A 254,361-nucleotide genomic window follows, 5' to 3' on the forward strand; every position below is an offset into this window, starting at 1 on the left:
AAGTATGTTCTGCTTCCTTCCCAGAAAAAAAAAATATTCTGGCAAAGAACACAATCAAAAGTAAGCAAGTTGTAAGTGACAAGTAAAATTTAGAGATTGCCCCTAGAAAAGGTAACAGTATTCTACAAGAAATTCAGTTCTTTAATAGGTAATTCCACTACTTCTCTTGGCCTATCAAAATATTTGTATGCTGTTACATCACCTAATCGATTATCTCAACTACTTGAGATGCACAAAGAACACCGCTGCAAAAAACCTCGCAAAATAAAATCCAGTGCTTCATTTGGCAATGATGCATTCCTCTTTTACAAATATCTGAAGATACAGAACCCGTACAGAGAAATGAACAGTAATTTAAATTAGCTGTTTTCACAAAAATCCAGCAGTAATCCTTTAAGTTACACTTATGGTATTCTGACAACAGAAGGATAATTTAAATCAGGTATTTAACACAAGTAATTGATGATATGATCTCTTTGCTATCAATATGGGATATGGTCCATACCGTATGGAATGAAAGAAAACATTATTGAGAAAGAACAAATATGTAAGAATTCCGATACTGTGACAGGGTCCACAGTGAGAAAATTATCACCTCCCTGAAGCTCTGAAGTATGCATTAAATGACAGTGTATACAATATATTCTCAAGAGTAACATGCTATGACAGTCTGCTTCATTTTAGAGCAAACGTAACTACAAAATCAAGTCAAGTAATTCAGAATTTGCCTTGGATTTGCAAGTTGCCCTGAGATTATACTTGAAATTCTTAATTCACCTGGTGAAGGCACTGGATCTTTGTTACTCCAAGACTCTACTGGAGAAGATTCTGTTCTGTTAAATGATCTTGACTCAATAGCAGACTCAGGTTTTGTACTAGAAATTTCTTTCTTTTTCTTATCTTCTTGTGTAACGGATTTTGACTCTTCCTGCAGCTGTGAACGAAACATTAATAAAAAAGCACATGAGTATATGCTTAACACATTATCACAAAATAAAGTTTTCAAGTCGGAAAATCGTATCTTTCATGAAATTATTTTCAGCTATGATATCATACAATGATATTCAACTAGCAATGTTGAAGTCAGCTGCGTGCAAGGGACACAGCTGGAAAAAATAAAATGCATGAAAGAACCCCACAGTAGAGACACAATAACTTCCAATTCACATGTAAAGAAGTACACTGTGTCATGTGTCTGTCTAAGTCTGATACTGTGCTTTTACCTGAGACCCTCAAAGGACTTCAAGGAAGACACTGTTCATTTACAAATGAGGAACCTTTAGTCTTACACAAGACTGAAACAGCATTTAGTTTTTGCAGAACACTTACTACCCTTAGCTAACAGAAGATGGAAAGATAAATCATGGTAACACCTTAGTAATGAAAAATAATATACTGTTTTGGGAACAGGCTTCACTCAGGGAAAAAATAAAGTTAATAGAAACTGTCTTTACCACATCAGTTCTTGTTTTGCTCTCATTTTAATTACATTTATCTGAATCTCATTTTCAAAATTCAGAATTCCATTTGCGCTCCTCTGTGGAAATAAGAGGTGGACTGCATACAAATGACAACCACAAATTTAAAGCAAAATACTTCTAAATGTTAATATGACTGAGAAACTGTCATTTTCTTTGAAAAGAGAAAAGAAATCACTGTGCAAAGCTGAAATTTTACTCAGGGAAGTACTACTTATGTAGGGATTTTTAAGTTTCCACTGGAGAAAATGTCCATTCAGGTTACAGAAACATGTTTAATTCTGGGATATACCAACCCAAATTCCCTATGTAATTTACAGGAGGTTAATATTCCCCTGCTTAGTGCTGGCAAAGCCTCAGCTGGTTTACTATGTCCTATTTTGACCACCTCACTTTAAAAAAAAAACAAAAAAACACAACACCACAAACCATACACAAAAACCCCTATAAACAGAAAAAGGAGAAACTAGAGAAAGCTCAGAGAACAAGAATGACGTAAGTGTTAGAAAGTCTGCTCTATAAGAAAAGGTTATACTAGAGAGAAGGTAATGTCAAAAAAACACGACAGATTTTCTGTATGTTATAGGTCAATATAAAGAGGTTACTGACCATTTATTCACTATGGCTGCAGTGAGGACAGGACAAGAAACAAAAGAAAAATCAGACACTGACAATTTGTATCACAGAGGAAGTAAAACAGACTACCTGGAATGGTTGTGGAATTTTCTTCACTGAAATATTTAAGAATAAGCTAGTCATACCTGCTGTAATTCAGTGTGTCTTTATGTTAAATTCAGTGGTCTGCTGAGGACCAAAACTTGAATCAGAACGGATTATTTTTGTCAAGATCAAAAATGAGCTACAAGAGAAACTCAATCTTCTCTTCTGCATTTGGCATGCATTGTGGGACTACATAGGGGATCTCAGTACATATTGGTCTGAAAGGTATTACAAATATGACATTCATTAAACAGTGCAGTTACAAAAATACCAGAGGGGGTTTTGTGCCTCACTGAACCCAATTAGTCATCCTATATAGTATTGGCAGAATAGTACTTGACCTTCTAATTTACTTTTTTCTCCCTTTGAATTTATGAGTTAGTCACTACTTCAGAAAGCCTACCTTGGTGACGTCTTCCTTTTTTGCCCATAGTGATCGCACAGCTTCATAGGTTTGATGACTTGCAGAAAATAACTTTTTCCCTGTCACCTATTTTTTTAGACAAATGTAATTTAATGACAGCTCTAAAAATACTAAGATATACAGACCATTCAAATGAAATGCATCTTATTTGCGTAAGAACATGCTTGTCCCCATACTAAGACATTTCAGTCATCTACTTTTCAAAATCTAGTGCATAGTTCTCTTTTCTCAAGCACATGCTAAATAATGTTTAAATTGGTACTAGAAATCCACAGGTAGCATTCACATGCTCCATCCACCTACTCAAAATGATATCAAAACCCTACCAGCAAACAGTGTTTTGTCAATGTTAGCACAATAGACAGGAGCAGCAGTTTTAAAGGATCCAAACTTGTCTCACTATGTTGGAAAAGACCAAAGACCGTAACGCAAAAGGAAAAAGCCCCAAAAGGTGACGTGACCCATGTTAGTGAGCAGTGCTTTGCTTCACAAATGGACACATCCCTCAGTCAATTTTCGAAAAGTAATTTTATAATACTGCAGGAACTATGGAGTACCTTTACAAACACCCTGTAGAAACAGAATACTTCACAGCTGCAACTACAAAAAACTGTGCAAAAGTGATACATAATGTAAGTAGGTAAGAAAGAAGGATTTAGCTTCCTCAGATAGGTCCTAACGTAGTGTAGCATTCCTATTCCTTTCTTCACCTTCCAACCCTGACATTTAAGCCTTATGATAATAAGCCAAGAAATCCCATTGCCTCTTGAGAAACCATAATCCTCATTGATTTGCATGTAAGAAAAAAAAAAAAAACAACTTAGCAGTTGGGCAATGTAAGATTGCCCAAAGATGTTAACCATGGTCTTTGACATAGCTTCCTAAGTACTAAGGAAACATAAAAATACCAAACAAAACCACTCCACTAAAATTAGCAACAATAACAAGTGACTCATCATGACGGGAAGTTAGGGATGCAATGGTAGTTTTCTCAGTCAGATTTCAGGAAAATGTTCCATAAACCTTTCTGCCAAAACTTAAATCTGACCATTTAACTAAAAGATGGATAAGTCCTAGAACCAAACACAACTAACTAAACTAGATTTTCCTCATGAGTTTAACACAGAAGTGCAGTTTTGAAACTATAAATGCCAAGTCCATCAAGGAACTACGAAGAATTCTTATGAAGCAGTACATGCTTTTCAAAATAGGGAAAAACTGGAAAACTATGGAAAAGGAGAGATATATAGACTTTCTATCCTGCTTTTCAATTCAATTTTTGTGTCGAAAAGTACTGTGTGTAAACAACTCTTGCATGCAAAATATTAAGTATAGCTCTGCTTTTCTACATAAACACCTAAGACATTCTAATCAGGTGGACGACTGCAAGATGACAGTAACTGGAAAACAAGGAATTCCAACATGAGATGCAATTGTACTGTATCTCAAATTGCACATCTATCAAGTTCGGCAAGGCTTCATTTTACATTTACTTTTATTTCAGAAAGATAAAATAATCTTCAGTTATATGAGAAACGAGGATTAAAAATTGAGAGGCTATACAACTGCATATTTAAATTCAGTCATTTTATTATTTTTTTTATAGTTATGCAATTAACATCTGTGATGCATGATATGGTTTAATGAAGATGCATGTGAATTCTGACTCCCAGTCCCATGACACTTAATTCAAGTGACATGGGAACACTATGACTAAATTCACTGTTAACTCAATGTTAAAATACAAGTACACTTACCTTAGCAACTACCACTGACTGAGCTGGGTAACAAACAGAAATTCCTAAAGTTGTAAGTCCCAATGGATAAGCAATTTTCTTAAATCTAGAATCTGCAAGCAAATATTTCAAATAATTAGATATTAATGAAATGTAAAGCTAAGCAGTTGTATCAATTAAATGCAATGTAATTAACCCCTAACCACTGTTTACATCAGATTTATCTCCATAACGGCTGGAGGAGAGAATACAGGATGTGATTATAGACTAGTGCAGACAGTTTTGCAAGAGAACCGATATTCTGGTTTCTTCAATGAGAAATAATCCCAAACTAGATTTTCCAATACTGTAAGAAATAAGAAGAACGTCTGTGTCATTTAGGAGCTACTGTGGTCCCACAGGCACTCTCTTGAGGACACAGACTGAAGAATCCGGAGCAGCCAGGAATCTGGAATCTGCGGCCTCTTTGTTTAAACCTGAGAACAGCTGGGCCAGGCTCGGGTTCCTGTCTGTTGACAAGGAGCCCTGATGACAGATTCTCAAGCCCAAGTCTTTTTCTTTTTTAAAAAAATCTGTCCACCAAAAAGTAACGGGTATACAAGAAGAATGCTTTTACTAATCTGCCAATATTTTGATTAACCCATTTGCTTTAAGAAATATTTAGACACACACACACTCAGGTGTTACAGATTAACATTTTCTGAACAGTATTTTCTGGCAGGTTAAGTATTATTCCTCTAATATTTATCTTGAAAGGAGAGGCAGCTACATCTATTAAATTACGCTTGTGGCTTCAAAGCTGCTGAAACCATGCAACCATGCGTATTCTCTTGTACCTGTTAGCCAAATGCCAACATTCTTTAGTTTCTTTCCTCTACATTCCCTTGGTTTTCACTATATTCAGTAACCTAAACCTGTTAATTTGTCTCAAATTTCCTCCCACACACACATTGTTTTTGAAAACCAATAATGAACCAGCTCAAAACAAGTGTCCTACTTCGAATTTCTGTTGATTCCACCATTAAAAATGACTATATAATTCTGCTCTGTCTATTAGGTCTTAGCCAGCTCCTAAAAGAAATTTTTCATAATGTCCCTTCAATCTATGAGGAAGAGGTTCTTCTAATACTAGTTACATCAGTTTTTGCCTATGTTTCAGAAAAATCTTTTGACCATTAAAATTACTACAAGCTACGTGTTCAACACACCAGTAAAGAAAATAAGCAGAAACCCCTACCTTTTCTTGCCAGCACTATGCCAGCTAGGCCTGATATTGTAATTACACCAACTTTGGGAAGAAATTCTGGTGGTGGATTCTTCAGGTAAACATAAGCATCTTAGAATTAAAAAAAAAAGAAGGAAAAAAAAGAAGCATAGCAATTCAATATTAATCCTTTTATTTTATTTCCCACCTAAGAAATAAAGATGGAAGTAAAATTATGGATATCCAAAACTGAAAAAAGTCCAAGAGTGGATCTTTTGTTAATGAATGGAGGTGCCTTGTTTTCCAGGTGTATACTCTGCAGTCTGGGTTTGACAGAACCAGAATCACAGTCCTCAAAACGCAGCAGCAAAGTTAACAGTTTTTCTCCTTAGGTACTTTTTTGTATTTTGTAAAATGTTAGTCCTTAACAAAGGAAAAGGAAAGCACAGGTTTAAGTTTTGATTTCACGGCCAGTTAATATAGAATAAATGAGACAACACATATTTTGGAATCTCCCAATATACTACTTTTAAGGAAAAAAAACTTTCATCTATAGTTTCTGACACTGATCTTGAATGCATATACTGCTTGTAACTTGTGCCAGAATTAAGAAGCCGTTTTTATAATTAAGACAGGTTGTGGAATTTCCGTCCCTGGGGATGTTCAAGACCTGACTGGACAGAGACCTAAGCAACCTGCTTTGGCCCTGTTTTAAGCAGGTGATTGGACCAGGTGATCTATAGAGGTGCCTCTACAGAGGGATCTGCGCATCTGTAGAGATTCCAATGTCAACGACTCTGTGATACTATGATTTTAAGAACAAAGCTAAAATCAAAGGAATGAGAAATACTATTTAATCAGTCATTTCTCTCATTTGAGAACAGAAATTAAAATCCATAGTGAATTAACAGTGGTCCCAGGTTTTTCTCCCCCACACTTGTAGAAGGTATTCCAGTGCACTCCCTTTCCACCCTTTCCCCCTCCTCCCCACCGTAACTAGAATTTGCTGTTTCAACCATCTTTCTAAGTTGCATGGAGAAACAACAGCAAATGGTCAATTCAGAAAATGTGACTTGCCTACCTTTTCCAAATTGAATTGAATCCATTATTCCATTTTTAACAAAGACAAAAGCATCCTACAAAAAAACAAAAAAACCAAACAAATGTAAAATCTTTGCAAAAGTAGATGTTTTCAGTACAAAACTGAAGAAGTTGATACAGATGGCTCAGCACAATGAGACAAAGAAATACCATGTAACTTTAAAAAAAACAAATCAGATCAGTGAACTTCTACAGAGGCGGTAGTGAGAACTATCTCCTTTTTGACTACCATATTTTAAAAATTTTTAAAAATCCCACCTATATTTAATTTTAAAAAATATCTTTAATATAGTAAGATCACTTTCAAAACTGTGAAAAACTGACATCTCAGGAACAAAACTGTAGGGTAGCAAAACATCTGGACGCCAACTGTATAACATAAGAAAATTCAGTTATAACATAGAATCTCCTCTTCCCTACAGAGACTTACCCAGTAAAACTGACTTTGTCTTTTAGTTTGTAAAAATGGTGCTCAGTCTTGTTAAGGATAAGCAATACTGATTTGATCAAAGATGTGTACTCAACTAGTTCGCATTACTCCCCTCAAATTGGTCAATTTATTTAATTACAAGCTTTTCTTCATCCAGAGAAAACACTTCTGCTAGCCTATTATTAGTATCATTGTCCCCAGATTGCTAAACAAATTGAGTAAATACACATTCTTTAGGAGATTAATGAAAAAGAATGTCATCTTGAGTTATTTCACCAAAATAATTTGTTTGCAGCAACATAGAATTCATACCACCAGAGGTCACTGCTAGTCAATCTCTGAAACACTCACCTGATGATTAACAACATAGAAAAGTTTGATACAGATTTATAACTAAATTATTTCAGTTATGCAGTCACTGACAAAATTTTCACAGACCAATGGAATAAAAATTTACAGAAAATATAGGAAGACATTGAAGACATATTTTGATTCCCTTGCCTTTTTCAAATAATAGGGTCTATTTTGTTTGTAAGAGAAAAATACAAGCATAGAATTTCTTATACTAACAACAGCCAGTGTAAAAAGTTGTCATTTACCAGCAGTTAAGAGAATGGTGACAGGCATCGCATTTTCTTCTATGCCTAGAATATTCAATAACAGAGTTGTGAGGTATTTGTGATGACTAGTTAGCTTTAACAGTTATACTGGCTGTACTCAGTTTGTCTTTCCAAATACACCTACGTCAGGTCTTTCAACCTGCCCTTTGGAAGCAGCTTGCACACTCTCTCTCCGTGGACTGTACCTGGAATTTCAGACTAAATGCTATCAAGTTCTGCTAGCAAGAATTTACCTACATAACTCTCGCTGTAGAAGTTAACCAAGAGATATTTCTGAACCTGACATTGTGGCTCGGCCTAGATCCAGTTTAGCATTGCCTGAAATGGACCCCTCTGATCTCACTGCCTTTTGATTTGGAAAAGGAGGAGAACAGACAGGTTTGCTGTTTACAAGCACAGTAAAGAAAAATGAGAGAAGGGTTTATTTTTTGCGTCTTAAAACTAGAGGTGTATGCTAATATAAGCAACTGCAAAAAAGTTCCAGGGCGAAGTATGCCGTTTTTTCAATGTTTTAATCTAGTGCTGTCAGGAATCCTGGGAAACTTTGGATACAGGTATTGCTTACCTTGCACCATCCAATATAGCGGCCTGTTGTCTGTCTTACTGAAGAAAATTGCTTCTGCAAGTGACCAGGCTGTTCTTCAATGTATTTTGATTTCAGAGGTGGTGGACAGTAAATTGGAAGCTGGAAAGAAAAGCATAACTGTACTGCAGGGAGATATTTTTGTACACTAATTAGTATTTACACTGAACAGTGTTTTTCAAGACTGCAAATCCTTAGTGTTCCCATTATGACAAATACAACCTCTGTTATCGAATTATGCTCTTTTTTATTTACAAGCTTACTTTACACAAGTGCGACTACAGGTTAATTCTTTAGAAACGAAAACTGGAAGTACTGTACAGGTTCTAAGAAGTAGTATTACTGAGTACGATAAAATTATCTTGTATTCAGAAAAAGCATGAGAAAGAATAGTTGGAAGATGCACAAATGTATTATGAGAAATTGTACAATAGAAAAAAAGTATTATTATCAGTAAGTATTATACTCTCTTACCTTTTCTGCCTTCAGTGTGGAAATAATGTAATAATGAAAATGAGGTAAAACTTTACTAACTATTGTAACACTTCATGTTTTACTTGAGCTACGGTTGTCAGTTATTTAGGAGGTAATTTTTATTATCACATATTACTTAGCTATGTCTTTTACTTATTGGGCAATATAATTCAATGGAAGGAGATGGTATTCTGCAGATTCTTCTAGTACTATTTTAAAGACTGACAAACAGTAAGATTCTTACCTGATTTGGCTTCACCAGCTGACCTTTTGATTCCTTTTCTGTTGCTGCGTACACAGTAATACATGCAAATGGCAAACCAGAAGAAACAGCTGCCAGCTTTGCCACCTGGGACAGACAGAGAAAAAAGGGAGTTTTAATGCAGAAATAAAAATTTCATTCCAGTAAAGTCTGGATTTTACTACTGTGTTGTGCTTGATCAAATACATGATTAAACAAGTCATTTTTAAAATATTTCTAAAATAGTATACTTTTTAGAAACCTCTTCTGTCTTAGACAAAGATTTTCTTAAATTACAATGGTAAAGAAAAAGCTAGAGATCACTGACAACAACAACAGTTATGTCTAAAATATCAGGAAGAGTTTTGTGTCCAAAGCCATGCTCATGCTTCCATCATCCCTTAAAGCAAATTAAGTTCTGATCTATGCAACATACACATACTCTGAGTCGATGAATGACTCTGTTGTTTCAGCAAAAAGCAGCTCAGTTTTATTTACAGGAATTCTCCACCATGCCAGACAAAACATCATCTCCTTTCCAATTCAGGGAACGGTTCAACTCATGTCTGTTTGGAATAACTGCGTGTCAATGATAAATGAAAATACATAGCAATAACTGGAATTAAGAGTCACCTGCTTAACCTTTCGAATCACTTATGTTACAATGTCAATTACAGAAATATAGGTTTGGTCATGATAGACTGATGTTTCCTCAGAACATTAGTTTGGAAAAAGCACCGTATATGACACAAAGTTTAAACTTAAATACGTGAACATTTTTTAAATGACTGTCTTAAGATTCGAATCAGAAGTGGCATTAAGCATGCTGGTATGTCGTCATTAAAAAAACTTGCCACACCATGTTAAAGCATCTGCAACTTTGGTAAATTATGGTTTCTTCTATATCATTAAAGACTTTTCTGTTCTGTTCTTCACCTGAAGCATTTTGAAAACTTTAAAACTAAGTATGAAGAAAGTTTCCAGGATCTGCACAGAGACAATGGTGGTAAAGTGCCAGAAAAATAGAAAAGCAGGGAAAACACAACTTGATTTTGGGAAATACCTTAAATCCCCAGTATAGAACTCTACTATAACCTCATTGTTATCTCAGCTTTCAATTGGAAATGTCCTGTCGAGGGAGTGGGATTTACTCCATAGCATTTAGTTGTAATAATGAAAACACAATGAACATGAAGAAAGGCAAAAGCACCACCCTGAATTAGCTCAGGTTCATGAGACATCAATCACATGTAGATTAAACTACTCAAGACAGCAAAACACCATCACTTCCAAAGTAAACTGTGCGATCGCTATAGCAAAACTTGTCGATCATACGATCACCGTGCAACACAAAGCTGTAGGAGAACAAAGGAGGACGCTGCAATGATGAGAGGACTGTTACAAAGGGACAAGCAGACAATGCCAGAGCTGAAAGCTGTAGGATAAAGCTAAAAATTATTCTTCAGTTGCATTTTTTTCACATGGGGTCTAGGGGGAGGAAGGGTTACTTAAGGTTTCTCTACACTAGCAGTCTTTATTAACATACATTATTCCTGCTCTTAACATACAGCCAATGTGGCCCTTCCCTCCCCTTGAACCATAAATCCTTCTTGCCAGCATAACTGCATATTATTATATATAAAGTCTGCTAGTGGCTGCTATTTATTTCATGCTTTTCTTAATATAGAAACGGTAGGAAAATGTGTAGGACTGAGCTCATTTTGCTTTGAGAAACAGAACCCCACCACTTTTTCTCTTCAAGGTCAGGTTGATGTTATGAAATATTTGTAACATGGCTATGTCAGCTGGAAGTGTCAAAAAACCCACAGCTTGGAGCCACAACCCCAGTCCAGCTAGGCTAGCAAATCTCAGCTGGCAAAGCCATCACTGTAGACACCACCGTGTTGACCAGCATGTACTGGTTCTCTTAATTTGCAGTAGTGACACCCCCAAATTCTTCCCCTTTGCAGATGGACATGCAGTGCACCTGGCCCGGGGGGCACTGATCCAGAACTGCTAGGTGAAAGCTGGGGGCAGAGCTGCATCGGGAGCCCCAGCCAGGGGAGATGGGGACAGCAGGGAAGCAGAGGCTGGGCGAGCTCCTCGTCCCACACAGGCTGGCAGGCAGTGACCAAAGGTAGGGACTTGTGCGAGCTGCTGCCCATTTCGTCACCTGGGGAGGGTTTACACACACCATACGCGCACACAGGTGCGGGAGTGGAGACTCTGCAAGTTAAGCCAACAACACGTCTGTATTTGGAGCAGGACAGAGGGGGAGATACCAAAATTCGTGTTCCTAAAGAACTGTGTTTTTCCCACATTGACCTAGCTATGCGGCAAGCATGGACACGGTCGGAAGGAAGACGGAGTGATACCACTTCCAGAAATCTAGGGACAAAAGTCCTACATATAAAAAAAATACAGCCATGCTGGTATCATGTATGTTGACCAGCACTGTGAAAAAATGCACCTGTTGACAAAAAGTTTAACATACAACATTAACTAATGTCAAACACCAGTGATCTAACACACTCGGTACAATTTTGGTTACAACTGCTCTATGGAGGAGTACTTGCTGTTTCTCCTTTCAGCGCCTAACACCACCTCAGCAGAAAAAAGTCACCGGAGGCTCTGCTGACTCAGCTGTGCCCAACACAGGAGAGCGGCTCTGCTAGAGCTGAACAGCCCCAGGACACCGAAAACAAGCGAGAGAAGATGGCAATAATCCAAATATGAACCAATTAACACAGCAACTGTCTGTCTGATAATGTTGCTTAGAGCAAAATGCCAGTCTGAGCTACAGAAGATTATCTATAAAGGGACATCCATCCTCAAAGAAAAGCCTGTGTTTTTAAAGCCTTAGTGAAGGAAACTGTTTAAAATGTATCATAATTCAGATAGCCTATTCCAGTACATGATGCTACCAAGACCACATGCCAGTAGATACTAGAAGGAAAATAAAATTTAGAAGTGAGAAACTGGGAAAAGTTATATTGTTCACTTAGGAGTTTGATTAATTTGTTTTAGAAATTCACAACGGAATTTATTGTGCTAGACGTAAAAAAGAAAGCTATACCATGAATGATGAAAGTAGTCCAATTCCTGACTGACAGCAATTGCTTTATTTTTGGACGCCTGAAGACAAATGCATAAATGTTTAAATATCCAAGTGAACAGCTGCACTATCTAACACATACACTGGCACAATTACTCCAAGAAGGTTCCACTCTTTTCTACTGAAATAACAAAGAACCGAGGTGAAAGACAAGCAACCATCACCTTGACAACCTTATAGAGGCTTTACTGCATTGAGTGTTTATCCTCTTCCTTTATCTAATGACTAGTTATATTTAAAAGACCTCAATTAGCTAAGTTGTTTCTATTATTAATTTATTAAAATTGGTTTATTAAAAATTACTTTAAAGGATACCATGTATTAAACAAGGAAAATCACATATTGTTTAGCTAAAAAATAAAAAAAAATTTATCTATGAAATCTTCTAAAAGAAGTTATTGAGAATTAAGAAGTGGCAGGATCATGTAGTTATATCAAAGACTAGGAAAGAAGTACAGAGAAGAACATCTGCAACAAGCTCACGCTTTAAAAAATGCTGGAATTACATGGTCAACCAGTAGAACGACGTCAGTCAGTCCATAACTGATTCAAACATAAAAAAAGTCTTCTCTTTAATGAATTCAGGAAATGTTTTAATTTACTTTTTTTTTTAATTGCATGAGTTTAGTTCAACATCTGCTCTGCATTTTGCTGCTAGTTCTGCACTTATCTGAATTAATACTCTGATCTAAGCCTTATGAAACTAAGAAAAGAAATATCACTCAGTCCTTAATAGCAACAGATCTAAATACCAGCAGTTATGAAAGCCATGAGCCCAGGTGACACCTTCTGGAGACGAATTCAATACGAACATTGATCTAAACATCACCAGAATTACAGATACTAGCAATTACTAGCCTTAATGCCCCGGATGGGGCGGAGGGGGAAGGTCAATGGCAAGAATGAAAATATTTCCTGTAATACCACTGCCATGCTACTGACACTGCCATCACACTGCAACACGTACCACCAGCAAGTTGTTTTGTTCACAGGCATGAAAAGCACACTGGTTATTTCACAGTACGAAACAGTGTGGACTAACACACATGGCATTATTTTTGATGAGAAGACTGAATAGCCATTATTTGCTGAAGAAATTTATTATATGCTCTCTAGCAGAAAATTGCTACAGCTATGCCTTTTAATAGTAGAGCTAGAGTAAAAGTAATCAAAATATAATACTAAAACTGTCAAATGTATCTGGACAATTTTGGCTTTAAGTCTTTGCATTTCAAACAATCTACTTCAAAGTGTTAGAATCTTAATCAAAGATCAAAAATGTAGATTCTATAAAAAAAAAATTTAAAAGCTACACTACTAAAAAGAATTCACTATTTTCAACTCAAAAGATGCAGAATACAAACTAAAACACAATAAAACCATATATTTAATTTATGTTAATCTCCAAGATGTTATGTATTGTTTCTCACTGACACTCTGCAAATTCTCTATACTTGCTTCAAGAATTGGAGCACAAATAAGGGAACTTGCCCTGAAGGTAGGAACAAGCGGCAAAAAGAAAAGGGGTAATCAAAGGAGTAGGCTATATGCAAAAACATGACGTGTGTATAAAAACATATATGCCTTCTCTATCACAAAATCAGAATCTACTAGCCAGATTTAAAAAAAGATTAAAATTTTAGCAGCTACTGCATGCCATATTTTCCGTGGAGAGCTGTTACTAAGGGAATGAGAGGCACGTGTTTATGGTTTTCTACCACTTAGATGTCTTGAGGTAGACCAGAAAAACGTCTCTGATCCTTGCGATTTATTTTTCCCAGAAGTTACATGAGACATGACAATTGTCCGAATTTTCTAGGCCAAATCCAGTATTTTAATTTGGATCCATACTTATTTATAAATCTGTAATGACAACTACCAAAAAAACTCACACCAGTGGAAAAGAGCGTCCTTCCACTTCAACTCAACTTACTGATACTCCACGGATTTGTTTTTAATCTTTGTCGGCCAGATGGTAACCCACGGAGAGTAAAAACTTAAGAAGAATAAAATTCTATTAATTTTTCATAGTAAATAAGAACATACATAAAGTTACATCACCAAAGGCACTGAATCACTCAGATTTATGTACTAAACTATACGACTTCAAGATCACCCAGGTATACAGCAAAGCCAAAGATAGTTTCTTTTTTCAGGTACTTGTACAAACGAAGGTAAAATGCTTCACTTTCATTCCTTTGGCTTTTCTCATTTGCATTGCCTTTTTCTTTGCAGATACATGCACATTTTAAATGCTCTGCAAAAGTAAGGATGAAGATTCATGTGAAGGCAACCTATTCATCAATTTGACAATGAAAACTGGAAAAACCTGTCTAAATATTTGAGAAAGCCTAGCTCTTTACAGACACATTCTGCCCTGTTTGAAGACGCTATATTATCTCTACAACTAAAGATATTTTAAGTATCTGTGACGCTGTTAGTTTGTAACAGCATGATTTTAGCATCCTCGTTTTAGTGATGGTATAGCACTACTATGCTTTACAATGCTACTACCACACTAATATCTTGATATTTCCTCTCTCGAGGCAGGAGTGGAAGGCGTTTCTGAAGCTGTAAGTAAACAGAGAACAGCCAGAAGAGAAATATGTCTTTTATTCCCCGCTGTACAATTTAACCACCCTCTTGAAACAGCTCTTTCTACCTCAAGTTCTGCAACTAAGAAAACAATACTAAGACCCCTTACTTTCCTACTCCTCCTTCACCTGAACCCTCGGTTACAAGCTGAAGGAATGTCCCCACTCCGAGGAACTACCACCTTCTAGCCCCCCCCGCCGGCGCGGAGCAGTTCTGCAGCCATCGCGGGTCCAGCACTGGAGAAGGGCTGTGCGGGGTGACTTGCCAGGTGAACATCGCTCCAAGGAGCTGCTCAGCACGGTGGGCCTATCCGGTTCCCGCCCTGCAGCCCCCGCGGGCTCCCAGCGCTCCTCCCGAGCTCAGCGACGGCCCGACGGGAGCCGCCGCCGGGCCTCGGCCGCACGCACCGGCCCGGCCAGACCCGTGCGTGACCCGCCGGCTGCCTCTGCGCCGCGTAGCCCCACCGGCAAAAGCGGCTCCTTCGCTTTCCTCCGCCGGCGGGATGCCCCGGCGAGGCGCGGAAGGCCCGGCCCGGCCAGCTCCCACAGGCGGCGAGCTTGCGGGAAGGCCGCGCGGGGCCGGCGGTGATCTCCCGAGGGGCAGAGCCGCCGCAAGGGGCCCCGCGGGGTGTCCTCCGGCTCCCCCCGAGACCGTGGGCGTCTCTGAGCGGGAGTGGGACGCCGAGGCCGAGAGAGCCGCCGCAGCACCGCCCTCCCTCACGCAAGGCGGCACTCACCTTGGCCGCCATGTTAGCGACAGCCCCGCGCGGGCGCCTACGGCGAGCGGGAAGGGCCGAGCGCCCGGCGAGGGGCGGGGCTGCGGGCGCTCGGGGCGGGCTCGCCCTCAGCCGGGCCCCGCCTCTCCGGCCCCGCCCCGGGGGAGGTGGCACGGGGCCGCGGTCCCGCCCCCGGCGTCCGCTGCGGGCTGCCAGGCTGCTGGCTGCGTGTCGGCCGGGAGCGCGCAGGCCCCCGCGGCCCCGCCTGAAACGCGAGGCGCAGCGACGAGCGCCGGCGGGCGGCGGCGGCTCGGGCCGAGGAGGCAGCCCGGGCGCTTCTCCGGGGGCGCTTGGGGCCGGCGGGGGGCGAGCGCGGGTGGCTGCGGGCGCGGCCCCCGCCCGGCTCGGAGCCGGGGCGACCGGGTGTGCGGCTGCGCCGCGTGGTCGCGGGGAGCGGAGAGCGCAACACGCGCGCGCAAGGCACGAGCACAGCGTTTAAGTGCAGAGAATTCGTTTATTGAAGTCCAAATGTACAACTGAAGTTTACAACTTCCCCCCCTCCCCCCAACAAAAGCTTTGTTTGAATTTAGGAAGAATAAATGTTCTTTTTAACAATGTACAGACTATATCTTTTAAATAAGTTAATATCTTTGAAAAAAGAGCAATATGTTCCTTTTTTAATGTTGCAGTGCAACTTACAACTTACACGTCTGTGCAATGTACCATGAGGTATATGCCCAGTGAGCAACACACAGTGAAGTTTTCCATTCATAAATTTTCGTTGTCGACACACAAAAAGTTAACAAGTTAATCCGTGATAGAAAAAACGCAGCCAGTTACAGTAATTCACACAGAACTCATCTGAAAAGAGGGAAAAAAGAAACCTAACGTTCATTGCCTATATAAACTATTGGATCATCTCTCAACATAGACAAGTATAAAATTAAAAATGCTGTCGTGAAACTGAAGAAATACTGTATTATCCAGGGGTTGAAACCTAGTTTTACCTGTATCAGCCTAAAGCGGTTAATTTTCTCTCTCCGGCGCATCGGTGAGCTGAGGGTCTTTACTACGGTATCGGTGGAGCATCTGCTCGTAAAAGCGCGTAAGCGAGACGGCGGTTATAGAGAAGTTGCAGAACGCTCACGAACGGTGATGCAGCTCGGCCACCTTCCCCGGCACAGGCAGGTGGTTTACCGTTACCTCTCAGTTCATCTCACAGCTGATGAGAAAAACAAGGCTGAAACATGGAAGATGACTAGTATTTGAAGCTTTGACACTCCAAACCTTTCAAGATGGCTCTAAAATACTCGTTTTTTCATAATGACAGAAAATGTATATTTATTTTAGAAAGAATCATCCACAACATAACTCTGTGATAAATAACAGTTCTGCCTCTAATACATATATACATACTGCTTGTAAACAAAAAATGCCCACAGGTCATGGAGTCTCCATGATTTTTATACAAGGCGCTATAGATTTTTTTGTTATTGAAAACAGTCCTAGTGAAAGTTTGGTTTATAACCTCCTATTGCTACAGAAACAGTAAGAATGTTTATATTTACAAAGAAACAAAGACCATGGAGACCCCATAGCGTTATTTGCTAAAGATTTTAAGTTAGTGGGGGTTTCAAAATACACATTGTCAGCATGTTCAGATTTAATTAACAGTACAGGTTGAACACCAGCAGTACGATACTCTAGTGCTTTGGTATTTCAACCCCTGAATATACAAAGACATTACTACAGCCTACTTCACAGTTTAATGCAAGTAAAGTGCAAGCCATAGTACAAGGGTGTCATACATTTTCATACATGTAAGCGTTATCTAAAAAAGGCTCTCTATACAAGTTTTATTAGCTACTTTAGTAAACTAGACAGAAGTCATCTATGGCCCAGCAATTAATGGTCTTACAAGGATATTTTCTTTGTCATACAGTATGTGTCAAATGTAAAAAGTTTATTAATACTAGTGCATTTCTCTTCTATCCTAACCTGTTTCCTTTTCAGATTTTTAAGCTGAAATCCTTGTTTCTCAGTAAAACAGAAGTCTTAACTGGTAGCAGGGTCTTACTGGTATTTTGGCCAGTGAACACGATTTGTTAAGACATACTTGTTTCGTGGTTCCTAGTGGAAAAAAATGCACAGAGTTAATAACTATAATGTGGCATCCTTATGTAATCTGCAGCATTCAGACAGATGCATTTACAGTTAGTAAAAAGATCTGTATTGATACCCTCACCAATGCCTGAGAAAGAACAATATTCTAGAAATGTGAGGACAGAAGCTAGAGGGCCTAGCTGGTCAAACAACAGTTTGTCGACGTATTTTATCATTTTTACAACGCTGCTTTCTTTCAAATACTGCTCATACAGTGGTGTTAATGCATACAGCAAAGTCCCCAATTCTCACTTTTAACACACGTATGTGCTCAATAAAAATAAAGATCTATCTGTCTGGCCTGCATTAAGAAGGAATACGTTGTTTTTCCTGAACATAATGACACACAGTATCCATCTGAATTTTTTAAATACTTTTACTAAGAATAGTATATCAGCTATCTCAAAAACTGATAAAAGCTTAAACAATATTATTTGTAATCCTCCTTCTGATTGTGGAAGTGTGGTATAACCCATAAAATGTAGAAACTAAGCTTTAAAAAAACGCTTCTTGTTATATCAAGAATAGGGAGTCACCTGCCAGTCACACATAAGGGAACAGAACTGATCAGAAGTACAATGTCATGCTCATACGTAATGGCAGTAAAGAAAATAATTTAAAAAATCAATTAAAAAAATACCACTTACTAGTTTTTGTTTAAATAACAATGTATTTCCCATTCACCAACTGATGTGGCTCCGGTTTGATTTTCAGATGCACACACTCTTAATGCCAATTGAGAGCCTCGGCCACACGGTGTGAATGCGCCTGGGGTAAGAGGAGGTGGGGAACCTGTCCCCACAGTAGCTTGCCTGAGAAAGCTACTCTGAACCTTAGCCTTAATGAGGGAAACATTCTAGAAGAAAAAGAACTTTTTATTACTTAATATAAATCAATTAGCTAATATTGCTTCTTCAGTCTTTACTGTTATTACCCATTTTTTTGTACCAGTGGTAAAAAACCATCATTTGGCAACAATGGTGCATTGTCTGTAACGAGATTTTAAGCTCAGTGGTCTAAGGCATGTGGTATGTGGAAAATGTACAAACCTACGCTCAAGCAAAAAAGCATTGCTGTAACCTGCGCCCTTCTGTCTTCCCTACAGTTTTCCTACTGTGAAAACTAAGGAAAACCGAAACATCCTTTAGGAGCCCAAGTTACCACTTACATCTCCAATGTTACACTGCAGAATCTTGGGTGTACTACAAATTTTATCTGTTATTGAAAAAGTTATTTTCAGGGCTGAGACCCAGTAATATGGACAGACCTGTGCTCTCTTTCTTAAGGAACCTCTCCAGGACTGGGTCCAGAGACAGTAGTCAGGATCCCTGTAGAGATACAAGATTTGCTTATACGAACAGATTTAGTGTTTAAACTGTAAATAAAATTGTGTGATAGACATCCTTTTTATCACAGTTTTCGGGGTAGCTGACAGGCATTGGCAGTTGGGGCTTAAGTTTTGTCGATCAGTTGTGCTGCGTCTTGCCCTAGCCAAGGATTGTTTTAAACAATCCACCTTTGAAGCATTTTGGCCCCAATTGCATGAAGTGTTTGTCCAAACTTGGTGAAATGTCAAGAAATAGCTCTGCCTGGCAGAGCTGTCCCACCTCAAGGTTTACCAGCGTCTAAACAGCCCCCGGATAGAGCACCTTGGTCATCAGTACCACCGTTTTTTTTGTAGAGAAGAATGCTTTTATTAGCTTGGAAGACAAGTAAGGCTACATGATGAAAGAATATGGGAAATGAGGTACGTGATTTGTATTACTTGAGGAAAAGATAAGAGGTACAAGAATTTTCTTCATTCTCAGATTTGTGTTAAGTTAAACAGTTTTTACCAGATTCTTCATTTTTCTTTCAGAATTCCTATTAACAAAGTGAAATCTTCTAAAGGTCATCAGTAGAATTCTACAAATTTTGATGAGGCTGAGCACTTCCCAATGCCTCTGTAAAGTAACCCCTTCAAAGGCACCTTTATGATCCTGCACAAAGCCTCGCATCAGAGAGTGGGTATTGTGGCCTGGAAAGCTGTAACTGCTGAAGACAGTAAGAATAAAGTTAAGTGGCCATGTACATCTAGCAATTCTCTGCAACACTCGTTTCTTTTTCCTTGGAAAAAGAAACTAAGCTACATTTCTAGCTTAAAAGACAGCAGTCCAGATCTGAATATTAACTGACTCATATTCAGAATTCCCTGCTTGGAAACGGTGGAAAAATCTCATCCTCCAAAACTTTTGAGTAGGAATTGATCAGTCTTTTCTTATGATGCTAAAACAGTTCAAGCAGCACTCGTGATGCGTTTGAGAAAGTAGAACTGAGTCAGAAGCTGATGAAACAGCAGGGTGGTTTTTGCCAATGAAGTGAAGCAACCTGCTGTGTTACGGAGGGTAAAGACGCCCTGTACAATCCAACGCAGGCTGATGACTGTGAGGGCAAATGTAATCCTACCAGTGCTGCCACCGAGCGTGGGCCCGGTACTTCTGCATTATTTGTATTAAAGAATGTGGACATACGCACTGATGAGAACCTCCTCCTCCTCTGATTCATGTTCGTATTAACTAAAGCAAGCTCAGGAAAGTTCTCACTTAAGTTAATGAAACCAAGGAAAAGGTCTCTGTTTTCTCAGGCAGTGCTGCTGAGATAGCTGCTAATATAGTTTTCAAAGATCTGAGATTTCAATGAACACAGAGTAGTATTAAAAAAGGAAGGGAATCAGTAACTTAGGGGGAGCATTAAATCACTTACAATAACAAACAGCCAGCAGCAAAAAGACTAAGCTTGTGGAGTCACAAAGTCTGCTGACTGAGGGATGTTTTACCCGCCGAAATTCTGAATGAAGACACTAACTTTAATAAGATCCTGATAAATAAAACACATCCAAACAATCTCTTTGTGTAACTGTGTATGTTAAGAACCAAGTTTCATCTAAGCATTCATGCAGGAAATCTAGTAAGTTAATAAATGTATTGTGCTGGTGCTGTATATTTCCCTTGATAAACTCAACAACAAAGAAATGGTTTTTTTTCCTCATTTAAAAATGTCTAATCAAAACTACCACAATGATTTCGGCTGCATTGTGCAAGGTGTTTAAGTACCATTCAGTCAAGGAGAATTTTACATATTCTAATACGTAAGCAGGGTTTGGTGCGTGGATTTTTAGATACGGTATCTGTATTGCACATTGCATTCCAGTTATTTCAAAGATGATGAAATTCCAATTGTGCTATGGTGACCTTGTACATTACTTTCTATATTATAGCTAGATTAGTACCTAGATCCAGAAAGAAGAAACTAGTGGTGGGGAGGGAAAGGCTGTAGTATGGAGTTGAGTACACATGCAAGAAGTAGGACAAAATTCTTGTGAAATGACTTTCAAATGCCAGCTGACGCTTGCGAAAGAATAAAGTCCTTATATTGCTTAATTTAACAATTAGATTTTGCTTGCTCTAAGGCATAAGCAATGTTAGATAAATCTTTCAAACTTTTATCCCACTTAATCTTAAAGCATTATAGGAAATTTCTCCAGCATATCTCAGTTCACCTTGTGAGTCTCTCGGATAATTTATCTTGACTATTCAGTGCAAATCATATTTGATGAGAACTGCTCTCCAAGAGCAGAATACAGACTCATGACTCTGAGAATTAGAGAACAAAACTCATGACACTGAAAGATTTTAAAGGTAAGCTGAGCAAAAGTATGATCTCTCAACTTTTTAGCTCATCTACCCATATTTCAGAAGTATATTTTTTAACTTTCAGAAATGAAAATTGAGATTGTCTATTTTCCTTACTATTTGTATTATTTTTGAGAAATATATCTTCCTAATGATGTTCATCATTTTCGGCTGTATCTAAGTAGCATTTAGAAGAGAAAGAGTGTGTTTACTAGGGACGTCATTGAATATGTTCAGTGGACAATTGTCATTTCTGTCTTCAGTAACACCACAGTGGCATTTAAAATCCCTTTTGAAAACTATTTCAAAATTGTATAATCTTTTTATTATGAAAGCACAAACCGTCTTTTGGGTTTGAAACAAAAGGCATGTCTAAATTTCTTAATGAATATAGAAAGTTTAATTCATTTAGCCAATTCTGTGACCATCTATCACTGCTTGGACATACAGTATGAATTGGTATCTAAGTGGCTTCTATAATTTATCCCATTGCTTGCTTCACTGCATAATATTCCTCCCACATTATATGAAGTATAGTATTAAAAAATAGTGAACTATGTAACTTTCGGAGATCTGATATGAGAAGCTAGACAAATTGTCTCTATTTATGCTTCTGCTATTCAGTTGTCCAGTAACTACAATGTTCACATAGGAAACACGTTTCAATTTAGTTCCATCTTTTGCATGAATACTGCAACTCCAATGTTGGTGAAACCTGTGGTGGCAAATTGTTTTTCTCTATCTCCCAGATCTTTTTTTATTTCCTCAGGTGCTTAGACAGAGGGTGAAGTGCACGTTTAATATTCAAGCAAAACATAAACAGCGTGATCCTGCTTCTCTGAAATCACTGAAGTTTTGCTATTTACTTCAACGGAGATATGATTAAGCTCTGATGCGTGCATTTAAGGAGACACTGTCTGCAGTGATTCCTGAGTACAGAGTTGATTCTTTGTTGAAGCAGGCCAAATACGCCTTCACGTTGTAAGTTCGCCAAACGTTACGCATTTGTTGCAGTGATGCTATGACTCAATTGCCTGTGTGATGCAAAGAGCTGAAGTCAACTGTCAGTAATACTTCTCTATGAATAATATCTTACATTGTTATAGACTATTATTTGTTTAATGACTGCATCTTCTGTGGTTCAAACAAATGCCAGCGCAAATGAGAGTAAAAACCAAATCTGAATTGTGTTTCTTCAGCTGCCACGTTGGCTTGACACGGCAAGGTTTGGATAGCGCGGGGTGCAGGGGTGGCCTCTCGGAACAGGCTGGGGCTGTGCCCATGTTGGACACTTAACTTGCTTAAGGGTAAAAACGCTGCACAGCAGCTGTGAGAGAGAGGGGGGAGAAAAACGTCAGAGAAACAACTTTGTGCACATCAACGTCAGTGAAGAAGGAAGGGGAGGAGGTGCTCCAGGTGCTGGAGCAGAGATGCGCCTGCAGCCTGCGGAGAAGACCACGAGGAAGCAGGTTGTCCTCCTGCAGCCCATGGAGGACCCACCGGAGCGGATACCCACACTGCAGCTCGAGGAGGGCCCCGCGCCTCAGCAGGCGGTGGCTCCTGAAGGGAACTGCCGCACGTGGAGAGCCCACTCAGGAGCAGGCTCCCGGGAGAACCTGCAGCCCGTGGAAAAGAGCCCACGCAGGAGCGGGTTTTCTAGCAGAAACTGCAGCCCATGGGGGACCCACGCTGAAGCAGTCCATTCCTGAAGGCCTGTACCCCACGGAGGGACCCATGCTGCAGCAGGGGAACAGCGTGAGGAAGGAGCAGACAGACAAAGTGTTATGATCTGACTGCAACCTCCATCCCCCATCTCCAAGCGCCACTCAGCGGGGAAGGAGGTAGAAAAGCTGGGAACGAAGGGATGAAATTCAGCCTGGGAAGAAGGGGAGAGGTGGGGAAAAGGTGTTTTCAGTTTTGTCTGTCTTTCTCACTATGCAACTGTATTTTTAATTGGCAGTAAATTAAATTAATTTTCTCAAGTCAAGTCTGTTTTGCCCATGACAGTCACTGGTAGGTGATCTCCCTGTCTTTCTCTCAACCCACGTGCTTTTTCATCATGTTTTCTCCCCCTGTCCTGTTGAGGAGGGGGAGCGGGTGCGTCTTGGTGGGCATCTGGCAGCCAGCTGAGGTCAGCCCACCACAGCTACTTTGTGGAGACTGAACTAATCAAGCAGAATACTTCACCGGGTTCTGGCTTTGCGAATAATTAAATCTCTTTCTGGACACTAGGACCTCATTGAGATAATGGGTTTTTTCCCTATATTATATTGAACTGTATGAATTTTACAGTTCTTCATGTACAAGACACGACTAGGTTTGTCGTCTGAAAAAATTACCAGTGAATATCTGCGTTTACGTGAAATGATGTCAAATGTATTCACATCCCCTTTGTTCTGCTTTCTAGCAGATTGCTTTCTAGCAATCACAGTCAAAGAAAATTGTGAATGGGTGTTTGAGATTTATGTTCAGTAGCATTCAGAGTAATTCCCCCCCAGCCCCCTAAGAATACAAGTATTTTCTCCAAAATCTGATTCTTAGAAATCATTCTCATCCAGACAAGGAAGTGAAATACACTATGTGACTTGTGTGTCTTCCCAAACCTATCAATACAGATTGGTTTTCAAATGATGTATTGAAGAACTTCAGCCACTTCCCAATGTACTACTAACGGTTAAAAATTATTGCCGGACATTATAATAATTTTGAATAATTTATGCAGCTCTAGATGTCAGTCCATTACAGAATTTAATTGATTAGTTCAGGATTTTTTTAAACTTAATTGTCATCCTTGAAGCATCAAAGCTTTTTTGAATTTTGTGACTCACAGTCATGTGTCACTTAAATTCACAGTGAAGAAACTATGAAAACCTGCAGTATGTACCATATTCAGCGCAGATGTTGTTCTTTCACCATGAAATACTTCAAATTATATTAAAATCTGTTTAAGTTGCAGCATTAGTGAACAACCAACATTGTTCTACTCATACCTTAACCTCTGTGCCATACCTGCTTGCTTATATTCATTCATTTTAAAGGCAGGCACAGTATGTTACAAACACAGTATCTAAATGGCATGTACAGTATGCCCATAGGGCCAGATTGGGATCTATTTGCTAGATGTACAGTGTACATTTTAAGGCACACTATAGGGATTGAGTTTACGTTTTGATAACTCTGTCCTTTTATTTGCAAAGATGGTCACTACCTGGAAATGTTGCAAAAATAAATGTTCATCTCTAAGAGTGGCCAATGTATTTATGTTTTCATTTTATATTTTTCTCAAGAAAAAATGTGTGAAAATGTGAACTTTAGGGCTTTTTAAGAGTAAATGATAACTACCATGTTACATTTTATATATATAGATAAGCCTTTATATATATCTAAATATATAAAATGATTGTAGAAGCTCATACTATAAGCTTAGTTTTAGTACAGTACTTTAAATATACTGCAATTTATTTTCAGTTACACTTCTGCACTGCTTCTTTCTAATGCAGAGCTTGATACGGACGTCAGTTGATAACAGCAAACAAAAAAATTCATAAAGAATATTACTGTCTTATCATGCAATGTAGTAGGCATCCTGTGGCACTATTCTCTTATCCAACTTATTTACAGTACTGCTGAGTACGTTATCAATAAATATTACAGTGTTTGTCTTACTCCATTTTTCGTGGCACCCAGCAATTATTCAGGATATGAGTCCTGTCACACGTGAGTTTCAATGAATGAGTGTGTATGTGTCAGCATTGGCACTGAGCTTGCAAGTTCAGAGGCTCCGTTTTCAGATTTCAGAGCAGGACTGTACTCACAAATGTCCAGGAAAAACTCATAGTTCTTTAGTTTCCAATCTTTAAACTTCTTTGATGTTAAATTGGGATCATCCAGAAGGCTGTTGATAACTGTGAGGTCCCCTTCCTTTGCCTATCAAATTCCAGAAAAACACAGTAACAGGTCAAAATGAAATTTGTGCCACATTTTGTATTTCATCACTTTATTTCTTCTTTCATTTTAAAGCAAAGTGCTAGGGAAACTACTATGGACACTTGAATCTTTTACCTATATTCAGGAACTATTACAGCTTAAACTGTTTGACAACTCAATCCTTGGCACTTTCTGCAATATGCCTATAAAGAGTGCCAAAATGTTTTTTTTCCCCTTAAGCTGGAACATGTTTGTTTTCAAGTATTTTTAGTTTCTTTGGAACTTAATTCTAAAGCTACTCATCCATAGAAAACATTAAGAGATTATACTTTTACTAGTTTATGTTGCTTGTACACAAGATTAATGATAAAGCCTTACTTTTAAAGTGCTCTTGAGAACTCTGATGTGGTGAAGCTTTTCATTGATAACTGGATCATTACATCGTTTTACAAAAGACTTGCGGAACTCCTGCTTGGTGGAAGGACGCTGCTCTCCAAAAGCTGACAAACTAGCTTGTTCAAGAGATTTGTATAGCTCTTGCAGACCATCTGTATTTTCTCCAATTTCTTTTATGTTTTCTGAAAGAAAATAGATAAAGAAACCTAACAACAAATCAAATAATTCAGACTGAAGCGTCTTAAACCAGCGAGTTATAATGCAAATTCATGTATAAAAAAACTGTCTAACACAGCCTTCCAATTTTCATTTTGATAAAACAAGAACATTTTGACTGGCCCCAGAGCTCTATTAGCACTACATCCGAGCATTTTAAGTTAAAACTCCAGTGTAGCGACTGATGAATTTGCCAACACATAACAATTTGACCACAAAAACCTTGCTGAGAATAACAGCAATATTGCTCTGGCTTTCGATGGCAGTAAAGAGGATCAGAACACCTCCAACAGCTTACCTTCTGCGCAGAAGCTATTATGCCTTCTAATAGGAGCTTTCTCTTCTAGCTTGTCATCTGTTCCTTCTATGGACTTTACACGTCCCTTACCCCTGACATCTCTGTTTCGTGGAAGGCTTTGACTACGTTGCTTCTGTGGCCTGCTATGAGAGCTATGTCCCCTCTGACATTCCACCAAAGGGAAAGGCCCATCCTGCTCATAATTATGACGTCTTTGTACTGGTAGCGTTGCTTGTCTTCGTTTGTCTGGTGACATTCCAGACCGGCCACTCAAGTACTCTGCATCAGGAGGAACAGTCTGAAGAAAATGGAGCCCTGAACTGGTTAATGGAGTCTCTATCAGATCCTGCCATGAGCGTCTTTCTCGGTAGGGAGGTCTGCATCCTGATGAGTGTGTGCTTCCTGCTACATCCTGTCGAGAATCCTCGGCAGAAGAATGGGAATATGTTGATTCACTTGAAAAGTGTCGACCGTGTTTGGCTTCAGGGAATGGACTTGAAGAATTCACCTGAAAAGATACAAAAGTATCTGACTATAAGACAACGTTTTGAACAGATCCAAGAAAATGACTATTGCATAGAACATTATATGATATATAGTAATAAAATGGACTGATGTGTGTGTTTTGATATGTCATAATATGAACCCCTGTAAACAGAACATAACTAGCAGTGAGATCTTTTATGCAAGTGCTATGTTTTAACCACTCCCTATTCTTGTTTTGCACATTCTCTGCCCATGAGCAACTCCTGCTGGAAAGAACAGGATAATACTGGTACAGGTTTCCTGAAGACCTGTCCAGTTTACTCAGTCCAGCAGCGTGCTGTGAAGACATGAAAGCCCCCAAAAGAAACCATAATTGGATTTCCTTTCTTTTTTTAGGGGATAAGTATCCAGCCAAACAGAAAAAAAAACACCAACCAAACTTCAGCACCCAGGAGGATTTTTGAATTTTGGGGGACTGCTGAACTTCTCAAGTTATTTTAGTTAATTCTGCTGGGTCTGTATATAATTTTAATTCAAAAACAAAGAGAAAGGCAAAAAAAGTGGAAAAACAGAAAGGGAGGGGCTTAACCTGTATCCCAGTTGATAAAACAGCATCACATGGGTGAAAATCAGTCTGAACTTCACCCATGTGATGCTGTTGTCTCAGTCACTCTTTCTTTGGTTCTGGCTGTGTGAGGACCGTGTCATTCACGCTGAAGAAAAATCTGAAAGAAAAATAGAGAACAGTCCTATCTGCGCTTAGAAACATAGAATAATTATCACAGCCTAAGCTCCGTGTAATAGAAATGTTCTTATTTGCTACTAGAGCCTGTTTATATAGAAAATGTTTTTTTTCCTGAGTTATCAAAACCTGTCTGTACAAAATATATTAGAAGTACTTTTATCAGCTACTTAACATCTGACGACACTAACAGAAAATACTGTCACTACTATGGTATCATAGATGATGCTCCATACTGTAAACAAAACATTGCCGCTAAAGATATGTTCTTAAAAAAAGTGTTTGTACTAAAACATGATTACTGTGTGAATGTGATCTGATCTTAATCTCTAGCATCCAGTATCCAATATTCCTACTTGAAAAACAGTCTCAGTTAATACAAACTATCCCATCCACCCCATTCTTTTCATATTCCGCGGTAAAGTCAACATTTGAATATTCTGTTCATTTTATTAGGTGTAATCTCCCAAATCCTACAAAAAATGTCATATTTACAGTCCGGTGACATATCTGTGTAAGGAGACATTTGCCTCTTCTTCCTTTGTGATTGACTTCTTGTGGAAACACTCAGGTCTTAGCTCACGGGGAACAGCAGTAATTTCATTCTTACAATGAGATCCGTCTTTGTTTTGCCTTTATGGTAATTAAATATTCCAAAACAAGGAAAATGCAACCCAAGGCAGACATTTTTTTGGTGACCTAATGTCAAATGCAATACTTGTAACTCACTGAGGGCGTTCGATGATAGGTGTCACACAGTGTTGAAGAGCCTTCCTGCTTCAAGGTTAAAGAGCCATCGGTGTCGTCCTGGTCGCTTTCGCTCCAGTAATCTGCTAACAAAGCATTCCGGGTTTCACTCATGAGCTTTTCCACACGAAAGCCGGTCCCACATTTTCAAAATATCAGTAGCACACAAAGGTAAACATTTCACAGTCACCTAGGTGTCTTGGCAGTCACCAAGGAACAGACTTGTGAGAATGTCTGGTATCAAAGATACACAGATACGTGGAAGAACCTTCAAATATTTTGGGATAGCGTTACAGAAAGCAGGTTAGGCACCTAACTCCCACTGTACATAAAAACCAGGTTCTGCTCATGGACTTTCAAAGAGAAATTTCATTCTAGATGCCAAGGTAGAGCTGAGTCTCAACATTCCATTTAATTACGTTAGCATAACAAGTTCCACCACGGGTAGTGGTGAAAAAGGCAAGCCTGGCGCTGGAGCTCAGATGATGCAGAAACGGTTCTAAAGCACATATTGACCTGTGTTTGTAACGTCTTCACTTGTTCTAGGGTGATGAGCATACCCGATGGCTGTGATCTGGGAGATCATACCTCGCCCTGAACCTTGCACTCTCTTTATCGCTTAGTTTTAAATATTTCTTAAAATTATTACTCAGGATTTTATTGCCTTTGGTGATGGCACCAATAAATATAGTCCTTCAAGGATATAGATTTTTATGAAAATTGATATTTTAAAAGAAATGGCACATATATTAGTAAAGAAGTCAGTTACGACATCTCCAACTTTGTTTAAATAATGAACAGATACGTACTCTCTGCTCTCTTCTCCTAATTATAATCTCTGAAGCATTACCTTCATCTGGATGAATATCCTTGTCATCAGGTGTGTAACCAATTGCGGCGAGACCCAAACGATTCATCCATCTAATAGAACGGTAACAAACGAGGAAGAGAGATACTTAAAAGGAACATCTAGTGTATATCTGAGGGCATACACATTCTTAACATTTGGAAAAGTCAGAGATAATGCTTAGTCCAAAACCTGAACACTGTTCAGGTTGTTAAAATCATGATTCAGAACTGTTCAGTGGTTACTAATTTTAAGTATGTGAAGGGTGTTCCAGTTCATGTACAATGCAGATGTGCTTCTGGACTCCACATCTGCTGGAGCATGTTTGCCTAGTGGAGTATCAGACTCATTGCCTTTTATTCTGCTGCCTAGAAAACTGAAGAATCATGACATCAATCTTTACGTCATAAAGAAAATGTGAAGCATGCATACTAATATGATAGCTTTAGCAATGACTAAATGAAAATTTTAAAATAGTCTGTGTAGAACAGAGAACATCCACCTGTGTCTCCACCCTAAGCAGAATCAAATCCTCTCTAAGGGGCATCTGCAAACTATTTGTGAGGAATGGTTTCCAGAGACAGTCTGTAAAGGGGTGTAATGCATCTGTTCTGATTGCTACTTCTATTAATTTCAAGAACTTGCTTGAATTGCCAAAATACTATAAAATTAAGTGGAATTATGAGAATAATTGTATGAAAACCTGTATTAGGAAATAAATTGTATTAAATTTGCATACTCAGAAAGCTAGGAGAGACTATGACAGTATTCCACTGGTTATTTGCTAATCTGGGTTCATGACACCAGTGAAACAAATGTTTAGGTTTGTTGAGCTGTGATATCAACACTGTTTTCCTTTGATTTTTTTTTTTTTTTTTAACACAGAATCTTAGGTTTCTAAAACAAGACCTGGTGAATTGAAAGTACTTCAATATCTGCGTTTCACATTGGATGTTCTGGTTTCTTTCTTTGTCCCAAAATTAATTAGTTTGATGAAAAATAGGGTTCTTTGTTCCATCAGGAAAATATTATAATTTATTTTTGGGGAAATAACTTTAGAATTTTCTGTATATAAGGTTACTGGGTGTTTATACAATATATAATTGAAAGATGGGGAAAAGGAAATTAACACGGACGGGAAAGGTACTTCCTAATGTTCAGCAAATGGAAAATAAAGAACATAACTGAAGAAAAAACCCAGGAAATATAACTGAAGAAAAAAAGCACTATTAATAGACATCAGTAATGGCTGGGATGTATTCTTAAGTATTCCCTTACTCAGTGACTGAATTATTTACTATGTCATTAATTTCCCAGTATATTGCACATAAGTGTTTTCCAGAAGCAGTTCTTTTTTCTTTTTTAACATTGCAACATAACATTCGTTAATAATTATGTTCTTGGTTAATGAATCATATCATAACAAAAACATTTTTCAAAGACTTCAAGACAGCCATTAGTAAACAATGCACACTAAATCATAAGGACAAGGTTTTTGCAGATTAGAACAAGAAAACTATTCAGTGTAATTCTTTCCCACTTGTACTAGAATAGAGAAAAAAGCTTCTAAGGACATACGTGAACGTATTATTGGTCTAATAGCATAGTATATGGAAGTTGGTATACACAGCAAGGAGGCAGAAAATGAAGGAAGAGTGAACCCTCCACTAAAAATAGCATACAGTTCAGCATGTATTGATCTCCTGGTCTAAGCAACGCTCTGCAGTTGCTCAGAGCAATGATCTTAATCTGTAATATTAGATATAACACTGACTCATTGTATGGCCTTCAGCAAATTGTTCCCCGTATCTTATGACTTTCATAAGTATCCAAAGGGGACAACAGCATTTACTTCTTACTCACAGGGAATTGTTATAGGGTTTAATTCACTTGCAAAACTATGAAAATATAAAGAATTGTACGATAATATTGCTTTGCCTTTCAATATGAAAACAGAAGTGAGCAAATTGGAAATAAAAATGGAAGTGATGATTAGTGTTCACAAATATCAGCTGCAGAGTTTGGACTGCTTAAAGAGATGTTGTTTGTATCAACATGTCCATAACTCATCTTTATCACGAAGGAAGTAAAATGCAAATGGATTAACAGGTTCACAGAAAAGCTTATTTTCTACAGCACTCACCAGCATGATTTCATTCAACAAATGGCATGCTGATCACTTGGCATTTGCTTCTCTCGAAAGGCATATACTTTAGTGCAGTAATTGAAATGACATCATACCCTTGCTCATTATTAAGCATTTGTATTCACTATTTTTTCAACAGTTGTTCCCGAATTTCTAAACTCATTAGCATTGGAGCAAAATAGTTTTAGTCATACTTTACCATATGCCTTTGGCAATTAAGCAGAATGCCTCAGCGACTTCAACTAAGGTTCTGCTTAAGCACCAATAATAAATTAGGACTCATTACCATTTTCAAAGTTAAAACAGACTCAGCCATTTTGTTGGTCAGTGCATGGAAATTGATATTGTCTTAAATTTCTTGCCAAATTTATCTTGTTGCTCGTTGTTAATTTGAGGGTTTCAAATCTTGGAAGCATATATAGACAACAGTCAAAGTGTTAGTATTAACCTTCAAGAGAACGCGGATGTTCTTAGCGTACACAGAGTATCGGCTTTACTCATAGGGCCTCAATATCAAATCTGGAGTTAGCAGAAGGCAATCTTCCTTTGGTATGATTGCTCAGATTTTTCTCTTCCAGAGAGCAAGAAGATTCCCAGCTATAGTTACAAGTACTTTCTTACCTCATTTACCACAATTTAGAGTTAGCTCTCTGTCAAGACAACAAAAAGGGTTATCTGATGACATTCAGTGGCTTACAATGATAAAATCTCTTCTGATAAAAGAAAAAGAATCTCAATTTTAGGTTTTGTGTTTTTTAAAAAAAGCGTGGGTGAATGTTTTTGAGGTTAATCAGGAGTTATAGAAGTACTGAGATTACAGATCCTTTTCTTACAGTTAACATTTTTTTTTCAAGGAAATGCAAACTCAGTTCAAAAGGAATGCTGTGTAAACTTGATGAATTTGCTTGATGAGCAAATCATTTTCATTTTTAAGAAAACAGGCAGTCAAGGTTGTAAAAAGTCCTCTGCGGAAAGCTTGGGAACTCAGCCGTTTGGTTCTGAACTCTGCGTTGAATGTCTTGTAGGCAAATACCGGGTTTCAGGAAGGCAACAGGAGTATGTGTCGGAATTGGACTCTCTACGGGGTAGGTGACTGCATGTTTAGTTGGAGGGCATGCAATGCCAGACTCTATGCTACACCTGACAAGCAGCTATAGTGAGAAAAACAGCAGGAGATTGTTTGTCAAATTTGGTTTATATAGCTGTACCCCTAATAGCTCTTTGAATTTCATGTGATCACAAAAAGACATGTGATATTCTGGCAGGTACATGCATAGCAATCTTGCATGTACATCTCTCTACATTTTGGCCTCCTGAGGCAGAAAGCTGGTCTCCTCTTCCCCCTCAAAACCCTACCTTTTTCTTCGATAATTTCAACAATCCTTTTCTTTTGATAATTAAACATCTTAAAGAGTACATTCCACTAACTTTGAGTCTAGGCCACTCAACAAACCAGAGGGTTTGCATTCTAGATAGAAATTAGTTGTGATGACATGGAGCCATACTAAATATCCAGGGATACTTTGCTACAACATTGTACCTTCAATATTGTACAACATCGCCATAAGATATAGTATCTATCTTACTGGGGTCCATCATAACGACTTACCAGGGCCCAGGAAGTGTATTAGTTATTTTTTATTGCCTGTACCTTAGTGAACCAAACGCAGGGAAAGGTAAGCCTCAAGTAAAGTCTTCTAAATACATAAGTAAGTTTTGTACATTGTCTTAGTGGTTTAAATTCTAAATAAATCAGACTTGGCTTTTATTAATTCTGTTGATTACAAACAGGCGCTGTTGGCATTGCTTTGGGATAAAATAGAGTTGCATGGTAGGAAGTTAAGTTAAATTTACTGAGATAATTCTGGTTAGTACCAGCCCAGGGCCTCTTCTGAGAGTCTGATTCTATCCCCAGGCCTAGAAAGTGATGATTACAAAGGCACTGAGGGCAGCGATGAACTAAGTAGCTGTGACAATAATCAAAACTTGATACTGAAGAGTGAGTCATGCTTGAAATGCTCCTTGTCAGGAGTCAGGAGCACACTCTCTTACTAATCATTTAATAAAACCACTGGAAAATGTTAAAGCGGACCAAACAACCAAGGAAACAATTTCATATAGCTTCACTGTCCTAACTCACTATATTAAAAACAAGAACATGCCATTACCCATTGTACAAATGCAGTAAGTTTGTGCCTACTGACTGTTATAATTTACTCCTGCCGAGTCTGGCGATGAGCCAGTTCGAAGTCAGTGTGAGGTTCTGGGATTGAAGGCAATGGTAATTTTCATAGCAGCATCACACTTGGCTATTCCTTTCTACGGTCCAGAGCAAAATAGCACAAGTAAAAAAACCAAAACAAGTTGGACAATCTCAAGTTATAATAAATTTGAGAGAACGGTTATGTTTAGTGTAGGAGAATAAAAACCAAAGGCAAGAAGGTAACCATTTTTTAAAAAAAGAGATGCAAGTCTGTTATTTTTAGCGTTATAGTTAAAACCGTTCCATAAATCCATGGAGAACAGGTCAGGAAGTAGTGAGTTTCTGTGGCTGATACATAGAACAAGATGGCTGATATATAGAACAAACTATTTAATTCAAGTGAAAAAATAAAGGATATATTCTGAATAGGTGTAAATTCAAGAGAGAGTCTATCCACTTTCACTATTTCCTTCTGTTAAATGTTCCCTTAAAAATGAAACCAATGAAATACCAATGCATTAAAGGACAGAAATAATTAATACAATAATTAAAGGATAGAAATAGTTATATTTCCTACCTTTCTTGCCTCTTTTAATCAATTAATACTTGCACATGTATGTCATCTCAGGTTTGTATTATAAATGGTTCAGTGCAGGAATGTATCTGTCTCTGCTTTTGAGACTGCATCAACACTTGAGATTATTTGGTTAAAAGGAAAAACCAGAACTAAAGTAGAAGTTAAATTTGACTTAATCAAGTTATCTTTAAGTCTGTTAAAATATAGATTCCCTTGAACCATTTATTTAATACATAGAATTTATTCAGTGCCATTTATATTTAATTTCTGATTAAAGCCTTTATATTATAGCTTTTTATATCAGTGGGATAATTTGATTCCAGAATTCACTGTAAAATTCTTTGCAATACAGAACTATATTTTTAAACTCATTTATGCTGGCTTCTTCCTGACCAGTCTTTCTTACTGGACACCTGAAAAATCAATACCTTTCCCATTTTGGTTCCTCAGGTACATTGTTTTGACTATTTTCTAAGGTTTTACAGGTAACATATCCATTTAACAGAATAAAGGTTCCTGTAATAGGTATGGCTAAAATGATGCCTTGATTTTCCTCAACACAAAAGCAGCCCAAAAATGTAACTGATGTCTCACAGTGAAATATAACACTGAGCAGAGTCTTCTCAATGAGCTCATCTCTCCAAATATATCAACTCTCAAGAGCCTGTATTTCTACTATTTTATTTGTCACAGTTGCTGGAATTCGTTAAGTAAAATCATTCATGGGATAAACTGTAAGTACTCTCTGATTTGATAATTTGACATGACTGTTGATCTTGTTTCATGCGTTGTCGTCTTAGATTTTTCAGGCTGGAAAAATATGAAAAAAGCCCCAGACAGCTTAAGAGTTGACAAGTGAACCATGGCAATTGATGCCCTTTTTGCATGTGCATCTACTTCGTGCACTTAATGGGAATTTTTTTAAATTCTTTTTTTTTTTTTTAACTTCACCCTGTCAACCAAATGCACAACTATGCCTTTGTAGTCAGAAGTCTGGTTTGGTGGTGGTGGTTTGTTTTTTGTCCCCCAGCCCCCAGTAGCTGGTAGACAAAAAAGTTCACTACTTCTGTAGCAAATAAATTACCCTTCTGGTAACAAATGAAATAGCATCTTACTGTATAAATATAGTTGTGTATCACAGCGAGTATGCACACAGTAACTTTATGATAGGCTATAATTTCAGATAAAACCAATAATAAACCCCGAGGAAATCTACCAAACAGTCACAAAAACTCACTCAACTGGAACTCCTCTTGCCAATTTTCAAACATATTTATGAACGTGTTTGTGGCAGCACTAACACCGCTTAGGTAAATCAAAAAGGAGTAGTCACTGTTATGTCAAGCTTAGAGTTTCAAGCTGATACTTAAAGGAATCTATTAAGATGACAATAAGATATTTTCTCCATCAGTCAGGTGTGGCCACCAGATTTCACCCTACTGTAATCTTGTCCTGGTTGGATTTATCATACTCCTCTGGATAATTCACCAAACTTTCTGGGCATCCCCACAAAGGCAGGTACTAGCTGCTACGTGCACCTACTGCTTCCTACACCAGCTGTGATGTTATATATGCTTCAGCACGTGCAGCCACGTGGTATTCTCCACATAGTCTTTCTACCATTCTTATGAAAGTACAGGTAAGGGATGAAAAAGCTGTAAAAGTGAATCCAAGCCAGGATTTCTTAACGTTTAATGTATGCTGTAATTTTACACAATTATTTAAGCTTTTACCCTAGCTTTCACCCAATGATTGGCCCAAAAGAGAGCTTTGGAGAAATGAAATGTTCTTTATGAGCGAGAAAACAGAGCTTAGTATGGCCTGAAAAACTATGGGTGGGTTTTTTTGGGTTTTAGAGGGGAATTTTTTTTAAGAGATGGGCTGTTTTACTGTGAAATTATGTAATTCTACTTCCATATACTTTTAATGAAATCAGATCAAATAGGCCAAACTATACAGTTAAATGCCCAACATATTATGTATGTAAATGCCCAACATAATTATGTATATTACTTACATCCGTTACTAAAAACTTCAGATTTTGCAGTGTTAACTTAGCATCTCCGGTATAACATCACAATGTGTGACTGTTATGCACGTTCATTCGTCACAGAGAGGTACAGCACTGTAATCACTAAGTGTGCTATATTAAATGCAGTTGAACTGTTCGACTCCCAGAAGAACTATAGCAATTCACAATGGTATTATTTACAGCAGAATTTGATTAAGTTAATTTTGTAATTTAAACGAGTACAGAAATCCGATGCAAATGCTAACTCCTGTGCCTTAGGGATAAATTCACACCTGAATGCTAATTTGGCTTGCGTATTGGGTGATGGCAATCGTGTATTATAAACTCCTTTGAACTCCTCTAGCGTGACGCTATAAGCCACTGGTTCTCAAACTGTGTTAAGGGAGCAATGGCAGTTCACAAGTCTATGGCAAGTAGTCCGTAAATCATAGAAAGGAGGAGCTGGGTGGCTAGCCGAAAAAGGAGATTTTGAGGACTTACACCCCTGTACGAGTACTTCCTGGTGTATTTTCCCCAGACGGAGCACTGTAGCTCCACTATTGCATCATGGTTTCATCTGTGTCTGGGGCCTGCAGCTAATTCTGAGCAGAAAATTATTTTACTTGTGCTGCAACTTATGAGCTTTTACATGAGAACAATATATTAGAGGACTAAAGTGGCCTCAGGCAAAGATTATTTTTCCTAAATTTGAAAGAAGTTTATAGGAACGTAAACTTTTATGTTGTTTCTTTACTTACACCACCACTGGGAAGCTCCATGTCAGGGATTTCTATTTGAAAAGTACTTTTCATATTCTGCAGAATTATCTCCTTGCTTTTCAGTGGGTAAGGGACTGGGGAGTAAGAGTTCTCTAATAACTTACTAATTTTTATTTCTTAAAGAACTGTTAAATTAGGACAGACAGATCTGACATGATTACTCTCCTGCTCGCTTCTCCAGGAACTCTTGTTTAAGAGGGGCAACGTCTAATAGGGGCATATGTCTGAAATCTTTAGTTGCCAAGATGTTTTCCTAGGAGTTAGCTTATTTGTAAGTGAAGTTTGAAAGAAAATTAAAACTGTAAAAGATGCATTAATACTGGCCCACCCAACTGTAAGTTTGTCAAGATCTGTCAAGGAGACTAACGTGCCCAAAATTTAAGGAAGACACCTGAATGAACTTCAGCAATAAACAGAATGGTTTAAGGAAAACCTTAAGTAACTTGCTTGGTTATATTCCACATCTGTAAAAATACAGAGGATATGTACCCTGAAATTTGCTTATAATAGAGATTTAATTCAGAATACTTCAGTATTATTTTTAAGTGGAGTATTATGGTAGAAACTTTCAGGTCTTTACTTGGAAAAATATTGGAAGTGACCCCTACAAAATCAATCATTCTGTTTCAGTGGGAAGCAGATATTTGTTATATTTTTTGAATGAATGCAAAAAATTTATGGGAGTTATTACAATTGCAAAGTTAACCCAGTTACTCAAATCAAATGCGATCAAATTATTCAGCCTAAAATAGGAACTTTTTAAAATTTAATATTTGGAGTCCATAAGGAGATTGTAAATACACTGCACTGCATATGTCAATCACATGAAAGTTTTAAATAAAGTAGATATTGTAAACCAACTGAATATTAAGTTCAAGCTAATTTCCTTAGGAGTATTAAAGTCATTAACAGGTTATATATGGTATGGTAATAGATGAAGCACTTCTGGGAAATAAGGCCTTTAACAAGCTTGGAGTACCCCGTGACTGCGGCAAGCAGAAGATGAGCTCATCAATTTCATTATTAATTCATTTCTAAGAACACAACTATGCTCATGTAAGACCTGACAAAACAGCATGAGCATTAATTTTGCAAACCAAAGTCTGTCTGCACTGTGCAACACAGCAGGCAAAATTCAGCTACAACAGAGTGACTGTCTGCTACATACAAATCAATTACTACCCATTGGTATACAATCCATTCAACAGCAATGCGGTGTTAAAGGCAGATTAAAATATTCTGGAGTGGAAAAAAAATACTAAACAGTGAATCTGAGTTAAGAAACTGTAAAAATCGCTGTTAAAACAAAAGCTGGTGGTAAATGCAGTTGAAGAAAGGATATATGTTCCCCACATAATGAATACAGAAATGCTATGTTCCTCTCCATATTAGAACCCCTTTACTTTTCAGTGTAAAAGATCTACCCTTATGTTAGCATAGAAAAATCCAGTTAAATTTTGTGGTGACAGCAGGATTGTGACACACCATGCAGAGTATTTGCCCTATTTCCTCAGATTACATGGCAGTTTGCTGGGAAGACAGAGATTTGTGAAACTTGTATTTTAAGTTCATTTTCCATCTATGAATTTTGCTTACTCGTTTTAAATTTTGCACAGGATATCTGGGAGAAGGAATTCCAGGAAGCATGTAAAGGCTGCAGGGGATGCCCAGGGATCGTACAGAGGTAGCCTAGCAATCCATCATTTGTGTTGGGGAGTGAATTACAATTACTCTACAGGAACAGCATTTCTGAAGGAAGAATACTGCAACGAATACTTCAAGAGGAAGTTTACCCTTTGTCTTCTCTCATGGGAAGCAGACCCAAAAAGTCAGGAAAAAGGCTCTTGCAAATTCCAAACTAACATGGCAGTTTGACATGAAAATACATCCTGGCACCTTTCCAACTGTTACTGTCCACAGAGGCTGTAAACTCTCATAAAGACAGCTTCGTTGGCTCCCCGGTGTAGAAAGAAATCAATTAATATTCTAAGAGCAATTAATTGAATGTATGTCAAGAGTTCCTGGTTTTCCTTGAGTCAGAATATTTTATGGTATAGTAGAAAGATATGATCAATGGCACTTGAACGAATCATAGCTATTGAAGTAGCTGAAATCAAGGGAGAGATGATACATAGTTAAAAATGGTAAAAGATCCTCACATCAGTTTTGAACCAAACAAATCTCAGCCACATCATGTAACAGAACAATAGAACATTATAAACATTGGAAAAATATTTTTCAGCAAATTTATATCCTAAAAATGACAGCTAGCTACAGAGAACTGAAGAAATCATCATCATCATCATCAGTGAATGATAAACTGGCCTGAAATGTTTCAATACAGCCAGTCTTATACATCAATACACTATTTTCTGAAGGGCCATGTAAGACACAGAATATTATTTAAATTTAAAATTTAAATTCAGTTTAAAAATAATTTTTAGACATTAGTATTCCAAAGAAAAAAATCCAGCTGTAGTTCTGTCTTTCTAAGTCTGTGAACAGAAAGAACTAACTAAATCTCAAAGTTTTAGCAGTCTATGCCAGGAAAGATTCAAGACTTCAAAGTATGGTAACATTATCCATGTGTCCTTGCTTTTGACCTCAGCTGGGAATAAACAAATTACTGAAGTAACAGGAGGAGGTAGAACATTTGACTCTGAGGATCAGAGGTACCTCCCCACCTTTATCTAACCTCTGCCTTCATCACTGAATCACAGAATAGAAGCACAGAGTAATTTAGGTTAGAAGAGACCTCAGGAGGTCATCTGTTCCTACACCCCACCCACAGCAGGGCCAGCTTTAATGCTGGATCAGGTTGTTCAGGGCCTTGTCCAGATTAAATTTTGAACGCCCTCCCAGCACATCCAAGGACATTTAAAAACACACAGCAATGCCAGCAGTTGAACTTTGCTAGCCTCTGTTCCTTGTTGGGACTGTGATGCAATGAATAAAATTAATTGATACTGGTTTTCTTGTTGTCATTTGGGGTTGTATTGTTTGTTTTGTTTTGCATTTTTTAAAATTCTGGCATGAAAAATAAATGCATCTCCTTAGTTCTATCACATTCCTGTTAAAAAAAATTACTTCAAGTTGCTTTTCTCTGGCTGCAGGTCATATCATGTTATTGTGGATTAAGAGCAGAGCTAACTTAGAACGGTCTTATCCCATCGTGTGGGTACGCTCTAAGTACAAGCTTTGGCATGTACTCGTTGTTTTTATGTATCAGAAACATTCATCTCACATTAATATTTCCAATTCTTGATCAACAAAAATTTAAATGTGATAAGCTTTATGCCCATTAACAAACAAAAATTCTAATGAACGTAGATGAGACCAACACAACTAACTTTCTTAACACCTTTGCAGAATTGGGCCATGCAGCATAACAGAAAATTTCAGCTGGCATAAAATAAGCCACACAAGGTAATGCTGTGTGTACTGAAATCAATGGGGGACTAAGTGGACTGTACCGAGAACACAGTCAATCAGCATTACATCATGCTCCAAGAGTATATTTATGTGCAAGGTGAAATAGTCTTTTCAGTTACCAGAGTACTGTGATGAACTTACCTATTCATTTCTTCAAGGCAGTCAGTTGCAAAGTAGAAGCTCTTTATTTTGGGGTGGCATGCTTTGAAGGCACTATAAAACAAGCACAAAGAATAAAAGATACCTTTTCTTTCAAACAGTTGTCTACCAGTACGTAAGACTGACCTGCTCTATGATTCTTCAGCATGTTACAGGTTTCATGGGCATTTTGAATCTTCAGTCTGAATATCTTGCTGGATAAACTTATAGATGGATTTCTACCATCTGATTACATCTTCATTTCCAAGTCTAACTGGTATTTATAAAATTTCAAAAGCCCTTGAATGACTTAGAAATGTAAATCCTTTCAATAGTCACTGATGTTATGCATCTAAAAACTTCTTGGGTAAATTTGAAAATCTTAAGTATGTTTAAGTACATATTAGTTGTATTCCAAATATTGACTATTGTAAAGGACTAAGAGTTTGATCCCACTGCCTCTTGTCATATATTTAGAAGTCTGTGGTTTGTGTCCTACTCAAAGCAATGTAGAGGACCACCAACTTATGCGTTATAATTGTCTTATATCTTTATTGTAACTTTGATTCTAAAGATCTACATGAATATATTAAAAATTCTATTTTATGTTAATAAATGAGGAAGGGAAGGAATATAAAGATTAATAACCAGCCAGCCATTGCATTCAACTGGAGATGGCATTAAAAAGACACCACTCTCAAATTCTCTTTACTTAGTCATGTGACTAAGATCTCTAGAATAAGCTTAAATAAATGAATGTTTCCTAAATTTCATAGAATATTTTCAAATCCCTCATTATAATCTTCAGTTTGAGCTTAAAAGCAGCATATAGAATGTTCTAGGAAATGTAAGTGGCAAGCTTTCTTTGTTTGGAAGTAGATAATAACAAAGTTCCTTAAATAGTCTTAACTTTAAGTAGTCACTTCTAATTCCAGGAATTGCTTTGTCAAGTTACTCTAAAACCAGCCATATCTCAGGTACTTTTCATCTTAATGCACTAATCTTTGCTGTATATTTTCTGCAATCAGCCTCAGTTAATTAATAGTTAACGCTTCTTTGCCTGCCGCCTAGCAAGTAAGAGAGTTGCCAATATTTAGACTTAAACCTTAAATTTATTGTTACATTGTAGTTCATGGTCAATTATATGTATCTTACTATTATTTTAATTGTACAGTTTCTCCTCACAGGTTGCTTTTGATTCAAGAAGTCATGGTTGGTGCCACCCCCCTGCCTTTGGTGATTTTAAATTTATGCAAAGGTTAATTTATAGAATGAAGTTCTTTGAAAAGCGCAAGTTAAATTAGAAATTACTGGAATAGCTCCAAAAGCATATCACAACAGGTTTAACTTAATTTTAAAAGTCTGCATTGTTTTACTTGTGTAAGTAGTACAGTATTGGTGGTATAGTACACTGTATTTTTTGCTATACTGACTACAGTTGCATGACAAAAGGTAGCTGTGAGAGTGACATTGCTCAGGGCATTGCTAATATTCCTTCTCCTTTCTCAAATGTCAATTCCTTCACCACCCACTTGGCCAGTGTAATTCAATTCTGTCTGACTGATTTCACGAGACAGGGTCTGATTCTCACCTTAGGCTGGCTATGTACAGACATCGCTCCATTGCATTGTAGTCTATTCAGAATACACGCGTGAGATAATCAAGCTCAAAAGTCTACAGCGTGGATGATTATAGTTCACCTAAAAATGCTTTTTATTAATGCTTTTATATGGTATAAGCCCTAAGCTCTCCCTCAGTTGAGCAGTTATTTGAAAACTGCCAAGAACAGTAATCATATTTTTACGATTTTTTGTGTGTGAATATAATTAAGAGGAGTATTGCTGTCAAGGAAACCACAAACTCAGAGCATTAAAGACTATTATTTTGATTAGTTGACAAATGTTAAAAAACCCCACACTATCATTCATAACATTTACATTAAAATACTGACATTTATATAGTAATTACCAGATATAAAAATTAGATTAGGAATCATTACATGTGGCATTATGAAAAACCTGCGATGCAACGTTTCTACTATTAATAGCTTAAATGCAAATGAGTGTTTTATTAATTACTAAGATTTATTGCAGTTTTCAGAGACAAAAATGAAAGCTGAAGAAGCTTCACTTGGGCACACTGATTTTCTTACATATATATATATATAATTAATACAAATGTGTACAGTAACAGGCTTTCCTAAGAAAAGTTCTACGGAAGAATAAGTAACAGCAGAGCTGTATTTATGTGCAGTTTCCTTTTTCATGAGATTATAAGTATATTAAGGGTAGGTTTCCCTTTGCCCAGAGGGCTATCCTAAACCATCTTAATTCCATAGAAGAGACTTGAGAGGCATTTAAGTATTGTTTTGGCGTCTGGACATTGATAATTTCAACTGCAGATCCTCCTCTGCCTAGCTACTTGTATCTTGCAAATGAAAAGAGTGCCCCAGAAATCCCGAATAGGGAGGAAACTTTTCTGATGCCCACTAGATGGCATACGCTTGTTAATGATATGTACTGAATTTTCAGATTTTAATGCACGAAATTTTGATCATTATATTAATATAGTTTTAAGTATACTCCGATCAAAATTGTGTTTCTTTTTCCTCATTAGTATAATATGATTGTAGTGTGAAATATTCTGATTCTTAGCCTCCTACTTCCTAATGTGGAACTTTTTACTCCCCTCATGTCAACTGACTACCAGCAACTCCAACTGCTCTAGCAAAACAGATGATACCTGTCTGTGAATAAGAAACGTGAAATAGTTTTGTACATGTCTTTATGCACACACACATTAGTGGTACATTACACGGTAATTAACAAATCCTATACCTCCTTACAGAAGTTCCTTACAGAACTTGTTTTGAATACTCCTTAGTTATTACTAAACAAACACTCGTGCATTGTTATACTATTTAAGCATGCTATGCTGTTTTCACAGATATATTTTCTGCTGCTATGTCAGCAGTCTGTTTTCTGTTGGTCTGAACCCTGCAACATCTCCACCTTCTAGTGTTCCATTTACCCAGCCGTCTTCCAGTTTTGAGATTTAAGTATTGGCTCAAATTGCAGAGGATTATGTGGTAGATCTAAAAATTCTAATCCTCTTGATTAATCCTGTTAGAATATCACATGATAGAGTTCCTGCTTGTAAATAGGATTATTCTCCTAGACAGGAAATTTATATACATAAAAGCATTAAAATGCCAATATTGGGGTTTCAGACTCAGTCTTTTAAAAGTTAGAATATGTCAGAGTTAGTGTGATAAACAATTAAAATTACAAGAGCATAGTGAGCATAGAAATGTGATACAATCTATGATTACGTCTTTGAATATTACATTCTCACAAAAACCCTACCTCGATTAAGGTACAGAGTGGGCTTGATAGAGAGGTCATCAGGATTATGCAACAGATGAGGCTACTTTCTGTAGGACTCCTGTCTCAGTTGTTGTGGAATTTATGCATGTATCATAAAATGCAGAGAGCAAGATTTTTTTCAAGGACAAATCAGTTAAAAGCTGTAGGTCTTCCTGCTTATGGAAAGGAGTTCTCATGTGCTAAGTCACAGCAAACAGATAGTAATTGGTTCCTACATGAATATTCCTTAAAAACTTTTTGTCTGATATTCTGATAATTTACTGCAATGAGGAATGCTTACATCTGCAATAACGTATTGTACGTTATATATTATATTATATTATATATTTAAATACTCTGAGGAAAACAAGTCTATTGTTATGAAATGGAAATCCCAATTCTGTGGAAACTTTTTTGATTTAAATGTTTTGCAGTTCTGTTTCTAGGTTGCAAAATATGACAATAAATCCATCTTCATCTCCCAGAAGTGTCACAAAGATCATTATTAGAGAATTAGCAGCAAGAACTGCAGAAAACTCTCCACAGAAATGATTCGATATATATATCAAATATGAATGTTGTCAAAGAACAATACCTATATTTTTACCTTTGACTTGTTTTGGAGGGCCCAAAACTGGATGCAGTAATCTAGATGTGGTGTAATGAGTACCAAGTAAAAGGGAATAATCACTTCCTTCATCTGTTGGCTGCCCTCCAGTTAACACAGCCCAGGAAGATGTTAGCCCTCCTTCCTGTGGGGGCCCGCTGGTGGCACGAGTTTAGTTTACTGTCTACCAAGACTGTCAAGTTCATTTCAGAAGTAGTGATAAAAATTAATGAAACTAGAGCAACTTTTAGGATATAACTTCATGTCTACTTATACTATATCAATGACATTTTATATTGAATTCTGACTGCACAGTTTCAATATGAAGTGCCAACAGTATGCCATATGCTCTCATAAGTTTAAGACCTAAATTTGCATTAATTATTCAATGAAAATTGTCACTAGGTGGAGACTTTTGAGAGTTCAGGCAAAGCACTAGTTAACAGTGATTAATAATATACCTAGTTCCATTAATCTTTAGTCTTGTGGATCAGCTTCCTCCTGGAGCATTGTAATTATCAACCAGTATCTTTGAAAGTAACATGATATTCATGTCATGCCACATCCCACAACTTTAAGTAACTAAGATTTCTAATACAGTGTGATAATTTTTAATCATGAAGATGCAGGTGTTGCCTAAAAGCAGTGGGAAGTTTTTCAGTGTCAGTGCAAGAAACTTCCTCTCACAGGGACAAGGTCATTCTTGTGAGGTCATCTCATAATCATATACATCCAAGTATAGCATCGAGAGCTAAACCAGTCTGAGATAATGCCATGATTCATGTAACAATCAGGGTACCTTCGTTAAATGTATTAATGAGGCAAATCATCAAACGATACAGAATAATGCATTCAATTACTATATATTCTTGTGAAAGGTTTCTTAAGGCTATTTCATTCAATGTATGCTATGAACATCAGTAACAGTTATTATATAAAACAGCATTCTCCATCTGACAGAACAGTGGAAAAGACAAATCTATTCATTATTGTAGTAAGACTTCAAATTCTTTCATTCCATAAAGTTTGAACATTTCACATTGATGGCTCTGAAAATAACAGAAATTTGAGAGGAAATCCAAGCAGAGTACCAAAATGTTCTTAGTTTTGCTTTTGAGAGAGCTGAAAGAAAACTAACACTGTGATATTAGCTGGACTTCTTTATGCACTAAAACATTAAGTTTATTTTTTAGGTAATTTTAATTTAAAACCAAATTAACCTACCAAAAAGAAAAAAAAAAAAAGAAATAACTAGGTTTCTTTCCCCTGTCCTTATTAGCTCTCAAACTGCTTTATGAGTTTTTGCTTTAATGCTAAAATGGACTCAATCATATAGAAGTGAGTAAGAACACAACCAGATTTATATTTTCATTTTTCAAGCTTGCAATTAATTTTAGGTTACATTCCAGCACCTACTAAAACCCCCACTATGAAAAAGATATCCTAAAGTGGAAAGAAGTGAGAACTGATCATGTAAAATCTGTCTTTCACTAGCTCTCTGCAAAGGAAGCAAGAAAATCCTAACTGAAACGACTCCCTGTAGCCCAGCAGAGATAATATGGAAGTTTGAGTTAGAACTTTTCCAGAATATGCTGGGTCAAAAATGGGTCACTATCACGTTGATTTTTTTTGTAAAAGGAATGCAGAAGAATCAAACCACAGAAAGATGTCCCTATGCTCACCAGAACCATTAGCTTTTCAGTGGAATTGGGCGATGGCAATCATGCTCTGTCCCATCTTCGGTAAGACAACGTAGAAGAGGATAGGTAAAGTGCTGTAGAGGTGCGCTTACGGGGGCTGTGGACTAGAGCTGGCCGTAGTACAAGCAGCACCCTCCATGCACATGTGCGGCATATACTGAATCTTAAGTGAGCATGACTGGATTTGCTTTCTCTGCAGTTTTCAGAAGAGCAGGTAAAATAGTGGCAAATATATGACTGATAGTGTGCACAGGAAGAAATCAAAGGGAAATTCAGCTCAGTGAAAAAAGGGAATACTACTAACGGCCACATTATTCTTTTACCCCTGGACCTACCTATTTTTGAAAGGATTCAAAGCCTGAAGGTATTCAGTTTTCAGTAGTGTGCAAAGTTTTAGTTAATCGGACTTTTTCCTGTGCATATACCATACAGAAATTGTTCTACCCTACAGAAGTGTTCTGAGGAAATGTGTTCTAAGGCTTAGAGCAAAGCTCTGGAAGTTATTTCTAGCTGTGCACAACGACCTTCTGTTTGATCTTGGTTAATTCACAGAAATTTGTGAAGTGTTTTATATTCTAACAAAAGGATATTATTTTTCCTATATTTTTGTTCAATACCATTATTCATATCTACTCATTCCTCAGAGGACTTTATAGTGCCCAGTTCATGTTTAATTTCTAGAGTGATACCCTCAGCTAAAAGGAGTAATAGAACTATAAATTGCACCGTCTTCTAATTCTCAGACAGACAGCAATAATACCTCAACAAGAACAAGCAATTGAAGAGGTTTGATTTTCTGATGAGCAGTCCCTATTGTAATTCATATCTTCAGTATTTTTATTGTACACGTGTTCATCATTGTAGGACTTTTATTCCTGAGACCAAATCTGAGTTTAGCCATTGGAAAAGCACAACAAAAATTCAGGAAGCTTAGTTAAAACTAGGAAAGCTTTAGTAAGAGAGCTCTTCATTGTAGCTCCTCGTGGCAGCAAGTTTTAAAAATCCAGATGCAGCATAAAGCAGACACATGCAAATAATTCAGGAGATACTGGCAAAGTGCTAGTCTCAAAGCATTAGAACTGCTCTGTTAAACCTGCTGTTTGACAGCTATGAATTCGAATCCCAATACTGCTTGCAAACGATTTCCAATGGGTATCTGTTATTTAATATGCAAAGTGTGGCAAAGCTTAGCATATGCTTTTTACTGGGAGCATAATGCAGTAGTAGCAATATACACATAAGCAATAACGCAATGTCCATTTTGCATATGGAGCCTAAATATTTTAGCAGTTGAGAATAACACAATATTGGGTATGTAAGCTTCCTTCATAAAGGAGAAAATGGAAATTATATTCACCATCCCTTGCAATGAAATTTTTTATGGTATTTCCTATGGTAATTGTTTCTTGCATACTTGATTCTTTTCAAGATGACCACACTGAACTTAATGAAGTTTATTTCTTGCCTAACATATTCATTGGTTTTTGCTTTCCTTATTTAACTGAAGTTGTAACTGGGCTATCTAGAAAGCTGACCAAAGAGTTATCCAATTCTTTGTAAGGCAGTTTATGGAATTTACATTAAATTGTACCTTTTATAATAAAGGGAAACACTGAAGCTTAAGTGGACCTGTTAAGTATTATTTACAGATTTCAAGGTAACTTCCTTCTCTGGGCTTTACACATTTGCAGTACTATATATAGTGTACTTCCAAGAGTGATTCTTTAATCTATAAACATAATTGACACATTACTTACTGTTTTCTTCTGCATTCAATTGCTCTATCTATTCTGAACTCAGGTAAACTAATGAATCCTTCTGCTTTTTCATCCTATCAAAAGAGAAGAGAAAGTGAAGGTGAAGAAGAATATAGAGTTAAGGAAGAGAGAAGTGAGCAGTAGCCATTTGGGACCTACACTAAGAACAGCCATCCAATCAATTGAAATACTAAACATATTTTCTCCATAATGATTTTACTTTAAAAAAGCCTATTTACTTCATCACACGATGTTAATAACTTCTGCGAAGTAACTAAACTGACAGTTTCTTAAAGGAGCTGCATTCATCCTAATTCCCCTTTGCTGAAGATTACAGAAAACCTTTCAGCACCAAATACAGCACCTAAAATAGCATTCAGGACATCAACAACTACAGAGAAGAATTCTCAGTTTCTTCATCATACAGTCTACATTTTAAAACTGTTTTGTGGATGCCTCTCTTTAAAGTCACGATTGTGAAGATCATCTGCCCTGCTAATAATAATTGAGGAGGTTCCTACAGCAAGCTCACTAGTGATTAATTGGAAAAGTAATAACTAGAAAGTATCTCTTGTCCCTTTTGCTTCTTTTGAAGTAATTTACCAGGAAAAACAAGGAGACATATTAACACCAGCCAAATTCTTGAAAAGTATTAGCAAGTGTACTATGCAATATGGCTTATCTGTAAACAACAGACTGAAAATCAGTGGGACACATAATAACTACCACCTTGCACGTAACAACGTCAAACAAACAAAATGTACAACACAAAACCTGAAGGCCTTTGTCATCCACAGCCTGAAACAATACTGTTTTGGGCTCCAAGAAAATACTAAAACTGAAGATAATTATGCTATTAAAATTGTCCCCTTGAAGAAAATGGAAAATACGCACTAAAATGTCAGTAATCAAAGCAGGCTGTATGCAGGCAGTTTAGACCAGGCGCTGAGGCTCAATGCATACAAGTGGAAGAATAGCAGTCTAACGATCCTTGACTTCTCCCCTCCATTATTTTGTCCTACATATATGCAGATTGCACAAGCGTAGGCCCAGTGGTTTTCAATAACATTTTGCGAAGAACAGCATTTTACACATGAGAAACTGCAATCTCCAGTCTAATTCAGCAAAAAGCAAGAGGAACATCTATAGAAGAATAACTTTCAGATAAAGAGATCTACAAATTCAGATTTTCACATCTGCTTCACATAATGCTTAACTAACATGAATGGTTACACTATATACATTTCCCCACACAACTGCAACTAAGGAGAGCTAAATGTGAACACTGTGTTAGTCCAAATAAATAATATCTGTGAAAAAGTATTAACTACTGACGTATTCACTTCTTTAAGAGTGCCATGAACACTTGCTATTTTATTAAGCTTGGACATGTACTCTGGAGACTTTAAAAAACAATATCAATTGAAATATTTCCAGCCAGAGTGACCGAGACCTGGCAATTAAAGTGGCAGTTCACTAGCATATCCTACCATGTAGTAAAAATAGACTTTATTCAAAAGAATTATAAAGCTTAAGGTTCAATTTTAGCTTTCTGCAAACACAGAGTTAACTTACATTCTGGTTTGTATACCAGTACAAGGATGAATCCTTCAGAATAAACCAGTACTTTTTCCATTTCTGTGTGAAATAACCTTTGGCATCCTTTTTCTTCCATAGCCAGCCTTCACAATCTCCATGCCCCAAGTCTTTGCAGGAAATCCGTCTTCTGCTCCCACTCGTTAGAGAGCTCCCTGAGGATGCGACAATAGTGTGAGACATCTCACTGAATGAAAGAGTGAAAGAACTATTCTCAATATAAACACACCACTAATTTTTAATGATGATTCAATTCAAATTCCTTCAAGCCAAATCCTCTCCAGTTTCAGGAAGAGGAGATTGAATGAACAATTTCCAAATTCAGCAATGCTCTGCAATCTTGGTTTCAGCAAGAATACAAAACAAAAAGGGCCTGTTTTATGTAATGATTTGTTTAATCTCTAGAGGGTTCATTTCTCTTAGGGCTGCATTTTTATCTGATTAAGATGGGCATCATCACTCCAAAGTAAAAATGTATTCATTTAGCCCTGAAACTCGGAGTATGACATAATCTGTACACAGATGAAAATACTACTTCTTCGGTTTATCTTCTGTTACCACTTTTAGCAATAGAAGGCCTGTCAAATTCTGAGAATTTTTAAACTCAATTTTTATAGTCAATATTAATTGTCAATAAAAAAGAAAGATCATCCACTTCCATTAAAAAGTGCACATTATTACATTTCTTCTATCCCGAATTTAACTAACAACAACATTTTAACTTTACTGCATCCTGTTTATAGGCGCAGCACCAGGCGCAGTTTTTGTTGTTGTTATTTCAATACATCTTAACTGAAAGGCTTAAAATTTTAGTGTGCCTTGTAAATATCAGTAAGAACAGTTTTCTTCTTAATTATGGAATCGTTTTTCCTGAAAAACACTCTGTAGGAAATTTCCTTAAAATATTAGACATTTTTCTGTGAAAAATCAAGTTGATACTGCTACGAGAATTATATTTATCCTACAGCTGTGAGGCAGTGAAGAAATTTAGATAACATGGAAACACCATCCTTTGTTCTGCAACATTCCGCAACAAAGTTCTTAACGTTTTGCTCTTTTTAGAATAAGATACTGTGCTGTCTCCTGGTCAGGTTTAGATGTATTAAAAACATAGTACAACAAAAGGAAGATTTTCACAGAAGGACAGTGAACCAACAAACAGAATAAAAAGAGCTCACAGGCCATATACTTTCTACTTTCATATGAATTTATTATGTTGTAACTATTTTTTATATGTTCATTGTTTTAACAGTCTCAAATAGGCCATGAATAGATAAAGAAGCAGAGCAGAAGGAAATGGCAAAATATGCAGGTAATACCTTTCCTCTACTTAAGTCAGTGGAAATTTACCACAGAGTCAAGCAATATTGTAACTTCTAACACATTTATTTGCTATTTTAATTTGGTATTTTAGGTAAGTGTTTACTGTCAAATTTAGAAATTTTTGAATTAAGTTGAATTTTGGCATTTGATCCAGATCACTTAGTATCGGAGAAGTCGTCTCATTTTCTAGTTTCAAAATGTTAACTTAAATAAGTTACCTTTTGACCATTTTCTGCTTTTTACCCTGAGGGATGCGTAATGAAATGACTGTAAAGAAAAAAAAAAGAATTTATGAAAAACCAGTGCAGGTCATAGTAGTAACATGAAACAACTGGCATTCACTACTGTCTCCATGGTTATCTTAGAGTTAGTTATCACAGGATCTTGTTTTTGTCTTTTTTCTCTTACTACTGTTACAAACCTCATAAAGAAAACAACACAGTGCTAAATCTGCAAATTAAAATCCCCCCTCTTTTTTTTCAATTATTAATTACAATTGCAATCAAATCATTAAGGATTCTTTGCATGAATGGTTCCGCAGTAGTGTGAAAACTAAGAATATAAGAATATACACTCATATGAATGACCTAATAAAATGAATGATACTTGAAGTTTGTTGTAATTATACATGAGATAGTTGTACAAATATTCAATTCAAAAAGAAATATGCACCACAAACATTATATAGTTAATGTGTAAAGTCATGTGTTCAATGACATGTTGAAGTCACATTCTTTAATTGTTTCCAACTATAGGAAACAATTAAGTTTGTTAGGTTGGTAGGTTGACAGAATAACTGAGGAGAAAAAAATAAATTCATTCTTTCATGGCTGCATTATAAAACTGTCACAGAATCTTAAGAAAAAAACAAAAAGGATCTCATAGTTTAAACCTTTTAAAAACAGGGATACTACTCAAAAGATGATAAGGATTTACCTCAAACATGTAAATGCTGGAGGAAAAATTACAGGTTAACACGATGAAGTAGCTGCCTGATTGATAACTGTTGCTGCCATTACCGGTAGAAAAACCAACAGACATTCACAGCATGACAAACCAGCAGATCCAGGCAAAGGGTAGCATGGAAAGGGCCATCTTTTTAATTTTCTTGATTTTTCCTTCGTGACAGATATCACTCAGCTCAGTAGAGAGCCTAGAAGAAGGGCGCCTCAGTCACTGGCAGGGATATCTATCTCTGTGCTACCTTAACTAGCGATATGACTACAGATAATTACCTTCTCCCAGAGATCATCTGACTGCTTACCCTACCCTACGGCAGCTCCTCGCCATGCGGTCAAAAAGCAAACACATGCTACAAAAGCCCATATTAACAACTGTGGTACAACATTAAATTAGTGTTTAAACATCACAATATTAAAATTTAAAATAGCTGTGGATTATGATTAAAATAAAAATGCTTAAATTAATATTTAGGATAACAAAGGGTTACAGCTTAAGAGCTATAGAAAAGCAACAGCTGAAAACAGGACTCCGACTATCGGAGAGGCAAAGTTTTATTTTAAATAAGAGTGGAGGAGGGGCGAGTTGTTTTGCACATGCACAGACCTATTTGTAACCCTTCTGCAATTTAACCAGTTTACAGCCTTGAACAGCATGAACATATTCTAGTGACTTGCAGAAATCAGCAATTCTTGACTCCTGAGAGTTGGCTCAGAGAACACCAGCTTTCTCTGTTCTGTTTATCTCAGACTGTTCTCCCAGTCAGTCACAGTATATGAATGCTTCACAAAAGTATTGTCATTCTGACAGGTGACAAGCTCTGTAAGTGTATATGCATTATTGTATCACCATAAGAGAGTACATATTCGCCATTTACTTGATAGCTGCAAATTTATCTCTGTTTTGAGCACTAGAGAAGACAAAGATTAATGCTTGCTCCTGTGCTATAGGAAACATGGTAGAAAACAGCCAGAAAATGAAAAAATGAAAATGAGCATGTGAGAAAGTATTAAAGATGCACAGCAACATTGTTTTTTTTAATTGATGCATTGTAAGCCACAGCACCAGTACTGGTCAGTCATATTGTCCCAACTGGAGTTCTGTGGAGACTGTGGCTGAAATAAGGTGTTCAGTGTTCCTCTTTCTGTACAAAAATGGATTAGGACAGAGCAGGTATCTGTTTCTGAAAAACAGATGACCAATTTTGTCCATAATTTAGGCTAAAAAATGTAGTGATGAAATAAAACCCTATAATTAGCTTACAGTTTCCATATGAGATTGAATTTAAAGAACTGCAAGAAAATGGAAAAACTGGAGGATATATGCAATAGGATACTAACCAGAAACTGATATGCATCATTCAATATAAAAGTTTTAAAAATAATGAAAATACAAGCACAACAAATCAAGGAGAGCTGAAAATACCAGCTCTTCTAAAAACAAAAATGAGCCTTACTATGTTTTGTTTATACAAACATACAACGTATTCAAAGCAAGAAAACAAGAGAAAGTGAAAGGTTTGCAATACCTTGGGAATCAGTGCTTAATTAGCACTGCTGAATTACAAAATTCAAGCTTCATATTCTAAGAGATACAGGAACTACTATGTAATTAACTTTGTGGTAAACACTAAGAAAACAGTCAGAACTCGCAACTTCAAAATGACTCAGAGTTGCTCTGGGAAACACAGAGATGATGTGAGAACACACTGTGGCTGTCAGCACTTAAGTTCTCATCTCAAAACCACAACACGAAGTAGAACGTTAAACAAAATGTGCTCCCTCCTACCCCAACCCAACAAGCAGCACACCACGGGAAAAAAAAAAAAAAGTGATAGAATTGAATTTGTGCTACATGAAGCTAAATTAATGAGACCTCAACATAATCACAGTGTAGTAGTAGGATTGCTGCCACAGAATCAACAAATGAAAAGTTATGCTATGTTTAAAAAAAATGCCCCAGAGACTAGAGATTCATTTACACGTCAGGATGAAAGGAACCAAGCCTATTTATGCAAAACTGCTTGCGTGTATCTCTGCTAGTTTGAGCCTGAGGAGTTTTTAAGGAAAACCATCAACAAGTTCCGAACACAGCCCTCCGTGCATTCACTAGCAAAGCACAGAAATCACAGGGACACAGCGATGATTCCTCACGTTGTATGTATTAGCTTATTTGCAGTACCAGGACCCCTGGGAACAGGTCCAAGTGTTTTCCAGTGGAGGTAGCAGGCAAGGTAGGGATTGGCAGAGGCGGCATATCAATAAACACAACTGCAGGTTTTCACAAACTGCAGAAAATGTAGTCATATACCTTTCGCTATTGTCACTGGCCTTTAGCCTCACTTTGTAAATATTTGGGAGGTAGAATGACATCTGGCAACTTTTGAAAGTTATTTATCACTTACTTAGTGAAAACAGTGCTAAGTCGTAATGAAGAAATAGGCATTCTGTAAATGATGGTTCTGTGAAGGTTTGTCCTTGGTGTGAAATATTTGTCAAAATACTAAAAAATAAAAAATAATGTCTAGATATTTTCCACTGAAGATCTTCAAAATTGGTACCACAAAAATCTTTGAAAATCTTAATCCCACATCTCCCTAGCATAGTATTCATGCTATTTAAATATTTTAAGAGGTGTTAAAATTTTCTTTTCCTCCAGGGCAACCTTCCCTCCAGAGGTCCCTGCCAACCTAGACATTTTCTATGATTCTCCTCCCAAAACTCGTACATACCTTAGGACACATACTAAGATTCCTGCTAAATGTAACTAAGGGTAATGCATACACACTGACCTGCTGTGGTTGCAGTAGCTACTTTTCTGAATATGAAAATTATCCCTAGCTTTTTATTTTCAGATTTTTCATAATACAGACAAATTTGAAGGTTTGTGATATCTTAAGTATCTTTTAAAAATATGACAATGAGTTGAACTGTTGGGGATTTTTCTTTTCTTTTTTTTTTTTTTTTAAAGTACATTTATAAATCTTTACCTTCCTCATGGATGTGCTTCCTTGACGGTCAATGGCAGAACTAGCATATCTAGGACAGAGAGAAAGAAAGATGTCAAATAACTACAGGAAAAAAAATCATCTGAATAAGGAGTGCGTATACACACACTCTATGCATTTCCAAATGTATACTTACAGATGTAATCATGTTTCAAAATTATGTAAAATGTAGCACTTAAAATGAGACGCCCTTTGGAAATCTAACCATCGTTTTCAATGAACAGTGCTAATGTTGTTATGAAACGCAAAACCATTCTCAGTATTCTGACTTAAGAAAAAATAAATCATCTGAGAATATCTGGTTCTGATTCAGTCACTGGCCTAAAAAACCCTGATCACCTAAGATTCAAAAGCAACAACCCCAGTTCCTTCCTCCTAGAGATTAGAGTCTTAGGACATAGAAATCATTGGTTCTTTGGTGCGGGCTAACTCTTTATTTGCGCATTTCTTTCAGCATCAGCAACATTTAGCACAGGTACAGTGGATTCCTGGCGTGCAGACTAAAATGGGAAAGATCAAGCATTTGTAAACAGGAAAACATATACAAGTAAATAATTTAGCACGTTTGTTTTAAGAGTAATTTGCATTTTAAAATGCAACAGCTTACACATGTGTATTTGAACCGATATTCTGACCTTTAGGAGAGACTCATACGTGTTCCGTATCTTGCAAAGTTAGTTCCTTTGCATGTCATTACAGAATCAAACCAAGGATAACCCAAATTGCTTAGTATGTGTCTTCCTTTCAGTTACTTTTTTGGCACCTTAACTTTAGTGATATGTAAGCAGATGTATAAACACCCAGACATTAATGAGTTTGTAACTATCAGGCCAAATTTGACATGACTGTCAGGTACATTTGCCAGGTACAGAGAAAGTCTAATGTCTTCGTTTGTTCTGTTCTTTCCCCATCACCTCCTCTTTCATATTCTGGAAGCACTTGAAACCAGGAAATTCATAAAGACCACAGCTATTCAGCAGTTACCTAGAAAATTTAGATCCTCAGAAAAACAGCAATATTTTTACAGTACTGATATCCTAACGGTATCTTCTTGGCTGGCAAACAAGGAATGCAACAGTTACATCTGCTGTTGGAAGTGGAAGGAAGACCATTTTCCATGGGCCTAGAAACAATCGATGCAAAGAACAGAAACTCTTAGCAACTAAATGAACACCAAGTAAACTTCCCCAAACTAACTTCAACATAGGCTCCAACTGCTGCTACAGTTTAGTCATTATGCTTTTTAACATTAATATCTCTCTACTGAAGAACCTGGCATCCTGCTCAGTCTGCAGAAAGGCTGCTACAGAGCGCAGTTTGAAGTTCTAAATCCCTGCAGAAGGTCCAGGCAAAGTTTTACTTTTCTGAAGATGTGTGATTTGTGTCCTGACGCAATGGTACTGTGAAACCTTTAGGTTAGAAAGGGAAAAGCCTGAGAGAGTTTCTGTTCAGTAGGCCTGTTTGTGAATTTTTCACTTATTAAGGGGACGTTTTCTACGTACCTTTCTCATATAAATACTATGCATAAAATAATTTGTTTCTACATAATTAGTAGCACTTGTATTCCTAAATCCTTTAGAAACACTACAATAGTGAAGGCTGTGAGGTAGGTACACACATAGGAGTGGTCCTCCAAAATTTTTAATAGTGTACAGTTCTGATTCCTTAGCATTAAAGAGGAGAGAAAGAACCTGGAAAGAAACTCATCTGTCTCTCAAGGCAACTGAAGGCAATGCTGTGCAGGTTTATGAACTCCGAAGTGTTCTGAAGAGAATACAAAGGGAATAAATATTCAATGTCTCCTTGAATACAGGGGCTGTATAAGTTATATAAAGTTAGCAGTCAGCTTCTTTTGTTTTGAACCTTCATTCATTAACACACAATTAAGATTTTTAGTATTAACTTAAAACTCATGCAGCAAAGAGTTCCATAGCATTTTGAAACAGGATTCCATGGATACCAAAAATTCACACATACTTTAAAATGCAAAAATACTATCTATGATATATCTGAGCTTTCTTCTGGAGTTTTCTAAAGACTGGAGAACAAAGCAAGGAAGCATCACCAGAAGCCTTTCCTTATCCAATTGCAAACAGTATTGGTCATTGATGGAAACAGGACACTGAATCAGGGTCAACTTTGTTTATCTAGCACAGAACTTCTTAGACACACAATTTCCCCTCATGTTTTACAAAAGTAAGAAAAACGAGAAATGAGAAAACCTTAAAAAATGTGAATGTTTTTGCATATGTCATATAAATAGAAAAAGAATGCAAGAATGGAAAAATAATTGAGGGGAAAAATTAAAAGGGACTAAAAGGATTGTGGACATTTTTAACATATTCCCAGATTCTGTTGATCGTAATATCTGTCTTAAGTCAGAAAGAGAGAAAATGACATTTTCGCATTTGATGATTGCCAACGTTACAAGAAATCAAATTTGCCAGTAGAAACAACTACTGCATTGTCAGTTAAAAGCATCTATCAGTCCTGAGTCAAAGGAAATCTCCAGACTGCAGTGAAAAGATGGGCTGTGTAACACGAAAATTAAAATCATAAAAGTTAATAGGCAAGACTTAGAAGTTCTGAGCTGTCTGTAGATTACAAGGATTGAAAGAAACAACTGAAAACCAAGAAAGTTCGACTTAGAACATTTGGTAGAGGAATGGACGGACGCCCAAACTGCTGCAAGGCAGATTTTGTCATTAATGCTCCATTTCTGACTGCGCGTGAGAATGCCATAAATGCCCTCCAATCCTGCTGGGCATTTCCCCCCTGATTTCTGGTCTGCTGCTTTAATCATGTCTTTGACCCATCTGGAAAGCATCAGATTCAATGCTTCCATTCTTTCTCTCAGCCAATGTACAATATAAATAATACGTCTGTGTTTTTATCTGAAAAGTCCTTATTCAAGTTCTATTTGCTTCCATGCAAACCCAATAATGCATCTCCTTACAGCAATCACAGACTCTTACCAGCAAAAATGTTGTAAAGTTATAGAGGCAGTCTGCAATCAGGCTTTTGAAGGCTCTTCAAAAGTTGGCATCTTATGAAAGGTCAGGAATAGGTGTTCTGATGTGCAGTGAGCTTAATTTTTTTTTTTGGGGGGGGGGGGAACAGTTTTCAACAGCCTGCAGGAGATTTTTTTTGTGTGTTTTGATTTTTTTTTTTTTTAAAGATTGTATGTCTATCAAATACTCCTCCCCAAACCTAATTATTCCACAAATATTCAGTTTTACAGATCACAGAAGAAGAAATACTGATCTTTTCTCCTCTTTAGACAAGAAAATTATCTGTGTGAAAGTGACAGAACCAATTAATTTAGACATAGAGGAAACTAGTATGTTGTTCTGGTTGAAATACTCTGTGTCATATTTGGTTGAGTTATTCCTCACTTTTCTTTTTAGGAAAAGAGTTGTTACAGAAATGAAAGGGAAAAGACTGAAGGGGAGGGGAGGTGGGGTGGGAGGGAAGGCATGTGCAGTGATATGGTTATAAAGGCCTGGACTGATATTTCTCAAATTGATTAGAAGTCCTGATCTACTAAATGCTTGTGTTCTTGTGAATGTATAATACTGTTTTCGAAACAAACTACAGAATCCAGAAAAAGGAGGACCAATCACTTATGAGTAACTTATACCAATTTAAAAAAAAAAATAACAAATTATACAATTATTTCAGGGGGTTTGCAGAAAGATTCATTGTATAATATGACATAAAAAAGGCAAAATACTAGGCAAATAACTGCAAAACTTTAAATGAAACTTAATTTTGTAATAAAGCTTATTCTAAAATACATATTCTATTATACAGTTTTCCTCAAATGGATTTCTGAGGTATTCCTATTTGACAGAAATATAAAGGACCTTAGCAATGACTATTCTGAGTTTTGATATGCTCTGTCTATCTGTGTGTCATATATTGGAATTTATACAGATAAAAAGGTTGCCTTCCTCATATCTATTCTTCAGAACTTTGGCTAAATTATATGTTGTAAGCAAACTGAAACAAATATAAAAATGGAAGAAGAATTGGAGAAATACAGGTACTGAGAAGCAAGCACAGATCAAGGTTATATACAATCTGTCTCTGATCTCAGCACTAGATGCACACTGACTCAGTATTCAATCAGAATGGTGATGCTGAACATAGAGCTAACGCAGAAATGCTAACAAGAATGAGCTAAAAAAAGATGGGAATGACTTTGACCTATGTGGAAGCAAAACACTGAGAATTTAAAGGACTCAAGTAGGTGTGGTAACTTCCAACTTGCATATTAAAGGACGTGCAAATGAAGTGCAAGCCTAGTGATAAGATTTGTAATCAGGATTTCAAATGAAGAACAGTGTTGTGTTGTTAGAAAACAGCAATAATAAATTGCTAGAAAACAAATTAGAATGGAAAAACCTAGAAGTATGGGGGGGTAGCAGAAGTACTATATTACAGTTTAATGTATATGATAAAAGCTGTAAGAATCAGAACGTAAAGACATACCTGGTAAAGAATTTCTAATGAATGCTGAGAATTGTCACCTACCAAATACTGAATATGTGAAATCAACAGTGTAGCTGCATACACCTCTGCACTTTTGCTACCAGAGCAGTTATATCAATTTCAGAGCACCACCAGAACTCTGAGTATCCTGCCATATAGAAAATCCTCTTACAGCGAACAGAAGTGACTCGCTATTTCTTCATGAAACAACTATCACTAAACAAGTGCAACTGTGAATAACACCTCCATGTTGAGACTCATTCCTCTTTTCCTTTTACAGAACATGGTTTCATTTTCTACCATAGAAAGATAACACACCTTTAATTGTCCCATTAACTTTAGGAAGGGATAGTGTTTTATCTTGTAAATTTATAGAATATCTACTGAAAACAAGGACTGATTTTAACCAGCTGCATACAAATTAAGCATCCCTTGATCACATAAGCAATGCTCAGAAAGAAGATGAAATAAAGTATCTCTTACACATTATCAGTGCTTTTAATTATAACATCCCAATTCTCTTTGTATTACCTTCAGGGTCATTAAAATCCATCACTCAATGAAAGTTATAAATGTATCAGAAGAAACTGATGTAGCTTATTAGATTGCTATCAGTTTGGCTTCTCCACAGGTGACAGGATACAGATAATAAATCCCAATGAATGAATACAGTCTAGAAACAAGAATAATTACTTTGAGTGTTACTTGCCTTTCACCTCATCTTTGGTATTTGTAATAGTTACAATCTATATTGTTGACTTTTTTACTTTTTTAAGCTCCTAGTCTGGCAATAATGGATAGGATTATAAACTAGAAGTAATACAAAATTGTTCTAGTGGCAACAAACTGCTAATATGCATTTACCATTGGTTAAACAATAATTTTAGTTACTAATAATTTCTTTGATTTGTATTTATTTATTTGACCAAACAGAAAAATCCAAACTTATCTTTTGACTACTCAAATTTGCAATAGTTTTTTAATACACGGAAGTTTCCAGTAGGTAAAAAAAAAAACAAAACCAAACAAAACTATTTGCCAGAGTTTACTCCTGGACTAGAGATAACTAGGTATAAATTACTTGATAGTGTATTTCATGTTCTGTCATGGAACAACATGCTCTGATCATTTCGACCGGGGACCTATGAGGAATTGTCCAAGTTGATGCAGTCCATAAACAGGCTATTTTGAGAGCTTTTTTGGCTAGTTCTCTGTAGCATGGCTCCTGTTTCATAATGTTACATAAATGTAGGACCTCAAGTATACAGCACAGATGATCAAGAGAGAATTTCAAAGCTGTTGGTTAAACATTATGGAAAACAATGAAGCCTACATTTGAAAATATACTGTTAGTGCCTGCTGCCACCTGGATACTTAGAAGCATATGGCAATTCAAAATGGAGAGAGCTTGAGTAACATCTCTACTGATCCACAGCAGCTATGAACAACTAGAAAATGCACCTATCAACCTGCTCTTTTTTACGTGGCAAATACTTGGGAGATGTAAATATCTAGATGCAAGGGGCATGCAAAGCTCTCTTCAGTCTTCATGTCTCACATTCTGAATTGCTTCAAGTGCAATCTGGTTGCAGCTCCACCGTAAATAACTTGAGAAAAAAAATTGAAATTCAGCATATTAGAAAATATATTTGTGCAGAAAAATATTGTAGGTACAATGTGAAATTTCCTTATGGCTGCTCCACAAGAACACATATGTAGCAATCTGGATTTATCTGTCTGGTCACAGGAATGCATTTATAACCACCTTGCCTGGATTCACGATTTATATTTAGGTTATTAGAACCTCCATGGCTTATGTAACGTGTTCCTGTTACAACAAGTAAATCCTCTCTGCAAATTAATTATTGAGTATTTTGTAGTGAGATTTGAAATCCCTTCTCAGTTCCATGCTGGCTCAGCTACTGGCTCAGAACTACGCTACAGGCTATTACTTGACAGCTCAAGTACCAGCCCGCTAGCTCTGGTGCAACTGTACTCTTCTGCAGTCACTGCAATACAGGTGTATCTGTACATGCAAAGTTGACAAAACAATGTCAAGACTAAAAGTTATTTTCAAACTATTTATCTCTTCTTACCTCTCCACCATTAAGCTCTACTGAAAAAAAAAAAATTTCCAAAGCGTGCCACTGTGGACATGATTAAAACAATGTTAAAGCATTAATATTTACAAAGGCAAAACGTGCTATGAAAAAGAACCTGAGCAGCATTTTCACATGGAAGCTAAGTGCGAATAGTCATAAACCCCATTTATTCAACTAGCAGTTGTGCAATGCATGAATGATACAATTCTTTTCTGTCCTCTCTTTCCCTTGCAAGCCTGTGTGGTTAGCTAAACAGAGTAAGATCTTCAGACCCAAGGTCTCAGTAATGTCATGGTTATATTACACACGCATGTCTAGAATCCACAGATGTCAAGGATTCTTATTACTAGAAAAAATTTCTCCTAAAGCAAAATGAAGGTCAAAGAACACGGTGAACCCCGCTAAGCATACAGTCAGATGTTTGTTTGCCAAAAAGCTGCACCAGAGACTACATGTTAGACGCCCATTACCCCTTTCTCATTTGTGAAACAAACAGGGTAAATTGCTTCTGATAAAAACAAATCAGCTGCTTCTTCAGGAAGCATTTAATTTGGCTTGTCTTCCTAAAACCTCAGAACACTCACATTTAGTGATTCCACCTCCACTTGCAGAGTGTAATTTCCTAAATCATGACACCTGCTCAGAAGTGAAGAGTCACAAGCTGCCTGTGGCTGCCCTACTTTTCTAGCCACAAGACTGCTTAGAAGTGGAGCTCAGATTTTCTGCATCAGTCAGATAGGGGCAAGAGTCTAATGTGTGAATGGACAGTATCTTGTAACGAGGGGTGTGGGTGCGCTGCATGGATGGTGAAAGTCTAACCCTTTGTGTAGTGCTGGGGCAGAGACGTGATGTAGATGTGTCAAAAGAGTTTGGAAGAAACCAGAGTTGTAATGCAGAAACACCCAGCTTTCATTCTGCTCAAGGCTAAAAAAAAAAAAAAAAAAAGCTGCTAGACTTGTTTTACAGTCTACTCATTCGAAGAGTTTAAAAAGCTAGATCTTTATAGTAACCTTCTGTAGTCTCGAATTTCTTGCACAGCTGCTAGTGTTTTCAGTATATATTCCCTGCAGCATGCAAGTACATTCCACTATGTGCAAGAAGCATTTTTTTCCTATTTTTTGTCTTTTTTTTTCTTTTTTTTAAATAAAAGGATGCAATCATATCCCAGAAACTGCATAGGCAGTTAATGAAGATAAAGCTGTACAGTTAATGAAGATAAAGCTATTTCATACAAATATGTGAATCCATCCACACAGTTTATCTTCAGCTCCCCAAAACCTAACTATGTGTGATGAAAATCTCAGCTAACTTTAAGCTGAAATATTTTGGTTTAAGCTGTTTAAACCACTTAAAAGAAGGTTATTAGGAGCAAGAAGATACCATTCTATCTCTTTTAAAATATTTTCAACATGTTGAAAAGATACAATATGGTCATGTTCTGGATCTGAAATTTAAAGTGTGTGTGGGAAGGATTAGGAAAGGGAGAGTCATTCTATAAAAGAGTATAAAAGAATAGCCTTTTGCTAGAATATAAAAGAATAGCCTTTTGCTATGAAAGTTTGCCAAAATTTCATCAAGTCATATGTCCCTGGAAAGTATCTCTTGGCAGGTGTCTGGTAGAGACTTGTGTCCTGTCCACCAAGGATGTTCCATCTGGATGGTAATGTCCCTGCCAGAACTGAGCATGTGCAATCCGGTCAGAATAATTAGGCGTGCTTTGCTCTAGGAAGAATAAAATTCCTTTGCTTCCTTGTGACTGCAAGAAACTATGGGTGTGGGGAAAGAAGACCAAAAAAATGACTGAGAAGTATAACTTTTTTGGGGGAGGGGTTTGTGATTTCTCTCTGTTGCAGAAAGTCAGGTAGGAAGGACTTGAGCAGCCATACTGGAATGAAGGAGAGCGAGAAAAGGGAGTGACAAAAAGTATGGAGAAACCAGTGTGAGGGAAGAAGAGGACAACAGCACCTGGCATGACGGAGTTCGGAGTCTAAGCGAAAACAGTAAATACGTTAAGACTGACAGAAGACAGTATGTTCTGAAAACTCCAATGTAAGATGTAAGGGCAAAAGGTGAAATCCAATTGTTACTTAAAAAGAGTCTGAGAATGACACACTCTTCCTTTGCCTTATACAAGATGGATGCTGCTCTGGCTCTGAACTGGGACTAAATACTAAGCGGGACTATGCTTAATTTACTGTCAAAGTAAGAATCTGTATTTAGCTGAGGTAATGGGAGATGAGGTAATGGACTACTACAATGGCAGCAATGGAGAGACAACACTGTCTTTTATAAGATGAAGTAGAATTTTACCTTAGAAAAAGTCTTCAAACTCCATCGTTACCTCACTTTCACCTGTGATAGCAGTGCTACTCAATTTAGTTGAATGCCCTTTTAAACATGCACAGCACCCTACAACTGAGCAAACATCAGTAAACTCTTACCATTACAACTGCCTTCGAAATGAGCTTCGGTGTTTAATACACGTATAAAGAGGTAAAAATGCTGACAAACCTGAAAAATCCTGCACGAGGTGCCTTGTGTTTGGTGATCAACAACTAATATTGTTGTACCTCAGACTTCTAGCTGTAATGCAGCAGTATTTATACCATTGAAGAAAATAATCATCAATTGCAAATCATTTAGATTGGTGAAGGCACTCTAAATTTAATTAATTATTTTATATTCAGTGCATGGTTTAGCTTCTTAAATAGATTTAGGCCATATACAGGATGAAAAGATGTAAAAAAGAATAATTATCCTTATGAACAGATTCCAATTAAGCTTAATTATGACATTCTATGATACCCAAGTGTCTGTTATTTCAAACTTATTCTTTTAATGTGACTTATTGGATGCAACTAGAATATGAACATACTTCAACAGATAAACTGCAAAGGAAACAAAGTCAAAATCACTATTTTCTTCATTAGAATTAGTTGATTAAATTTATTGTAAGGGACAAACTGAAGTCTCCATTGTTAGTATTTCTCAGATGAGAGCCACAAATATAAACAGTAATTTTTGTACAGACTGAATTAGCATTTAGATGTTAGTTGAAAAATTCTGCCTGTTATTTCCAAAAATCATGCTAGACATGCGTTATACTTTTCATCCTCAGAGTGATTCTGAAATACTAGATTTCAAAAGTTAAAAAAAAAAAAAAAAAAGGGTTGCGGGGAACCATCTGCTACTTTATAATGGTACAATTTTTCCCCCTACTAACCTTTAATAAACTTACATCTGAAATATTTTTTCAACTGTTGTAATTTATATTTATATTTGATGTACTTAGCAAATGAAAATTTTGACTTTTACTAAATGATATTAATGCTTTTCTCACTAAACCCTAAAAATTTATTCTTCAAACACTGCAACCAAATTTCTAAAAGTAAACAAGTAAATATAATTCATAGATAGATTATGTATATATTTAAATACAGAATAACAGAAGTAATTACCTTTCAGTATCTCCACTGACTGTGTCTCCTGCTCGCTGTAGAAGAAAAACAAATAGCATTAAGCATGACTAAAGACTATACTTCCTTGGTGCACTTAACATAGCGGTATCTGCAGCAAAAGAAGTCACAGACGTAAACCACAGTAGTCATTCTGTACCTCTCAGGAAAAGGAAATGGAAAATTTATTTCAATTTCTAACTAAATGTTATTTCACAATGAAGATCATGTTTAAAAGCAACTTGCATCTGCACATATAATATAGTTTCGGCTGCTGTATAATAGTGATCAAAGCTCTTGAAAAGAATAACAGAGCTAAAAATGTGTTAGAATGTCAGTGTTTGCAAAAATGTTAATATTTGAAAGGAAGTTTGTTAAACGTAAAGGACAAATATTACAATATAGAATACAGAATTTCAGAAGAACTAACTGTAGAGGATTTTAGGAACAACAATGAACCTGTCATCAAAGCTTTCTTTAATACCGTTCTTACACAGATTTACATAACTTCATTTAGTACACTGGTTAGTCCTCTGAGGTTTGTAAATGAACATGTCTTTAGTAGTAAATGATTCAGGATTAAAAAATAAAATCTTCAGACTGTTTTTGTTACGTTAAACCAAGTTTTAGGATGGAGAATTTTTCCAACAGAAAAATCCAACAGAAACTAAAAAAGTTTCTCATCTTGAAATGACAAAAACGTATGTTTTAAAATTAATGTGTATTTGCAGAAATTCACACTTGAAAAATCTTTTACTCTAAACGCTTTCTGAATAACCAAATAGGAAACCGATTATTTTTTTGAAGTACAAAGTTTGTGTTTTAATATGACTGCTGTAGGTATACTGTAAGATATTTGATCACACATGACTTCAGAGAACTGTTACAAAACCGAAATGCATGTTGCACACGTAAGAGACAGGAAGTTTTCTGGGTCTGTTTAACCACATGGACTACATTCTAACAGCATGCCTTTCTAAGAAAGCTCTAAAATGTTCAGGGGACAAGCACGCCCTTTGCCACCTCCCTCCCTTCACATATCCCCCGGTATATCCATATACAGAATCATTTACCATCTTTTACTGTGCCATTTCTACTATAGATAATAGATGATTTGCCACTTGAAGGAGGCAAAAAACCCTTAAGTGACCAACTTACCCTGCTAATAACTAATAAGTTTGGAGGGGATTGATGATACCACGGTAATGTTAAAACATCTGAGGAGTCTTGTTTGCCACTTGCTTGCATCTAATAAGATTAGGCTAGTTATCTAACCTAAGATCAGAAAGCCATTTTCCCTTGACTAGGACACAACTACTTTTTCTCCTTTTCTCTTAAGCATTCCTGTTGTCCAAAGCATTCCTCATATCCAAAGGAGAATCACCCTGCCACAGGAACACGGTGAACATACAGTAGGTTTATTCATGGCAGAAATTTATTTCTAACCTATAAAGCACATGAAAGTACTGACAGCCTATGTAAAGTCCAAAGGGGATCACTAAATCAGTACATGAAGTTTTATGGTGATCATTGTAATGATCACAGGGCTGAAAATTAAAGAATGGTAAGAACTCTTCCTGATTTGGCAGCTGGTACATTCTGTGACATGCTTGTGTTTTGACTAAAACATTGCCACAGTTAACCCACACTCAAGCCAGAAAATGTGTCATGGCAAAACTGTCTATAACACAACATGTGACATGCACTTAGAAGTTTTTTGGGGTTTTTTCTGTCTCTTACCTTCCACAATAATTAGGATGCTACAGATTTTTCCAGTAACTCTTGTTGCTGCATTAAATACTATTTAGTACCAAAAAATTTGCCTTTTGCTTGTTCTGGTAATTGATTCAGCTAAAATATCTTAGCAAATGTGAATAACCGTAACCATTTCAAAGAGGGTTACCGTTCAAATATGATTATTTTAGCTGATGGAAAGTAATGAAACGGTGCCCTTACACTTAAAAGTAGGGAGTTCTCCTACATACCTTGCTGACAGCAGGCAAAGGTAGGAGCTCATTGAGGAACCGAGTACACAAAACTATAGCAGGCTTTCCTGAGTCCTATAAACAACTTAATCCTCCTCAGACTACACTGAAATCTACTCTAAAGAACCTACAAAAATGAAAATATACCATCTAGAAATATTCCTATTTTCTTGAAGCAGACTGTAAGAGATAACAGCGTACACCTACAGCAAAATATCTCTTTGAAGAGCTTCAGTAAAATTCTGCATAATAAATGTTGGATTTCTGCTGCTGCTAATGCACTATTAAATATAAATGAACCAATCCGATCATCCCTGAAAATACTGTGGGCAACCTAATAAAATATTGTGTGGCCAACCAAGTAAAAGAACTTTGACACAGCAGCACTACCCATGCTACTGTTATAAAAATAAAATGTATTCATACCAGAATGCTCAAAGATTTTCTTCGCATACCTCTCTGTCTTCTAGTGTTACTAATTTCAGCAACTCAAAGAGGGCAAAATAATTTAGTCAGTTTAAGTGTTTCCCATTCTATTTCTTAATTAGTAGAGGCCTTTCTTTTCCAAAACTGATCCCAAAATAAAAGCAAAGTGTTTTCCAAATGGAGGTTTATTCACTTTGTCAGGGAAGGGAGTGTGGGATGAGTCCCATCTGGGAGACAAAGCTAAGATTATCCTCCTTGTTCACGCTGTGCTGGGCATCTTCTTTTCCATCACCTGTATTACAAACTTTCACTACCACTACAGAACTAGCCCAGTTACTTATTTCCTTCCAAAAAAAAAGTACAACACGCACCTATGTCAAAGGTGATCACCTTGGATCATGGTTCCCAGATTCCTTTTGATCAGATGTAATCCATTAGTATAACTGTAAGCAATTGTTTGGATATTGTGAACTTCCATATATGAAACTGGAAAAGACATACTAGAGTGAAACGTGCTTCTGTTAAGAAAACGTGTTTTTCTAGAGGTCTTTCTTTCAACACCACTAATTTTTTGCATTAATGAACACTAATTTTCAAAGATATTGAATAATATAATCTAATTAAGTAAAGAATAGTCTGTAGTAGGGAAATTTTAGAATGGCTCTATAACAGTGGGAGAAAGAAAAATATGAGTTAACCATTGAAGTACTCATAGATTATGCAAATTGTAACTGATTATTAGTTCATTGCAATTTAGAAAAGAGCAAAGAAGAATATCTGTATAAATACAGAGAGGGAGAAAACAATTGATAAGAGTACTTGAAAGGTATTTGTTTTAAATATAATCACAATGCTAGCAACAGAAAACATATTTATGAACTTTTAAATTTTTATCAATACTTAATTTATTCAAAAATAATCTCTGCTTCTGACTCATTAATGACACACATATTATTACCAGTATTTAAGTATGGACACTAGATTACTACAGATTTACATAAAGATACATATGTCTGACCTTTTGGCTGAATTTTTATCCCTAGAGAAGCTATCGTTGGAGTACAATCTAGTTGCTAGCTTGAAATGCCAACTTTATAAAAGGATTTCTCATAGCATACATGGAAAAAACCCCACTCACCGGCATTTCTATAGGTGTGTACATATAGTTATAATTTCCTTGTATAATTGTAATTACATGCACAGATACAATACTGACAATGATTTATGTGTGGTAGGCTCCTATCTGCAATTTCAGCAACCTTATATATAATTTTTTTGAACAGTTGCTTCTTAACAGTGTTATGTTCCTGGTATTTGGAAAACAAATTGCGTTATCCTACTTCCAAAACTAAAACTTTACTTCATCTTACTAAAAGGCCACTTTGATGACTAGTAGACCTGTGGGAGGCTCAGGAGGCACAAGTCTTGTCATGCTGTCACAGACTATAAGGCACAAATTCTGTGAAATTCAGGTCACTGGCACCTATCAGCCTTCTTTAGAGTCAGCTTCGCATTTATGTAACTCTAGGGATTTTAGTGGATCTACTTCTGACTTACACAAGTAGGAATGAAAGGAGAATAAGGCCTATACAGTCAAACAAGCAGATCTGATGATCCTCTCGCAAAGCAAATCCTATAGAAACTCCTTTTTACCTGAAGTTTCTATAAATAACCGATAACCAAAAATTTGTTTCCTTGAACCAGGATTTCATAATGAAATGTAATATTTTCTTCTAAGAAGAAATCACATAAATCACAGAAAACAAAAGAAACCTAAACTGCAGAGAGAGCATGAAAACATTCAAAAGTCATTGTTTAGTTGTTATTTACTAGTGGAAGAGACTAGAATAGTTGGTATGAGGCTAGAATAGTTTGATAATGAGAGTTACTAATATCAATGGTCAAATGCAATATATTCATTCCATCTAGATAAGTCTTTTATTCAGATGCAAAAAGGATTCTTTTACCTTTATTATAAATACTGTTCTATTCTTCTATACCCAGATATTGAACTCCCTATGAAAATGATTTCTTCTCCTGCTTCCTGAACTCACACATTCATTATCTAAGCATTTCTTTACATTATGTTCGTTTAAAAGTGAAACAGCAGCCTTGTTGCCAAGGGCTTTACTGATGTCTCTAGCTCGGTGAGCTGATGCTTAACCCATTGAATACACTTGCAAAATTATCATGCTCAGCTAAAAATGAAAGCAGCCTTTGAGGTTTTTCTTCCACTCACTGAGGGGAGAAATAATAGAGATAGGAAATAATCTCACGCAAGCTACATCCACGTACAGTTCAGAGGTACTCAATTGTTATGCTGAAAAACAACAAGATGACAGGTGACAAAATTAACTCAGGGCAGAAGAAAAATAATCACTCAGAATTTTTAATTACATGGTACGCTATGAACATTATGTCAGCACATTACTATGTGTAAACAGAGAAAGCAGCAAAATTGTTAACAGAATGGAAGTTCCATTTTTGGAAAAATGTTACATTCAAAGAAGAAGCTATCCCAAATTATACATGAGGTTAAAAAAAGTATTCTAAAAGAATGTCGAAAGGAAGACTGCCCTGTGGCTAACAAAATTTATCTCATGTAGTAAAGCAAAAAATAGTCCAAAAGCACAAATTACAACAATGGATAAACTGTACTTTATATTGACCAAAGCCTACCTTTGTCCTCATCAATCCACTCTTTTAAAGTGAAAACCACCCTTTTAAAAAGAAATTAAAGAAATTTAAGGGAGGTTTAATCTGAACATCAAAGGGTATTAAAAAAAAGTAAAATCAACAAACAAAATCCACCCCCCCCCAAAAAAAACCAACAAAAAAGTTCTTCAAAAACTAAGAATGGATACTGCATTCCAAAGAAATGGGTGGGTTGGGTTTTTTTGGTCAAAGAAAACCAGTATATTAAATTGTAAATATATTTGTGATCTCCAACCCTCCTATGCTTTTCTAGAACAGACACCAGATATGATTTTGTTGCAATAAACTAACTAGAACTACTGAGTTTTATGGAATAAGCAATCTTTCCATGTTGTATGCTAGAAATCTTAATTTTACACAAGACGTATAGCAAACAAAGTGGACATTCACTTGAAGTATCCACTAAAGTTTAGAGAACAGAATGTTATTTCATTACAGAAAAATTACAAGGTAGAATTTAATGCAATTTAATAAGAGTGAAGTTTTACAGATTTCACATGAGAAACATAAGGCAGTTCTTCTCGAGGAAAAAAAGCGTTCAGAGCCCTAATACAGTTGGAAATCCAATCATGTGAAATTACACTGTTAGATGGAATGTATTTCTCAACTGCAAGCTCCTACTGTCATGAAGCACAAACATTTTCTTGCTGAGAAGTTAAGAACAGCCGACATGCAGCCCAATATTCAGCAGTGATTTTGCTGCACAGAATTCCGTGGGAAAGGGAAGGGAAGTGGGAGATGGGGAGTGGCTGAAGTTATAAGCATGTAGGGTAGCTCAAGAAGTTACACAGGTCAGGTAAAAGGTTAATTCCTTCCCATTCCTTCTCACTTTCCTCATTCCTCTAGGTACAAGCTACCCACGACCCTGCCATACACAGGGCTGACCTTTTCTGTCATGCAATGTTTTCTCTCATCCTCCAAAACCCCTTGGTCATTCTCTTGCTGGGGAAGGTGGGAAGCCTGCTGAGAAGGCAAAGAGGGAAAGGACAAGGACCAAGGCTGGAGCCAGTGAGTAAAGAGGAAGACTCAGGAGAGTCTTCAGAGTACTACAGCTGGCTTCCTGCATACTCTTTTGTCAGCAGCAGTAGGAGATATTTGTGTTATAGGGAAAATGAGTTTGCATATTTGTATTTGGTGCATTCTTCTGGATGATAAACGTTGAAATTATGTTAACAATAATACCATTTGTAGCTGATCCCTATTAGCAAATGCTGAATCATATCAACCCAAACAGCTGTTAAATTTGTCTTTAGAATATATATACAAAATCAGAAGATAAAATACTTTTTTTTGGTAGCCTGGAGAAATACTAAAAACAGGCCATCAATTCTTTTGCTAAAGTAATACAATACAGTAAATCTTAGCTCTATGGTGACTTTCTGGAGTCAAAAGACTCCAGAATGCTTTACAAATTGCAATATACACATGAGGATACTGTTGGTTAATGAATGCTTCATTTGCTAACTTTCAGTGGTGGTTTGTAGTGGTTCTTTTGAAGACTACAGAATAACATCACTTACATATGCTAATACAGCAAAATTACTTATGAAAACGTTGTGTAAGTTTGGATGAAGATAGCCTCATATTTGCTTTGCTGTAAAGTGTCCTAATATAACTATCAGTTTAAAGAATTCAAAACAAACAAGGTAGCCTAAACATTTGGAAGCAGGTGATAACACATAGCTTGTCTCACTGTTGAATTGTTGAAGCAGGTATCACAGGCCAGTGCAAACACAACAGCCCTAGCCACTGCAGTGTGTTCAACACAAAATTCCAGGCCCTCTCCTGAACTAATGCGTGACTGGAGCCCAAGGCAGATCTACAACAAATAATGGTCATACCTCTGCTGGGCTTCACAACTGCTCTATAGAGACGGGTGGACATTCTACGCCTGGGTTGAGACGCAGTACATTATTTCAGGATTAAGCGCAACCATTGTTCTAAGTTGCTTCCTGATCTGACAAGGTATATCTGAAACAAACGTCGGTTTGTGCTGTGCAGATAGGTCAACAAAATTTGGTCTACTTAGAGCATCTATACAGAGTTTTCACTTTGCATCATAGACAGAGTATAAAGGGTACCAGAGTTCAGATTTGATGGTAATTTCACTTCCTTAGTGCAGTGGAATTCATAGGCAAAACTTCTCAGCATATAACAGAACTTACGTTACAGAATAAGTTGCTGAGAACTAAAATCCACTCTCCTTACTGCAAATAGGTGTTTTTTATAGAAATCAAGGGCAACCATAGTTCTAGACTAACACTCTTCTAGGCTTTTTTTTCACAGGTTCAGGTTGATTATGAAGTTCTTGATTGCTGAATGAATGTGGAAATCTAAAGACTGTTGACATTATTATAAAAAAGAACACTTCTTAACATTTCATTTCCCTTTATTTTCCTTTGTACTGTAAAATGCCATTTCCTTTTTGAACTGTTTATAGATTAATGAAGAGTATAGTTTAGGGGATCATGTCTGAACAGAACTGTAAAGAAATATATTATTGGACATTGCTACTGAAGATCCATCTTACAGTACTAGCTAGATACTTACCAGCTCAAGCCTTCATGTGCACAGTTATGGTACAGTACAAATGCAAAATAATCTTATCTTACAATCAGTACAACTGGACAGAACCAATTTGAAGCCACAGAAGCTAGAAAGACTTATTTTAGCTTCTCTGAGCAGCTAGATTCCACATAATCATCCTCGTAGGGATTTCTCAACATAACTGCAAGGTAGGGAAAGAAGGTTTTCCATATTACAGATACTTAAATAAAAAGCACAGATACAATTTATTCAGCAAGGAAATAAAACTCTGAAGAAAGTAATTCTCATCCTTGACAATTAGTGCAGTTTTGTTTCTTCCTGCAAAGCCAGGAAGGAAGAAATAAAATATGAGCACATTTCCTACAAAATTGGCAATAAAAGACTCCTCCTTCAGTCATATGGAGCTGAATACATATGATTCTCACAGACTATCTTAATTATTATACTTATCTTAGTAGCACTCAGACTGCCTATCATCCCAAAAAAGTGTCTGGAACATCTGGCACATCCCAGCATGCATGCATTACAGAAAAAACAGATCTACATTGTTTTTGCACACATTTTAATTGTCAGCATGTACCGTTAAACTTTATGTCATTTGTCAAGCTGCCTTCTGCAGCTCCAAGAACAGTAAAATAGCATTTACATAATTCTGTGCTAAAAGGCATGCATTACCAACTTCCTGTGATCAGCAAGAAAAAAATAAAAAGCAAGTTAAGCAAGTTCTGTAAAACAATGACTAACCCTAAACTACTACAATTATTCAAATTATCTTTAAAAGAAAAAGCGACTACTGCCATAACATTCTCCATGACTACCCAAAAGCAGCCATTATTTCTGTTTTACTATGTAGGAAAGAATCTACCTTAAAATTCATTAAAATTTAAGTCTCTTCTACACACTGAATTCTACTTCACCAAAAATTTAGAAGATTCAATATTTTATAATCCAATTTCTTAATATATGATGCTATAAAACCAAATATTCAATTACTTTGTAGATAATAGGCGGAGAACATTTATCACCAAGTAAAACCAGATGAGAGATTATTATCTTTTTTGAGAATTTAATGTAGTAACTAGCAAACTAAATTTCAGAGCTTCAGAAACTAGTGCAAATCTGAGGCAGTAAAACCACAAAGTTGAACACCATGTGGATTTTCAGGCTGGGTCTGGAATAAGAGCGCCAATGTTCCTTTTAGACAGGAGTTGATTCCCATAGTGCAAAACATAACTGAGCAGCAGAAAATGTACAGTTCGCTAAACTTTTTTTTTTCAAATGGAACAGTTCTTTAAAGATGAAGATTTTTTTCCATTCAAGACTTTTTATGGTTTGTTTTATGGGAAAAAATGCAGAATGAAAAATTTCTCATGTACATCTACCGTGCAGGTGTCCTACATGATACATTGATTTTCTTCAGAATGAGCTCTGGTCATAGAAAATAAAAACATTGAGATTTTAACTCTATTCTTGTAAGTCCAGAGCTTATTCCAATAGCGTATTTCAGCGATGCTATAATGGATATACTTTTGTGATATTTACATATGTCTCGCTATTTAGGCTTAACCTGGTAAACAAAGTAACTTCAGAAATGAAACATTAGTAAACATAGGAAGTCATGGTCTAAGAAATATTCTATTGATTAATATTAATCATAACAGCCTTGTTAATTGTAATTGACTCTTCCTCAGATTCTGTGACACTCATCACAGAATTGCATATCGATTAAATTAGAGTTATAAATGTATCCTGAAAGGGGCAGTGTTTCTTGACAGTCGTATCTTACTGCAACATAGCTTTATGCATCATTTTATATCCTGGGCGTACTGCCAATATTGCATTACCTAAATATCCACTTTATATAGTAACTCTGCATCCTCACAGCAACTTATGAAATCAGTCTAATTGTTTAATTTTAGGTTGCAAATCAACATTCCTCCAAAGCATTAATCTAGTGGTGAATCTATGCAATTACCAATTTTGTAAAACTTCTTACGTCTGTGTCTGGTAATTTAAACTACTATTAAGTGAGTGCCTTTTTTTGGTACATATTTATGTAAGTATGCTTAGAAAATAACGCAATGGCTAAGTGACACTGCGTATCTCAATTTCTCCTTCCATCATGCCATACTTGTTTGCTTACAAAACACTGTTACCATCCCTTTACTAAAGATGACTAAAATCCTATTTGACTTTATAATCTCCATTTTCCAAAGCATTTATCTGGGTTGAAATTTTGATCTATACCCAAAAGTTGTTCCAGGCATGTGTTAAGTGTAGAGGAATTCATGGAAACTTGATTCCATGAAACTTGATTCCATAACAGTTCTGCAGCTCTGACATCCATAAAAGCAAAAAAAACCAAAATACACCAAACCAGTTTTGTCATCTGATAGTACTGTCTCCAGACAGCTAGGAAAAAACAAAACACAGACTAGAAGAGCAAGGAATAGGTAGGCTGACCTCAGACAATTTTTTTTTTTTTTAAATAATACAAAAGTAGTAGCAAAAGCTGCTTTATGGTAATTTGGTTAGGTAAAGTTTTAAAGTATCTTCTTTTGAATAATCTTAGTCTTGTTGTAGAATGAATTCTTGATAGAATGAAGTCGAATTATCCAAATAAGTAAATATATTGAAATGTTTATGGAAACCCTGATAACACCTTTAGATATTAAGGAAATTAATTATCTACTTAAAACTTAAATTTCTATCTAGGCACACAGATATCTCTTCTTTTTCTCTTCCTTTTTGTTATAAAAATGCCATTAAATGTTCTTTGATATTTAAAATTTTCATTCTGGGTAGTTATCTTTCAGGATAGATATGCCAAACAACTTTTTGCTTCGCTTTTCATAATTCTTTCAGGATTCAAAGTGGAAAGATGTTAATACGAATGATTCTGTACTGGCAAGAACCCACAAAACCTGTGTCAGCAACTCTTGTACGTTTGTCGAGTCAGTTCATCTTGTATATTTATAAGACAGTTGAATAAGTGCCCGAGATATTCTGATTTCTATGACAATCTCCTGAAGGACAGCAAAGGTCTATTTCTAACGTTCAGAAGATTCATGGTGATAAAAGAATTTATACCACTCAGTCAGTCCATGAATAATCATTTTACATGTGTCCTCCTCTGTAATTACTGCACATTATAATAGAGTTTATGAAACAGATACTGCACTGGCTTTTTGGGTAGACCAACCACTGCATATAGGGTTATCTCCTCCCATGATACTGCCTTTTTCCAGTTTTCTGCATTGCCTCCAGACCCTTTACAGTTGAAATATTATGTCATTAGTTTTTTTCATATTTATTATATTACCATACAATATCATATTACTGATTTATCATGTCTGTTTCAAATAGTTACATTTCTTTTAATACACAATGAAAGGCACAAAGTGAAGAACTGTTCCTAGTCAGTGACCTACAAACAGAAAACAGTTGACAAAAATAATTTAAAACAGCAGATTATAATATTGCAGACCTTTAAGACAAAATAATATTTCTAGAATGTGCAACTGGCTGTTTTTCTGTATAGAATGATTTGCAGACTGCTATACAGAACACAAAGCTCATATAATGGTATAAAAATCATGCAAGATAATATATCTTCCATTCTGAAATCATGGTGAATGTGTGGCACATTAATCTGCAAGACAATTGCTGTTTTTATTTTTGAAAGAGTATCCACTTCAGGACTATCGACTTCTGACTCCTTTGGTGAGATTCGTATGTTGCCCAACATCTGCCTCCTTACACTTTCCCCTGAAGGTATGACTTTTGTCATTGCTAGGCTAGAAGGGCAATAGATCTGATTCAATTTGGTGATTTCTTAACAAACTCCAAGTCTTAAATTCTGGTTTAACTGAATTAAACAGCAACTTTTCTCACGACTTTGCCAGGAAATTTATTTTGCCTTGGAACTTTAAATGGAGGTTGCGTTGATGATGAAAAATAAATCATGTGACAACATGCCTGACTCTGCAAACTTAATCAACAAGTACCATTATTTAAAGGATGTAACTAACGTCTTACCCCATATGACCAATTTCCCTTTCTTCAGAAGTCAGGTGAGTCAACAAACAATCATCACTCTTCCAAAAATTAACTAAAACCAGTTGATTCATCTATTGAGTAATGAAATATTGTTTGGATTTTTTGGAGACTTGCATAATAATTTTCTCATTCATCCTAGTAAACTAGTTACTGCTTTTCTCTCTGGATTTGAAAGCCTTTTCTTTGACTTTGTGATCCTGATCATCTCTGTAAGAGTTTAAGGACAGAATAAACATTTCCCGCTAAGCAATCACACAACATGATTTATAAACTTCTTGACTTTTTCTGAGGCTGTGGAAAAAGACCTTCCACCTTTTCCAAAAATACTAACTTCAAGTGGCATAGGAAAGGGAAACTTAAACTTCCTGAAGACAGAACAAAAGTATCTGATCTTCAGACTATCAAATGCTGACAGCTTGCAGCAACTGAGATGAATTGCTAGCTATATTTCAAATGTATCCCCTTACGTGAACCTTGAAGAAATTCACATTATTAGACTGTGGCTATGGTAGTGCAATTTAAATAAACGGTAACTTCATTAAGGTTGTCACAAAACATAGTGATTGAAGTCAAAATATAAAAGGATCTAAACTAATCTATAATTATCAGAGGCTGAGTATGGGATCTTTATGAACCTTTGAAAAGAGGTCAAATTAAACTAAACTCAGTGCAACCGAGTAATTAAGAACACTATTTTACTTAAAGCATCTGTTATCAAATGGTCCTTGCCTTGCATTTTTCCATTCTGTCTACCGTTCTTATGTGAAAGCTATCGTGATACTGACATTAAGCATACTTCTTGGACTATAAAATACAGTATTAAAACATAAAGTAGAAGAATATGCCTTTATACCTGTATCAATCCTAAAAGGAAAACATTTTAGTGTTTTTCCATGTACTTCATGTAATAAGGTTTTTTGTTATGTACTTACATGATAAAGTGGAACTGTATTGTTTTCTGCTAATGAGAAATTCAAGACATCTTGCTGTCCAGGTTCAAGCCTAACATTAATAGATGTCAACACAGATGGACTAATAGGGTAGTTTGGACTATTTGTGTTTTTGCCCTTTTTTCTTGACCTACGACCTGTGTCCCTTTTGTTGTCTTTTTGTGTCAAAGGCTCTTCTTGAATAACCAGTATCTTGTCATCACTCAGATACCGCAGGAGTGAATTCTCAGAGTCAGTTGTTGGAGGGGAAAAAAAAGAAAAAAGAAACATTAGTAAGAGGAAATAAACAGAGAACCATTTTGCCTGCATCTATATTGTCAGCCCCGATTCATCTGAGGCTCTTTCCTTTACAAAGAAACTTATTTGTACCAAGGTTCCAATGAAGAGCAAACTAAGTAGTTAGCACAAAACCAAGGCACAGAAAAGATGGTGGTGCATACCCAGGTCCTTGCATGACAGATAGTATGACACTAGTCCACATCATACGGCTTGTGTAACAAAGAAAATACACATACAGCCAAAAACTTTCAGCGAAATGTCAAAGAACATCACTCGGTACTATTAAAACTGGAAAGAGTCATGTGAAAGTCAAGTGAATTGTGAGGGCTTGCACTGGACTCGGTACCACATTTACTGACACCCCCCACCAGTAATGGTGAAAGTGAGCATACACATAAAATATTTGTAAATTGTATCAAGCAGGGAGCATCTCTGGGACCATTCCAAAGACAAGGACTGTAATTTCAAGGAATCTGAAAAACTGCAATAAAGGTCTTAAGGCTATGTGCAGTATACTTGTGCAAAATTTCAAAATGAGAACTGGCCAGGCAACAAGACTGAGGAAAGGAATCTGGCTGTAAGAGTGAAATACAAACTAAACATAAATCAACAGATTTGGAATAAATCGGGAAAGACTTGTGCTGTAAATTATATTTATTTTTCCTTGGAATGGAAGGTTATGAAAAAAGGTAGTTCAAAACCCTGTATTAATTTTCAAAAGTATAATTCAATTTTGTCGTATTATAAGTAGTCAGGTTGAACTCCTCTCAGCTACCCACGCTATGCCTAAAAGATTCTGAAAAAAATAGTAGTTATCTAAGAATCTTTAACAATTGGCATAACAACAAACATATTTGCATATTTGAAGAATATTCTTTTGAATTATATAATTGTTTTTTAGCAGAGGAAAAAAGGAAAAAGGGAACTTTCTTATCACTATGCTTCTTCCAAAGATCATAGTTCCCACTCAAATCAATAGAAATTTATCTGATTAGGACTACACTACAATTGCTGGTTCTGGTTTCAAATATTCATTCATACTAATCAAAATTTGTCTCAAAGGACATCACCTTATATATGTAACATCATTTTCTAGAACCCTGAAGACTAAGAACTGATTGCTATTAACGTATATCTGAATCTTGTAAGTATTTTTTCCCTTGATGTTTATCTTTCTTTATGCTAGAGTTAGAGTAAATCCCCTCCTACTAATAAAAACTTTTTAATTTTCAGAAATAGAAACATAAAAACCCAGGTACTAAAAAGGCTCTTTTATATTCTCTGTGGCACTCAAGAAAAATATTTTTTTGTTCCTGTGATGATATCTTCATGCTTTTTAAGTAACAAAGAAAAAAAAAAGTCTCTGAGAACAGCAAAGGAAAAAAAAAATACTCACCTCTGCTTCCCCTTTTGTACATGTTTTGTTCTTTTGACTCCCCTATCCAGCTGTACTCAGTAGGCATAGAAACAGGCCTTAAATCTCCTGGAAACAATTAAAGGTAAAGCAATATAATTTTTGAAGATTAAAAATAGAAGGCTGTAGAGTAAGTTATGCCTATCAATTAGAGGCATGGCATGACCCTTCAGAGCAATCCTTTTTATCAGCACCTATACATTATTAAATTGTAGCATTCAGGATCAATTAAACATCATATATGCCAGATTTTCCTCTTCATTATACCGAAGGAAATTACCACTGACTTTGGTGAAATTACTTGTAATCCTATAGCAGATTACAAATTTATTTTTAAACTCTGTTCTGCAAAAACCTGCTCAGTCATTAAATAGATGTTTTGGAATAAAGAAAGAAGCAGTTTTTAAATGGACAAATATGCTTTAGTAAAACTAGAAAGATTATTAATACAGATACAACATTACATATCTATCAGTTAAACAATAAAACCTATTTGGCCTGGAAAAGTCACATGGTGAGTAATGAGACGATCTCATAGTTTCAAGGAACATTAATTTCAAATGCCTTAAAAAGAAATCATGGAATGCAGTTTGGTAGCAACAACAACAACAAAGAAGGTTCAGACATGAGGGTTTTAATTAATATGATTTTATGGCACTATGGCTGTAAGACATTAATGTGCATTACTCATTCCCTACTACGGTATCAGCAGAACATTGAAAGTAGGCCATTAAACGAGGAATACTACACAAAATTGACGATAAAGCATTAGTACTTTGGCCTTGTCAGTGTGCATTATTGCCACAAAACACAGAAACACACCTTCTAGATTATATGTTAAGTTCTGACCCATAAAGCCAAAGATCCCTTTTTCTGTACAACAGCTGACTAGATTTAGTGTGTTTCTTTAGCACTTGAGCAAATTTTTTGAAGTAGTTTGCTACTGTTCCATTCCTAGGATAATTATAGAATTTAGAATGTGAATTCATATAGAATGTGAATTCATATAGAATGTGAACAAGAGTTGCTTTTTCATTATTGGTTTCCCCAGGTTGATTAAAAGTGACAAAGTATTTTCTGTGGCTAATTTTATTTGATGCCAATATAGGTTTTTATTCACCATTTTTACAAATTACAGCTTTTTAGCTACTAAAATGTTAGGAGGATTTAAGAACAAACAGGTACATAACACAGATGTGCTTCAGGATAGCATGATTTCCTGAAAATTGAAGGGGTACTACATACCTAGAGCATTGAGATTTTCCCATATTAAACTTTCTCTCGTACCATAAAAGTTAGTGTATAAATAATTGGATGAAAAATATATGTAGTTTCCCTGTCTGCCTAACAGTTAAAACTACCTTTAACTGCAAATGTATTATTCAACTCCTAATCTCAAATTTGGTCTTAGAAGAATAATATCAATTAAGAAAAAACCAACAAATTAAATAAAAGGAAAAAGCCATAATATGGAAAAGAATGAGAAACAAGTGAAGTTTATAAATGAAAAATGAAATATATGAAAATAAGAATGCACATAACAAATGAAGATCAAGATAATAAAACTTAGCAGTATTTCTGTAAAGAGAGGAAATATCTGAAGCTCTGAAGAGATTTGTAAGACAAATGCCAGATGCCAGAGCATGATCGACATAAAAAATAGAATTTTAGGACAGGAAACACACAAGCCAAACAAAGGAACTAGTGATTTTGCATACTGCTTATTTTACTCCCAAAGTTTTTCCCAATTGTAACCTACAAACTGTTTTAACATTGCAACTTAGATATTTTTCTGAGGAGTACGAAAATTACTGTGTCCAAGTATACCAATATAAATTGAAAACAAAAACAAAAACCAACTTATTTGTGATGTTTTTGCCTCTAACACATAAACAGAATAGATTTGATATGCATTGCCACAAGAACTTTAAATAGCATAGCATGTTAGAGTCAGACTAATATTAGAGTATAACTTCTGCTTTAGAAAAAAAAGCACTGCAGCAATGATAAATATGATTTTAATTTTCACAAATGGTTTGAGAAAATGGACTTCACATTTGCCTCCTTGGATTTCACATATATTAGCAATACTGAGGATCTCATCTGCCTGAATATTCTTCCACCTACCAGCTGCAGAGACTGGTTTCTAATAATTGCTTTAATTCCAGTAAGTCCACGGCAGGAATTTCTGAACTGTGGTTTATGTGAGTCCTAGCAATAATAAAAGCATCTGCTCAACCATGAAAGACTTCAGAAGTTTTATTTTACGTACTTTGCCCATGGCTGTCTGGTTCCAACATCAGATACGTGTTTATATCATAAATCCTGTCTTTCCACCAAAGACATATCGTCACTTTGACGGTTCAAATGTACATCTTTAAGCCAAAAAGCACAAAACATTCTACTACAGAAGAACAAAATTTGGATTTGGAAGTCTGTTAATTGACAGATACCTTTAATCTGTAGTTTAAAAAATTCTGGCTTAAAAATTGTTAATTCCTTCTAGATTTTCAAAGTTACAGAAAATTAGAACTGTCCATCATAACACAAGAAAAATCTTGGGTATTACTGGGTTTGGGCACAGAGCCCAACACTTCAAGTCATCATGCAGTATGAATTTATGAAAGCAAGCCAAATACATCCATCTGGCTCCAATTTGAATCACAATTAAGATCTATCTTTCATTCTAATTTTATTATAAAATGGTGTCACTTATCAGGAAGATAAAGACTGAGTATTACTAGTTTTAAGATGGAATCCTACTCTTCAGTGTTACAGCTCCTTCAAGCATCAAGCATATGGCTGTACAAGTTACTAAAAATAGCCTACGTATAACAAAGATCTATTAAAATTTCCCTATTCTGAAAAGGTAGTGTATATATACACAATACTGTCCATTTTACAACTGATATTTTGCCATTTTTTACCATAAATCCAACTGTAGTTAGCAAAATACACAACCAGGACACAAGTTCTGTTCACTTAATAAACATAAACTAATATTTCTTTCAAACTATTAAAATGACAAAACCAGAACAACAACACTTGGAATGTTGGATGTCCTTTGTTGGGAAATTCCAGCTACAGTGAATTATCACTCTCTAGTGATAGTTCACTGCAGCTTGATGTAATTTGAAGTATCCTTGCAGCTGTCATATTTTCAGACTTGAATTCTACCCTCTCAGTTCTCAAAACAGCAGGTGAAATTACTTAACTATCGCTCATTAGCTGAACTTAGCCAAAAGGTGATGCAGTTGAAACCTTAGCCCAGGTAAATTACATAAACTATGCCATAGATATCTCACATATAATAAGCAAACATTTATTGACAGAAGAAAATGCTTGTACATCCTATCAAAATCTGTTTTGGCATCTGGGGCCATCAGTTGCCCTCTCTTCTAATATTTATGGTGGTAAGAACACCTCAGTCTGAGACCAGGGAAGAGAAAGCTGAATTGTCTCTAAGCACTAAGAACTGAAAGGAGCATGGGAAACCACATTTAATAACATCCATGGTATCAAATCCTGCACCAGAGACTAACCAGTTCTATGGCAGACCAACAGATTTAGTGCCTGGAGTGCTTAAAGGTTTTTTTTCACCCACCCCTGCAACTGTGTTCCATTTCAGCTGTTATTGGATCTTCCACTATAACTGCCTTTGGTATTACCGCCATTGAACTGCAACATGTTTTTATTACCTGTGTTCTTCACAAATCCATTTCTCTTTACTACTCTGAGTTTGTGAGAGGTTTCCCCTCTCCTAGATATCAAAGACAAAAAAATTTAGGAACCTTTTTTAACAAAATGAGAGAAAGGAAAAACACCTTAGTCTCAGAGTAGGTGAATGAAGCACTGATTGATGGCATGTAAACTTTGCAAAAATAACTTACTGCCTTGGAAATAAAGCCACTGCAAATATATGGAGAATGCACTGCTGTATTTCAGTAGTGTTCTTTTAAAATTCACCAAGCAAATCAATTTTAACAGATCAGCAAAAAAATTAGGTATATATACTTATATAAGCACATATGTATTTGTATATCTGTACACCCATATGGATTTACATACACCTGAAATTTCTATATAAAACCAGAGTTCATTATTTTTTAAAAGCATCTTATATATTTAATCAGTCCCCATTCTAAGATTTTGAAATGCATTTCTAGTATTAACAACACAGTGCAGGATACTACTCCTAATTATAACCATTTAATACAGCACTGAATTTTGGAGGGCCTTATATCTTACAGATATTTTTATACCACAAGTAAATCTTTTCAGGCCCTCCATTGAAGTTTAACAGCCCAGAACACTGCAACTAAAATAATCTCCAAGAGCTTGTGAATGAAATTGAGTAAAATCAAGACACTAGCTATACGAATAACATGGACCTAAGTCTCACTCAAAATTTTAAGTGTGCACTGCAGAATAAATAACTCCCGATCCCGAATGTTAGCTTGTAATTATATTAATTATTCCTTCACACAAACTTTTGTCTAGTATTCAGAGCCAACAAAGAATGACAGATATTTGTGGGTGTTGCAGTGTTAATAGCACAATTTGTAAATCTGGTCAATTCAGAAATGTTAAAGAAATCAAGCCTACCATGAGTGGGTGTTTTTTCTCTTCTCCGCACTCCTGTAGCTCTGCTTCTCTCATACTCGGAGCCCACAGGGTGGCCTTCACCTTCAATTAAGGTGTAGTACTTTCCACTTTCATGCTCCAGAAAATAGCTTGGAGACTCAGAGCCTTTCATTCCAGACTTTCCAAATTTGCTGATGTCATCACAAGACATTATTCCAATTTCATCTCTAAAAACAGTAAACCAGTATACAGTACAACAGTCTCTTGCAGACACTACAAATGAAAAGTTCTGTAACTGAAATGCTGTATGTGTGAACTCTTATAAAAGTGATTCAATTCAACAAATGTAAATTGATGAAATCATCATTAGGTTCTGTTTTAACTGTAAGACAAACATAGTTATTGAAGAGTTTTCTAGCATTTGAAAGGGAGCACAAGGAATCGGTAAAACATGAGAAGACAAAGGTTTCCCTTGCAGAAATGCCTGCTTTAGAGTAAGATACAAGTGGTCACAAAAAAGTAAATAAAACTAAATGATTGAAGACTTCTTTAAAAGCTTCCTTGGTTTAGGACTAAACCCATGTTTTGCTCAACTGATATCTAGCTAAGTGAAAGTTAAGTCTCTCAAAATAATGATATGATGCTTAATGTATTTCTAGCTCTTAATTTTACTAAATATTTAGTTTGTGGAGCTTTTTGTTTGCTTGCTTTTATTAATCTAGTGAAATTAAAATGTAAAGTTTTAGTTTTCAAAACCTCAAATTCATTAGAATGTAAAATACCTGGGGCCATAAAGTCCTGACATAGGAGACAGAATGAAAACATCTTGAAGTGCAGAGTTCTCCATTTTTGAGGATATGCCCATTGTACTTGTTGGAGTTGTAGAGTTGCTTGTTGGACTGGTGGGAATTACAGGCTGTCAAAAAAAAAAAAAAGCACATGCAGAATAAATTAATGTTTTCTGTGCTACAAGTAACAACAAAGTCAATGTGCATAATTTTAGGAAGCTTGACCTCTCTTTTTTGGATCAGCATTTCTTCAAATTATTGACATTTCTTCCAAAAAGACATCTGCTGAAACACTGTTTTATCAAGGAGTTCAAGACTAGTTATGAAAGAAACTGATAAAAGACCAGTAGTGAAATTAATTTAGAAGCCATCTCATGGAAAATATCTGACTCAGAATCAAAATATGATTTTTAACCAATGCAGAAAATCAATTATATGGGGAGGAAGGACATACACTATTAACTGCCATTAACACAAAAATTAATTCCATAACTCTGGAAGACTTGAACTGAATGAAAGTGTTCATAACCATAACATAGACTTTTTATTGTTAACAAGGACAGAATGCTAGATTTATTCTTTTTTAAGGAAACAGAATTCATAGTCATCATGTTTCTTTTTTTTTTACTGAAACCATCACTGTTCTGATTATACTACTCTTCTATGCTTATTGTTAGGATTCTTATATTCTGATCAAATGTTTTAGGTTTCTTTCATATTATCAATATAAATAGATAAGAAGTGACTGCCAAAGACAAGAATCATTCACTACTTCCTCATATCTTTGGAAATTAGGGCCTACCACCTCATACACAGTATCAACCACTACATTTAGAATACAACCATTATTTCTGCAGTTTGGAGTGGCAGTATTAGTAAAGAGACTAGACATAAGATATTCTAGTAACCCCTCAACTTACCTGCAGCTGGATACAGTTTCCCCTGGGTCAAAACATCAATTATCACCATCACAGAAAAACAAACAGAAACTCCGATTCGAAATCAGAAAAGAAATTACCTATACCAAATCTCTTGTGAATAATTTCTTTTCAATGGTTGTATATTCAGCAGTCGTCAAGGTTACATGTTAGTCAATGAAGTTGACAACATAAAAAAAGGGTGGGGAGAGATAACATGACTTTTTGGTTTGCCCCCAAAGAAGGTGATAGCCATGCTATTCTTGGTAGATTTTTAAAAATCAAACCTTACAGCAATATAATCTTTTTTGCTTCAATTTTATTCAGTTCTTGTCCTACCCATCCCAGAAAGTGAGAATTTTCCTTTTCACTCTTTAATTTTTTATTTTTGTTTATTTTTGCATTCTGAATACTATATGTTTCACTTTATATTGGCTAGAAAAAAAAGAAAAAAGAAAAAAACCCCAATTCTGCCATTATAGGGCTTGTTTTCTAAAACACTAATGAATTGCAGCGTGCTCTGTACTTTCACCAACTGATTAGACTAGGTGTATCCAGTACATACTAGGCGTCCTCAGTACCCAGCTGAGATTGTACTAATACTGAATAAAGCACAATAATTATTTCACTTATCTTGTGTTGTATATTCTTATTTACATCTCTGAGTCAGGTATTTGAGTTCCTTCCAATGTGACATCCAGCTTTTTGTTTATTGTAATTTCCACATTATTTGGAATTGTTGCTATATTATTCAATTGCTACATTCTTTAAAACTGCATTTGATTATTTCAAAGTAGACTATTTTGCACTTACCCCTCTTTGTTTTGTTACATTTTTAGAGCTTTTTTTCTAGTTTTCTAAACTAATTTTTAATTACCAGCCAAGACTCCATTGCATTTGCAGGACCTCCTGGTTTAGCACTGTATGCAAATTTAGTAAGAAAATCCTTCAGGTTGTCAGGAAAACATGGAACAAAAACACCTGTATCACCTACACGTTGAATGCTAAATGATACATCCTTTGTTTGGTAGTGAACCATTAACAGCTATTTGTTAGGCAAGGTTATCCAGTAATTTTCCACTCATTCAGTCTCAGTTTGACCTGGTCCTTAATTCTCTATGCCATACTTATGAGAATGTCATGAGAAAAGGTATTAATATCAGAGCAAGATATACAGCTTCTCTCCTATCTACCAGGCCAGTTAACAGCTCACATAAGAGCATTAAGTCTGTTTAATGATTTTTTTTTTAATAAATTCATGTTGTTTTTACTCATCTGTTATCTTCCAAGTGCTCGCAAACTGTTCGTGCATATTAAGTGACTGACTTATGATTGCCTGGCTCTTGCATTTCCCCTTTCTGAAGGCAAGCATTATACTTCTCGTTTTCTAACCTTACCATAATTCATCCATTTCGCACAATTTCACAATAAACCTGTTTGAAAACTAATGGTCCAATGCCTTCCCCTTTTCCCCCCAAAGAAATACCAGCTCTTCTTCTTGCCTGTTCAAATGCCATACTATAAGAGGTCATCCACTGAGTTTACAGAAAGGTGTGCCCTTGAAGTTCACTTTCCCTCTATAAGGGTTGCAAGTTTAAGAAAATACACTGCTTCCTGACTGCTCTCAGATAAGCTGTCTCCTGCCTTCTCCCTCTTCTTCCCACCTTCTCTGTGGAAAAACTTGTCTTCAGTGCCTTCCAAGAATTTGTCAGCCATTATGTCTTTGTAACAATGCCTGTTTCTACCCCTTTCTCAAAGGATGCACCCAATCCAAATAAACCATATTGGGCAATTCCACCAGTTGCTCACAAGAAACCTTCTTCACTCCTCTGGCCTGGGACTCATTAATGAAGAGAAGAGCGCACCCGCTTTCTCCTCCTCTGTCATCACTCAGATAATTCCAGCAAATATAATTCTTCTGTGATCTGGATCTCAGAGCGAAGGTGGCAAAGATGTATACCTTCACTCTGAGCTCGGTATGTCTGTGATACCAGACATGGAATTTCAGTGGTTTCAGCTATCTGCAAAATAGCACAGGGGTCTTTTGATATTATTTAAACATTAATTTAGTAAGAGTACTTAATATAATATTTTAGTTTTATTAAAAAACCCCAAAGGTAATTTTAATAAATAACAAATATCACCCCAACCAGGACTATCAATTAAACATAGTCAATTCTTTATGTCTTATGTCTCAATTCCAATAAAATTACTTAAAACTATTATACTGACTCTGTGTGCCTGTACAAATGAATGTTTGCCGAAGCCTGTGTAAATACATGCACAGGTGACAAAAATCCCAAGGAAAAGATATTTGTTTATAGAGGACTTCTGAAAAGTGACCTTTTAGGTATCTGCTGTATGTTATTCAAAGTTTTTAATGAGAATGGCTAATTATCAGTAAAATGATTAAGCAATACTGAAATACCAGAATAAAAATGAAAAACAAATGGTAAATTCAAAACTCATTAGAAATAAACAATTGTTTGCCACACAGAAAAATTCGAACTGCTTCAGAAAACAACATACATTGCTGTGATTCTGAGCATGTTTTGCAAATATTGAGGATAATCATTGTATCTATTTAAAAAGTGCTGTTCAAAACAACAAACATCTGACTCCAGTGCATCCTGCAAAAAAAACAGCAGGACAAGATGCAGGAAGCTGGTAAAGCCCGGTGGTACAGCAACAAGCGGCTTGAACATGGACATCCCTTACCTGTTGAGGGGGTATGAAGATTAAGGATGGGGTACTGAGTCTCTGCTTTCTCCCTTGAAGTAATAAACTCAATCCCCAGAATTCCCCTGATGGGTGAATTCACAGAAAACACACAGGCGTCACTCTTCTACATGGATTGCCTGTGGTAAGGGAAAATGGGGCTTTGTAACTGCGTATCACCCTATAAATTCCTACAGTGTGTATTTTTTGTCAGAATAGATGCATTCATGTTAGTGATACAGATGACTAATTGCTTATTGGACAAGCTGCTATTCAGAAAAATTAAATGTTTAACAATACAAATACTATTCACAATAAGAAAAAGACCTCTCAATAAGGTTGAGTATTTCTCACATACTGGTAAATTGGTATAGCTGTGCTGTAAAACAGCAGGTACATTCACAGTGTTTTCAAGTCTTGTGGAGTTTTACTTTTTTGAAACTTGAAATATATACATTTTTTGATATGTAAATAATAGTTTTTGCCTCGAGAGCAAGAGAATACAATGGAATACATATATGACATAAGTCAATAAAAGCATGAGCAGCATTAAGATGAAACGGAAAGGACTGTTCACCATCTCCTCTGGTAAATGGCAATTAAGAGAGCAGAGCACAACTTTCTTGCTTGCTGCATTTTCTTTGTCTGAGGTGTTAAAAGTCTTTCCTTGCCTAAGATATTTCTCTCTGAGATAGTAAAGTAAGTGGGCAGCACATAAGTTCAGAGTTCATTTGAGCAATTCTACCAGGGTACAGTACCTGAACTATGAACTCTGAACTGACTTGAGCGGTAGACCAGAAGTGGTATACACCAACTTGTTATTTTCCTTTTTTTCCACTCTACAAGCATCTGTTCTCATAATGCTATAGAATTTCACTTTTGTACAAAGCAACATCTCTCCAAATTCATATGGTTTTCAAAATCTGAAATGAGCTATTTAGCTAGAATTATTCTGAAGATACTTATAAAGCTGCAGAACATAACATGTATTTTCTAATACGTAAGAACTATTATAAAAACAGCACCGTTGACGTAAGCTTTAATACTCATATCACCTGACGGATTCTATATCTCAAGCTAAGTAATAAAAAGTTTAATGTTCTGGATCAAGTAGTTGTAACAGGAAAGATCATTGCAATTAGAAAATTTCTGCAAATTGAAAGAAAAAAATACAATAAATGTAGTATTTTATTTCAATGAAGTTGCCAGTGTGCTCACTTTTATAATGAGCAGCACTATTTGCCATTGCAGATGAAAGTACTATTATATGTTGAGTGGGAAGATAATCACAGAGTTTAAAAATGAAAATAGTTTTCTAATATCACATAATGCCAACTGGAGACAATATGAGAAAATGGTCTGGCTGACATGTTGTCTTACTGAAAGATAATTGTAGCATAGACTTTGGCATATGTTAACATTCTGCTGTTGTTAATTAAGCATCAGGGGAAACTATATACAGCAAAGGAATATTACAATGAGATGAAGAAATAAATTTTATAAAGATTCACAGATTATGTATCATTAATAATTTATAAATTAACTATGGGGTATAATTTTAAACATAATTATTGTGGAAATTATTAATAACACCTATAAGTGCCTTAAGCAATAACAGAAAACATGACAACTTTTAGTTAAAACATTCCTGCTGTGCACCAACCTGAGTTAACAAATATTATTTCTGGCTTCTGAATTTCAAGTTCTTAAATCCTACTTTGTTCCTTCCCTAATTATGTACTGCTTTTTTTTTGTTGTTTACCAACACTAAATCAGATTGGAAGAATTCTTACATTCTTACTCCATGATACATATGAATATATGTAACGCACCATGACATGTAACACATGCAGAGCAATACATATGTATCCATATATGTAAGACACCATGAAATATAACACATGCATATACGTTATCCTTTTTTGTGACCGTCTGACATTTGCTGAATTGTTTTCAGTTTTGATCTACTTTAACTGAGATCTTTTTCTACAGATTGTTTTTCTAGAGATTGGTCATTCCAAGTCCTACATCCACGCAGCTGGTTACTTTTGTCTAAGTACAAATGCTTCTGTTGAGACTGAGTGTATTCTGCTTATTTCAGAAAGTCTTGTCAATAGCCTCCAACAGGCTCCATTCTGTGAGAGCAAATTTAATCCATTAGTGGTAGAAAACTCTGGAAAATAACAAATAAATAAAACCAGAAGCCTTCCTACCAATTCAACAAACTAAACTGATCTAGAGAGTTTAAAAAATGCCAAAGTCAAAGAAAGATGAGGATATTCTGCAGCCAAGAACAAGGAGAGGGAAGTGAGATCACTGCTTTCCAGCAGCATCAAGCTGTTATGTCAGCTGTCCAGGAAACACAAGCTTTAGTATCATCTTGAAATTTGATCATGCTAGTTCCAAGTCATTAATGACAATAATAGATAATACTAGATCCAGGAGAGAACTGTAGGAAACAGGCAAAACAAAAAACTGCATCCTGAAACGTATCCAGGTCCTGATACTTGAGCTTGCCTCTGTGGCACGAAGACTAAAGAAGACCAAAAGATGCTAAAGACGACCTAAAGTTGTTTTTCAACATCTTATTGCAAAATCTACTGTTAAGAAGTAACACTGGCAATGCTCATGTTATTTTATAAAGTGATTTATATTTTTATTTAAATCCCTCACTGCACTGTTCTCCAATATAGAAGAAACATATCCTACTGAGAATGACACTTAAAGCACCCTTTGATCCTCAGGGGCTCTTGCATTCTGGAGAGAACACATCACAAAAATAAAAACTGTTGATAATTCCACAAAAATAGCTTGGTGCACTTTCACTTACCTGCCTACCACAACAAAGGTTGGCATGTTTTGTGGAAAATATTGTGCCATGTATACAGTACATATCATTTTCACACTGACAAAAATTCCAGAACTAGTGCTGCTTGTGAATTATGGTTCTTTAATGTACTAATATAAAGAGAGGATCTCTGTGGAAGCCCTGTTGCAAATGCAATTTCAGTTTTGCTGCCCCTGGAGGCTTCAGATGAGGTCCACAAGTAGATACACAATCATCTTGCAAGACCAAAGAATGTTATTCCTGCATCCTTATGAGAGAAAAAAAATGAAAAGTCTGAATTTCCTCTGGGTGTCACAATGCCCGTTCCCTCTCCCCCAGAGGTCGGAAAGATGGCACTAAACCCAAGTGTCAGCACTCCTGAGCTGCAAGGATCACACAAGCTCCTTAAGTGAAGCAGCTGTGTAGGATTTAGGCACTTTGAGGACTGAAAGATTCAGGAAGTTCCAGGCAGGAATGAAATGTGCCTGGATAGGCTTAAAAGGTTGGCTTTGTTTTGTTAATTTAAAATTATTCAGAAATGCATTCAGGTATCATGTGATCCAAACAAAACAACTCTGTGAAGCTTCCACATTATGAAAGTGCATAAAGTTATTACAGAATGTTATATAGTATTGAAGATAAACATGCATAGTTACTAACTTACTCAAAAAACTTTCCTACTAAAGGAATGACGTTTTGAGTTCAGTCTTTTTACTGTGAGTCAGTTACAGATGTTGAGGTTGTAGGAAGAACCAGCTGTGATGTTCACAATTGATCTTTTCATATCAACAGGTTTTCAAGGAATAAGTACGCAGAAAATATCAGAGGTTCTATTAGCATTGCTACCAAAACCACAAACTTGATGAGACATGCAGAACAGGAGCAGACTTTTCCTGAAATTTAAAAGGTCTGACACTTGATTACAAACAAGTAGTTTTGACAGACTCTGAAATAGTAGAAACAGGGAGGCAATGCTGCCTCTGCCAGTCAAAACAAGCTACTGAACCTTAGGCTGCCTTGTTCTTCAGTAACACTATTTGTAAATGTTCTTTTCTTCTATCAATTCCTGTGGCCCCCAACTTTACAAAAAAAAAGGAGGAAAACAATCTTATTGACACATACAGTATTGCCACACAAACTTATCTCAGCACCCTATTTCAAATTAATTTGGGACTCTTCAGAGGCTCCAGTTCCTTTCACTGGAAGGAAAAATTCTAGTATTTTCTCTTGAATAAAGGATTTACCATGACACCAGCATTACAACAGCCTTCTTACCTGAAGTGCAAGAGGCTTCCACCTCACATTCTTCAGAAGGGCAGGAGCAGAAACCAGAGTATTCTGAGGACGTTTTTTCAAGGTTAAAATCACTCCATTTGGGTCTTCCCGCAATGCATTTACTAGGTTCTTTAGCTGCCAGCCAACCTATGGAAAAATTCCATAATTGAATTTTGAAAGCTTTCCATTTAACTTGAAATGTGAAGGAAGTCTTCTATTAACTGAAAAGGTCTACTACAGTGCACTCTTTGCAAACATAAGCAGTTTTTATAACCTGTGTCTGATTATTTCTGTTGGACTGAAATGATGCTGCTGAAGCAGGATTTTTTTTTTTAGCTCAATTTCTCCACAAAATAAGGCATAAGTGAACACTGTCTCCTTTTTAATAATTTGTGAGATCACTGTACATTTTAAATCAAATGATGAGGATTAGATGTCATGACATAATTTCTACCTGAGTCCTTAATTGAAACATTCACTGCTGAGGAGGAAGACAGTCCATGCTATAGCAACATATGAAACATATATGTAACCGCTTTAAGATCCTAACTGAAGATAAATGATCATTGCATTGATTTATCTATACAGCCCCTGAGTAGAGCTAAGTAATTCACGTTAGTATAAATTGTAAACATAGCCTTAAAAAAACCCCATCACTAGTACTGAAAGGATTTTATATGTGCTGCTCACAAAAAGCTACTTAAGAGACTTTTCTTAACCTTTCTTGATTATTTAAATATGAATTTACCATGAACTGTTTATATATAAAACCAGAAAATGTATTTTTGTGGGATTTTTTAAAATGAATGTTTACACTATCCTATTATCCTGAATGATTGAAGAAGTTTTAAAACTGGGTAATAATATAAATGACAGTATATAAAGATGTTTATAATAAAAGTAGTTTCTTACACATTTAAGTATTGCTGAATTTCTATCCATATTTACACAGGCACAAAAGAAAAAAAACAACAAAAAAAGGGTATCAAAACAGTCAGATATGTAAATTCAGAACTGAAATTCATAAAATTTCAAATTTTTCTAAACCTAAACCAATCTTTCTTCCAAGTTACACCACTGAAATCAGTGGAATTGTACTAGTTTAAACATGAGAATAAATCTGGCGCCATCCAGCAGTCCTTTTGCCCCTCCTATATACAACTGATGTATTAGCTTGTTCACTATGAATAAGAAATTCCTACCACTTAGCACTTCACGGTGAATTATCATAAAAATTGGTTTGCCCTATATCCTGAGTAACACTATTGTTGAAGAAATTTCTTTAATATTACAGTCTCAAAAAATGCATCCTATGTAATACCCAAATTAGGACCGATAGAAATATGTTGCAAAGCCTCTAAAGCTTGTAATTTTTGTCGATATACTTGTGATCTGATTTAGGTAACTAGACTTAGCATCACAAATTTTGAAATTTGTCTCTTCCGCTGGTGTGAGAAAAATGGTACGACTAAAGCAGGGTCCTAGTTACTCACACCTAACCTTAACCCTGGGTCCCAAGAGCTAAACCATTGCCTTTGTTTAGTCTGTTATTTTCAGGAAGTATACCAAGGACCTTGCTGAAGTAACTCGCATTACAAGAACAGGCTTATCTAGAAAGGAATTACTGGAGAGAGTAACCACTTGCAAGTGCCAATTAGCTTACTGAATCGCATTCAGCTCTGGGAAACAGCAGCGCATGCGTAAGTAAGTATAGGGAAGACTTTGGAAGGCTTTCCTAGTCTTACTGATTTGCATCTTCTCTTCGTACATGATTTCTCGATTTACCACTCAAGGAAAGTGAATAGGTGCAGGATAGACTCTCCACTTACCCTTTTAAATATTATGCCCTTTTTAGAAGATTACTTAAGTGAGTCAGGTTTTAATTTGAACACTGACGGTTACTTTCTACCCACAGGTCTGCTAAACAAAGCACTATGGATCCAATCCTGCACAGAATAGTTTTTCAAAAGTCAGTTTCTTTCACAGAAAAGCTGAGCCCCCAGCACCTGTAAAAGTGCCTGTACTAAATTCTTCCCTCCATTTTCTCTTCCAAACATGGCAGGTTTTTACAGAAGCAATAAATGACCATAGTAAAGACCTGTCATAAGTGTTATAACTACCACAAGTCTTAAGCCCTAGTGTCAAGCTGATCTGTGCTGAAGAGGAATTAGAATGCTGTGTTCGTACAGCAGTTCTCCAGACACAGCCTTACTGAGGCCAAACTGCAGCAGCCTGCAAAGTGAACATTAAGAACGAAAAGCTTACGGAATGCCGGAGCAAAAGCGAACAAGTATATCCAAGCATTAAGCACTGTTCTATTTGCTATGCTTTTTGACTGTGTTTGACCTGTCAGAGTTCACTATGACACTTGAATCATCGTTGCTCTTCTGGCCAAACTATGTATTCCCACTGCTATTAAAAAACAAGGGAAAAAAAAGAGATTTAGGTGGTCAGAATCAGAGGAGTCTATATGTATCACCGTATTATATCAGGTATAGTTTATAATTACTTCCTCTTACAGGAAGATAATCTCTCATTATACATGAAGATGAAGAGAAAACAGTAAAGGCAACCGTGAAGCGATTTCAATTAAAATCCTCTCGTAAGGGCTGAAGCGAAGTTAAGATACACGCTGTAAGGCTCTAGCCTGGCTCCACAGCGAGCTGAAGCCAGGATCCCAAGTGCGAACATTCGGCTCGGAAAAAACTGCAATACGTGTCATAATTCTAAAAAGGCTTTTAATAGGTTTTAAAAGTTCTGTTCTATTTTTAATGTTGCTGTTCTATTGAAAACTTTCTAAAAATGCACTGGCCACAGGAAAACAGAAAATGTTAGTAATTATAAACAGGCCACAGCCAAACAAATGCAAATATGTCAACTTCTAGTTGACACAAACTTCTTCTAGTTTGTGCTTTGTTTATAAAATGACAGAGGCTTTTTTTTACTCAATTATAGAATTAAAAATGAACTATTTTTTATTTTTATAGATAGATATAATTTTCAGAATGCTGAAATCTTTAGAGTTCCATGAGCTCCTTTTAGAAAAGAATGATAAATAATTAAGTTAATGATAAATTATTCCAGTGAGAACCTTAATGACAAAACCATTAAATACCAAGATCTATTAGAGAACAGTCTGCAGTCATTACTACTAGGCTATGATAAAATGCTCTTAGGAATTTGGACATGTTATTATAAATTCTATTACTAAAAATATCTTTGAAAAAATAGAAGTCATTACAGTGGATTAAAAATCTTAGTTGAAAACCAGTCCTTGAGACAGATTTTGACATTTATTCTTAAAGAATCAGTCTTTAATAACAATTACTAGCTTCTAGCTATGGTAAGATGTATTCAGCAAAAGGGTATTTTCCTCCTTTAAGGCTTTTAGCATATACATTCAGTTAATCAGATACTACAATATGGGCTAGGATATTTTACTCAGTAATGAAAGTTAACAGTAAAATTAGACTGATGAAGGAAAAAAAGACTAATGTAGGAAAAAAAAAAAGACTAATGTGATACTTCTTTTACTTTCCTGATGTGCTGGTTTTGGCTGGGGTAGAGCTAATTTTCTTCACAGTAGCTCGTATGGGGCTATGTTTTGGATTTGTGCTGGAAACAGTGCCGATAATACAGGGATGTTTGTTATTGCTGAGCAGTGCTGACAAAGAGTCAAGGCCTTTTCTGCTTCTCACCCCACCACACCAGTGAGTAGCCTGTGAGTGCGCAAGAAATTGGGAGCAGACACAGCCAGGACAGCTGATCCCAAATGACCAAAGGGATATTCCATACCGTATGATGTCATGTTCAGCAGATAAAGCTGGGGGAAGAAGGAAAAGGGGGACATTCAGAGTGATGGCATTTGTCTTCCCAAGTAATCATTAAGCATGATGGAGCCCTGCTTTCCTGGAGATGGCTGAACACCTGCCTGATGTTGGGAAGTGGTGAATGAATTCCTTGTTTTGCTTTGCTTGCATGCGGGGCCTTTACTTTTCCTATTTAATGGTTTTTATCTCAGCCCACAAGTTTTCTCACTTTTTACTCTTTTGATTCTCTCCCCCATCCCACAAGTGACTGTGTGGTGTTTAGCTGCCTAGCACGTTAAACCACAACACCTGAATAAATGAAAATGGAGCAATTAGGATACCCATTACATTAAAATCAACAAATTCAGAACGACGTTATTATGTCATCTTGGCACAGCATAGTAAAGCTCTAGTCATGGTGCACAGTTCTCTGCTAAACATATTTGCATATTGAAATACAGTGCACTATTTTTTATCACTTTATAAGCTGGGCCTGCAAATCCTAGAATGTGGAAAGCCACATGCCTACTGTTGCAGAATTGCTACCACAGTGATACGCACAAAGTTTGTAAAAAGATTAGACTCACAGAGATTTTGATACTTAATGGCTTAAAATCATTGCTGCCTTAATTTCAGACCCCCCCCCACTTTTTTTTTTTTTTTATTTAGATGCTAAATATGGAAGAACCCTAGAAGAATGCAAAAGAACTCACTGAAAATGGTAAGAGGCAGGCAGAAGTTTAAGATTTTGGTGGTTTACACTTAATATCGGTCTAACCAATGTTTTCATTGGTTTATACAAGCTCAGTGTGGAAAGAAGGGCTCCAGGGAAAAAACTGTACTACTGTCTGTATTAAAGGATTTGTTAGTTTCCTCATAGAAAGTACAAGACAAATAACTAGTGGAAACTACAAAATATAGTAACTTTAAAAGTAATAGTTCAAAGAATATTAATCCCTATGATACTAAACTTCTCTACCATAAAAGTATAATGATTTAATTATCCACATTGCTGATAATTTTGTAGCTGGGACTGCATAACTAATATGTTGAGAAAAACTTTCATTAATCTACAGTAAACTAGTTTGTTTTCTAGTTCTCCAATATTTTCTTTAGAGCCTCCCTATATTGACTTTGTTCCTTTTAATTTAGAAGATCTCAATTTATATGAACGGGATTCAGAATGCATACTACAAGAAATAGGTATTTTGGCACTTTTATAAACCCAAAACCTGCTCATGATAGACAAACACCTTTTCTCCTTTTTAAAATAAAGGCTACTTGGCCAATGATGACTCACTGATGACCTGTATAAAAGACAAACTAATGCAAAAAAATCTTAATGTTACAGACATACATACAAAAAAAAAAAAAGAGAGTGAAGGAAACGCAAACCAATGTTTTTCAATTTTTTCAAAACATTATACATATTTGTTATGTGTCCTGGTTTTGGCTGGGATGGAGTTGTTTTTTTCTTCCTGATAGCTGGTATAGTGCTGTGCTTTGGAGTTGGTATGAGAATGATGTTGATAACACACTGAAGTTTTATAGTTGTGGCTAAGTAGTTGTAGTGCTTGTACTAAGTCAAGGACTTTTCAGACTCTCATGCTCTGCCAGTGAGGAGGTGCACAAGAAGCTAGGAGGGGGCACAGCCGGGACAGCTGACCCAGCCTGGCCAAAGAGATATTCCCTACCAGATATTGTCATGCCCAGGACATAAGCTGGAGTTAGCCGGGAGGTGGGAATTGCTGTTTGGGCACAGGCTATCGATTGCTGGCCGGTGAGCAGTTGCTGTATTGGGCATCACTTGATATTGTACATTCCTTTGTCGGTATGATTATTGTTGTTATTGTTGTTTCCTTCTCTCTTGCTGTCCTATTAAACTGTTTTTGTCTCAATCCATGAGTTTTCCCCTATTCTCTCCCCTGTCCCACTGGGGGAGGCGAGGAGTGAGCGAGTCGCTGCGTGGTGCTTAAGACACAGCTCAGATAGTGGAACTAGGAGTGCATAGTGGGTAGAATACTTATATTCTTTTCTCTGCTTTTACTAAAGATTCTGAGGATAAAGCAGAAGTCTGGTTCCTCAGTTCCTTCACTGCCATATCAAACCCTAAATATTTATCAGGACACTGAAGGATGAAAGAGTTCTATGAAATACAAAAATACAGAGTGCACCTCACAGAATGAAGGTAGGTTACACCTTAATTTGTTTGTGAGACTTGTGCATATTCCACTCACTGTATTATATCCCAGCTTTAATCTTAGCTAGGACGGAGAGAGACATGGCGTTAATTAAACAGGAATTTAAGAACCACGTTGTTAGGCATTTGATGTGTAAATCAGTTGTACAGAATAATATTTTCTAAATATTTAGAACATACTATATTGCACACCACCTGAAAACAAGTAATTCTGCTTTGGCTGCAGTAACCCCTACATGAACCAGGACAGATGTTTCCCCTCAAGGCTCTTCAACTACATAAGCAAAGCCATCTGGATACTTACTTGAACCTCAAGAGTATGACCTCTCTTCATATTTGCATTAAAAAAAAAAAAAGGCTTGTGTAAACTCAACTTTTTGTTAAGGCAACAGACTATCATACTTTCCTATTTTAAGTCTGTAACTCACTTTGCCTCATTACGGAATTAATCAAGGGATTTGTTTGATTAACATGGAAATTGGAAATTATTATTAGACAAAAATGTGCTGGAAGATCATAAGACTACTTTCTGTCACTGAATGGTAAGCTCGTCATTAACACCTGTAGCTGATTCACTGTCTTATTAACATCCTAACTGTTACTAAGAACAATTGATAATGGAAAAACAAATGTTCTCCCATTTTCTTGGTTAGTTATTTTCATTAACTAATGGAGAAATATAGCAAGATTCCAAGATGTAAGATCTGTTACTGGAAGACATGCATTACTAAGCCTTTTTGAAAGGCAGAATCCTGAGAATAAGTAACATGTGGCAATCTGTTTGGAAACAGAATGACATCTTTTGGGGGAAGAAGTTGTAATTCTCATGACATCTCCCTTTCAGTCTTTGTCTTTCACAACACACAGCATGTCGAAACACAGATGGTGTGACCTGGCACTACATTTACAGATTTATCTCCATCTAAAATGAGCTCCTATTAAGACTTAGATTTACAATTCAGCAAATATACATCTAGGATATGAATTCAATAAATACCTTAACACCAATAAATTAGTGCTGAAACAATTTCATTGTGCCAGGGCCCTTGACACACTTAATTTAAGTATGTAATTTGACAATGAACAGTATGAAAATGTATTAGGCTGTATTCATGTATTTACATAGTACCCATCATTCCAAAGAATAACTTTACCAAGTGTGGAAACGCAACGATATTTGTTAAAAAATAGAGCTATTTAGAGATAACATAACAAACAGCTTACACAACAAAGCAAAGGTGTTAGAACTACAAAAGCCCTTCTAGGTGACTACATCCATTTGTTTTCTCCTCTGCATAGCTGCAGGCAACTGTAACATAATAATTTTCATCAGTTTTTCAATCACCATCCTAGGCCGACCTCTTTCAAACTCTACCACAGTTTTACTTACAGAAGTTTGTATAAATGCTTGCTCTTGCACAACGTTTTTAACCTTAAAGAATTATTTCTCTTTCTGGTCTTTATAGCCTCTGTCTGTTACGAAAGAGGAATTCTGTCTCAGACCTAGCTGGCTGGGTTAACAAAATTGAAATCCTTAAAACAGTTATCTTCATATGAGACAGAGGATACATTTTCTTTTTCCCCCCATTAATTTTTTTTACGTTCATATGCAACTTCATACCTTTGATGACTAAATGACCTGAACACCACACAGTATTTCAGAGAAGATATTAATAATGTCAAGACAATGGCATTAAAACTCTATTTCTTCTGGAAACATGTTCCAAATTAATTCCAAGTTCATCTTTGCCATTTCAGTCACATCACCTCTATGGTGCTCAGTTGATTTGGGATTAATTACTACATTCTGACTTCTTGAGTTGCTCCTGAGTAACATCTAACTTTCAACAAGAATTACTAAAAGTTCTCTATGCTAATAAATGACCTTAAAAGAAAAAAGTTTTTCGTTTTCTGAAAAGTCAGTTTGCTCTAGTTTATCACTCTTCTATACAGAGGTAGATCAAATATTTTACAGATTGTCAGGCAGATAGATCAATACTTATTTGGATCTGCAATATTTCTGTTGTCTGAAAAACATCAAAGATAGAACATTAACACAATTTACTTTTCATAAATTTCTGCTGCATTTCAAATCTTGCGTAGTATTGACGTAAAAGTTTTACCCCTTCTTACGTTTCCCCAGCATACAATGTTATCCTAAAGCAGACAATTCACTAAAAATCCTTGCTTAGGGACTGGCAATTGAAAGTTTCGGTCTCTTCAGTAAACTGAGATGTAGATGGTTTGGCATTAATTTATCCAACTTTGCTTCCATCTTGAATATGTATATACCTATATGTTTGTTACGACCGGTTTTCTTCTCTTTGCACTATGTTCAATACTATCCTTTTTATGGAAAATTGAAAGAAACAAGTATTTGTTGGCTAGTGACTATCTTAGCTTTAATTTTACCCTATTTTCACTGCATGACAGTCACAGTTTAGTGATTAAAGAATCATGTCCCATATAGAAAACAACTGAAAAAAAAGACAATATGGTATTTGCTATTTCAACTGAACGGCAGAAAATATACTAACCACAGAACCTAAGGTGTAATTATTAATTTTACAATGGAAGTAAAAATCAAGTAAAAATCTAGAACTAGTGCCTATTGTTACTGTAGGGAAAAATAAAGAGTTAGTGTGGTAGTAATTTAGAATGTATGAATTATTTTTAAAGTTTCTTGTGCTGTTTTATTAAAATCTAATAAGGAAGAAGGACAAGCACAAAAGCAAATAAGGAAATTGGATAATGATTAAATGATCTTAACAGCCAGTGGTGAATAGCCTGATTTAATTAATTTCTTGCCTAAAGTACTATTATTTTTTCTTTGATCTTTATAATTGTATTACAGAGTGTTACTTGGTTAGACCAGATTCCACGTAGTAAGTCTTTTATTTCTAACTCTTTCAATTGTTACATTATATAATTTGTAAGCTTCTTTCCTTTGATACTTTCTGAACTCTTTTTTTTAAACTCTCAAGTACATTGAAAAGTTATTTGAAAAGAAAAGTAAAACAAGTAGTCTTGTTTTGTTAATATTTTTAATGTATTTGTTAATATAACTGGTTTCAGGAAAAAAAAAAGTATGAATATAGCTGCCTCCTACCTATCTGATATTTCTTAATATAGATGCTTTATATAAAATGAGCATATTAATTGTAGTTCATAAGAATAATCTTGAAAACATACAGCCAAAATATTCTAGCCACATCAATCCCAAAATGCTTAACACCAGCCATCCAGCAATTCAACGGGACTGACATTGTCGGAATACTACATCCTCTGCTATAGCTATACAACCCCAGAGAAGTGTGCCCAGGATTAGAAATGCTGTTCTCTGTGCTGACTCCATTCGAATGCAGAGACAGTACAACTATTTCCAAGCCTACATCTCCTTAAATGCCTTTAAAAGCTTACTGCTCTGACAGTTTCAAAATGGGTAATGACTCTTCTCTTAAAATGGACTTCCTGGGGGAAGAGTCAAACCTAAATTGAAATTACAGTTGTTGTTTTTAAAGGAAAAAAATAAAATAAAAATGTCCTCTTAGTTTCATTTTTGCCTATGTATGAATGAGAAATGAACACAAGCCTTTTAAAAGGAGTAAACAGCTAGCTGGTAATTTCTACATTAATGTAGCCTCATTTGTACTATTTTAGCACAGGAGTACTGCCCTACCGATGAATGAATGCTTTCACTGTACAGCTTTGTAACTCAATGTTAAATATGCAAAGTATTACAGTTGGGAATTTAAAGAGGTTGTAAAGGACAGTCATGCATTACGATGACAAACTGGAAGTGCTCAAATTATTTAGCTTACCAAAAAAAAAAAGTAAAGAGGTAATTTGATTGCATCATGAAAATACCTAAATGAGAAACCTGCTCTCCAATCTAATAGATAAAAATATATCAAGATCAAAGGACTGGAAGTTTGTGCCAGACAAATGTAGACTACAAATAAAATGACTTTTCTTTTTTTTCCCGAGCAATGAGAATAATTAACCACCAGAACAATTTATTACAGGTTGTGGGAACATCAAGGAAAGTTTTAAAACTCAAATGATCTTATTAAATAAGCAAATATGAATTTATCTAGAAAATACTTTGGCCTAGTTCAGTCAAAATCAGATTAAATGATGCCAGTAGTCTGATAGAGAATTGGAATCTATTAAAAGAGATCCATACTTTCTCTAATTGGGAAAGTATTTGCACTAGTGGCAATAAAAAAATGACTGTATCTAATCATCTTCAGAACAGATTCTTTCAGAACACATTGTGTTGAATGGGATTTATATTTGATAGACTACCAAAATGCTATAGAAACTTCAATCTTAAGAAAATGTCTTTGTTAGGACAACGAAGATAAAATCTGCAGGAAACAGAATCTCTGAAGCATACAAATATCTGAAGAAAGTCTTATTTCTGCATCTGTACACTGTATAACTTAACCTGTGTATACATTTTATGAAAGCATGGAGCCTATCTTCCCAATGAACAGGTAAAGGAGGGAATAAGAAAAAAACGTAACACCTATGTTTTTATCACCTAGGCTTTTAATGCTTTAAGTAGAGCCTGTATGGAAAACTAACATAAGCCTGGAGACCGTGGATTTCACCAGGTACACATATTGTAATTATATTTTAATTATCTATCTTGTAACAACCCAGGAAGTGTTTACGATACTAAATGTAATAACTTGCCTCTTCACAGGGCAAGTTATGAAGCAAATAAATGCTTCATATAAAATAAATTGAACAGAACGATACATTAGAGAAATAAAGAAACACAGAGAAATAAAGAAACACTCCACTTTCAGCTCTAGAACAAGGTAAAGGGAAAATGCAGGCCATCATAACTGGTTAGAAATCAATGCAAACTTTTCCTGCAATTTTATTTTAGAGGGAAGGAAGATGTAACATTTAACTTATAAAAGTGGATGAAAGAGAAAGAAAGAGTGAGAGAAAGAGCAAGAAGAAGCAAGCGTTGAATCTCCAGTCCAGAAATCAAACTAATGGTAGGAATGGCATTACCAACTACCAGCCAAGAAAAATGGCTGGACAACATTGTGAGAGAAGCGAGAAGTACAAAGCAGCTGAACAAGCACACTTTGGCTAGGTATAATTTCAAACTGCTTTACAATTTTGCTTCCACTAGTGCTTGCTTTTGCTAAGCTGAGGAGTCAAAGGCTGGTATGAGAGAGTGTTGGTTCTAGCGAGGACTCTGTGCAGGCACAAATCCACACTCCTCTACTTGGTGAGCAAGACACTTTACAGCTCTGCAAAACCTATAAGACCACCACAGATATGCAAGCCTTTCTTTTATAAGGTTACTCAACTGCCCTCCCCCCACTTAATTTCAAATGGTTTACACGTTGTTTTATGAGCTGGTCTTGATCGTATTAAAATATTGATTACATGGAAATTTAATGAGCTGTTGCCTTTGAATTATTCTATTCCACTAATGGAAATAATGGTAATTATAAGCATGATATTGATCATCATAACTTGTGATAACTTGGGTGAAGAAGGAACACAGCTAAGTGTAGTCTGCAGCAAGACTACCAGAAGTGACTTCAAGGGCACACTTGGAGATCAAAGGGGTACTTAAACATTAAAACTTCCAGTCCCTGAGGGGAAGAGCATTGGACATATACCTCTGAAACATGCAAACACTCAGTATCACTGTCTGACTTTCCGAAGTCACAGTGAAGACAGAATGAGAACTCCCCAGCCATTTCAAAGGAAGACTAAATTTCCAAAAGAAACACCTTGCCATTTATCTCTTTTCTTAGCTTGTTATAAACTTCAGAATGAATAATGAAAAGTGGGGTTTTTTAGAAAACGGTATTTTATGCCACTTGACTCAGTTTGTTGATACTGTGCCCTTAGCTGGAAAGGGATTACAAGTATCAAACACCTTGGGCTGTTGTAATAACACAAAGAGTTGCTATCCATAAAGCCAATTCTTGAGTAGTTGAATGAGGGGTTTTCACCTGTAAAGATTAAATCAGGTCTGTCAGTTGAAGAGTATGTTTGATGGAGAAAGCCAGTCTAATGCATTTTTCAACTTGTAACTAGGACAAATCATAGAAGCTCTCTAATATAGATAAGAGCTGCGTGTTGCATTAACACTTGAAGTGTTAATGAATAAGTTATACTTCTTTTCAAGAAAAAATATTTGCTCTCTAATCATAAGATTTGAATAGTCAAACGTTCATATTTCCACCTCAAACAGATGACTGTTTTGGATACAGAGAGTAAACAATACAGCATGCAGCAGTGCAAGAAATGCAATGGTAGGCATATTCAAATGCACGCAAATCACGTACTGCAATACCTTACATACACTTCTGCACACACATGCTTATGTGATCTTAAACAGATTAATAGTTTCACTAACTTTATAAAACTGCTCATCTGCGTAAAAATAAAACTGTATGCAAGAATGCACAAAAGCAAGATCTGACAGGTTTCTATCAACACTTTAATCGTCTTTATGGGGTTCTTTTCCCTAACAGATTCAGAATGTATTGCTGCTACAGCACTTCTGCATTTTTAAATCTGAATCCTGTATTAAACGGAATGCAAAATTCTGTTTAAGACAAAAAGTTAAACTAGCTGGCACATCCATAATGAGAAGCCTAAGAACTTCAATGAAATGTTCTGGGATCTCCTTATATAAAGAGTGTGATGTCCAACAGCAGCTGTGCAAAATGTAAATTAGGTTTAATCCTCCTGGGCTAGTAACTTACTCAAATTGTGGCTTTTCTCACCAAGACTAAGCAGTGGTTCTGACATTTTAAAAGACAAAAATAATAACATAGTGTGTCAAAGTTACTTTCTAAGAAGAATCATTACCTTTTTAACAGTGGGAATAAGCAAAGCCTGCAGAACAGAATTTCCAAAATACTTACCACAGTTTGATGATTGACCTGGATCACCTCATCACCAGCATGGATTTTCTTACACTGGTCAGCAGGAGACTGAGGACAAGAGATAATAATTAACTTTAGATTGGGGGTATGGAGGAGGAAGGGAAGAGCAGGAATTAAAATAATGAGTGTTGAAGCAGGCAAGAAGGCTGTGACCAAAGAAGTATTATTGCTAGCAAATAACAATAATTGGTCATATTTTTAAAAACTGTATTTATAAGGAACTATGTTGTTTTCTGATTACAGATGGCAATTCAATGAAGTAATCTAGAATCCCACTTCCAACGGTGGTGAACAGCCTTTTGGACTGGTTGAACTATTCTAGTTTCTTTACCTCTTTGTGGGGAGTATGAGCAGTCACAATCTTGCTGGGAATACACTGAGTGAGTTTACATCACATAAAAGTAAATCTGTTAAGTCAACAAATACCGAGCTTACTGCATGGTCAGGGACAGGGCTGGACCAACCATGCATGTAACAGAAAAGCAGGACCCTCAGTCCTTTATATAGCAGTTTTACCACTTAAGCACACTGAAAATACTGCGCAAATACACTACAGCGCCAGCACTTGCAAGACAGTACTAGATTTGCCATTTGAGCACAGAAAGTGGCAATTTACAAATGGATAATGTTTGTGACAGACTAGCTCTTCAAGAGATTTCACATATATATGTATGTACACACACACACTATTCCATATATACCATTCACATAATTTTGGGATCACTGAGCTGAAAAACTCCCTTATCCTAAATATAGCTGCTTCTGATCGGATTACAATGGATTAAAACCCATTGAAAAGCCACTGGAACATAGTCAGCTACTATTTAGGAAACCATTTTTAAATGCTTCAGTGAAACCAGATCTTAAATCTGTAAAGCATGCAGGAGATCAGCAGTTATACTCAGGAGTAGAGAATTGAGAATTCAAGGCAACTTACTTGCATCGTGCACTAGCTTACAAGAGTTCTACTGACACAGAGTACACCAACTTGAAACTCAAGAGAAAATAACCAGAAAAGAATCAAAGAGCTGAGACATCACCTTGAGAAATAAATCACAGTGGAAGTTAGCTATTAAGGAAGTAGACCAGCCAGGAGACTTGGAGAAGGTTGAAAGTTTACTCTATTTATTAGATATGGAGTCAGAGAGAGGAGAGGAAAGATTGTTCCATCTTAAACAATGCAGAAACATTTAAAGCAAAATACTCTTCAAGTAACAGTTCAAGTTCCCTGTCCAAGTAAGCAGACTCCTAAGAAGGGCAGAAGAAGAGACGCTTGCAGCTACAGAGGGTGCTCTAGTTCTAATATTGTTGAAGTTCCTCACAGAAAAGGAGTTATGTTATTAAAACTTAGTTCAGTTCCTGGATGTCTTTTGCAGCCAGCCTATAACATAAATTGTCCACGCCACAAGAGCCAGGTGTCAAATGCAAAGTAAGAAAAGATTTATCTGAACTAAAAGTGACTTGTAAAAGCTCACATTCATGACCTCGCTGAGTACCAATCAAGACGACAGTCTTCTCCAACCAAAAACCCCACCCATCATTTCCATCCTTTTTGTGGATGGAGGCTAAAAACATACGATGAACAAATAAAACGAACAAAGACAAGAGGAACAATGCAAAAAAACCCCAAATTGCCACTGGGAAGAAAATGACTGCAAGTACTTCTGAATAAAATGCCAACGAGACTCATCTATGAGGAGGTCAAATCACTCTCCAAGAGTCAGCACCTGCTGACTAATCAATAGGTTCTGCAGCCTGCACAGCTGCTGGAAAGTGGTAGGACACATCATTAATTATTCAATCAGTAAGAAAAAACAAGGCAATAGGGCAAAAAGCCACTATTTGACACAGTGATTCCAAGTTTGTTATAGATGCTATTCCAAGCACAGCTTTTACCTTCAGCCCACTGCTTGCTTATCATTCCTAACCCTGCTCTGCCCAACCTCCCCCACACAAGCTACATTCTAACTCCTCACCTGCTTGATCTCTGCTTGTTCTTTCGTAAGGGCTTCTGTGTCTCCCATAGTGGGGAATCCAGCCCTCAAGCTAAACTACCCGGTCATTACAGCCAGATCTCAACTCCTGTCATCTGAGTCCTTCTGCACTACAACAAAGAGGATTTACCTATGTACTTTAAGCGGATGGTGTGAAGAGCTACCTGGCTCCAGTGTCAGTTTCTCCTTTTAGCAGAAACTTGCAGAATTTTGGCAGGCTACTCTTTTGCACAGGAATAAACATGTAACAAAAAGGTATTTCTAGAATTCAATGTGACTGCAAACTTGATTGCTTTAAGCAGCGAAAAAAAGGTAAGCAGGAAACCGAAGTAAACACCATCTTTCTTCATTTCTTCAAACACATTCTTTCTCTTTTTAGTTCCTTTCCTGACTTTGATGAGGTTGAGCTAATTATTATCTTTTAAAATTAAACACTGGTTCTGAGGTCAATTAATCCTTCAGAAGGAAGGAAAAATCAATTCGCTGAAATGCCAGAAATTAAAGGTCTTTGAAGCTGGTTTATCTGCACATTTGATTACAGTTTTAACAAAAACAAAAAGCAACTTCTTATGGTGGTGCCTTATCAAAGAATTTTGACACCTAAAGTTTGCTCAAAATAAAAATTTTAGTGGCTGGCAATTTGATAACTCCTTCTGTGAATTTAAATTATAAATATATAAATATGTTCCCTTCAAATTGCATTATATTTCTAAAATGAATTAGAATTACAGTAAAAAAGTGGATTAATTATAGCATGAATAATTTAATCTATGAACAAAATCTGTTGGAACATAATCAAGATGGATCATTCATAAGTTTCAAGACCCAAGAAACACACAGTTATTGTAAGACTTCTAAATGCTGCCAATGGTGTTAATATAAATGAACAAATAAATTTTAAGTTTAATGTGCATTAGGCTTGTCTTCACAAATTGTGACATGCAAATCATCAGGCTTTCCATGGATTTACACTGTCTAAAAACTGAGTGACAAAAACTGTATGATGCAATACTACTCAATATATAAAAATCAAGCAGAACAAAGAAATCACCTATGAAGCTTAGCCATATGGGCCAGCATACCACTGATGTATGCCAGCAAGTATTTACATCTTTGGCTAGCTGCACAGTGTTAATTTTATGTTCCTTGGGTGTCAGCACTACATAATTTCAATATTAGCTTTATAAAATCTAAACTTGTAACATATCCAGCTATATGCTGTTAAACAGATCCAAGACTGAATGAAAACAGTGTGACTAAAACACTATATGAAAAACAGAAGGGATGGGTCTTATTATGAAGTCTGTCATAGTAATTAGATTGCAGCAGTTGAAGTTAATTTATTTTTTTCAATTTTATAATTAAGAATTTCAAGTTAAGCAACAAGAAGGATATTTAGAAGCTACTTCATTTTTCTTGTTACACTGTTTAGTTTTTCTATGGTCATACTGATTTATGTGCTGCAGCATTTCTGTGTGCTTTGGTTCAGATTTACCTAACATTTCTGAGACTACAATGAAAGTGATAATTAATACATTTTTCTTGGTCTCTTCTTTATTATCGCTACAGATGTTGGAAAATATGAAATACAATGGTACTTAACTCCTCCTAATACAATTCCTTCAGCGTGGTTATTTTCATAAAAGAACTTTTCATACATCTTCATGAAATAGTCATTTGGATTGTTAACTAACTTCTTTTTTTAACATTGTGAAATGATCTGTTCCCTTCCATTCACGTACCAAAATGTGCTTGTGCTTTTACACAATTTCTCCCTTCTTAGTAATAGTCCTGTCAGTAATTACTGTTAGCTTTGAAAACTTTCTGGTTTATCAAAGATTACTCTATAAACAGTCTAATATTGAATGTGGTATTTGAAGTTACCTTTATTCTTTACCTATATTTTTTACATCCACCCCAACTGTAACTATTTTAAAATTTATTATTTTACAATCTATTTTACTGAATTGCTTAGACATACAGAAGCTAATAATTTTCTATGTGTCAATCCTAGGACAAGCATAATCTCCAAAAGTCCAATTTTTTTACCATTCTTTTTAAAACTAATTTGGTAATTAGAACCAAAAAGGAGCCCCCCACCCCCCAACCTCCCCAGTTACTGTCCATTCTAAGAAGAAAACAAAGAATACTTAGCAAGAAAGTATTCATGGTTGTATGACAATATTTACTCACTGCATAAAGTAAGCTGACTGTACATATTAAGGGCTGCTCAGATGACAACTATACTTATCAGTAACTCTACAATTTTGTGACTACTCTGGTCAATATAAACACCTGAAGAAATCCCGCCTCCCCCCCCCCTTTATATTATTTCTACTGTTTTGTTGACAGAAAAATACAACTTTTTTTATATGAACCTGAACTGTCTTATGTTCTGAGAGATTTATCTAAAGTAGAGAACAAAAATTAAGAACAACACATATTATTTTAGGCTAATGGCAATGCTCTTACGTGAGAAAAATTTACTTAATATAAAGGAAAACATTTTTGTGCCAGAGAACATATATATTAATACTATTAGAAAAGTGTATTGAAAAAACCTTTGAGGAGAGAAATTCGAGATTTTCATTTTGTTATATTGTTACTTATTGGTCACTTCATCATGGATATTTTTCTATGTCTATTTCAAGGGTTCCAAGTTTTTACAAAGATAGTATGATATATGTACCAAAAAGATAAAGAGGAAAGTATTAATGAAACGTGGCCTGATTTAAAGCAAGTTTTCAAATTACAAAATGCACTCTAGATATACAGAAAATATTTGTATACATGATAAAAGTAATTTAAGATAAAGGATCTTACATTTTCAGTTGTTCCTGTGATTACGTGTAGTCCATCATACGTTGATTTGATATACATTCCCTGAAAAAAGAGCAAGAAAGGTAATTAGTATTTGTAGGAAACAAATAAATTATGTTTGCATGATAATTAAAATAGTATGCTTATGCCAGTTTAAGGACCATAACATCTGAACAGACTGGAAAGAACCATGGTCAATTAATATTTGCAAATCTAAATGAAAAAAATATGTATCAAGACCCGTTATAAACAGCATAGTTTTCTCACTTAATACTTTTTTTTTTATTCCAAACAAAGTTTTTGGACCAAATTCAACACTGAACATCAGCATAAAATCTCGTTCCTATTCAGTACTTGAAATATTTAACATGACCTCTTTTTATTACTAGTGACATAAAAGAAGTATCACAACTGAAACCACAGACGGGAATAGTCTTTAAACTTAAATGGCCCATCTTCAGAGAGTTACTGATTCAATAAAAATTAAACCATAGCCTAACTCAGAAAATAAATGATCCACTGCTCATATTGCCAATTTATGGAGAAAAATGAGCTTGGTGAACTAACAGGAGCTTTGTAATTAGTCTAGCAAGAATTCTGCTTCAAGGAGGCAATGGACATGATACAGAGAGACAGCCTAAGTAGGTATCTATCTAGCTGTACACACACACAGAGCCTTAAATGTCAGTGAGACTCAATTGCTTGTACTCTTGCCTCTCAGGAGTAAGGTCATAGCTTCACATCTCTCCATATAGTATGGTTATCCATCAAATTTTGAAATCTAATTAATTTAATTGGTACATTGTACTGCTGATTCATTATCCTTTCAATAATTCTGCATCCACTTCTGCTGTCAAAATGGAAGTTTAGAGCCCCCAGCAATAAGAAAGAACATTTTGTTCACAGAAACCTGTTTGAGAACACTAACGAAGATCTTCAGGTTAGGTGTTTACACAAACACACACACACAGAGGTAAAAATACTACAAAGTTAAAATCATATCACTCTCCACTACTTAAATTGGAAGGGTATAGAGAAGGTGGAGCCAAACTCTTTTTGAAAGTCCACAGTGAGAGGATGAGAAGCAAGGAACATAAGCTGGAACTCAATTTAAAAAAAATATTATTCCTCCCCGCCCAATTTTACCATGAAGATAACACACTGGAACAGGTTGGCAAGGCTATGGAATCTCTGACTTGGAGATGATCAAAACTTGACTGGATGAGGCCCTGAATAACCTGCTCTAGCTGGATCTGCTTTGATTTTTTCCTGCTCAGAAAACGTGACTTCCACCTTAGTGTAAAACTAATTCTACTTCAACAAGTTTCAACTTTATTTAAGTCTTAAATTTTACCTTAAATGCTGGCTAAAACTGATTAGCACACTTAACACTGCTGCATAGGAAACTCCATTTTAGATTTTACTCACCATGATTACTTGTTCTCTTAAATGAGACTGCTTTATAAGCTATTTCATTTGTAAATAACAAAGAAGTCTAAACTAAATCTTGGAAGTCTTGGAATCTCTTTCATAAAATGTGATTAGTTGGAAGAAAGAAGTTTCTGTGGAGTCTTACGCTACTTCCTTCTATACAGTTGGCTTAATTTTTTCAGTGTTCACTATTCTGTTGATTCTGTTTTCTTCAACTGTTACTGAAAAACATCTGATTTTCTTTCTCTTTGCCAACTGAAATCCATAAACAAGAACACTAGATCATGAAAAACTCTGGAGTTTCTCATTGTGAACAGGACATTGAGTCTCCATTAAAAATCTTAAATAGATACTTAAAACTATCTAGGATGTGTTACGCTGGATTTCCACAGTGAACTTTTATCTGTAATGTTACAGAACATTGCTGCATCCATCACAGAAGTCTGTTATTTTAACACATAATAGACTCCAGTAACACATTTCAAGCCACACTTTCAATATCAAATTTAATATCACAGTTCTAACACCCTACTTGTTTTGACAAGATTCATTCCCCACTTAACAAACCAACAGACTAAGATTTTTAAGGCCAAACCAGAACATACTGCTAAACTTTTCTCTAAATTATATGACAAATTTCTTCATAAAGTTCTTAACCTCTTGTTAAGCTATGTGTATTTTTGGGGAAAAAAAATCAAATTATAATTTTATCTCTTAACATATGCCATCTGAGAGACATAAAAACTGACTAATCACTAAGAATTACCCTACATTTTGCTATCTGCTCTTTCATCTTAGCTATTAAACTTTAAGGACAAAATACTTTAAAAGAAACAATTTTAGTGGATGACTCATAGCCTTCAAATTATCCTAGATAGAGCTTTCATCTTGTTTTCCCAAAAGAAAAATAATGAAAGTGCTCATTTCTTGTTGGCCATTACAGTAGTACTGTATCTCCTTGATGTATCCACGTTACCTGAAAACCCTGAAGTATTACATTTTATCTAAAAAAATATAACAATTGTTCTATTCATGTTTTATTTTATATAGATCAGAATGCAAGGTGTTTTATATATTATATATACATACTTTACATATCTATGATATATATAAAATAATAGATCCAAAAATATTTTTCCACTCAAGAGAAAGTTTTGAGTATAATACTCAAAGCAAGATTGAAAGTATTCTTAGAAAGAACCCCCTGAAAAACATACACCAGTTCTGAAAACAGCTTTATTTAGTCTGTTATCTGTTCTAGAGGCCAGATATGTTCCCTGCTTCAAATCACTCTTTCCAACCCTGTAAAGGCTTTTCCTTAAAAAACCCCTGTCCTTGATGTGCTGGCTGTCAGCACTTGCCTATCCTTTCACAGCAGATAATGCAGCATGTAGCACAGTGTGTACAGTTCAATCCAGCTCTCAATTGCTTTCTGTGGTAGGAAGATTTTTAAAGGGCAATTTATCCTTCAACATGAAAAGAAACTGACACTTAGAAAAATATTGTTTCTAAAGGACAATCTGTGTCAACCCTACTTTACTGAATGGTCTGCTTCATCCTGACCCCCATCGTCATTTCCCTTTTCAAAATCAGATTTGTAAAGAGAAAGACCAAAATCTCTAGGCATATTTTAAGCAATACAGGTACAGGTTAGCAGAACCCTTCAAAAGTTTAAATTGCTCATATACAGATACACATATAAAGTAGTTTATTGATATAAACAGAAGACTTTAAGGGTATCACTTTCATCAAACTTCCAATGAAAAATGAAAATAGTCTACTCTGGCTTATAAGAAATGTCCAAAATTGCAAAATTTAGTCATTTAGAGAGCTGGTAATTCTGTGAATACAGGAAAAGTATGCAAGTATTCACAGTCAGAATTAGACAAAAGAGCTGGACCTTGCTTTCAATTTAATGGGCTATTGACTATCTTTTTGTTCATCATTGTTCCATTCCATTTCCACCAACATAAGCATTTTTATGGTTAATAATCCTAAAAAATATAAATATAATTCTGAAAAATTAACAAAGCTGTGGATATAAGTAGTTGATATCTTTAATTAAAGTATGACAGATTACACTGTTTCTATCAGCAGTAGGAAGCTCATACACAAGACAGAACAACAACAACAACAACAACAAAGTGAAAGGAAGAGGAATAAAAGTAATGCTCCATTCCAGAAGCAAAACATTCCTCAGACATCGGAAGATACAAAATCAAACACTAAAACCCAACAGTCTGCTTGTTTAGAATCTCCTGCTTAAGAGTAATCATTAATCTCAAAGAAGATTAAAGTTGTATGTTACACAGAAGGATCTTTAAATATACGTACAACACATCAAGTTCGGCAGATTAAAAAAAAGTTTAGACCAAAATAATACTAGCTTTAATTTAAAAAAAAAACAAAGTATCTTCTACTACTGACAATCCCTGATCATATAAGAGTAGGAAAAGGAAAAAACCCCAAACCTCAAAATACCCTCCATGCTCCCATCTTATGGACTGTCTCTATACCCATCATCTCAAGTAAAACACTGGATCCCTTAGCCTGCCTTTGTTTATCTGACAGCAAAACTGCTCCAAAGCTGGCCTTGGACTTAGTCTGAGGTAATGAATAGTAATATTCACACAGCCTTTCACCTACCCTCACCCTCAAGCATTTAGTAGTAAGCGTAATAGTTGCACCTCTTATCCTGCAAACAGTAACACAAACTCTTGTCTCGAGGGCCTATTGCTTATGCGAGGTCCATCACGCCAAGAAATGCGAAGTGGGTGCTGCTGCACCAGCTTTGTCTAATCACTAAACAGAAATTCTGGGACTCCTAAATGTAGAACTTGGTCTATAGACTTTTGAAACAAGAAATTCCAGGGGAGTAGATTTTTCAAATACCACATTTTTGAGGAAACTGCTCAGTACAAGGCAAGATTTATATGCAGTGTCTAAAAATCATGCCATAGTTTCATTTACCACAAGTTATTGTAAGTTTAAAAGGAAGTTTACCATGCAATGCAATGGAATGAAAATCTATCTTTCTCTAAGCAGAAAGTAGTTTGTAAAAAACATTTGTAGGTACAAAAATGATCCAATTTCCTTTGTTATGCTACAATTGACACTATAAATAACTCAACGAATTGAAAGACTAAAAGCCAAGGAAGGGAATTTTCTTAAATCATGAAGTTAAAGTTATTTTATTCTGTTCTATTTCATAAAAAATTATATATGCATGTTCTTTTTCCATCAGTGCTGACAGTGGTTCTCACAGTCTAATACTTTTTTAGTACAAACTTTCAAGTTTGTCAAATTGGTAGTTTGAAGCAAAACTTTGCCTTCCAGACATCTTATTCAGGCTGATCATGCAGCACAATTCAGTTGTGTTATTACCATACCCAGTACAAAAGGTGTTTTACAATCTTTAAAGTTACTTTGAAATAAAGTAGAAAATATATAGAGGATGTTTTAGAATTTGCCACTGAAAATTGAGTGGCTAAATAGGGAAAAGGAGGAAGCAATTTGACCGGTATGCATGACTGGTAGAGCTTGGGAAGGAATGGAAAGAGAGAGGAAAAAAACCAGCATGCTTCCTGAGGTCTGCAAATGCCTGCAGATATCAGGATGCAAAAACAATCATAAGAACTTGGAATGGAACCTGAAATGTGTGCTTCCCAATGCAAATTCTTTTGTCCAGCCAACTGCCATGGAACTACCATCAAAGAGTATGTTCTGGGGAATACATGAGATAAGACTATTTTTTAATAAAGCAGACTGAAAAAGATGATACTTTAGAGAGGGAAAAAAAAAAGAAAAAGAAGAGTATTAAGCTTGTAAAAGCATGGACAGAAAGTTAGAAAATGCTGGAGCCGAAGATACACATTCAAAAGACATACAGTCCCTTTGTGAAAGTGCTTTATGATCCAGAATTATTTAAACAATTAAACACACAGACACTGCCCCACAGGAGCTCTGACTCCAAGTAGTAACTGTATGGACTTGGACCTGAAAATTAGTTCAGTTTATGTGTAAGCTTGTGCAATGTCTATAGGGTTTCTGGCTCATTTGTGGAAGAAATTCAAAGACATATCATAAAAGCAGTTTTGCAAATGGAGTTTTGAAAATAGAGAAAGATTCATAATTAAGTCAACTGAATATCATTCCAGATAACTGAATTCTTATATAAATCTGAGCAATTTACAACACATTTTTCAATGGCAAAAAATTGTGTTAATTTTTTATGTGCCAACCCCATATGAAGCTGACGCTAGAGTTCTCAGTAGCTTTGAAAACCTAAGCTAAACTTAAAACTAAGAGAAACTGTGTTTTAAACTTACGCTATAAAAGTAACAAGTGTTCTGAAAAATTGTATGGTAAGCATCTCCTGAAAAATAGATTTTTGGCGATTTTGACACAAATTTCTCTGTGCATTAAGATTACTATCTATAAAACGAAAATTACAATATCATTTTCACAAGTGTGTTGTGAGGATCAATTAATTAGCATCTATGAAGCACTCATTAAAGCCATATAAAAAAAAAAATCCCCAAAATCTCACCATGAAATTAGTAACTCAAGAGAATGCAGAGCTTAGCTGAAGTGTGGTAAATAAGACCTCAACCCCTACACTGAATGATAAGTATAAAAATGGAACTCTGAATACTTTCCATTCAGTGAATAGCACTCATTTTTATCTTGAATGGAGCAGAGATCCTGTGAAAAAAACCTGCTATACAATCATGAGAAAGCCATTTGTAATTCATTATTCTGTTCTATATTTGATTCTGATTAATGTTTTCCTTTCCTTTTCACATGATTTTTCTTTTATTCCCATTTATAGTCCTTTTTCATATTTTTTTCTAAACAGAACACAGTGTCAGCAAAATTGATTATAAGGAGCTTTCCAACCTAACATGTTACAGTGCCTTCACAATTAGGCACAGAAAACTCAGTGATTCACTGCAATTTCACTCCATCTGAAGAAAAAAAAAAAGGAAAAGGGAAAAAAGGAAAGGGAAAAATTGACGGGCAATTTTGATTGCCGTATTTGTCTCATCTCCTCTGTCAGCAGTGCCCACTTACTGCAGTTTTGTTGGCTATAAACTTATGGGTACACTGTGGATGGAGAACTACATCATGGTTCTTCCACCCAGTGATAGAGTCCAGCCTACAGCATTATTACAGCACAGGCCCTGTCTGTTTGATGTGCTAGCAGAAAAGAGGGGGTCTGGAGGAAACCATGGACCACATGACAAGGCCACAACAATTCAGCCAACAACTCTCGTCTGGGTTACTCATGCCTTAAAGGTTTAAATCATACTCTGACGCTTTATGATAAGCTGCTTAGAAAGTATATCATTCATACTCAAGTACTCCTGAAAGACACCTGCCTAATATTGTGCACCATTAAATTTTCAGCTCACTATAGGACATGCCATTTTTGAAGTAGGCTACAGTTTTTCTGTCCTCCACCAGCCTACACCCCTGTCCTAGATCTAGAGCTATCACTGAATGGGAAACACTAGCAATGCCAAGTCCTGCTTGTTATGCTCCATCATCTCTGAGGAAAATCCATATACTATCTGTGTTCATCTTCTCTTCAGCACTGATAGGGAATTTTCCTCTAAGTAGACCAGCAGAAATACATCACATTTCTGGGTGGAAAGGAAAGCTATACAGAGATCTGGATTGCTAACATGCAGGATGTAGCAGTCTTAATGCAAGTCAAAAGCACTGACAGATTTTTCAGTATATGAACTACACAGATTGTAAGTGATACTGACCTGGTATTTCCTGGATATCCCTGCACTAAAGCAGAAATCAGACCAAGAGGGGAAACTAGGCCACAAAGGGAACACATTTGACCATTGGGATGTACCAGCACAGCAAGCAAATTGTACGTCTTGAGGACTACACACAGGGCTAAGCATCTGTGATGCCACAGAATTAAAATTAAATGTGTTTTATGCTGCTGTAATGTTCTTTGTTGACTAAATCAGTCTAAGAATAAAGTAAACTTGCACAGATATACAAAACGCCCTCATGTTATTAAAATACATCACTCTCAAATATGCATACCTCAAAATAATTATGTTCTTGTAGTTTTGACAAGATTTGCATATGATGTTCATTGCTATTGAATGTCAGAACAAAGAGTAAGAAATTGAAATAATACGAAACATCTCAACTAATAGAAATTCAAATAAATCTGTAAATCATGCTGAATTACAAACAAGAAACATGCCACAACGTCTATAGTGAGACTCAAATTATGTCAATTTATCAATTCTGGAATATTCTACAGATGAGCCTCATGGCCACCAGTTTCTCTACCAACTTCCCCCCTTTTTTTCTCCTCCAGCTGCTTCCTCCAAGCCCAGGAACAAAATTCCCCATTCCTGCTCTTGAGAGGGGTGCAGAAATCCCGAGAAGGCAGCTGAAGACAGTATAAGAGATAATATGGGGAAAAGCAGCCTGTCTCTGGAGGAGAAGGTGCAAGAACATCCCGGCTCCTGCAGCGCTACCTCACACTCTAGCTTTTATTTTAGGTTCCCAAACACAATTCTCCTCTAGCCTACCAGTTTCAGAATGGTTGTAAAGTAGGGAACTACAAAGGTGAGAGAGAAATCTTTGCCCCCTGACACCTAGAACTTCACAAAACTCCCTTGTCCAAGAAATGTAACAGTACCTTAATCCTTACAATAGTTATTAAACTATCATCTCTGCAGAAAATTTTAATAGTGTGACCCAATACTAATGCAGAGTGGCTGGGATGTTCAGAAGACACCTAACTTGTCTGCTCAGTGAACAACTATTTACGAATAGAAAGGATTTAGTTTGTTTCTGGGAAAACACTTCTGAAAATTTTATTTGAACTGAATCATCAGGGAGACACATAACTATTTTTATGCAAACCCAAGAAACATACCTTCCACTAATCATTTTCAAAGTATATTAATTAATGATATTTAGTTAATTTTATTTCTATATGTTTGTATTTGGGGCCTACTTTGGTACATTCCAAAAACTGAAATATGGCTATCAAAAGACTAACTTTTCTTTAGCTGCTCATATAGTTACCAGTTGCACAGGAAGCCCCAGGTAAAACAGGTTTTTAATTAAAAAAATAATTTACAATCCCTTTATTTATATGAATGTTTATTAAACCGTGTTCAGAAATCTGATTCAGCTTACCAAAAAAGAAACAGTAGGACACCGCATGAAAATATATCTTGATTTCTTGACAAATTAAAAAAAGAAATCACCTTAAAGAATTGAGGCTTGTATTCTATATTCTAACAGTTAAAGTTTAAACTGCTTTGCTACTTACCAAACCCTCACTGGGCATAATGCTGGTGAGATGAACTACCTCAAGGTGTGCTGACTGTGACACCAGAGAATCAGATGAGAGCGAAATGATGTGGTCACAAATCCCAGACAAGGTTTTACACTAAAAAGAAAAACAAGTCAATATAATTTCTCGTATTAAACTGAAACTACTAACAAAGAAGTTCTTATTCTGACAATGTCCTAAGAATAAACAATAATTTTATTTCTTAGCATTGTAAGAACTACAAGTATATGCAAGTCAAAAACAAGAGGTTAAAGGAACAGAAGATATCCATAAATGTCAAGAAAATGTACATGCATTTTCAGTTCTTCTGATCAGAAGATTTTACTGTACACTAACATCTGTAATCTAAACTATCTTCTCCACTCCAACTATATGCACTTTTAAAAAACACACAAAAAACCCCTGATGATCTTCTTCATATCTGTCATTATAATGTATCACTATAAATACAACAGAAGTCAAGTGAAATATGGTGAAAATAAATGCCTTATACACCAACTTAATAACCTATTTTGGCTACCAAATAATGAGAGCAACCCTACCAACAGTAATAATTATGTGAATTCTGCATTACACAACTTAGAAAATTTTTCCTTCGTTAAGAATTTGTTAAGGCAGTGAAGTGCCTTAGTAGTTAATCCACTTCCTGAAGTAAAATTCTTACGCATCTTTGAACACATCCTTTAACTGATACTACAACTACTACTACTTTAACTGATCACTACAACTATGCAATAATTTTATGTTTTCCTGCCTTACAGCTAAAGATCTCAAAATCTTAATGCCAATCCACATAAACACCTTCAAACTAGGAACCCCATTGCATAGACACTGATACTGAGAGATTAAACCTACCCATCAAAGGCAAACAGCAAGTCTGTGGATCAGAAAGGAGCTGGCCTGTACTCTCAGAATCTTCATGTGTGAAGATTTATTCCCAAGTTTGCACATATTGCTTAACGTGTTCCTTCAAAAAGACCATGCCTAAAAATATTTGAATGTAATCTGAAAGCATTCATTTAGATGAATTTCAGAATGGTCTTCCGGTCGAAGTTGTGCTGTATGCATCTATTTTCCTTTGGGGACAATACTCTCATTTTCCCTAATTACAGCAAATTCTAGTGAAATCCCTTAAGGGAAGATTTATTTCAGGCATTTGCAAAAGCATAAGGATTTCTAATATCTTGTTTGACACTATACATGTAAGTTAAACAAAAAAAGTTGTCACAATGAATAAATTAACTGACTGAATTTATAGATTATATTTCCATTCACTGTATACTCATGTGGAAATCCAAGTACAGCTCTGGAGTACTGGACGTGGCATTTGCATTTTGTATCAGCTGCAAGATGCAAAGAATCACAGTCAGGTATGCGTGGCTGCATCTAAAGGTCACCAAAACCCAGAAATACATCTAGCAGTCTCAGCTTTGGGCCAGAATGCCTAAACAAAACTTTAGATCCTGTCTTCTCCCACCAGAGATATGTAAACTGGCTTGCTCAAAAAATGTATGGTACTGCTATTCTGCATGTGAACTGATGGTTGAGCATGCCTGTGAGTATGTGCTTTCATCCAGCTTTGGAATTACTGTCGTATCAAAATTTTACTATGATTTTGAACTAAGGCCCTCTCTTATGCCTTAATGTTTAAGATCATATGTACAGATCAGATGCAGACTAAATCCCAGAGACAACTCTTTCTACTTTCTGATGTAATGTTTTAACTTTACGGTTGTCACATGCAAATACTTTTTCAGTAAACAAACTTTGGAATGAAATAAACAACAAACAAGTTTTCAGTCAAATTTACTGTTATGAATCTTTAAGATCTCCCTATAATTCAGAAACTTAAGATCTATGCTAAAGGATTTTAGCACCAGGAAAATATTAAAGAAAATTATATTGGAATAATTAAACATATCAGTTTGCTCTAAAGTAGTTCAGCAGATACAACAGAAGCCTGACACCCATTGTAAATAATACAAAGGCTGAAACAGCGTAAATGGGAGCAGAATTTATGAATGATAGCACAGGGTCAGGAAGTAATGTTTGATATGGCACTATCAACATGAGATGACACATTAACATCTGCTAAAGTATTTTTGGCATGAAAAATAGAAAGGACCAAAGTCTTGTGTACTGGTTCCAAAACCACACAAAAGTGAAGTGCACACTCTCCAGATGGTGCAATACAAAGAAAGTAAAGAAGAAACTTTAAAAAAATCTCGCACTTCAGAAAATCTCAAAAATGGGTTCTTCAGGAAGCTCGGTACCTGTTGCAGAGGTGCTCTACATACAGTTTTACAGGCCGTCCAAAAGCTAAACCCATTTATTACATTCCTTTCAATGGGCCGTGACAAGAACAGAATCTCTAGGAAACAACTAAGGCTTGAACAAGTCATACAAAACTATACATCACAAAAAGTACTTTTAGTATGGCAGCCACTGCTGAGTCTGTACAATGAATATTAATTAATAATCTGTATTTACTGCTGAAAGAACAACTAGCAGGTTGTAATTTTTAATTATCATAGGTATACTATATTAGTCTAAAGAACTGACACAGCCCTGATAACCACATTTTGCTGAACAGATATCTAAAAAAAAGAAACCCGACTCTCAGACATGCAGTCTAAGTGATCCTGAAGATCAGTCCTTCATAATTTGTCTTTTCCCATAATACCTGAGGCACAGAATAGACACTGTCTAGTCGTCTGACTGGTGAGAGAATGGCAACTGTGCACCTGCAATCACATCATCTGAGCACATGCTGCCCTAGTGTGGAGCTCTTCCAAACAGATCTACACCTCAGTGAATCTCTCCAGTAACCAATGAAGAAAGTCAATCATGAATCATCATTTGATAAATCTGTCTTTACATCTAAGTTTATTTTTCTCAATATCTTTCAGAAATGAAACAAAACACCATGTGGTGTTTGAGTTAAAGATGCTCTCTCTTACAAAGGTAAAATTTTATGTTAGAGCATCACAATTATTTATCTTGAGTATTTTAATTTAATTTTTTTAAGAAATAAAACGACCATAAAAGAAATTAAAAATGTACAAAGTTTATTCTTGAATTCCCTATCCTTGAACTATTTTTTTTTTTTTTTAAGATGCTGTGAGAAAGGTGGTGTTTTATCTCGCTTCACCCAGTGTTATGATGATAAACAGGTTGATTCTCAGAGCCTGGATGCTCTAGATCAGGTAGTTTCAGGTGATTTTGCTCAGGCTAAGATGAGTTCTACTACCTTGGGATCCAGACTCCTTAAGGTTCATCACACTTTCACTGCTGAGATGTTGGAATTCTTAAAAGAGGAAACTTTTCTCTCTTCTCTCTACCTCTTAGGCTTCCATTTAGAAGAGGAAGAAAAGTCAAAAGTAACATTCCTGCTAAAGATGTATTACTAGAAGGTGTATGCAGTTAGAATTTTGGGTTAGAAGGTGTGTGTATATGTAGGTGTGTGTCTATATATACACACTCCAAATGCCAGAAGTTTTCAAGTGCTTTTAGAAATTCTTTCCAGAATCAGGTTTGCAGCAGTAAGCTTTTCTTCTAAAAGTCACTGCATGCTTTCTGAATTTAACAGCATATCAATGTTTTACAACAAAATTTAATCCCTACTGGAAGCACAGTACATGTAAAAGGCTTTTTAAAAATTAAAAAAAAAAAAAAAAGTGAGAGAGCCAGGCACTTGGTTAGAACTTGCCAAAAGCTTATCTGAACTTGTAAATCCTTTGAGATTTCCCTTTCACAATAGGTTTAAACTCTATCTCAGCCTCAGTACAAGTTTTCAGTGTAGGTACCACAAAAATACAAAGTCTTTGAACTTAAAGGCCAATATTTAATCAATGATTTTGTATAAGATTCTTCCATTCCCCTTTGCCATTAAATTTCTTTGAGTGCTGAAAGCACAAAGTGCTCAGTTTGCCACCCAGTGAAACTAGTAATGCACCAGGTCTGATGGATACATTGCTGGAATTCCATACCAGTAATCCTAGTAAGAGTATTACATTAGTAAGAGTACTGTAAAGCTTTTAAAACGATCTGAGAACAATAATTATGTATTTAGAATGAACTGTAGGTATAACAGAAAGCATTACTCCAGGGAACTATGTGAAAGGGGAGGGTGAGAGGGAGTATCTGACCTTGCCTGCTAAAATAAACAGGCATAAATTAGGGAATACCAGAAGAAAGCTGACTCTTAAGCCTTAAACTTGCAAGACTTCCAATTTAGGAAAGAATAAAAAGGCTTGGTAGGAATGGTTAAGTGAATGACACCATCTTCCACAAGCCTCCAACCTTCAGAGAAACTGGAAAAAATATCTTAGGTGAAAAAATATTTTATTAATATTGTTTGGGTAGAGTCTCTCCATTTCTTTACGTCGATGCAAAATAAGGCATTTTGGAATGTTAAATTTAGAGTACTGGGGCAGTCATCAAACTGGTTGGTAGGAGGCACAACTAACTTGCACAAAGTCTGTTTCAGAGGGTCACAAAACATGTAAGCTGATATCTCTTGCTGGTCATGAAAATAAATTTTAACTTTTCAACTATTTGATCTTATTTATGAAAACTTTAACTTTTAGCAACTGATATAATTCATCAGAAGTTGTGTCAAATAGTAGGGAACTTTATTTTCCTATGGTAGCTTTATTTTTTTTTTTTATCATTCAAGTGGATGGGGTAGGATTAGAGAATACCAAAGCAGAATACTTAGATTACTTACCACATGAAGAATTTTATTTTCTGTTTCGTACACTGTACAATCCTATGGTGAAATAAAACAAAAACAATTAATGCACATTATTTTAAATTTCCTGTTAAGAAAGAAAAGACAACTTTATGCTGGTAACTCTCTCTTACAGATGTACCCATAAAGACAAGTGATCTCTTGAGTTTTGTCATATCCAAAAGGTTACTTTACAATCTTAGGAAACTTGACTCCTCTTGTGGCCTGTTATCCTCGGGGATCTATTCTTCTCTTTACAATCATGAAATTCTCTTGCTCAATACTAGCAGCAATATAAATGTAAGGCAGAGGGGACAGATTCATAATAGTAAGGAAAAAAACCTAAATATAATTAAAATGGCATGTCAGAAATTCAGTGATGTGCAGAGCGAGAGATACATTGCCTAGCCCTAAATCAGGCAGAATGTTCGCTGTTCTACTAGTTGTGTGGGGTGCAGACAGTTGTGTCAGACCTACCACTAGGTAGACTGTGTTACTATAAAGCATGGGAAGAAAGAGTAAACTAATAATATTTTGACAACAAGTACAATGCTAAAGATGTTAAATGTGGTGTTGCCACACTGTCAGTTTGGTTCACTCCATCGTTTTCTTCAAGAACCTGATTGTCTACACCATCCACAAGGGACAAGAAACAACAGTGGTCCCATCTCGGGAGAAGTCGTGTAACTGCTGTAGCTTTGGACTTTGGAAGGCACACGAAAAAGGGAAGGGAAAGGATACAGGTTTGCTCATGCTGAGCACTGGTCCAGGGATACCCAGGGGGTTTCACTGCCTTAAGGCCTCTCAAAGAACAACTCCATCCAAGCTTTCCATTACACAACATTGCTATTAACCAATTTAAAGTAGGCCTGAAAAACAATATTCTTGATCAACACCTTTATTTGCTTAAGACTTGAAACTTCTCGAGCAGTCATTTTCCTATTTTAGCTATCATTTTTAGAATAATAAATCCTACCACTCCATAACTGGAGTCATTAGGTCCTTAACTTGCATTTTGATTTAGTGATATTACAGTGGCTAGAATATTACTTTTTTTTCATGAAACAAAGCATACAAGTTCCTAAGAGATTTACTACCTCTGCTGCTTTTTAGTGTTTTGAAGATTTCCTCAGTACAGTCCTCTATAAAGCAAGACACAGGCACAAGGCAGTATTTAACCCCTTCCTACAGGAGAGGGCCCAAGTGCACTGAAGCAGCTCTTATCCCCCCCTTCTCCCGCCAGCATTCCCAAGCACGACACGGGTTCTCAGGCTGTATTTTACTAAAACATAAACTTAAAAGGAAAATAGAGAAAACTTAAGTTTAGCAAACAGAGTGAGATTAGAATAGACTTCCCCCAAAAAACCCAACTTTGTCACCTCTGAAGCCAGCTGCAGCCAGGGCCACAGCCAGGGCCACAGCCAGGCTCCCTCTCCCCGCAAACCTGGAGCTCAAATCCTTCTGCAGCTCGCCCGAGGCAGGCAGCCCGCCGCGCATTGCTACGCGGTGAGCCCCGGCCCGCGACACCTACCTGTCATCAAAGGGGTGCTTTTCTCTAACAAAATCTGAGGAGAAAAATATTTCTGAGGTATCCTGGCATCTCCCTGCGTTCAGGGAGACTGACACCCCGACCCTGCAGCTGGCGGGACTCCCAGAGCCCCCTGAGGGGGGGCATGAAGAGGCCGCCACAAAACATCCTGAGGACCAGGCAGGGTGGGATCCTCGCCTCGCCACAGGCCTTGTTTACCACAGGAATCTTCTTTATAATGCCATACTGGCACTGATTATTTACGTTTAAAAGAACTAATGGTAAATAACAGAAAAATTACACTGGGAAATTGGCAAATACTTCCCCAAATGCTATGTCACAGCGGAAAAAGCTTTGTACAAAGCAGGATAAGGATTTCAGGACATATGTTTAAGGATGTTTCTGTGACAAGCAGGAAAACCTGCCCTTGTTTATTTGTCTCTTTTCCTTAAATATGTTTTTAAGTAAAATTTAACTTACTGATACACCTAAAAGATCCCCGCAAGTAACTTAAGATTCCCTATAGTTCTCAAGATTTCCTCTTTCCTGGATCTTAGTATGTTAGCAATAACAGTTAATTGCTTCAAACTTCCCATGAAATAATTCCAGCACCCCCACTCCATTGGCTCCATTAGCTATACAATCGGCTTGGGCTGTGGTACTCTGGCTAACTGGCCGATGTTTGCCTTTCTCGTGCAGCCCCTCGAATCCTGGGCTGTGTGCCATGCACTGAGGCCGCGTCCAGCTCCCGAACCAGCCTCCTCGGGTGCTGCTTTGGGGGCCTGTTGTCCCCCAGCCCCTCGGAGGCTGGGGGCAGCTTTAGGTGTCCGAGCCCCTCAGCCCTGGCCCCAGGCCTGCAGAGCAGGTAACTGTCACAGCCCCAACGCTAAGGGTCACGCTTATTCTGGAGGATTGGCACTTTTGGTAGAGAAATTCATTTCTAAGTGAATACAGTTTAAAGAATATTGTTGCAGAACAAGAAAGTTAAAATCAGAAGATTGTGAGTGCCGAGTAACCGAGAAGAATTTATATTAGTGTTTCATGGTCAAGTATCCCTTTGATGTTTCTTCTGTATTCATGCTGTTATTTTCCACAGCACAAAAAAAAAATAAAGAATTCAGTTAGTCAGTTTGCTTGGCAGTGCCCAAGGCAGTTTTTCCTACAAGTTTTACACACTTCAAACAGCACATCCACCATCTCCTTTTAACCCTCCAAGTACCAAGAGAACCAAATGATCACAGCAGGGTTTACAGCCTGACTTCAGAGCTAATGCTCCTTTCTAAATTATTGCTTTAATTTCTATGCTAGAAATACAATATGAGATTCATTTTGAACAAACTTAATTACTTCAGGTCAAAGAATAGGAGACTTATGTACAGTAAAACCAAAATTTTACTGTTTTGTAGAGCAGAATTAATGTTAGCTGTACTTACGCTGCACATTGAAGATTACATTAGCATGAAAAATGTTAATGGCATTGGGATACCTTCCAAAATAGATGCATATTGACTTTTTTTTTTAAAATACTTCAGACTAGTTTAACTGAGAGGTTAAAAGCACTTGCAATATTATACTAAAACATTAAGATATGTAGGTCACAATATTATTCCGATTTATTTTTCTCTGATACATAGCAATGCACCAGGGATCTCATTAAAAAAAAAATCTTCCATGAGTAACATTTATAGAATTTTGATCTATTTTTCTTAGAAAATAAATAATAGTGATATTCTTTCTACATCCTCTATAAGCAAGATGACATCTTAAAAATGTTTTTTCTTAGACTTTAAAAACTCCTAAAAAAATTAGTAGCTGCATTCCATTTCCCCTTCTGTAAAATGGTAAAATACAGGAATTACAAAAACTGTCACAGCAGCAGTATTACATACAAACCAGCTTCTGCACTATCTAGCACATCCTGCCTTTCAAAGGTACAGTACACCTTCATAACTCTGATCAAGTAAACCAGCAGTCTTTTGAATATTCATACAAAGAAAAGTCCAGTAAGAATTGTGCTCACCCACACTGTATTCATAATTTTAGTTTATAATTCCAAAAGAAAAAAAAAAAAAGCAAGTACTACTGATACTTGCAGATACCATAAAGAATGTTTTATGACAAGTCTGGAGAACAGTTAACTAACGCATAAAAGTACTAGTCCACACAAAATATTTAGTTCATTAACGTAGTACGATAAAAGAGCATGAGTTAGGTCAACTACTAAAAAGAAACCGAGACCCTATAAAGGAGCAGCTTGGAAGAGAACTTAAAGCCTTGTGATGTTTGACAGTTGAATGCCATTTCCCAATGTAATACTGCAGTAGAGGTCTACTGCAATCTTTGAATGATGGATATGACAAAAAGATATGTAAAAATATATAGCTTGCACACATAAAATCAAACACTCTTCCGGAATTCACACGGTAAAAAGAACAGGATTGCTCTGAAATTAGGCAAATATACAACTTATAATATAACTTATTTTATAACTAAATAGTAACTTATTTTACTTGGTTTAGTTAAGCTAAAAACTTGATCATAATCTCTATTTAGAAAACAGTGAACAGATGTTCAATAACAAAATGTTCTTTGGCAAATGCAAGCAAAATAAGATTGAGGGGCTGAAAGCTGAAGTCTGCAAAGTTCAAACTGGAAATAACACCCATCATTTTAATGGCCGTTGCTAAATCACAGAATAATTTGGGTGGAAGGGACCTCTGGAGGTTATCTAGTCCAACCACCTGCTCAGAAGAGGGCTAATTTAAAAGTTAAACTAGGTACAGGAAACTACTAAGAAACAACTATTTCCATCAATTGCAGTATGAACTAGATAGCTTTAAAAAACATATGCTTCATCCTAACCACAAAGTATTTGAATAAACATAGGGTAAAAGCCTGTGATAAGGTCTCAGAGTTTATCTCAGTGAGGTTAATTAAATGTTAATAAATGGGAGAACATGCAAAATTTTGTTTGACTTTTGTGGGAAAAAAATTAGCCTGAGTGGTGCTGACATTCTTTGGTAAGACACAAACTGTTTGTTTAGAGAATGTTTGTTCGTGCAGTTTAATGCATGTATTAAAAACATCTATCACAGGTTTAAATATCTTTAACATAATCAGGGAAAAAATAATTAGAAAACCAACTTCTGTTAGAAGTAGTGAACTCTTTCTACTCAATGAAAAATTAACCAATGGCTACATTTTATGAACAAAATTCCAAACCTATTCTTCCCCAGTTATTCCAGTTATCCTTCCCCCGGAGTAGCCTTGGCACTATAGCATGACCAAATCCAAATTCAGTTAAGTTAGTCTGGTGGAGATTCATTTTCAGAGCAAAAATGAGAGCTACTCTACCTTGAAGCTAGAGCTGTACTTCAAAATGAAGTCAACAGAGACCTCGGACATTTGCCATGCTCTGATCTAACATGCTTTTTTTACATATTATCAACTCATTTTGATGGGATATTGCACCTCAAAATCAGGAAGTTTCCACAGCTTTCTGCATAATGCTATTGTTTTATAGTTTCCCTACTTATTTTAGTGAAGGTGAGATCGTGAGGGAGAAGAAAACAGTAGAATAAAGTACATTCCCAAATGTAAATGGACAGGTATAAAACTTCCCCAAAACTAGAGAATAAAGATCAATGTTCTTATAGCCATTTACAGAAACTATTCACAGATAAACAAGTGACTACTTATTCATCGTAGCATTTACATGGTATGTAAATAATAATACCCAACATTGCAGTTCATCTGTTTGGTTTAAATTTTGACTGAATATCACACTCACACAGAGAAAGAATATGACCTAAAAGCTAAAAAATCTGCTTCCTTATTAAATCGCAGAGTATGTCACTCGGATACATACAATACATCCTAGCAAGAAGATTCATAAGCAGTGTCTACATTAAACTAAGTTTACGTAGTAATGTCCCCTGTTTAGAAAGAAGTTCACCTTGAGCGGCAGCTTAAGTTAGGCACACAAAGCATGTTAATTTTGCACAAAATAAACCGTCGGGTTGAAGACATTCCTTACAAGGTGCCAAATGCAGAGCCTTGACTGCTACTTTTACACTGACTAAATTAGATATCTAAATTTTATGTCTTTCATAAAACAAGGAGTATCTGAAAGGACCTGAGATCTAGGTTTCTATTAGTTATGCCTTTCAATTCATACTCTCGCCTACAGTTAAGACTGCAATTCTGGTGTTTCTTTCACACATTAAGATCAATTTTCCGCAGATGTAGTAACAGCAAAATTGTCTCCCTACGAATGATTTTGTTTTATCTACTCTTTCCAGTGCTAAGTTTAATACACTGTAAAAAAAATCTTAATAGATGACTATCAAACAACCCAGACCTTACAATAAGATAAGGACAAGACAAAACTTGATTTGTAACTGACCAGAAGAACTAACTAAACATTTTTCATCTTGGAGTTTATGCTAAAAGATAGATTGTTTTTAAGTTGTCAAAAGGAGGACAGCTTTGGGAGTGGAGATGAAGAATTGGAAAAAAAAAAAAGAATCAAACTATTGCTGGCAGAGAACTGAATTTCGTCTGCCAAAAGCAGTGAAATGAATGACAGAAATGGAGATAGCAATTCAAAATTACACTATTTTCACCTAGACCACAGGGAAAAATCAAACTCACACCAACAAAGTGCAATATCAGCTGAGTGGTGGAATCAGAATCTGAACTTTTTATACCGTAGAGAAGTTCATTTTGCTTAGTCTGTAAATCAAAAATAGCCTAGTGCTATAAACACCTTGTATGTGAAAACTTAATAAAGATACATAAATAATTAAATGCCTATATCGGAATTTTTAAATCAAGAAAAAAGGTTGGGTTTTTTTTCTTTTTTTGCACTGCAATAATGCATAAAGGACAAAATTTCTAAAAGGACTGAAGCTGAATACCATAAATTAAGCATAACAGTACAAAATACAAAAGACTCCTATTTATCAGCCTTAGTCCTTTTTTTTTTTCCCCCCAAAAACTAAAACTAAATTGAAGAGGAGCGAGTTCTATGACTGGTCCACTGTAAAGATACATGGAAAACTGTGCCAGCATAGGACAGAGGCAAGCAGTGGATCCCTGTGTACTGAAGGCAGGGCCAGTTTAAGGTGCTTACAAAATTATAGCTTTAGCTAAGCTTTCTTCTCGCTTTCCCTCCTATGGCACTTTCATCTTTCTCTTTTGCTTCATTCCAAGACAGCCCTGCCTGTTCTGTAACCTCTCCATGTATTCAAAGAACGCTGTTTTGTGTCGTGAATATTTTTATCCACTCACAAGAGGAGAAGCTCACTGTAAATATTTGAAAAATAGTTTCCACTCAGTCTTTCTGCACGTGTATGTCACCTCTTCTCTTACTTTAGCGGCAGACACTATCAGAGACTGTTATTATTTGTAAACTATGTATCACAGCAGAGCAGATAAATTAATTTTATGTACCTGTGGACTGTACTGTACTACAATTACGTAATGATGATAATACTACCACCATTATTTGTTCCCTATTTGGTTTATTTCATGTTATGAATGTTTAATGTTAATCACTAAACAACTTTCATGTAACTGGCTCTCCTTCAAGTGAAGAAGCCACAGTGCAGCTTCTGGATATACTTGTATGTATTGTAAGAACTTCTCCCTGAAAGATTTTTGATCGTTCACATTTTATCTGCCAGCAGTAGATAAGCTATTGCCTGCTGTGGCTTTGTTTTTTTGTTTAACACTTGCATGGTGGTAGATAACATAACATGAAATTGTCTACTCAAAAGCAAAACAGATTATTTTTAATGTCACATTGTCCTTCAATCTGCCCACACATGTGAGGATAACCGAAGTCCAAAAATCACTCCCAGAGAAAAAGAACATGCAAAGTACAGAGAGGTAACGCTACAACAAATTTTCTACTGAAGTAAAAGCTTAGCAATATTTTTACTATCGTAATTTTAAAGCAACCATATGAAGATAATGACTCCTACCTGTTGCACAATGGTTGTTAGTTCTAGGCACAGCTGAACAATGTTGTTTTTCAGCAGTGAATATTCTGTCACGCTGACAAATGGAGACCTGTGACAGAGGAAGGATAGATTTATACAGCATTAAGGATTGTAACTCCTGTTTACAGTATAAGCAGTTGTTGAACAGATTCATTATTAGTAAATTTGTTTTCATGGAGGCAAAAATAATCAGGTTGGCTGATTATAAAAACCTGAAATAATGAATATAGTTTTCAATAACACAAAACCAGTCTTACTGGTTTTTGGAGTTTTCAGGGACATTTAGAAGATATATGTAATATAGAGATCAGTTCTACACCACAGAAATGTGAATCACCTAATCATGACAATCCCCAGCAGCAAATTACAAAACTTGTGTAAAATATGCCTTTGAAACAAAAAAAGGCAGGAAGGCTGTAAACTGGATTTTGTCCAGAACATCAGAAATTATCATTCTTGTAGAAAGCGGAAATTCCAAATAATTGTTAGTCCAGATTTCCTTTGTACAGCTCATTAAAAAGACATCATTTCTAGTACGACATCACTCTTCAGCAGCAGTTCGCACCTTAATTTGGAGAGCAAAGTAATGCTTACTTAGTCACTAACAGCTTCCTGCACACTCAGATTTTCTTCAGGCTTCCCAAATTCTATCCGAATCAGACCCCATTTGAATTTATACGAACTGACAAGGTCATAGCCTGAGAGAATATGACTACTGGCATTAGGTTAGAAAGATGTCACCAGGATTAGACAAATCCTGTAAAGGAGGGTGATTCACTCTCACTGTGATATCTAAGGTGCCATTTATACATTCAAGAGCATTCAGATTCAAGATAAAGATATCCATTGCAATAACTCCAAAGAAAAAGAAACAAAACACAAATCTTGTGATGTTATCTTATGTTTTGGTTTCTGTCTTTCCACAGTGAAAATTTTAACTACATTTGTTCAGACAGATAGTTTTAATCAGATTCTTAATTCATAAAGGAAAAAACCACAGTGCTTGACTGTTGAGCATTAACCAACACCACAACGGTACTTAATACAGCAATCTTACTCTTGATAACACTCTAATAAGAAAATTTAATTTTCAGACTAAGCAAGTACTAGAATTTATTTTGAACATTCTTAACTTATTTGCTGAACTCCATCTTTTTTGTGTCTTTTTAATGGATGAAGGACGGTTCAAACTCCATATCTTTTCTTCCTTACCCTTCTTTCATGAAATTACTGATGACATTACCACTTGTGGCAGTGAGATGTCAATGTGGAATAGCACAAAAAGTATTAATTTCGCACAAAATACTATCAGACTGAAAAGAATCTGAAAAAGTAACTAGAAAAAACTTTGACACCCTACTGACAGGAAAGGGTACTATATTTTGCCTCCAATATTTGAGAAATCTGCCAATGAAAATTTAGAAATCTAGAATTCCAGAACTGCCATTTTAATATTAGAATAAAAATGTACAAGAGAAAAAGAAAGAACAAATACAAAACAACCCAAAGAATTGTTCTCATGCATAAAGGATCAAGGAATACTATATTACCTGTCCAGCCAGGCTAGTAAATTCTTGGCAGCACCAATCAGGTCAACTACAGAGGTAAGAAAATCATTTGGCAGTCGTCTGGAGGCCCTGCCATCATAATGGCCACTCCTCCTTCTACCTGTGATAAAGTTCTGAAGATTTTTGGCCGAGGCATTCAGCTTGTGAGACAGAGTTCTCAGATTTTCGGTCTCCAAACCATAATTCTGAGGGGAAAGAAGATGATACACAATTAAGTGAAACTGTGTGTTGTCAGCTACGTGAACAAAACTGTGAGGTTAAACATTCTGAATGGTATTGGCTGAAAGGACAGGATAGTTACAGATGCCTGGTGTTAGACTAAGCAACAGGCTACTTTGTTTAGAACATACAGGATGTATCCATCCCGTTAGCACAGCAACCTCTGCTGTCAAGACTCACAGCGCTACTGTCCCCAGACCCATTGGTTCAGCTAAGTCACGGAGGGGAAGGCAGAAAGAATCCCCGTATGCTGTGTCTCAAGGTCTTTCCCCCTTTCAAAAAGTGAAGATGAGTCAGTGCACTATCCCCTACTTGCTATGGTTCAGGGTTAACCAACGGTTTGGTGTATTTGTTACCCCTGAGAGCAGGTCTTCAGCAGTCCCACTGCACTGGATCTCACGTAAAGGTGTGTTAGTCCCTCTACTAACTTGTAGTAACTTAGCCTTAGCAGAACTTCCCTTTCACTTATACTGTGGATAAGGTATAAAATTTTATATGGCCTTGGTGGCAGGCTTTTACAAGACAATTCCTTCTTGAACCCTGCTATTGCTGGTGAGCAGCTGTCCCACACGGATGCAATATGAGAACTGCCAAATCAAGTCAGAGCTAAGACATGGTATTCCTGTTTCCAATGACTGCGTAGGGAAGAATCTGAGAACAGAGCAGGGATGCAGTAACAGCTGTTAGTGTTTCAGAGACTTCAGCCAGTAACAGTGTCTTTATATTTAACAGTTCTTAATGGATTTTCTTCCATTTTTCTAATTCTGATGGGGGGTGTGTGCATTTGAATCTAAGTGAAGTTTTCCACTTACAAGTCCCTTTTTCTTTTATCTGCATTCCTTCACCCATGTCTCTGTCCTTTTATCACCCAGCCAATTCCCCACTTACACCCAGGTAACAAGCACAAAGATATGTCAGCTCAAACACACTAAATAATCCACTCAAATTTACATAGAAAGTCTCAAACACACTGAATTGAACCCAGATTTCTTGCTGCCACAACAGGATGGAGCATTTAATTTAATTCAAAGAATTTAATGAGCATCTAAACAAAATCAACTTTCAGAGTATGAATCGATTGCCCACTATTAATTTCAGCTATGCATACACTACAGAGGACAACTGATTATAAATATCACGTTAATTTTTCTGCCTAAACTTCTTCCTCAAAACGGAGAATAAAGAACGGCAAACAATACAGAATCTTGATGGATGCCAATATGGATATTTGTACTAGAAATAATAATTTCCAACAGCAAATAGGGAAAATGTATTTACCAATAACAAGCTTTTGAAATGGGATTGTATGGAAGTCAAACAAAATACAAACAAACACTTGGTGAAGTTGTTTGGACAACTTATAGCTGGTACGTAGGACCATGCCTTCTCTGCCATTCTGTTCACTCTGGAAAATAAATCAAGCTCCCTGCCTTCAGGTTGGAGGGCAACCTACAAGGAATGGAAACACTTTGCTGTCTTAGCTCACTGCAAAGAACTTAGATTTAAAAATAATCATTGTTCTATACATATCATGCCTAAAGCATCACAAGCAGTCAATGAGGTTTGGAAGCATCCAGTCTAAGATTGAATAGTAAAACAAATGAAAGTTACACTGGTTTAGTTACAGATGAGAACAATTCTCTTCATCTTTTTTCCAGAACAAATACTGTACAGTTAGCAACACCATCACGGAAGTCATTCTATTTTGGAAAAGTTTCAAGTTAAAAAGCAAGTTGTATTTGATATTGGTATGCCATCTGTTTAATATTTGCGGCTAATCTTCCTTTTATGAAAGCACTGAAGGAATTCTCTCCCCTGCTCTATTTTTCTCTCAATTTCTACTCGTGCCAAGATGATGAGTAACTGGATGTACTGGGATGCCTTTACCAGCTAGCAACCAGCTAGGCAGTGCTCAGTTTCCCCTCAGAAGGGTTTTGCATGCTCAACAACACATTACAAGGATGCTAAACTAGATGCTCCTGTTTTTATTTCCAAGTCCAACCTTGCTTATCCCTCTGGAAACAAGCAGAAAATGTTTCTCCCAATAATTCATTATTGCATAAAAGCTCTCGAAACTGTCAGCTTACTTTCAAGAAAAGCCAAACAGGAAAAGAAACAGTTTGACCAGTGAATTTATAAAAGCCAGTACACTTTTACCAGAGAGTAAACGCCTGAATTTTGAAGAAAGTATGCTAGATACTAGCAGTGTAATCAGCTGGAGCGATTTTGCTCAAGTCATTGGAAAACACAGAGAACTGAACAGAAAATATGTTTATGGACATCCACTTAGTAAGAAAGTTCTTTGTTTTACCTTAAAATGTATTAATTAACATGCTAATGGCAACCTCAATTAATATCAATATAAAATTTTAAATATAGCAAAGTGTAGCTAAAATACGCCCATAAAGATAATCAGGAGATGAAAGGAAATTTTTCACCACAGTAACTGTGTTGATGCAAGTTAGTGGTTTAGCTGAGACTCAGCAAGACAAAATAAAGGGAAAAAGATAAAAAATATTACAAAAATGAGAATGAATCAATACCTCTGCAGAAGAGACATTGTACTGCTCTATGTCTCAGCTTGCCTCAAATCCAAGATCTTCATTTTTAAATGAAACAACCATAACCAACTATAAATTAGGAAAAAGAGTGGTTAAAAATAATCCTTGACAGTATCGCCTCCGAGCACCTCATCCTAATTCCCTGCAGCGCAGCTCGCCTCGTGTCAGCTGCGCACGTTTTTCTCGCCACTGCCACCTCCCGTGCAGTCTGTTTGCCAGGCTCTGATGCCACGAAGCCCCACGAGCCCCATTACGGCAGTGCATTAGGAAACCGTTGAAAGAAACTACTGAAGGAAGCCATGGCCCCTTTTGGGCTTCCCTAGTCAGCAACCAAGATGACGGGATAGAAAAGAGATCGTTCCAGAGGAGAAAAGAGCAAACAGGTGGGTACACACAAAAACTTGAACTGCATCGGTTATGATGCAGTGAACGTGCCTGACAACACGGACGGGAGAGGTGCAGCTTACAATAATGAGTAAGTAGGTGGGTAGCCTTGTTCTGTATACATGACACTGCGAGCGTCCAGAACTCTTCTAATTCCTGTGGGCATCTTATCTGCATGATGCTAACTGAGATAGTCTCAAACCTGCCAGACTAAATCATTATCACAGCTACCATATCAGAGTTCAGTTTTCACAGCCATGTATTCCGCTCTCACTGTGTTAAATGTGTGTTGTTACTGTGAGACACACCGTAGAAATGATGCTCCTGAGCCTGTGAAATTCTGCCTCCTGGCAGGTGATTTCTTTCTTGCAGAGTAAATCCTAGATATAATTTCTGGTTTAAAACTAAAAAAAAAAAGAAAGAAAAAAACCTCCAAAAGGGACAATGGGGTACCATTAGCATAGGCAGGACTATTTTTCATACCAAGAGTAGGGGAAAAAAAACAAGCAAGGTTTGCTCCATTCCCTGGTTTTGTTTTATGATGCTTAAAGTTGTTGCATAGTCATTTTTACCAAATTACTCTATTGGTGGAAATGGGCATACAGGCTTAGAGGATGCATACCGACTATGAAAGTGACCCCAAATGCGGTCTCTCTAGAACTACACAGCCACACAGATTGTCAAATTCTTACAAAATCTGGGTCATAAAACCGCTTAGTGCGAACAGAAAGTAGACTGAAGCCGACTACACTCCATCGCAGTAAAACAGGCCTGGCAGGTAGACTGCAGAAAGGGCCAAAGTAACAGCACGTCTCGAACGCAGAAAGAGGTGACTGGGAAATCTAGTCAATGTTTCCTTAAGCTTCTTCCCATAAAAGCACTGGTCAAACAGAAAGAAACTCTCTATATTCACTGAGTATAATATATGACAGTGTTATTACCTTCCCACACAAAAGTTGTTATATAGAGGTTATCTGACCTGTTCAGTGACATATTCAGTAGTATATTTTAATTTGGAGCTCAGTAATTCCTGATGCCCTATTCAATGCCAGGAGCTGGAAAGAAAGATTTCAAGAGGTAGAAATGAATTTCATATACGAGATCAGAGTCAGCCAAGCTTATTATAGAAGAATATCATTAGCAATAATGCCAAGATGAAGCTGTGCTTACAGTGACACTTGTTAATGAGATGTACAACTGACTGATTTAAAGATAAGTCTGCCCGCTGTCTGTAAAACACAGTCTTCAATCTTAGCAATTTCATTCTCCTATTTTCAAACTAGCAGCGAGGATTCCTGCCACCCCCCTGGCCCCGCTCTCCTGCTCAGATTGAGATGCCTGTTTGGGTGTTCCTAGTGATTGGGGTTATTGTCGGGTGGCGAGACAGGGCAGGTCGCCTCCAGGGCTGTTGCAGTTCAACCATTTTTTTGAAGCACAGGAAAAACAGGTGGCTGTTGTCAGAAGCGCTAGAATTCAGAAAATGGGAGAGATTACCAGACTTTTTCAAACAACCCAAAATAGGCTGCTGTTTTTACTAGTGCAGCGTGGAAGATACGATGTAAGAGAGAAGTTGTTAAATATGCCATATAGTTTAAAATGCATACTGGAAATTAAAAAATAGGAAGTTTGCCTCCAAACAGATATTTCCTCCTTTTTAAAATGCAGAAATAGCTAAATACACTGTGACAATCAGCCCTCCCACTTTGTGCTTGTATCACAACTCCAGTTAAAAACTGCTTGTTTCATACATACGTTCTGGTTTGAAGGTCCATTTTTAAAAGATAGTGGGAAAACTAAGCAAATTTTTTTCTCTCTCTGACAATATAGCACCTATTTTTTTACATATTTGCAGAAGTGGAATGAAAAAAAGCCTTCAGCTATAGCTTAGGCAAGGTTCCTATCTTATTGCAGCTACATAATAACATCACAAATTAGTATTTTATGCTAATAAAACTATCTATGAAGATTTTAGCTACAAAGATGAAATAGGTCACATTATTGTAGCAAGCATTAAGATAAAAAATAACAAATACCATGGAAAAAAAAATTAGTGCTAATCAAATTTTTTGTAAATATTAACACCGGAAGATCAAAAGCAGAGCAAGAAATACCTGTAAGATAAGAGTTTATTTATTCTGTGGAAAAAACGGCCCAGCATTTTATACTTAAGGGTACCTACATAATGAAATTATTTTGCTATAATGTGACATACAGAGGTAAAAAAAAAATATATGCACACTAACATTTATTTGATACAGGATATAATTTTGACTAATGAGTTTATATTGCATAAGTAATGACTTTATCTTATCTTAAAAACAGATTTATTTTTAAATAAATAGTAGTTTTTCCTGATGTTTTCATTCATGTCAGTAGTTGGTATAATATATGTAGAAATATGTATAAACACATGGATGCATATACAGCTTTTGCTGTAGGTGATACTTTCAGAATGTTACAATTTTCACCGAACTGTAAGGTTTAGAGAAATAAAAGTGTGGAGCGGTAGATGTGACCGAGGAGATGAAAGGAAACAAGCCTGACTGAAATACAAGCACCTCACATGCAACACACCGTGTCAAGGCATTTCAGGTACCACAACCTAAATATTGTGCCACTCTCCCACCTTCATGTTTCATGTATAGACGTAAGGAATCCCCACAATTTATCAGTCCAGTCCCGCTGTGGTAGCCATAGCGGCAGGTCTCGGTTTCAGACACAGCTCGGGACTCTCGACAAACCCAGGCAGTGGCTGTGCCTTTGCCCCGTGGTGCCACCCTGCCCGACACAGGGGCTGTCAGCCCAGCAGGCTGCTCCCCGTCCCACCCCACCCCGAAAGCAGCACATCTGGACTCACGGCACGCTCCACTCCTCCTCAGGGCTCAGTTGCTTTGAGCTGATATATTTGACATGGCGCTGCCGTGCCCTCTTCTCGAGTGCCAGCACCACCATATAATGAGTAGGATTTGGAAATTCATTTAAAAGCTCAATCTACAGGCACATCTTCCCCACTACAGACTGGTTTTTGACCCATTCTCAGATTACGCATAAATTAACTTAAAGTTATCATGGGCTTGCAACATCTGACGCAGCTCTGCGGGGATGCTCTGCCCCTCCTCTGCTGGGAAAGCAGCTCCGGTCCCTTCCAGGCTGCCCGCTCCCTCCTTTTCCCCGGGACGCACGCTCACACGCTCTCCACGCAACGGCACGAGACCTCTCCCCACCTGCCTCCCCGGGGGACGCCTGCGGTGCGAGGCTCTCCGATGACTAGGAAAGAAAATTCCCCAAAGCAGCTCCAGGCTTTTGGAATCTCCTTTGGGAAAACAGGACGTGCCAGATGGGATCCCACAACTCCCTGTTGCGTGCATCGCTCTGTGCGCTGCTCCTGCAAAGGCCGTCTCTTCGCAATGGAAGCCACAGTGTTTGCGACAGCATAGAGTCATTTAGCACTTCGTGACGAGACCAGGCAAACACAGACTGTTTAATAAAAGCAAAAATCCAAAATAATCACGCATGATGATTTTAGCATAAATAGCTCTGACATGTAAAGAGAATGAAAACCATCAAAACAAACTTTTTTTTTTAAAAAAAATCCCCTTTCTGGAGGTATGCTTTTAAAGTTTAAGAACCTAACAGAAAACGCAGTAGAAACCTTATTCTAAAATATTTGTCTCTGTATTGATTTCATCAGGTAGATCTGCTAAAATTTTGTGGTGATATTTTCATGGCAAAACTTAAAACTGAAGATATCAAAATAGTACGAAGTCAAAGTATGTGAGGCATTGCATTTCAGTCAGGCATGTCATTTTTTCCTCTTCAAAAAAAATTTACAAGCTGAATATCCTTTATATGACTAGCAATTTGAAGGATGTAAACACATTTTTCCTGTAAATCAAAGGCCCCTTTTTTGAAATTATCTGAACAAGTAAATAAGTTTTGCTATAATATTTAAAATACTAAATTGAATCTCAGTTCCACAGGTTATAACACACTAAGTATTGATTACAGATTTCAGATAAAGTGCTAGAAGATCTAGATTGGTATTCTATGTGAGCAGAGGTGATACAAATTCAGCTGAAAGAAAGAATAAATCATACCTTGCCATTAGTGTATTATATTAGGTAATGTTAAAGTTCTCCTGGAGTGGTATGTAGATATAAAAAAAAAAAAAGTTACTTGACTTGCAGTCTGCTAACAGTTACACCTTTGGCATGACTAGTGCCGACAGCACACTGGGGTCTTTCTATTTTTATTGACCCATCACCTAATTTGTGATGCACTAAATACATGGTATACCTGGTTCTGGGGAAAACATAGTGCTTCATGCCTGTGCCGATTACCAGTGTCTGAGGGCTCAGAGCTGAGATCTCCTTTAGGATTTGAGGTGGAAGGGACCTTTAAAGGTTATCTTTTCCAACCCCCCCTGCCATGGGCAGGGACACCTTCCGCTAGACCAGGTTGCTCAAAGCCCTGCCCAACCTGACCTTGAACAGTTCCAATGATGGAACATCCACAGTTTCTCTGGGCAGCCCATGCCAGTGTCTCACCACCCTTGTCACAAAAAATGTCTTCCTTATGTCCAATCTAACTCTAGCCTCTCTCACTTTAGAACTGTTACCCCTTATCCTGTCACTACAAGCACTGGTGAAAAGTCTTTCTCCAACTTTCTTATAAGCACCCTTCAAGTACTGGAAGGCTACAATAAGGTCTTCTGGAGCCTTCTATTTTTCCAGGCTGTACAACCCCAACTCTCTCAGCCTTTCTTGAGAGGTGTTCCAGTCCTCTGCTCATTTTTGTGGACCTCCTCTGGATCTGCTCCAACAGGTCCATGTCTTTCTTGCACCAGTGACCCCAGAGCTGGATGCAGTACTCCAGACGGGTCTCATGAGAGCAGAGTATGGGGGAAGAATCACCTCCCTAGACCTGCTGGCCATGCTTCTTTTTATGTGGTGCAGGATATGATTGGCTTTCTGGGCTGCAAACACACATTGCTGGCTCAGGTCCAATTTTTCATCCATCAGGACCCCCAAGTCTTTCTCTGCAGGGCTGCTTTCAGTCCGTAGCGATATTGGAGATCGCCCCAACCCAAGTGCAGGACCTTGGACTTGGCCTAGTTGAACTTTATGAGGTTCACACGGGCCCACTTCTTAAGCCTGTCAAGGTCCCCCGGATGGCATCCCTTTCCTCTAGCATATCAACTACACCATGTGGCTTGGGGTCATCTGCAAACCTGCTGAGGGTGGACTCAATCCCACTGGACTTGATGATCAAGGTCTCTTCTAACATAAATGATTCTATGTCCTTGTTAGACTGTATTGATCCCAGTACAGACCCTTGAAGGACAGCACTTGTTACCGGTTTCCATTTGGACATTGAACCACTGACTGTAACTATTTGGATGTGGCTAGCCATCTAATTCCTTAATCATCTAATAGTCCATCCATCAAATCCACCTCTCTCCAACCTTAACCTAAGAGCAGTCTTGTATGATGCCTAAAAATGTCCTCTGTCTAAAACCAACTAACGAAATCCATTAGCGAGCGTATGAATCAGCATACAAGTTCAGGTCTAGAGACTGGAACTGAAAGCTTAACACATTTCCCAAATGGTAAAAATGGGACAATGATTATAATAAAATGCAAGTTTTGACAATACTTAATGGAAAGTTAAACAAAATAAATCAAAGAAAGAGCGTAAGTTTTACTAAGGGAACTCTGTGTCAGCTGTAGTTCATACAGTGTCAGACCTGTCACTGCACAGTAGTGTTTTAATTGGGTAATGACCATAATCACATCCTCTGTGAGCAAAGGACTGAGGCAGCTGAGTGAGAGGCAACTGAACCCAACACGACCTAATTCTCAGAGCGTCTTATTGCAAACCCCAACTTCTGCGCAGTTTAACTTCTGTCTGTAGAAAATGTCTAGTGGAACTACTATTATAATGGCTGTTCCAGTTCCTTTATAGCAAGGAGATGCTGTACTGCACACCAAAATACATTAACACACAAAATTACACCTAGTTTGATATTAATCAGGATCAATTTCCCAAATTATAAAAGAAGCCTTATTTAGCTTACTAAACAAATTTGCTTTGCTCTGCATTAGGGAAAGGAAAAAAATAGAGGGCACATCTGGATATGTGCTACTTAAACTAAAATATTCAGTAATTCATATATTTTAAAAAGATATAAAATACTAGGCCCTGTTGTTTTGCAAACTATAAATAAATGTATTAAAAAAAAAATTCCATCTTCATGGGCAGGTATTGCAGTTCAAGTAAAACATTGCCCAAATTTGTTTCAGCATTTTCTTTAAAAGGTGTTCTCATTGTAAATCGGGAAGTTAGCAATGCTATGCAATAAAAATAATACTTCTCATTATCTTTAAAACATTTACCTATCATTTTATTATGACAGTTAAACTGCAGTATTAAAACCTCATTTATGTGCACAGAACACAATGATATGTCGTAAAAGTATGGAAGTTATTAATAACTATGGTAATACTATGCAAATATGCCACATCACAGTACAAATTAGAGTCTATTATCTAAAACACCTCAATCCTTTTTCTATGTGTAGCTTTCCTCCCCCTTGTGCTCCCTTCCATTACAATTATCCTACCTTTCAGAGCAAATTGTGTCACAAATCTTTCTTGTCTCCTGAGTCTATAATTTGGAACTTGTCTCGGTCCTTCTAAGCACTTCATGTACCTTCCTATTATCTTGTAAATAGATACATTGGGTAGATAGTGCTAAGATTAAATATTTTAACCTTATTTAAAAACTTAATATTTGCATTGTATTTTTAACTTCCAGAAGAAGCTTTAACATTTCCATTAGAATTGATACGTATAAATGTAATCAAGCATAATTAAGGTGACTTGTAATTTTATTGAAAAAGCCATGCATTTTTGATTTCAGATAAGAACTAGAACACGATAGTCTTTCCTTTAAAAATCAGACTCGCTCCAGAGTGAGACCTCCAGAATATAGTATTTAAAGAAAATGTTAAAGTTATCTTTAAGCATTGAGAGTCAAACAACTGGTGAAAGGAGCTGAGTTAGAGAAAAGCAGAAGATGAAGTTTTATTGCTTCAGATATGAAGACATGAAAAATACATGGCTAGATTAGACCTTGAAATGACTACGGAAAACAGATTATCACGAGAAGACCACAGACATAGCATGCAGATTCGCTGTTCATGGATCTCCAAAGGGTCACTAATTATGGCAAGACTTGACCCACTATATGCCAGGCTGAAACTGCACAGTATCCTAGTTGCTATTATGAAATGGTTAGGTTGATCAAGAATTAACCTGTGTTCTGATGTCCTGTCTAGATATTTTTCAAGTAGCTTTTATATTGTAGCTTTTGTTACAGATCTCAGACCAAAATGTGTAAAGTCGTCTTGGTCTGCTTAAACCTAATGAAGTCAGCTTGATTTAAATTCTCTGATACCCAAGTATTCTCTTTAATTGGGTAAGCTTGAATGAACTGGAACATCTTAACGTTTCTGTTTATGTATGTATAAATATCTATCTATTGAGAGAAAGTTAGAATATTTTACTATGGTACAAGTATCTAAGCCACAAAAATGTATGAGAAAATTGAATGCATTATATAAAGCACAAGCATTTAAAAGTCCTACAACAATAAACAAATCAAATACACAAGTATCTCTGTCAAGCTAACCAGTGTGAGATGTGTGCATTTTCTGAAAATGCATTTTTAAATTACATCTCACTACACAGCACATCATCAATGTATTTTTTGGTTAAGACCTGCAAAAAGATAGAATCTCCTATTTAATTATACCATGGCACTAAACAGCCTACAATGTCAAGTATAAAGAAAGTGTATTTTTATGCAAAATAAAAATGCCTTGATCCCAACATCTGGTCCCAGATGACTTGGGCCAGTGGTCTGAGAGGCTTTCAACATACAGAAGGTTCACTTTGGATGTATTACAAATATATTTTTAAAGATCATATCATTCTCTGAGTCTGCTGGCTATGTTGAAAGAATATCTTAATTCCGTTTTCTCCTATATATTTTTTCTGTTTTATTTTCTCTACCCCTTGGAGATATTTTATTTATTTATTAGCTTCTAAAACCTTCTTATATTTTTATTCACAGTTTCAGATTACTGATTCAGTAAGTACTTGAATTTTTTTCTGTTTTTAAATAGTCTAAATACTTATACTTTTCCATCATGTATATATTTCTGTTTAATAAATATTATCTAAAACCGTAACCTAGACTGGAGGTATGTAGCAAGGACTATAAAACAATAGTAGGAAAGAATGATGCTTTACAATTTTATTAACCAAATGTAGTCAAAACAAACTGTTGTATTTTCTAGATCAAAATATATATCTAGATGTAACAGATATTTGTTATATTGAAACTGTCTGACATTAGAAACAGAGTAGGACTAAAGATATATTGGGTATCAGCTGTTTTATATATTCTACTTTTTGCTTGGAATTGTCTAAACCATTGAAGCAGCTCTTTGTCTATTTAATGCCTATTCTTACAAAACTTTAGAAAAGGAAACTTTTAAGAAAAGGGTTTCCCTCTGAAAGGGGATCTCATGTCTCATTTCCATTGTAAAGTGGGGCATTTACACCTCTGAACCATCAATGGATTTATTTCTGTGGAGGCGATGAACCATCAGTTTCAGAAACAAGAGACTGATCCTAACCTATGCTTAAAATAGTACTTCAGTTTATGTGAAAGAGAAAGCTTTTACTACTTTTCCTTTGAACTTCAGCAGCATCCTTCTGAGCAGTTCGTAACTGCTCTCCCACTCTACTACTTATTCACATTTTCCACTCAACAATATCTTCACAAAGAGTTTACATCTAAACTCCCTGGAAGAGAATTTGCATTTACAAAAATTCCCCATTTCAAAATGCATTTAATATTTTCTCATATTTTTGAGCAAAACTTAATATTATAGCAGCACAAAATAACAAAAAGATTTCGTTAACATATTAACATGAAATGGTGAATGTACTGCACCATCCGTACATCATTTGTCCTCTCTCAAGCTGACATCTGTGCATATTTAATAGCTTCAATGTCAACTCTCAGAAAAAATACCAGTGGGAAAATAAAGCTGTGGCACTGTTTCTTTTCCGATACGCGCAAAATCAAGACCTGAGAGGATTCAGGAAGTTAGTCTACCTTGTGGCTTCTTTTCACATCACAAGATAAATTGTTTCCAATTACTTTACTTCAGTATTAAGTAAGGATTGATCTACATATGGCTTCAATTAAAAAAACATATGTAAGCCAGACATATGTGATGGCTTGACCTCTTCCATATGCGTATGAAAACAAGCTATGCAGAATATGCTGACCGGGGATACTGTGATAAATAAACAAGACCAACAGATGACCTAGTAGATATTACCTCCAAAATCGCATCAGACCACGATCTGCTAACTTTTAAATATTATTACCAACTACCGCCTGCATTAGCGGTTACCATGCCTGCAATTGTTGTTTCCCAGTGCGCGCCATGCTGCATGTCACCGCCGATACATTACGCCTCTCAGAAATACCTAAACTACACCCAGCTGCTTCTTCAGATTTACGGTTGCTAGTCCAGGGAACTCCACTTTCAAGGACAAAATGTCTCAAGCCTTTACTATACCTTTCCAGTACTCTCTGATCTTTAATCATGAGCTGCATCTTTCTCAGCAAAATCTAATGAAGCCGAATGTGTAGTACATTGTTCAATAAACACAAAGCTTTATTATTTGTTACTAAAACCTTGTGACCAATTAAACTTCAGTATTTAATAATAAACATAGTTTTGTGTCAGAACCAACTCTCTAATCATAGCAAGTCTCACATTTTTCAGTTTTTTAAGTACTTCTTAAAATGAATTACAAGTCAGAAATGCAAGACTACAGAGGATAAGAGATTCAGTATGTAACACAAAATTAGAATTTTAAACAGTGGAGAATTATTCAAAGCTCAGAGAAAAAACAATAGACTTGTCTTTGGGAAATATAACATCAACATGACCATTTCACTTAGGTCAGACATTTACCTTAGGTTCTTCAGAATTGGTAGTTCCACATGAAAAGTGTATCAGCTCAGGAAAGATGTGTTACATATGTTCATAACAATTCAGAGAAGCATGCAAAAATTAAATTAGTAATAGGATTCTTCTGAATGAGCATTAATGAGAATATGAAAAAAATTCATTTCTCTTTTTATCATGAATTTGCTGAAGGCTGCTCAGGCAACTCACAGTCAACAACAATTACATGAATATGCATGTTCATATTTATATTTGCATGCATATAGATTTATCTATAACAGTAAGTGTTCACAGATAATTAGGAATTCAGGCAGCTTATAGTGATTGATACTGTAACACAGAGTGGTATGAAGAATAACTTGCTGTAAAATTTATGAAATAAATTGCTCCTTGCAAGTGAGAACAGCAATTTTTCATTTTTTTCCATCATGGGGAAAATGTCATCATTCTTAACTAACACTGACGTACTCCCTGTATTTCCTGCGCACAGAGAATCTCTATGGCATAGTGCTTGCCATCAGTGCAACATGACATGCATTGCAGCATTCAGTACAGGTTTTAAATCAGGATCCAAAAAAAAGAACTATTGCTTTCTGCAAGGGAAAGAAGATTTTGCAAACAAAACACAAACAATAAAATGTAATCCTTTCCAGTGTGGGGGGGGGGGGGGGGGGGAAATCTACAGCCTGAGAAAAAAAGCTAATTTTAAATATTCATAATATTGTTTATACCTAACTTTTTAAAATACCATATAAGTAGTACTGCAACCGTTTTTCATTAAAAGTCTAAAAATTCCCAATGTATTTCACATTACAAACCATTACAGAGACAATTTCTTGGATATTTAAGACTTTGAACACATGAACAAACTAAGAAAATTTCTGTATAGCACTGAGGTTTTGGGTTATTTTAAAGAAATTTAAATTTCTTGTCAGTGGATTAATACTTTTTTTTTTTCCTTTAATGGGGAAAAGTTGTTCTCTTTCTGCCATAGTCTGTATTAGTCTTCCTTTTTGTTCCAAAAATAGAATCCTATACCCCCTTAATCCAATATACCTTCCCCCTACTATTTAATGTAATTACCCAGGTCTGAATCAATATTCCATTAGCTGGATTCAGTCAATGAACTGTCTTTCACCACCTGCATATTCTGGTTGTAAGGTTTTCAGTGCCGGCACCCCACAAGCATAAGTTACTGCAGTGCTGGCAAACCCCTAGTCACGCACAGCCATTCATACGTGCTGCTTGAAAATCGCAGGGTAAGGAGTGACATGGCGTTCCGCGCGCAGCAGTTCTGAGCAGGGCTGATCTCCAAGGGCCTGTCCCCGCTTCGCGCCCACATCCCCTTCTGTACGCGGTTCCCGCGCGACCTGCATAGGAACAGAGGCCGAGGCAGCGGCTCTGGGGGCCACGGAGAGCCCGTCCCAGAGGCCACAAGGCTGATGCCTCTCCTCAGGGATCAAGTGCATTTTCTTCCAGAAAGCCACTGGTTTAGGAGTCACTCCTCGAGCGACCGACCGACCACCGCAGCACGCCCAGGAATCCTTGTGGACTTACTGTTCTGTCGAGTTTGGTTGAGATTGGCTAAAACTTTCAAAACTTATTAATGGTGTTACAGGGATGAACTGGTGCAGACGTGGGCAACGCAATCACAAAAACCTCATCTGCTTTGAGAATTATTCTCACTTGGATGTTTCTCACATGCAAACACGTATGGGAATTCAAACAGCTTCGGTAAAGAGTTTTAATAAAGCATGCTGAGCCCAAGTTATCAATTTCAGCTGGCTAATGGATTTAAATTATATATTGAAATGTTTAATGCAGTAGCATACAATTAAGTGCTGTTATGTAGCAATACACCAAAAACATATGCTTGTTTCTGACAGAAAGCATAAAAAGCCCTCTGTGCTGCAAGTCATGATTTTAGAAAAACAATATTTTCCTTCAATAAACCCTGCTTGAAATATTATTTCTGTGTTTGCAATAAAAGATCAGCACTCCAGAATTTAGAATTTAAAATTACTGAGTTTAACTCTTATACAAAAGCATGCTGTTTTGGTGGCATTTTTATGAAATCACAGCATACTTTGCAAAATCTGTATTTTTATGCTTTGCTGAACAGAGGACTACCTTTTCAAAGTCTCATGACAAGAACAGGCCAACAACTTCCAGACATGTTTATTGCGACAATGATTTGAAGTCAGCAGTAAGAATTATTTAATATGAAGCACGTAACTGTAACAGCCTAACAAGTACATATAAAGTACGTATAACACGCAAGACAACAGCAGATAGAACTGAAAGGTTACCAGTATTGAAACTGCACTTTTGCCACTGCTAATCTTCCCCTTCTTGTGCATGAAGTATTCAAACAAGACTATCTAAGCCACTGACATGAGTCTTGTTTTTACAAGTCAGTGCACACGTGGACATCTGAGCACAGTAAATTAATGTGGATTTGCATCAACCACCAGTAATTATGTTTTATGTCAGCCAATAAAGAGCAGAAGAACGATGAAATCCCACTGTCAGGGCTGCACTATATTCAACCACAGAAAAGTTTTAATCAGTTCCAAAATTTAATGCAATTTAATGTTATCTGAAAAGCACATTTACTAAAGATATATTCTGTAATCTATAGAATTCTATATAAAAGCAGGGACTCTTAAAATAAGAGGCTATGACAGCTGATTATTTTGTACATGTGTTCCTGTATGACAGCATTGCTACTAGTATTATAACATAATAATTGTCGTTACAAAACCAGTTTAGCCTGACTTGCACCAATTCCTGCACTACAAGTTAGAGCTTCGTCCCTTCAAGGCGGTCAACACTTGGCTCTTATTCCTGTACTTAGTCTTGCAAAAAATTAAATGCCCACTTCCCTTATGGCTCTGTGAAAATGTAAATGCGTTCTCAACTCAAAGTCCCCCACAGATATTGTGCAGAAATGGAAAAAGAAAGGTGTAAAGCACTATTTTATCTCTGAGATTAATGTTTGTGGTAGCATTGATGAGAATCTCTCACAGGATTTCTTTTTGTGGCCAGCTTTAATCAAATAGTCTCTAATGTTATCAAAACCAATGTAGAAATCTAGCAATACATTTTATCACTAGGTAAGCAATGGCACAGGACAAATATTACAAACATCTTTCTTTTTAATTCCTTTAGTGTAGAAAGAAAGAGATAGAAAAGAAAATGTGAGTCCTCTACTGCACAGCTTATTTGTGTGTCACTAGCAGGCTGTTCCATACACTTCATACTGAAATTCTAGGGAAAGCAATAATTCATATAAATTAATTGGATATGTCAATCCTAATGAGTCCACAAAGGCTAGGTAAGTATCCTTAGAAGAGCACAGGGTGTCTCCACATTGCTGCCGACAAATCGAGTATCCAAATCTTGGCTTGAGACACAAGAGAGCTTACACAGAGCAATTCAGAATACTGGAGCAAGGCAGCAGGGGAACGAGGTTAAGACACCAAGCTGGCCTTCCTGCTTTTTGCTATCCACTGGTTTTGGCAAACTAGACTCCTGTGCAATAAAGGATGCCTTCTGAAAGACAAAGAAATCAAAGCAAAAGAAGCAATAAACACTCGCTTAGCACTGAAACATGCAGCTGGTTTCAACAGAAACAACCAGGACAGGCAACTGAGTGTTACTACATAGGTTTTTCTTGTGATCACTATCATCAGCCTTCAGGAAACTGAAGGGCTGAAGTTACAAACAAAAATGTGGTCTTCCAGATCTAAACCTCAAAAGAAACCTAAATGATGTCAGAAACGAATGTACCATTAACATCCCCTAAACCAGGGGTAGAAACATTTACACAAATTATAACGTAGACCAACACTGTTTGGATTGAAATTCAGCCAGTATTCTCCCTCCTGCTCTGGTGTACAGCATGGGACATGAATGGTTTCTCAGCACCACATTGTTAGCCTACGTATTCATTTGCATAAATTTCTGCTAGTGCATTGGCCTAATAAGTAGCAATACAATTTACTGTAGATATTATGGTGTGCTGTTCTCTTCCAGTAAGTGACAGTAATTCATAATATGAAAAGGAATAAAACATTCATTGACAGAATATCACTGAGTTTAGCCAGACATCGAACCAGACATGAAATACAATAATGAATTATTATAATAAATGGATTATTATTTTAATTTATTAATTTATAAAAGTATGTTATTTTTCAGAAGCATGCAGTAGTTCCTGTAGTAGCCTATTCACCAGACTAGCCTGCAATGAAGGATCCCTCTACCTTGTCCTCTACTTACATCAACTCACATACCTGCCAATACAGCTGGTAAGGGAACACTGGGTGATTTCACAACTGAAGAGTTTCATTCATACTAGGCAGTCAACATTAATAACATGTAATTACATTCAAGGTTCTCCTTTTTCGGCGTACCAGGCTAGCAAGACCTTGAATTTCTTACTACTTACCTGTGTGACAAAACTAACACACACATGTAAAATACCTGTGAACAAAAGTACTTTAGGCTATCGTGAAGTCTTTGTACAAACTTAATTATCTTCCCTCAATGTCCTGATCCTAAAAGGTTTTTAAAAATGCAAAAATTGGCAACAGACTTTAAAATGGGAAAAAATGAACAGAGAATCCTTAAAATAGTTTATTTTTCCAAATTGCATGATTTGAAAGGCTAAAAAAAAAAAAGAACGAAGCTGCTAATTAGACTAAGCAAAAGTTAATACATCCTTTCTAATATGTGGAATAATTAACTAACCCATTCAACAGTATTAATTCAATGGTTTGGCACAGCATAACAAATAGCACTGGACTGCCAAAAGTTGAACTTCATTTCCAATTAAGATTAATAAAGCTCTCTGGATGCATATATGTTCGTATATAATGTATGTGCCAGGTTCCTAATTATGCTGAGATGGAATATCTCTTCATCTCTCACTAAGAGAGATGGCATTCCATTTCAAAGAAGGAAGATTTATTTTGCTCTATTTAAACATCAATATCTAAATAAAATGAAGATTTCTGTCTAGAATAATTACCTTTGAATAACCTTTGAAATATGGAGGGAAAATAAGTATCTGACACATAAAATGACTTGTTAAAAATTAAACTTGATTACGTATCAGGTAAAATAAGAAAAAACACTCTCAAATATACTCACAGTATTGCCAAATCAAAAAGTGTTTCAGCAGAAAGAAAGGCAAATGGGCTCTCAATAGAGATCATTGTAGATATGGCTATTAAAAAGTAGTATTAATTTAAGCAAAATTTGAATAATTTTAATTCAAGAGAAACAATCTTATCAATAGATATAGACAGCTATGAAAGACTCTTTGCTTCATCTTCAGCATGGCATACTTCAAAATAAATTCTTGCAAACTGCTTTCCACCTGACCAATGAAATCCCAGTTCTGTTGTAATTTTGTTAAAGAGATGATGCCTAACAAAGAAATGTTAGAAAAAACCCAAAGCATATATGTTCGGTAACCATGTCCCATACATTGTTTAAAAAAAAAGTAGTAAATATGCAAGCAAATTAAACACACACCAGTTGTTATAAACATGCTGACCCACAGGTGACTTTGTTTTGCCTTGTAGCAGAAAAACTATCATGCTTGGGTTGCTAGCTTTTGCAGTAACTGCAGCGAGAAACATTTTCTAATCTTTATTTCTCCTTGAATGCTGTCCAGCACAGTGCCTAATTTCACTAGCTGAATGCCTATGAATTAACAGTACTTTTAATTACTTTAGATACAATCTGTATTTGAGCACACTTTCCATTTTACATTCATTTTTCTTCCATTCATTATCAAAGTCTTTCTTCCCACTAGACTGTTTGTATTTTGTGTGGGCGTTAACAACATACTGACTCCAATACTGTCCTAATTAAATTAAATTTACTTGCATAGATTTGAAGAGCAACCCATGTTAACCTCGAAAGTACTCCTTTTTCTTCTTTCCAATATATTTTACTGTCTATCAAATAATTATTTTCCCCCAGGCCCTACTACTTCTTCAGAGCCAGCCAATGCCTTTGTGCAACTAGTCCTCCAATACATATCCAGGTTAGTATTTCAGCTTTAATAAAAGTTACAGTCCAAATCCTAAATGGCCAGCACTTTTTAGTCCATCGTTGTTATTTAGGTTACTTCAAATAAATAATTGCAGAGCAGCTTCTGACCACACTAGTAAGAAAGTTTGATGTTTAAGACAGGATTTTTCCCCTCACAGCCATCATTCCCAATCTTCTTCTTAATTAAAATACTACTAAAAAATGTCTTTCTAGAATGGTCAAAGAATCAAAGCTGAAAGTATGGCTCACCTATGACTTTTCCTTTCATAGCGCATAAATTCAACCCTGAGCACTCCCAAGAAAGTGCCAGCACTATCCCTCCTACAGTGAAAGATACTCTCACCTTTTGCACTTCAATTTTACCCTTTCAAAAAATGGATTATTCTAACATTCAGAATGATTTCATTTTTAAGGTAGAATACATATACTTCTATATCACCATTTTGCCACTTCTGTTGTGCACAGGTGTACCAAATTCTTCTATTCTTCCCTGTTTACACTTCTTATATCGCCTTCTTCCCTACTGCAGTTGCTGTTCTTTCAGTGTAGAATCGTGTCTAGATGGAACTCTCATATGTAATGCCTAGTTAAACAAAGCTCTGAATTCAGCTTTCTTTCAAAAGAGAAAGTATGACCTGTGATTGCTCATATTGGTAACATCTGTCTTGATTTTATTCAGAAATAATATGACAGTTTGAATCAATTAAGACATAATATTAGTTCATCTTTTTTTCATGTTTAGGTGTCAAAAGTAGATACGAAATCAGAGAGGGCAAATGTGTCATGGATTCCTCAATTAAGCCTTCCCTGCGATTAATAACTTGCATTTGAGAATCTTGTTTACTAGATGGTTTAGGACAGGGAAGAAAAAACACAGGAGGTGCCTCCTTTATTTTTTGTTTTCTCTTGCACTTAGAGCCCTAATTATGGATCAGCATTTAGTTGTGTATACGCTGTGTAACGGTTTGCATCACCATGATAGAAGCAGAGACATTGCTTTTTGATGTGTAACCCCAAACAACTACTTCCCACCCCACCAAAAGCCAGTGGGCTGGTGGCCAGGCCCTTAGGGAGCGCATATGGAAAAAACGGCATCGCAACATGCGCTTTCAGTGCGTTCCAAGAGCTTGAGCTAGGACAGTCACATTTCTCTTAGTTTCCTGAAGCAACATAGCTGTTCTGCAGCTAAACCCATGACCAATGTGCAGCTGAATTCCTGATGCATCACTGAGCCTGAGCTTACCTGAGAGATTTCTACAGTACATTGGAGATGCTTCTGCTTAAAGCGTTACACAACCCGTCTGGCTAAGACGGAGTGGAACATCCTGCTAATACTGCCTAGAGGAAATAGGTCATGTAACTTGGACACTGCCAATTGCCAAACAGAAATCAATTCAGAAATCCATACAGGGAGGAAAAAAAAAAGTAAAAATCAATGCTCATTGACATGGCCCAGCGAGTGGGTGATATGCAGAGTACAAAGCAGTACCGACGTATATCGATATCAACAGGAATGCAGCTATCTGTGATGCGGGCAGGAAGAAAACACAGTGTGCATAGCATTGTGGCTGCTCTGCCAGCATGGGCTGGGAACACATGCCATGCTGAATGGCGCAAGCAGAGGGAGAGAACAAACTACTGCTCTTGCTGTTACCGCTCCTCCACATGTGGAATTCTACACCAGATTGTTTGAAGTTATGTTTCCCCTCAATTTTTTTCTTAAAAAAAATTTTTTTTTCAAAACTTAAGTGTATGTATATACGAATCTACAAATATATTTACTTTGTACTCTATGCACCCTGTCTATATACACAAACGGGCACACAGTGCATTAATACATTGACATCTTACTGACTGGGGCTGTATTCTAGCTGCCCATAAACTGTATTAAGCTTGGTTATAATGTAACTCAGGAAATTAGGGGTAAAATGACATGTTCCTTAAGACATTCTGATTCAAATGATTTCGTATATGTTAGTTCCTGTTTAGTGACATAAGCAAAAACAGACACCCTTTTTTTTAAGAATTATTTTTTAAACAAGATCTTTGCTCTGTTTCTTTTTTTTTTTTTTTTTTTTTTTTTAGACTAGCTAGTCTAAAAATCCATTGCAGTGATGAACTCCAAGTCATGGTTGTCACTGATCACTTAACCAGCAATCAGATTTTAGTGCAATAATCTATTGATGTTTCAAGATTTAACACAGAATAAGATGACAACTGTAAAATTTTAGAAGTGCATTCTAGGTGTTAATAAAGGCAGCATCAGATCTCCTACCATTCAATTATTGTCATTATTTAAAAGAATTAAGATAAATTCTTAATGATGCTTTTTGGTTACATAGATTAAAATTCTCATAAATTAGTACAGATTAAGATAGATATTATACTAAGCCTTGTAAAACTTTTACTTATGATCCCTACTTAGCAAGAACCTACAAGAATTGAAGAATGTGTTGTGCATAGCAGCAAGGCAGAAACGTCAGAAGCAGAAGACTACCGCCAAGAGCAGAGCTGCAGGCAGCAGACTCACTCAGCAGAAAGCACATGGAATGGGCGAGAAGATAAAAATTTAGAAGCAGGGTAGGGGAAAAAAAAAAAGCAAGCATTTTAGAGACAGAGTGAGCAAAGAAGGGTAAGGGCTTAAAGGCAGGAGGCTAAATAAATGATACCAGCATCTGGAAAATCTCCATACTGCTTTAAAAGAAAAAATAAGGTCATGAGATGGCACAGTAAGAAAAGAGCTGCACTATTGACCAGCAGCAGGGCCAGCATTTAAGAGGTACATTTTCTTTGTTTAAAGAAGAAAAAATAATAACAAAAAAATCAGCAAGGGTCCTCCTAATGGGCACACTTGGCTGAAGGGCATTCTTTTTCCAGAGGAAAATTCTTGGGTCTGCTATTTCTGACTAGTGTCAGGGCACAGCACTGTATTGTTCTTGAGATAATATAATGTAACAACGTGGGGTATTTCCGCTTTTATGTGGAAAACAATGATTCAGAGGAAAAACTTCATAGTTCGATTTTAAATGTTTCCAAAACAAAAAAGTTTGTTGGGTTATGGAGTATGCACTAGTTTACAGGTAAAAGCATTTCTCTGGTTTGATATATATATTATTTAGTTTGTAAGAGCGGAACTCAAGTTACATTAAGTATATTTTGTTATTAGGGGTACTCGCAAGAAGCATGTGCATAACAAAAGGTAATAAAAGGTTCATCTTTAGATGAAGTGCATTTTTCCCCTGCTTGTTTTTATTTTACCGCTAAGTGCCAGTTTCCCTGTTGGAGACAATTTGTTTTACCAAAATCCCACAAGATAGTCTATTTTGTGCAAAAGCAGAACTCCTGATAAAGTAGTAAAATACTGGGTCTCTCATATGTAATCTACATACGTAATGTTACTATTTTATGTTTTGTATTTTCAATATCCTTTCACAAGTTCACCTACACAGACTTATTTCTTCTTTAGAATTAAGTTAATACATTGCATTTTATTAGTTGGTAAGAATTAATAAGACAGGAAAAGAAGAATTTTCTGATATGAAATACTTCGTTAATAGGCTAGCTGAATTCATAGTCTGCTATATGAAAAAACAATGTTCTTCCAAAAGTGGCTGGTTGCAGGTTGCTAAAATCCCAAAACTTTATCTAAAGTACAGACACACATCAATTTAAAGTCAATTTTAGCATTCCAATCTTGTCTTAAATCTCGTTTTAAACAATCTTCCAGTCTAATTAGCATTACCTTCTGGCTCCTTAGCACCACCCTTTTGAACGTTGGCATAGTTAAAACACTCGGGTCTACTTGGTTTAGTATAGTGTGGCAAATGTCAGTGAAATATGAGGGCATATGGCATGTAATTATAGAACCATACGGATGCCAGTAGTGATAGTCAACTGTATTTGAATGCAAGACCGAGAAACTTAGAGGAAGAGCAATAAAAGACCATTGTACATAATCATAAAATGGATATATATCGTTTCTTTACAGCTGAAAGAAGCCTCTACATGTCTGTCCTTTAATGAAGCAAAGCCACTGTGTCTGTACAAGCATATAGCTGTAGCGTGCAGCCTACATTATTTTAATTTTGCTTGGGAAATTTATAACAACAGATTATTAAAATGAGTGATGCAAGAAATCACTTACCAATGCACATAGCAGGTCAACTGCTTCCAGTATCAGTTCCTGGTGGCCAATGCGAGTGACGCCCAGTTCCTCAAGCTCTTGGTGAGTGATGTGTAGCAGCTGTTCGCCATTGATCTTTTCCCTTTCAAAATTTTTAATGTATTGTTGGAGGCAATCGTCGAGGCCTATTTAAAAAAAAGCCAACAACGCATGTTCAGAGAATGGAGACAAATTATAATAACTCTGTAATTCACAATTATAGAAATTTCTTGGAAGTACAAATATAATTCCTTGTTTAGATCTATTATGGAAAATGTGCAAAAAAATTATAGTTTCAATTACATGGTATAGTGCATACTACTGCTGAGAAGAATTTATATTACTGACGTTATTTTCAAAACTCTTAAACATTTTAATACGGGGAACAGTGAAGCAGGTAAACTCAAGATCCATAAAAAGAACAGATACCCAGAAGCCACAGAAATAATAACCAGCCTGGGTATTTAAAGATAGAGCTTTGCAACATCGTAATTTCTACATGTGGCCTTCTATCAAATACACATGAAGTTACCAGTACGGTTAAGGAGAAAAATGTGTATGCAAGCACTAAGAAAACAAAATGTGTATACAGAAAAGGAAAGGAACAGGCATATGATCAACATTGTTCTCATTTGTCTGTTTAAAAATTCTCATAAATGCAATATAAACAGAAATAAAGCAAAAAGTTGATGTCTTCATTTCCTGGATTATTAATGTAAGGAAACAGATAATTCTATCATGTACCATAGTATCTTTTTAAGGAGAAATTTGTATTTTTTTAACATTTTTTGAACCGCAAATTTCCTTTTAAGTAACCAGATGATACAGCTTGGCAATGATGAACAGAAATATATTCCTCTACATTAGTACAGGAATGTTAAATGAGTTACACAAGAGGGTGAAGGAAGTTCACTGAAAACATATTAGAAAACTACATTACTATCTATTACTCTACTTATAAGCATACCTACTTAGATAATATTAAATGATTTAATTAGATCTAATAAAATTGGTCTATTTCATTGTAATAGAAAGTACTAGCTAAACCCATTACTAACATGCAATACCCGAGCCTCACTGAATGCTGGGATTAGTTAGCGTCCAGAGATGAGTTTCTCAAAGTTATAGGAGGACTTGGTCAGAATAACCAAACTGCTAGCGGGGGAAGTAAAAGCTTGTGGAAATTCTTAGAAACAATTTCAGAGCAAATCCCAAACCCCATACATTCCAGATTTGCTTTTAGTGAATATTTGCCTAAAACTCATCAGAAAAAGTCACTGAAACTGATATCAGAAGTGCAATTACTTTGAACAAAAGTGAAGCAAATTAGTTTAAAAATTTAGTATCAGTGGCCACAAATCAGCATTTGTAGTATTCAGAAAGATTCAGAAAACACCAAATGAACATGACATCCTATGAAAACTGTGTAGCCAGATGTATTAAGTGTGCCTTTGTGCCGGAGAGACTGTATGACAGAAGAGCAAAATATAAAATTTGTATTATTCGTACTGCTCTGCAATAGCTCCCCAGGGCATCTTTAGAAGGCGTTTACTTAATGGTGCAAACAGTATGGCAGTTGACAATAGAATACAGAAATATATCATTAAAGAACCAGGCTGCCTCATAGCACGACAGCATCTAATACATACAGACACACAAAAAAACCCCAAAAATATTCATCCGTTGCTCTCTGCCTTTCTGTCTACCTGGGCTCTAGGTACTGTACGCAATTGCTCCTTTTCTGGCAATGTAAAGTTTTGTGTTTGATAAGTCTGAGGTGTTACAAAGCAAGAATTTAGCCATCAGTGGTTTAATTCTTTATTATCATGGCTATAATGGTTTTTAGCATTAAAATATCAAAGTCACAATTAGAAAGAGTACAGAATGAGATCATTTTGACTCACCAAAGCCAAATGGAATATTTATTTCCTCAAGCCACTTAGGCCTCATTAGTGTTCTTTATGCAATTTTCTCCATATAATTTCTGTTTACAGATAAGACTTAAATCAGTTGAGATTTGTAACTACGAAGAAGGGGCATTAACTCTGTCTTGTAAGTAAATAAAATAAAACTGCTATTCCCAAGTTACACAGCATCAGTGTCAGAGTTTGGGTACAGTTTGTAACTAACAGATATATCCTTCACAATGCAATAAATTAATTCAAGGAAAAGGGTTACAACATGTATGCTTTATTTTAAAGCTGAGACTTAATGACCATGATGAGAATCTGCTATATTGTCTCTTTCCATTTTTAAGTAAAAGAGAGATTATTTTACCCACACAGACTAGGAAACTTTTTCCTCTACTCTTTGAATACAGAGATAAACAAGCATCTCTGATATGTTGACGCAAACTACGATTTTGCAAGTAAGGCATGTAGTAAATTGCCTAAAATCGAGGAAACATGAAAAAGAAAGGAGGGGGAAAAAAGGTAGGGAGAAAGAGCAGGAAAAGAAATGCCAGTTAGCTTTAAAATGTTTCTTTTCTGAACTGCACAATTAAGAAAAAAGGGACCACCAAAACAACAAAGCAAACCAACATCCTGTAAAAGAAATTCTCTGTAGAGCTAGCTAAAAATCAGATTTAAGTATTAACTCAGAGCCCACATTACAAAAGAGATGCCACATGTCGTGGGCAGTAAGGCCCACTGAGATTAAAACAAATCTTTCCATTGATGTCAACAAACATCGCGTTTGTGCAACATTAGAAGAACACACACAGTTGCCACGTTACATAAAGATCTGTCCCTTTCTCTCTGGCATTAGACAGAGATATTGAAAAAAAATACTATAAAAATAAATGAAGGAAAAAAACACAGGTTGTTGCCTTCTATGCAGGTGTCATGGAAGTCAAATTATGCAGACAGGGCGACCCTCAGAGGGGAGAAATGTAGTGACGATCACTTTGTCAAGTGTGATCCATTACAAAAGAAAATAATTTCCAAGTTAAAAAGTGTGTAATTTCCAATTTTCCATAAATTTCTCCATAAATTACATTTACTTGCTTTTCCTTTTTCATACATTTTAATGGATTTTTGTTACTTATTGTAAACTATGCTGGTTTTGAAATCTATCCCCAAAATTCCTGATCAAATGATGGTTTTGTTCATGCTACATCATTATTCCCAGAGGAAAAGATACAGCAGCTGGCTAGAGCAGCAGAACACTGGCTGTGAAACGGAGGGGTTGCGGGGAGGGCAGACCGGAAAGGTCCTTGCCAGTTCAGCTTGTCACAACTACCACTGCTCTCACGAGGTGATCCTCCCGACAGCGGAGGGTATACAAAATGATATGCTCTGCTATAAAAAAATGCAACGTTGCTCAGTCTGCTTTTAGGGTGTAGGATGACAGAGAAGGAAAAACAGCTCGGTGGAAATGCATTTACCACTCCTGACTTCTGTAGCTTAGCCCTGAAGCAAGGAAGTGTTAGAGTCCACGTACAGCCGGTTTGGCAAAGAAGTCAAAACCACTTTGATTAAGGGTATTGAGAAAATATTTAACATTTTCCCTAATGAAAATAGGTTTTAAAATAAAAAGCACATAGCAGAATACTGAAATCGCAACTGCACAAAGGCTTATATGCAACAGCATATTTGAAGGGTAGATGATTGTCTGAGGAATCTGGGTCCAAAGGACAGAACCTGAAAGTCAACGGAATGATCTCAGCTTGTTCAGAAGGATTACATTTTTGCCTGCCAACAGTAATTTAATATTCCTGTTAATGTATCTCATTTGACTAATAAAAGCTATACGACAAACATATCTCTGTTGTTACAGAATGGTGACTTGTGAAAAAAATCAATAAATCGAAGCGACACAGGGACAAACTCAATTTTCAAATGTTGTTGCACTAGATGTGGGAGGAAATCCACTAAAACTGCTGTGTCCTTCAGCCAAGATAAATGCAAACAGTGACTGAGCTCATTTGTGAGGTCAGGTATCTTGTAGAATATGGCCACAGCGCACAACAGGAACACGCCTGCACCAGCACATGCATCTCAGGAGCGTCAGCCGAGTTGTGAGCCACGAGGGTCACCTAATAATTCAGAAGAAAACTGATTGTACCAAAACTGCCCCTGGGTGACAAGGAGAAAAAAAAGACAGAAATACTGCAAAGAAAGGAGCAGGAAAGGTAAAAGACAACCAGCAACTGTGTGCTCTTTGAGAAAAGACAGGAGGAAGAAGACTGCTGAAGTGGGTTTGGAACCATAAGAAAATAAACATATTGTTTGATTCCTGCTATTTTTTGCAAGTGACCTCAGACATGACCTTCCAAATAAACAGGACTGCACCTCAGACACCTCGCCTGATTCCATCAGTAGCCTCTTTTCCTAGGCAAAGCAACTTGCAAGTCCAGAAAATTAGCTATTGGCTATTAGCTAAAAAAAAAAAACCCCTCTCATTTCTATGCTGGAAATTACCTACTTAATTGGGCAAGGCAGCTCCTGTCACCACCTTCAGTTTACATATGCACATCTGCTTAAATATATCCAGTGCTTAACAGGCGCAGTCCAAATAGTATGTACAGAAAATGAAAAAGTTGTGGGCTGTGGGTTTTTTTTTTTTTTAAAAAAAAAAAACAAGTGGTATTTTCTACATAAAGCAATATTTAGCAGCTAGCTAGAAAGATCTGGAAGAAATTGACTGTCTAGCAAACAGACAGAAGTAGGTAGAGAATGCATACCTTTTCCTAAATGTAATTTTATTGAATACACACATCAATTCCTGGGTGTTCTTGATCAAAACCCACTTTGATTTATTACATTGGGCTTAGGCACAGTGGATCTTTTCCAATTCTTATATAACTTGTAACAATGAAAATCATCAGGTGGGTATTTATTGTCAACGACATTAAAAGCTTTTAAAGAATTATTCAGACCAGATAAAGAAAAGGCATAATCCTCAGGACCATGTTCATACTAAGCTGACTCTCAAATACCATCTATTTCTTCTTAAGCCCTTTCAGGAGGAAAAAAAACTGTTTAGAATGCCTGGAGAAAAGGATCTTCATAACCCCACATTCAGAAAGAGACGAAGAGAATGTGTTTGAAAACACTCTAACACACCAAGCTTGGAGTGGTTCAGACCTAAACTTTCCTAAAGTTTAGAGTCTACCTAAAAATTAGAGAGTATCATGCAGTATTTCGCATTTTAAGCCTTCTTGTTACAAACCCGATCTGTAGCAATATAGTAGCTAGATTACAAAATTTCATACAAAAAATACATTAAAAATTGCAGGTCATAGCATGAACGCACAAACACACAAAAAGGAAAAAATTGAGATTATTCTGAAAAAAATAATCCCTCAATCCTGGCTTTATCTGACCTTTGAATGCTTGACTGCACAAGTATAATGTGGTTAAATGTTGCTTCCCGGATGAGTTTCCTCTGCGTCATTGTAATATTCACACAGATACAGATGGATGTTTTAGATGCAAATACAGGCAGATTTCTGCTCCTTGAGCTTACAGATCCATCATCTGCATAAGCAGGACTAGAGCGGGATGAGCACTTTGAACGAATGTTTCCCAGACATTAACTGACACCAAAAATGTTAACTTCCATTCCAGGCTTCAAAGCGGCTTTAACTTTACTGGACATAGACTCTTCCACTTGCCTCAGGCCTCGGGCTAAGACTGCGCAGGTCCACAGGCTGCTTCCCCCAGCAGAGCCAGGCTCCACACCCGCCCGGCCAGGGCCCTCCGCAGACACGCTCAAGAGCCAGCGTCCAGCCGGCACCGCTGGGCTCTCGCGCAGCCAGACCAGCTCTCCCGCTCGCGCGGCAGGATGGCCTTTCATTCAGAGGGTTCCCTTCTCCCCAGCCTCTCCTCACCCTTCAGCCACAGCCCACACACCAATCAACTTCGCTGGCTCTGTAGTCACAGTTACAAGTATCCTCTCATCCTCCTCATCCTTACTACAGGACCCTGTTTTTTCCCCTAGCAAAATCCTGTATATCTTCAACTCCCTCCATTTACTGCCAGCTTGTATTTCCAGATGTTACATTTTTCCTCCTTCCACACTTGTCCCTGTTCTTATCTTTTCTGTGTGTGAATCAGGCCCCTTTGTCTCCTCTGCACCAGCAGGGAAGCAGCGCTGTGAGAGCACGAGCTGGAGGGAGATGGATGCTCCCGACCTCAGTTCCTCGTCTCTCCCCAGAACAGGTCAGAGCCTCACTTGCAACAACCAATCTCCTCAGCCACAAGAGCCTTTTGTAAAAAGGACACAATCCTCAAAAAAAGTAAAAATCTGCTGCAAATTCCCAGGCATAGAAATCCTTTTTTTCCCCCCCTCCAAAGCATCCTCTAGACATCACAGCCACTTCACCAAGAGCGCAGGCCTGAGACACAAACCATCCTCCCAAATTCTATCCGAAATGCAAAACCAATGGGAACACTACATCATGGCTAACTTTTTTTTTTTTAGCATGGCCAAAGCAACAGGCTTTCCCATAACCTCAGCGTCTGTAACTACAAGCTCTTTTTGGCAGCATTTTTCCAAGATAACTATATTCTCAAGACAAAAGCTGTGCTGTAATTATTAATATTTTAAAAGTTCAGAGCATCTGAGAAGGTTTTGTAAGGGGATGTGTCAAGCAATATTAATAACAAATGAACAAACTGCTTCACTTATAAAATTTGATTTAATGATATGCCATCACCCTTAAACTGACATTCGCATATATGAAGTAAATGACTTAATATAGTTCTGCCTTCATTACCTATGACTGAGTAATAGGAAGTGAAGACAGTAACTTTTTTCCCCCCTCACAACCTGACAGGTATGTTGACCTGTTGTATTATCACGGAAGTAACGAACAGCATTTTCAAGAAGCTTGCTGGAACTAGCCCTGACCTTAAAGATGTTTCTGGAAGAAGAGTGTCACGCTCAGAGGATGTATCACATTTTCAGACACAAGAGCATGCTCCTTGCTGTCACATTTCACAGCAATCTTAACCTCGAGATATGTCACTGATGCTGTTACTGATGAATTTCCCATAAAAGTGATAAAACACAGAAGTGTCTTTATTAGCTCCCTGTGCTAATAAAAAGTTAAGTCTTAGCCTCATTAAATTTTCTCCTTGATAAAGGTATAACAATAGGCTCCAGTCATTTTTGAAGCAGCACGGCTGAAGAATGACCCAGAAGTGCCAGCAAGCCTCTAAAAGCCAGCACACTCGTACCTCCCATTTACAGGATTATGCGCTTCCACATTCCAGCGTGACTAAGCTGAGAACACTTGGATGCAGAATCTGCCTTGTTACCCTTTAAAAGGGAAATGCATCGGCCAAATACAAGGCAAGTACTTCTATCCATTTCCTGCACTGGACTCATAACACATTGCTTTACTTTTTCAAGACCACGTTTGATGAGAATCTCTTCTGGCAGAAGCGCTGGTTGCAGCTTAGAGCAGTACCCTTGCACATCCCGCTGCTCGTGCTTCGCGCCACCGGGTGCGCCTGTGTAGCGAATTGGGTCAGAAACTGCACTATGTTAACTTCAGTCCTTTTTGTTACCAGCTATTTTTAACTGGCACAAATGAAGTGGAATACATCAGTGGATGAAAGAGCAGATGCTTAAGCTGGCACCACTGCCAACATACATGCTTTTCAAGCTACATCATAAGAAAGCCACATTTCATAATTCTTTACTTTGTTTCCTCTTATTTGCTGAGATGGCAAACAGGACCACAGGACCAGCCATTGCTCCTGACATCCTGAAATACATATTGATATTTAAAAAAAAAAAATCTTAGGATTAGCTAAAACTAAAACATAAAATAAATTCACAAGGCCAAAAATAGATTCATATTTAGAAGAATCTTCTTGATTTATACTCAAACCAAAATGCAGAACCAGCATAATCAAGTTCTCTAATCTCTTTACCTAGTAATGAAAGAGCAAACACCTCTGTATCAGAACAATTCTGGTGATGATTGAACATCTCCAGGATCAGTAATAACAGTTAGAAAAAAAATAACATCTACCCTGCATGCATGAGGGGTAGTGTTGCTTAGAAGCAGAGAATTGATGTGATCAGGTTTCATATTCCTTCTTTTTGCAATAAGCGCAAAGATTGCCTTCTCACCTCCCCAGACTGGAGGGTAGTGACGTAGGTGATTCAGAGCGCCTGTTCCAGTTCTGTTTCCAAGATGGTGTTTTTGTAGTAACCTGCTGCCAAAGATGGCAGGGGAAAAACCCACAACATAACAAAAATGACAAACCAAACCAAAATCCACCAACAAAAAGGAACCATTCTTCAGTGCAAAGAAAAATATTAGGAAATCAAGTATTATTTCCCTCACTAGAGCCTAAGCACACTGAGGTGAGTTTATTTCAGACCCTGGTTTTCCCCATTCTAGACAGGTCAGGAATTCTAATAAGGAAGGAACAGCATTAACTGTGTTCTCGTATACAAGGACTGATCTTAAAAGCAAAAGTACCAGAACAAATAAATGTAACCAAAAGCTCCTTTCTCCAGCTTCCGAGGATTTATCCACCTTGCACTCCCCACAGGAAAGTCTTAATCACAGATTGACCTTCAAAAAACTACAGTTTGATATCATACAAAAACCAAATAAAACTATCACAGCAAACAAGTATTTGTACAAGTAACACAGAGATATGCCCCACTTGTCCCTGTCTTAAATGCAAAGAAAAAAAAAAATACCAAAGAGATAGATAAGTCTGAGCTAATAAGTAGAGAGAAAAAGTAACTTGTCAGGCAAAATTTATACAATTGTAAGGCAAACATTTAAAGTTAGGTGAAATGAATCCTACCCTAAAAGTATCTTTGATGAGCTTGCAATAGGGCTCTACAATAAATCCAGTTCGTAATCATATTCCAAACCATCCAGGCGTAGCGACACAGATGCTTCAGAATAGTGACATCCTGGCCAAAACACATATAACAAACTCAAAGTTTTGAGGCATGGGTATGGCTGCAAAATGTTCTCAAAGTAAACTTCTAACAGGATAGCCAGAATCCTCAGATCACATTCTCCGTCAGCAAGTGCTAACGCTTGCAAAGCTGAGTGGCAAGAAGAGAGCTGACACAGAATAATCAAACAAAAAGTGCTACAGATGTTTCAGTGCCAAAATACATTAACTCTCAGTTTGACTTCATGGCTGTATTTTACTAAAAATCCTGGCAACCAAAAGAACAGCCAAATCCAGTGCAGACATTTATAGTGAAAAGCCCAAACAAATAAGATCTCTGCTCAACACAATTTCTTCAGTAACCATGAGTCTATGATCTAATTCACAAGTTATAGTTTAAACACCTGCAAGATACAAATCCTACAAGTAGAAGGTGGCCTGGCAGTTCCTCACACAGTTCTTCACATAGTTGCCAAAATATCACTGGGAAGCTACTCTATTTCTTGCAGCAATCTGAAAAGGCTAGGATTTGATTTTTTTTCAGGGATATTCTGAAGCTTTGGTGATAGCATCTGTTGGTCGACGACTCGGCAAAGGCTGTGGATCAGTTGACCTGGAGTTTCACGCAAATGTCTCTCATTCCTTTTATTTCAAGGAAACACTGAGCATGTCACGTGCAGCACCGCAGGTCTTGTCATTCTGTTGATTCTATAAATCGGGATGATCTTAAATTAGGTTCTTTAGTTAAGCAGTTTGGAGGAATTAGCTCTAGCAAAGTGTGATTAGCTCAGAAGTCAGGTAGTTGACAGGAACTGTCAATTAATTGTCAGGAAATTCCCATACTAGGAATTCTTGTTTTTATTGATATAAACTGTGTGAAACAAGCAAAACTAGGCAAATGGGGAGAAAACACAAAAGAGAGAAATCAAACTTTAAATTCTACTGAAGAAGCAAGCTTTTCTCTCTCCTCACATTTACCTCTTTATTTTACATATCTATGTTATGTGATGATGCCAGACAAATTTATTATTGGTGTTATCGAACAGAATAAGAGCTAGAAATTTTTATTCACTATGCAGTACTGCATATTCTTATGCAGTAACAGATTAAGATAGATTAAGTCCCTGGCTTCAACTACATGATGAAAAATATTATGACATCTTAAATAACTGTTATTTTGTGTTTTGATTCTGAATTCAGAATGTTTTGCTATTTGATTTGGCCATAGCTTATCCAAGATTAAATACTTCCATGAAGTAACATGAAACTGGCAAGAATTTTATAATCTCTAAATAAATACAGAACCAAAAGTCCATGAATAAAATATGATTACAGCTGGAATGGATAAAAAAATTTAATCCGCCCAGCAAAGCGATAAAGTTACCAGTAATTCAGTACAAAAAAGTAAAAACAAGTGATTACAAAACATTTCAAAACCATAGGATATCACACACTCTGATGTTTGAAATATTGCTTTTTAATATGCTTAAGATGATTACATCTGTCACATGGCAGCATGCAAAAAAGGGTTGTAGGTAGGACTAGCGCCTGAGATTTACATCCCTCTGACAAGGAAGCATCAGACTGAAAGTACCGCACAGCCTCCATCTAGACCTAAACACTGCTGAAGCTGTAGAGCCCGCTGCTGCCAAAGGATAACGTGGGAGAACTGAAACATAGTTCTCAGACCATTCTTAATTGTTTTTCTGCTCTCCATAAGTAAACAGTTGAAGCTGTTTTCTCAAGACTTCAGGCAAAGAGTAAAAGATACGTAATTGTAACGTGCCAGTAATAAAAGCTGTCCATAAAACGTCTAAATAGAGCTGCTGGTGAAAAGGTAGATGACCCAACAACCCAGAGCAGTTCACTGTATTAACAGAGCAGCATAAATTAATTCTTCTATGTCAGCAAAAGCAGCAAAATATGAAATAACATTTCTGAGGACATTCCTCATGGCTTCTCAGAAATCAGGCTGCTGCACTACTGTAGCAGCCATTCCCAGTAAAGTATCAAAAAAAGAAAACTCTTTTCTAGTTGAATATTTTTCACATATACCAGAGAACTAAACATGGAAAGACATTAGAGGTTAGTCAGCTCCTGAAGTCACACTTGGGAAGTGGTTTGCTCCTCTCACCACGCTTTGCTGCTACGCCTGATACCACAGTCACAGGCAGGAGGCTGTGGCAGGCAGACATGCTTTAGGGGTCATCTTCTGGTCTTTGAGCATAACCCTGAACCTCAAGCAGGAGCAAGTTATGCAAAGAGTAACACAGAAACAGTAAGTTACTGGGAAAATACAAATAAATTCAAGAACCACAGGTTTCGGTATAGAATAAAATAGTTTTGACAAGAAAAAAAGCAGGGAAGTGAGACTTAGACAATACAAAAAGGTCAGAGGAGTGAACTAAATGTGACTTCCACATTTATGAAACTTTTTTCTTTAAATGGTTATGTGATTAGGTTTTTCTAGGTTGCCATTTTTCTGAACTTCTAGAAATAAGGCAAGGAAAAAAGATAACCATTTCCTAGGACACTGAAAAATACATTGTGTCACCTATCACTGCAAATTTTTTTTTCTCCTCTGATGCCACTTGATAAATTAATAGGTAAATCTGGCTGCTCCAATCTCACTCCATAGATATGGAAAAACTTCAGTGAATCTTGGATCCAAGAAATTGTCTCTTTCCTACTTTATATATTTGTAAAAGCAAAAAGAAAACTTGAAAAGCTTTTACATAAGTGTTATAATACCCAATTATAAAGGAAATCTTGCCATTTGTAACAAGGGATTTTAGCCCACAGCTAATGATTGAGTGCTTACAAACAGGCTGGAGGAGAGATGTTGCAGGCTCAGCAAAGTGTTGGATGAGCAGGGTTCCTTGGAGTTCCTTACACCACTGGCTTAGTCAATCAAAGGAGCAAGCAAAGAGCAAATGTAAGTTGGTTGCCAATTCTACAGACCGCAGCAAAATTTCAGGCTGCTTCACCACTAAGAGGATTTAGCAAACAGCGACTTACAATTCACTTCTTCACTATCTGGAAATGGAAGCCCAGTACACCTGTGTTAAGAGGATCGTACAGGTAAAGGGGGGCAGCTGGCATCTCCGCTTTAGCCAGAAGGATAGATGCGTTTTTACAGCATAACAGGATTTCATTACGAGATTTAGTTACTGTTGTGCTGTAATTCCATGCTCCTCCAGATGACGCACAACTTTGGCTCAGGTTGGATGTAAGAAAAAACAACCAACCCTCCCCACACACACCCCCCTCCTCAAAACCCTGACACCAGCAGAAACAGTTCTTTACAAGCTGAACCTTAAGTCCAGGCTCTCTGAAGCTCAGACCAAAAAGCAAAGCAAGTGCATGAAAAGAATTATGGAAATGGATTCAGTTGTATGAAATAATTTCAGGTTGCATTACTCACATTGCACTACTTTAGGGGACAAAGCCACCACCATCTTAGCATTTAATTTTTAAAAGATAAAAATTTAGTGCATTATTTCCATAAAGCAAGCACAAGCTATTGGTAATTTCTAAATTTAAGATGCATGTCATTATTTTATGTATTCTAGACAGACAGTGTATTATGATTCTTCCTTTTAAATTCTTTAAAGATATCTACTTTAGATAAGACAAACTCTATCATCATATCCCTCCCTAGTTCATGATCTGTCTGTAATTAAGAACTTAAAGAGTTTCAGAAACAAAAAGAAGGTGCCATTTTAATCTCAAACACAGTAGCAGTTTAAGACTGCATTTGGATTTTTCCTTTACTACCCTTTTGTCAGGTAAACTACATTTGAGAATGTAACTTGTTCACTAACTTGATAATATAGATTGACAGTACTATTCAGTGTTTCTTTTCCCTAATAATGTATAAATGGTTCTAGAAAAAAATCATATTATGATGACTTGTAATACACATCTAATGATGCTATTTGCTCATTATGACCAATTTACAAATCCTAACTTAAAAAACAAATCAGGTCACTGCAAACATGCTAAAAATGATTTACAAAAATTGAACGTCCTTGACTTTAGTCATTTTCATGGACAGAACGAAAAATTAGTATTTCCTCTAGAGGGCTTCAGGGTCTACATTATTTCATAAGTCATCTAATTTATACTGTACTAAGTGACTGCACTCCTAAGGGTCAGAAAGGCTCATTGCTATTGTGATTGCTCCTGCTTTAGAAAAAAAAAGTGCAGAGATAACACTCTGACGATCCTATCATGCCTAGTTTTTCACTTTCCAATACCACTATAAGAAACTAAAAAATGAGAGGGAGACTGGTAATACAGTTATTTTTACTAGAAATGATGAAGTTAATAAATTTTCACTTTATGTTTTCTTGGAATATTGCTCCCCGTGGAGAACCAGTGCTTTTTTAAAAGATTATTTTAATACTACATTAATATTAATTTAGCATTTAACAAGACATTCTTAAGTAATGCATATATTAAACTCATACTAAATAAGCTATTGTTTTAATTTTTTTCTAAGTCTGTATTATGATAATCTTGCTAACCAAGTTCCTGATTCAAAGAATTTATACACTAATCGAAAATTTAACTAAAGTTCGGGACTTCAAATTTAATCACCTTACTGTCTCAATATTTCCATGTTTGCCACCAGAAATCCTAACCCTGATCAGCCAAGATAGTTTTGTGCTATATTCTGTCTTTGTTTCGCTATTCTTTTGCAAAACTTGTGCTTTATGTGTCTACCTTACTACTTAGCCACTGTGTTATTCCCTGCCTCTCAGCAGCTCTTTTCAGGTATCTGATGTGTCAGCTACAATTCTAAAGATGATACATTTCTTATCGTTTCAGATGTAAAAATGTCACTCAAGGTACAGTTCCATAATGGGCTTAAGCCAATTTCAGACTATGTTCCTGCCAAAAGAGGCAACAACTCCTCCTCCCTCCCTCCTCTTACATTGGCATTAGTAATTTTATGGCAGCACAGTGAATCAGATCAGCCTGTTTCAGCAAACTGAAGGTGAAACATGCAGAAGGTGAAGGGAAGCTCAGCCTTTTTTGTCAACAGCCTGTGAAACAACTTTAGCTACTGAATTTTCAAACCAAAGCAGTCATTTCTGTTCTTCTCTGCCTCTCACTGCTTGCTGCTTCCTCCAAATGTCTTTGTGACTGCATGTTGAGCCAAACTGGGGAACTGATCCATTTGAACAAGAACCCAGAAAAAAAGAGAAGAAAAAAGGTTACTGTTTGGAGGTGAATATTCTCCAATCCAGTTTTGCAATACAGGCACAGAAACCAGAGCCAGCATTCCCAGGAGACAGGGCAAGGAGGAGTTGCAGAGGCACAGGAAGCATGGAGGTAGAAGCAAGTGGATGGAGCAATGACCTTTTAAACCAGGACTGCCACAAAGAAAGTTGTTTGATTGAATACCTCTATATTAAGAAGCTTAAAAAGGAAAGATTGTTCTGATGTACAAGACTGCTACAACTTACTACAGCAAAATTTTTAAAATGTCTCACAAACAGAGCACAACAAATTAGTCCTTTTTCCACAAATTGTTGTAGTCCCAAGTGTCTCTGGTGGGACTAGAGATATATACAAATATGATGAAGAAAAAAAAAAAAGGAAACTGAAGACTATGTCAATGAAACTGCAAGATGGTAATTTTGATGTGTTGCACTAAGAATTAAGAAATCATCAGTTACATCCTTGACAACTACAGGAAATCTTCTTAAGATGTATCTTATGTTTAATTTCATAACTGAAACAGCAGTCAGACCATATAACTCAGCAAATCTAGCACGTTTTCTTTTAAAATAGAAATCTAATTAGACTTATCTGTCAAACATCAAACTGGAGATAACTGCAGCCTGTGGAAATTGTAGTACTAAAACTCCCACTAAAAGATCCCCTCAGCCAAAGAAAAAAAATTACTGGGTACACAGCTATGTGAAAAATAATTTTTTTTATGAATTCTGGCCTGATCCTGGAGGTTCCTATTCTTCATACCAGTCATTATTTAATATAGGAACACTACAGTGATGATTTGTGTGAGTGTGGCCTTGATCCAACAAATAACTTAAGTGCCTGCTTCACTTCCCTGTATATTGCTAAATGCCCCAATTGATTTGCACACGAATACTCACATGATTAAAATCAAACTTAAGTGCATTGCTGGAGCAGAGCCAGAGTGCACTGATCATAGCAAGACTGAGCTCACGGTAGCCAAAATTTTGGAGATGGTCCCATTCAATGTCACAGATGGAAATTCACAGCTCTGTGGAATGACACCGCACAGAAAATTTATACCTCAAAGCTTCCTCCTTTGAAAAATCCTCTACAAAAATTGTCTCCCATGATACTTACCAGTATACATGCCATATCCTTAGTAAAGATTACATTTTCCAGTACTTACGATCGCACCACTTTTGATGTCTCTTCCACTGTAGGATAGGCAGTGACATGACTTAACACCTAGTTGTAAAGAGATTATATCCCTTGGAATATTAGTAGGTCGCTGGTTCCAGAAGAAGATAGCCACTTCAAGAAGATAGCAACAAAATTTCTTATTCTGTCTCATCATCTTATGTGTTGTCTTCCTCTGTCATAACCTCTCAATAATACTTTGAGAAATTTATTACAAAACCCTTTAAAATTTCATATTAATATTAGTTTAATCAAGAAAATACTATATAACCTTTTATGGACTCAAAGTCATGGCTCTTCAGTCGACTGAAAAAAAAATCAGGAGCTGGGAAACATGAGAACACTGGTCACATTCAACAAAATGAAGATACTGACGATGAGAAAAATTTCCCCCAGACCATGACTGATGGGTTGGGTCAGTTCTGAAGAACTACAACCAGTGAGGAGCCAAGAGACGTGGAAGTGACCTGCTTTGCACTTTTCAGTGCTTTATCAAGGGACACGAGCACGAGATACAGAGCTGAAAGAAATTACTATTTCCATTTTCCCTAGACAAGTCTCTCTTTGCAAGGTCAGGTTTGTATGAACAATGAGTCCGAACTGAAACCAAAGAGATTTGGCTCCACATATGGAAAGACAAAAGGTCAAACCAAAGCTTCTTTTTCTAGGACTGAAGGAAAAATCGTTGGAGACCAGAACAATAACTGATAGTGCTTAAATGAATTTTCTCTTAATCAGTTTTATTATTAAGCACATTCAGACCTTCAAAAAGCAGGTGCTCAGCTACTTCTACCTCTCCTTTTAGAGCCAACACACCACCATTTCATAAGTATCAGTGCTTATTGCCACCAAACAACTGTATAAGTAGCACTAGAAGAGTCTGGAATGTGAAGTTCTAGCACAAGACCGTCTCTGACAAAAAAAGCACACACTGCATAGAACCAATCTTCTAACTTCAGTCTTAGAACATCAGTAAATGTCATCACCTCAAGGTCACCAGTGTTTTGTGTATAAGCTGAGATACAGAGTACACTGAGATATATTGATGTTTTAGATAAGGATTGAACGTGCCATATGAATATTGCCAGGGCAAAAAGATGACCTGTTTCTGATTGTCTGTGACACACAGGTACCTAAATCATAGCAAACACAAACTCTTACGCTACTCAAAGTCAGAAAAACAGAATATCTGTTGCACTGTGATGGCAGAAAAGGTGTCCCACAATACTGATACACTTTCAATAACTCCTTTAGATCTAGTAGACCAATTTAAGTGGTAAACCACATGTTTGAACAGGCAATCCAGTGGTGTAGCTTATCAAGTTAAAGCATTTTTCCCCTCTTTCCAGCTATAAGTGACTAATCAAACCCTAAATTTTGTTGGAATGGTGTTGTAAGGACTACCTCTATGCCACTTATGTTGTCTTAAAAAAAATATTGAAAAAAGGTGTGAAAACTAGGCTGAAAACAACATGTAATGAGTTTATTTTGCATGTTGGGAAATTTTCATGTTTCATTCTGAAACAGGTTGTTACATCTTGCTACTACAAACTTGGCAGTTGTGCTGTATTTTGGATATACTGTGAACACATTTTGATTTGATTCTGGCAGGCTCCCAGTTAAGCTGAAGTACAATGAATGCCAACACATTACAATTTCTTTTAGTAAATACAAGCCACAGTTTCTTAGGCAAACAGCCATATGCTATGTTCTCACACTATTCATTTTTAACCCAAAGAGCTGAATTTAGCTTATGGAAAAAAGACAGACAGTCAGTGTAATTCCTCCTGTACTTAAAAAAGCTGAATTTATCTCAGTGAGAAGTATCTGTGTGAAACTGCATGGTACAGCTATACTAGCTAGGGAAAGGTAATCCCATTTCCAAGGACTAGAAAGAGAGGTGAGAGCAGGAAGGTGATACCTCCCATTATATCTATTTTTTTTTCCTGTGTTTGCTTGAGTTGAGGTGATTGAACATTGGCTTCTACGGTCATACATATTTGAAAGCTACTCCAAACCATCAATTGCTGCTGCATGGAAACATCTAAGCACGCCAGTTTGAGGAGTGTTTTTAGACTGAAGTAAATTCCCTTTGAGAATATTGAGATGTATTTTAGAAAGCATCTAAGAATTTTTGTTAAAAAAATGCATGAAGATGAATCAAACTAGGTAGGGGCATAGCCAGAATTCAGAGCTCACCCCTTGTTAAGGTTCTCATTTCTCATGATGAGCATGTACGTGATGTGACCTTCCAGCCAATTAAATATGTAGCTCCAGAAGCTTCTCAGAAAACTGCTTCTGTTCAAAATCTAATATTGATCAAAATATTCCCAATACTTGATCATTTCAAGACAGTTCTGACAAAACTCAGATGTCAGTGACAGGCAGAAGCCCTGTGAGTGGATAGCTCTTCTGTTAGTCTTTTTAAACCTAGCAGAAACGACAACTCTCTTCTTTGAAGCCTGACAAAAAGCCATGTGAGAGCTCAAATTCACCTAAATAAAAAAAAGGAAAACTGGAATGCATTTCTCAGTTACAATCATCTTCCTGCTGAAAAAGGTGGTGGTGCTGGTCTCCAGCTCTCGTTTGCACATTCTTAATCCACTCTCTTGTATCCACACTTACAATTGCTAAACTGTGCTGCGAGTTATAAGAATTTGCCAATGTATGAGTGAGAATAAGATTTTTTTAATTTTTATTATTTTTTTTTTAGCTCTCTTTGTCTTGGCAATATGCTGCCCTATGACAGAACCACTGCTGTCTGTGACAGCACAGTGTTAGATCAGCTTAAACGGATGGGGAACCTGCACCACTGAGTGTCTGGTGTAAAGCTGCTAATTTGCAACCTACTTTGCAGAGATACTCCAAGGTCAGCTCTGGCTTCTCAGCACACAAATCCTCAAGGAGCACAGATACATAAACCTAAAATATGTATTATTAACTATACATATTAATAATAATAATGCCTTATCCTTATGTAGCACATTTTTGTTAGCAAAGCTCAGCGCTCATTATAATTTCTTATTTTGCAGGTAGGAAAACTGAACCAGAGAGATGTAAAGCAATTTTCATGAAAATCACATTCAAGAGCAGTGGGAGAACTAGAAATAGGCCCCATGTCTTTTCACAGTTTTCATGCATGGGCTTAATTAGCTGAGAAAAATTAGAATCTTCTCTAACCAGAAGTGAAAGGGAACACACACACTACCTAATCCTCCACCAAAACCTTCATGGTCTCAGAGAATAAAGGAAAATTTATGACATACAACTTGCCCTTTGTTTTTGGTTTGTTTTTTTTTTTAATAATTTTGCAATAAGCACTGTTCAAGCTGCATTTGCCTCTAATGCATTTTGGTTAACAACTGTTCATAAGCAAAATAAATTCAACCTAGTATTATAAATGAGACATGGAAAATTACATCCACTTGGTCTACCACATCTTTATCACATTCTTCATGCCAAAAAATTCAAATGACTATGTATTATGTTTTCGCACATTCTGTTGCTTGCTCTTTAACTCTACATGTTTTCCCACACATCTCGTTCATTTTGCAAACGCTACCTTAACATCTTGTCTTGTTTTAGTCCTCTGTACTCCCATTTCTTAATCTCAGTACCTCTGTTTTTAGACTACCCTTCTGTTTATTCCATTTGCATCCTGCAATATCAGCTCTAACTCCTATTTCCTAACCTGCAATTTTCTGTTACTATTTCTACTAATGTGCAGCTGAGTGGCTGCTGAGAGCACAGTAATGATGAAGATATATTACAATTTGCAGCCCATCCCTTTTTGCAGTCCGCTCTATTCCCCTCTAAATAATTTTACTTCCACTCTGCAAGTATGTGGCATTCCCATTTTTCTCCCTGCAAAACAGCATGCCAATGTTATGTCAAAATTCATCCCCTTTAAAAGCTTTATTAACAAGTTAATAGAACAAAAATAATAAATTCCATTCTATATTTCTCCTAAATTTAGTTGTGCCCTAGCATAAAAAAAAATTTCTCAGTGTTTGGCTTTCAATTATTTTGACCCAAAGTGTTCTCAATTCTCCTACAACCAGTTCTCTTACTGCAGTAGATCTGCAGGACTCCATATCTCTGCATGGTTTCAATCTCTCATTACTAGATAGGTCAATAGCAGAGTCAGCTTCCACCTGCAGCAAAAAATCTTTGAGAAATTTCAGGAGGAAGTACAAATATGACCTCCAAAAATACATGAAGCATTTCACCATTGTTTCCATAACAGAAAACCAAGATGGACTTCAATGGGAGCAAACTCTAGTTTCTGTCGTGTTTGAGTAAGCGGGACAGATAGAAGCTGCTGCTTCAATTATAGTGCCTTCTTAACCATGCCCCTCGATGAGAGACAGCTCATTTTCAAATTTCTGCACCCACCCCAGTGCAAGTTCAGTCTTTTCAGAAGTACAAGCAAGAGCATGACTGTTGATGTGAAAGGCCACTGTAATGTGTTTAAGAGCATCACACCTCAGCTGAAAGGCTCTTCATTCCATGTTTGTCTTTGAGGAAGTTTTGCAAGATTTCATGCTGCTCACCTTACAGATATTGAGTGGTAAAAATGTGAGCAAGGGCTGCTTAGAATTTTTTAAACCGATTTTATTTGTATGCTGATAGATTTGCTGCTATACCTTGAACTTAATAGTAGAAACTGATTAAAAGTTCCCTCAAATTTACCCCTATCTCCCAGTGCCCATTCGTGAAGTCTAGGTATCTCACACATGAACAAATACCTTCCCCCCCACCCCACTATTACTCTCATTATCCTTTAATTTCTCTGTCCTTTTTTATCTTAAACACTCTTTGCTTCACTTTCTCAAAAAACATCAAGTCTCTCTGGGAATCCACCTCCAAACTCTTTATAGCTCCTCCACCAATTTACCTTCCAAGTCTCATGGCATCATGACATATTTTCCTCATCCACCTGCACTCATTTCCTTTCTACTGGTTTGTTTTTTGGGTTGGTTTTTTTGGTTTTGGGGGTTTTTGTGTGTGTGTGTTTGGTTTTTTTTTTAAATTTGCTTCTTTCACATTCCATCCAAACTGCTCCCTTTCATTTTCATAGTTGTAGCAGGCAGAATATGCTCATGAAACACATTAACAATAAACTTAAAAGGGTGCGTCAAAAAAAAGACTGAGATACTGTCTGAACAGAACTGAATGACTGAGAACTAGACCACAAGAAGCTGAATGAAATACAGTAATACAACAGGTCGTGCCACCTGGGAACTATTAAAAGATTACTGCTACTGTGTGGAGAGTCATCAGTTAGAGGGGAAAAAGGAGGGGGGGAGTGGAAGAGAGAGAAGCAGAAAAGGGAAGAACCTGAGTAGTGACGGAGAGATGACTTCCTGACAGCAATAAGATGGGGCTGTGAGGAAGGAAAATACAAATTTGAAGTGAATTGGGAGATATATTTTCAATATTTTAATTTACTCATACTAAAGTTAGTCAAAGATTTCTGGTCATTTCCTTCTTTTCTATTGTAAATCTGTCAAAAATTTTCCTTAATAATCAGCATTATTACTGCTAAGCAAAATCATGCTGCTTATACTTTGCCACAACGAAGTGACTTGAAGTGCACTCTAAAAACTGATTGTCTTCATTATTTTATATTTGCTCCTTTTATTTTAAGAGCCTGGAATGCATACTGGATCCTTTTTAAACCCAGAGCCTACAAGGTGTGTTACACATCCACGTTTTGTTTATGTATCCTAGTACCTCTTTCCCCTAAACAATACTAGCATCTAGAGTGGCCAAAACAGAGAGAGAGAATGCATCTTACTCTTCCATCCATTGACAGAATGGCTAGATGCAGGATTATGTTGCTTAATCAATTTTTCTAAAAGGATAAGAAATTTCATTCTTTATTTGACAAATAACATCTTAAAGTTCAAAATCAAATCAGTAGGACAATTTTACCGCAGCACCACTCAAAAATTACAGCTCTTGCTTCTAGGTGTTTTATAGAGCGCATCCTGCTCCTTCAGCATTTTTTACTTTCTCATTTTCCAGAAAATATTTCACAAGATTTAGATGATCGCATTGAGGGTGCTCTCATTTTCTGCTCAACTCATTGCAATTCTGATTTAAAATCAGATTTATCAGAAACTGATGGTTTTACATCTAAGAAACTTCTTTGGAAAAAGAACAAAAGGGAGGAATAGTAGCACTGGAGACATGATGACAGAATCTTAAGTGTCATGCTGATCCACAGGTTTTTCTTTATGACAGACCTATACACAAGAAAATAATAAAGGGGAGTTGTATATACCAAGTGAGGTGTCCCATAGGGACAGTCCTCTTTTCTGGCTACATCTGCTCATACAAGCTTTCATAAGAATTATCCTTTGCCTTGTCAAGTTTCAAGTGCCTTAGGAGATATTTAATTCACTGCCACTGAATTTAGCGTATATGCAACTACCAGTGTAAGTTGCAAGCACAATTTCTGGGTTAACCACGCACTTTTCAACAGAGTGTAAAATTAAGCATTGTCACATTTATCAATTTTATCATATTACCAAAGTTATCACATTTTTCTAGCAAGTGTGCAGCGCTTGTTATATAACACAAAATGATCTGCTACTACCTCAGACTTTATTAAAACATACTTTTTTCAGTCCTGTGAAACTTTGTGCACAATAAATACTATAAATATCACAAATGCATTAACAAAAGTGGACCTGGAAGTGTAAAACCATTTGCTCAAGCGTGCAGTTTTGCCATGGAAGGAAAGACATCGCAAGGTTTCAGAGTGTAAAGAACAAGAACTGGAGGAAGTAACAAATAATTAAAAAGGGGGGTTTTGTTTGGGTTTTATTGTTGTTTTTAAAAAAAGTTAGGAGCTATGTAAAGGCGATTTCAAAGTTTAGTATAAATCTTTTTGTTGGTGGTGGCGGTTTTGTTTGTGTTTTGTTTTTTTCCAAAAACTTGTTGATCCTCAGGTCCTACACGCTAAAAAAAATAATCAGTACACAGACACTTGTAAATTTGGCTGCTGGATTGTTTAACTGTGGTAGCTTGTGGGGTTTTTTGCCCCGTGTACATGATGATTTAAAGTCATAGCTGATATTAAGAACTGTAACATTAAGACAGAATGCCCAGAGGAATTTTGGAAAGCGTGAGTCAAAGGACTATACCGATGAGAGGATTACAAAGCACTAATTGTAGACACCCAGCCATTATGCATCAAAGGTGTTCTGCTGTTAGAGAATGTTCATTAATGCACATCTGTTATGGCAGACATGTCAGATTAATTTCATCTGTAATGCTGTCTTCATAGCCACCTCCTATCAGATATGTCAGAGGCTGAAATGTTTTCACTACACACATCCCGAATTCTTTAATTTTTTTCTAAAACCTGAAGTCATTCATAGGCAGCATGCAACAATCCAATAACAGCAAATCAAATTGGAGATCTTCAAAGGTGTAGGAGAAGCAAGTAGATTTTCATTTTAAGTATTTTTAAAGCCAAATCAACTCCCAGAAACTGCTTCACAGCATGACCACTTGTCTTGGTTTAGCCCCAGCTGGCAACCAAGCACCACACAGCCGCTTGCTCACTCCCCCCTCCCCAGTGGGACGAGGGAGAGAATTGGGAAAAAACTCGTGGGTTGAGATAAAAACAGTTTAATAGGACAGCAAGAGAGAAGGAAACAATGACAACAATAATAATACCAACAAAGGAATGTACAAGAACAAGTGATGCCCAATACAGCAATTGCTCACCACCCGGCGATCGATAGCCCGTCCCCAAGCAGCGATTCCCGCCCCTCGGCTAACTCCAGTTTATGTACTGGGCATGCTGTCATATGGTGGGGAATATCTCTTTGCCCAGGCTGGATCAGCTGTCCCAGCTGTGTCCCCTCCCAGCTCCCTGTGCACCCCCAGCCTCCTTGCTAGCAGGCCAGCATGAGAAGCTGGACTGTCCTTGACTGCTCAGCAACAACCCAAAATATCAGCATATTATCAACATTTTCTCACCCCAAATCCAAAACACAGCCTTTCACTAGCTTCTGTGAAGAAAACCAACTCTATCCTGGCTGAAACCGGGACACCACTGCAGCTGCAGAAGAGTCATCAATGTTGCAAAATCTAGCATTGACAGTCTGAACAATTCCCATCAATGCACACATTTTCCACTCATCAAAAGCAGAACAAGTTGCATATTAAGAATTTCAAACATACATATTCCTTGAGGAGTAAAGTTTGAATATAAGGTTTTATGTAAGGCTTACAACTCCTCCATCTGAAAACAGTAAATTAAAATTTCAGACTCTGTTTTCAAAGGAAAGAGTCTCCTCTTCCATTTCTCATGAATGAGGCAGGGAAACAAGTTCATGCCCTTACTAAGTGAATTCTAACAGCTGCAATTAAACTTGGTCTATAAAAATTAAGATACTCTTACTGTGCTAAGAAGGGAAGAATTACCTATTACATCAGGCTTAGAAGTCCATCTTAGGCCGGGAGTCTCCTCTGACTCCTGGTAGCCAGCAGATGTTAAACAACATAGCGCAAAACTCAGGTAATCATGCTGGTTACGGTCCATAAATCTGAAACCTCATGATCTATTCCTAGACTTCATTTCCTATTTTTAAAGGGCATTCATCCACATAAGGATTCCCCCCCCCCCCGTATTTTGATATTGTCTAAAGACTTGATAGAAGCGTTCTGAAAATATATGTGCAATACCATCAACTAGATCAAAGATGCCTTTACGTGCATGGTCACCAAGTCCCACAAAGAGCTCTGACAGACGTAGGAGGCATGAGTCCATTTATGAAAGCCATACTGATTCCTCCCAATGTATCATATTTATTCATGTAAGTCTTAATTCTTAACAGCAGCTTCTACCAAACTTGCCTAGCAGGGAAATCAGGTTTATTTCTCCAGTATACCACAGTCTTGTGATAATCCCTTTTAAAGATTTATATCTCTTTTGCAATCTTCTAGTCCTCTGGTACTAGGACTTATTTGAATGAAAGATTATATATCCGTTATCTCACATTTAGGTTTTGTTGTGTTTTGGTTTTAGAACTTCTAAAATTATTTTAGTATAACATCTTGTTACAATTTCTTATTGTCCACCAATTTGTTACATAAACTGGCTGCCAACAGTTCCCTTTCAGACAATGCTCCAGACATTCCCTGTAAAGAACATCCTCCTGATCTCCTCTAGTAAGAAGTTATTTATTTTACATTATATTTTCAACTCAGCAGATAAAAACCAAATATAATACAGTTTAACAGAGGAGGATATAATGCTCAAATTAGGCAATTACTTGTAAAGCAGCTGTGATGAATACTGCACGTAAACTCAGTCATGCTCTTTTTTCAATATTTTTCCTGTACTGTGTGCAGGCCACAGCTTCCTAAATGCATGTAGATATCCAAGTACTGAAATGAATCATTAGCAGACAAATTAAATTTGTTATCAAAACAACTCTATTGTTAACAGATAAAAAATGAGTGGATTAATTGACTGGCACCAGGAAAATATAATAACAGCTCATCTGTGACCTGACATCTCAGCACTTAATTCATAGTAACGTATACGCACCAATTATTTTGTACCTGCATGTATTTTTAGATCTCTAAACTAATTTCAGGTTTCAGGTGTGCAACTTTATTTCCGAATTTGTTGGTTTCAGGGAATGTGCTATCAGAGTAATATGCTGAAGAAAAAGAACGGGGGAAGAGGGAAGCTGGGAACCTTCTTGGCAGAGCATGAGATAGGTACTTCCAAGGTTTGAACAAGAAAAGATAGGGAAAAAAGGAGAGCCTAAAATTCAGTCAACATGTTCCCACCTCTATGCTGAGCTTATTTTGTAATTCTTTGTTCTAATGACAGAGATAAGAGAGAGGAAGGAGACAGAAGGACCAAAGCAATAGCACACATGTTCTCCATGTTACTAATGTCAGCTGTTGAAAGGTTTCTAAATTTTGCTTTAAATAGAGACATGTACGCCTCATACCAATACTTGATAGAGAGCAAGTCAATGTCCAGTGAACACATACAGTAATGACCTTCCTAAAAGGGTCCTGATTTTCAGCAGTCTCTTGAAATTTGAGTTTTCCAACAAGCAAGGAGAGAATCTTACTTTTGAACTGAAATTTTGTAAACCCAAGTATTGAGCTTTTTTGCTCACTAGCTCTCAGAGGTTTTACAGGTAATATTCTGAAGTAATATCAAATGTAACAGAATGTGGAAACTGAGTCAAAGGGTGAAGCGTGGGACACAATCATAGCATAGAGGCTTCAGAGTTTTGTGGCTTCGCTCCTCTGTTAACCCAGTTAACAGCTGAGAAGTAAAGGTCTGTACAGGTACGGAAACACCTCAAAACTCTGCATATGCACGAAGATCCAGTCATCACAGAATCACAGGTATGATTTCAGATTAAATCCCTTATAGAGGCTTTATTTATATGCTATCATTTCCTTATACAGGCTACTCAACCTTTCTGAGGTAGATTCTATATCTGCATGACATGGCAAGCAAAACAGGAAAGCGTGACATCAGTAGCGGGTGGTACGATGACTATATAACCTAGCACTAGATCGTATGATGGAAGGAGAACTACAGCAGATGCTAAGAGACTGTAGCGTGCGGTGCTTGGAAAGATGGTAAAAGAAATCCCCAACCCAAGATTCTTTCTTCTGTAAAGCAAACAGGAAGATTAGACAGAAGCAACATCACACCATGCAGGGAGCAGTACAGCAAAGCAAAACTTCAAAGGGAACAGTCTGCTGCTAATATGAACCTGGGGTAATCCTTAAAATATTGGTTTAAAAAAAAAAAAAGAGCTTTTCTAAAAAGGAGAAAGCACCTGTAATGCCCTTTTGCTTCTTGACTGGCATTTATATGAATCACAGTACTGTGAATGAAACATGGATTTGTCAGTTATATTCATTACTTTTCTGCTATGTTGTGATTACTTTAAAAGGCTCATCTGAAATATCAGTCAAGCCTTTAAACTATAACTACACAAGTGCTACACAACTGTAACTTCTTCCTGACTCAGATCTGTACTTCAGTGTGATTTTTACTTTTCCCAGGCGCCAGGGAGCAATGGGAGCCGCCCGCACCCTAAGCAAAGGTGAGCTGGGAGCCAAGGGTGACCCCAGCACCCGCAGGGCCCTCATTGACAGGGTGCAGGCCCCAGCACCTGGCTGCAAACGGGCAGAACTGGGTGTTGGTAACACAGTCCATCAACAGTCACAGACAAAGCAAGTCATGAAACAGGTCCTGGGAGGCCAATTCAGAACAAAAGTAGGCAGGATGAGAGAAAAGATTATGAGGTACATCATGCAAGGGGTCCAGGCAGGAGACAAGCTACCTACAGCACAGGTCCAGGGTCCATCCAGAAAGCAGGGCTGGAGACCAGCACACCTACAGCACAGGCTGGGCTTCCACCGGGCTCCTGGGCAGTGGGAGGGTGGAAGCCCCAGGAGAGGCTGGTAAGGGTAATTAAAGCTTATTGGCACCCTCTGGGCCCTGACCCTGGGAGGCAATGGCCAAGGCTGGCACTGCTGGTTGTCTGTTGGGTATGCCTTTAAGAGAGCAAGGCTAAAGCCAAGTTCTCATCTAATACCGACTTAACCAATTATTAAGCAAAATGCACACATTGTCTGGGAAAGAAGGAACACTGTCTGCAGTATACTGCAAATTCAGCACTCAAAGCAACATCATGTCTGAGCTGGGGATCATAATTTTGATGCAGCCATGACGGTCTAAGGATCATCTAAAAACACCTTTGCAAGAAACTTTTAATTTGCCAAGCAACTGCTAGTATAAAAACAAATTACTAAGATGCAAATTCATGTTATCATGATGAGAAATGCTCTCCTTGTATACCAATAGATATAAACATCACTTTGCTGAACAACAGCTGATAACTGATATATAAAAGGAAAGAATTCACAAATTGAAAGAGAATCACCACACAGTGAAAAGTAAAATATACAGGTATCAATGGGATAATAAAACCTCTGATACCATCTGGGAGAGCCCTACAGCCATCGCACCATTATTCGAAGTATTATTCATGTGAGTGAAATCTTCATAGGAAGAGTATCCTCATCTTCCTGTAAATTACATGGCATTCTGTGACAAAAGCTCTAAAGTCTTCTGTGTTCAGCTTTATCACTATCTCCTATTGATAACTTCTGCAAGACAGAGCCACCCAGGAGTCTAAAAAGGCTTTCACTTGGGCTCAGACAGAAAAGAAATTGCAAAAAATCTCTTTTCACTCATGGTTCACTTTAACCCTGAATTTGCTCTTTTTTATGGGAGTCAAAATACATGAGTTAAAATGCAATGCTTGCCTCAGTAAGACAGGGCACAAAAGCTTCATGTGCATATCTTTAAAAGGTTTGTCCTTCTGCATTACAAATATTTTGAACCGATTTCTGTGATCTATAATATTAGAAAGTATTTGCAGCTTCACAGCATTTTCACTTCAGTGAAGTAGTTTTTAAACCTTCATGAAAAGTCTCTCCCAAGTAAAGGACCTGAAGTCATTGTCTCCAAAATACATGCAGACCAAAATAGGGAAGAGCATGAAGGCCACCATTGCTTTGTGTATATTATTTTCATAACGGTATTTTAAGACAGTATTTCTTAAAATGAAATTTCACAGCTTTAAATTTATTGTAAAAATACCAGCCAGTAATTGCTTTTACCAACAGACTAAGATAAGCCATTAGTATGATTTCAGTTCTGTAATCAACACACACGCTCAGCCACACAATTCAGCCTGACTCATTCCCTGCACAGACTCTAATTAACTTCCGAAGGAAAGCCAGGGGATTCCTGTCCGAGTAACAACACTATTGAGACATTATGCAAAACTTCACCTCTAGGAAACAATCTTGTCTAACCGTGATTGCATTTCAACAACAATGCAGAAAGCCTTCTAACTTTGTCATGAAGAGAATATAATCAACCCGTTAGCAAAAGTGAGGGAATTTTTTTTCTTTTAAAATGAAAGTATATCCAGAAAAATTATTAGGAAAATACCACAGGTAAAAATGGACCCTATATTATATACTTTGAACCTATACAATATATTATATGATACTCAGTTATCAAAATAGGAAGCTAGTGACTTCATACTCCAAGCTTCTGAGACACAGCATTGCTAAGGCTGCCATCACCAACGGGCTTCCTCCATTAACAGAGGGGGGGAATATTACATAACTTCCACAACGTCATTGAAATAGTACATGACTGAAAAAAACAACCTAAAAATGCCCAAACTATGATCCCTAATGAATTGGGGTGTGGGGTGGATGTATTTTAAAATGTGTTAAAAAATATATACTAAGGTGACATTGAAATGAATCTTTAAAAGAGAGAAGCAGACAAAAAGATGTCCGATTTCAGTTATTATTTGTTTCTCTCATGGTTTTTTTTTCCTCTCTTAACTACATAGAAGACACTGTAATCCCTTCTTCCTTTCCTGTACAGTTCCAACATCCCGTATTTACACCTTGTCTGCTTCTGCAGGAGTAAAAATCCTCATTTTCACATTGCAAGCCATTCTTGAACACCATTTAATCCCATTCTTATATCATTATACTCATATCAATCTTTTTTTTATTTCCTCCTTTGAACTAAGTTTTTATATATACTCTTTATTCCTATCCACTGGCAGGTGTTTCATTTTTGACATACAATTACCACAATTTCATTCTGTCCTTCATTAAAAATCTTATCTGGTATCAAATATAGGATCACTTGAAATAAAATGGACAGATTACAGAAAGATTGGTAAAAATGTAAATAATGATGACATTAGGGCAATTGTACAGCACAATCTGGATCATTTAATAAGTTTGACCCATTCAAAGAAGTGCATATTTTAAACGGCCAAATACATTTTACACATTCAGGAATGAAGACCGCAGGGCACACTTTCAGAATGGAGGCACACATCAGGGAAATCAGATACCCTGGAAAAGACTTGAGATGGTCCAGTAATTTAATATGAGCCCCAGGATACAATGCTATGGTGAAAGACATAACTTGATCCTTAGATAAATATGCAAGAATGTACTGACAGAAATAGGGAAGTGATTTTACCTTCGGATGTACTGCAGGTGAAGTGCTACTTAAATATTGCATCTAATTTTGACACCTACAATTTTAAGATGTTAAAAAAAGAAAGATCAGAGAGGATGTATAGAAATGGTACAGGATTTAGAGGAACATCATTAGATAATCTCCTCAATTCATTTAACTTATGAAAAAATAAGACTTATATGACACAGATACCATTTATTAGTACCCGTTCAAAGAAAGAAAATATCAGGAACTTGAAGCACTTTAATTTTAGCAGTGAAAGACTCACTGAAATTTAAAGCCAGACAAAAAGATGGAAATTAGCTGCGTTAAAAAACAAACAAACAACAGAACACTGATATCCTGTCAGTGAATGTTATTAAAGAGAACAAGCATCCTGGAGAAGTGAGTTATATTCTGTTTCTTAATATTTTCAAATGTACTTTTCTGGAAAATTCTGCTTTAGTAAAATAAGTGACTAGACACAGTACTTGGCAAGTGGGTACCAGATTTTATGTAGCATATGAACTTTACCAGTCATCTCAGAACGCTGTTCCTGGAGTTACTTAATCAGCTGTACTTTTCATAATTTATCCATCACTATCAATCACTAATCACTATCACTATTTTTAAAGAGTATGTGTAGTTACCAGTATCAGTTTTTCTCACTGCAGACCTGCAAGAAGATATAGTCAACTGCTGCAAGCCTTCGGAAAAGAGTTTAGAAAACAGAGTGGGAAAAACCAAACGATGACGGAAAAAGTATCAGGTGTATAAGAACAGCCAAACAGCAATTGCTGTGCTCTCACTAGCGCTCCATAGGTTCTGTGGGATTCCGATTTTATTTTTATGAACATTTAATTGCTCAATCAAGAATCTTCACTTTTTCTTCCCCTCCTTAAGATTCGGTCTTTTTGTTGATACTAATCTACGCTGTCAGTGATGCTATTCCATGTAAATAAAATCTTGCCTTGGGTAGTAGGTTCTGAACTGTGCAAAACACACAACACACTAAGGTAGTTAGGTAAACCCTGCAGGAGTCTTCAATGTCAAAAGCCGCTTTCTGGCTTGAAAAGGGGAATGTTAGAGGGCCTGTGTTACTCCACCATATTTATCACTACCAATTCAGATAATTTTCAAATGCCAGAATAAGTATTTGGACTCTGAGCAATGTGCTTATACTGTTTACACACAGCCAGACTATGGATTTTTAGTGTCCATGTAGATATGCTCCCATTTAGCATATTTTAAAAGGTTATATGGATAAATAATCCGAACCATCTGGCTTCTATTCAATATACTCTGTGATTTATTTGTGAAGAAACAAATGAAGGAAGGGGAAAGGAAAAATAACAGTAAGAGAATGAGGTTTTATAAATCATCATAGTGTTGAAGTGTGTGTATGGAGTTGAGATTCTCTTAGTGTTACAATATTAATACTCTCTTCATTGCTTTCCAGTATAGTCTGTATTTATTCTAAGATCCTTGGAACTTTTTTTTCTCCCTTGAGAATGAAATGATGAACAATTGTTTCAAGAATCCAGAATGGAGAATCAGGTTTTTTAGAGGGAGGGAGCTGGTTTTGGTTTGTTGTTTCTTTTCTGGTTTATTTGGGGTTTTTTTCCCCCCCCAATCAGGTGGAGATCATTATAAATCCAGTATTTGCTTAGAGTGATGCAGTTTTAGGGCACTTTGAAAGAAAGTTTTCTATCAGGTTAGGACTGGAGCTTGATTTTTCAGAACAGACTAACTTGAATTTTCATTTGCTGATGAAGCAGAAAATTTTACAGAATTCAGGGTTCTTAAAAATATGTTGACTTTGCTCTAATTAGGGCTGCAGGTATTCGGCAGAAGTCAAGCTGACAAGAAGAACTATGCAAGCAATTCACACCTTTGGCAAAAAGCAGCAAACGTTAGAGTGGTATGAGATCAAAGGAAATTCTGCTGTACTTTAAAAATTTCTGAGACATGTACAGACCGTACTAATCTATCCACACAAGAAGTTTAGGATTAAAAAAATCTGTTATATATTTTATTGAGTCAGTTCTCTTGCCTTTCTTACAGGTTTATGCTATACTAATTATTTGCCCCAACAGTTGGGGATCTGTACAAGCCTGGGTTGCACATAGCTATCTATAGTCCCACATTTAAAATACAGAATAAAAAAGAACTCCCTCCCCATAACTGGTATTGTTATACTATGAATCTCAATGCCCTGAGAGATATTTCTTCCGAGAGATTCTATGCAACTTTTTCCCTTCCATCAGCAAAACCACTCTAAAAGGTCCCTGCCCTCCTTGCAGGATTCATGAGCCATCTGTTGAGCTGGTAAGAGTATGCATAAAGCCATGTTGCAAACAGGATTAATGATCTAGCTTAAAATTAACCCCGTAGAAAGAAAAGGAGGGGACAGAGGCTCTTTTAGCACAATGATTAAGCTGTTACTAGCCCTATCATGGAGATGGGGACCTACTGAATTGGATTAATCTGAATTTAATTAATCTAACTTTAATTAGATTCATCTAAACATATATGAAACTGTACTTTATGTGTTCATTGAGGGGTAAAACCATGATCTCTGCTCTTCATCAGATTTTCCTTCATGTCCATGGCTAATGATTTTTGTTAAACAGCTAAATTCTGAGTTTTGAATTATGGAACTTATTATTCTATTTAATTAAATAATACCTATTAAGTTTAATATTGTGTGAAAACATGAGTGACTAAATTTTTGTATGTAAGAAAGTTTACTATCCATGCTCCTTAATTACAGCATCTCCACCCGAAATATCATCTGTAAAAATCACCATTATGTCATAACTAAGATGCAGAAAAACATATAAAAACACGCAGTGCTAGCATTAAATAGGCTGTAATACAAAAAACCCAAAACAAACCAAATCCAAACTTCATTGGCAGATATTACTTAAATTAAACACAAATTTTTTAAACAAAGGACAAAAAGCTGGAAAGGCTGCTTGCTCATCCTCTTTAGCCAAATTCGTTGACTGTGCCCAGTTATAACTCCAGCCTCCTCAAAGTCTCAGTGCTATACCTTCTTCATTAATCCACCTCACTTCAAATGCCTGGTGAAGCCTTCGTGCTAAACATAAATTGTGCATATTTACAGCAAGATAAAAATGTGATAATGAATAGGAAAACCATGTACAAAAAAACCCAAAGCACACATTTGCAGTCAGTTTTGTTCGGGATCAAATGCAGTATCTAATATCTCTATATGCTGTATTTGGCTCCACTGAGGTTAGAAGCAAAATTTGCCACTAAAACAAGCATAAGGTCAAGCCCTACAAACACAGCAGTAGCAAATATGAAGCCAGCTGACTTTTCTGACATTATACATAACTGTGACATTCTAAATGTAGTCCTACTGTCTATGAAAAAGAATTTCTTTGGTCCATATTTTCTATTATCATTTTACACACTGATTCTTGCTCCTCAGATTTGTATTCTCTTTACCACATTGTTTTACCTTCGATATAATTAACAATTATGTTCCAAGGTAATGAACTAGTTACAAGAGAAAAAAAACACACCCACCCAAAAATCAACCAGTGAATAATGAATGACAGTTTTCTGCTCTAAAGTAGCTGGGACTTTCAGATGTTTTTCTCAGGAGGCTAATAGCAGGTAAAGACCAAGATTTTATGAAATAACAACAGAACCAATAAGGCCAGTTGCATACTATATCACAACTACATTTAAACTCCCACTCCCCAAACTTCTCTAAACATCTCAAGTCAGATGCCTAAGGCTGCAGCAAAAGGTGTACATGTGCTACAGTGAAGTTGGTATGGAGTTCCAGATCTTCAAAATGGATTTCCCCAAATAACGAAATGCATTACAGAGCTGAAGTGGTCTAGAGAGACAATACACCAGCTAGGAGACTGCAACAGATTAGCAAGATATTTAGAGATGACCATTCATAAGCATCAACAAGCACAGTAATTAATCAGACATTTAATCCCCTTTCATACACACACAAACCCCAAGCTTAATCTGAAGTTTTAAAAAAAGTTACAATAAAACTTCCATCATGCAGTCTAAAACAATGACGGCAAATATCCGAGAAGGGCAGTAGCTGAGTGTTTCATATTTTAGCCAAAATCTGCTAACCCCTTTCTTGCTACTAACTGTGATATGAACCAGAAAACTCCCACAGCAAATGCCTTTAACTATAAGGAACACTGATGTTCTTAAAGGGAAAACAAAACCCCAAACCAAAATGCCCCTACACAGAATAGGAAGCTGAACAGGTTATTGAGCTAGTAAGGGCACGCTGATACAAGTGCTATATAGCCCAGGGTAAAATGAAGTCTCTACTTCTAATTAAATCAGCAGTCACTCTGGTTTGAAAATTGACATTTTCAATGGAACTTACGTTTCTAAGTTGTTATTTAAAATATCTTGTCTAGAAACACTGAGGTTTCAGTAACATCAAAGAGTTATCATATATGATCAAAAGAACAGATCTCAGAAACCCATACTTAGTGATGAGTAAAAGTTAATTAATATGACATGCTGCCACTGAAGTACAAAGCAACAGATAACTTCATTTAGACAGAGAACTGAAAGCTTAGGATTTTGTTGAATTGCAATACTGGATGATTTTATGTATTATTAAAGCTAGTTTCTTACTTAAGGATACTACTAGATAATGCATATAAAACTAGCATACACAAATCTAAACCACAGTGATCAGGAACATTCATTTCACACCTCAAAAAAAATCACAGAACAGATTTTTCTATATAGCATATGCTATGGAATAAATATGTGAAATTATGTATATTTTTAAAAAAGCACTTTTAAAAGAAAAGATACAAAGTAATCACAAAGAAAAATGTTATATATTGTTTGTATGCATTAAAGTGATCAAGATCCATCCAGTCTCTGTAGAAGTACTCAACTCTGATGTTAACCAAAAAAACCCCAAACAGATACTGTCATAGTTTTCAAAAATATTTCTTAGAATTACTTTACCCTATTCATTAGCTGGGACTATCAAGCATAACTGGAAACATTTGAAACGGAAATTCTAGTAAACATCTCATATAAGACATAACATAACATACCTGTTCTCTTCTTTAAACATTACAAGAGCTATAAATGCTTCTGCTCAGAGAACACGTAGCATAGGTCTCCTGTTTTGAACTCATCTGAGCAGCCACTGAAAAACTGCATTCCCCAGTGATCTCTAACCAACCAGCACAAAATATACTGCTCTACTGGAAGTGAAACATATATTTTAAAACATTGCATTAAGCAGATATCTCTGGAATCACTTTATAAAGTACCCTTTTTAGCCCCAAGAGTAGCTTTGTGTGCTCAAAACCAGTCTAAAAATGAAAATTTCTATAATATAGCTCTTTAGGGCTTGATACTTCAAGTCCCTAAATACTCTGGTTTAAGTCTAGCTAAGCAACCACTTAGTAGTTAAGAGGCAACACCTGAGCTGTTCCACTCATTACCAAAAACAACCACCCCTCCCACACCTTTGGAGAAGAATTGCCTGAGTTTTATCCGCTCAAAGAAAAGGAGATCAGGCAGAACCCCATAATGGAGACAAAAAGTCTACACCTGAGAAAGGTCAGTGCTTCATTTCTATTACATCTGCAATTTCTCCAGCTGATCAGATAGGAGGATTTTATCATTAGTACATCATCTTTTATAATCAAACAGGATTTCAAAAATTATATTCAAACTTTTAATAGAAGTGGGTACATCAACCTGAGAATCCGCTTCCTGTTATATTATTAGCAAGCTCGTTATTTACACTTCCTGAATACATTTTCTCGTTGAGAGATCTAAATTCGGCTTATTGCATTCATCTGAAATATTTGTAGCCACATCCCTAAAGTTAACTTCATGCCAGCTTTTTATAAAAAAAAAAAAATTAAAACCAGTCAAAAGCTCAGCAAGAAAATGAGTTTACTGTATTCAAAACAAATCAAGGCTCAGTTCCATGTCTGAATAAGCACAGAAAAGAGTAATATAATATCTAATGAGGCACTTGGTAAATTATACATAGTGCTCCTTATTTTGGAGGGAAATGTTGCATAAACATAATCATAGAATTCTCCAAAGTATAATGCTTTACAGCATGTGCATTAAAAATAATGTCCAGCAGAATTCCTCAGATATGGGACACAAATGTCAGTAGAATTTGCCAAAATTGTGTGCAGATGTCTGCTGGCCATGCAATCAGGCAGTAAGTCAGAACCAAAATGGTATTTAATGCAGCCATGAAAAATCAATTACACTGTTTCTCTCTGTTTTTGACAAAATGCCAAAGTTCCCCATACTATTTTGTTATTTTCACTTGTAACTTCCCATTAGTCTTGTAAAAAAGCTATTTCTTCCTAAATTCTTTCATTGTATCTGACTACAATTCCCCAATTCTATCTTCATCTGATTCTTTGTGTAGATCCCACAAATCCTCTGAAATTATAAAATTTCACAGTCTTCATACTATCCCAGCGATTTCACTTTCTTTTCTACATGCTGACTTCTAAAAAAATTCCAAAGCTGTATGGTAAATTTAAGCAATGTTGACAACAGGTTTGCTTTTCTTTAAAAAGGAGTACCTGAAGTCAGCCTGAGTGCCTTCCAATTCATAGACCGCTTCAGAAGGGGTCCACATAGGAACATTAAATTGGTAATTACTCTGTTAATTATTAAAATTTGCTGCATTTATGTAGAATTAAACATAAATCCATGCATCACCTCTTACATGTTAGGAATGGGGTTTTTTTTCAAGATTATTCATCTTTCCAGTTCTTACACCTTGACCAGAAACAAGGCAGTGTTTGGACTATAAATGCTAGGCACTGGTATGTATTAATTCTTAATTAATTAATTTAATTATTTTGCCCTGAGAAAATATACCATTGTATCACTTACACACTATGAAAAGCTAACAGAAATTTTCCTTAAGGTAATCTACTACTTACAACCATTTTGTTCTGCTTTTAAGTCAAAGTAGATAGTTCACAACAACAAAATTTAAAACATTTGATTCTTCTATTTCCACAGAGTAGTCAATAATTTCCATTAATCTGGCCAACAACAAAAATGTGCAAAGATAAACTTTATATCCTAAAATTTTATTTTAAAATTAAAAGGTATAGTAAATGAGTCTACGTGCAACTTCAAAGACTGTTATATTTATAGAGTGAGAAGGTTTCTATCCCAACTTCCAAAGTGGAAGCAGTCAAGGCATCTTTAAACATATGTTTTTAACAAGAAGACTTCCAAAATTGCGAACAGACTGCCTGATGGCTACAATAAAAAGTGTTATCAGCAAAAGAAATATATGGTTGTTTCCAGTAGCAATAAATACATAATTCTACGTTCAGCCCTGACAAATATGATCCACACTACATGTTTTACAGATAAAGTCTGAAAAAATGAAGCATCGTATCAGCAGGCAGGAGAAACAATGTATAGTATGAATACTAGTTCACATTGGTTAAAATACATGATAGGTATGCAGAAAAAATGTAGCAAATAAATGGGGTTCAGGAATATTTTCTCCTTGAGGGGCAAAAACATATAATGCCTGCTATTTTCCTTTATTCTGATTCCACATGTTACTCAAGAACCCAGATAATAATGAAAATATATGAATCGCACTTAACTAAAGAAATAAAAAGGTATTATTCAGCCAATAATACGTTCAGCAAGATGGATTTTTGGGTTTTAAAACTATGAAAACTGCTTTTAATCAGTATTAATTGTTATTTGTTTTTCCTTCAACAACTGCCTAAGAAATTTGTTTTCCTTAACAAAACTCAGTGGTTTTCCGTAGTTTTGCCAGAAATGCCTTGAATTAAAAAAACATGGAGAAGTAGAACTATTCCACTTGATAATCTGCATATCTTAGTAAACTTTTTAAATTCATATTTTATATTCTGGATAAGTCTACTCACAGAAAGTGCAAATGAGCAAATCATTCCCCTTTCTAACCTTTCAGATTCAAGCCAACACATCTCTAAAATGGTGTGCAGTGTGCTTTAAAATTTACATTTTTTGGTTTGGTTTCAAGCTATTTTAACAGCCTGAAAATTGGCTCAAATAAGAAGCTAAAAGTAAAAAAGAGATTAGGGAAAATTTACATTTTATTTAGAATTTTTCTGTAATTGTGCCTATCAAAATACCAACTGGAACAATTGCATAACTGCTCAAAACTCCACCCTTTTGCTTGTTACTTTAAAAAATATTTATATACAAAATACCATAATCCATGAAAATTGAAGGTAAATTTTGGGTTCACTCTGCTTTTATCTATTGCAAAACTAAAAAACTAGATAAAGATTACATATTTCCTCCTGTTTAAGAACTTGTAATAAAGCTTGGCTTCAAACCCACCTACATTTATACAAATTCTGTTGTTCAAAGCCTCCTTCAGAGAATACTAGTGCTACACTGCTGGCATGAGCACAGAGGAAAAAATTGGAGCATGAATAACTCCTAGAATCACAAAGCCATTAAGGCATCACCACCATCTACTAACTGGGAGCAAGTTTTAGAGATCTTTCAGAAAATATATAGGTCAGCATCTGTCATTCAGAGTCCTACTTGACAAAGCTTCTAACTATCAGTTAATGTTTTAAAACAGGTTTGTCATGTAGGACTGTTGCTGTATGTATCAAGCAGCACAAAGTATATATTTACATGCAGCTAAATCATCCTTCACCAAGTACATTGCAGATTATTCCCCTTCTTCCTTCCACCCCCAAAAAATAAAATCAGCAGGAATACAGTTTGTTTCCTGTTTGGGAATGAGTTCTGCTCAGCTTTATGTATTTGATTTCTGAGACAATGTGGTGATCTTTATTTACTATGAAGAAATAAATTGGACATAACTGCTTATGCTCTAAATCTAGGAAGATTTACAAAGTACTAATCACTGAATGCTAACCACTGGATGCATTTGATTCTTAACATTAACAAAAAAAAGTTTTAGGCTTCCAAACCTAGATTTGATTGAGTCTCATAGCACTCACTAAACCTCTTGAATAATTAAAATGTTTTTTGTACTGTTAAATATGACTGCAAAAATGTAGGAACAAGATGCCAAGCAAATAAGAGAAAGAAACTTGTTACCATCATGCTGTTCAAACTAATCTTTCATCTCACATGAGAGAACATATACCTTCTTTTTTCACACTGGAACGACACCAGTACTAGGACTCTATGATGTGATAGCCATTCTTTAGGGCTGAGGCAGAAAGTGGCCTTGGAGGAATGCAATGACTTTCTGATTATAAAAAGTGAAATTATTCCCAAGAAATCAATCCATAGGGAAGACGTAAAATTACCACCACCGTAAGCTAATAAAACTTTCCTCTACTTCAAGTGGTAGAGAACTGTACTTCAGGACTAAAGAAATCAAGGCTGCATTCTTAATTCCCTACATCTGTATGTTCATAATCAATGTCTTTCTGGAAATTTTTTCACTGATGTCTGCAATGTAGCCTAGAAATATAGTGAGTGAGCTTAAAAACTGTCTAGAACAACAGAACGAACCTAGTTGTTGTGCGTCAGTTAACTTTGCTGGCTGCTGATTTATCTGAAGTTATTTTGGATTTGTGTGTACCATACTGCAGTTTCCAGCACAGACATTTCATTTATTTACATTACACTGATTCCTTTGTGAATGCTAAAAATTAAAACACGAACATTTTTTTTAAAAACTAAAAAAAGACAAAAGCAATCCCTAATGCCAAGACCAGTCTTAGAAAAACAGTATGTTCAAGCTGAAAAGATCAGAAGTAGATATTGTCAACAACAATCTTTACAGAGTTTTAAAGTGTTAAATTTGTCTATTGTAGCTTTACAGTTTGTACACCATATAAGATTGATTTGTAAGAGCTGTTTCTCTGAGCAGCATGGTTAGAGATTCAGTAAAAGAGTACTGCTATATGTTGCATTTGGAAGATTTTCACCACAGCAAAATCTGGAAATACTTTCTGAGCAACATTTAAATCATATGTAACCCTCATTCAGACCTGTTATCAGCGCATATTTGAAGACAAAATCTGACCAGCTATTTGTTATACACTTTTTCCAATAAAAAAATATCCCAATATAAATTCTTGGCGGTACTGCTGGCATGTGTTCCGATACAGACACAGCTTTTGCACTGAAGCAGCACTTTCAGCAAAGAGCATGATTTTATGCTGGAAACACTTCTGCTGGTATAAGCCCCTGAGTAGGTTATTTTCTTATAAAAGTGCTCACACTGATTCCTCTTTCTGTAGCAGAATAACAAAAAGATGACATCTAGATAATGTTGTCCCTATAAAAAGGAATAAATTATAGCTCTAACCAGGATGTAAACGAGGACAATGCAATGTGTTCCTTTGAAATTCCAAGGCCTATGGTAAAATAGCCCTTTTTTCCCCCACATGAATATCAAATTAATAACTTGCCTATCAGGCCTCCACCTTGCACGTTTTGACAATTACTCGTTTGTTTACTTACAGAAGTATAATCTTTTTACTTACACAGAAAAATAATGAGTATAAGATTAATATTTTAAAACTGCTATACATATGCCCCAGAAGCTCCTCTTTAAACAATACATAAGCAGGCCTTTGTTTGATCTCGTTTTCCTTTTTTTCCCATTCAAGACTTCTTTCAAGTGTTAGACAAATCTCCTCCAGTCTAACATCAAAACATACTGACAGGAATAAGACTGCAAGGCTGCTAGCTTCTCTCAAGCAATGCCACCCATTGATCCATGAATAAATGTTCCAGCTTCAAGGCACATCTTTGCTGTAAAGCTATCTCTTTTGAGATTCAAAGAAGAGCTCCTTGTCTGGTGCCCAGAGATCTGAAAACTTGCTTGAGTAACTGTGGGAGTCAGGAACTGACATCATGGTTTGTAGCATTCGGTAGGATTTACCATCTCATTATCTTACGAAATAACAACAGAATTTTAGAAGAACATACCAGAGTCAAACACTTTATTTTCACGTGCTGGCATTCTATTGCCTTTTTTTTTTTTTCCATTTAATAATTGCTTAATATAAAAACATTGCTTGTTTTCAAATTACACAAAATATATATATATATTAAAACCCTGAACCGAAATTACAAAGCGCTTGCTTTCATTTTGTTAACAAATACCTTTTAGTGATATTGTACCAATAATTTACCTAAAAGATTACTAGAGCATTGTATTGCCTACAATATGCTAGGAATGTTGAAGCTGTAGCTGAAATCTTTTAGAATTTCTGAATTTAGAAATTCTTGTAGAAATTCTCTAACAATAAAAGCTTTCAGGTATGTGGCTTTGATTTTAATTCCATGTAACGAATAGGACTTTAAAACATGCAACTTCAATCATTTTTCCCCAAAAGCCTCTGTGACATAGTAGCTTCTATGACATATAGTAGCTTCTGTGACATGAGATTCTTACTCAGACCTTGTTTTAAATCCCACACCAGAATTAGCTCCTAGAAACCAAGTACATCTAAGAATAGTAGTACAAGCGCTCCTGAATTATCTTCTGGATCTTAAATACGAAGTAAACTTATTTTCTATTTCTATGGCATTCACAGCTTCAAAAACTCACTACTACTCAGGTATATAGGCTGAAAGCATACTAAAATATGCACACATTAAGTGGATATCTGTAACAACAACATTTTCCTGAAATTTTGTGGCACTCTTATTTCATGTCAAGTGCTCCAATTTGTAAACAAAGATGAACGGGACAGTCTGGGGGGGGAAAAAAAAAAAGAAAAAAAAAAGAAAAATAAAAAATATAACTGGACTCTCAACTGCACCTTATCTGAAGAGTTGTGATGAACGTTGCTATAATATATCAAATGCCAGTTAACAATACTCTTCTGAAAAAGAGCTGGCTTTGGGATACATTTACTCACGTCATTCTTGGCAAACATACAAAGTATGAGTCAGTCCTGGAACATTTATACTACTTGTTAGAGTTAAAAAGAGATTCAGGTCTGACTATTAATACCCAACTCACTTTTAAAAATATTTGTTTTTCTACATGACTGTTTCCTAAATTCTGATGTTTAAAGTATATTTAATTTCTTTTTAAGGAGAAAATACTGTCTTGGAAGCAAGAACCTATTTGTGAAGCAAAAATGGCAATGTGCACTGACTGAACCTGATTCAAATTTATCTGAGCTAAACAGTGAAACTGAAATATAGGTTGAAACTACGCTGCCAAGCTGTTTGACAGAGGTTCTAGCTCAATTCCCTCAAACCTTCTACAACACCTCCTACATTTTCCAGAACTGTCATTAGTTTTCCAGGGCAAAATGACTGTGAAACCTGTTCCAAAATCACACCATTTTGCCAGAACACCAAACACAATCACCTTTCAATTACCCAAAGTAATTGAGAGTTCTGGTAACACAAATGAAGCAAAAAAATCAGTAGTTACACAAACACATGCATCTTAAACTGCAGAGAGCACTGAAGAATCAGGAATGCTGCGGACTGTGAAGGCAGTGATCCCACAGTGAGCACTGACCTAAGTCACGAAAGCCACGTATCGCAGCACTGCATCAAGTACAGCTACTCTGCTTTCACGCCCACGCAGCTCAAGGGGAACCAGCTCCATGTTTCTGCACCTGCAGCCTCAATAACTGTGAGGTGATTGCAGATGAAATCAAAGAAAATGAGCAAGCTTTTACTCTCTGCAGAGCTATTTATCACAAAAGCCTAACTGCAGTGCATATACATTGTAAGGAACTAGAAAAGGAATGGAAAATAATGGACTAGTGCTCTCCTCAACAGCTAAAAATAATATGATTTTAATTTGAATACACCTCATCATTTTCTAGAAAATGATATACACAAAAATTTACAACAAATATGGAATTTAAAATGTGATTTCCAGTTTTATTGCATTGCATTCTCTTAGGACATTAGATAATTATAGAGTTATTCTTACCTGATATATGAACACACAGACACATATCAGATATACTAGGGCTGAATATAGGTATTCTTTTAGTCAATAAATAATATCCAAGGGAGAAATTACAAGTACTTCAGTGAGCTGCTCCTTTTGGCAGAAGGCATATAAAACAGTTGGGAAGAAGATTATAGTAGGAAATCAAGGTGCAGATGGGGTTAGAAGTGAGTGTGGGTTTTGGTTTTGTTTAGCAGCCAGTACTTCATCTATGCTCAATTTAAGAAACTAAGCAGACAAAGCGATGTGACTGACTGCTATGATTTTAGCAGCTCCTCATCAATATTTGGAAAACAACAGCAGTATCTCGTTCACACATATTTGCACAAATATGTGTTCAGTCTCGCCACATTGCATCTGTTTGTCCTACTCACACCCACTCATGTCAGTGAGCGTTCATCCCACATAAAACACTTGCTGGAAATATTTCATCCTAAGCAGGCTCCATCATAAATCATTTAGCACTGTATACAAACAGATAGGCATGTACGTATACATTACTCGCAGCAGCAGCTCACCTTCCTGCTCCAGGCCCATGTCCCAGCCCCCTCCACACAGCCATTCATTAGCTGCTCTCCCTGCTCGTTTTGGCCACAGTTTGGGCCCTTAAATTTTGTTGGCATTCTTTCTGCTAATGTATATATATACATCCTCCTCAGACACAAACTTGAATTTCCTCCCTCAGACCTCAGTCCCAGACCACACGGAGGAAACCTCAGGGAAGCTTGGGAAGAGCAGCAGGGACTCACTTGCCCTCACGCCCTGCCATTTTACTCACGTTCCTGTTCTCCTCTACTGTCCTGCCACCCTCTCTCCAAGCTGCACTGCCCAGTGGGCCCACACCAATGCCAGAAACATGCCCTCCTCCCAGAGCATCAGTCCTCCGTTTCCACTCCACCACTCAGCACCCTTCACCTTCCCCGTCCCGCGCCAGCCCTGCCCTCGAGGTGCAGCCGCGCTCCCTCCCACCGCCCCAGCTCGGCCTCAGGGGCAGCCCCGTGCCCCCTTGGGCCTACCTGTAGCAGCAGGTTTGACCCTACAATGGAGCAGCCATTTTCTGAGGAGTGGGCAGTGGTGCCTGGTGTGGGGGTCCCGCAGGCCACCCTGAGGGAAATGCCCTCCTCACCCTCCTTCTTCCTTATGGAGGGCAGAGCTGCTGTCACAAACATGCCCTCTGAGGCGGGGGAGTACGGCTGCAACGCTCCTCTCCACGTCCCTGTAATGTCTCAGTGACTGGGGCCATCTTTATCGCACCCTTGAGGCAGGCTTAGAGGTAAGGGAGCCCTGAATTTCACCTCTGCCTCTGCCCGCGAGCAATCCGGCTGGTAAAACTGCAGGCCTCCATTTCCCCACATCCCAGGAGGGACACGGCACAGAAATAGCACCATGCTTCTATGACATACCCGCATTTGGCCTCCTGGAATTGCTTCTCTCCGATTAGGGAAATGAAATCAGCTGTGGAAGGCAGCCATTGCTTATGGAGCAAGCCAGTTTTTAAGAGCATTACATTTTCTTAAGGATACTCTCTCTTGTATTTTCCATACCCTATACAGTATATTTTAGCATAGCAAAATACATAGAGGTTGTTCTACCTATTGTTTAACCTGTTGTTAAATAGGTTATTTAAGAATGTAAATCTTAAGGAAAAGTGTGCTGAGAATGTACAGATCCATATTAGATTTATCTATTTAAAGTGTCTTTTCTTGACATCATCTTGTTGCTATAAGCATAATGTGCATTATTTAGTGTCCAATACTATAATTTTTAAAATGTAAATTATTAAATGAAAATTATGTTTTATATTCACATAAAAAGTCCATTAACATATACCTGACACCCGTATAAAAAACAGGAGCAAGTTTTACTATCGTGGAGATCTAGACAATTAACTAAATATCCAAGTGTGTTATTTAATCAGCGATGAGTGCTGCTGGTTTTGCAAAAAGAGCTGGAGGTGGTAGTGAAAAAACAGCGTTTTACTGAACCGTGCCCTCACAGGTTGCTCCTTCTATTGGAAATCAAAGAGACTTCTGAGTCTTTTTCAGACCAGCTTTCCGGAGGCTGCAGGGAGAACGGGCTCATAATCTTCAGGCTCTCTTCTGCTCTGAAATGCTTCTATACGCTCAGGGTATTGGTTCTATAAGGCATGTATACCTTAACAGCAGATTGCTTGTATTTCCTGAGTGCAGCTCAGTGTTAGCCTGGGACCTATTGCGCAACATAATCGTTAAAATATGGTTTCTTGGAGCCAAGTAATTTTGACTGTATATTTAAAATAGTAGTATTTGCACATAGACATATTGTTTTCAAAAGCCTGCCAGAATCAAAACAAAATCTATTTTTGAGAAGAAAAAAAACCACTGAATAAATAAGCAAGCCTTTTTAATTAGGATTTGTCCAACGTTAACATTTACAACATGCTGGGTAGATATTATGGGCAGATTTATGGAAATTTAATGGCCGACAGGTGAGTACCATTCAGCAACCTACTTCAGCCTGGTGCAGAAACACTGTCAGACTCCTGAAACGGACTTTCTTTTCCTTGGATTTTTTAAATACTGCTTAAAATCTTTGAAATGTGCAAGACAGATAGAAAATAGTGCTAGACAAATAAGATAGAGACCTACACACTGTTTTCACGCTTCATTTGCTTTGATTTCATTTGCTTTCAGATTCTTTTGGGAGAAGGAAGCTCAGGAGAAATTAATTTATCAAATAGAAAAGGAAAATACAGAAGCATGCCATTTCTCTTATGTGGAAGAATTGTACTGGAAGGAGGGAGGTAAAAACCGCAAATCACCATTGCTCTTGCACACTAAAGATGATGGTGGGAAACTTAGACAATACAAACACTTTTGCCTTTGGATCAGTTCAAATTGTGCTAGCATGTCTATAATTGAATTTGCCTAATTTAAAATCAAGAAGATAAAACACTTGACATTATCAAATCAGAGGAATATATGTATTAATGTCTGACAACACAAATATGTATGGCACTATTGAGATATAAGAATGCACACACACATATATATGTATCTGTGCAGGAGTCCAAGAAGTAGGTCCTTTGGTTGTCCAACTCGAGGGATACTAATTCAGTTTCTGATATGGATATGACTATGCAAGTTAACAATAAAGCATGACTGCATTATCGCACTCAATTAAGTTTATCATGAGACTTTTTCCAAAGACTGGGTAGCTTAGTACTCAGCTCTTACTTACATATTTACGTTGGTCCGTGTTTCAAGACAACTTGAGTGCTATTAAATATTTATATGCTGTCAGGAGTAACAAGATGGAACAGTAACTGACATTATCAAAAAGAGTAAAGACATATTTAATCCTACTTCTTCACTAGTTTTACGAAAAAAAGACCATCTGCTAAATAATTTTGATAGTTTTTCCATGGCCAAGTTTTTTCCATATCCATTCAGGATAATAGTATCTTCCGAGGTGCGAGACAATTTCACTTATTGATTTATTATTCTGTGGAGCACTTCACATAGTCACTGACATATCATCCATATGTGTTCTCACTGGCACACTCCTGAGGTCGTTAACTGAAGTTTGAAGTTCACATTTTTGGAGCCTGGTAAAAAAGAAACAATCTTTCTACTAAACATTAATGTAATTTTTCTTAGAAGCCATTTTGTGCTGATTTGGCACTGAAAAAGACTCTGCCTGTTTACCAAAATGTGTTCTTCTAAATTACACTATTATGTAAAATAAAATTCAAGCTTGAAGAATAAAGTTTTATTTTTAAAAGCCTGTCTGATTTTAAACTATAGTATCAATACTCTGCTTGTGCTGTTTGAATGCAGCGTGAGACAGTATTAAATGACCATTCATATAAGTGACAGTCATCTCTAATTTTTTTATTCCAGAGAACACTGAATGAAATATGTAAATAAATGGCTTGATCTTTAGTTTTCAAGTACTAAATATTAAATTATTTCATTAACATCATGTCTATCATGGAGTATGTGTTTTCCCACTTAAATCTCAAAACAATTTTCCAGTAGAAAATGCAGTATTTCTTGAAGAAACAAGTTTTATGAATTCTTACACAAGTATAAACTGCTTTAGGGGGTAGAGACACACATATATAGACAACTAAATTAAATATTTTATATAAGTTGAGTCTATCAGAAAATTACACCTAGGACTGAATTGTATATACATAGTTTTCAAATATAGACAAATTATTTGAATGATGTTCTTGTTTTGCTTTCCTTCTCTACCATGGGCACCTGAACCAGCGCACTGTAGGAATAAATAGCTACTTGTAAAGAAACAAGAATTCAAAAAGAGGGTGTCATTTTATAGAACTATCAACTATTTTATTATGTTTAAATTTAATATGGCTCTTTAGGACTAAATCCCTTTACCAAGTTTCATAAGTCCATATATAAGAACTGCAAATTATAGAATTATTACTGGGCCAGGGTTTCATGCTGCCTCTAACTTAGTCTCATTTTTTGAGGCCAAAGATAATTACATGTATAATTTTATTCTTTCAGTTATTTGCAGCTGAAGAAAGTAAGTCTACTACCTGCAAACTGACCTCTAATAATTTATGCTTTCATTGCTGCTGTGTAGTGTTGGTCTGATGTTAAAACCACAAAATTTTAACTACTTTGTTTTATCAGTGTGATCTAGTTAACTATTTGCACGTATATCAAAGCAAAAGTACTACTTTTTCACCAAACATTTTTCTGCATTTAGCAGAAGCAAACATTATTTGACTCAGAATAATGAGTTATAGCCATAATTTTCATCATTTTCTCTACCCTATTACATAAAGATGATTTAACCCAGGAAAAGTCCTTCTAACTTCAGCATTATTCAAGGGAGTTGCTTCTGTGTAGTTGTAAATTTAAGCAATTATTGACCAAAGGGCATTGGCCTTATTAGCATGTTGCAGCATTTGGGTTTTTTAATGTGATCAACTATTAAATTGTTTACAAAACAATTATAAAAAAATTATCATTAATTCAGTATTTTATTTTGCTTTACTCTTCTTAGCTCTAGTTGTTTTTTTTTCATCATGCCCTGTGTTGCACATGCCGATCATCATTTATTCCTAACTTTTTATATTATTACCCATTAGGATATGGCAAATAATACTGTCCTTATTACCTGTAATAACTAAGATCCTGCCAGTAACACCACCTTAAGCTCTGTCAACTAAAAAGATCTATTCAAATGAAGTATTGGGGATTTAGGCGCAAAACCAATGTAAACATTAAAAATTTACTGTTGGAGACTGTGGGTCATTTTATTGCTAAAAAAGGAAAGAAAAAAACGTTTCTTTTGAAAACTGTATTTTGTCAAACTCTATTTATTTTACAAGCTACTTCACTATATTGTAGAATATTTCTGGGTTTCATAAGGATAGAAGACAATGGCTTTTTAAATTATTAAACAATTAACCAGCTGTCCCTTACCTTTGTGATATCTTTATGAAACCAAATTGTTCTTTTGCTAACTTTTGCCTCAGCTTTGCAAAACCGATCTGTATAAAATTGTGCACATATGCATGTGGATTTGTATTTCATAGCATCCACACAACTCTTCATTCATTGCCGTATAAACCAAGACAAACATGGTCAACACCAACAAAGAAAATATTTGACACATTTATTTCCAGTAGACTTAGTTTTAAAAATTTAATTTAAATAACCTGATAATTTGATAAATCATGAAGAGCTGTTGGTATAAATACATAATAAAGGTAGTACAACCTGTGAAACACATTTCAGGCATATAGCCCTGATCAAGTTACTGATTGCTAGCCACTACCTCATTTTGAGACTGGCTGCTAAGCCACTATGATGTGACAGGGCTGTTGCAGGCAATTTTCATGTGTAACCCATTGGACTGAATTTAAATAACCTGTGAAAGCTATCTAAACAGATGGACTTTATCAAGTCAGACTGAAGGATCCAAATGAAGTTTAGTAGGTATGTCTTCATATAATTTGTGTGTATAATTGCATCTTTTATGGAAATTATGTTTGAAAAGCCAACCTGCACGCTTTTCTTTCAGTAGTCTTAAGAGAAGACAGCACAATGAGTCATTCCTCTGCTGAGCTTGAGACTGTTCAGAATTCATTAACTGACTCTACCTGGAAAGCTGACAAAAAAGATCAGTGTAGACTCCATCAACTCCACCTCCTCTCTTCCTCCTTTTGTGGGTTTCCATTCTTCCCTTTGATATTTTATGTAAATATTACAGTTGCCTGTAATAGCTCTTGCTTTTGTGTCAGTGGTTGCAATAATTCCCTGTCTCCACTAACATACTAGATGAATGAACCAAAAGACCATATTATTTTCTAGGGACTATCCTTGTCAGATTTCAAGCTTCCACCACCAAGATTAGGTATCCTCAGGGTTAGTATGAATAGCAGAAAGCTTGTAAATAGCCTTCAAACCTAAAGATTCATTAGAAGAACAAAGTAAAACTCCAAAACCATCTAAATGAGTTAGGATCCAAGTCCAGTCAGGTATGTAATTCTGAGTGTTTCAGTGGCTTAGTAAGAGGCACCCATTCTGCTCAGCATACAGGTGGGTCATCATGTTTTCATCTTGTTTCTTTGTCCTCTTTCAGAGGTTATTCATCCTTCCCCCATCAGGTCTCTAGGTAGAAGCATACGTGTGTTTTTTCCTTAATTAGACTGTCAAAAAACTCGAGGTTAAAAAAACCTAACATTAAGAGTGTTTAAACTAATCCAGGTAATTTCCAGAATTGACTTTCCACAGGAACTGATCCTGAAGATTTGAAGCTGCTTGTGAAAACTGTATTCCTCTTTAGCTGGTTTAAACCATCGTGTATTTACAGTTGGTGACATGTAATTCCCTGAGGTGTTAATGTGTTTCTTAACATGCTGCTTCTCATTTTCAAGTTTTTATGTAAATCACTGTGCCTGCTGGAAATAAAATATACCTAGATCTTTTTTCCTTCATGAGTTAATGTAATTCTTCAGTTCATTGCCAAATATTACCTGTTTCTGAGTTAGGATAGCTTCTCCTGATGGCTCTGTATTCATTCTAAGAAACAGTGGACTGAAATGCTGGAAAGTTATTTCTGTAAATTCTGTCTTGATACAAGTTACCAATCTATGCAGGCAGACATTGCCAGCTGTTATTATTGCTTTATTAAATACAGTTGTCTCTTTGATTGCCGTTGGTGTTATGCATATAATTCTTTTCTCAATTCAGAGACTGATAACGTAGCAGTATAATTTAGGCACTGACTGCATCACCTTACGTGTGTTCCTTTCCCGTTGCAAATATGATCCTGTTAGAATCCCCTAGGTGCACTGCTGAGATCTTGCCCCCATGATGTAATCTTGCTTTTTTCGTCCTTTCAGTATCTTATTGATTACTGTTCCACTGTTTAAGCCTACCACCTTTCACAGTAATGCACTATGCATCTGCTACTCCTGCTTTTAGTATTCTTAATGCTTTCTCTGTTTTTGGCAAATGCTGCTGTTTTTACTAACATCTTTATCCCGGAAAAATGCCAGCTATGTCTACCCTCTGTAGCGTCTATTTTCTCCCCCTTAAAATATGCAGGCATACAGTCTGGACGGTTTGCTTGCTGTGGTGATCTTGATACGAACTGATTGTCCTTCATTAAGTACACTCACTCTTGCTTCCAGCTTAAAAGTGAAAGGTGTTCACTTTGTGTGTAATTCAGGCTGGTGGTAACTTGAGTTAAAGTTCATGTTTTCTGTGTAAGCAAGATCCTTAACTCCACTAAGTTTCAGGGGACTCATACATCTTAAACCTATTTACAGCTTTTCTTATCTACAGATGGAAACACTATCTAGCTGTCTGCGTTCTTGGAGTAGAAATGTTTTGAAGAAAACTGTTGGAAGGGCTATGAGCTAAAGCCTTTTTTGCCTTGTAATTCAAATTCACGTTCTGCCCTGACTATTTCCCAACGTCACCAACACTCATGTGCAAACCCATGGGGTCCTTCTTTGCAGACACTATGAAGAAGTCTTTTAAGTGTTGTAGAATAATAGACCTCTTTGTCAGCTGTAGATGCTTGTTGTTAAGCGAGATGATCTGCTGAATGTTCCTATACGTAGAGGGAGGTTTTCAAGTGGAGTTGATTTACATAGCACGTGCTGATGTGCAGTTTGCTGTCATAGGGAAAGATACTTCTTTGCATATGGAAGAACACAGCTGAAAGTAATAGCAAAGGCTGCAGCGTGCCGCGGCTGAATGACTCTGCATACATGGTATGAAAAATCCCCTGCCATTTTGAATGGCAAATCAACTTCAGTTCATGTTGGTTTGTTTTGGTTTTAATCATTACATGCACATACTTTTACAAAGTCACTGTGGTGGACCCAACCCTTCTAGTCATCCTTTTTCTGTTGTGACAAGCTTCATGAGATGTCTGGTCTCATGTAACTACACTTATTATTTGCTTTTACTTTACAAACAGCTGTGATATTAGAAGATGTTATCTTCAAGCGCCTCTTTTTCATAGGTATTCTGTGACTTCATAGCTAAGTTTGGGTTTTAATATTTTTTAAAGAGCAAGCATAACACTTTCTGCTTTCACATATTTAAGTTGGATTGCTATTAGTCCATGCTGTTTCTGATTTTTTCCTTTACAGTAACTTGATGTCCTCCAATGCTGGGGTATCAGCAGTTTAGGCAAATTAAGCTGCCATGCCCCCTGCCCCCAATGTAGATGTTCCAATAACCATATTGTAAAAATAGTTCTATGAAAATATTTGAGACTGGTTATAAAGTAAAGGAAGATATGCTCCTTCTTTAAGGGTGCGATAATATCAGAAGTTTTCAGCATTTGGTATACTTGGTGGTCCTTTTATACATCAAGGGATCTTTCAGGCAACACTTTAGGGAAGTACGAAGATTTAATGTAATCTGGTTTAGATTTTATTTAATTTACTTCTTATGATTACTATGATTTTGTAGTTATTCACACAAATATGGAAAACAAAGGCAAGTGCGAGAGACAAATGCAGTTTATTCTCCTACAGAACAAGGCACCTATGGGGATAAACTAAATGTGACCCTGAGAGCTGTCAAGACAAATTAACTGGTCAAGAACCATCTAAACAAATTCAAATTTAAACTGCATAAAACTAAAAAAGGAAGGTCTTTCAGCTGTCATACTTAACATCTAGACCTACAATGTTTAAGGAATGAGATGTATCTTCAATTTTTTTTCCTGAAGGACAAAATTATTTAAAAAAAACCCAGCAATGTCTGAAGCATTACTGAATTCTTGCCAGCAGCCAGAACAAGCTCAAAAAGTCAGGGAAAAAGGCTTTTTTTGAGATGGAAATTATTTCAGTAAAATTTATCATAACTGCCGAACTGGTAACATGATTACTAGGAATTTAAGTTGTAAGCAAATCCAATCTTGATTTTCCAGGCAGATGAGCCAAATGCCAGAAGAGAGTATTAAATCACAGGTATCTCTTTGGAGCAAAGTCCTATTGGTGAGAAAGGGAACTTCTGATGCAAAAAATATTGTCTATGTTATGGAAATTTCATACTTGTGAAATTAAAAGTGAACAAAGAATATTGGAAGGGTGTAAAATGCTAAAGTTAACTGTTAGGCAGAAAAAGTTTCGGTGATTATTGTTAGCTATGGGAGATACAAGTTCTGATACCATTCTTCAACATATACATTACATAACATTGACTGCATCAAAACGTGTCAGTAACTAAGATCCAGTTTACATTAAGACTGCAGTCATAAAAGCTTCTGGAACGTATTTCTTTTAGATGGTCCTAACCTCCTTTGAGGATCTCACCATTCATATTTAGTAGTAAATGTATTAGTAAATAATAACGACGTTCATTCCACAATTGCTGAAAATACTGTGATAACCAGATGCTCCAAACTCAAGGCGGCAAGCCAGTCTCGGTAGTCTGACACTCGGATGTTGCTGACAGTCACACTAGTAATGCAGTGGGGACCTAGCCCTACCAGGGCTTTGGTAACGCAGTTGCTCTGTGCCACTTGAGTACTTTTTTGAATTATAAATGTTCCTAATTAAGCCAGATTAATTCCAGAATTAACACCACAGTGAAGATGATGTAGATACACAGTAAGAGCTACTGACCACACAGTGCATCTGAAGTAAACAAGACTGTCTTACCTGCCAGCATTTCACAGGAAAACATACAACTGGATTATAATTGTACTGGAAGTTACCTTTAAATCTGTTGGATTCTTCTGGAATTGATAAATGATATGGTTAATTGGGAGCCTTTAAGAATTAGGAGAAGATGTATCTGTAACACCTATACAGAAAGGTACATTCTACCATTTTTTTCTGAACTGACCTGCAACGTAGTTGTCGTCTATCAGAAGGGACAACAAGAAGTGTCCGAAAAAACCGCCAGAGAAGTCCAATTCTGATATGGCAGATACTGTACTATTTCTGACAGGTGGTGTTCTCTGATATTCAAAATCCACTTTTTTTCTGATTTTCAGTTGTTTTGTACAGCAGTTTTTTAGCTGTGCCTCCCCTCGTGATCCTTCTGCCATTTCTTTTAGCAGCTTTGTTCATAAAATCCCACTTGCTGCATGTATTGATTTCTGCTCTAGTTGCTCGCTAGAGCTTTGTGGTATCGCTTTTATGATGCTTATAATAGCAATCCTCTTTTGCAAAGTGGAGATCCCATTTATAATTCATTTCTTTACCTATCAGAGCAACCCCATCTTTTTATTAGGTCCTGTTCTCATGCAAACTTTGCCTTTGATGACATTCTTGCCTTGGTCCAAGAACATGGAAAAATTGTGTGACTTTGACTTGACTTTTGTGCATTTCTGAAGACCTTTATGAACTGGTGATTACAAGAGTTGATTCAGCTTCAGCTGAACTCCTTAAGGGACTGAATTCAGCTACTGAATTCAGGATGAGCAAGATCAGACATTCTAGGAATTGGACATAAACATCAGTTCGCATTTAGGCAGTATTCTGGGAAGCTGTTTCCTGTGTCTGAAGCACCCAGGCTTCTGAGACAAAATGTACTGAGAAATAAGCCCTTGCAAACCTATCCGTGTAAAATAAGCAAAAAGAATGTCTTATGGAATAAAATTTGTTAAAATTTTATTCCTTTTTCTTTCCCCCCTTAATTGCTTACTTTCATTTTCTCCTAATGGAACACTTAAAATAGAACAGTTGGTTAGAAATTCGGAACTGAAGTGAAAATTGTATAACTCAGATGTAATGTGTTAGTGTTCCACATTCTAACCATGCCTTTAATTTCGTAACAACCATTAGTGGAAGGGCTGACAAACGGTAGAAACCTGAAAAAAAGTAACAGAATAATTTCTCACTCTTCTTTTTCTTTTACCCTGCTACCTACAAAGAGCAAAGGAAGTATCTGAGGTTACATGAGCCAGGAAAAAACAGCATCAAGAGGGAGTGGTGTGGTGGAAATTCCTTTAAAATCTATTCTGTGATTAGAGGTATTGTAAAGCATATGAAGAAACACAGGGGATTGCCTGGAGTTTTCTTATGACTCAGAGGCCTCATCACATAGTAGGGCAGACAGCTGTACTCTTTGTGAAATGGCAATCTTTTCCAATATATTTATTACAGCAAAAATTTACATACTCTGTTAATGCCTAACACTGAGTGGTGGGTTTTTTTGGTCTTAAAGGTCTGTGCGATGCAGAACTGAAAAGAAATTAAGCATAGGTTTTTTACTCTATTAAATTGCTAAAACAAATAATTTTGAGTGTAGGACTGTTATAAAGAAACAGTTCTCAACTTCCATGTTTAAGGATGGAAAATAAGCGCATGAGAAAACTGGCAAGTATTAAGCAATATACCCCTGAAATCATTATATTTTTGGACATTACCCATGGCTGTAGTTCTGGAAGTTCCACACCTATAATTAATGCACAAAGAAACCATTATTTTCACCTATATTATATCCTTGCCCTGAAAATGAAGTTTCCTGGCTTTGTTTTACCACTAGTGTAACTGTGTCACTTCAAAAAAGGCATGTGGATCTTACATGTGTCTCCTCTCCCGTGTCCACGTGGCCTGGGGGCTTCAGCTCCTGCTGCGATCTCGAGGGTGGCACCCCAGGCAAAACGTCTGAAAGCCTGTCATTAAATACCTGTTTAGGTTTCAGAATTCAAGGTTGGAATTTATGATAAAGTGTTAGATTCTTGATGTAGAAAGCAATACTGCAAGTTTTGCTGAGATGTGCTGTGCTCTTAGAATAATTTTCTGACTAAAAATTCAGTATTTCCTTGCAAAAAAAGGAATATTAAAAAGGAAGACTAAAGAGCTTTGACAAAGATGATGACAGTTAGAGCTTTTGTATGGTCCAGGGAGTTCTATGGCAGAAGATTTTTCATTCTGCTGTAATTCTCCATTGTGGTGCCTACATTTATTGGCTTAGTGTATATGCTGGTTGAGGAAAGACCTTTTGTTTTGTTTTGATGTTGGTTTGATCTTTGCATCTTCTGTTTCTGAAAACGATCAACATTCTAGGCCAATGCTTTCTACAGGGCAACAAAGTATATTGCAAAGACCCAGATACATCTTTCCAAAAGAGTTGGCTGTTCAAACACAATGTTCCAGAATTGTCCGTCTGTCTTTTTGATGTCTTCCTCAGCCTGCTCCTCCTCCTTTCTGAATTTCATGCTGATGTAAAATTTTTTTTAGGGATAACATCAAAGAAGTCTGTATGCATGTCAAGCCCACAGCGTTACTTAGCACATTGCTAGCGTTTATGTTATGTAAATGTAAGAGAACCACTGTTTGAGAAAAGCTGCTACAAAGCAGGTAGTGATTTAATGAAAAGCACAAAGATTGAAAGGGGTTTGCCGGAGCCCTGTGTGATGTGAATGTTAAGAAGCTCATTCACGTCATCAGCTTCCCTGCTGTACTTGCTATTCTCCCTCCTTTTTCAGTCCAACTTGAATACAGTTAGAACTGTGTGCTAAGGAAAACCTTAAACTAAATGTGTAATAAGTCTAGCCACAATCAATGCAGCACAGTTAATCATTTTTATTAACTGAATTAGCTTTTCTTTTTTTTTTGCTGTATCTGCATCTCTTTTGAGACTGGAGCAATATAAGACATATTTAGAATGTAGTTACTTTTGGAAAACTCCATTTATACACTCAAAAGAAAAAACAGGGTTATTCTTTCACAGAGAAATGTGCAGGTAGCATGTATTTAAATAGCAAAGGTGTATGTCTAATGCATAGTTTAACATGCAAGTTTAGCTCTGAGGATCTGACTCTTCTCTTGAAGCAGTGAAAATGTGAACAAATGCAGTTGGAAAAAAAGGTTTTAGTAAAACTGTAAAACCACTATTAAATGAGATTTGGCTGGAGTCAAGGAATTTCTGCTCAAATCAGTTATGGGATTACAGCCAAGCTAAGCCTATAGGTGTCTGGAGGTACACAGGAACAGACAAATGATCACCACAAGAGCTTTTAGGTTCACAGAGCCAACAAAGTTTTGGCTCAGCAAGTCTACACATTTTACCTTAATTCTTTTCCAAAAAGATAAAAAAATGCCTTTGCCATTGGGGCAAAGTGTTCCACCAAATACTATTGATTTGTAGAGTTTGTCCATGGACACAATAAGATATTGTGGTATTTTCCACCGAATAGTGTTCCACCAAACACTATTAATTTGCAGAGTTTGTTCATAGACACAATAAGACACTAAATAGTACCATACTCTAGAAGTAGTCCCACTGACTTAAGTGGACCATTCAGTGCACGTGCTGTTGATGTCACCTGCAGGTGAATAAAGTAGTTTTAATTATCCGATATGAAAAACTAAAGTGGACTTTCCTTTACATTTAATAAGGAAAAATTCCTTTTGTTTCTAAACCAGGTTGTGTTTGTAAGCAGTTTTTGTAAGCAGTGCAGCATAAATCCATTAACAGTTGGACACAGTGACTCATAGTGAAAATGTACCAGTGATTTACATTGGTAGGAGTGATAAATGATAAATGAATGAAGGATCATATCCCCATAAGTGTTTTTTTCCTATATATATACTGTCATTACTAAAAAGTCCATTGAACTACTGAAAAATAAAAACATCTAACCAGTTGCATCCTTCAAAATGAATTAAATATCAAAGCTAAGCATTTAACACTGGAAAAAGTAGACTGGATAGTAAAATATTTCATTTTATTAAAATTTGTTTTGGCACTACGTGATACAGGAAAGTAATGTTTTATAGAATTTTCTGAATTTTTAATCTAGCAGTGTTTTTTTAACATAACTAAATAGACTGTAGTATCTAAATGCCTTTGAATTCCAAGGGATTTGACACCTCCAAGTGTAATTTACGACTTTTAAAATTAATAAATATTTAATAAAAATATATTACAGAATATACCATAGTATAATTACTTAGGATTTCTTGCGCAGTGTCTAAGAAGTTTTCCATAATTCTTATGCACTTTTCTTGTAGAAAAACTTTGTTATATTAAGAAAGAGGATATCTACCCACATACTTTTCATTTATATTCTCTTATGCAAATCTTCTTGTTTTCCTCACCATCCTTCTCAGTCTCATCCTAATGCAAATCAAAGAGCTAATTTGCATGCATTACTTTAATTTCAAGCCTGATAAGATTACATTGTTAAATATTGGCACTATGTATTTTTACCAATAGATTCTTTTTCAGCCACGTATTTCTGCAGTGGCAAATTTCAGCTTAAGTCAATGGACACTGATTTCTAACTGCTATGTAGAATTTCAGATTTCTTCCTGACTGACCTGCTTAAAATAATTAGCTATTTCCTTATGTTGAACTGACAGCTACCTGAGAAACAGCAGGCATTCTCAATGTTAATAATGCTAAGCAGCCCAAGGCTTTTTTTCTTAAATTACTAGCATAAAGAAGATTGCAGCAAGTCATATTTGTTGAATAAATTGTGAAGATGTTTTAGCTTAAGAGAATCAAAGATGAAATCAAAATACACAAAAAAAGGAACAAAGAATTAATATTATATTTTCCCATAGGCTCTGGTTCACAAAGGACTTGGCTTATGATGACTGGACTACGTGACTTTGTTTCCATATATGATTCCTGGTTAATACTTGGGCATTAATTAGTATGTGACCTATCAAAGATATCTATAAGGGTTGTTTGACCTTAGACAAGGAAAAGGTTCTCCATCAGGGCTTGAGGATAACTCAACACAGTATCATTAGGTGAAAAATCGTCAGATATATGTATTACTGAATCAAGAATCATTGTGTTGATGCTGCACGTACTCATAATACGAGGTAGTCACTTCAGCAAATCAGGTCACTCTCTGAGAGTGGAAAGCACGGACACAGGAGTGACTCTCTCAGGTTAGCAGGGAAGACTCAGGAGCCATGCCAGAATTATCACCGCATTTGTCTTTGCCTCTGTTAACTAAGCTTCTTGCTGGACCATGTAAAATACAGTGGCTGTACATTACGTCCCATATCCACTTACACCTTCTAAGTATACACCTGAGTGTTGCACCGAGACTTACATCAGTACATTTGTACCACGTAAATTCATAACAAGTCTTGACGTTGCAATGCGATATGAATCCACACATACACACATTTAGAAGAGAAGAAGAATTTACCACACAAAAATCAGTGCAACATAAAACATCTCCTGAAAATTAGTTTTGACAATAGATGTGTAAGTTATTTTCTACTTGGAACATGTTTCAAATAAGTAAACTCAGTAACTTGACTTGCATATGCTTTCAGAGAGCTGCGAGGCAAACAGGGACAGTAAGGAGCTTTCATTCAAGAGGACATTAAAAAGACATTTTTGTTGTATTTTTGTAACAATTAGCTAATGATTCCCAACCCATATGCTTGTACCAGATGTCTGAACTTTCACAGGCGCAATCGTATTTATTCCTTCAGACAAACCATTTCATATTACTTAATAATAATAGTCAAGATAATTATTTTAATTCTCATCACTTCAAATCCAAACACAGCAAATATGATGAATAATATGCTTCAACTTTTTTCCTTTGAATAATGTGCTATATGTGTGCAGAAAAACGCTCCTATCTTGAAGATGTGATTTCCCCAGTGAAGCCACTGCTAGCCAGATCTTCCTTCCTGAAGCGGTTTCCCTGCACCGTAGAACAATGATTGTGATTCCAAAGTGCAAGCACCCAAAATGAAATTTTATAACTTTCATGTGCTACAGATGCTAACAGTAATAACTGCCATTTCTCTGCATTTCACTGACCCTGTCTGTCACTTTTAAGAGTTGTTGCTCTTGAAATACTTATTACCTGTAAAGCTCAGAACCTTTATCTGCATCATACTTGGTCTGAACTTCTCATATCTCTTTCACTCCCTGCCAACTCTGCCTGTCACTGGGGGCATTCTCTAGCAATCCAAAAATGCCCCAAACCATGCAACAGCAGAGTTTTGTGTTGAAATACTGCTACATGTGAGACACAAGAGCCTAAAAAAAGTTAATAGCCACAGTGTATATAAGGTTACCATTATTCTTTGATAATAAATATTGCTTTGTGCCAGGTTACTTGATCTGAAGAAGAACCTAACAAGCAGTAGGATGCTAATAATGATCCTACCTTCAGATAGTGCCTCTCATCTCAGAAGTTTTAAACTCTTGTAAAAACTGCATGAGGACAATGTTATCTTTAACTGAAATGCCAGCTGTGGACTGAAATGTGATTGTGGTTTAAAACAAATTGAACCAAGCAATACAAGCAGTGAGCACAGACAGTGCAATCTACTTTTAGCTTTCAATAGGAGTGGATGAGGGTACAAGTTTTAACACTGTTTTCCAAAGCATTTTGACTGCTTTCTATCACCTCAGTCTGCTGGAACTCAGTTTAGATCACGTTAGCATAGACTTTCATCACCATAAAAATAGAAATTCCACCATGATTATTTGGTTCAATATGGATTTAAAAAATGATAATTTTCTGAATCATAAACATCATCTTTACCTTTATATTAGTGTATGCATTTCCAATCTGATGTATCTGCAAACTAGTGCCAGTGCATCCATATATAAGCGGTACTTCGCACTTTCATTTACTCTTGCAGTTGGGTAATTGTCTATGTATTTTTTATCAGAAGACATACCTGCATTTGCCCGTAACTGCATGAGGCTACTATGTCAATGGATTTCTAGGTAGGTTTTTTTCAACTCCTGTTAGTATCGTCCTTGTCTGTAAGCATTTATTGACTTTTAGAGTCAAACCAATGAGTTAAAACACAGGAGCTGGAAACAGAAATTGCACAGAGGCAAAATGGAAGATAATGAACATTGGAAATAAGCATTGCCAAATAAACATTGCTTCTTTGCTCACTGCTAGTTGGTTCTATCAAGAGAATTCTTGGTAGGTCACTATAAATTTTAAATCAAAAAAAGAGAATATACCAGTGCATGACTGTACTGTGATCTAACATTCCCCGTGATAATATTTCCTAATTATACTGCATGATCAGTTTTATTACCTTACCCGGAACAGCCAGTCTGCAAGAAATACTGACACTTCTGTATAAAGAATGCTACACTGAAAAAATTGATTTATTTTTACATAGTTGTGTCTCATTTACTAGACTGACTTGTGGGCCAGGTTTACCTGTGCAAGATTTACTAATATGAGCTCAACTTCAGCTAGCTTTAGGGTGTCTACTGCAGAAAACTTAGTAACAAAACATGCTCTTCTTGTGCTGTTTTACTGTACAAGTGGTATTGACAGTATTTCAGATTGAAAGCAACGCAGATGATAGTGCATCCGTAGTCTATAAACACTACTGAATTTCTAATTTCTCAGTAAACATCTCAGATAATGCCCCTTTCCGAAGATTATTATAGATAAAGAGATTGTGGGATGGAGCTTAGGAAAGACCACAAGCTTTCTTCAAATACACAATTTCCAATAATTTTGAGGCATCATGTGAAATTATCTCAGAGTACAACTGGGCATCTAGACATGTAAATCAAGTTTTATGAATAATCTTGCCTACAGAAAGTGGTAAGATGACATTCAGATCAAAATAATGTGAAATAATCTTACCTTCAAACTCCTCTGTATTTCTTGGATGTAATTTAGAAACCTTGATTATTTTAACTCTCCAAAGAACCAGAGCACCTGTTTCAAAATGTGCTTTTTTAGAGTAAGAAGTTGGCTAATATTTTAACGTATGCACCAAATTGTTCTTTTTTTCTGATAAATCTGTGTTCTCTTTCTGCACCAAAACCAAAAAATGCAAATTCTGTTACCATTTCCCTAGGTGATCCTGCCTTGGCAGGGGTGTTGGACCAGATGATTTTCAGAGGTCTCTTCCAACCTCTACTATTCTGTGATTCTGTGATTTAGAGAATGCTTAGTTGTGGAGCTTTGTTATCATGTTTTGGGGATGGTAGCTGTGGAGTAGAAAAAGCCATTGGCTCCATAAGAATTAGTGATGGTCTGATAGATACATCATAATTCATTCTGGTACATCCTGAACTGCTACAAAATTATAATAATTATGTTAGTATTTTATGTAATTTATGATTTTTGTATATAATTGTGGCCGCCTTGATCATCTTCATGTAACTTTCTTAAGAGCATGAAGGCAGTAGTCCAAGGTGTGGCTTGCACAGACAATGTTAACTCAAGCTGGCATGAATGCCTACTATGTTTAACCGTTGTTCGTTATTTCCCTCTGCTCTTTTGTCATTGTTGTTTGCTTCATTATGAGAACAAACACAGACTGATCCAGGATGGCATTAACATAGCTTAACAGTATGCTATGAGGTCTAATTTTACTGGTGACGTTGTCTTCTTATGTGACAGCTTACCAGTTTGCAAGCAAAAATTGAAATATTGTCTATCATTTCCACTCAAAAGATAGGATATTAATGAGATTTGGAAGACTAAACTTTATTAAAATTCCAGAAATTCAAATGAAGTATGACAATTAGATGGTAAAAGGAAAAAAAAAAACAAAACCAAAAAACCACTGAGGTGAATCATTTTGTACACCCTGCAATCAGCAGGCCAGTTTGACATTACACAGAAGAACAAGACAGCTCTGGTTCACATGGAATTTCTGCCTGGATGGATGACATGGAAGCTGGAGACCTATCAAAGACGTTAATGGGATACTGAAATACCTTTGAAAACCAATGCCTTTGAAAAAATGCCAAGGTTTATGTGGAATTAATTCATTCCAAATGCCAGGATTCCTCATATATCAACATCCTTTTATTGAAAAAGTTCTTCATAAAATAAAATGGAAATACAAAAAATATTTTAGGAATAAAGCATGCTATTTTGACAGTAAAGGACCTCATAATGGTGACCTTATTCATGAAGTAACTACAGAACTACCTCTAGACACATAAAGTTTATGGAACTTAACAGTGGAGAGAACATGCAAAGAGCAGCCCTCAATAAACAAGCAATAGGAAAGCTTTCTTCCACATTCTAAGTGATATTGATGGCTTTTGGAACGATTCAGAGATTGAATTAAAACACTTTCATTGAATGATCATTTGAGCAATTTGGTTTCTAGTTAAAGTATTTCCTCATTTGCTGATACGCAAATAATGATTTCTGCTGCTACCACAAAAACTGTAGATAATTTGTCCTGAGAATTATCCGAGAAACAGGAAATAACTGGTAAGATCCCCCAGTGTATCTTTCTTTCAGGGCATGATGGTTTCCTTAGCATATTTCCTAGTGTTTTTAAGTCCACTTTTGAAAGTCTCAAGAAATGTTTTCCTCCATTTCGCTGAGGAAATTGTAATTATTTAAACTTATCCTTTATCTGCCTTTTTATTTCCCATCTCTCTATTAATGGTTATAATTTCTTTGTTTTATTATTCAGATTAATTATTTGTTGTATTTTTGATAGATAGTTCTCTTCATTTTCCAAATTTTTGGGGAGGGGGGAAATACAGCACCTCTGAGCTATTGCACTAAGTGGATCCATTTCTTTTTATATGACATTCAAGTAGTGAATATTCTAAACTTCTCTATTAGTTCTGAACTTCTCTTACATTACTCTACGTGTCCTCTCCAACTATAGGATTCAAATGCAAGGCTCAAAGTGTTTTTTCTCTGCTTTGAATGTCTTCTTCCTCTGTAAACGATAAAGTTGTTTTCTGTGTAACTAAGAAAAACTCTCAGTATGGCTTGGCAATGAACAATTAAAATCTCTTGACAATCAGCAATTAAAATTTCTCCTCAGTGTTCTGTAATTTAGGGCATCTTCATGAGGAGCTCATTGTTCATGCTGAGTGATCAATAACAGATGATTACATATGTCTTTCCTGGTTTTAGGAATGTGCCCACTGCAGCACATTCCTATCTAGTGTAAGATACACTCCTATCCATTGCAAAGAATTTCATAAATAGATACCATTGTTGAACCACCTCCCTCACGTCTTCCAGGGAAGCAACATTTCATGGTCTGAAAGAGAAGTTAGAAGCACCCTTGATATTCACTGTAGATTTTAACGTAGAATCAACGAAACATCACTGTATGCCCTCTTCCAACTGCACCTTAAAGCTACCAGAAGTTGTGCTAGGGTTCTTCAGGCAGGTGGTTGTCAACTTGCTCTAATTAATCTGAGGCTGTCAAAATGGTAACCCTTATTCTTATAAAAGAATATTTTGATGGAATTGCACACATGTGCAACATACAGAAGCGCTCCTAGTTTGCTAAGCTGGAGATCAAAACTCGATATATGTCACCAGACTTCTGTTGTCTATAATGCTTAGTATGGACATGTCTTTGTTATTTTGAAAAAGTAGAAATATTTGCATTTCAGGACAGACGACATGGTACAGCAGCTGAGCTTTCTGTAACTTAGCATACCACCTGAACTCTGTACTACAGGATAGTAAAAACTCCCATGCAGGACTGGATACCAATCGGAGAATACTGGGGATAGAGGAGAAAAGGAATTTATCATCCCCACATTGTTTCTTCCACTCTTTTCTCCCATTGCTCTCCCTTTGTTACCTTCTGGATTTTGAATGCAGTTCATTTCCAAATCACTGCAACCGTCTCTGAGATATATAAGGCCAGAGCTAGAATTTTTTAATGTTAAATGAACGAATTACTTCATAATCTGATGCTTACACTCCATCTTATTATGAAAAAGGCAAGAAACATACTGCTAGAGAATAATATGAATAAACAAGAGGAGAGACACGAAAAGAGAACAGGAGGAGCTGGTGGAGAGCGAGCTATAACATGCTTTTCATTCAAGTGATAATTGCTATGTCTGAGTTGTCAGGCTGATGACACTACTGCCTATCTTAAACAGACATAGTTTTCCATGTAAACTAAAAAGCAGATGTGTCAAATTAATCCTTTCTACAGTTGTAGTAGTTTCAGTACAGTTACAGAAGACACAATTTCTTCCTTAAGAATTCCTGAAATCCGTAGAGTTTTTCTAGGCTTTGTATGATGCTTAGAATGAAAAAGGCGGATATGTTTCTAGGGAATAAAGCTGAATGTATTTTGTAAAATTACTGTCTGTTACATTTTTGTTTTAAACATATCACCTACATTATATCTAAAATGCACCACAGTCTCTTTACAATTCATTTTTAATGGAAAATGGTTGGTAGAGAATTTGAGCAGGAAAAACCAAACATTGCATTGGCCTTGAATTCTTCTGAGTGCATCGCTTTAGAAGGTCAACGAGGATACTTGTTGGGAGCTGTTTGAGTATTAGTTCATCAGAAATAATTTCATTTTGATTCATCTCTAGAGCTCTTCACAAATACAGCCTTATAATTTTTCCCTCTCTCTGAATCCTATGATGATAACTCATGAAGCTCCAACTTTCCAGTGAATGAGAGCTCCTCTCATCACTACTATGGCATCAGGGAACAGGAGAAAGTTTCATGTTGAGTAAAAAACCTAAACTACAAAAGTAGGATTTAGAACATGTCAACAAAATTATTGTGGGGGGAGAGGATGAATGTATATTATTGCTCAGCAATATTCTATACTATTGTAGTTTATTGAGTACAATGCTTCATTTAATATCAACAGTGTCACTAATTTCACCAGCAGAGCTACACCCTCCATTTCCATCAGCAAGGCATGACAGCTGCTCTCAGAAAGAATGGCATTAGAAGTTAAGTTCTTTCCTTTTTAGCTTTAAAATGATTGTAAGTGTTAAAACAATTGTGCAAAACACCTCAGGACAAATTGTAACATACTTTTTACTACCCTGGCATATGCAAACGTTGTAATATTTATTGTACCTTATGCACTTTTTCCTTCTTACAAATAGAAAAGTAAGACATTAAACCCATCAGAAAGAGATGTATGGAAATTTCATTAGGTAGGAAATTTCTTTACTCAAGCACATGAAGCGTCCATCTGATCCATAGTGTACATTTAGGAGACTACCTTGAGGATGGACCCAGAAGGCACCCAGCTGCCTTCCCACTGGTTTTGAGACATAGGAACGGGAACAGAACTTTGCCTGACACTCCACCATCTAGACAGTGTTTTTCTGGCATGCACTAAAATGCTACTTATAATGTATTTTTCTGCAAAGTGTAATGTTTCTAAAACTGCTTTCTAACTTAGGTAGCCAGAAATACTGTAACACTGAGATGTTCTGCTATTTTTCTAAGAAATATATATTTTATGAACTCTGAAGTGTTACACACAGAGTTCTCAATAGTATGGTACATGTGTTGGTGTGATTCCTGCTGAAGCAAGGAAAAATTTAGAATCCAGAATTAGTAGGGCAAGAAAGTGTTGTCAGGGTTATGTCTGGGAAGTACATGAAAGTACATTATTGCTCAGCGGGATCCAGTATCTTTGCAGATTCTTGACATACAGTGCCTCATTTAATGTTATCTGAAAGTGTCATCCACAGGATCCAATTTATTCTGAATTTTGCTTCCTAATACAATACATTGTGAAATAATAGAGATCTGGAGAAGGTTGATCTCTTCTGAATTTGCATTGCCACTCTGTTCTCCCCATAATGGTCAGAATTTGAAGCTGGGGACTTTGTATAATGTGTTTTAAGAACATATAGTAAGGTTACAGGACACAGCATTGCATGACAGTTGTGTTTGGCTGCCTACATTAAGGTTCAAGACAATAAACTAAATTTCTTTACATGACTTGGAAGGTTAGTTACGCTTGATAAACGTGACTTGAGAGACATTCACTCAGCTCAGACTTTTCTCTGCAAGCAGAATTACATTTATTTAAAAGGCCTCAATATATCCGCTTTATAGATAGAGAAATTTTAGAATAGATCCCTAAATCTCCAGACAATAAATATAGGCCATTAAATTGCTAAATGTTGCTGAAATCTTTTAAGGAGATAGTGGTAGTCTAGTCGGTTCTTGGAAGATATGTAAACCAGTTTCTAACTGGTCCTCAAAAAGGTCCCAGTAAAAATGAGGTAATAGTGGTACGGATGCAGAAGCACCTTGGTCAAATAATTTCCATAGAATACTACAGCTGGACTTGAGATATGGATATCTTTGTGCAATACCCTACTCAGCTTGTAGGTCAGCTTGCCACGACACTAAAAAAGGCTGAGTTGGCAGAAGCCTTGAGAAGACGTCAGGCAATTCTGCTGCGGACAGGCTGGGTTCATAAACCCTTCTGGATGGATGTTTGTCTGAGCTCTTCTTCATTGTGTTTAAAACCTCCTACGAAGGAAATGGCCAAACCTGCCCAGACAGCTTATTCCAACACTTAACAGTTCCTAATACCGGGAACCTGCTGCCTGAAATCTGATCTTAACCACTTACATTGCAATGTAGTCAACTCTGAGGTGTGCTCTGCTGACCCTTTTAAAGCAAATAGTTTACAACATTCAACAGAGTAGCTGTTGCCAAAATTTATTACTAAAAAGCGTTGCAGTCTGAAACTTGTAAGAGGAATCGGAGAGGAATTGCAGACAATTCTGATTCAGTGACTTCTTAGCGACAACTGGAAATGTGGAACACAGTAATCCAAGGGGGAGCCACAACAGTAAATCTTTCGTCTCAGTTTTGAAATTGGTGAGAGTAGAAGGAAAATGATGAAACTGTTACTTTAGAACTGCTTGAAAATTCAACACTAATTCTGAGAACATCTCAATTTGTAGCTCTCAGTTCACTCCCAAACCTATTTGTTTCAGAAAGAACTGAAAAGATGTTATAAAACCTACATTTTTCTAAATAAGATATGACCTGGGTTATCTACTCAAGTTTCAAATTGTATCTTTTGAACTCGAGTTCTTGCATTATGGGATTCTAAGGTCATGAAGGGGGATCAAGGAAGCCAAGTATCACCCAGCTCAGTACCTATAAGGCTGCTTTTGCAGTAGATCATAGTATTTAGCTGTGTTTCCAGTATGCTCTAAGATTTTATGTATTACGGTCTGTAAATAGAGGAGACTCCCTGGTTATGACATATTGCTATGGAACAGGTAGTGATCTAATGAAAAGCAAAAGAAGACTGAGAAGGGGTTTGCCGGAGCCGTGCGTGATATGAATGCTAACAAGCCCACTTGCGTCATCAGCTTCCCTGCTCTCAGCTCCCCCTCTCCCTCCCTTCCATTCTCTTTTATGAGCCAGCTTGAAATCAGGGAATTACATGCTAAGGAAAACCCTTCAGCTAAACATATAATTATTCTGCACAGGATCACTGCAGCACAGTTAATCAGTTTACCAACTGAATTAATTTTTATTTTTTCATGTCTGCATCTCCTGTTGAGAGTGGAGAAATTCTAGATTTAAAGGGGAAAAAATGGGTTGCCGTTGTGAAAGGAGTATCTAAAGCTGAGCATTCGTCATGAGAGAAACCTCCACTGCAAGCTGTTTTGGCAGACCACACTTGCTGTCAGTCCCCAAGACTTGGAATAACAGACTCCATGTGGAGTTATTACTCACAGGTGTTTAAGAAATAACTGGCTTCCTATTTTATTTTTCAGCTGCTTAATAACACCCCATTCTCCGAAAATCACAGCTATATTTCATTGCATTGTATTTAATTTCATTTCATTGGATTATTTTGAAAAGTTAGTATTTATCTGGACACAGGTGTCACTTCATTGTGAATGAGTTCACATTTTAAATGACCTACTTGTAAACTGCTTCGCTTAGGAGGTTCAAAATCTTAAATGCTGTTATTTGTAGAAGTACAGAGAATATCTTTTAAATTCTACTTACAATGAAAGCACAAACTATCATGCTTTTATTAATTCTAAGTGCAAATATGAGTCAGCAGTAAGACATCATACCTCCCCTCTGCCCCACCAAAACCCCCAAATTCTGTACAGAACTACCTTCCAGAGCGCATGCAGGCAGAGTAAAATAGATGGCCTTTGCTTTAGGACGATGTGTTTGCAACTGCAAAGTCTCTCCGACTTTCACAGTACGTGCGGGGGTTCCTGGGCCAAAAAGCATTCAAAGTCTCCAGGTAGAAGCATTACAGATGTAAATATTGAAGTGTAGCTTGTCATTTAGTCATGTTAATATGTTAAACTTAATCAGAGGACAAACAGACCACGTTTGTAAACTACTCTGATTCTTAATGTACTTGCAAGCTCTATGGGTAATACTTGTTTTCCAACGGTGCCACAATGGAATTTGAGCAAGGCAAAGTTTTCTCTTAAAGTACATTTTGGGTCCGTAGTAAATAGCCTCAGGAAAACATTTAAGTTATGTAAGAAATGGGTACAAACCAGAAGAAATACTGTCTCATTTTCTAAAGTGAAAACCATTCAGAGGATTTTAAAATTTTGGAAAATTTGGAAAAAAAAAAACCAAATAGTGACTGAAAACTGTTGTTAAAAATATCTTCACAATTAGTATTTTCTGCTCTTTTGAAAACTTTCTTTTTAACCACAGTGCCTTCTGCTGTGTATTTGCTAAAGTTTACAAAATATTTTTGTACAGAGACAATTTCTTTAACACAAAGCTATCTAGAGTCTTAACTTCTAGATCCTCTATAAGCCTCAAGAATAAATTTCTAAAGACTTGCATGGCCTTTACAGGTTGCCCACACCATCAGATGCAGTTCCCAACTTGAATTCCAGTTGAATGCGTTGAATCCATAGAAAGGAACTATGGATAAATACAAGACGCCAACTTGTCACAATAATGTTCCTTAAAGCCTACCAATTTCTACTTTTTTGGCAAGTAACATTTCCTTAAGGAAAAGAACACAAGGGTGTCTCCCCTTGGTTGGGGCTTAGGCTACAGCTGCTTCTGATAATAGCACACTGTAAGCAGGACACATTCTGGGGAACCAGGTCTCAAACTATTAACATCATTTTTGTGGCTTTCTTCCACCTCTCTTCAATTATTTAATGTTGCTGGTACTCACTGCTAGTTAATTTCCAAACACGTACTTCACTAACAGTTTTTAAAAGTAAGTTATCATAGGTTACATAATTGTGATAAATTCAAGTTAAAAAGGCATATTACCATAATTTCCCTATGAAATATATTATAATTTACAACCTTTACATATTTTTAAGCCAAAAGAAAGGTATATTACACTTGCAGTATTTGTTACATTGTTTATCAACATGTTGCTATCTATAGAAAAGATAATATTCCACATTCACAGAGTGGCAGTTTTTCTAAAATGTCTTTATCTTTTAACGCTGTCAAAGAAGTGTACCTTTCGGTGCAGAAGACATACGTAAAAGCTACCTTATCACTTGAAAATTACTACCCGTGCAGACCTTCGACCTCTCTAATGCATTAATAGCTACTTAGCAGAATGCCTATAGCTAATGGAGCTGACATGCAGAATATATGTAAATTACAGGCAAACAGTGGCCACAGCTGGGCAATTTTTGTAAAGTAAGGTATTTACAAGTGGTTTTAAACTAATTCTGTTATGCTTCCATTTGCGTGTGTTAGGTCTTTTCTTTGGCCACAATTGAATTATGCATTTATAAAGGTAAACACCAGGATAAAAAGGGGGCTTGTAATATGAGCATGGTAAAAAGGGACAAATGTGCCACTTTACTGTTTGTGGATCTGTAGCACTCATGTTACCAGGGAAAATACCTGTCTTGTAAATACTTCAATGTTCATTGCATTATGCTTATTTATGCTTAAGCCCAGAAGCACACGACTGACAATACTGTCTACTCCAGACGTCCCTATGGATGCAGTATGCAGTCTTTGTATAGAAATTTAACTGTCAGGCAACTCCACACATTTAAAAACCTTTTGTTTGTGTGACCTTCTTGCTTCCCATGGTATGCACTACAGATGTTATGGATTAATGTTACCCAAGATGTAATTAGTTTACATCAAAAAGGATAAAAAGTAGCAGGAAGTATTTTTTAATTTAGCAACAAGTATTATAACACTTTGACATTTAATTTACATTGTAATTCAAGTCATGAGTTAAAATAGCATAACAATCTGTCCACTTTTTAAATCTTTTATGTACTGAAAATAAACGTGTGGATCAGAAAACTCTCCTTTGCACGTCCATTAGGATTTGATTTCAAGTAATGACATCAAAGTATGGGAACCCATCCTATATCTAATGGTTTCAGGGTCCACCCCGATGACCTGCTTAAGACCTCCCAATTAACTCGAGTTCACAAACACCTGAGAAACAAGCTACGTACATTCCCCTAGATACCATTTGCCTCATAATACTGTATGCTTGTAAAAGAATAGTTTGCTCATAATTGTAATGTGTCTGATGAGCACCTAAACAGCCCAATTTCAGCTAAGTATGGAGAGGTAGCTCGGCAAAATGAAATCAGAGCCATTCCCTTATTAATGATAATACTTTGAAAGCTTTAAGGGTATTATCGTGGGCATCCAATAAGTTCAGTAATCACATTACAGAAATTATTTCCATGAGTAACATACAAACAAAATTTGCCCCTCGCCTCCTTATATAATGGAGATCCCTTGTAGCAGGAATTATTTGTCTCTAAGACAGACAGCTCATCAGAAGCAATGTGTAACAACACTAATGCATCCTACTGTGGAAATACATTTTTCCCCACTCTGGAGAAATTTAAAACACTTATCATCACGAACAGTTCTTCACCCTCCCATCCAACCCAATCTGTTTGCAGCACAGCTGATCATAACAAGGCAAAACATGTCATAGCTTATGGCTGTGTTGTGAAACTGTGAATGTGCAGGGAAATCATCATTCCCGTCAAGTTCACGGGAAGAGTTTCCCCAGCGAAGCCGCGCTCAGCCCTGCGCGTTCCCCCTGCGCGCCCCACGCACGGCACGGGCTGCACTGTCCACGGTACCGGCGACGGACGGGGACGTGGGTGCGTTAGACACAACAGCGGCAGGAGCAAGAGCGGCTGAGAAGCCCGAACAAATCCGGACGTGCCACTAAAGGAGCAGAATTCCTCAGTCCAGTCACCGGCACCTTATGCTCCTGGTGCTGCCCTAAACTACACACAAGTGCTGCACAGCCACTGCATCAGATCACCTGATATGAGCAAAACATAGACCTAATCAGGGCAAATTTAGAGCAACCAAACATAATAACGTTACACTGTGCAATGCATAATGGAGCCAGGCGACACAGGCACTTTATGCCTGCATTTACCAACAAATGCATTTGATCGCTACTCAGTTCTCGGCAGAAATCCCAACAACATGCTGCACAGCTTAAACAGCGTCTCTCCTCAGTCGTGTCTTTAAAAACTACTGTGCAAAGCAGCATACGGATTATTAAAACTGAATAAACTCTTCCCAAAACAAAGCATACGAGAGCAGATATGCGAATTGCAGGGACCCAAAGTACAGACAATGCACGGTAATAAATGATCATACCTTTCATCCAATCCACTACTTGCTTGGGCGTCCACTTGCTAATAGGTTCCATAACGAGAGCCATCATCAGATCACTTTATCATTCACACGAAAATCAGAAAAAGGGGAGAAAAAAAAAGGTATCAGAGCATGGCTGGGCTAAGCGAGCTGTAGGATTTCACAGTGCAGTCCACAGAGAAGATGATGCTTTGTCCCTCCAGGTTCCTCCTGCACTGATTCAGTAATGTATAAAATTACACTGCTTGATCAGCTCTGGCACCTCCCCCACTGCACACAGCCTGCAACACACTGAGCACGGAGCCGGGAAATGGTGCAGTACGTATAGACTTACTTACAAACGCCGCTACCCACTGATCTACTTATTAGACTGGCAGAAATGTAAAATTATCTTACGCAGAGAGCAATTCAGGCTGGAGCTGTTCCAGATACTGAGTTGTAAGGAGCTTTATTCCAACAAGCTCCGGGATCTTCGTCAGGGAAAATATCACTACCGTAACTTGATAGCAGATTGTCTTGGCTTCATTGTGAATATGCTGACTGTCACTCGGTTTAAAGAGAAGATAGAAATACCGGAATATCACTTGGCATCTGGCAAAATGCTGAGAATCTCCATCTTTACAATGCAAAATGTTGCTGGAGTCTTACAGTATATAATCATGTAATTCAGAATGTCAAACACAGTATAAAAAGTCTTACCCATGAAAAACCATTGGAAGAAAACTCTTTTTTCTGGCCACATTCAGAGCCAATACATTTCCTCCTATGAGCTTCTCATTTTAGAGTGAAATGATGACAGCATCCAAGAGTCAATTTTTACTACTACAGCACTTTAATACAGACAAGTATAGCAACTATTTTGATTCAAAGAACAGGCACCACTGGTCAACCTCTCCCTTTTGTCAGGGAGGGGAAAAAAAATGTTTTAAATATCCCTAATACTGAAGTTTACTACCCTTCCACCAGATGGGTGGAACATTTTAATGAGATGTGCCAAACAGCGCTTTTTGGACCCTTTTGTGACTCTCTCCACCTCGTGAAGCACGCATTCTCCATCGTGTGCTTGGAGAGGTGCATGCTTTCTGTTTGATCTGTTGTCTGGGATATGCAGCCCCACTATTTTACCATCGGGGGAGAAACTCAGATTCCAGAAAAAAAGACAGAACAAAGCAGTTCCACCTTTCTTTTCAGTAATCTTTCATCTGTGCCTTTCCTTCCCGCGCTGCTCCAAGTTCCACCAGCACATTAGGGCAAGAAGATGATATTGTTACCACATCTGTCTCACCCCACTAGGGCTGTGTTAATTTACCCAGGCTGAGATCTGTCCTCTCTTTCTCATCTGGGGGAACATAAAATACAAATGGAGTAGTTATGCTATACTGTTTCAGGGTTCTTCTTTAAGTCTATACAGATGAAGATGCAGAGAGGCATGCTTTTTCCCCCCAAAAAATGTCTCCAAAGAGATGTACCATTCTCAGTTCAGTGATGCATGCTATCCTTTTTTATATTTCTTTTGCTTTGGGAAGTAGTGTGATTAGTATTCTATGATGTATTTTGAGTGCTCGGAGCACAGATCTCCTTTACAAAAGGATTCACATCAATTCTCCTCCAAGACGGCTCTTTCCAGCTGAACAGCATGTCAGCTTCCTCTATGAGCTTTGGGAGACTACTTTCAGTAGCTTTCGTTCTGTCTAAATAGCTGTTTACAATGGACATAATAATGACAAAGATTTCAGATTCGCAATACTTCTCTGTTTAGGCGATAGTGGACTAGAATTGAGATACACAGAATAAATATTTCTGTTAGCTATTGGAAACTGTACAAGCTGTTTGTTTTGGGGCTATGCTTTCTTAAAATGATTTTCACAAAATGATCACCTCTCTTAAATTCTTTTAAGTTCAATACAAGCATGGAAGATAAGCTCTGTTGTGTATGAATTTAGTATTTGGACACAATTACATTAAACTATCTTCATTCATGATTGTTTGGACTATTTCCCTAATTACTGTAATTTGACAGACGTTCTGTCAACGTCTTTTTGTCTCATATTTCCTAACCGTGCTTGCCTGGGCAGACATTTTTTTTTGTATTTTGACATACTTTTGAAAGAAGATGCAGCCTAAATTCAAAGCCCATCAATGTCAGTGGGCATACTTCCATTAATTTTAATTGTCCTTGGATGACAAAAGAAGCCCCAAACTATTATTTTGGAATCAGTACTTCCATTTTCAGAACGCAAACTTTTTAAAACTTTTTCATGCCCTGTTACTGAGGCTCCTGACCACATAGATGGTTTGCATTTTCATTTATTCATACTGTTATTCACCACCATGGTGCCAGTTCAGGCAGTAGCTCTAATTTGTCTGAAAGATCTTGATTATTAGATAATCTCCTGTGTTTTTCTTTATTAATACTAGTCACAGTTTTTCTGTATTTTGGGTTTCTACAACCCTCTGGACAACCATCTACTTTTTTGTACTACTTCTTGGAATGAAATATTAAAAGTTGTTAAAAACAGTAACTCTGTTTCTCTCCTTCCCGAGCCAATGATTTATTCAGCTCCATTATCCATCGCACAGATCGGTGCACATAGCCATAGTTTGTCACGAATCATTCTAAACCCAGACCAATCCTCCTTTAACTTATCTCATGGACATGTTCATCATAGCAGCCCATGGAAGATTGTACCTGGGTATTTCCTCTGCTTCTTGCTTTGTTATTTCAAGAAAAATTTATTTCTTACACCCTGTTATATAAGAATGTCAAAGAAACATGGGAAGCCTTGTCTGGATCAGAAAAGGAACCTGCGACCGACCACGGATCTCAGTAGTGGGTACAACCTAGCAATAGCTATGGCCAAATGGAGTCAAGATGTATTCAGACTATTTCAGTAACAGCAGTTCAGGTCAGTTCATAGCACTTTTTAATACAGGTTGTCCAGTACGCCAGCTGAGGTAATGACTCTGAAATGAGTAATCATGGAATGAACCACTCGTTGCACTGAGCTATCGTCCTTGTTACTGACAGGGTTGTAAACACAGCTGTGCTAGAGTTAAATCACCTGACTTACAGTGATCGTTGGCTATAGGTCACTGTAGTAAAACCAAGTTTGAAAAGTCACTAAACAAGGAACTTTTTTAAAAAATAAGAAAAACTGTGTAAACCCTAAAGCTATTCCATGTGTTTTTCTGTCCACTTATTGCAAGGCTTCTGCCTAGATCTATGCCCCAATCTACCTTGCATTGCTTCCTAATACCGGCATAAAAGAAAAAATGCATTCCCATGATTATGTTTTTCTTCCAGGCTGAATATAGCAAATCAACAGAAAAAAAGATCAAGGAACATCCTTCTCACTATTATTCTATCTAGGTCATGTAAATGAGAAATATTTTCTGACTGAAGTCTGCATAAGCATTGGAGCAAAGTAAGGCATTTGAAACAGAGGAAGGAAGCAGACCTTTCACTATATGATGCGGCCTTGTTGTCAAAGGCCTATAGAAAATAATCTGGTAATTTCAGGCCATAATCACTGCTATCATCTTTGACAGCAAAGGCCTAAGGCTGACTAGACTGGTTGAACGGTTTTGAGTCCCTCCTTCGCAGCAGTAATGCTGGTAGTTCTTCAGCTTTTGAGCAGTGCATGGTATCTCTGGAATTACTAATTAAACCATCACTCTCTGTACTTTCATGGTCACCGTGGGAGGCAGTTAAATGTTCTTGTGTATTTCACGGCCAGTGATAACTTTCCAATTAACGATGACGACGCTCAAACCTGGCAACATAGTTAGTATAACATTTAGGGAAAACATGTATTTCTTGCAGTTTTCATTTGGTAACAATTATCCTCATATTCTATGATGAAGAAATAACCATATGTTGTGAACTAAGTCTTTTAAAAGCAGGTTAATTTAAGAAAATCTTGACATTGCATTTGATAGCCATTATGGAAAACATAAGCATGCAGTTTCAGGTTAAATAAGTAATGAATCCCCTGAAAAAGTGCTATGTAATGTTTTAACTTAAGACATTTGTTATTTAGATTTTTAATGGAAATATAAGCAAAATCTTTACGGAAATTACTGTTGAACTCTTGGTTATCATTAAAGTTTTTTATCTTGCAATATTCACGTATTATACAGCTGCTTTTTGTGGAAAATAACTTTTTTAAAGAACAGAATACAGCTGAATTACCAGTTCTCATCAGTTTTGTTCTAAGCTAGGTTCTGCCTGATGCTGCTTTCACGCAATCTCTTCTTTGCGTCGTAACCCTTGAGACTCTTGTGTTTCAAAGTTGGAGGGCAAGAAAACTGCCTTTGGCGAATTTGTATGAGCAACAAAGTTTGTGCTATGAGGAACAAAGCCCCCAGCTTACATTTGTGATAGGGATCAACAGACATTTCTATTTAATTATAAATCTTTGCCTTACTTGAGTTTACAAGCTGAACGGTTGGATTTTGACTGTCCTCACGTAAGTGCAGAAGAGCTGGAGGAGGCTTCCTGCACTTTGAGCAGCCCATACAAGGGCTGTAAGGAAAGGGTAAGACCACTCCCAAGTCCCAACACTTGTCAACAAACGCCGTACAACAGATCTGCTTTTGAACTGACTTCTAAAACAGGCTGCGCACGCTAAGCGAGCGTACGTTGTAGCTTCTCCAACGCACGCACCAGCTGGTGCCGGGAGGTGTTTTGGCCCTCTGGGGGCATTAGCCCTTATTCTCCTTCCCCCAAGTCCCTTGCCCCTGACACATCTGTAAGGGGCTGCCAGCGGAGGCCGTTTGCTGCCCAGAGCCTCGCGTGCTGCTGTTGCACATCTGGAGTGCCATCTACTGGCACCGCGCCCCGCGAGCCGGGACCCCGCACGCTCGCCTTGCCCTCCGTCAGGTCCCTTTTCTTCATAGGAACCCCCCGTAGTCTCTGCTATTCAGTCACAGGTATCGTATTAATATTCCAGCTTTTACATGCAGCTTCATTAGAAATTTATATTTTTCATGCTCCGCTAGGTGATATAACTGTTTTATTAAAGTGTGTTAGTGATGTTATATGATACCTTACATTAATCTGGTATTAAAACACCCTTAACAAATGGTTTAGAAATCAGGGCTAACATTGCAAAAATGCAAAAATAGTCAGTTTTTCAGGACTACAGAGAAATTATTTCATAATTACTTGCTAGAAAATATTTCTTGACATCGCTGTGATGTTTTTGTGCAGTGCTTTTTTCTTCATGTATTTTAGTGTTCACAAAAGCTCCTGTTCTGACATCTCTCGAGATTGAAGTCTCTGTTTAGCCACAAAACATCTGTAGTATGGACAAAGGCAGTATAAATTTTATGCTATCTTGCCGTCACTTTTATCATATCATCTATTTTTTTCAGAAATTGCCCTTTAGGTACATTACAATTCCTTGACATCAATAGTGGCTTATATAAGATGGATTCTCTAGATGACATATCTCTAGGAAAAAAATATCACTTTCTGCAGCCACGTTCAGAGTTTTGAACGTACATTAAGTGTGTTAATGTCAAAGGTATCTAAAACCATACCAAAAAAACCCATAAAGAATATAATTCTTCTCTAATATAAATCCATTTACTTCAGTGAAGACACTGTGAAGTTACAACAGGGATAAATTTTTCCCGTAGAAGATGAGCTAAGTGTTGCTTTGACGAGGACTGCAAGTGTTTTTCTGAGCAGAGAATACTGAAATGTTTTCATATTAATGGAAGCGGGATCATCTGGTTTTAGTCTGCTTGCTAATATCACCAACATGTTTACAGTCTTCCAAACAGCTCCAAATAAGAGGGCACGCTCAAACCTGTGAATCGCTGTGACAATCTTCAAAGCACTGGTACAAGAAGAGAGCACCTCGAAGAAATGCCTGTCAAATACGCTTCACCCCAGCCAAGGAAAAGGATGCTCTGTTACAGAGACCTGTACCCCCAGAACTAGTCACAGCCTCCTCCCTGCAGAAGAGTAAACTTCGTGAGGATACAGATATTGGGGTAAGGCTTAACTTTTAGCTGCCAGAAAACAGAGAGGATTGGTAATACAGGTGCCTGATCTGCATAGTTTATCTCTCTAGTTTGCCATCATCAGTTTGGTAAGCAGGGAAGAACTGCAGAAAGACCCTTTGTTATCATTTTTCTTCACAGAACTCCTCTGGGAATAACTAGAAAGTTCTGCTAAATTCAGAATTGACTAACTAAATTAAGAAGAAACAGGAAAATATCTTGCAGCAAGTCTCACATTCAACTTTTTACTTTCAGAGGGGATCCTGTTGCATTGGGCAGACAATTCTATGCTCTGAATGGATTCACTCCCTTTGTTAAGTTTTCCAAAACGTAGGGCTGATAGTACCAACAGTCACAGGGTCAACATGAGAATTTCTGAAGGCGAAACTGGACAGTCTCTTTCCAAAATATGTCCCAGCTTAGCAGAAATCATCAGTGTGATGCCAGAATTATGACACGTGGATCCATGGCCTGTATTATGCAGGTATTATGTAGATCAGACTACATTTTCATAACTCTTCTTTTTGGCCCTAAAATCTTTGTATTTATGAATTTTAAAATCTGAGTGGCTGTTAAGTCTAGCTTCTTTTCTTTTCAGAAAAAAAAATAGCATATTTATTACTAGACTATGTTTCATTTCTTGTCAATACATCCATATTCATTTGTATACAATATGATTTATATTTGCCTTTGCCTTTCTTCTGGTAAATAAATGTAAAATATTTATTTGATAAAAACAGAAAAAGTGTTCAATATACTTCCTCTGCAAGAATCATATAACCGCTTACAAGCAATAAACCATCTGCTTCTCACTACATTGGGTAAACCATATTACTTTGGAAAAAAACAGTAATAATGGGAAACTTGACAACAGCAATAAAACTTCCAAACTATTGATACCAGATTCCCTTGTTATTCAGTATTTGCTGGCTAGAAAGTAGGCTTTGAAACAAAAATGCCCGTTGATTTTCCTAATGTGTTCAGGGAACTTGGTCTGTATATTCTGGGTAACATTTATTGTTTGAAGAAAACAGTCCAGCAACATTGCAAATGGGACTTGTTTTGCCCTTGAGGGACGCTCACTCAGTGGTAGAGGAGAGACAAACTCAAGTTCAAGCGTACAGGAGAGCACTGGGGTGCAATCTAGGCAATGATGTGGAGAAGTATTCCACTGAGAAAAGACATTTAATTCTTTTGCACTTTACCATCATCTTCTCCTCCAACATCCCATGGTAAAATTTGCCTTACAGAAATATTTGAACATGGACTTAAATATTAAAAGAGTCATTTTGCCTTGCAGAGATATCTGATGGGGTCACTCAGGATGTGCTGGCAAGGAGAATGTCAGATTCACAAAATTATAACAATTATTATGCCATCTTCATTGTTCTGTGTGATTTTTGGTCCAAGCTTGCCTTCTATGTTGCCAAGTGACTGGCGACAGGCAAAGCTTTTCTTGAAGGCATTCTCAAGATGGCTTTTTCTTTATCTTAGCATATCTGCAAAGCCCTGCTATTATTAGGTCTTTCTAATGCCTTGGTTTAAAACCTAAGAGATTATGCTCCTACTTTATACTCCAATAGCCTCTTCATTCACGATGTTTAGTTAGACTAAATATTTGCTTGGAGGACTGGCTGTGCAGTGACTACAGAGATGTTCCCAGTGCGTGACTAGAGCCAAATTTTTTGTGGCCTTAATATTGTGTACAGAAAAAGAGATATAATAACCTGAAAGCTAGAAAAAGAAAATTCATGTCAGCCACTAATACCTGCCAGACTAACCTAACATCAAAACATTCGCTGCAGCCTTCACCATGTTTACTTCAGAGAATTTAATACGTGAAGTTTCCTACACTGCCCTTGATAAGTCTGTTGAATGACTGGTAGATGAAACATGGGGTTTAAACGCAGAGCTGGAAGTTTTTGATCCTCTCTGTAGTAATACACTGACACAAGTAAAACACTAATGCAAAGGAAGGATGCAGAATAAAAAGGTCTCTTCCCTTCAGCCTGTCTCCCCAAATTAATTTGCTTTGACGTTTAAAGAGGCCAAGATGATGGTGGTATGTCCTGTCGTGTTTTCCACTACAATCCAGCAGCGTGCTCTTTGCCCTTAAGCAGGAGCCTTTGCACTAGCAACCAGCTTTCCTCCTGTAACTCATTTGTCAGGACTCTTCCTTTGCTCTTTCCATTCCACACAGCTCTGCTCTCTCTTACATGCAACGGTAACTTTATTTTTAAAGAGCTTGGGAAGCAAACAACATCATGTTTTCCTTTTCTCTTAAAAATGCACTTGGACAACCTGAAGCCATTTTAGATGGTGACAATACGTGCTCTGATCAAGCAGAGGTAGGTATAAACTAATTACCAAGAACTGGAAAGCTCTGTAGCTGTGTTTCAGAGTCAGCTTTCATTTCTCTCTCACTCTCCTGCAGTCACAAATTGCATGAGCTGAGCTCCAAAATAAAGACCTGTCATCCAGAAGCCTTGTTTACAGCAAAAGCTGTCAGAAACCCCGTGCCATCTGCAGCTCCCCCTCACCTTCCTCCTCCTGACCCACGGCGCTTCCTTCCTTCTGCCGGCTGTCTCGACAGCTCTGCAGCCAGACATAGTCCTTTTGCTCCCTCTGAGAGAAGGACAGCCTCGACAGTATGTTCTTCAGCCAACAGAGACCATCCACAGCTCTGCCGTTAGAATCTGGGAATAGACTTTTCATCTTTCCTTGTTTCAGTGGTCTTCAAAAGTTACAGCAATTCTTTAAATACTCTCTAATTTCTGATGATAGCCAAACTACAGAGCGTCTCCTTAGGACCCGTGTCCTCCAAGTCCTTATAACAGTTATTTTCTTTTCAGCTCTCCATGAGGAGTCAATCTTCTCTTTCACAGACTCTCAGAGTGAGACAAAACTGCATCTTTAGCTCTTCTCTTAATGGAGCTTGTGCTTTGCACGTAAAAATTATTACAAATGCTCCTTAATGGCTGCAAGTATCAAAATACCCAATCCTAAAACAGGAGCCAAGACTCTTTTAACACAGATATCCCTGAGACTGAGCTCTGCCCTTGACGTCCCGCTGCATGTCCATCAGCACTTCCCCATGTCACTGAGTTTTACTATTTTTGTTCCTCAAGCTTCTGTTAGTTTCCTGGTTGAATTCAGTCCACCAGCTGCAGGACAAAGGTTTTCTCTGAAGGAAAACATCTCCTGCAGTTCAAGTTGTTGTGTTTTTATTTTTAAGTTCAGTGCAGTAGCAGCAGCAGCAATTTTTTGGCTCTAACACCTCTCGGCAGGTGGTTAGCACTGCGAGCCAGTGCTGTGAAAAGGTGAGACAGACAAGAAACCTGTTAAAAACTTGACCCTTATTTCACGGTCCCTGTAGTCAAGGCCCTGTGCCTTCTGCCTGGAAAAGCTCAACGATTTTAGTGACTATTTCACTCTGTTTTCAGACTGGGTTCAGCTTCCAGTCCTCATGCCTTCTTGGGTCTGCTTTTTATTATTAGGGTGATTAAAATAAAACACCATAAATGTAGCTGGAAAGCTACTCCCTAGGTTTGGCGGAAACCAGGGCTCCCGCTGCTTGACTCAGCTCGTATTCAACCTCCTCGCCCACGCTGAACTCGGTGCAAATTTCCTCTTTTATTTGGGACGGGTGATGCGAGGCTGGAGACGGTGCCGCAGCGCGCCAGCAGCCGCAGCAGCAGAGAGGAGTAAGAGGTGCTGGCTGAAGGCATCGTCGCCCACACCTGCAGCACCAAGCTCACGTTTAAATAAAAATCTACGCTGTATATTCCAACATCATCTCACTCTTCATCATCGTTCTTCCAAGGCTAATCTTGGAATAATAACTTTTCATCATATAAGCTACCCTTATAACATTTTCTTAGCTCTTTGGTGAAAGGCAGTAACCATGCATCTGTCTAAAATTAATCTGAAAGCGTTAGAAAAAGTATTTATTTCATTCATCGATCTATTCATATCTAAAACTATGAATACTAGTTCCATCTCTTATTTATAAATTCATTTTCCATTCTCAACTACAACACGCAGCGTTGCTTATGTTTAATGCTGCCTGCACATTTTACTGATGAACTGCCGCATTCTCCGCATTTATACATCATATCTTTTGAATAAATATCTACATTTCTATGTATCTTTCTAGGAAAGTTCTTACGCCTTTTGTATAGCTCACCAATTTTGTTGTATCGCTGCTTTCTCACACTCCATCATCATGAAACTTAGCAGAATATTTTTCATGTTAATTGAATGTTCTGCCTGTATATACAGATATTTATAATCTCCTAGGGGAAAAGCTGTTTTAGTGGTTTTTCACAGCACAATTCATTTTCATATTTCTACTTACTCACAGAAAATGCTAGGATTAAAAATAGTTTAGGCTGAAAGCTTCATTGAAAGCTTTTTTCCCTAAGATTCTAAATTACGTGATTTTACAGTTAAACAAAAATATGTATCATTTTGAGCCATGAAAAAGTGGCAGGAAAAAGATTAATTTGTAAATAGTTCTTTGCAAATAGCCATGTAAACTGGCTGCTAGTACATCTTTGATGAGCCCTTCTGGCAGGACATTGTCCTGTTTATAATTCTAACATACATACTAGAATGTAAAAGTTAATTCTTTTGCTACTAAAATACCACTGGCATCAAAACTTTTCAGGAATTGTGACGCACATTTTTGCTATCTTTCCAGTTTTGATCTTAAGAAAAAGGGATCCTTCGGTGATTTTATAACTTACTGGGTTCCCATTTGCTATACTTTTGTCTCCGTAGGCTCAGAGTTTCTTTGCAAATCTTGCTTCATTCAAGTGCTTTATTTAAGTTAACTGGAGGATATTTCACCTGGGCTTCTTTTACATTCATTCAAACACTTAAATAAATTTTGTGGAAAGAGCTATCAGGGACAGTTTTTAGAAATCTAACATTAATCCTTTGTTTCAACTCCAAATCTCCAAATAAAACACAAATAAAATGTCCAAAAAGAACTCTTCAGATTAAAAATTTAATTTCAAATCAGTATACGTGCAAAATTTAGGTGTTCTTCTGGAGACGCTCCTTGGCAATGCTTCAGTCCATGGTCTCAATAGCTGAAGTCACCCTGTCACAAAAAGAAAAAAAGTCTTTGAGAGCTAGTAGTTGCCTAACAAAAAGGAAAACTTTATATGGCAATTATTTCCATAATTGCACTGAATATTATCTATGTATTTTATCTAAATCTCTTCAAGTATTTTAAAATGAGAATTTGGGAGCTGGAAGTGTGGGCTTGTATCTAAATTTTTTAAACCTCTTTGTGTGAGCGATGGATACAAGTGTAAGTGGCTACTGGGGACATTTTCAACACTGAAAGCGAGGCAAAGATATTTGAATATTTTGGCTATGGACACTTACCCAGCTGGCGCGGTGCTGTAGGATGCAGTGTCTGCCTTGAAGAATCTGAAAAGGCCACTGACTGGCCACCCAGCTGGTGCCTGGTTTTCCAGGCACACTATCTGACTTTAATCTAGTGTTTTGCCAGGATTCGTCATAGAAAAGATTTCAAAAATAGCGTCCCGTATCCTGGTGAAATGACATTTTCTAAAAATATCAAACCAGACTTATTTTCCAAAGACTTGCTCGTCTCCACTCTTACTAGGCCAACACAAGCAAGCTACATTCTCCTGTTACTTAAATGAGGAAGCCACTGCTTCAACTCCTTCATTTAGGAATAAGTTGAAACTTTTCAACACATTTATTTCAAATGAATACACTTTTTAAGTACAAAATGAGATTGTAAGTACTTGTGTGCACAAGCAGTGTGGCTTACAAGAACTGTCTTGTGATCTCGTTCCTAAACTGAAGGGGTCTTTTGGCAACTAGCAATGATCCAATCATATTGTTGACTGAGAGAAGAATTACGCTTTTTTATACCAAATTATACTAATCTGTTGATTAGATTTAGGATGGGGCACTGCCAGCATAGGCTGTGACCCTGTTTGTTGAGATAGCATTTTCAAATTCTTTAACTGATCACAAATGTATGTCTCCAACAGTAAAATGTTCCCCAGGCAGATAAATTTTTTATGCTGAAAATAAGCATTCCACTTTGTACAACTTCAGCTGTATCCGGTTAATAGCTCTAAAATATTACTTGATTAAACTTCATGTTCCATGCACCACTTTGCCAGCATAGTACCTATAAAGTGATGCAAAATCAGGGCAAGCTTTCGTGGCGTCCCACCTGCTTACCCACTGTCTGATTGAGGAAGCCTGAGAGGTCACCACTTCAGTGACCGAGAGAAAAGCGATTTAACCAGAGCACAAGGCTGAACATTTAACGGGGCCATCTCTGCAATGTACAGATGTGACAGGGAGAGGATTGACAGTAGGAAACAATACAGGATTAAATTTCCATTTTCTAGAACTCAGGTCTTCACCTTTCATGGGCCTCTGGTGCCAGCCTTGCGTTTAAAAAACAATAACTACTATTGGAGGATCCCTTCCTGATCAGTTGTGTCCCTTCTCCTACAGTCATTTCAGTTGGATCTTGTTTCCTAGTTGGATTAGGAAAACAATATAATTCTGTATTAACAATTATCGTAGTAAAGTTACGTTTATGTCCATGAGGAATTTTGTCACCTGGAGTGAAAAATCATTCGGGGCTCCTAACTTCCCCTTTTGTTCCTACGGGAATAAAAATGATGGGCTGTGTCAGTCAGAACGTATTCACGTATGAATACCACTTAAGCAAAGCATAAGGACCTGGTTTGACTTGGCAAGTGCCTATGCTAATTAGCTTAAATTTGCAAGAATTTGACTCAATAGGAACAACTTGACATTTAGTTTGAAAGGTCTAAACGTTTCTGTAGAGTTCAGATAACAATATTGCTGGTAAGGTATTCCGTTTTTTCCTTTCCCAAATGATGCCACAAATACAAAAAGTTCATTTGCAAATGTTTACCTAAAATAAAATGACTCGACATGAAGGCCTGTCGGTGCAGAAGTCGAGTCCCTGGCAATAGAGCCTGCCACAGAAGTTGGGCTATTTGCTTTTCTCGAATCCTCCCGGGCTTCCGATGCTTTCAGATCTTTTCGAATCCTTGCTGAAGGGCACAGCTAATTAACCTGGGAGCGGTGCTGCGCTCCTGCCTTTGCAAGCTACAATGACATACCTGCACAATATCGAACCGTGTCTGTAGATATATCAAGTAGCTCAGGGAAAAATACGTTTGCGGCACGGCACAAAGCCACCTTTCTCTCTCCGTTTTTTAAGACATACAAAGGGTATCTCTCCTACCGCAAAGCATCAGAGACGTGCCATTTGCTGGGCTGTACCCACAACGTCTGACTGATGACAATTATTAGTTTATTTATTTCCATGCTTTACACTTCCAAAGCACATTAGTTCTTCGAGACTTTCGTCGCTCTGTTTCACTGTTCTGTTTTCCCGTAGCAAACAAAGTGGTATTCGGCATCTCCTTTGTAGTCCAGTGTTCACGTCGCTGTTAAAAAACTGCTTCGAAGTACAGCTTCCTCTAAAATTGCACAAGTATGACATTGCGTTGACCACCGCTTCACTCTCCATTTTTTTAATTCCCAGAGTTAGAAATCGATTAGTTAATGGAGCTTAAGCAACGGAGCTTAAGCTATGGAGCTTAAGCTTGCAGCACACTACACCCTCCCGTTAGCTGTGAATCCACGATAAACCGCGGTGATTTGGGTCTGCTCAGCAAACCCAGCAGCTGCGTGGCGTGACAGGCGGCTGCTGCTTTTCTTTGGGAACCTTATTGAAATACGCTGCTAGCAGCAACTTTTTTTCCATATTATATCAAAAAGCTTGGTTTACTCTTAATATGGTGCGTCAGGGCACCGTGGAGGCGGCTCCTCCCTGGGGCCAGGAGTGATGGGTGCTCCCCATGGGGCAGGGTCTCACAGCCAGGACCGGGGTGCCCTGGCGGGGGGTCTGGCAGGGGGTCCTGGGCGACGGAGGTGGGAGAAGACAAACGTCAGAAAGACAAGATGACAGTATGTAAGTCCACCTGCTCTTTCCAGATGCCACTGCACCTTTTCTGATTCAAATTGTTAATTTAAATTATTTTTGAGCAATTCCAGGTGAGCTAAGACGCTCATAAATCAGCGCTATCCACATATGTGCTCAAATAACCCAAGTTGGTGGGTGCTTAATTACAAATACACATTTGTTTGAGTTTTCTATTGGTATTTTCAGAGGAAACCAAGTGACAAGCTGACGAACCAGCAGGAGATTGTAAGTGTTGGTGGTGCAGACCTTACTCTGACTCAAAATTGTTGCATCTGAACATATACTGGAAGGGCAACATACTCCAAACTACAGGTCTCAGTTGCATTTAAAAGAGTGGCCCGACCACACATGTCACTGTGTAAGCCACTAGAGAGGAAGCGGTTTACACATCATTCTCCACATATTACCATCTGTATGTGCTAGTGTGTTTTTTTGCAGTTTCGCATTTATTTAGGAAAAGTCAATTTTCAGAACAAAATATACGGTAAATGAGGTTCTCTTTAATTTACCTTTAAAACCAGAGTTGCCCTGGTTTTGTTCACTGCAGAATAAAAGAGCACAACTCACACCATTGCCAACACTGACACATCCATTAATGTAGTGCTGCTTGCTTTTACTTACAGTCACTCCAAGTAACATAAAATTTTCTCCTAAAATATATCTGATAATATAAAAGACATATTATAGAGATTATTGAAACAAAAAGCCTTAAATAGGGACTTAATTTCAAAGTTTGACAGTGCTTTTCTGATCTTTAATTCTATATGGAAAAAAATAAGGTGGAATGAGAACGAGTGATGAAAAATTGTGTTGGATGAAGAAATAGGATACCAAAGACAGAAGACTTTGGGGACAAAATGAATCAAAATGTTCATGTGAGTGTAAAATACGGTATTATTTTATAATGAAATACATGAAATGTACGAAATACATAATGAAATACAGACTTTTCTCTGGAAAATACAGAGATGAAAAATTAGTTATTGATACTGATGAACATTGATGATTAACATTAATTAAGGTTTCGTAGCTGGAAACTCCCTGGCCAGCAATACATTGATACTGTCTGGAAACTCAAATTCCCCCAGCTCATCTTCGGTGCATTAAGACATGATAAACACAGCATTTCTATCGTCTAAAATACCGATTGCTTGAATTACAAATGAGCGGATCACTCTATACGTGAGTTACTCCTGTTCTTTCACGCAAAACATCTATTGTCAGCCATTGTCGGGGGCAGGATATTAGGCCTAAAAGGCTTCTGATATGATCCAACGCATTTGTCCTGCGTTCCTCTTTCTTATCTTGCTTTAAAAAGGAGACGACTCGATTGCTGCGCCCAACGCTGCTTTCAAGTGCATCACCGCAGCAGCGTTGCCTTCTGATAACAAGCACGGGTGACAGCGGCTAGCCCGGTATCTAAAAAAGATTTGGCATCCTGTCTTAACTCAAAGGAGATTAAAGGGCATTTTCTAGATACGGCTGTTTAGGAAGAAGCATCTATCAGGAACCCAGCAGTACAAACTATATTGTCAGTAGATAGATGCAATGATTGGGAAAAGTATATAACCTCCTCTTAAAAAATCTTCCCTTTAACGTTACATCGTTCCATTTTATCTGGATTGAGATTAAACAAGGTTATACGTATGGAGGAAGTAAAACAGGTTGGAAACAATAACGTAGTCCTACCACAAAGAGGACTTCCTTTAAAGAAATTCTTTAAACAAGTAGTGATTAACACAAAAGTGCCTGCAAAGCTTTGAAATTACTGTCTTCTTTCATGAAACAAGTAATTTGCATTTAAACAAATTCCTCTGTATGTAGATAAAATAAAATGACAGGGTTAGTACAGAGGGAAAATTATTTGGCATCAAACCATCAATACTTCACTTTTATTGTTATCCCAAAGACAGAGATGGAAGATTACTTTGTAAACATATTTCTTAATAGGATGCTTTTCTAATGAGTGATAGCAGTTTGTGACAAGATTTAATCTTTCAGTCTTTTTGCAAAATATATGTGATGCTATGAGATTGAACAAAGTGGGATATTTTGTCTACAAAAGACGACGGCTCTCCCCCAAGGAGGACACTTACCAGATACAGTTGGTCTCACAAAACCTCAGGAATCATGCCGTGTTTTTAGAAATATTCAGAAGAAAATATTTTTTGTGAAACAGCTAAGGATGAAAATGTGTTTTACTATAGATCAAGAAAAAAACACCCAAACCACAAACACTTGCTAGTCTCGCATTTAAAAAAAAAAAAAAAAGTAAACTGAGGAACTGACAGTTCAGGAATGCAGCTGATTTTCCACTTCCAAAAATGTCAAGAGGCATATCAGTGTGACATAGTCTCAGCCTTCTGAGGATGGCAGATGGTGGAGTTAATTGTAATACCGAATGAAAGGTGAGGAAGAATTTAAACACTTTGATTTTGCAGCCTAAAAATTTTAAGACAGGAGCACTCTTTCATAGTGTGGAAGACGGGCTTTGTAGGACAGTTGTGCTGCAACTGCATTATGAGCTACAGGATTATGCAGCCAAGACTGCAATTCTTTGCCGTCTCTTGAACTCCCACCTACAAACCGACAGACGGATCAGTCGAGCGTGGATGGAAACTGTCTCAGGGATTTCCTCAGCTTCTTCCGTAGTGCCAGAACTGGCATTTTCAGCGGATCTTGTACTTTTGGGAACACATGAAGGTCATGTGAAGGCTCTGAGTTTAGCAAGAGGTCCAAAGGGCTCATGGTGGGGTTGATATTGTTTTAGTAGTTCCATGCTTCCCTTTCGGGAAGTGCTTATGGTAAACAGGTCTACCATTTGCTCTTCCACTCCAAAGAATTTCCTCTGAATCCTTCAGATTTTCACCCTTCTTCTTCAACACGAATGTGGAGCTATCGAGGAACATCAGATGCTTTGTACTGCTATTTTATTTGTATGCTTGATCGCACAGCTTTTGTCTTCACCTTTGTTTTTATGATGCTGTATCTTTTAGAAATAAATATACGCTATATTCTATCGTTTCATTTCTTTCCCTTACTTCGGCTTGCGGTGACTGGGGAGAAAGGTTAGCTTGACTAAATCAAACAAGGTAACAGAACCAGGGAGAAGCACTTGAAGAAACCGGTGGATGACAGCTATTTCCTTTATTCCCAAGGACTCAGGACAACCATTGTGCTTATCCTATTTTTAGAGGGAAAAAACCACACTTTTCAGGCCCTTTCAAGCCAGTCAGAGGTACACAAAAAAGGTGATGGCGGGGACAGGCAGGAGCTTTAGTGGACATAGCACAAAAGTGTGGACCCACAGCTAGAAAAGAAGGAGCAGAGGAATGTGTGCTTGTGGGAGACATGAGCAAATGGGAAAACCTTCTTAACCTCTGGAGAAATACAAGCCAAACAAAAGGAAAGCGCTGCCTAACCTAATAAATGCTTTGAAGATTCCGACTCAACATTTTCTCAATTGCTTTTCCAAAAGATCATGGGAAATAAGAATTGCTTGTGCATCACCTTTAGGTGAATGATCTCACCATGTGAATTGGGGCTTGTAGTGGGGTGTTACATTACGAAAAGAGGGGCTGTATGGATTTGCCAGGCCATTTGGACTGGTATTTGCGATCACAAATGAATGTCTGCATGAGCGAGATGAGAGCCGTACCCATCTCATTTTGTTCCATTCACCTCTTGATTGGACTTACGATACTTCAAGTAGCAGAAGAAAAATTGCGAGAATGATAATGTAGGAAAATGGGAATGGAGCAAGTTTCTGTAGTGTTCTGAAAAGCAATCAAACTCCCAAGAGTTCACCCAAACTGAAAACATAAAACCGCATCCTGGCCCGTATAGCCAAGAAATGGAGGCATCCAAAGGAAACCAAGTGGCTTCCAAAAGACTGACTGGTTTTGAGGCATAAGTTTTTATTACTTTAGAAGAGAAATACCCCTCCTGTCAGGAAGTCGGTAATAATGAAGTCTGAAACGGTAGACTGGTGGATTCTGTACAACAGGCATCACATCCCAGAAGAATATGGGATAAATTTGTAATGGCTTCTAGCAACAGGCCAACTGCATAGGCAGGGAAAAAAAAAGGATGGGTTCCCACCCCAGTTCTTTGCTTCCTCCTGTCCTTACTGGCTTTCTTTTCATTTTTATTTTTAAAATATTTTAACTTTTTCTTTGTACTATAAAACTCTCTATGCTAGGAATATTAATCGGTGGAAAACAAATGTTCAATAATTATCTCTCTCTTTTGTTTTTCTTTTTTGGTGTATAGCATTTTTGTATGTTCCTCAAGTTCATAATTTTCAGGGCTCACTATGAAAAATTATCAAAGGTAATAAAAATAAAAGGAAACAGCATTCCTGAGTTTCATAAAAATATCCCAAGAAATAAAACAAGTGGAGCAAATCCCTAAAATATATACACAGCCAGACTCTTTTGCGTTTTTTTTCGACCAGCACCAGCTGTTTTTGCATATTTGCAGATTCAGTTTATGGGAGCTTTGTTTAGGCACTGCGTGAGGATTAACAACTAATTTTAATTTATGTGGCAAAACCAAGTTCAAAGATGGAAAATTTGTAAGTCTTGTAAGACCACTAACTCTGGTTGTGTTCTTAGAAGCAGAAAACGTGCCACATGGAATTTTCCATATTAACATTTTTACTAAGTTTTACGCACTGTAATCCTTTCTCCATCACCATTTCACAAGAAACCTCACGATTTAGCAGATCTTTAATCACACCCTTGCGCCTCCCAAACTTTAGTGTGTCTTTACGATCTTTCTGTAAAACAGACAAATATCACTGTTGGCATTTCAAGGGTTCATCAAGCAGGAAGCCCATGGAAGAGCAGGCAACCAAACCAAAGGGCTTGCTTTTCCGAGCAACTCATACCCGTGCAAAGCCAATGGCATCAGTAAAAAAAGAACGGCATACACATTTTGACGGAAAGATGTAAATGAATAACAGGCAACTTGGATTTCGCAAGAATAAATCATGTCAAACCGATCTAACTTTCCTCCATGACAGAATAATGAGCCTTGGGGGGACATGAAGCAGTAAATGTTATGTATCTTGACTTTAGCAAGGCTTCTGGCATGGTCAGACACGGCGTTCTTGTAGCGAAGCTGGGCAGAGAAAGCCTCAGATCTGGCTGAGGAACTCCACTCAGAAAACTGTTGTTACGGTTTTCCAACCAAATGAAAGGAGCGATGGGGGTTTTGCTGTGGTCAGTCTTGAGCCTGAAGTTCAATAAATCTCTTCCGAGGGTTTAACTCATCGAAGGTTTAGGATGAACGTTAGCAAAATAACAGGAGGACAGTCAAACACTAGATTAACTGCAGGCTTTTCAATATTGGATTCTCCCATACATCTTCCCAAGCACAAGTTCAACGCTGTTCTTTTTGGGGACAAAGGGACAGATTCCATGACAAGATGAAGTCCCTTTTTGGCTGATGCTATATAACTACATGATTTAACGCCTTACAGCAATGAAATAGGCAAATTGCTTGTTTGAGATCGGGAAGCATCACACCAAATTGCAATACCAATTGCTGGTGAAATGTTCTTGTGCTCCTTTCCACCCTGCTTTCACCCCTCCCTGAGAGGCTGCTGACTCTATCAGGTCACCCTCAGGTCTGGCTTAGAAGTTATGTCCTTTAAGGCGTCACCAGAATAATGGTGTAGTGAATTGAGTAAAGCTGTCCTAACAAAAGCTTCTGTTAAGTGGGTTGGTTGTGCCTCACTGGCCGCCTTAGGGTTTTCTAGGCTCCACAGCAAGCCAAGGAAGGGAAGTAGCAGCTGTTTTTCTAAACTGTATGGCCAAAATTGTCCAGGTTGATCGCCTGGTGGTCACACACCAGCTCCTCTCTCTGGGATGCTTCTGGGGCATCATTACAGACACTTCTCTTACCTGCACCATCTGCTAAAAATCTGAAAACAGTATGAACTGCTGGAAAAGGGAGGAGATCTCAGGACAGGGGAAGAGAACCGTGTGGTTTTACAGCTGGGTTCCTGGCTGTGGAACACAAAAACGGGGCGCTTGACCTATTCCATCTCCCATGAGGGAACGGCGGGACAGCCGCACCCCGCGGCTGCCATTAAAGCAGGGAATACCTACGCACAGCGCTTAGAAACCAGCGCGCGTCTTTCTGAGAAAGGCTTTCTCTGCCACGTAGAAGCAGTAACCCATACTGAGCTAAGTAACTAATAGTAAGCTGAGCTAATTAGTTTAATGAGCTAATACAAAGTAGCAACATCAGAGAGTCTTGCTTTGATGCCAATTCCCTCATGTAAGGAGTCCTTTTATGTCCCGGGCTACTGTTTAAACCACTGGACCAATTTGCCAGCCCCTGTTAATTTAAATCTGTTGTTAATGAATGAAAAAGCATGTGGATCCAGCTGCAGTAGAAGCATATTTGTTTTATTTCATCCTGCCATAGTTTTTCCCTGAAGGTTTGTCTCACTGAGAGGCAATACCAGGGAAGGAACTAAATAGTATGAAATTCTGTCACTCCGCTCCTGGCAACGGCAGCAGCTTTTTTAACCTGTAAGTTCAGTTTACTCTTCTATATAGTAAAGTACATACTGAGTGCGCCGCTTCTACTCTGCTCCTGCGACTAGCCTCAGAATATTTTTTTCACATGTCCTTTACCTCTTTTTTCTTTTCATACTCTGCTTGCTGTATATAGACTTTTCTGCTTCAGCTCCTAGTCTTACCTTTTATCCTGAGACAAATTTCTGTTACTGTGATCTAAAAGTCTTTTATGTGGTCACAAGTCTGCATACTAGTTTCTTTGATAACTTAAATACACAGCTGATGTCTCCTTCAGGAATGATCCTATGACTTTTTGATATAAACTATAGAAAAAGCACCTGTGAGCCTACTGTTAGTCAGGTAAGAGCCCTTGAAATATTACTTTCTATTATTCAACATTTAAAAAGGGTTTAATAAGCACTATTTTATCACACACCACTGTATCTTTTTCAAAGGATTTTAGAGAGACTGCTTCACCATTTTGTTTCCCGAGCCCCAGATAATGTGAGAAGAAAACATACCAAATTTCTCTGGAGTCCTTCCATAGTGAATTCCAAAACAGCATTTTCCATAAAAGTGGTGTAGGGTTTTTATAGTTGCTCTATTTAATTTTTACAAGGTGAGTGTTGATGGCACACAAAGAAAGGGAATGTGTCTAGGGGAAGAAGCAGCAAAATGTAAGATTTAGGGTTGAAAATATTATATTATTATATTATGTTATTAAATTCAGGGTGTTTACTACTGCATCTAATCCAATACAATTGGGGGCTGCTACCCAAAGAGACAGTCCCCCCCTTCCTCATCCTCAGTTCCTTCCTCACGCTGGTTTTCTGTGGTGGATGGAGCTGCTTAGTGAGTGCGATACAAAGGAAATATCGTATCAATACATCTGATATATTATCCTAATTTATTGGAAGTATGCAAAGCTCCCAACATCAGCTACACCAGGAGAGACGTGCGTTACCAGAGGAAAGCTGGCTTGGTCTCTCTTCTGCTTTATAAAGCAGGAAAGCTTTACTGAAACAAATCAATGTAAGATCTTTAGCTCAGATTAAGCTTTATTAATTGATTGATTTGACTTTCCAGCGTGGTGAAGGAAATGTAATTACAATGTGGACAGAGCATGAACTACTATTCAACTATTAAAGGATGCTCTAGAAGGGTGTATTTTATTTGTGGATGAGCGAACATTCAGCACATCTTGCTGCTGCACGGAAAACCATGGACAAAACTTTAGGTGGCCAGAAACAGAGTTAAATATGTCAGAAGTCAGTGTTCAAATTTCCAAACAATGTAACTTACTGTAACTTTAAAATAAAGATACACAATGCCCGCTTTTCTTCTCCCTGCCTACAAATAACCAGCAGCAATTCTTCCACTTCAGTCCTGCAGAAATGTTTACCAAGAGTTCTGATTAAAACAGTTGCACAAAATTAATCGCCTGGTTTAATATTTTAACATTGTGACTTACTAAACTACTCGGGATAGGGACACGGCGTATCTAGAGGCTCTGTAATTCACACAACAGGGCCCCGAAGCCGACTCAGACTTCTTAGTGCTCCTACAGCCGAGCCAGTAATGACTTTACGTGATTTCTGTCGCATACTCCGTCCGTGCGGAGGAGTGGTACTGGACTTCCCACGTGTGACTTGGTTTCCTTTCGGATGGGAAACCGAGCCCGGAGGAGGGCTGCCATCGATGCTCCCGCAGCGACAGCGTTGTGCGCGTGCCTGGTTTGTGTTGCGGTGCTCGTACAACCACCAACTCCAGCCCAGACCCGGCCAAGGCGTCCGGCCTCCACGAGGGCACCGGCCCTGTGCTGCCCACCTGAGGAGCACCGACATTTCCATTCTTCCCTGGGCCAAACGTACTCGCCCCAAGCGAGAAAAAGTTTATTTTGGGACTGCCGTAGCCTTCACGTAATTGAAATCCTGATCCTTCCTGGAGCTTTTCAGATGTGACCCGACCGAACTGCCCAGAGCAGCGCAATAAAAAGACTGTAAAACACCGTGAATTTTATTAAGCCGCCTATTTGCCACTCGTTTCCATCTGCAAAGGCTGGCATGGCTTCGCACCCTAGGCATTCCCATGGCGCCCACCGTTACCCGCCCGCAGAGGGGACGCTGGGGGGCCCGGCGAGCCGGGGCTGCCCCGGGCCTCCGGGCAGGTGACCGGGGTGGGCTCCCCGGGAAGGGGCGCAGCGCGGCGGGGCCGCTCCCGGCGCCGGGTGCCGTGAGGGAGGCCGAGGCTGTGCGCTGAGGGAGCGGCGGGGGCGGCGAGGCGGCCCCCGGCGCGGAGGGGCTGCGGCGCTGTGGCGGCCCGCGGCGCTGTGGCGGCCGCTCCCCGCGGCGGCCCCTCGGCCCGGCCGAGCCTGCACCGCGCGCCCCCCCGGGCGAGGGGCGGGGGCGAGCACTGTCCCGGCCGGCGCTGATCTTACGCTCCCATTGGCCGCTGTCTGCGCTGACGTCACGATCATGATGAGAATTAATGATCGGAGGCGCTGATTTCATTGTGTGACGCCGGGACCGACCCAGCCGAAACCGGCTGAATCCGGAGCCCCGAGCCCCCCGAGCAGCCCGGCACAGCACGGTAAGCCCGGCGCGCTGCGCAGGGGCGGTGGGCGGGCGCGAATGAGTCCCGGGGGGGCTGCCGGGTCCCCGCCCGGGAGGGGCGCGGCGGGCGGGAAGGAGGAGGAGAAGGGTGATGGAGGAGGAGGAAGAGGAGGAGGAGGAGGAGGAGGATGGCGATGATGATGATGATGATGATGATGCCCCTGGGCCAGCGGCCTGGCGGTGGGGGAGGGCGGCCGCGCGGGCTCACGCTCGCAGACCCACCTCGGGCGCGCAGGCGCACTGCGCCTCCCCCGGCGGCCCCGCAGAGGCAGGCGCTAGGCGGCCGCCGCCGCGGGGAAGTGCGCATGCGCACGGCCGCTCGTCACGCCGGAGGGGGGGCGTGGAGCGCGCCTGCGCCGCCTGGGCTGCACTGCGCTTGCGCACTGTTCTGCGGCCTCGGTGGCCGGCGGGGTGGCTGGGGCGCCTGCGCCGAAGGGTCCCTGGTCTGCCCGCCGGGGCCGTGGGCAGGGTTGGTCACTCGTGTCTCTTTTCTCCTCTTTTCTCTTCCCCGAGTTCTGCGCCCCCTTCTTACCCCTCGTGTCACGGCAAGGGCAGCTCCTTGAGGCTGGGCTGGTACAGTGGAAGGCTTTGGGGGGTGCGGTTCGGGAGGGTTGAGAGGAGAGCTTGTCATTGCCTCATGGTGTGAGGCCTGTGGGGTCCACATCCTGTCAGCGCATGGACGCCCATCTGGTGTCACGTTGTAGCCCTCCAGTATTTGGAAGGGAATGTGAAGGAAGGAGTGCGCTGGCTGTGCGGACTGTGGCGTTTTGGAGGGGTGATGGTGCCGGGGGAGGTCTCGCCTCTGGAAGGGCTTGTGTTGCACGGACGCTTGCCCCGCTCTGGGGGATAACAAGCGATCCCCAACCCTGTCCCCTGCGCTCTGTTAGCCTAGAGCTTCTGAGGTTGTAGGTAAGATCGCATGTAGCCAACCAAAACCAGTTTTAGATCTGCTGAACTGGAGCCTTGAAGCAGATGACGTCTTCAGAGTGAAGCTGCATTTTAGCATTCTTTTTTTTTCTGACGTAGGACTTACAAACACCTGCATACATATTTAATCTAAAATGTGGCTAATTCAGTTCAAGTCAGCAGTCTCATTTGCATGAATAAAACGGGATGGGCTGCATAAACCTGCAGAGTTGCGGTCATAGGTTATTATTTATTAAGTTAGTGAGAGCCGTCTAATTTGTCCATAATGGGCTGAATTTTATAGGTAGAACTGTAATTCAATATTACAAATGCTATACTTAGTGGAGAGGGAAGCAGTTGTGCTGCGAGTTATGGATATTTAAAATTAGTTTTATGAGCTGGTCTGTATGTTGCACTTACCCAACCATAAGCATAATCTACTGACTGCACTTACAGTTGTGTAGTTGTAACTCTTTTGGCCTGTGTAGGAAGGAGACAGTAACCTACAAATTCAGATTATTAAACATTGTTGCTTGATATACATCCAGTATCTCCACACATGGTGTGTAAGTTGCGGGGTTGGTTGTTTTCTTTCCATTTCGGGGGTGCAAAAAATTGTGAGCTTTTGGCAGACATGGAAAGTGAATTAGGTGATTGCTGGTACAGTTGAGGTTTCTAAAGCTGTAGTAATAGTGTCACTGCTGCAGTCTTGTTTTACTTACATATATAGCAGCTTTCTTATTATATTTGCACTTTTGTCTCAGATCTATATTGACACCGAGTCTTGTTATTTTGAACCACTGGAGATCTGCGAAGGGAAAGAACAAAGGAAATAAATGGAGGAGCGTGCTGATTTTCTTACTGTACCTGTTATGGGTGGACAGGCTAAAACAGTAATAGGCTTACAGGCTTTTAAAAGATGACTTTTTTCCAAAGAAATGCTTGTTTGGTGCTGAGGTTAAAAAAAACCTCTCAGACACTGCTTGTTCCCTTTCATCACTATGTGTTAATCCCTGACAGTTTTATAATGTTTTATACCATAAAGATTTTTACACTTAGTTACTTTGTGATGGCTTGTACTCAGAGTGAATTATTATTTTTGTATTAATTATAATATTTCACATCCAAGACTGGTTTCTGTTACTGTTTGAAATGAGAGGAGTATCATTAAGTTTTTATTTCCTATTTCTAAAATTAATTAGTATTAATGTAGTATTCTGTAAAGACTTACTGTGTAAGTAAGTGTACTTGGTTCAGCAATCTTAATATTTAGAGACTTTTTGACACTAAGACTATAATGCTATACTCTATAGGCAGACTTTAGACCACAGAGAAATTTTTTCCTTCTTAAGCTGCTGCTTTTTTTTTTCCTCCAGATCTTTTAAATAGTCACTGCAGAACAGCTAAGTAACTCTTGAATTTTTAATATTTTTTTTTTTAACAAGGGATTCATTGATACAGGATTAGTCCCGTTTTCTTGTTGTTGCCCTCTCTTTTGTGGTACTCCTTGACACCAAGTTATTTTCATTAGTTTCTAAAAGTACATCTCTGGGCTTCACCAGGTCTCCCTGGAAAGATTCTTAATTTTGGATGTTGAATAAAGTTAACCGGTGCTTGCATTTGCAGCAAACTGTGTGGAATAATTGTTACACTGAGTACCTGTTTTATGAAGCAAATGCACTACTACTTCAGAAGCAAAGTCAGCTTTAGTTTTCCCATGTTCTCCCCTCTCCATTTGTGCTTGCTCTTGCCACAGAAAGGGAAAGAAGGTGGATGCTATGGAAAAAGTTGCTCAAGCAGCTAAAGAAGTCTGAAGTTCAGCTGTAAGAATAATCTTCACATCATCTGACGAGGAGCCAATGTGACAGTTCGCAGTGTGTTAGTAGGATTGTCCTTTGTGAGGCTCGTATTCTGCAGTCTTGGAGGAACTGAAGGGCATGGAGTTCCTGTCTTCGCTCTTATCACTTACCAGCTGTATATCTGTCGCGTATCCCCAGTGCCTTACTTAGCACTTGGACTACATTTTTGTCTCCTGAGCCACCGCATACAGCAAAGGCATTCTTCTGCTACTAAGCTAATTTTTTTTAATTAGTATCCAGTTTAGAAAAGGAATGAAGAATAGCATCTTGATGGGTTTACAGGAGGTTGAGAAATGGGAGATCACCGAAGTGGAAAGTTGAATGGTGTTAGTTGGCCTAGGACATGTAGCAGGGCTGAAAGAAGTACTGCTTTTTCATTTGTCATGGCTTATTCTGTGCACTGTCACATAGACGGCAACATGCTTAGCCAAAGCTACCTTATTTTATTAGTAGAACAGGCAGTTGTTGAATTCTTAAAAATACTGCTTTGCCACCTCAGGCTTTTATTGAAGTGGAAAAAAGACTTATGTTGATGGAATTTCAGTTTGCATATTGTATTGCCTGAATTCAATACATTTCACAGAGTTCTTTTCTGTAGCAAACTATTTTCAGTGCCAATGTGTTGCTAACCAGCTGGCCACCGGGCTTCCCAAAAGCTCAAATGCATGTTTTCTAAGCTTGGCAAGTCAAGATCAAAATGAAATTAGATTAAAGTCCATGTGGATTTCTAACCTGGAGTCTGAGGTTCAAGACAAAAGTGAGAAATCCTGAAGAAACTAGAGTGCCTCGTAGGTACACAAATTGGGAAAAGGAGTTTATTTCGTTTGAAGTTACTGCAATTGTTTTGAATAGTACTGATTCCATTATGAAGGCGTATGACCTGATACTAATGCAGCTACCTTAATGCTGAGCAGTGTCAGCACTTTGTAAGTTATCTCTAGTTTGTGTAAGTTTCCACTGACTATCAGGGATCTCCCATGTTAGAGAAAATGTAAGAATTATTATCTTCTTTTGTATAACTTGTTTAGCATCAGTTTTCATAGTTATATTTCTCAAGAAAAAAACCCCAAAACCCAGTGTAATCCTTTGATGAATCTAGTATTAATCTAGTCTCAGAGATGGTAACATTATGCTCTTACAGGTGTTGGAATGCTCAATGTAATTCATGTAGATAAATTGCTAGATCTGACAGGTGTGGGATAGGTGTGAAGATGGGATATGCAGTGTCAGCGCTTCGTGGATTAACGTGATGGCTTTGGGCTTTGTGGCGTTCTAGTGGAGCTTCCAAACATTCAGTAATTGGTTTATTCAACACAGGGTGCTGGTTTCTGAATTTCTAAATAAGCACTTACGAACTGCTGATAGCAAACCAATTTCCATCTGGACTTTACAGGT

General features: G+C 37.1%; 2 protein-coding genes across 2 annotated transcripts in view; both read right to left on the reverse strand.

The window, feature by feature from the left end:
• The window catches only part of APOOL (apolipoprotein O like), a gene marked incomplete at both ends in the record, with an annotated part of 12,211 nt that extends 1,003 nt beyond the window's left edge, over positions 1–11,208 (reverse strand). The window contains 8 exons of the mRNA XM_082004202.1: positions 778–934; positions 2,602–2,688; positions 4,380–4,471; positions 5,596–5,694; positions 6,644–6,698; positions 8,279–8,398; positions 9,015–9,119; positions 11,185–11,208. Coding sequence (XP_081860328.1) covers positions 778–934; positions 2,602–2,688; positions 4,380–4,471; positions 5,596–5,694; positions 6,644–6,698; positions 8,279–8,398; positions 9,015–9,119; positions 11,185–11,208 — 739 coding nt within the window. The remainder of the gene's footprint in view (positions 1–777; positions 935–2,601; positions 2,689–4,379; positions 4,472–5,595; positions 5,695–6,643; positions 6,699–8,278; positions 8,399–9,014; positions 9,120–11,184) is intronic.
• Positions 11,209–24,981: 13,773 nt separating this feature from the next.
• LOC309408336 (connector enhancer of kinase suppressor of ras 2-like) lies at positions 24,982–227,085 on the reverse strand (the record flags this gene model as incomplete). The annotated part of the gene is made up of 24 exons (XM_082004142.1): positions 24,982–25,197; positions 25,576–25,775; positions 26,108–26,615; positions 28,065–28,165; positions 28,933–29,003; positions 40,219–40,290; positions 47,645–47,718; positions 49,220–49,395; positions 50,782–50,830; positions 54,513–54,561; positions 64,585–64,619; positions 77,246–77,496; positions 78,939–79,025; positions 83,562–83,767; positions 84,323–84,456; positions 92,066–92,212; positions 104,989–105,057; positions 109,827–109,886; positions 118,576–118,695; positions 123,329–123,370; positions 130,847–130,934; positions 132,415–132,617; positions 155,867–156,030; positions 227,022–227,085. 24 exons carry the CDS (start codon positions 227,083–227,085, stop codon positions 24,982–24,984), a joined length of 3,186 nt encoding a protein of 1,061 aa, XP_081860268.1.
• Positions 227,086–254,361: the final 27,276 nt, after the last annotated feature.

The sequence above is a fragment of the Phaethon aethereus genome (genome assembly GCF_964289735.1).
Source record: "Phaethon aethereus genome assembly, chromosome: 10".
Classification (NCBI taxonomy): domain Eukaryota; kingdom Metazoa; phylum Chordata; class Aves; order Phaethontiformes; family Phaethontidae; genus Phaethon; species Phaethon aethereus.